Source organism: Schistocerca piceifrons, chromosome 1, assembly GCF_021461385.2.
Source record: "Schistocerca piceifrons isolate TAMUIC-IGC-003096 chromosome 1, iqSchPice1.1, whole genome shotgun sequence".
In the NCBI taxonomy this organism is placed as follows: Eukaryota; Metazoa; Arthropoda; class Insecta; order Orthoptera; family Acrididae; genus Schistocerca; species Schistocerca piceifrons.
This window is the reverse complement of record NC_060138.1, coordinates 236,526,229-236,811,207: the sequence shown is the minus strand read 5'-3', so window position 1 is coordinate 236,811,207 and position 284,979 is coordinate 236,526,229. Positions and strand designations below refer to the sequence as shown.

General features: G+C 39.3%; 1 protein-coding gene across 2 annotated transcripts; it reads right to left on the bottom strand.

Annotated features, from left to right (window-relative positions):
- Positions 1 to 74,589: 74,589 nt before the first annotated feature.
- On the bottom strand, positions 74,590 to 270,034 carry LOC124788174 (probable ATP-dependent RNA helicase DHX34). Of its 2 annotated transcripts, none has more exons than XM_047255331.1 (19): positions 269,547 to 270,034; positions 259,001 to 259,238; positions 247,963 to 248,081; positions 235,012 to 235,178; positions 214,244 to 214,447; positions 213,629 to 213,761; positions 207,807 to 207,955; positions 206,302 to 206,506; positions 191,351 to 191,565; positions 178,335 to 178,529; positions 163,732 to 163,920; positions 152,176 to 152,418; positions 146,598 to 146,714; positions 132,802 to 132,968; positions 122,111 to 122,221; positions 113,833 to 113,954; positions 113,484 to 113,721; positions 107,769 to 107,896; positions 74,590 to 74,892 (listed from the first exon to the last, which is right to left on the bottom strand). In XM_047255331.1, exons 1-19 carry the CDS (start codon positions 269,812 to 269,814, stop codon positions 74,765 to 74,767), a joined length of 3,336 nt encoding a protein of 1,111 aa, XP_047111287.1. In that variant the 5' UTR covers positions 269,815 to 270,034; the 3' UTR covers positions 74,590 to 74,764. The 2 variants fall into 2 exon arrangements, with proteins under 2 accessions (XP_047111287.1, XP_047111296.1); XM_047255340.1 differs by having other exon boundaries at positions 269,551 to 269,648.
- Between the last annotated feature and the right edge of the window lie 14,945 nt (positions 270,035 to 284,979).

The window sequence follows — 284,979 nt, the reverse complement described above, 5'->3', positions numbered from 1 at the left end:
AAGCTGATCTGCTCAATAGGCAGTAGAGACGCTGAGCTACTGGGTCAGTTCTCAGATGTCATGAGTCCTCCAGGTGCCCCAAAAGAGGCACCATGCGTCACAGCACCACAGATTACATTAAGACTACCGCAGGCCCTCCAATTTCATGCTGATCCAGATTCCTAGCTCCAGACTACTGTGCTGTTGCAAAGACCGAGTTTAATTCCATGTTGAAAGAAAGCATCATTCGTCCATTTAGCAGTCCATGGTCATCGCCTGTAGATCTGCTCCCTAATAAGAGTGGCACATGGCGCACGTGCAGGGATTATTGTGCCATTAATGCTAAGACAATACCAGATCGTTGTCCTGTACCACTACTGAGAAACTAAAACTATGCATTACGTGGAGCATTATTATTTAGCGTGTTAGACTGTGCAAAAGCATATACTCATGTTCCCACAACCGAGAAAGATATATCAAAGATGGTTATCATCATGCCTTTGGCCTTTTTGAAAGCTGATCTATTATGTTTGAAAATAAAAAAAATGCTGCACAGACATGGCAAAGAGTCATAGGCACAGGGCTACAAGAGTTGTCATGTTGTTTTGGGTAACTTGACGATATCCTCCTCTTTTCGGCAACACTGGAGGAACATGAACAGCACTTACTCAAAATTTCTAGATGCCCAGACAAATACGATGTCGTACTGAACACTGCAAAATGTGTTTTCAAGCAGACAGAGATCACCTTCTTAGGCCTTCTTAGATCACAAGTGAAATGGTTGCCATTACCAGGAAACATCGAAGCCATATTAAGTATTCTGCAGCCATAAACCGCTGAAGAGCTGAAGATTCTTACGAATTCTCAATAGTTATTGGTGCTATCAACCCCATTCAGAAGAACTTCAGGAGCCTCTTTCCACATTATTGTACGGTACTGAAGGAAGAACACCAATGCAGTGGACAGACAGAATGAATGCCACTTTCGAATCAGCTACACAAAGCATAGCAGAAGCAGCACTAGTTTCACAATAATATGTGGATGATGCCTGGCAGCCCCTCGCATTCTACTCACATAATCCCTGCCAGCACAACAAAAATGGAACATGTACGATCGCGAATTACTTGCGGTTTACGAGTCCATAAAACTTTTTGTACACGTTTGGAGGTGAGGGAATTTGAAATTTATACATCGTCTATACCTTTCGGTAAAATAATAACAAGTGCTTGCCAAGACAATATAATCAACTGGAGTTTGTCGCAAAGTTTAGTGCTGGTGTGCAACACTTATCAGGAATCGATAGCGTAATGGCAAACTATCTTTCCCACATGCGCAGTATCACAGAGGAAGTAAACTTTATGCAAATAGCTAAGACACAAGAACTTGAGCAAGAGCTATAGGGATTTTAACAGACACTGCATCCAGTATTCAACTGAAGCTTAAAGATATCCTAGGTGCAAATGGCAAACTGTGTTGCAAGGTTTGCAATGGTAGAATTCGTCCTTTCATCCCTTCTGTGTTTCGTAAGTGTGTTTTAGAAAACTTGTACAGTTTGTGTCACCCCAGCGTCAAGACAACAATGAAACTAATAACTAGCAGTTTTGTATGGCCAGGGATACAAAACGATAGTTGAACCTGATCTCAAGCCTGTCCACAACACCATTGCAGCAAGATTTCTGACCATATCCCTATCGATGTGGTAGGACCAGTACCCCCTTCAGATGGACAGTGATATCTTTTGATAGTGAAGGAGCTTTTACCCGATGGCCAGAGGCCATCCCAGTGAACAGTATTGCAGCCAAGACACTGGCCACTGCCTTTTTGTCACACTGGGTACCTCGCTTTGGTTGCCCACTTCACGATACAACAGCCCAAGGATGTCAGTTTGAGTCTGAGCTACGTGCCCAGTTGATTAAATTTTGTGTGCACATTGCACCCCAAAACTACAAGCTACCATCCCGCAAGTAATGGTATGGCTGAATGGCGGCACCAGTTGTTAAAAGCTGCACTAATATGCTATGAGTTAAAAAGGACATCTCCATTATCATTCGTCTTACTTGGGCTATGTAATATTTGCAAGCCTGACCTGGACACTTCCCCAGTGAACTCATCAAACCACGTCAATCACAATGGATGTCTCGAAGGAATCAGATTTCGTTGCTCACTTAAGAGAACGATGTCACAATTCTGGCCAAGTCAAGCATCATGTCATGGGACTCCAAAAACCCTTGTACATTGAGAGTTGCAGTCCTGTACACATGTAACGTTGCGCAGAGATGGGGTGAATTGAAGCCAATGTATACTGGTCTGCATCATATTCTTAGCAGAAGTGGAAGAACATTAGACATTCTCATCAACCATGCAAATCGAGAACGAAACTCTCTTTTATCTGAGGGGACATGCAGCAGACCACAGCTTCATCAGGTGGATGGTTGATTTGCTCGACCATCTGTCAACACGGTTCATGTATTGGTCAACAGGAGCACTGTGATTGGTACCTTCTTGCCAAGTTCTGTGACTATTAATACCTGTGTTTTAATTCTCGCTTGGTTAAAAAAAAACGTGATGGTATGTGCTTGTATGTCAGCTAGTTAGGTAACAGCTTCCCTGTGAATTGCTCGTCGGTAAAGCAGATGCCAGACTGAGATTCATTGGAAGAATCCTAAGGAAATGCAATCCGAAAGCAAAGGAAGTAGGTTACAGTATACTTGTTCGCCCACTGCTTGAATACTGCTCAGCAGTGTGGGATCCGTACCAGATAGGGTTGATAGAAGAGATAGAGAAGATCCAATGGAGAGCAGCGTGCTACGTTACAGGATCATTTAGTAATCGCGAAAGCGTTACAGAGATGATAGATAAACTCCAGTGGAAGACTCTGCAGGAGAGACGCTCAGTAGCTCGGTACGGGCTTTTGTTAAAGTTTCGAGACATACCTTCACCGAAGAGTCAAGCAGTATATTGCTCCCTCCTACGTATATCTCGCGAAGAGACCATGAGGATAAAATCAGAGGGAAGCACACCGACAAATCCTTCTTTCCACGAACAATACGAGACTGGAATAGAAGGGAGAACTGATAGAGGTACTCAAGGTACCCTCCGCCACACACCGTCAGGTGGCTTGCGGAGTATGGATGTAGATGTAGATGTATTGTTCTACATATGAGCTAGCATGATTGTTCCAAATAAAACAATGTCTCAAGATATTGCATTATGTTCCACTACTGTCCCAGCTGTATTAGAATTCAGAAAACATATTAAGTTCATAAGTCAAGCAACAGACTGTAACATAACTAAACTGACTAGAGTGAAGAAAACACATATTTCAACATGGGAAAAGGAGTTGTTACGTACATTAAAACAGAACACAAATACAAAAACATTGAAATAAATAGATTTTGTATCGATCTGCACACAGAGGTGTGTGCTTCTAAATTAATACAGAAAAATAGTTCACTTTTAATTGTCACTGTTTATAGATCTTCACTGGGAAATTTTGAACTGTTTATAAGGAATATGGATTCCCTATGACGATGCTGTTGTCAGCTAGCACCGAGTAGTCTGTGGTGATTTCAATGTAGATTTTCTAACGAATAGGGAAAGGAAAAATGATCTGGGAATCTTATTTGGATCTTACAAGTTGATTACAACAATTAACTTTCCAACTCAGGTGCATAAAGGCAGTAGGAGCCTTATTGATGTCTCCTTTGATGAAGCTCAAAACAAGGTAATCACCTTATACCTAGTAACAAATACTCTTTGTAATCATGACGCATATTTAGGATAAATGAGACAACGCCTTACAGAGTCGATAGTCCACAGAGGAAATTGGATAGAATTATGAAGAAGGTATCGGTAAGAAAGAACATAAACACATGCACTCCTAAGGCTACACAGTTCTGCACTTAAAACAGGCTATAATGTTAGAGTGGTCCAGTTTCCAACTTATTAGTCATGTGGAATGCAAGGCTGTAAATATTCCAATGTAAGAAATATATTTCTATCGTATGACATACATTCTCCTTGTAGGTTTCGCTACAATAAACTATGGTGACAAACTGTAAAATGAAAAAACTACTTCCTTCAAACATCGATTCTGCGTGATACATGCACAATACAGCTTTCTGATCATAGGTCGCAAATTACGCTACGCTCGAATCTGGTAACTGAGAATACCTCTTTCAAAGAAAGAGACAAACGCATAGCAGCGGTGTTTGACATGTGAAATTACACATCATGCCACCACTAACTCTGTTAACAGGACATCTGTCAAGCAGATGTATACAAGAAGACTGCTGTACAAACGAGCTGTCACTAACTTAGAATCACCATAGTTATGAAACTGAAGACTCGATTTTACGCCCAAGATGCGGCAAGGGAATGGAATAGGTCACATAAATCTTCATTCGTCTCGAGGAATGTGTCAAAACAGGATGGAAATGTTTCATCACACATGAAATGGAACTCCTCTGAATGCTGAGAGGCTCGCTGTTAACGATTACAAGGAGACAGTGCTCTAAGTCACACTCAGAACACACGCTTTTATACCAGTCGAACACAGGTTATGTCACACAACTGATGCATCCTGACAGAACAACGGGGAAAAAAATTGGCAAATGACCTGCAGCAACATCTACCTCTCTCTCTCTAGAATGCTCCATCACACATAACAACCACCCTTTTATTCTTCTTCTTAACTGTCTTCAATTATATCACAATAATTTCATATCTACTACTATATACCGATAGGGGTGTTAACATCCCCTACATACGCACTCTGGAGAAATCTTGTGCTCTCGGATGGGCGCAGAACATCTGTTATGGATTCAGCTCACTCTATTCCACTTCTGGTCAACTGCACATTAAATCGGTGACAGTGCTGCAGGGAGGGTTGGTCAAAGATAATGCGAAGAGGTCTTTCAGTCTCTAAATTTAACCTAATAATACGAGAATGCCCTATGACCCCCACCCATATAGAGAAAGATCCTAAATAACGCACTGTGCTCGAAGTGCTAGAAATATGTAGATCACTGTTTAGTATACTTTGATGTATATGTTCGACAATTAACAATGAATGAAAGTACTGCACATTCATCTATCTACATTCACAATGGTACTCGCAAAGTAGAGGAGAGGCAGTTTAGCGATGATACAGAAATTGGGTAGCATGTTGCCGCGTCATTGGTCGGTGTTTTAAATTACGGTAAAATTGCTAAAATTTATCGCAGTATCAACTGTGATGCTTATTACAGTATATCCATGGTGTCTTTTCCGTCCCGTCTGTCCCCTGGTACGCCGTTGATTACCGCATACTGATTGACTGACCTCGCTTGTTTGAGATGGAGAAAGTGTCTTGGTGGAGGGGCAACACCTTCCAGGGATGGCTAGCACCACAACAGTGATCGCGTACATAACTGCAATAAGAGGAATCAATCGAAACGGAATACTAAGACTTCAGTTATTCCGTCACTGTGGAAGATGAGTTTAAATGTAGAGGCTGTCAATCACCTTCGGAGTGTATCAGACAACAAATCAGGAACCCTCTCTTGCACGGATGTGGATCTTCACTTTGTGTCTTTTTCGTTGCGGCTATATTTTTAACGATATTTTAATCATCCATCTATACAGAGAGAGACCACGGTAATAAAATCAGATGCGTTAACGAATTTATGAAGTGATACGTAGTATATTTACAACTTCTCTGTGCTGTTACCTTAAGAGGCTTCGTATGCGGCGAGATATTTGGTTACCTCAAGAGAGAGTCCGAAAGTCAGGCGGCGTTCTGTGACTGTGGTAGATCTCAGCACTCCTTCAAGAGCTAAAAATGAGTTTAATATTCTAGTCCTGTGATGCATGAAGTGATAGATAAGAAAAGATAATTTTCTGGTTGATAAAAGAATACTTAGAATCCTTAGAGTACGCCATATTCCCATACAGGATTTTTAGTACAAGTAGCGATACGTTAGCAACATAAAATTGCGTGTACTGTCCGACTTCTTCTATCTTCGAAAATAACTCGTATAAGCGGAAGGAATCTACATTTCGTGTGAGAAATTCGAGGTGTATGGTCAACAACATCGTTGCTTCGGATTGGGTAAAGTGAGTTTTTTAAACTGGTAGGTCTATGTCGGGGTAGAATTGTTTAGAACCACTGCATACATCCAAATTGCAGTTGTTTGTTTCGCAGTGCACCATGGCTGCCTGCAAGGGTATGAGTGAAGATTCAAAATGATGGACGTTTGCACTGGACATACTGACAACATCTGAATTCCTACCACTCCAGTCATCCCTGGATGATATCTATGGCCGAGGTTGGTGCACTCTCGCGTATACGTGCATCCACTACTGCATCTGATGCCACAGCGGAAATTTTCACTGACCTCTTTACGTAGGTGCTGCTGGCATTTGAGGGGTTTGGCGCACTGCGTGTGGACGTCTGGTAAGGGAGTGCACAGTATGTGCGAGTGTTTTCAGCTGTCTCCACAGACTGGATCGTGGTTTAAGTGTGTCGTGTTCAGTGCTTCTCAATACATCGCAGTGGACTCTGTCTCGCAGCAGTATTTTCTGCTGTCTCTACCCTATTATGCAGTAGGCCTTCCTCCTTCTCGTTCTTCCGAACTTAGTGGAGAGAAGCAGCGAGGGGTTATATAGTGCTTTAAAAACCCAGTCGCGATGTCAGATCCTGATTGGTAGCGAGCTCTGACATATAACCATGAACAGCTTATTACTACCGATTGGATCGCAGTTTAAGTATGTTATGTTTAGTGCTTCTCAACACATCGCAATGAACTCTGTCTCACAGTGGTATCTGCTGATGTCTCTATCATGCAGCAGAACCTTCCTCCCTCCTTCTGAATTTAGCGGAGAGAACTAATTATGAACCCAATCGCATTTCCGATATTTGTATTAAGTGCATACATACATTTGGATATGGGTTTCTCTCCTGCCAGTACGGATGGGGGCTACATCATAGATGGCGAACTGCTCTGAATGGCCTATTTCACTCTATTTTTGATATCGAAAGTGTATTACCTCTCTCTTTGTCTCCAGTATTAGCCAGTAGAAACACTGTATTCTGAGGAGAGATGCAAATCTCTGCCTACAAGTTTCAGGACATTGGTTCACAGAGGCAATCAGGGAGTAGCCTCTGCAGAAAGACAGAGACAGGAAGAGAGTCTGGAATTTCCCAATCAGCAGAATGCCGCCACTCGATGCTTTGTTCATACAGCGAGATCAGAGGATGCCGATATGGGATCCATGGTCGGTGGTATTTAATAATGTGGTGTGTAATTAGAACATTGGGTGGTTTTGACCTTCGTTGCAGTGCTCTGACGATAGAGACACGCATCAGAGATCCCAAACAGCGGCTACTATACCGCACTTCATTACATTCATGATCTGTAGACCGCTTTTGCAAGGTTTAACTGTCAGTACAATATGACTGATGTATGTTTCTCTATCTGTAGACAATAGTTTGCTGTTCAGTTTTTTGTAATTTACCCATCTGCAGAAAGTCATTGTGGGTTTCGAAATATGGCATGAACTTTTAGATATGTAATTGTTCCAATTTTCCCCTCTGTGCTTAGACACCAGCGTGCTTCGAAAAGTGAAGAAAATAAGAGCATTAACATCCCAGACTCTGACAGCAGATATAAACTAAGCGTACTCAGCATTTCCAAGCGCGATCAGAATAAAAAAAAGCGCCGCAATTGTTTAAACATTCCATGCTGCAATCGATTTCCTGAAATTTATTTTAAATAGACTATATTCCATACATTATCCTGTTTCCTGTAAACTGTTTAAATAAACAATATTTCACACACTATATTCCATACACCACATTGAATCCCATAAATTGTTTCAATAAAAATAATCAACACTTTGTCTAAATTGTTTAAACAATATTCCATACATCGCAATCGAATTCCCTCCAAATGACCCATCAACTGAATCTTTTTCCCGACAATTTCCGGGAGGTGGAGGGGAGGCAGAGGGTTGGGGGTTCTCCAGCCAGTGGATTTAATGAATTAGTCAATCAAACTGATATCAAAAGTAATATTGTATCGTTGAGGGGAGTTCCCTGGGGGATAGGGTAAGAAGTGGTGGAGGGTATGGAGGAGGACGGGGTGGGGGAACAATAAGTTAAAGACTTGTCAATCAAACGATTGGAATATACCCAGGGGGATCATAAGCTGTCAATCCAAAAGGGTGGATTATCCCCAGGGGTCTTAATCCTCTTAGCAGAACACTAGGTAAAGTGGCTGTCAATCAAAGGAGACCAATAGGTTTGCCCCTGACATATGCTTGCCCCTGGTGTAGGCAACCCACACTATCAAAATGCACTGATGCCGCCCTTGTCCCACTACTCAGTTGATCCCACAACAAACAGAAGCTGATTGTTGAACCTATTTTCATACACCTGGTACAGTGTACTACCACAAGATGTCAGGCATTGATGGAGGTAGTAAGATGTATTCCCAAAAGCTTTCGAATACTCCTACATTGGTGGTAAGTATGCTTCCCAATGACCACAAATGACCGATTAATTTTGTGGTAAGTATACTTCCCAAACCCCTTACAGAAACTACTTTGGTGGTAACCATACTTCCCAAGAGCCATCTGAACACCGTTGTTTGGTGGGATATCTCACAATCCTGAATGCTATATTTCACAACAAACAGGAACTACGGCTGGTGCAGCAGACTGTCACTAGATACCACGAAGATACAGGAGTGGTAACACATATTCCCTTAAACGCTGCAAAGAAGTACGTTTATTGGGATGTATATCCCCCACAACCTGCAAAAGAGTTAATTAAACACTTGCAGAGCAAAACGTTTTCCAACGACAAAAAGATTACACCGCTTCTGGTGATTTTTATAAAAGCATTCCAGAACGTACTACCACGGTTCTGACCTGATTATCAGAAGATACAGTTTCTAATTTCACATGTAGCAGGCGACGGTGCCCTTTGGGCTAACAAAACTGAAGAAAATTGTCATACATGCGAAGAATCTGAAAACGCTTTTCTTGCAAAATACTGGTCTCCAGGCATACAGGAACATTTACGTAAACAGGTGTACAGCCCAGAGATGTACAACCCTGAATAGGGTAGTCTCAGGAAGTTTTCTGAAAAACATGCCAGTAAAAGATTACTGGAGAGAACCGATTTCTCAAAAGTATGTGCTCTATTTACTAGAGTATTGCATCACTGCATCCGTGTAGCCAATCCATGTGAGAAGTGTTTGTCTGTATCACTCGCTAAGCGCATGCACTCAGAAGCACACGGATGGCTGGTCACTCACTCGGTATCAGGCAGCGCCTACTCACCGAGTAATGGGCAACAGATACGTGGCCTTGCCATGTGGTTAAGGAAATAATGACGATATACAATTTCGTCACATTGCACCAGTTGAAATGGGACTGGCAAGTGAACGAATGCATTTAGAATTAGAATTACTGTTTGTCTGTCGACTTTGCATATTTTATGTGGAGAAAGTGTGTACTCTATACCTGAGATTCACCAAGTGTGAACAAAGTATAATGAAAATTAAGTTGACAATGAAATACTGAATGTTATTGAAGGTTTTAACAGTGGAATTCTTTTGTGTGAAGGAATGGCCGATGAAGTAATGCCTGCTTTCAGTCAGCTGCTAAAGTTGCACTTATATTGAGACATACTTTGAACAGAACAAATTTAACTCTAACTGATGGTATGCACTCCTCAAATCCACAGTAGAGAAGTACCAGCACTGTCCCATATTATCAGTGATGACCATGATATTAGGTATGGGATAAGTGGCGTCAGTTATCGTCTTACTACTAAGATATCGATAGTCACAGCGGAATATATGTTTCTTAGAACCATCTGCTGGCTTTTTTAACATGACTGCGACAGTTGTTCGCCATTTGGTAGCTCCCCACTCCCCTTTCATTGGCTAGCTGTTTGTTAATGAAATCCTCCATAACTGGCTGTAAATGCCAAGGTACACAATATGGTTTCCAGTACACAAATGCTTCATTCCCTGGTGGAATTTGATGTTGTGTTAAGGGTGTTGCTGGAATGGACTCCAAGGGTAAAATAAATCCTCAAACTCTCTAGCAGTTTCTCCGTTCCCAAATTTTCTAGTCCCTCCAGATGCTCTGTCTTTATACATAATGAAGTTTTAGTGGTGGCCAGCATCTGATAATGGACATCTGATGTTTCCCTGTCATCCTCTTCCATGATATCCAAATTCGTTACAACAGTACCTTTGTTAGCTTTACGTCATTGGCCCCAAAATTATCTATATTCACAGTTACTATTTTCCTGCCATCTCTCTCTTGTACATGTAGAATACACTTTTTTTACAAAACAACATGATGTGTCCAACACATCATTCTCTTCTAGTGGGTCTATTACACTTAACAATCAACAGGTTTCTCAGGTCTTACATTCATCCAAAATCACTTCCCAGTGCTCTCTAGCACAGTGTCATGAGAATCAAGCCTTAGCATTTCATATGCAGTTTAATCGATTTGTCACTTAAGTTAGATTAACCTTGCAACAGTACTTCACAGGCGCTGGGTTTCCACTAGCTGGAATGCCATCCCTCTAAAATCCTAAAATCCACTGTATGTCACTGAAGATCAATTTTGGCATGATGTTCTAAGAGAAAGTCCAACCCTCAGGATCAAACTCTAACTCTCGCTAAAATGAAGCACTACTTCCATACATAGTTCAAACTGAATTACCTCAACCTGAAAATTCAATAACATTGAGCCTAATGACTTCGCATCATGGTCTCTCATTCCAGGCAATCTATAGTGTTGTGTGTATTTAACTGCTTCCAATCTATGAGCTCCTAACTTTCCACTGGCACATACAGAATATGGTGACACAGTGGCATACTAAAGGACTAGTTACAAACGCAAACAGAATCGAGCCCATCCGTTTGTACACCTGCGGTGATTGCGGAAATTCGAGCACAAATGATCCAGAGGCCAAAGAAGTCGATATGTAAATTGTTGCAACAGGTGAACGTTTCGTGTAGGTCTTGTCAACGTGTTTTACATCATACAGGGAAGAAATGACATATGTTCAAGAAATGAAGGAGAAAGATAAGGCAAAACATGTGAATTATCATACATGGCCATGACAAACAATTGAGAGTGGAATGCTGGATTGGCTACTGCATTTCATTAGTGATGAAGCCTGAGTTCATCTGAGAGGACATGTTAACGCCGAGAACAGCAGATACTGCTCAGTAAGCAATCGCTCAACGAATAGTGAGGCAACTCTTCACTGTGAAAAAATCGGAGTATGGTGTACCGTATCAGGAAGTCAGATTGTGGGTACCATATTTTTTTTTTTAAACAACAGTAAGCACTGCTGCATATATGAGAGTCTTTGAGGAATTTTACACAAAGTTGACTCCCCATGAACGTACATACGTTGTCTTTCAACAGAATGGGATGATCTGTTACGCTTCATGTGAGTCGGTCTCACGATTTCTTGAAAGATTCACAGAAGAAAGGACTTCAGCAAAGAATTATGGCCACCACGTCCATCATACCAAATAAATTGTGACTTTTATCAGTGAGGTAGTCCTTACAGAAAAATGGGCGCAAATAATCCAATAACGTTAGAAGACTTGAAGGTAATATTAGTAATGAAATTTTGAGAATTAACGCACAATGTATATTAAGATGTTAGGGTGCACATAAACGTTCACTGAAGAATAAGGGGTCATTTTCAGCATATAATGTAATGTAAAAGACAAGAATAGTGCAGTAAATACATACCTTTACATAAACGTATTTGCTATGTCTTTATTATCTAATTATTACATGTTTATTTATCGTTACAGCTGTTCGTGCCTGGCAACAATTCGTGCATAAACGGCTCAGAGGTGGTTTATCATGCACCACTCTGCATTAAATCGTTTTGAATTCGATTAGAAATTCGTTTAAACCCAGTAGAGGTTTCTATGTGCTCCACCAAATGAGGACCATACTCTGCAATTTACTTCAACAATTGGTTCAAATAGCTCTGAGCACTATGGGACTTAACATCTGAGGTCATCAGTCCCCTAGGCTTAGAACTACTTAAACCTAACTAACCTAAGGACATCACACACGTCCATGCGCGAGGCAGGATTCGAACTTGCGACCGTAGCAGTCGCGCGGTTCCAGACTGAAGCGCCTAGAATTCTCAGCCACACCTGTCGGCACTTCAACAATTCCACGTGATTTCCCTGTTTAATAGAATTTGTTGTTTCATTGTTTAACTGATGGCCAACTCTTGTTTTCCTAGAAAAAACTCTGCATTAATAAGCCTTTTAAGGAGGTCTCTGTTCTGCCTTAGCTTCTGTTTGTGCACAGATATTTCGTTTTTAAGCTGGTCATTATTGCAAGTTCCTATTACATTTTCCCCACAATCAGATATAGCTATAGACATTCACAGATGATTAACTAACAGTCCATGCTCAGTTATCGACATCACTGAATTTCCCAAATGTGTGTAGCAAGTTCTGGCCCAACTACAATTTCTGCTTTTCCCAAACATCAGACAATACCACCAAAAAACCCCATTTCGGTCACCGCTACTGGCTAACCAGTCATATTAGGTATAAATATTACACTGAAAACGTCTGGCGAATTTATTTGTCTTTTGAATCAAGTTCGGGAGTCCTCGTGTTGTCTATCCATTTTTAATTATCTCATTCTGTGTACAAATAGATTAGATAAAAGCTCTTTTGTAATACATTAGACATAGATCTGTATTATACTACTAGGTATGGCCTGGCACACTGGCACATCGACAGACTTTCATACAGACAGCAAACGCACAAACTGAGCATTACAGTGTCCCAGCGGAGGTTCGAGTCCTCCCTTGGGCATTTTTGTGTGTGTTTGTCCTTAGGATAATTTAGGTTATGTAGTGTGTAAGCTTAGGGACTGATGACCTTAGCAGTTAAGTCCCGTAAGATTTCACACACATTTGAACACATTTTTTTGAGCATTACAGTGTTATACCATTATTGACACACTCTGTTACTTTGTATTATAGCTGTCCAAAGAAAGCATTGCTTGAGGTTTATGTTGACTCAGATTATTTTTTTCGTTATTTTCTTTTTGTACATGTAAACTATATGTAAACTAAATGGGTTACAGATCCTGATAACGATAAATTAACGAGTTATTTTGTGGCAAGGATAATGTTTTGATACATCCACCACAAAACAGAATAAGAAATACATTCTTCAATTTATTACTTCCTGTATCTTCACCTGTTTCTTTCTATATATGAATGTAATGCAAATTATGAATATTGACCTTGAATGTATTGATATTGAATGTCTGTTGATATTGTTATCAGTTGAACTTCACCTAGGATTGTGCACAGAGTCACAAATTACCTTCAAAATTTCTTTCAACTATTTCTTCTAAACAATTTTTCCAATTATTTCAGCAATTATTAATCAATTTCCACGAGTATCCCCCCACATAAATATATAAATATCCAATGACGACTTCTTTAAAGACGGCGCCAAGCGATATATGAGCAGACCTTTCAATAGTTGAGATAAAAAGTTTTGAGATAAATGACTCATAGTACTGTTACAAGAAACTAACGAAACTTTCATTGCGTTTGTTACATGCCCACGTGATTGATAGTGACAAAAACATTAAAAGAGCAAATTAAAATTAAATTCTGCGTACAAACGAGTCAAGCCAGGAATGCTAATTTCAGCAGTAAAGATAGGAAGCTGCTACACTGTTTGCTTATATGGCCGCACTTGGCGTAGTCTCTCTTTTCCTTCCAATTAATATCCTTTATGGAAAGTGCATTTTTACAGAATGTTACCAAAATTTGTACAAAGCCATCATTAAAATGCACAATAAGTCATTCAAATTCTATAAGACTGTGTCAGGTAATGACCAGGTTCATTAGTGAATACACAGATAAATCAGGTTTAATTAAAAAGTACCAAATAGATAAAATTTCATTTTTGAAAAAATATATTTTTATTCATGATTTTGTTAAAAACTATGTACAATGGAGTCAAAGGAAATCGCCATTGTTGAAAATTCATTACAAAATGCCACGTGCCAAGATGTCAGAAATCCGGGTTTGGCAACTGTTGAAAGTAACACGCCAACTCCTGAACTGGCTGATGGCAACTAAAACAACGAGGTTGGTGTCCCACTACAACTAATCATGATGTCACTTTCATGACCCTCGATAGACATTTGCTCAGTTCTCACCGGGAAACATTTTTTCAAATAGTGAAACTGAGGGGTGTGACAGTGAAAATTCCTTTCATTACTTGTTCACGATGTCACGAACACAAGAACAGGAAACAGTTCCTAAAAACAATATAAATACTAGTGAGAAACACAATTTGACACACCTCAAGCAACTAATAACACAACAGCTTACAAAACAACAGGAATTTCAGGAAAGTATAACACAACAACTTAAGGGTATGACACAGCAGTTCACAAAACATCAGGAAAATATAAGACAACAGTTTTCGCAGCACAAGCAGGCATTTAACGGTTTCAAGAATAGTATTAGTCGACAGTTCAATGAGGTGAGCAAAACTACACGCACTGAAGTATCTGAGGAACTATGCGGGAACTTGAAACAGCTAGATAAACAACTAAAACAAGAAATAAGTACCGACATTTTCAGCAAAATAAATATGTTAACGGAAAAAATATCATCGGTAGACGATAAACAGGAATGCTTGCAAGTGAGTTACAGAACCTTAGTGAAGCATGTTCTCAGATTCAGGAGGCGCAATCCCAAGTGGATGCGTCGGTAAAAAATATGATGGTACAGAAGTACAAAAGTTATCTAAGAGTAAACCAGTGACGTTTAGAGTCAAAATTGTCCGAAACACAGAGAGATTAGGTATGTGCAGATGTAAAGGAAATAACTGAAAAGCTGAAGCCTGGATGCTGGATAAAGGCAGCACCCTTGCTGAAAAGGTAGTGCCAGAGTGCAAAATTTATGTAGATACAGTAAAGAAAGCTCTAAAAGAGAAATAAAGTCAATTTCTAGCTAAAATAGATTCAGTTTTAAAGGAAGCAGAGGAAAAGTTACGAGGCAGTATTGATAAAACTACTGACATTCCAAAACAACGTTTGACATAAAACGAACCCATGCTTTTAGAGAAGTTAGATACTTTCACTGGTTACCCACGATACGTGGCTAGCCCATCGAAGGTAAATAGCGAAGGTTGCTGAATGCAGCAGCACATGCGGCATCTGTACCTGTCGAGTAAGCGCAATTGTCATGCGCTACGCCACAAGCGAACATAAACACGCCTGTCACAGAAAGTGTGACGTGGTTCTCAACATTTTTTGCAGACAAGGGATTGCTCAGGCCTCAACAATTTCCGGTATTTACCTTTGAAGGGAAAAGAACAAACCCTGTGGTCTTTATCAGAGCATTTCGAAATGTTTTACCTCGTTCCTGGACTGAAGAACAGAAAATTAGATTTGTTGGATAAACACAGTATGACGTTCTACTATGGGCTATGGACACAGAGGAATGTTGCCACTACTATGAACAGTTTCAAGGAGCTTTATTGGATAAATGTTGGTCTGAGGCCGTACAAGAGAGGCTCAGGTGTGAAGTATTCAACCCAGCTCCATTCAATACCATACATGGAAGCTTAAGTGGCTATTTTGAAAAATATTTGAATAAAACTGGATACTGGACGAACCCAGTATCTCAAGTAGACGTGCTGAAAATGTTAAAGAGCGGTCTTCCTGCCCACGTTAGGGAAAAACTAATTACCATTCCGGAACACCACACCTAATACTTTCTATCTGTACTGGGTCAATAGATTTGATATACGAAGAGAGACCAGTGCAACCCAAGGCTGTTAATATGCAGATAATGCCACAGGGATTTACGGGTCAACAAGTGAACAACGGATTCGTAGTACAACACGGATGGCAACCTTATCCCACACAGACCTAGGGTAACAGTTACGGTAATCACAAAGGCAATGGCAAAAGCTGTAAATACTAGGGTGGATATAAAAGAAATGGTCAAAAATTTAACAAAAACAACTACAACATCAAGTAGACCATGGCCAACCTGTACAGACACAAGCTAGTGGCAATAATTAACCGATCGCTTGGCTAACATAAAACAATACCAGACAGCTGAATAATCCACAGACAGCGGAATTCGGCCAGCAAAGTAAAGCATATATGCCGAATAACATGCAAATGCAAAGATAATTTCAGTCGAGAGCCTCACAAGATATTAATTGGCATAATCAAACACTAACAGTCCATATAGTAGAAGTTACACTTAACCTAGAGACTGATGCACAGGAAAACTTGAACCAGTCACGGTGGGACCCCGTTCTGAGACCTGGGATGAGAATGGTGCACGAGCTCGGTCGACACTTGCTTCATCAGATACGTTCAAGGTGGTGATGTGAAATATGATCTTTATCAAAGCAATGAGGGCATACAGGAAAACTTGACAGAGAGCAAGGTACAAGCTACTATTAAAGCCTAAAATATTTGACCTTGATTTACACATTGTGCTTGACATGGGTGCTTCGAATAATTCGATGTACAGGGATTTTTTCAAGAACTGAAGAAACGTGGGCGCATACTCACACTGCCACTGCAAAACTGGAAGGTAGAAAGTGCCACTGTTCGGAAATCGAAATGAGTTAAATTACAAGTCTTAATTACTGTCCAATTAGGACAGTTTTCTGTATGATGCAGTTTTTTGATGGTAGAGAAATTAATAGTTGATTGTTTAATCATTATGGATATGCTTAGGACATACCAAGTACAAATTGATATAGGAAAGGGCCAATGACATTCCACTGTAAATAACCAATTATTTGGGGTAGACATAATCAAGAGAAGTAGGCCTAATGATAGACATAAAACCGAGGTTACTCACGACTTAGGTTTAATTGATAAATCCTGTAGTTGTGTATGTCATCAACACATACAATAACGAACAGTCAGCAGCAGAAGAGACAAACGTTGGCATAATAAACAGAAAGGTAAGTGCATCAAAGTGCTTGTCTCAGGACAACAAGCAGAACTAAGGGAACTAATACTTGCTTATATACACGAATCTAAAAAAAAACACATATCATTAGGGATTTTGTTTCCGAAATGGAAGCATATCCTTATGAAACTTTCTGTTCTACTTCAAACCCTATACCATGGAAAGGAATTTATGACAGAAAGCTGAAACGTACAACACAATTTTATATAGGTGAAAAGGTATTACATAAGACACATCCCAAACCCACAAAAATTGGTAAACCAAACGGTAAGTGGCAACTACTATACACCAGACCATACACAATTACAAAATCCTCCACCCAGGAACATACACATTTAAACACACCAACATGGGTAAAGAAAGGGCCTTTACCCACACAAAGACTTGAGAACGTTTATATATTGAAGAAGGGCTGTGTAGCCTCTAAGTTGTGTATATGTATAATAATATTAGACTTAGGCTGCTGGAAAGTCACATTCCATAATTCATGTTGTTAGTTGTTAAGGAAAATTTTTGTTTGTGTTTTTTTTTTATATGTCAAATGTGTAAACGATAAGCTGATCGGTTGTGACAAGGAAGAATGTTACTTTTATGTGTCTAGAGACGACGTTTCATAAATGTGACATACGACTACCTTTCACAACAAAAGCTATCGTGAAATACATAATATATTCATTTTCCTACAAATTATTTCATCACCTAGAAAAGGTATAAATTGCATTTCTTCTTTGTAATATGTAGAAATTTCAGTGTCAGACAATGTACTCAAATTGGTAATTCATACAAATCAATGTATAAGTTTCATAGCTCATATCAAATTGTTTTGTCATGTGATCATCAGTATTACTTTTTATCTCCCTAGCATTTCATAAATATGGTCAATGATGTGTTCATATAGTTGAAACCAATCATATCTCTTTGAGTATATTCTCACGTGTTGGTGTTGCATTCCCAGATGTATGGATCTGTGGTTCCAACACAGCCTCTTCCTCTTTACAAGCAAAATCGAGGTATCGTATCAGAGTTCACAGTGTTTCACTTTTCTTTCATATACTGATAAATAGGTTACTAGAAGTTGAAATCAACCACCGTACTACAGTGATATAATTTGTTTCAAGCAAGTAAATGTGTTAATCAATCCATTAGTATGTACAAAGTAAACAAAAATCTGTTGAATGTAGGCAACTATTAATCAAACTTTGGTGCTAACAGGAGTAAGTTCTAAGATTTCAAAATGCTTCATACTATGTACACACTTCAAGTGTATGCATACACCTCTTGTATGTTAAAGGGTAATTATCACACTATGATAAAGTGATAAAACATATACTATAATGGATTATCTTCTTAAATAAAGAAATTCTCGTATGTTATTTACATCACTTACAACACTTCTCAAAAACTATAAGTACAAATCAACAGCAGTTCAAAATTCTCTTTGGAGATGTGTCCTTCTAGACAGCAGTGTTATATTGATCTTATCACATTTTCAAAACAGCAAAATTGTTTCCTATACCATGAGACAATACAGTCCCACACTTCTTTTCTACATCAGACACAGTTTTTGGATGTCACTACACAATAAAAAAAACCAAGTTACTCCTTAAGCTTTATTCTCTTTAAATAGACCAGGCTTGCAACTCAGTTGGTGTGAAATACCAGACAGCAACATTACGTTACCTCCAACATTTTCCAAAAATGCATGGGTCAGTCGATAGGAATTACTTTTGAGTTATCGCGCTTTACTCTACACAAACGCAATTTATTACCACTACCTGATAGGAGAGTCTTGTAATGTGATGATTGAAGGTCGGGAGTTAAAATAAATTTGTGCTAATCGACTGCATCTGTTTTCAATCAAGTAGTTGAAATCCCAAGTCACTTTCTTCATTAATTTTATGTTCAACATTTGCATCTGGTGTTCAATACTGAATATAACATCAATGTGCACCCCTTTTAATTAAAAGTGATCAATTCTTAATAAATTAATGTCAATACTGCCACCGCAGTTCAATCAGGAGTCACAGGGCCATATTACTTTTTTGCATTATCCGATATTGTGGCAGTTTTGGACTCTCTGTTGATCTGTTAGTCAATTAGTTGGAGTGAACACACGCCAAAACCAGCTAAGGGATGGGTGGCGTGTTACACAACATACAATATATCAGCACATGTTCGGTACCATTACTTGCAAAAATAGAAAAACATGTTTAACGTATTTCAAATATTGTTCCACTTCACACATAAAGTTACTCATACAAAACATAATTCTCACCCATTACAGCTTTCAGATATTACATACATGTCCTGACAAATCATAGTAAACTGTACTTGAAGTAACCAATACATGTTCTTGAAATTTTCACCTTATTATTCACCCCTCATAATATATTCTTTTTATCAGTGCTCTCATTATAATAGCCTTACTCGTTTGCTAGCAATAGACATTCAAAACGACAGCATTTAATTAATAATCCTGCATTTCTTCCTTTACAGATCCAGTACAGAGTAAATGTTCTCTAAGTGCTTCCAAAATTCGTGTTTATGTAACTTCAATGAAATCAAACAGCAAAGTAATTCACAGAACAGCTAATGTAAAATAGATTTCTTCTCAAAGACAATCAAAACATGTATCTTTTTAAAATGTAGGACAACTTCCTCACTATATAAGCAAAAAAGTTGTGTGAAATTGTTTCCTCACTGACCTTGCACCAACAGCCCTATGGTATACTTAACATATAGGCGTTAGCGGGAAAAAAGGTTAACAGGACATGGAAAGTATTCTTGATTTTTCGGTTCCTTTATTGGAACAGGACACAACTTCATAAAAAGTAACACAGGACATTAACAAAGTAAAGTTACATATTGATAAAAATGGACACAGTGGAAATAATTTCTATGGCATTCAGTAGCCTCACAGAACTAAAGGTTTCAGTGAGTGGCAAGTAACGAATCGTATTCCATTCCTAGCAAATACAAGAAAAGGAAATTTGTGGGCACACACATGGTAGACTATGGCAATCAGACGACACATGACACAATATCCGCCGTGATACAAACGTTTCTGAGAATTCCGTGATGCAGAAGTAGCCTACCGATCCTGTGAAACTGATGGGGTGGTGTGAAAAACATGTCTCAATCCGGGCCAAATGAACAAAATTTTAGCAGTCTGCCAGTAGTGCTGAGCAAGGTTTTTGCAAATGCCTGAATCATTGTTCAGCCAACTTTGCAATACAGACTAACCAGCGTCATCCAGAATATCATCACTGCACCTTTCCTTCAAGTTTACACAATGCAAAGATACTCACTATACAACACTATCTCGCTCAGGGGAGCATGTCAATCGTTCAGCATCGGTGAGAAAAGTGCTAGCCAGTGAGTTCTTTTCACCACATACTTTTCTACAGAAAAATCTAAGGGCTGCCGCAAGGCAGTGCATGGCAGTGAGAGATTCCAATAGTTTGGTTCACTTTGCTCACTGCCGATCTACATAGTCTGCTGTTGTTGTTCCTGAAGCGGATGAGTTGCTACGACGTAAATGTATCTTTCAATTAAACCAGTGTAAAATATCGTTAGTGTTAACATGTTTCAAAATTACTCCGCCTTAATCGATTTTAAATGCGTTTATATGACTCTTGGACAAATAAAAAATAAATTTATCATCATTATGGCTATGTAACTACATTTGAAATAACCTACTACATGTGCACCTATTAAAGAACGATAGCATGACAGCACAAGATAATCTGTAAATTGACAGGACAGTTAGGGAATGGAAGTGGCTCTGGAAAAAGAAATTTTTGAAGTAAGATCCACATCAGCTCAGAGCATTGTGTTGGACAAACACATGATATACAACAGAACATACATGCCCCTCTAGTCATTAACGTTATGGTGTACAGAACTCATTGTTATTGTTGTATTCATTTGCTTCGACCTCTGACACGAATTTCTTTGAATATACTTGTTTTGGTTTAACATTACTTATACACATTGAAAAATATAGAATTGCCTTGGAATATGCTTTTGACTTTAAATAGTTCTTACTATTACTCTACACTATAGCATTACTATTCATTTTTGCTATATGTAAACCTACAGTGCTTATGGATTCATTTTTTATCATTTCTACTTTTATCATTCCCTTAAACAAATAATCATTTCCATTGCAATATTCATTTGGAATAACATTTTGTTTTACAGTTTGAGTTAAAGTGTACAACTCCCAGGATGTCTTCTTTCGAAAATACCTCTCTCTCTCTCTCTCTCTCTCTCTATATATATATATATATATATATATATATATATATATATATATATATATATATACATATATATATCGGATATTTTAACTTTATTTGAGTGCTTTTGTTTCTGTGTTTGTTAATTATTGTGTAACTTTTGGTAAAACTTTGGTACAACTTTCTATCCTGTTCATGATGCGCATAACAGTTTGCTTATGGGCATCCAATACTACCACCCTGTCTTCATTAAAATTTACATTTTCGATAGTTTTAAATAAAATTGCATTTTATATGGTGCAAGTATTTCCAACATTTTTATCAGATCTGATTCTACATTTAGAACATTGTTTTCAGTAGGACCTAACTGTTCATCCGATGGTTTGTGTCCTGGTCTTTGTAAGTTCCTCATGATCGAATTGAGGTTGGTAATCCCTTTTCTCACATTTTTGCTTCATTTTCATAGTGTGAATTTACTGTCCAAATTATTAGTTTGTTAATCCAATTCTTCTTGATTTGGTTAAATAAATTTTTGTTGTAATCACATAGATACTGATTTGCCTCCCTGTTTTGCTTGCCTTAACGAACAATTTTGCCTAACACATCAAAAATGTTGATTTACAGTCCACACAACCTCTCACAATGTCTGTCACTATTGCACAAAACAGGAAAACGTGCAAGTGCTTATTTTTCTTTGTTGTCCATGTTGTCAAAGTTCCATGTAATTAATTTCCATTTACTCCATTTGTCATTTTCCTTGTCTATCCTTACATTTCACTTTTGGTCCTTATTGTTGTCAGTGCCATTCATACCTTTGCTTTAGGATTCTGAAATTAGTATTTTGTGATGCACAGATACTTGAAACGTAAAAATTACTAACAAGACTGTTCTAACGATTTTCAACAGATACCAGCTTACACTCCACCCTATTGTAGTATCTACATCTACATCTACATCTACATGACTATTCCGGACTTAAGTGTCAGGCAGAGGTTTCATCAAACAACCATCACAATATTTCTCTGTTATTCGAATCTCGAAAAGCGCGCGAAAAAACGAACACCTATACCTTTCTGTGCATGCTCTGCTTTCCCTTATTTTATTATGTTGATAGTTTCTCCTTATGTAAGTCGACGTCGACAAAATATTTTCACATTCAGAGGAGAAAGTTTGTGATTGAAATTTCTTGAAAAGATCCCACTGCAATGGGAAACGCTTTTCTTGTAATTATGTACACCCCAAATCCTGTACCACGTCTGTGACACTTCCTTCCCCATTCCTCGATGATACAAAATGTGCTGCCTTCTTTGAACTGCCCTCCATTTTTCCTTTCTCGTGAGGATCCCAAATTGCGCAGCATTCCAAAAAAGGATGGACGGCATAGTGTAGGCAGACTGTTTAGTACATCTGTTGCATCTTCTAACAGCTCTGTCAATAAAATGCAGTTTTCGGTTCACCTTCCCCACAACATTTTCTGTGTGTTCTTTCCAATTTAAGTTGTTCGTAATTGTAATTCCTAGGTATTTAGTTGAATTTATGGATGTTACATTTGGCTGATCTATCATGTAACCGAAGTTTAATGGACTACTTTCAGCATTCATATTGATGACCTCACACTTTTCATTATTTAGGCTCAAATGCAAATTATTGCAACATGCAGATATTTTATCTAAATTATTTTGCAACTGGGTTTGATCTTCTGATGACTTTACTAGACGATAAATGGTAGCATTTTCTGGAAATAATCTAAGACGCCTGTTCATAATGTCTCCTAAAACGTTTCAATAGATAAGGGAGAGCAGAGGGCCTGTAATCCTACCTTGGGAAACGCAAGAAATCACTTGTATTTTACTTGATGACTTTCCATCAATTACTATGAATTGTGACCTCTCTGACAGCAAATCATGAATCTGGTCACATAACTGAAGCGATATTCTATAAGCATGCAATCTGATTAGCAACCGAATGTGAGGTGCAATGTGAAAAGCCTTCTGAAAATCTAAGAATACGAAATCAATTTGAAATCCTTTGTCTACAGCACCCAACATTTCATGTAAGTAAAGAGGTAGTTGTGTTTCAAAGAATGATGCTTTCTAAATCCGGGCTGACTATGTGTCAATAGGTCATCCTCTTCAAGGTAAATCATAAAGTTGGAATGCAATATATATTCTGAAATCCTACTGTATATCGACGTTAACGTTATGGGCCTGTAATTTAGTGGATTACTCCTATTGCCTACTTTCAATATTGGTGTGACCTGTGCAACTTTCCAGTTTTTGGATGTGACTCTTTCGTCAGCTACTGATTGTACATGATTTTTAAGTGTGAAGCTATTGCATCAGTGTACTCTTGTAAGGAATCTAATTCGTATGCAATCTGGACCACAAGACTTGCTTTTATTAAGGGATTTAAGTTGCTTCACTGCTCTGAGGATATCTGCTTCAAAGTTACTCATGTTGGCAGCTATTCTTGATTTGAATTCTCGAATATGTACTTCATCTTCTTTGGGGAAGGAATTTCCAAACGCTGTCTTTAGTAATTTTGCTATAGCAGCTCATCGATAATTTTTCCATTGCTATTGTGCAGAGGAACCACTGATTGTGTCTTACCACTAGCATACACATCAAGAATCTCTTTGGATTTTCCGACACCTTTCGAGACAGAGCTTCGTTGTAGAAACTATTATAAGCATCTTACATTGAAATCCGCTCTAAATTTCGAGCTTCTGTAAAAGCTTGCCAATCTTGGGGGTTTAGCGTTTGTTTAAAATGGGCATGCACTTTCTGATGTTTCTGCAACAGTGTTCTGACCATAGGGGATCAGCTCCGTCGTTTTTTTTAGCTCATTTGATATAAATCTTTCAATTGCTGTGGATACTATTTCTTTGAGTTCAAGACATATCTGGTCCATACTTACATTGTTAATTTGGAGGGGATGGAAATTGTCTCTCAAGAAGGCGTCTAGTGAATTTGTATATGCCTTTTTGGTACATGTATTTTTCGGTTCTTTGGGAGTTATGGTATTCAACCTCGCCACGACCACCCAGTGTCGATAATCTCAGTATTCATTTGGATGCTAGTTATTAGCTCAGGATTACTTGTTGCTGAGAGGTCAAGCATATTTTCACGCCGATTTACTATTCAAATGGGCTCATGAACAAACTGCTCGAAATGATTTTCAGAGAATGCAATTAGCACAATTTCGGAAGTTGTTATATGAGTGTCTCCCGATTTAAACATGGGTTTTCGCCAACATATCGAGAGTAAATTGAAAATACCATGCATTTGTATGAGTCTGGTATGTGTCTGAAATTAGATTCAAGCTTTCTTTGAACCTTTCAGCAGTTGTATCAGGTGGGAGGTCGGTTAAAGGATCCAGTCATTATTTTATTCCGGTTGCTAAGAATGACCTGTACCCATACTAAAGCATAGGAACTAATGATTTCAATTTCACCACAAGATAAACTACTTCTAGCAGCAACAAACAGGCCACCGTCAACTGTATTTAGGGTATCCTTTCTATATACTGTTTGGTCTTTCACAAAAATTTCGGCTGAACTTATCTCCAGTTTTAGCCAGCTTTCAGTGTCTATAAAGATTCGACATCAGGGCGTTCTATTAGTACTTGGAGCTGTGGTACTTTTCCAACACAGCTACAACAATTCACAGCTCTTGTCCGATTGTTCTGAGATCTATATCCGTCCTGTGTTAGAGCTGTACCCTTTGATACTGAAGTCCTTTCTGTGTTTCCCAGTGTCCCTGTAATGTAAAAAACCTCCCCGTCCCTGCCACAGAGCTCCCACTACTCGTGTAGCCGCCTCCTGCATGTGATGGACTTCTGACCTATTTAGAGAAGCCCAAAATCTCACCACCCTATGCAGCAAGTAGAGAAATCTACAGCCTACATGGTCGTAGCACCCTCTGAGCTTGATTGAGACCCTCCACTCAGGTTTATACCAGAGTTCCACAATCAGTCTTGTCGACTAAGCTACAAATGGTGAGCTCTGCTTTCTTCTCACAAGCAAGACTGGCGCATTTACCACTTCTGATAGCCGCTCAAAACCAGAGAGAATCTCTTCTGATCCAAAGTGACACACAGAATTGGTACCGCCCTCAGCTACCACCTGCAGTTAGGCACACCCTGTGCTCTTCATGGCGTCCGGAAGGACCTGTTCCACATCTGGATTGATTCCCCCCAGTATGCACCTTGGCTTTCTTCCCTTTCTTGGCAGCCACAGCGCATCTATCGTTATTGGAGCTTCCAACTACCAGTAATCCCACCTTCTGTGGCTGCTTGGATTTTCCAGACAGAGAGGTTTCCTCTGAAAAAGGACAAGCGACTGTAGCTGGCCGAGAGATAGTGTCAGCCACAGACAGGACCTACAACCTGTTTGTTGGACTAACGAGGGAGGCATTATGTTTGGCCACCTAGAAAGTTTTTCACAACTTGCCACATCCTGAGGCGACCTCCCACTCTAACACGAGTGAGGGGTCAACCTCAGTGTGAGCAGTTGCAAGGTAGCCATGTCATTTTTTATTTTTGTATGTCATTGCAGTACACATCAGATAGAGAGAGCAATTTATGTTACTGTTAAACAATCGTTGGTCTTGTCATCGCCTCTGCACAGTCTGATACATTCTTACTTTGTTGGTTGGTTTAGGGGGAGGGAACCAAACAGGAAGGTCACTGGGTTGCCCATCAGATTAGGGAAGGATGGGGAAGGACATCGACCATGCCCTTTCAAAGGAATCATCCCGGCATTTGCCTGAAGCAATTGAGGGAAATCATGGAAAACCTAAATGACGATGGCCAGAAGGGAGTTTGAACCATCGTCCTTCCAAATGCGAGTCCAGTGTGCTAATCACTGCACCACCTCACTCAGTCTTAGTTGAAGTGTAGTGGTAAATAATGGACATATTTAGTAGTGCTGTGTGGACTTGTGACCATATATGTTAGATAAAGAAAGGACACCAAAGATGAATATAATATATACATTGAGATGTGAAAGGAATATATATTTTGAACAATGCTATTACTTTTGAAGAGAAGAAGTTTGAGCTAAGACTGCAGCATTGCACAGCTAGGGATGATTATTGTCAGGTAGTTAACTTGCTCAGAGCTGAATTCCCAGAATCATGGAGTGAAATATCAATTGATTAAGCTGTTAGATTTTTATAGAAATTCTCTGTTAACTTTGTGTACTTTTTAAATCATTGTTCACTTTGTTATGCGCATTATTGTTCAGACCATTTTTACATGTGAAGATCAAGCAAAGTTTTACTCATCTTTTGAATACATACTTCATTCTAAAATCGTTGTCTTGGAATATCACTTCATATAAATAGTTAAACTCTCCACCCCACAGTTTGTCATTACACATTACCACATGCAAAAGTTTGTATATAATATTTAGAAGCAGAAATCTAGCTTAGCCAATGCTTGCTTGCTGTTTGCTGCTGTACTTTTGAGAAATCTGCAGCAGTGTTGTCAACGTGTGAAGTAAGTGGAAATTTTGATTAGGGTTAGATCATTTTTTTTTATTTCCATTGCACATTTCATACAAAGTCAAGCTGCATTCAGATCAGTTACAGTTCAGTTCACATTAGGTCCTTTAAAGTTTGGCTCAATTGCAGTCAGAAACCAAACATAGTGGGGAGGCTACACAGTAACTGGTCTGGCCACCAGTGTGGACAGATCGGCAGACTTGTGGGTTTTGCTGGACATCTGTGGCAGGTCGAGAACATCCACTGCAGCCTCAAGCTGGGTAACCAAAGCCAACACAGCCTGGAGCTAAGAGTGGAGTGTCACCAACTCAGCTCACATCCACACATAACAATAACAGTCCATATCCATACCAAAGACGGTGGAAAACTACACTACATAGGCAAAACTCTACCATAGACACCAACAAAAACGCAAGAGTTGTCTCTCATAAACTAGATTAACACACAGGGATTCAAAAACTAAACTATCAAAGCACACATATGAAACTATATAATTCGCTTCTGGTTAGGAACTTGTAAAATTTCGCAAAATCGTTTGCTCCCTGTTGCTAATCTATCATAGAAGATAGTTGCTGTCTTACACATGTAACCGTGTTGTTAAGCTAAGAACGTTGGTAGTCAGCGTAAGTTTATTGATGTTTAAGATTCTTGTGTACTTCTTCCCCATAGTTTACCTCCACCTGTAAAAAAAAGTATTGGGTTCTCCACAATTTCAGGATCTACGTGTCTTGATTAATCAGGTGTAGTGAAATGATGTGGCCAAAATAGTTGAGCTTTAGAATTAGTGTTTAATTGCCTCACAAAGTCAAGCAGGTTTCCGTGTCTAAATGTTGACGTAACACTGACTTCCCTCGGCTGTTGTAGCCACTGTTTCTGTAGTTTACAATAAACGAACTTTGAGTACAAGTGTTGTGTAAAGTGTTAATTTTGTATTTTACAGTTAAAAGTTGAACAGTTTTCCAGATGAAGTTACAGAGTTTGGATAATAAATTATTATTATATTCTTCAGAATAATAGACAAACTGAAATAAGATGATTAATACTGCCAAAACACTGAAAATAGAGTTTCACAATATATTTGTTATACAAAGCGTAATAACTTCTTAATTACAGACTGTATTTTGTTGCTATCATGTTTCTTAGGTATTTTGATTAAGTTGTACAGTAATTGCGATTTTTTCGTGTATAAACATTACAGGTATAATTTTTGAGGTATGTTTACACATCCTATGAATAGTTTTGAAAAGAATGTATATTTCACCATCTTTTGACTATAAATCATCATAATTACATCTTAAGTACGCAAAAAAGTCAAGTCCGCCACTCCACATGGCTACAATATTTGCTCATAGAGATTTCCTATTTCTTGTACCATTGCAAAACGATATTGAATAGTTCATTTCAATGGGAATCGAGGTTTCAATTAGAGTTGCTACTTTACATGCTACAGTGCACAGTATTATCCAGCTGAAAATGGCGAATTGCCATCAAGATATTTTAAACTACCTATTTGTCTTTTTCTGTATTCTTTTCCCTTGTTTCAGTTAGCTGTTACCCAATATCCATCTGAAACTCTCAACAATCTCTGGTTTATTAAACCTATCCCAGACCCTACTCCTTAATTTCCTAGATTTTTGCAATTTCTCCAGTCTTAATCTATAACCAATAAATTGTGGTTTGCCCCAGTCCATATTCACCTACTGTTCTACCATCCGTTCCTTTCCCTACTTTCGAATTCCAGTCCTCTATAACATTTTCCCCTTCCTCGCTATCTGAATAATTTCTTTTATCTCACCACACATTTCTTCGATCTATTTATTATCTGCAGAGCTAGTTAACATATAGACTTACACTACTGTGACAGGTGTTGGCTTCATGTCTATCTTGGCTACAATAATGCATTTACTATGCTATTTGTAGCAGCTTACCTACATTTCTGTTTTCTTACTTATTATTAGACCTAATCCTACAGTACTCCTGTTTTATGTTGTGTTTGTCATCCTATTGTCACCTGACCAGAAGTCCTGTTCATCCTGGGAGCAGACTTCAGTAATCTAACTTCAAGATATCTGTTTTCTGTTTTACATGATCTAACCAACCTGCTCAGTTAAGGGATTTAATATTTCATGCTCTGACCTGTAGTTTGCCAGTTTTGTTTTTCCTGATGATGACATCCACCTGGAGATACGAAAGGGGAGATATTTCAGCTCCAGAACACTATATCCAAGAGGATATCACCATCATTTAACTATACATCAGCGCTGTATGCCCTTAGGAAACTAACAGCTGTAGTTTCTCCTGGCTTTTAGCCAAATCAATCATCCGCACTGATGCCCATCCAACTACTGAAAAGGCTGCCATATCTCTTCAGAAACCACACATTTATTTGGCCTATCAACAGATATCCCTCAATTGTGGTGGCAACTATGGTACAGCTTTCTGTATCACTGAGGCATGGAAGCCAACCCAATCACAGGAAGAACCATGATTCAGTTGGGGGAGGGATTTACTAGCCAATAGTAGTACTCCTTAATTCATGTGGGAATGGAAGAGTGCAAAATAGACTAATTAAAAATAATTTTACTTGCACATGTTCTGTTTGTACCTAGATAGTTAATTTGAGTTAGACTACACAATTACAAAACCGTTAATACATTTCCACAATTATAATTGATATAAGAAAATAGTAACAAAATTGAAATGCTCATTATAGAAGACACATGGGGTACCCATGTACTCTGAGGCGCCTTGTCATGGCCCACGCGGCTCCCTCCATTGGAGATCTGAGTCCTCCCTCAGGCATGGGTGTGTGTGTTGTCCTTAGCGTAAGTTAGTTTAAGTTAGGTTAAGTAGTGCGTCAGCTTAGGGACCAGTGACCTCAGCACAAATTTAAAAAAAAATTCATTGCAGAAATGAAAAATGTCACAGTTATTTTCCTTAGGCTGAAGTTACTGTTATCTGAAACAAAGGGGACTGTCTGTGGTGGATTCTGATGGAACTGTTCACGGATACGTTGTTACCAAAATTTGTCTGCAGCATCATCTTACTTCAGAGAGGTGTCCGCAGATAGTATTTGTAAATGTCGGTTTGGTGGTGCCTCTTACTAGTTATATATTGCTAATTAGACCTTTGGAGACTTTTCTACTGAAACTAATTGTTCATACTTTCATACATCTTTCTTTGCATCTGTATCAGCAGTAGCAATTCTTCATTAGTGTTACAAATAAACAAATGTGGAAAATTTGGGTGAATGCACAAAATACCAAATTTTGGTTATTTGTGTGAACAAGCACCTCAACCATTGATGCCAGAGCCCTCTCTCAAGTTTCCTTTAAATATGCACATAATTTTCCACAAGATCAAGATATTTCCTACATTTAAAAATTTTTTAGAAATCGTATAAGGAAACTGAGTTATTACAAGCCTACTAAAATATCTAAAGTACTGAACCTATATCGATTTTACTTGTCAAATCGAAAACAAGATGTCTGGATTGTGAAGTTTCAGATGGGCGCTGGTTACCTTAGACAAACAGCATTCCTATCCGTGCACTTGTAAAGGACTGCAACTGCGCCTAGTGTTACATAACCTATTCGATTCCTCTTCTTTGTCTGTGCATAGTTCAGTACTGAAAAACTCCTTCATGACTCCATATTTGAATTAGGTAATGCTAGTACCGATTTTGCGAGTTTTCCTAAGTTAGGAAATTTCAGTTTATCACTAAAGTCTTTAACATTAGTTGTAGCCCGTCCGGTTGGCCGTGCGGTCAACAGCACGGCTTTCCGGGCGGGAAGAAGCGCCGATCCCCGGCACGAGTCCGCTCGGCGAATTTGTGTCTAGGTCCGGTGAGCCGGCCAGTCTGTGGATGGTTTTTAGGCGGTTTTCCATCTGCCTCGGCAAATGCGGTCTGAATCCCCTTATCCCGCCCTCAGCTACACTATGTCGACAATTGCTGCGCAAACAAGTTCTCCATGTATGCGTACACCACCATTACTATACCACGCAGACATAGGGGTTACACTTGTCTGGTGTGAGACATTCCCTGGGGGGTCCACCGGAAGCCGAACCGCACAATAACTCTGGGTTTGGTGTGGGGCGGCAGAGGGGTGAAGTGGACTGCAGTAGTCGTCGTGGGGTTGCGGACCACTGCGGCTGCGGTGGGGACAGAACCTCTCCATCGTTTCTAGGTCCCCGATTAACATAACATAACATTAATTGTAATGTGCCATATTTCATCTGTCTCCATTCCCATTAAATGACTTGTCTTCTATTTACCAAGAAATGGGACATCAGCCGCCACTTTACAGACACGTTATTTCCACTGAAAAATTAGTGAAATGTTTAGTTAAATGTCACACTTCTGCCAGCCCAGACCCATCCTAACCCAGTGCTACAGTAAGGCTTGACAATTTCATTTCTTAATACACTGGATCCCAAATGGGCAAGAATCGTTGCATCGATTTCATCAACGCCAGAAGCAGGTAGCTCCTTTAGCAATGTTTCACACTTGCGTCCTAACTATACTGCGCTTTAGGGAAGTAATTTTCCAGTACAACATGGATGATGAATTTCAATTTCTTGCAGTACTCTTACTGGGAAAATGTTATGGTCGATTTCTTTACAAAGTTTAATACAATTTTCTGCTAGGGAACAAATAAGAAGTTTTCCACTCTGGAAGAGAGCATTGAAACTGCTTAGAAAATTAAGAGCATATTTGAGAAACAAGAGGTAAGATTTGGTGTAATGGTTATTTAGATCACCAAAGATAAAATCAACATTTTTTAGTTTTTCTTCAAATGCAGCTACATTAAAAAAACGCACTGTAATGAAGAGCAGTAATCAGTTACGAGGTATACTCATTGGTGCGTTAATAACCGTCTTGTAGTTTCTGATTTCAGTATCCTATTCTTTTCCAGACTCATATATTCTTGGATCTCAATCAACTGGACACAATGATTGGAAATATGAGACAAGTGTGAAGATATATTTCTTAGAAGTCGTTCTGGTACATGAGCGAGTTTTCACAAGGTTTACTAACTAGAAAGGCTACTGAATAACAAATGCACTGCATTAGAATAACACCATTTACCTTAAGTTTAAGCTGAGAACCAAAAAACTCTGTAACAGCAACTATTATGTTGGCACCATCACACGATGGTTGTACACAAATAAATGAAATAAATATTGGGATGGCCTTTGCAAGCAAGCATTCTTAGAACACGACATAAAATTTATTTACAGCACAGTATCTACAGAGAATCCAACTCGCATAAGCGTATCATGCCTAGGGATGTAGGTTTCCAATCTTGCAGTTAAAAAATCAAAATCTGACTGTGAAATACATGTGAAGTTTGCAAACAAAACATCGCTGTCACTTCGTGTACCTCGCAGTGAAGTACGTTTGTTGCATTTTAGATAACTTTTCATCCACAGTTGCCTTTGTCTCTTCATTTTCTGTCGCATTTTGATCGCAGGAAACACAGCACAAACTGCCGAGAAAAGAAGCGGATCTATAGCAGACGGCTGCAGCAATCAGACAACATTTGGACACGAGAACGTGCATCAGATGTGCGTTCTCTCTACTACTTTTTGTGAATGCGCTTTTGTTCCCGTGGAGCCGCGATTGCGTACGAGGAAAGAGGCATCGTGTAGAAATACCCAAATTTTTATTCGAATAGTCCTTAGAAGCGGCACTTACCTATCCGTAATCATCTTTAAATTTAAGCGTGCTTTCTTTGGAGTCAACAGACATTCTTGCACACAAATCGCTTCTCAGCATTAACCTCACCACACTATAGAACCATGCAGGGGCCCTATCCGCCTGTCGTCTGCTGAAAAGCGCGAAGATTCCAACCAAAGGAAATTTATTGGAATTTGCGTATGCGTAAATGCACTACTGGAAATTCATGCACATGCGCAAATCTGAATAAAAAACGGCATCATATGGACGCTTCTTAGAAAATGCACGACTACAGAGCCGACTTCTAGATTCGGCCGTGGCAGTGCGCTATTGCACCCACCAAAGATATTTCTACTCAAGTACAGCTGCGAATGATCGTTGACACAGCGAGCGTCCGAATTTCCACTTGTATATCTGTGGGATTTGTTTATGATTGAATGTGAAGCGTGTGTGAATTCTGTGCATGAAGCTGGTTGAAAATGTCGTCTACGGACTTCTACATCCGTTATTACGTTGGCCATAAAGGTAAATTCGGACATGAATTCCTGGAATTCGAATTTAGGCCGGATGGGAAACTACGATATGCAAATAACTCAAATTACAAGAACGATACTATGATAAGAAAGGAAGCATATGTGCACAATTGTGTTATGGAAGAACTGAAACGCATTATTCATGACTCGGAGATAATGCAGGAAGATGATTCGTTGTGGCCGCAGCCCGACAGAGTGGGAAGACAGGAGCTGGAAATTGTCATTGGCGATGAGCACATCTCCTTCACGACTTCGAAGACTGGGTCATTGGTTGACGTTAACCAGTCCAGAGACCCCGAAGGACTGCGTTGTTTTTACTATCTAGTGCAAGACCTCAAGTGTTTGGTATTTTCACTGATCGGTCTTCACTTTAAAATTAAGCCCATATAGACGGCTTTCATCAAATCATGTGCTGTCTCGGAACGACGGGCAGTTTTACAGAACTGTCGCATTATTTGTAATCTGTTATTTAAATGATTTATAAACCAACAAGAAACGACTTCTCAGTGAATTTCTAGTTTTATTGTGATTGTAAAATAATTTTTTGTATTTGAAATAAATGTGACAGACTTGCAGCATCTGGAAGTATAGTGTGAAATTATTTCTAAATCTGGTACTGGTGTTGACATTAGACGTATAAATTATTGTTATCGATCTGTGTGGTGGTTTAATAAATACTGATTATTGAAATTGTATAGTCATTTCACGATCACCCGAATGCATAGGTTTTTCTGTGTATAGCTACACCGACCGGTGTTTGGGAATGCTCACGTAAATACACGTTGAAAATCAGATGACCACATATTATTTGCTAGAAAATAACTTACAAATGGAGTCCAAAATTTGATAGGAGCATAGTCTTAACTTAAGAAGTCTAAATTCTGTCCTGTAGATTGCTCACAATAATTTGAATTGCGACTTTTCCAACAGCAGTCCATCGTTAGTTGCTCTGCATATTGAGGCGTATAAAGTTTTTTAATTTTGTGACTGGACTTCAGGGGCAATGCTAACTTAGTTATTTGTTTTCGTAAATGTGACACTGAAATGGGGGAAACCCAAGCTAGTAATGAAAATCGTGATCACTTGCAGAAAAAAACTACGTGGTAACATGTAAAATAGTTCCTGGTACATTTAGGCTATAAGGCTGTGATTCCTTCTCGAAACTGGAATTACTGATGTGTGTTAGGTACATGGAAAAAGAAGCTGCTTGGTCAACTCCATGGAAATGTGTAATATGTGACCTGACCATTTCATTACACCACTTTCTCTCCAGTGATGAGGTATTGTTTCGTGAAAGCTTGCAAAACTAGTCATATTTCCGTGGCGTATTCTTGTAATTCCTGGTATATGTATTATACCAGTTCTAATTAGGTAATACTGTTTGTGTTTTACCCTTTTTCAGAATATTGCTAGATTGTACACACGTGCAGGTCTGTTTAATACTATATATCCAGGGTGTTATGGTGTGTGTGTGTGTGTGTGTGTGTGTGTGTGTGTGTGTCTCTCTCTCCTCAGAATCTTGATTGTGGTCAGATTGATCAAGGGGGGGGGGTGTCTTAAGTGTTAGGTCACTGTAACAGATTGCTGTTTATAGTGTTTCCGTGCTAAATATGCTTTTTAATATAACTAATACCCATATTTAACATTTTATTTACGTTTGTTATTTTCAACAAGCGATTTACTCAACATTGGCATATATTCACCTTTTAATGGGTACCACAGCATTTTGCAATGTGCGTAGCAGTGTAGATATTTCAGTGATGCATACATATCACTGTTTGCATTTGTTCACTTTGAATTTGGAAGGTCTGAGGATCACACATGTATGCACCAAAGTGAGTGTGTTTACTAAGTGCTTTTCTTGTTTTACCTGCTGTCAATTGGTAGGTCCACATGAGATTGCCTTATATTTTATTACAAGTAACTCCTACATAGTTACTTAATTCTTCTTTCTTAACATGGTGCCATATTTTCTTGATATACTTGTCTGCTTTTTTTCCTTAACTCTGTGCGTGCTGAAGTAGTAAGACAAAACATCCCAGATAGGACATTGCATGTTTGACTCACTCAAAGCTAAAATGTTATTGAATGAAATTTATAACATGTAATTTCCAGACTGTGATATTACAGAACTCAGATTGTTGGGGGAGAGGTTTTTTTATTATTATTATTATTATTTTTAGTAAGTTCAGTTATAGAACACAATATAATCTTCTCCTGCAGCTTTTAATTTGTGTGTCCTCTACTGTTTTACGTAAAAATAGAAATTGGACCAGCTATCAATTGCACAAGTTTTCAATCGCAGACAAGAATTGTAAATTAATATTAGGATGTTTTGTTATAATGTTAGATTGAAAAATCACAATATTTCTTTGCAGCAAAAAACGGATCAGGAACTGAGTTTTTAACTTTATAATTCTCAGAGTTTTACACACTTCATCAGTGTTGAGGATAAAACTGTGATCTATTTTCATTATTACCATTTTAATTTATTTATTTGTTCCAAGAATCATTTTCAGAACATTGTTTGTACACATTATATAGGACAAGGTTAAAGATAATTAATTTACAGTTGGACATAGTCCTTGAGATGGTCAACACAATCAAAATCCATAATAAGATATATGGACATACTATGTTGCTCCTACACATGATAGCAGTTAGTTACTGAGTGAGGCAATATGATAAACACAGAGTACGTTACAGTGTGCAGTGCTGTAATACTTAATTAATGATGATTACTTATTATTATGATCCAAGAGATGGTCGAGCAAGAGGCATTTCTGCTTTATGTTAATGTATTTAATGTTGGTATGCATTTTAAGTGAGAAGGTATATGGTTATACAACATAACTCCAGTATGATACACACTTTTGCATAAGATTGTACTTACTGTGCTTATGGTTAGGTTCAGCTTGTCCATATGTGTTTATATCATAATTATGTTTGAAGATTTTTTTAATTCAAGATACTCAGTCTTGTCAAATTAAGTATTTCAAATGTATACAAACAAGGCAGAATCAATATTTTGAAACGTTTAAAGAGGAGTTTATCACCTCAATATAGTCTTTTTCTGTATTTTAATTTTTTTACATTATGTAAGTCTCTCCAAAAATTAAATTATTCCGTACATAAGTTGTGATTGTATACTACTGCGGTATATTGTCATCCCAGATGAGCAGGTAGTATTTTGAATGAGAATCCTAGCAGCATAGGTAAGTGTATTCTGTTTTTTATTTAGATTGCTCAGATGCACCTCTCACTTCTGTTTTTCCTATGTGTATGTGCTCAAAAATTTTGTATGACTCACACGAGACATTTTTTCCTTCAATGGTGAAATTAGGATTTGCAGGATGTGAAAATTAACTGCCACAGTTTTTGCAGAATTTATGATGAGCCTATTGGTCTGGAACAACTGTGCCAAGCTATGCATAACCAATGTTGCATTTTCCTGCAGTTTTCCCTCACTGTGTGATTTTATTAGAATATTAGTGTCATCTGCAAAGAGTACTGTGGTTCCATCATGTGTTTCATCAGTCAAGTTATTTACATACAGCAGAAATACGAGAGGTTCCTGAATAGACCTTTGCAGTGCTCCATACATATCTTTTTCACCCATCATTACTGGAAAAAAACTAGAATTTTTTTGTGTTTCTTTGCCTCTATTTTATTTCTGTTATCTGTTAACAGTTGTTGAGGTATCATTGGGTCCATGTTTTAGATTGGCCACTAATTCATTCCATTATTACTGAACTTATGCTAGAGAATGTCATGATCAGTAACATCAAAGGCTTTGCTAAGATCAAGAAATATTCCAGGTACATGTGGCTTATCATCCACTGCTTTTAGTTTAATGTAACTCGACAGACAACTCATCAAGCAGTGGCAGGAGAAAACATATTTTATGGGTATTATGTATGCAAGCTTTTGGAGCCAATGGTTCCTTCTTCTGGCATGAGGGTAGAAGGGAAAGGAAGAGGGGTGAAGGAAAAGGGCTGATGAGGTTTAGGGAAAGGCATAGAGTTTGGACAAGTCATCTGGAACTCTCAGTTCAAGGGGGACTTACTGGACAGGATGAGAAGGAAAGACTGATTGTTGGGGACTGCAGTGCGCAAGATTTGAAAACCTGAGAGCTTGATTTTCCGGTTCTGAACCCGTGTTGTGAGTTATATATTAACCTTACCTTCTTTAAGAAGGCTGTTAATTTTTTAAAGGAACATTTTTTCCAAAATTTTGCTGATGCCTGACAAAACAGGCCTATTACTTTTGCAGTTTTTTGATTATTTGGAAATACACCGCTCTCAAATGATAAATTTACTATTTGTGCTAGTGATTCGACAATAAATGTTGCACTAGCTTTGATGATAGCATCAGGTAGCTCATCAGCACCCCATGTGTGTCTACTAGGCAATCCTTAAAAAAATTTTGTGAATTGATCAGATGTCACTAGATAAGTAAACAATGTATGTGCATGATTTGTTTTATCTAACTGTACACTCTTAGTGTCTAGTTGTTTGTCTTGATGTGTATTTATCAACTGGCGTGCTGTGTTTGAGAAATAATGATTGGATGTAGTAGCCATGTGTCTGGGATCAGATAGTTATTGCATTTCATAATTGATCTACGTTACTGTGATTAACTGTCCTTGCACCCATTTCTCTTCTCATAATTTGTCAGGCTGCTTTAGTTTTATTCTCAGAATTAGACAGTATTTTGTTATTTTCTATTTTTTAAGTAACTTTTGTTAAGTATTAATTTGTAACTTTTGAAATAGGTAAAAAATAGGGAGTAGTACTATATTGGGAGTAATCACACAATCGCCTCTTATTTTGACATGATATCCTTATCCATTCTGTGACCCACTTGTTTGATTTTTGAACAGAGCTAAATTTTTTTCATTGGTATTATTACAGTTGTATAAATCGTTCCAATTCCCACCCTTCAAGAGAAAACACGAATTATGTAATTTTTATATATTTAGTGCATAATATTGCACGGAGTTTTGAGTTTCCTGCCCCATTCATTGTAAGACTTTGAGGACAATGATCACAAAAACCCGTGTTTACCACTTGTATGTTATATGCATACATGTTAAATGATAGATGCAAAGATTGCTGTTATTTGCGTTGGTTCAATTAAAGTTGAGCTTATGTTGAATGACTGGAGTAGATTTATATCATATTTGTATTTATTGGGTTTTGATAAATCAAATACAATACAAATAATAACTGTATTTTGCCTTGGTAGTTAAACTATTCAGTGTTTTATTTTTATTTTTTGTTTGTCATTGGGTAGTATTCAATATTTTTTAACATATTTACAGAAACCCCATGATTTGACATTTTCCAACAAAACGTGTGGAAGTTTGAACTGAGGGGCGTATTTTAGGTTTAAAATATATTGTTAAAGTCAGTGTTTGGAAACGCATAGGACAGAAATATCATTCGCATAATTTTAACATTATTTCTATTTCATTCAATTTATTGGACAGTGATTGAACACTCTGATGCAGCAATTTAAAATTAGGTATAGGGAAAACATAATTTCTTGCTTGACCACTTATGTCGCTTTTTACACTAGTGTATCTAATAGAAAAATAAATCCTCATTTTTTTCAAGCATGGTGTTCTTGGTATTTGATTCGTGGCTTGTTGTTTCACTAAGTGTGGTATTCTGCCTTTCTTCAGTTGAGATGTTTCCAATTTCCACTTTTATTACAGTCCTTTTTCACCCATCTATCCATTAATGACTGCCTTTTTGTTGTGTCTTTTGTTATTTGGTACTTTCACTTCAAGAGAGTTGCTTTCTATCTGTTTGCCCATTTGTATATGTTTTATTTCTGTATTTGGCTTTTCTATTTTCCCCACGTATACGAAGAAGCAAAAAAACCATGAGCTGTGTATGTGTTTCCTTCCAGCTATTTGATTTTGAAATTCTCGGTCAGTCTCTTCTTACTCACATTTGTAGCAGTACTGATTGTATCTAACGTGACGTGATACACAGACTTGATTTTTCCATTTGTGTCTTGGGTGTCATTTCTAAGAGGTTCTGAGTGAATAATTGTGTTCATTTTGTGTGGGAGTTTATGTATGCATTCCAGAGTCTCCATCATATTCCTCTGTAATTCTTTCACAGGTTTTTCAATGTCGTTTGAGCCACTAATAATGATTGATGTATCGTTCACTGAGAAGTTATCAGTTAATTTGTCCACATTTTATACAGCTTCCCTAGTTGGTGCACAAATTTTTTCTTTAATGAGGGAAAGTCAGATGAAGCCCAGACAGCCACCGCAACGGGACCATGGAATGGTCCTTTCAAAAGTAATCATCACATTGTTAAGATATTTATTCCACTGAGAGATGAGACAATCAGTTTCTGTTTCATAGAACATGATCGCCGCTGACAGATCCCCAACTACACCCACTCTTGCACTTCCTGGTCCGAGTGAAAGCAGCATCAATACATGTATCTGTTGAGGTTGCCAAAGATGTGAAAATCATACGGTGAGAGATCTGAGCTATATAGAAGATGTTGCAGTGTTTCCCATTGAAATAGCTGAGTTGTAGCCTTCATCTGTGGTTCACACCAGTTCCAGTAAGTTCATGATTAGTTCCTGCTTGAATGCAGAGGCCCTCTGGTCACCAAGGGCCTTGAGCATGGAACCAAAATCAATGCACAATGTTATGAAGACACATATAATGCTCCATAAAGTCAAAATGCTCAGGAGTGTTGCCAGATGGAAGATCTTCTGTTACACAGTAATGCTTGCCTTTATACTGCCAATTGGACGACAGCTGTGCATCAGTGATTTGGTTGGGAAACACTGCAGCATCCTCCATACAGCTTGGCTCTTTCCCTGCATGATAACCATATCTTTGGTGACCTCAATAACGACATACGTGGATGTCAGTTTCAATCAGGAGATGAAGTGCAAAAGTGGGTATGGTTGTGTATCTGTCAGCAGTTGATCGCATTCTACGAAACAAGAATTGATCATATTGTCTATTAGTGGGATAAATGTTGTAATGCATGTGGTGAATACTTTTGAATGAAACCATTCCATGGCCCCATTGTGGCAGGTGTTCGGTTTATCTACTTTAGTGGCAGTTATATTAGTCATGCAGTAGGTACAGAATAATTATTTAATTACATATTATGTGGCTCCATAGGAGCCATGTGTCGAGGCGGTCAGATAGATGCAGTATTTCTTGACTTGAAAAAAAGCATATAGTTATTATCAAAAGTATGATTGTTTGAGATATCAAATGAAGTTTGAGAGTAGATCGAGAATTTTTTGGTAGGGAGGACACAGAATGTTATCTTGATGTGAAGTGATTATGGGTACATCTCGGAGAAATGTTCTGAGGCTGTTACTGTTCGTGTTGCATATTAATGACGTTGCAATCAATGTTAATAGTAACCTCAGATTCTTTGCAGGTATGCAGTTATCTCTAATGAAGAAATATCTGAAAAAAGCACACAAATTTTCAGTCAATTTTTGACAAGATTTCAAAGGGGCCCAAAGATTGGCAACTAGCTTTAAATGTTCAGCAATGTAAAACTCTGTGCTTCACAAAACAAAAAATCTAGTGTCCTATGACTGCAGTGTCAGTGTGTCACCATTGGAATTGGTCAACTCTTAAATTTATCTTTGTGTAATAATTTGTAGGGATACGAAGTGGAACAATCACATAGGCTCACTACAGGTAAAGCAGATGTTTGACTTTGATTCATTGGTACAATAGTAGGGAAATATGGTCAATATATTAAAAAACTAGAAATGGGCCATGACCTGCCATGGCCTATCGAACATAGGCCAGTGTGAGGTGGAGGTTACACCATTAAGTTAAGTAGTGGTTTAGACTTTGTACTGTTTGTGTTTTCCCTTTTATTCGTTTATAAATGTATAGCTATTGTGTTCTTTTAATCATTGGCAAAGGTCTTCTTAGGCACTTGTGGGTTTTATTGTTCTGAAGAAGGCGTAGTTATCTACGCCGAAACCTAGGTTAACACTAGGTGCTTTTTACGCAATCGAGGCGGGTTTCTAGTATTTTAATATATTAACTAACGATTGCTGACGCGCTGCGATGTTGAAGGTTCTTAAATATGGTCAACTTTCAAAGGAGATCACTTAGAAAATAAACAAGCAACCCATCTTAGAATATTGCTGAAGTGTCTGAGACCCATACCATTCAGGGCTAATGAGATATTGAACATATACAAAGAGTGGCACCATGAATGGTCACAGGTTTGTTTGACCGACAGGACTGGGTGACAGAGATGCTGGTAGGACTGCACTGTCAGACGCTTGAACATAGAAGAAAACTATTCTGCAAGGGCCCATTCAGTAAGTTTCAAGAAGCAACTGTAAGTGATGATCTAGGCGTATATTGCAACCTCCTTCATGTGTCCCTCCTACAGCAGTCGTGAAGACAAAATTAGGCTAATTGCAGAGCACACAGAGGTATTTAACCCCAGCAACACCAGCACGTTGCCAGAGAGGGCAACATTATGTCCATCCTAAAAGAATGAAAATAGGCAAAATTTGTTGATTGTTGTTGACTAATATTAACAACATACTTTTTTAAAGTGATAGTGACGTGTAAGAACAGTCCAGATACTAAAAATGTCTTTTAGCATTCTCTTAGCAATATCAGCACACTTTCAATAATGTAACCACTGTCGGGAAGGGTGGGGGGTACTTTATGCTCGCCATGGAAAAATTTAAAAATTGCAAAATTTGTTAATCGTTGTGGACTTTAACTCTCAACATACTTTTTAAAGTGATACTCGTGTGTAAGAAAGATCCTGAACCTGAAAATATTTAATACGGCATTCAGTGGGGAAATCAACATCTACTACTCAGGACTTAAATTTCTGGAGCATGTTTAACAGAAAAGTTTAAAATGATTATATAATCTGATAGAAGGATTCATTTAAAACAGTAAAGATATTTTTCAAAATTTGAAAATGTATAGTAACTAACTTCCAGTTTTCAGGAACAGCCTTGTGACAGAACTGTAGAACTTGATCACTGTTCATAATTTGTTGCAGAATTGTAGAAAACCTTAGAAGCTTGCCTGTTTCAACATCTGGGATGCCTGAGAAACCTCCAGAATAATCCACTATACTGTACTCTCCTAATAAGGGATCACAGTGCCGTTCCGCCTCCATGAAGAGGGTAGTTTTTAGTTGGTACTACATTTTCATTTGACCGGATAAGAACTCTCTTTTGGGAAAAAACTGACCGTATTTTTATGTCAGTTGTAAATGCTGCATAAAAACATATTGTCAGCAAATAAACTTACACCTTTCCAGTAATGTAAGTACTTGAATAGCAGCTTTTGGCTTCATAAAACATTTTGTATTCGGTTTCTGTTAGCCATACTGATCACGAAATGTGCTCCTTCATCACCAGTTTGCCAGCTTTGGTAACCAACTGAGATACTCTATAGATGCACTAGTTTATAATCTTTGATCCTACAAAATTTTCACAGCCATCCACATTTATCTTTGTATGTGATGATGGCGTACAAGCTGAAAGCAAGTTGATAACATAAAATAATAAATATTGTAGAATATTACACCAGTGTCGTGTGTGTTTTCATTCATAGTGTATAAAATATTGTACCAAGGATCGACAGAACAGTGAATCAATGTGAGTAATTATTTGATAAATAGCTAATAAAAAAGATTTGAGTCTAGCAGCAAAACTGTGAAACTGATGAACTGCCAATATGTCTGATGCATAACACTACTGAGATATTATTCCATATCTGAAAAAAAGAAGAACTGACGAAGTCCTCAGTCCAGTTGCAATCTACGGATAAAAAAAGATAAATGTTTCACGGAACTAATTTTACAGAAAGATCTGTTTGGTCTAATTATTTTAAACAATTTGCAAGCCTGCGTTACTTAGAGTGAGAACATTACAAACTCCACAGTGGTGCTTATTTATGCAGCATCCACAAAGAAATTTAAATTGACAATAGCAGTTGACATGTCTGCTATTCCAAACTATCGTGGACATGGAGGAGAATGAAAACCTCCATCAAAAGCATAAATGAAACAGACAGAAAAGCACCGGAAGGGATGGTGGTGGTAACTTGGAGTAGGAAACAGGATAAGTTATGTTTAAATGATCAGCACTTAGCACAAGAAAGATACAACTGTACCTGGAGAATATTCTTCTCAAGTGAGCTGCAAAAAATTAGCTATCACTGTGTGACAGCAACGGCTACACAGACAGTAACAAAGAAAAAAATAATCAAGGAACTTAAGTGGAATCACTTCATCTCTCTTTGTTTTTAATGTGACAGAGAGATGAAGTGATTCCACTTAAGTTCCTTGATTATTTTTTTCTTTGTTACTATCTGTGTAGCCGTTGCTGTCACACAGTGGTAGCTAATTTTTTGCAGCTCACTTGAGAAGAATATTCTCCAGGTACAGTTGTATCTTTCTTTTGCTAAGTGCTGATCATTTAAACATAACTTATCCTGTTTCCTACTCCAAGTTACCACCACCATCCCTTCCGGTGCTTTTCTGTCTGTTTCATTTATGCTTTTGATGGAGGTTTTCATTCTCCTCCATGTCCACGATAGTTTGGAATAGCAGACATGTCAACTGCTATTGTCAATTTAAATTTCTTTGTGGATGCTGCATAAATAAGCACCACTGTGGAGTTTGTAATGTTCTCACTCTAAGTAACGCAGGCTTGCAAATTGTTTAAAATAATTAGACCAAACAGATCTTTCTGTAAAATTAGTTCCGTGAAACATTTATCTTTTTTTATCCGTAGATTGCAACTGGACTGAGGACTTCGTCAGTTCTTCTTTTTTTCAGATATGGAATAATATCTCAGTAGTGTTATGCATCAGACATATTGGCAGTTCATCAGTTTCACAGTTTTGCTGCTAGACTCAAATCTTTTTTATTAGCTATTTATCAAATAATTACTCACATTGATTCACTGTTCTGTCGATCCTTGGTACAATATTTTATACACTATGAATGAAAACACACACGACACTGGTGTAATATTCTACAATATTTATTATTTTATGTTATCAACTTGCTTTCAGCTTGTACGCCATCATCACATACAAAGATAAATGTGGATGGCTGTGAAAATTTTGTAGGATCAAAGATTATAAACTAGTGCATCTATAGAGTATCTCAGTTGGTTACCAAAGCTGGCAAACTGGTGATGCTTGATTAAGACAAAAGCGAGAGGAATTATTTCAGCGAATATGCGATGTAAAACTATTGAGCATAAACAAAATATGTGATACATTAAATAATGAACTATATAAGAAATTACAATAATTGTTCTGAGAAGAAAATAAATTTAATGATAACCTTTGGTGACATTCCAAGGGAATGACTGAACAAAATAATCTTGTCTTTAACAGGTCTAATATTACAGACAGGTAAGGCATACATGTGAGATTTAACAGGTTCAGGCTGGCATACGACATGAGCTCATAGTATCCTAGAATGAGGGGAGGGGAGAGATGTTTCCACTGTATATGTATTGGTTTCACTACATTTTTTCTCTGTGTTGTGAAACATCCTTCATCTTACTGCTTTGCCGAGAATTGGCCATTTTGGATGGCCCTGTTGATAGGTACACTGGCACATACTTAACTTCACTGCAGGATATAAACTCTCTCACCAAGCACAGCGTGTGCCTTCAGTATGGCTGAAGGCGGAGAAGAAAGATGTAGCATAAACTGGATGCAGGTCTACTGGAAGACTGAGCCAATTTTTAGGTATTTGTGTGCACTAATCAATTACAATGAAAAGAAGAAAGGGAAAGAATCGGAGCAGCTTGGAGACTAATGCCATCAGGCAAAACTTTCTCAACAAGCAAGAGACACTTAAAAGGGGAAAAACTACCAATTATATTGTAGTCTTGACCTATGATTGTGCCTCTCAGTTATGAGGAAGCAAACAAAGTCAATGCTTTATACACACGGCTGGTGAATCGATTGTCAAGGTTATTGGAGGAGGAAAAGGCGGAAGGTGAGAGTGGATAAAGGCAGCTACGCAAGACATAGGAAGAAAGAACTGAAAATGCAATGCCCACAATGTAGGAAAATATTGCTGCTTATCGTAAAGAAGACATGTTATGTTTGCAAACAGGCATGTTTAAAAGACACTTACACAAAACTTTCGGTCACAGCCTTCATCAACAAAAGAGAAACACACCATTCATTCACACAAGCAAACACATCTCATGCACACATGACTGCCTACTCCAGAAGCTCAGGCCAGAATGCAGCAATCATGTGAGATGCGAGCAGCAATCTGGGGGGGGGGGGGGGGGGCAGGGTAGGAGGAGGGATGGTAGTGTATGGGTAGGGGGACAGAGGAACACTGTCTGGCAGAGTGTGCAAGGACTAGAATGCCAACAGGCATGGTGTCAGGAGGTTGTGGGTCAGGGAGGTGGGGGGTGGAAAGAAAAGGAGCAGAGAAAGATGGGTGGGTGTGTTGGTAGGGGGCAGCAAACAAAGAGGCTTGGAGGATGTGGGGACATTATGTTACCTTATGGGATCAGAGCAGCTGTTGTAAGGATAACTCCCATCTGTACAGTTCAGAAAAGCTGATGGTGGAGGGGAGGATATGGATGGCTTGTGTAGTGAAGGAGCTGTTCAAATCAAACATCTGCTTGTTCAGCCGCTTGTTATGTCAGAGGTTGGTCTGCTTTGCTTCTGGCCACAGTTTGGCAGTGACCGTCAATCCTGGTGGATAGCTGGTTGGAAGTCATACCAATATAAAAAGTTGTGCAGTGGTTGCAGCAGAGCTGGTAAATGACATGGCTGCTTTTACATGTGGGCCAGCCCCTCATGGGGTAGGATAAACCTGTTACAGGAGTGGAAAAAGGAAGTGTTGGGTGGGTGCCTTGGGCAGGTCTTGCAGCAGGGTCTTCCACAGGGATATGATCCTTGTGGCAAAGAATTGGGAATGGGAGTGACATTGGGATAACTAGGATGTTATGGAGGTTGGGTGGGCAGCAGATCACCACTTTATGAGAGGTAGGAAGGATCTTCGGTAGGATGTCCCTCACTTCAGGGCATGATGGTAGGTAAACAAAGCCCTGGCGAAGGATGTGGTTCAGTTGTTGAAGTCGGGGATGATAGTGAGTGATGAAGGGGAAATCCTTTATGGTTGGTTCTCGGGGGTTGTGGGAGGATTTGGGATGTGGGGGAAATGGCATGGGAGATCTGTCTGCAGACTAAGTCTGGAGTATAGTGGCTGTCTGTGAAGACCTTCCTGAGACTCTAAGCATGCTGAGCAAGGGAATTCTTGTCGCTGCAGATACATCACCCCTAGTGGCCAGGCTGTATGGGAGGGATTTTTTGGTGTGAAAGGGATGACGTGTCGAAATGTAGGTACTGTTGGTGGTTGGTGGGTTTAATGTGGCCGGAGGTGCGGAGGGAGCTATCAGAGAGGAGAAGGTCAACATCTAGGAAGGTGGCAAACTTGGTTGAGGAGGCCCAGGTGAAGCAGACAGGAGAGAAGGTGTTGAGGTTGTGAAGGAATGCAGCTTGTGTGTCTTGGCCCTGAGTCCAGATCATGAAGGTATCATCAATGAACCTGAACCAGACTAAGTGTTTGGCATTTTGGAAGGCTGGGAAGGTCCCCTCTAGAAGGCCCATAAACAGGTTGGCATAGGAGGATGCCATGGCTGAGCTGCAGATTTGTTTGTATACCTTCTCTTCAAAGGCAAAGTACACTGAAGAGCCAAAGAAACTGGTATACCTGTCTAATATTGTGTAGGGCACCTGCGAGCACGGAGAAGTGCCGCAACATGATGTGGCATGGACTCGACTAATGTCTGAAGTAGTGCTGGAGAGAATTGACATCACGAATCTAGCAGGGCTGTCCGTAAGAGTATGAGGAGGTGGAGATTTCTTCTGAACAGCACGTTGCAAGGCATCCCAGATGTGCTCAATAATGTTCATGTCTGGGGAGTCTGGCGGCCAGCAGAAGTGTTTAAACTCAGAAAAGTGTTCCTGGAGCCACTGTGTATCAATTCTGGATGTTTGGGGTGTCACATTGTCCTGCTGAAATTGCCCAAGTCCGTCGGAGTGCACAAAGGACATGAACGGATGCAAGTGATCAGTCAGGATGCTTACATACGAGTCACTTGTCATAGCTGAATCTAAATGTATCAGGGACCCCATATCACTCCAGTTGTACATGCCCCACACCATTACAGAGCTTCCACCAGCTTGAACATTCCCCTGCTGACATTTAGAGTCCATGGATTCATGAGGTTGTCTCCATACCTGTACATGTCCATCCGCTTAATAAAATTTGAAATGAGACTCGTTCGATCAGGCAACATGTTTCCAGTCATTAACAGTCCAATGTCAGTGTCGATGGGCCCAGGTGAGGCATAAAGCTTTGTCTTGTGTAGTCATCAAGGGTACATGAGTGGGCCTTCGGTTCTGAAAGCCCATATTGATGATGTTTCGTTGAATGGTTGGCACACTGACACTTGTTGATGGCCCAGCTTTGAAGTCTGCAGCAATTTGCAGAAAGGTTGGACTTCTGTCACACTGAATGATTCTCTTCAGTCATTGTTGGTCCTGTTCTTGCCGGATCTTTTTCCAGCTGCAGCAAAGTGGGATATTAGATGTTTTACCGGATTCCTGATATTCACGGTACACTCATGAAATGGTCGTATGAGAAAATCCCCACTTCAAAGCTACCTCAGAGATACTGTGTCCCATCGCTCGTGCACTGACTATAACACCCCGTTCAAACTCACTTAAATCTTGATATCCTGCCATTGTAGCAGCAGTAACCAATCTAACAACTGCTCCAGACACTTTTTGTCTTATATAGGCATTGCAGACCACAGTGCCATATTCAGCCTGTTTACATATCTCGGTATCTGAATACGCATGCCTGTACCAGTTTCTTTGGTGCTTCAGTGTAGTTTAGGTTAGAATAAAGTCAGTAAGGTGTATGAAGAATGAGGTAGTGGGTTTGGAGTCTGAAGGACATTCGGAAAGGTAGTGTTCAATAGTGGTAAGACCATGAGCATGAGGGATGTTGGTTATAGGAATGTGGCATCAACAGTGATGAGTAGGGATCCAGGAGGTGAAGGAATACGGATGGTGGAGAGTCAGTGAAGGAAGCAGTTGGTATCTATGATGTGGGATGCTAGATTATGGGCAATTGGTTGGAGGTGTTGGTCAATGAGGGCTGAAATTCTTTCAGTGGGGGGCACAATAACTGGCCACAACTGGGTCAAATACAATGTGTTAGAGGGAGGGTTAAAATGAGACAGACAATAGTTGCAGACAGAAAGAGGTGGCCATCCATGAAGATCCTATACACTGTAAAGTAGAAGCCAGAATTAAATGTATTGATAGTCTTGTCTGCCTTGATCACTACAGTATCCATTAATCATTTAATGCAGTTGTCTGCCTGCTTAGCTGGGTGGTAACGTGCTTGCCTCCCATGCAAGAGAGCCCAGGTTCGATTCCCACCCGGGACGGAGACTTTCTCCGCTTGGAGACTGGGTGTTGTGTTGTCCTCATCATCATTTCATCCTCATCACTGGTGTGCAAGTTGCCCAGTGGGGCATTGGATGAAATAAGACTTGCACCTGTCAGCTGAACTTCCCCAAATAGGGGCCTCCTGGCCAGCGATGCCATATGCTCATTTCATTTCAGTTTAATGCTGTTGATAGCTGCATAGAGTGGTATGAAACTTATATTTTCCATCCTTCTGTTGGATTTAGACTTTGGGCTGGCACTGGCCAAGTTGGAAGTGCCTGTTTCTAGTGATCATTGTTTTAACTTATAAATTATTATATATTATTAGTGTTCACATGAAATGTTTTGTAGTCTTCCATCGAAAGACTGGTTTGATGCAGCTCTCCACACTAGTCTACTCTGTGCAAGCCTCTTCTTCTTTGCACACCTATTGCAACTGAGTCCATTTGAACCTGTTTTTGTAGACAAACCTAGGCCTCTCATACAGTTGTTACACTCCCCCCCCCCCTTCCCCCCCCCCCTTCCCACCCAAGTCCCACCATCACCAAACTGATGATTCTTTGATGTGTCAGTACATGTGTTATCAACTGATTCATTCTTTTAGTCAGGTTGTACCATAAATTTCTTTTCTCTCTAATTTGATTCAGTACATGTTCATTAGTTACCAAAAATGATCATTCATGAGGTTGGCTTCAGTTCTTCTGTAATATTCATATCTGCCAGTACTTGCCCTCTTTGGAATTAGGTTATTGCATTCTTGTCTGGCTCGTATATCTTGAATACCAATTGGGATAGTTTTGTCATGGTTTATTCTCCAAGAATATAAATAATTCTGAGAGAATATCATCTCCTTCATGGGTTATATTTTGACTTAGGTCTTTTAATGCCCTATCAATTTTTTTTACAGTGCCATATTTTCCATCTCATATTTGTCTACTCCCTTTCCATAATAATGTCTTCAAGTTGGTTTCCTTCTATAGTCCTATACATTCTTCCACTTTTCAGCTTTACTTTCTTTTCTTGGTACTGGCTTCTAGTCTGAGCTCTTCATATTCATACAACTACTACCTTTTTTTCCCAAAGGGTTCTTTAATTTTCCTGTAAGCAGCATTTATCTTTTCCATAGTCATGCATGCTTCTACAGCTTTGGATTTTGACTCTAACCGTTTCTGCTTTGCTGTTTTGCACTTCTTGTCAATCCCATTTTGTGTATTTGTCTGTATTCCCTTAGACCTGTTTCACTTGTTGTGTTTTTATATTTACTCCTTTCATCAATTAAATTTAGTATCTCATGTGGTATGTGACAATTTCAACCTTGCCTAAATGTTTCATTGATACCTTCACTACACTATCTCTCAAGGTTACCTATTCATCTTCTGTTATATTCATTTCTCTTGTTTTACCCAATATTTGCCTAATGCTCCATTTGAAACTCTCAGAAACTTCTTGTTCTTTCACTTTATCCAGGACCCTCCTCTGTAATTTCATACCTTTCTGCAGTTTCTTCAGTTTTGATGTGCTGTTCATAACTAATAAATTATAGTCTGAGTCTAAATCTACTGCTGGAAATGTTTTGCAGTTTCGAAATCTCTATCTTGCTATTATATATCTGTTTGAAACCTTCCAGGGCCTCAAAATCTCTTTCGCATATACAACCTTCTTTTACAATTCTTACAAGGGGAACTCCCCATTACATTCCCTTCAGATTTAGTGGTAAGAGGGACCAATGGACAGCCCATCAAAAACTGAGCACTGATCAAGCATGAAAACAGGAAGAAGGTGTACTGAACTGTGAAAAAAAAGGCAAAACAGAAACAGTGAACGGTCCAAGAACAAGAAGTGCAATATAGGGCAGCATGCAAGAGCAAAGGCATCATGGTTAAGTGGTGTAGGACTGCCACACAAGTGAGCCATGTTCAAATCTGCCTCATACCAATGTTTTTTTTCGCTGTTCACTTTATTCATGTCTGTGTCATGATGTAATGTCTGTTTGCAACAGTGAGGTGTAAAAAAGGGACCTATAATGATTCGGCATAACCACTCTGTTAGCAGCCAAAAGGAAGTGGTTTTCAAATGTAAACTGCAAACATTTGATGGCAAGGCAACAAGTCAAACAAATCCTCCACTGGAGAACACATCTGGTGTGTCAAACATGGCATTAGGGGCAGTATGTGTGTCATGTGATAGGAATCTCTTTCTGTTGCACCTAATTACTACACCTGGTAAAGTGAGTGAGATATGCCTTCTTGCCCAATTTACGTGTTCGTATGAATGTGAATATGATCACTTCCAAGGAAATGATATTATAATAGTTTAACACTTAAGCTGCAACAAATGAATGAAACAGTTTCACAATCACACAGTTCCTTTGTGGTTTGTCAAAGATATATTTTTAATGTTTTTGAAGTTGCATTCCATTTTGGAAGTTTTGACTCTTGAATTCCTTAGCTGTAACATAGTTCACATCTGTTTATTTGTTGTTTTCATTTCTGTGAGGCGTGTAAGTGGTATCTCACCTGCTGTCACTATTAATCTCATTTACTTATGATGGTAGCATATTCTTACCACTTGACTTGTATTCTATAACCAATGTATAGTATGACAACTGCCAAGACTAAAGAAAGAGAACAAACAATAACTGGACGGACAGTTCATAATATTGTGGGGGAGGGGGGGGGGGGGGAGAATTGTTCGAGGGCCACTGCTGTTCATTGCCCCTCAATATTGCACTTGTTAAACTTGGCCTGTTCACTGTTTGTATTTTGCTTTTTTTCACAGTTCAGTTCACCTTCTTCTGTTTTTGTGTTTGATATGTGTTCAGTTTTTGATGAGCTATCCATTGGACCATCTTGTCACTAAATCTGAAGGAGGTGCAATGGGGAGTTTCCCTTGTTAGCATCAGCAGTGATTAAATTGTCCTCTAAGCAAACTTCTACCTTGTGGCTTCCCTTTTCCCTAGTCCATGTTCTATTTTTCTTTTCTCTTCCCTTTCCTGCAACCAAATTCCAGTCCCTATTGCAATTAAATTTTTGTCTCCCTTAATAATCTGAATAATTTAGTTTATCTCATCATGTGATCTTTCAATCTCCTTGTCATCTGTAGAGCTAGTAGGTACAGAAACTTTAATGCTGTACTGTGGTGGGTGTTGTCTTTGTGTATATAATCACATCATGTGGCATATCAAACAGACAGAGAATGATGCAAAAAAAAAAAGGTGCATTTTGTTTAAGCACAGATTTATTCATTCTTGAGTTATGACTTTTGTTTCTTCTTATAGGTGACTTGAAAGTTGATAGTGTTAGAATGAGTTGAACACATTGAGATTGTCCTGATATGAAGAGAGAGGAGCACTCTGGTGATCACAGAGGATTTCAATCAATATCACCCACACGAACTACCCATTATCTACAATGCAGTGGTTAAACATCTCACAAAATTCTGTGAAACTGGTTCTATCATAGACAAACTGAAAGCTGGACGATCAAAAATCACTGTGGATGAAGTAACATACACTGCTGTTCTGGCATTGTTTAATAAGAGTCCAGAGTGCAGCTCTCACCGCATCTCACTGGAAACTGGACTCAGCTGTACATCAATAATGATAATTTTGCCCCATACATAAATAGCATCCTTGCAGAATGCAAATGTTACAACATCTCATTCAGGCCAATCCAGTTATAGCAGAGTAGGTGATTCACAAGCTGGACAAAAACTGCTATTTCCCCTGTGATGTAGTGTTTATGGATGAAGCTAATTTAGAGTGTATAGAGAGGTAAATAAACGTAATCATAGTTATTGATCCACACTTACTAGATGGATGTATCCAAGGTAATTGATGAGCTCAAGAGTATACATTGATGTGGAATATGGAGTCTGAGTATTGTTGGACCCTTCTTCTTTCAGGGAACATTAATTGTAGGCTGTTGGATACAGATGTACTGCCTTCGCTGATATATGTAGACAGGGCATTTCCAGCTTTCTTTCAGCATGATGGTGTCCCACTGTATTGTTGGCCAACTTCCTGGGCATTTCTGGATATCTGATTTTAATGGAGATGGATAGGTCTGTTGGAGTGTCCATCACATTTCCCAGATTTAAGTTCATTAGATTTCTATCTGTGTGAATTGTGAAGTCAACTGTGCACGAGATGATCAGAAACCCTGCTCATCTCAGGGAGATTGTGCTCATATTCCAGTACAGATGAACTTTGTTTATCCGGATCTCATTTGGACCTTTCTATACTTTTTTTTTTTTAATTTGGTACAGTATTTGATACTCCAGTAATAATCAGTGATGACAATAATTAAATTTAAAATTCAGCCAACCACCATATGTGGAACCTGGAATGGTGTCAGTTAAAAAGTTAACATTGAGCTACAGAGTTCTGTAGTCCCCCCTTTTGTTACGAGAGTAAAATGACATCAAAGAGAAAGAAGGTGGTAGTGTTCGTGGACAAAAAGATGCATGGCATAAGATGGATAAAGAATTGTTGCAAAACATAACTGTGAATTTGGTGTTGGAACATTAATGATGTCAGATTGGAAGAATAGTCTATGATTAACCATTTGCGAATCCACTGCCACAGTTTGCACACTGAATGAAGAAACTGGTGACAATGTTGCCTCATCAAAGACTGCTGAATCATTTGCAAACATTTTAGAATACTCAGATATAGGCGTTTGTTATGTAAATGATTGACAGTGTATGGTATGATTTCTGATGATGAAATTTTTCCAATCCATGCAATGATGGACTAGCTGATGAAGTTGGCACTCAATCTGAAGACATATGACATATGCAGAGGCAACAACTCAGCTCTATTAAATAATGTTTTACTTGGAACACCAGACTGAAACAACATTGTTTGAAGTGATATTGGTGAAACACCTGCATGATCGTGCTGTGTATAAATAATGTGTGAATCTGGCTCAAAAGGAATTTCTGACTATCACTGTACAAAGTAATGTGTAAATTGTATTGATGTGGAAGTAAATATAGCAGGTATGTTTCTGGTGTTTAACCAGGGTTATACTAATTTTTTCTGAATGTTTTGATTGTCCAGATTTTCTGGATAACTAAGTTCCACAGTACTGCTGTTTGTTGGTCACAGTCCAGAGGAAGAGGTGAAGGGGATAAACACCACCTTACAACACGTCGACCACATCCTGTAGCTTATATGTCCACTTCAACTTGGTAGGACCATTCCTAGGTCACACATAACTACCAGCACTGCCTCACAGGGATTGCAGATACACCTTGTGGCCAGATGAATTCCCACTGGGAACACAAACTGCTGAGAATGTCTTGTGCATGTTCACCTGTTGTTATATTTCACATTTTGGCTGTCCTCAAAAAGTAATTTCAAACCATCATTGGCTGTGAGAGGTGAAATATTTCGTGCAATGACCTGGCTGTACATGATACACATGATAAGGTCTTCACCACATCACACAGCTGCAAACAACATTGTGGAGCGCCTACACCATATGATGGGTTCATGGACCGATGCCCTCCCAGTAATGTTTTTGGAGTTGTGCAATGCATTAAAAAATACTTGTAGGCCTCCACATCCCAGACTCTCACACAATACTCAAGATTTCCTTGCAGAACTCTGGAGACAAATGGAGGCTATGCAACCGAGTGGAAGTCCACAGCACAAAAGCAGGCTGCCGTTGTTTTCAAAGACTTGGAAATGAGAAAGCACATTTCTTATGACACAGCCCACTCTGCAGATCAATAGTGCCAGCCTACAAAGGCCCACACAGTTATGGGACAAAATGATATAACATTCATTCTCTGCGTTAAAGTAGTGTCTATTGATCACTTAAGTCCAGAAGATGCCTTCAAATGCAGGCCCAGGTTAGTCAATTGTTTTTCTCTCATTGTGGGAGTGTGTCATAGCGATCTCAAGCTCACAGGTTATGCGTGACTAATGTTGCAGTTTCTTGCAGATTTCCTCACTGTGCAATTTAATTAGAATATTAGCATCATCCTACAAAGAATACTGTGGTTCCATCAAGTATTTTATCAGCCAAGTCATTCAGATACTGCAAAAATAGGACAGGTCCCAGAATTGACCCTTATGGGGCTCCATACTTGATTTTTATGCTCATTACTGTAAAAATAGAAATTTTTTGCCTTTCAATATTCTTGTAATTTATTTCTGTAATCTGTTGATGATTATTGAGGTTTGACTCAATCCACCTCTCAGATTGGCCTTAATTCCATAATTATTTAACTTATGTGAGAGAATGCGACTAACAATAACATCAAAGGTTTTACTAAGATCAAGAAATCTTCCAGATATATGTTGCTTATCATTCACTGCTTTTAGTTTGTCATTTAAAGAGGCAAAAATCGCTGACTGGTTTGACTTTCCAGCTCTGAACCCATGTCTTGAGTCATTTATCAGCCTTTCTTTATTTAAGAAGGTTGTTAATCTTCGAATGAATATTTTTTCCATAATTTTGCCGAACCCCGACAAAACTGAAACTGGTCTAAAATTATCAATTACACATTTTATTCCCCTCTTATGCAGAGGTGTTACTCTTGTTTTTTGACTATTTGGAAGTACACCACTCTTAAATGATGCAATTACTATGATTCCGCAGTAAATGTTGCACTAGCTTTGATGATAGCATCTGACATCTCATCAGCACCTACTGAATATTTAGACAATTCTTTAATAATGTTTGACAGTTCCTCAAGTGCTGATACAGGAATAATCTGCATGAATTTTCTTATCTGACTGTACTCTCTTACTGTCTGGCTATTTCGTCATGACAGATGATACAACTGATGTGCTATGCTTGAGAAATAATGGCTGAATGCACTAGCTATTTGTTTGGGGTAATTTAGTTTATTGTCATTCATAACCAGCTCTATATTACTGTGATTAACCAACGCCACCTAGATTGAGAAGGCCTGTGCACTGCCTGTGAACAGCATGATGGGTATACCAACAGTAGTATTAACAAAAAGAAGCGACTCATATTGTGCTGAGCGTAGGAGTGCATGAATGCTACACAGTGTAACTACTCTATAATGTTTTTAACTTTATTTCTGTGATACACAGTGTTAATTTGTGTTCGTGAGAGACAAAATCCCCTACAGATGTTCTGTGACTGGGTGTAAAGGCAATTACCCTACAGGCTTGAAAGTGCAAGTTTTTTTGTTTCTAAAGGAAGAAGAGTTGTTAGAAAAATGGATGTGGGCTATCCCCAGGCAAAATTTAACTATCAGCATCTCGAATGCTGAGAATTTACCACAGGAGCTGCAACATCTTAAGGACGTGTTCAATAATAATGGCTATATGGACCGACAAATTCGACGTGCTTTGGAGTTTGGACTCTACCTGAACCTTCTGAAGACACCTTTAGGTCTGCGGCATTTCTTCCATATGCTGGAAGTGTGTCTGCCAAGATAGGTAGACTTTTGAAGAAATATGAGATCAGATGTGTTTTTCGTCTGTCAGATAAGATTCGAGCACTTCTTGGCTCTGTTGAAGATAATTTAGGGTTGACGAAGTCTGGCGTTTGCAGAATACTGTGTGAGTGCGGGAAAATTTACATTGGCCAAACTATTTGCACTGTCAATGACAGGTGTATTGAACATAATCGCCATATGCGATTATTACAACCAGATAAATCTGCAGTGGCTGAGCATTGCCTTATAGAGGGACACAGGATGCTACACAATGAGACACAAGTAGTTGCAAATGCTTCACAGTACTGGGATTATGTTTTAAAAGATTCTGTCAAAATCAGACTAGCAGATAATATTATTAATCATGATAATGGATACCCAATAAGTTAAATGTGGAATCCTGTTTTATCAGATATGAAGAAACAACAGCATCTGCATCGGCTAGCTGTGAATAATCGTTTGTAATGATATATCATTTTCAACAGTATTCACCACTGGAGGCACAGCAACTCTTTTTGTGCCAGGGGGCAGCAGGAATGATTGAGCACATGTGCACTGTATCTAGCGGCTGTTGTACTTCTGATGCATATAAAGATGCAGTCATTTGTGAGTGGAATCTGTTATCAGTGAGAGCAGTGTAGCTTTTCTCACCTGATGATAGCAGCCAGGTGGACCATTGAAATATTGTGTTCAGATAACAGTTTGATCCGGCTGGAAACCTGACAAGAATTTGATACACTAATACGCCAGGAAAGTCTACATAGTCACAGCTTTAAACACTAATGTGACATTCACTGAACAGACCTCGTAAATAAGGTGAAATGGGTCTGGGTGCACAACTAAAATAAGAAATACTTAATGTGCAGCTTGCAGAAGGCATTTTTCTTTTAAACTACTGCAGTTTACATACAGCTGCTGCAAAAATGACACCACAAATAACTTTTTAGTATCATTTTAAATTTAGCTTTGTGAACCATAGTTTTGTCAATCAGTCTGTACATGTTGTGATATAGATGGCAAAGCAAATTTCAGTAAAATTGAATGTATTTCAGTATGTTCCCATTGGAAAACTATCATGAGATTTAGCACATATGTTATAGAAAGTGTATAAGAAACTTTTCTTTTTTAAAAACAAGAAATTCTAATTTTGAAATTTTAAGAATTAAAAGAATTGGTTTTGGAAAAATTCAGTATTCTGAATCTACTAAAGTAGCACACAGTTTTAAACCTTAGAAGAAACTGAATAAAGTAGAACAAATTTCAGTTCTGTAACTCAAATAGTTTTGGGGATTTAGCCATTTAAAAATTTCAAAGCATGATAAAAATGTCACAATTATTGGTCACTTTAAAAAATGAAGAACTAAAATGAAAAGACAAAAAAAAAAAAAAAAAAAAAAATTGGATTTTTCATTATTCTGACAGGTAGAATAAAAATGACAAATAACTTCAAAACTCTAAATCATCGATGTTCAAATTTAATTTTTTATTGTTTGATGTCACATGGAATGACCCTGATGGTTTCATTATTAAACACACTAATGTGTGTGTAGTTGAAAACATGTGTATAGGCCTAATGAAGCCACCAGTCCATGTATAAATTTCAGATTTTCAGTATCGAAACAGGTAAGTTTCAGTGTATAATTGTATGAAATAATTGATATGACTAATTTTGTTAAAACAGCAATGCATGCAACTAGAAATATAATATTTAGCCACAAAAAGGCGTATCTAGAAGTTCCTGCCAGTACAAACTGTTCTAGGATCAAAAAGACTTGTGTGACTACTCTTGGTAGGCGGACTGCTCAGCGCACAGGCCTTCTCTAGGTGGCATCGGATTAACTGACCTATCACTCATTTCTCTTCTTATAATTTGCTAGGTTGCTTTAGTTTTATTCTCAGAATTAGACAGTATTTTGTCATTTTCTTACTTTTTTAGATAAAAAATAAGTAAAATCAGGACTAGTATTTTACTTGGAATAATCATACAATCTGCTCTTATTTCGACATCCCTTTTGTGATCCACTAGTTTGTTTTTTGAACAGAGCTAAATGTTGTTGTTTCTTGGGGAAAGCTATTTAAAAAAATGCTTAAATATTGCCATAAACTTCATGTGAAAATGAAAATACTCCAAATGCTTATGTACTGAAATTTGAGTTTCCTCAACATTCACTGTAAGAATTTGAGCACAGTGATCAGAAAAGCCTATGCTTACCACTTGTATTATATGGCCTTATTTGTGCCTGTTAATCAAAATCTGGTCAATGATAAAGGCATAGTGAATAAAGTTCTTCTGGGTTTGGGACCGCATTGTCAACTATAAAATTCCAACGTTTCAGTGACTATTGCAAGACGCCGTCCTCAGGGTGTATTGCTAACTGTTGAATGGGCACTAGTTTGATTTCTTATATACTATGGAGGAGTGCTGTCATTGGACATGGGGGTGAGGAGGAAGGGTATTAGGTGTTCTTTTGTTGGTCTTTGCATTGTGTGTTGTCATTGGTGGAAAGAGGCATTTTTCATTTGAGTTTCCTTTGTTGCTTGCTATTGGTGGAAATTAGAGAATAGGAAATTGAGCGGCTACTGCTGCGCAGTACTGTTTACTAACTGCCTAGTATCGACTAGGGGCGCCAGCACTCTGTGTACCCTCCTCCACCGCTGTGCCCTGCCACATGCCTGTTGCTTTGTGATAACTGTCCTTCTGCAAAGCTGTCACTGCTAGCAGCCAAGACCCTGGGAGTGAGTACCCATCTTCTCTCTTCATGTTGTTGGGTTGCTTGGCTATTTCTATAGCCTCTCTGATCTACCTCCTCAAGCTAAATGGCTGTTTTGCCAGTATGCAGGGCTCTCAAAATTCAGTCTTCTTCCTGCAGTGTTCCTGGTGTTCTGCCACTGCTGATTTGTTGTATTGTTTAAGATGGATATATCTCTCATGTTCAGTTAACCTTGTGCTTATTGGATGCCCAGCTTGCCAACATACTCCAGTCTACATTTGCACCCGATTTCATAAACTCCGGTGGCATGAAACTTATCAATTGTATCTTTTGCCGAGCAAATAACATCTTTTATTCAGCAGTTAGCAATACACTCTTAGGAAGGCATCTTGCAATAGTAGCTGAAATGTCAGAATTTTATAGTTGACAATCCAGTCCCAAACCCAGAAGAATTTTATCAACTGTGATAGCGGCCGCAGAAGCCTAAGTTTACATAAATGCAGAGGTTGCTGTTTTTCGAGTTGGTTCAGTTACAGTTGAGCTTATGTTTAATGACTAGCAAATTTATAATATCATCTTTGAATTTATACGATTGTGAGAAATCAGTACTGAAGTCACCACATACAGTTATAGTTTTCGTGAATGATTGAATTTCTTCCAGTGGTTCCTCCACTTTTTTGTCTCCTTCTGGTGACCTGTACGTGCAAATAATAATTGTATTTTGCCATGATGATTTAGCTACAGAGAGTTATATATATTTTTCACTGGACAGAGTGCTGTTACACTGCTGAATTCAATATTTTCTTTCACTTAAATAAAGGAACCCCATGACTTGATATTTTCTGAGAAAACATGCTTGCAAGTTTGAGCTGAGGAACGTATCTTAGGTCTAACATACATTGTTAAAGTCAGTGTTCGGTAAAGCATGGGGCAGAAATATCATTCACATAATTTAACATTATTTCTATTTCATTAACTTTATTGGACAGAGACTGAATATTGTGATGGAACACTTTAAAATTAGGTACAGGGGATACATAATTTTTTACTTGACCACTTTCATAACTTTTTGCACTAGCGTCTCTAGTGGAAAAAATCCTCACTTTTCCCAGGTGTGGTATTCTTGGCATTTGAGTTGTGGCTTGTTGGTTCACTAGTTGTGGTATTCTGCCTTTCTTCTGTTGAGATGTTTCCAGTTTCCACTTTATTACTGTCCTCTGTCAGCGATGTATCCATTAATGACTGCCTCGTTGCTGTGTTAGTTGGTTTGAAACTCAGCTTGGTAAGTGTTTTGCTGTTTCTTTCTTTTTGCTTGTTTCTGTTTCTATACTGGTCCATAATTGTGTCTTTTCTTGTTTGGTACACTACATTTATTGTTTTCCACAGATCCCTTGGAGAGGAGTCTCTGGAATGTGGAAAGAGTCATTTTTTTTTAAAGTCATATCTCAGATACGTGGATATTGTACAATTCTAATGCAGACAGAGTTATGAGCTACAATCCTTGTGAAGATACTCGTCAATGGAGTAGAAGGAGTTGGCCAACAGGAAGTTCTTTCACTTCAAGACTCTTCACCTGTTTCTCCATTAGCGTATGCTTAATTTCTGTATTGGCTTTTCTATTTTCCCTATGTGTATGAAAGAGACAAGTTTTTTTACAAATGTGAATCTTTCCGCATTTGTTTAAATGTAAACCATGAACCATATATTTGTTTCTTTCCAGTCACTTGATTTCAAAATCCTGTCAGTCAGTCTCTTGCTACACACATTTTTACCAGTATTGATTTTATCTAACATGACATGATTCACAGACTTGATTTTTTCATTCATGTCTTGGGTGTCATTTCTAAGTGGTATTGGATGAATAATTATTTTCATTTTGTGTGTGAGTTTACATATGCATTCCAGAGAATCCATCATATTCCTCTGTAATTCTTTGAGAGGTTTTTCAATGTCATTTGAGCAACCAATAACAATTAATGTGTCATGCACTGAGAAGTTATCAGTTATTTTGCCCACATGTTTTACAACTTCATTACTTGGTAAGTAATTTGTCTTGTAGTATGTTCCCACAGTTAAATAATATGTCTTGTAGCATATTCCAACAGTTTTGGCCTTGAATGAGATATTCACTCTGCAGCGGAGTGTGCGCTGATATGAGGAGACGAGGTACTGGCGGAAGTAAAGCTGTGAGTTCCGGACGTGAGTCGTGCTTCGGTAGCTCAGTTGGTAGAGCACTTGCCCGCGAAAGGCAAAGGTCCCGAGTTCGAGTCTCGGTCGGGCACACAGTTTTAATCTGCCAGGAAGTTTCAGTTTTGGCCTTGACAATCATTTATGATAACAATTTTATCTCCTTTTTAGCAGTTACTTTAGCTATGCACAAGGTACAAAATAATTATTTAATTAAACATCATATGGCTTAAAAGTAGCCAAGTGTAGGAGACACGAAGAAAACGCATGCCATCACTGGATGCAAAAGACCCACCACATTACAGCTATTTGAACTGCATTGCCACCCAGAGTACTACCACCAGCCTGAAAACCAACCAGGCACCACCCACCCAGTTGCAGCAGTACCTTCAGATCAGCAGCTGCCCCATCAGGCTCACACCAGAATGTAAGCATGTTACAGATGAAAAATGCAGTTCTTTTTCAATCCAGCAGACATTTCATAGGCCAAATTATTAATTTTTTTTTTCCTTGTGGGGGTGTGGTGTAGTGAGCTCAGCTCACAGGTCACTATACACTTACCCACTGGCAACATAGCAAACAATCAGCTCTGGAAAGACCATGCTGTCAGTAGTAAAAGCGAGAGCATTGGAGTGTGTGGTGTTGTTGTTGGATGAAGGTTACATGAAATACCAGTGTGATGATAATAACGTATGTGATAGAAGTTATTTATATTGTATTCTATAGACCAATGAAGAGGCTTATCTTTAGGTGAATTGAACCATTTGTTAAGCACCTACATGTGTAATCACAAGCATTTTCCACACACTGTACAAAATGTGACATAAGCTGACAGTGAGTAAAGCTATGCTCAAATGAAAGACATAATTGTTTTTCTTATGTAATTCTCTGACTGTCTGTCTGACTTGTAACATTAATCCCTTTTCCTTTGAAAATTATGAGTTGTATTCATGATCACGGCTTCAAAAATGATCATTATGTTGGTAACATGGCGTCACACGTTTTCCCCCTCCCATACCTTTAAATTTCTGTTTATACACCTACTTTTGTTTCAGGAGGGTGGCTCCACACGTATGGACCAACGTGTATGTATCATATTCAACACACATTCATAAAATTAAGAAATAAAAGAAGAAAGCAACTGAAATATTGATTGGTTGGTTTGTATTTTACAACTTTATCTTGATGATAATGCATAGCTTAAAATTTTTATTTCCTCGTGTAATGAAGGCACACTTTCATTGGTCTGTCATATCACTGCTCTCATGCTTAAAGGATTAATGACTGTGTTATGACTTCCTGGTAAAAAATGGAAAAACATGTGACTATCATGTTCTAGAATTTACTACATATAAAACGTCAGTCTTCAACCTTAAGATCAAGTTGAATGATATAGTTCTTTACTACGCATGATTCTTTCACACTGCCTTCTTACAAGCTGAAAATTGACTTACCAACATACAGTGGACCCTAAATTATGATATCACAAAATGTTCCATATATGCACAACATCATCAGAAATGGAAATTACTTTAAAAAATAGAAAAAAATTGTAGGAGTAAATGGAGATTTAGCCGTGATTTTTGGAATTTTATTATGACACTTAACTCTTCAACCATAATTCAAGAAAAACTAAATAGTAGTTCCGCATCTCTGTCTGCCTTGCCAGAGGGCTGTGTGCACTGTATGTCAACCATTCTGTTGATCCGTACTGTCACAGATACACTGGCTGCCATTTTATAAACATACCACCTCCTACAATGAATATAATATGACACTGAAAATATCATCTGTAAATGCATACAATGTGATGATAGCAGCTTTAGTTTTGGCTTCTTCCCTGAGGTTACTTATTTTCCACATGCCATTGGAAATCCATTCTTTTCTTTGACAGTCCTTTAATCCTAAGACGTTCTCTCCAACATCTAGATAATTGTATCTAAATTTTTGCGAGCATGTTTCAATTCCTTCTTGCATAGGTTTCTTCAGTGAGGACCTGAGATCTGTTCTGTAACTGTAGGGAAAATCAGTGAGCATTGACGAAACTTATGGCTGTGTGGTCTACTTGATTTACAGTAACATGATCTGGCAAACCCACATTATTTTATTTCCAATGACTAGCTCATGCTCAATGCACAGATCTATCAGTAGCTCACAATTTACATTTCTGTTCCCAGTGCCCTGGGCATCCATGATGCATTCAGGACCATTATTTTCTGAACCCATAGCTCAGTATAAAATGCTTCTTTTGACTCTCTTTCAGTTACTTTGGTAGGTGCATAGTATTGGATTACAGTGCTATTATACACATTTGTTTTAAAGCAAGCAGTTCTTAGCCTTCCTAAGACTGGTTTCCATTCCAGCAAGCTACTTTTACTGTTTTTAGATAGTAAGAGCCCTACAATATTCCTGCACTTGCATCTTCACTTACATATAGCAGCAATCCACCATTTTGTGTTTGACTTTCCCCAGATTCTGGCCACCTTATTTCACTTACTCCCAATATATCCAATCAGTAGTTCTCCATCTCTTTTTTGACTTGTCTTAATCTTCCTGCTGTGGCATTTATGTTCCATTTCAGACCACAGTTTATTATACACTGAAGTGCCAAAGAAACTGGTATAGCTATGCATATTCAAATACAGAGCTACGTAAACAGGCAAAATACAGCGTTGCAGTCAGCAACACCTATGTAAGACAACAGGCGCGTGGTGCAGTTGTTAGATCGGTTACTGCTGCTAAATAGTAGGTTATCAAAATTTAAGTGAGTTTGAATGTGGTGTTATAGTCAGTGAATGAGAGATGGGGCACAGTATCTCCGAGGTAGCGATGAAGTGGCGATTTTCGCATACGAACATTTCACGAGTGTACCATGAATATCAGGAATTCAGTAAAACATCAAATCTACGACATCGGTGCAGCCAGAAAAAGATCCTGCAGGAACAGGACCAACGACAACTGAAGAGAATCATTCAATGTGACAGAAGTGCAACCCTTCTGCAAACTGCTGCAGATTTCAATGCTGGGCCATACACAAGTGTCAGCATATGAACCATCAAACGAAACATCAATGATATGGGCTTTCAGAGCTGAACGCCTAATCATGTACCCTGGATGACTCCATGACACAAAGCTTTAGGCCTTTCCTGGGCCCATCAACACTGACATTGGACTGTTGACTGGAAACAAGTTGCCTGGTCAGATGAGTCTTGTTTCAAACTATATCAAGCAGATGGACATGTATGGGTATGGAGACAATCTTATGAATTCATGGACACTGCATGTCAGCAGGGGACTGTTCAACTGAACAGAAATGATGTGGGGTGTGTACAGTTGGAGTGATACAAGACCACTGATAGGTCTAGTACGACTCTGGCAGGTGACACGTACGTAATCATCCTGTCTGGCGACCTGCATCCATTCATGTCCGTTGTGCATTCTGACTGACTTGGGCAATTCCAGCAGGACAATGCGATATCCCACACATCCAGAATTTCTATAGAGTGGCTCCAGGAACACTCTTTTGAGTTTAAACACTTCTGCTGGCCACCAAACTCCCCAGACATTAATGTTATTGAGCATATCTGATGCCTTGCAAAGTGCTGTTCAGAAGAGATCTTCACCCCCCCCCCCCCCCCCCCCCCTTGTACTCTAACAGATTTATGAACAATCCTGCAGGATTTGTGGTGTCAGTTCCCTCCAGCACTACTTCAGACATTAGTTGAGTCCCTTTCATGTCATGCTGGGGCACTTCTGCATGCTCGCTGGGGCCCTCCACAATATTAGTCAGGTGTACCAGTTCTTTGGCTCTTCAGTGTGTTTTATGATACAGTGCAAAAGACTCTTACTACTATGTTTTAGCAAGCAACATTCCACAAACAACAGATGGCCACAGAGTGTGAGATTGAGACTGAGTTGTGCTGAAGCATGCACATAGAAAGCTGTGATTTACTCATTAGCAATGGTGGAAAGTACATAACTTTGATTATTTATATTCACTCTTTAAATTTTTATGTAGAGTTTCAACTTGACTGATGACCTTATGCACACTGATGGGTTTCTAATTAGGATTTCAGTAACTCCAACTTCAGTCTCCAAAATTAACTAAAGGTGTTCAGTGTTGTCATTTATCACTAGTTGACTGAACTGACCAATTGTGAGCGACTGATGACCATAGATGTTAAGTCCCATAGTGCTCAGCCAATTGTGAGCATGCCCTGAGTGGCAGGCACAAAACTGTAGGTTAGCTCACTTAAGCAGTTTACACCAGTCTGCAACCAGTGTGCTGTGCCTATAAAGTAACCGAACTTATCATAAAGGCCAAAAAACCGCATATAAGAGCAGAAATGCTGTTAAGGCCTGCATGTGAACAAATGGTAAAAATAATCCTTTGTTCAGAAGCTGCCACTGAAATTTCAAAAATTCTTCTTTGCTGACACAATCAGTCACCATGTTAGTGACATGTTCAGTGACATTGAAGACATTTTGCAGGAGATAATAAAGAGCAGTTGTAAGTTCTCACATCAGATCAAGGAGTCCACTGATATTGGCTTTCATGCACAACTTCTTTCCTTCATAAGGTAAGGTATTGGGCATGTAACTGTGAGTAATTTCTTGTTTTGTAATGTTGATAATAAGGTATTGATGGAATTAGTTAAAGAATTTTTAGTATTCATGCAGCAGAATTTCAAAAGATATTTTGGTGAGAGTGTTTTAAGATCTTGACCGGGTTTGTGATTAATTCATGGATTCAAAATACCTTTGAAGTGTCTTTGGATACATTTTGGCTGTCAATAAGCAGTGAATAACTGCCTAGCTCTGAGATGGCAGTAAATGTGTTACTACCATTTTCAGCTACATATATGTGTGAACTGGCTTCTCAATACTGTTAGAAATTAAATCATCAAAGAGAGAGAAACAAACACTCAAATCCATTGATGAAGAAATGAGGCTTCCTTCATCAGTGATTCTGCCACGAATTGGCCATCTGTGTGCAGTTAATCAGGCTCAAGTGCCACAGTGAAGGTATGAGCAGAGTTATTTACTTTAAAATTCACACTAGACATGTCTGTTTTCTACAGCGAATTAAAGTCAACAAGTCGTTAATATATGCATGAGTCTATTCCTGCTTTACAACAACTACAACAATAATAATTATAACTCATTACTTACAATGTAATAATTCATAATTATATTAAGATACACATGATTTTGAGGGGGGTGGGGACACATTTTGGTGTGGTTTGCTCAGTCTACGTCCCTTTGGGTATGCCATAAGTAATAAAAGGTTGGGGAATTCTAGTCTAGAACACGCTTTCAGAGAGGTGACACACATAATGCTTTTAGATTTAGATTAGATTAGTACTTGTTCCATGGATCATGAATACGACACTTCGTAATGATGTGGAGCATGTCAGGTTAATAAAAGGTGTCTATACAAGATATTACATTACACAAAATATTACATGACACTCAGTATTTTTTTTGTGGGGGTTGGGGAAATTACCCACTTACTATATCCAAAAACTCATCTAATGAGTAGAAGGAGTTGCCATTAAGAAATTCTTTTAATTTCCTTTTAAATGCTATATGGCTATCTGTCAGACTTTTGATGCTATTAGGTAAGTGACCAAAGACTTTTGTGGCAGCATAATTTACCCCCTTCTGAGCCAAAGCTAGATTTAACCTTGAGTAGTGAAGATCATCCTTTCTCCTAGTGTTGTAGCCATGTACACTGCTATTACTTTTGACTTCGTTTGGATTGTTAATAACAAATTTCATAAGTGAATATATATATTGTGAGGCTACAGTGAAGATCTCTAGATCTTTAAATAAGTGTCTGCAGGATGATCTTGGATGAGCTCCAACAATTATTCTGATTACACGCTTTTGTGCAATGAATACTCTTTTACTCAATGCTGGTAGTAAGTGTACACTATGAAATCTAACAGCTCATTTTTCTTACAATTTAGAAACTAATTTGGATTGTGTGATTAACTTTTATGTCATTAGATAGGACCTATATAAGTAATTTTATCTTATGAGTTCTGTAATGTAATTTTCAACAATTTCATGTCAAACTTTGTCCAAATATTACACCCATCCATTTGTAGGAACACGTATTGTCAATTCATTTAGTTGCAGTTAAAGTTTCTCGTTAACAAACAATCAAGCAACAAAAAAAGATACCAAATATATTGTAATTGAAACCTGTGACAACTTTGTATATCATGCTGTCAGCTTACTATGCTATTGACTAACATAACAACAAATAATTACCTCATATTTATTGAAATTCAAAAAACGGAACCAAATTAACAATGTAAGTGAAGTGTTTATTTGGGCCATTGTATTAGACACTGAAATTCTGTTCACACTAAAAAATAATGCACTCATAGTTTGAAACAGGAAACATGTTAGGAATATTTAGGATAATGTACTTCCAGTATAATTAACAAAAATATTCAGTATTGTTTATTTGTATCATTTCACTTAGTTTTTCCATGAAAACAAGAGATCTGTACTTGTTTTTGTATCTTATTCCATGCTTTTCAGTTTTAACTACAGAATGATAACATTCTTTTGTAATTATCAACAACTTCTGTAATTGTAATTAGTGAATTTACTATACATAACAATACATAAAATGTTAGAAAGAGTATATAAGGCCTGCACAAAATCGTGTGGGTGTCCAGCATGATGTAAGGTCGTGGACAGCACTGTATGATGTAATGAACTGTACAAATTAAACATTGACTGACTTTTCATGTCTTTTGAGAACCAAGGTGTTCTCTGGCTCATCTTTACATAACCCTTTCAGATCTTCTGGCTACAATTGTGTACATTAACTTCTACTGTGTCTTAGTTACAACAGAAGTATTTTTTCCCAAAGGAAACCCAAGGTACACATTTGTGAATGTTCTATCTTTTCATCATGTGCAAGTGCTGCCAACTGTTGGGCATCACTATGAAAATATCCGCAAGTCAATGCTGCAGCACGCAGCAGCTTGTGACTGCCAGAATACATGGATGTGGTTGGTTCGCTATATTCCACAGTATGGCTGAATATTGTAATTGTTATTTTGCATGGTAATTATTGAATTATCATTTTACTACTTATTACAATAGAGAATATTGTGTAATTAGTTATTTTAGTTCATAAGGTGAAACCAAGTGTACAAATTATGTTTTGAAAACGGGTACATATTTTTGTATGAATCTTGCACCTAAAATCGTTAAAAAAAACCTATGAGCATTATCACATAAAAAATTTTTCTTGCCCCAGAAAAAATTCAAGCCTGGAAGGGTTAAGAAACTTACAGGAGGAGCCATCTGCAGTGTAGCATCAAAATGAAGATAAGTTCTGGACAATGTTTATTATTTTAAACAAATTGAGGTATATCCAATCATATTGAAGAACATTAAATTCTATTACGTTCTTCAAGATTAGTATTTTGTAAAGATGTTAACTGTGAACTATTTTCAGTTAACAACAGTCATCCCCAGCATGGTGGTTACAACATACCTACATGGTCTAGCACCATGTACTTAAAACTGAACTAAAGTTTAAACCAGCCTTGCAACACATTTGTAAACACAGTCTGCAGGTAGTATTCTGAGAGACAATATGTGTGTGCGGAGGGTGTTATGTTATTTAGCACAAAAGTGAGTATTCAGTATTCAGTTTATTCACCATTGACCACTTACAGTGGAATAGGTCTGAACATTAAATATACAGTTGACAATAATTTTACAGTAAAGTTTTTACAATTTAATTCCTTTTCTTTTAGGAATATTCTTATATACTAATGTCAATGATTATTTCAAAATATTCTGTTATCTTATAAAATGGGTGTTTGAGTAACCAGTCATAAATCTTACGTTTGAAAATGTTACTGGTCAGTGACCGAGCAGATGCTGGAAGTTTATTGAAGAGTTTTAAACTCAATATTTTGTGTGAGTTTGCAGTCTTTGTGAGTCTGTGTCTTGGTATGTCGAAGTCCAGTTTGCCTCTGGTGTTGTGGGGATGTATGTTCTCTCTGGTCTCGAACTCATTTAAGTTGCTTTTGACATAAAGCAGTGCTGTGTAGATGTATAGATTCACAACAGTTAATATCATGTGCTTGATAAAGAGGGGGTGGCAGTGTTCCTTGGGCTTAATTTTGCTCATTATTCCGATTACTTTTTTTTAAATTTTCAAAATTTCACTGACAAAGCAAGAATGTCCCCATAACAATATGCTGCAGGAAATGTGTGATTGAAAGAGGCCAAAATATACCACCTTTAGATACTCATCAGTGACTACATCTGTGTCTCCAGATGAGATAACACACTCTTGCTAGTCTCTTGCAGATATGGCTAATGTGTTCCTCCCAGTTTAATTTTGAATCAATGTGGAATCCTAACAATTTTATTGATTTGCTTTCAACAGCTGTAGTTAAATGCAGAATTAGTTCTTGTGTTTTATCGGGATTACATAGAAGTTCATTAGAAGAAAACCAATCCATTACTAGTTCTAGTTTTTCCTGTGTTGCCTGATGCAGTTCTGTTGTGTCATGGTGTGTATTGAGCAATGTTGTATCATCTGCATAACACACAATTGAATTTGCTCCTACATAGTAAGGTAAGTCATTAATTGCAATGATGAACAGAAAAGGACCTAGGACCGAGCCCTGAGGCACTCCAGTCCAAACTTCCTTCAGTGGGGAGCATCTATTTTTAATTGATACAAACTGTCTCCTGTTACATAAGTATGATTTGATTACATCTAAAGATGGTTTTTGTATGCCATAAAATTCCAGTTTTGCAAGTAGGGTGTTAGATGGTATGCAGTCGAAGGCTTTGCTAAGATCACAAAGTACGACTGATACTAGATCCTTATTTTCGAATGCAGTTAACACCTGGTTAACAACTTCAGTGACAGCAGTAGTGGTATTGTTACCATGTTGATATGCAAACTGTCTGTTGGAGAGGAGATCATGCTTGTCAAAATAGTTATTTAGCTGACTGTACATTACATATTCAAAAACTTTAGAGAAAATTGGGACAATAGAAACTGGTCGATAGTTTTGGGGCAGATGCTTATCTCCCTTTTTAAAGACTGGTATCACTTTAGCAGTTTTGAGTGCATCTGGGAAAACTCCAGATTCTAAACACATATTAAAAATGAAAGAAAGAGGTTGACAGGTAACGTGTATTATTTTTTTCATTACATAGTTAGAAAACCAATAACAGTCCATACTTTTGGAGTTGGTGAACCTTGCCACAGCTTTTACAATATCCTCTGGGGTGACAACATTCCAGTGGAAAGTATACCTCCTATGGGGCACAGCACCGAGGTGATCTAGTGCACAAGTGCCATTTTGCTTGATTTTGTTTTTCAGCTCACTCACTGAGGTTAGGAAGTAATTATTTACTTCTTCTGGGACCAGCATTGCGTCTTGTGTATGGGTTTGTGAATTATATTGGTTGACGATATCCCACGCTGCTTTACATTTGTTGGGAGCACTTTCAATGTAATGTTCACATGCCTGTTTTTTGGCCAAGGTCAGTTTGTCTTTGTAGATTTTTTACATTTTAGATAAGCTCTATAAGAAGTATTATCTAGCTCAGGTCCTTGTTTACAAGAATTTTTATATATTCTGTACAGTCTGAGCATCTCCTCCCTAATGAGAGCTAGCTCATCTGTATACCATTTTAGCCTTTTCTTTTTCTGTTTATGCTTAGGGCTACCTTTGATTAATGGTGAGCAGGAGTACCATAGCTCTGTGAGCATTTCCAGGAAGTTGTTAAACACCATTTCACCAGCACCCTTCTCAGGTTGTGTGTTGTATACAAAGTCCCAGTTAATATCAGATATTCTGTCAATAAATAAATTAATATATTCATCTTTATGCCCTCTTACCCGTGTGGTATTAGACTTGATTCTGACTGATTTGTCTGATTTAGGCAACTGATCACAGCAGAATGTTAATATCAATGGTTCATGATCAGCTAGGGCTCCACTGGCAAGTCTGTCGTCATACATATCTCTAGAAAAATTTACTGTAATATTATCTAAGCACGCATTATCCCGTGTTGGTGTGTAATTTGTACATTGTAAATTTAATGATTTTAAGATATTAAAAAATGTTCTAGTAACATGTTCATCAATGTCGACCATTTCAATGTTGAAATTGTCACAGATAATTAGTTTTATGTTAGATTTTAGTATTTTCCTCATAATCAGCTCAAATCTTTCGAAAAATGTATTTATATCTCCTCCTGGTGATCTATATAAGCTAACATATATAGTATTCTCTGCGTTCAGTCTTATACAGGTAAATTCTCCATCTAGTTCTGCACAGTAAGAGCTAACATCTATTTTGGTAAACATTATACTATCTTTAACAAATATTAGGACACCTCCGTTCTTTCTTTCACTTCTACACATAATGTCTCGAACAGCATACCCTTGAGGAACAAAATATTGTGCTTGATCTTCTGTCAGCCAATGTTCTGAGATACAAACAACATCAACGTTTTCAATACTCCAAAAATGTTCTCATTGTAATACTTTGTTCCTAATGCAGCGAATGTTCATTTGCATCACAGTAACAGATTTATGTTTATTGTTTATTGTCTGTGAACACTCTCTCATTCGAATGTCACTTTTAGCACCTAGTTCAAGTACAGAAGGTTTATAACCCGCCGATTCACATACTTTTACACTAAAAAATGATGTACATTCCAGGTATTACTCAAACCGCTACTTTCATAGATTGTTTTATTCCGTGTGAGTCTTTCTTTAATTATTTAGTTGACACGTTCTCACACAAACTTTTTCCCTTCATAGTTTAGGTGGTGCCCATGTCTGGTGTGAAGGTTACGCTGCAGTTTTCGTATATCGACCAAAGCACAGTTTGCGTATTCAGAGCACAGTTTCTTTATTTTAATATTTGTTCGTCGAATTTCTTTATTAACGCACGAACTATAGATTAGATCATGCCTATGAGGCACTGTAGCAACAACTGTATTCCTTGATTTATTTATTTTTTCTAGAAAGTTCTAGTTGACTAAAATTGCCCCAGGAACATTCTTGTGTAGTTAATTAGTTAGGCAGTAGGGTAGGAACCACTATGCCACCTCTCTCAATGCTCTTACATTCCATAATCCAATATGGGTTGCCATTTTCAGGCCAAACATCATATTCTTAGGATTCATCCATCTATTTCTCCTTTTAGTTTCCATGAGCTGAATTTTTTTGGTGATGTGGGTTATTAGTGCACAGCCCCCAAGTGTCCAGGTGGCACTGTCCCCTCATGTTCTGGATATTATTATTTCAGGGCCTTCGTCATTAAACAGCTTGTATTCATCTTGAATACTGAACACTATCCATTCCTCCACAGTAAATCCTATGTGCATCATCATTGTCATGCTCACCAAGGATCTTGTGCTCCCACATCAGAGGACCATAACTGTTCTCTAGCCACACATTCACAGAGGGGAAAAGGATAAAAAGACAGGACATTGTGGGACACACTTTATCTGGATCCTCTGTGGAGCCCTGCATGACTTGCAAGACCCTGCCAGGAGTTACTTTTCAGAAAAAATCAGTGCAGCATTTGTTACAACTATTTTCTGGATTCTCACCACTTTAAGATACTGCTTCTAGATAAATATTTGTTTATATATAAAAACAAAGATGAGGTGACTTACCGAACGAAAGCGCTGGCAGGTCGATAGACACACAAACAAACACAAACATACACACAAAATTCAAGCTTTCGCAACAAACTGTTGCCTCATCAGGAAAGAGGGAAGGAGAGGGGAAGACGAAAGGAAGTGGGTTTTAAGGGAGAGGGTAAGGAGTCATTCCAATCCCGGGAGCGGAAAGACTTACCTTAGGGGGAAAAAAGGACAGGTATACACTCGCACACACGCACATATCCATCCACACATACAGACACAAGCAGACATCACTCTAAATATTTGTTTAGTTTAACAGTCACTACAGATCCCAGGTTGTGGGTGATTTGGCACTGACTGATGGTTTTATCGAGCCCCTCCCAAACTGAAGAGTTCCTATTCATTATGGTGGTAACTGGCTGGGGAGTTATGTGTATTTGTTCTTGTTGAACACCCAATGCTTTCATTTTTGTTACAAAGTTTATATAACAGTCCTGGAATGTAATTTCTTCAAATCCTTGCTTTTGGAATTAGGGATCCGTAGATGTCTGAGAAATCAATTCACTGTTGGAGATAATTCCAAGCTGACATTTTTAATTTTTGTCTTTAAAAGCTCTTACATGTCTTGACAAGATTCAATTTTTGGCAGTGAAGCTGTTATCTCTGGGGCACCTGTTTAGTTAACTCCTTCAAAAATTTCAAAATAGGTATCACCTATTGCATTAGGTCCCAGTCTGCATCTTTTTAGTTCAAAGTGATTGACTTTCTGTGCGAAATAGCAAGGAAAGAAATTAGGGAATTATTTTTAAAAATAAATTCATGCAACATGTCACAACTATGTTCAGTCTGTTAGGACACCCCATTTGAGTTCATTTTTTTTTTTTATTAAATTACCTTGCATTTAAGAAAGTTTGCTTAAGGCTCTTGCGAGTCAGCTCCTTGCAGCTCGGACTCTTCCAAGTGAGATGCTGGGTGTTCCCTGCTCCATCACTCACAGTGAACTGTCTAGCGAGTTGGCATGGCAGCCTCTGAAGATCGCAACTTGTTTGTCTCACACGATTGCTGATAACATATTCTGCGTGCAGTGCTTCATGAAAGGAGAAAAAGTAAAAGAAATACTGCACTCAACAATTTGGTCAAAACTGTGTAACTGTTCACTGGGCTTTTGCAATATGATATCTTCTTTTCAAATTAAGAGTGGAAATATATTGTGCAAATATGTTTTCTATGTTATGGAGTATTTTGAAATACTGATCTTTTTTCACTTTGTAATCTTTTCATAGCTGAAAATAAATGCACTTAGTAATAGCAGATTATTGTGCAGTTTGGAAACCATTTCTTACTGTTATGTTATATACCTTAGCAAGTAATTAAACATGCTTCATGGGACATTGTTGCAGCAGGTTGCCTAAAATCTTCATTCTGTTCACTGATGCACTAATCAGATATTTCGAAATGGACGTCACCACTCAGTCTTTTTTTTAAACAAAAGTTACTTATAAGACATAGAAGAAACAACTAGGAAGTTATTGTACACGCAGATTTCATTAGTGATTCCATCTCTGATAATCCTGATTGGGAGAATTTAAATTTACTGATATCCAGTTTTGGTTTGTTCCATGCAGTAACATTTCCAGTCCTGAAATTAAACATATGAAGCACTTGCTGACACAGTCACATATGTTTTGCCTTATATCACTTCATTAGACACTGTTGTATTTGTAACTCAAAAATAATACTGAGAGGAAGATGTTCCTGTGAAGTTCTACAGACTGTTACTGATCTGGTACCTACAGTGCTATCACTGTGGTGGTAAGTACAGCCATCAGATAGTACTTTTAGCTTAAAAACATTTCCTCTAGGCTACAGTATTTCCCCACAGAAGATAATAAGAATGGCTAATTGTTCTAATGTAGATTACATGAAATAAGAGTTGTTAAAAACTGCAGGAAAAGAGGGAACAGGAAGATTATTTGTCATTCTGTGCAATTAGAATCACAAAAATTGTTCTAGAGAAAAGTGACCGCTTTATCCACCACTGGTAACGGTTTTATTTCCAAATGAAATAAACCTTCTTCATAAATATTAGTATAATGAAACACGGTACTGTTCTGTAGACTTTATTTCTAACAGTATCAGTTTCACACCTTAATTGCAAAAATTGTACATGAATACAGTGACTGAAAAAACATTCAATCTGTCATTTATGACATTATTTGCAGTGGGATTATTGTTACCTTTATTACAATATTTCAACATTACTGCTTATGGCATATAAACTATCAGTCTTTCTTCTGGTGATGCTTTTTGTGTCGCAGAATTTCAGTTGGTGTCAAATTTAAAGTTTTTTGACATATATTACAGTAATACCCTTCAGATCCACTTGGCTGATTAGTATCTTCACTAGTTTCTGCAAAATAGAATTGTATATGTCAATACAAATGCAATTTATGATGTGCTAGTACATGGTTACTGTTGTAAAATAATCAAGTACACAATAAACTCAATGTTTGCAAAGCACAGAGGTTTAGTTTGCTGGCAGACTAAGTTGAAAGGAATCAGCACCTGATGGTGTACCAAGAAGCCAGAAAGATGTGTAGATTTGAAACTAATGGGAGCTGACTACTGACGGCAAAAATTTTGTAGCTTCGCAAAGCATGATATTGTGTTTCAATGGAGAAGTGTACTATGATTTGATTGTCTTTCAGAAATATTTATTCAACTGACAAAGACAGTTATTGCAGTTTATTACAGGTTTCTGGTGTCTCAGCAACTGCCTTTGGATCATAATAATAAAAATGCCATGGTGGTATATTACGAATTTATTGCATGTTCAGATAAATGTAGTGTTAATTTTTGTAATCACATGTATTTAAACACATAATAATTTGTTAATATACAGCCATGGCAGTAATATGATCCCAAGACGTTTGCCGTGAAAACCATAATCAGTAACACGAGTGTGATAACTAATTTTGTCGGCTGAATAAACCTTTTTAGTGTGATCTTACAGCTATTTGTTCATTTACTGTGTATATGCCATTCATATATTACATCTTTTTCTCTTCATTGCAACAGTATTACATAAATCTATCATCTCTAAATTCAAAGAGTAGGTTCACTCTATAATCAACTGTCCCTCTATAACATTGTTTTGCAGCTTCATAGTACAAAATTTATACTTTATATTCAGTTCTAACAAATAAACTGCAGGATTTGAATATTCAACTGATATATGATTTCCTTCTTAATGTCTTAAACCTATCTAATGACCAACGGAAATGTTAAGTCACAACATTACAAAAGAAAAAGTATATCACTCACAAACAGTACCAATCCCAGAATATAATTAATTGAGAACTGAAAATCACTTGGATAGCTCTGTTGTTTATCCTGTCTATGGTGCCCTACAACTGCTGTATTGGTATAAAGGAATGAATCTGCACATGTTGTTTCTATATATAGATGATGTGCAAGAAAATATTTTGAATATATTACCTTAACAAATATGAAGAAAAGATCTTAACTGTTTTAAACAGAATAGCTTTCATGAGTACTACTCTGATGGTGAAAACTCCCAGCAGTAATATATTTGGATAACTGACCACGTCATGGAAAATTACAAGGATACAGAATGGCTGGCCAGTGTTTACCCTCAGGTAGTGAAATTACAATTCTGCCACAGGCAAATTTAAGAACAGAGGAAACTGTTTCTGGCTTTTGGCACTATTAGTTCCTTTCTCAATGTTGGATGGGAAGAGCCAAATGGTTCATGCAGTGTAGCAGGTACTCAGGTCCTTGTGTCACACTGTAGATCATGCTCACCAGCTGAGCAGCAGGCGCCCCCAAGACAGCTTTGTCCTTCAGTCATTTCTGGACTGATATTGGTGCAGTGCTTACTAAAGTAGCATCTTTGACCTCCTACTGCCTCTGATACCTCCCCCTTACTCTTCGTCTCCACTTGTCCTCATGACAGGTGGATCGCTCTCAATGGAGGGAGGGGGGGGGGGGGGGGAGGGCGAGGGGTCTCAATGAGCTGCCCCTCCTTCCTAAAATACCCCTCTTTCATAACCGAGAAAGGGACCAACAATTCCAAAACCTAATTTTAAAATTGTCTATTGGCAGCACTGGAATTTCAGCATCTGAAGCCAGCCACTGTAATTCAACAGCTGTCTCAAGTAAGTTCTCCTTTTTATACAGTTTTTGTGGAAGACATAGATTCGGTCTCTGAATGTTTTAACTTCTGATGTTGCCAGCAAATTTTTCATTTATCTTTTTATATGAAATAATTTCTTCTTCAAAAGTGTAAGCACAACAAAATAGAAGCAATGGATGATTACTGATGGATACTACTTCTTGCAGAATTATTAGTTTATCATGAATATAAAAGGTTATGGCAAACAAATAGAAACTGAATTGTCAAACTTAATTCATAGAAATGCATTTTCAGAGCAAAGGAATTAAATGATAATAAGTCGCATCAAAAATATATATATATAAATTAAATGATGATGTGATTACAAAACTGGTAATATTAAAGTACATTATTTTAATATCAGTTAAAAAAATAAACATATTTAATAACAAATGTTAATACAGGATATTTAAACCTAAAACAAGACAAGTTTTTTCCCTTTTGATAACCCTTAAAAATCGTCTTTTTTTATTAGTCAGCAAATGTTGACAGTTGTAAACTGCTGGTTCACTTTGTTGGAATGTGTAACTTATTGTAATATTCTTGGCCACTATTATTATACTTAAAATCTGAATCACTACACATCGTGAGTGCATGCCACATATGTTTCACAATTTGATTTCACAGATAACAAGAGACCCCTATAGTAAGACTCTTTGTCCTGAGCACCAGTCCATGTTTTCATCCCATGAGAACTGTGTCCAAAATTCCAAAGAAGTGTGGCCACTTAGCATTTCACAGCTGTAACATATACGCGCGATAACCTATGTGCCACAGAGGTAAGACAGATAATGAACCCTACTGTGATCACATGGATATGGTTATAATGAAATTTTAAATAGCTACAGCGTTTTATACTTTTGAGATTCAGATCAATTTAGTAATTATATAAAGATTTCATATTACATACACACATGATTTGATATACACATATGCAGTATGTAATTATCCATATATTTCTATTGTAAATAAAATAGAAAGAAACATTCCACATGGGAAAAATATATTAAAAACAAAGATTCCATGACTTGCCAAACGGGAAAGCGCTGGTAGATAGACACAATAAAAAAACACACAAACACACACACAAAATTTCAAGCTTTTGCAACCAATGGTTGCTTCGTCAGGAAAGAGCGAAGGAGAGGGAAAGACTAAAGGATGTGGGTTTTAATGGAGAGGGTAAGGAGTCATTCCAATCCAGGGAGCGGAAAGACTTACCTTAGGGGGAAAAAGGACAGGTATACACTCGCGCGCACACACACACATATCCATCCACACATATACAGACACAAGCAGACATATTTAAAGGCAAAGAGTTTGGGCAGAGATGTCAGTCGAGGCACAAGTGCAGAGGCAAAGATGTTGTTGAATGACAAGTGAGGTATGAGTGGCGGCAACTTGGAATTAGTGGAGATTGAGGCCTGGTGGATAATGAGAAGAGAGGATATATTGAAGGGCAAGTTCCCATCTCCGGAGCTCGGATAGGTTGGTGTTAGTGGGAAGTATCCACATATCCTGGACGGTGTAACACTGTGCCAAGATGTGCTGGCCGTGTACCAAGACATGTTTAGCCACAGGGTGATCCTCATTACCAACAAACACTGTCTGCCTGTGTCCATTCATGTGAATGGACAGTTTGTTGTAGGCAGGATAAAATGTATGGTAGATTATGGAAAAAAGGTAAGATGAATACAAAGTGAAACTACTTGTACAAACAAAAAGAGAAAGTAAAATGACAGAAAAGATTTCGAAATGCAACAGTGACAATAACAAACCTAATTGTTGGGTTCAAATTAATGATATAAATAAAATAGAAAGAAACATTCCATATGAGAAAAATATATTAAAAACAAAGATTCCATGACTTAAGTCCCTCAAGGCCTCAATCTCCACTAATTTCAAACTGCCGCCACTCATACCTCACCTGTCATTCAACAACATCTTTGCTCTGCACTTCCGCCTCGACTGACATCTCTGCCCAAACTCTTTGCCTTTAAATATGTCTGCTTGTGTCTGTATATGTGTGGATGGATATGTGTGTGTGCGCGCGCGAGTGTATACCTGTCCTTTTTTCCCCCTAAGGTAAGTCTTTCCGCTCCCAGGATTGGAATGACTCCTTACCTTCTCCCTTAAAACCCACATCCTTTAGTCTTTCCCTCTCCTTCGCTCTTTCCTGACGAAGCAACCGTTGGTTGTGAAAGCCTGAAATTTTGTGTGTGTGTTTGTGTGTTTTTTTATTGTGTCTATCTACCAGCACTTTTCCGTTTGGTAAGTCATGGAATCTTTATTTTTAATATATTTCTATTGTAATATCTACAAAACACTGTTATGTTACATACATCAATATGTATACACTTATTTCTTTGTCCTCTGTATCAGATGCCACTGATGATGGGCTACATGCCTGAATACTGATCTGGCAATTAAATACTTATAAAAGTGTGGCTCTTGGTATACAGCACAATGACTTTTATCAAATATAAACAATCTGTAGGGCACCTCACATACAAGATTTTATGTGACACTGTTTCTCGTGTTCCCTATGAGTATATTTTGCCTAGAAATTAAATATTACAACTGATTTCAGACAAAGCATTTTATAGTTCAGATCATAACACTACTGTGAAAAGGCTATAATGAAAGACAATGAAATGTAATTTACTTTTATTCTCTCAAGCAAGAGAGCAGAATGAAATGAAAGAAAAGAGGGGAGTAACATCTCTGGAAAGTATCCCAGCCAAATTCTACCATATATTCTCTGCCTTACATTAGCAGCCAGTTAGCTTTGGACTCAAGTCACTGTAATTTACTAACCAGGTCCTTTCATGTGGTAAATATGTGACAGTTGTCAAATAGTTGCTGACAATGAGAGATTTACTAAGTACTGAGGGGATCAAATGGGGATACTGTCAATATTAGTGAAAGTGTTGTATTAAAGGGAGGCACGCCAAACAGGTGTCATATTAAACAATGGCACATCAAAATAAGTTAGATTGCTAGCAATAGTTAAGATACAGCATATTAAATTAATTAAACAACAATCTCTCACAACTTCAGACATCCATCCTCTGCTAGATCCCATTCAATGCCGAATTTACAGTGGTGGCAGCGGGCTGTGTATGAGGGTGGTTTGATAATGGAACATCTCTGGTGTGCCTTCATGTTTCATAAGCTTGACCATTCCAAGGATCGCTTAAAGAATTTCAACAATGTATATCATACAGTTTATTGTTGACAGCCACCTGAATTGGTCAGTGTGTCGACTGTACTTGAAAGTAGAGAAAAACAAATGTCATGTTCTTACTAAACATTTTTATTTGATGGGTTAGATTGCTGCACAAATTAAAACATAATTGGATGAAGTTCATGAAGACTCTGCACCATCACTGAAGACCATTTACTTTTGGATTAACAAATTTAAATGTGGTTGGAGAAGCACTGAGGATGAAGCACTCGCACTGGCCATTGATAAAATCCATGATGCGGTAATACAAGACTGCCAAAGAGTTGATGAGGTTGCTGAGACTGTAGGCATCTGAACTGTACAGAGAATTGTCTATGAAGGACCTCTGTGCGAGGTGGGTGACGCAATTGCTCACAGTTGACCAAAGTGCATCTAGCACAACATTTCAGCACAATGTCTGGCAATGTTTAGTTGCAATCTGCTATGCTTTTGTCCCAATTTGTGACTGTTGTGAAACTCGGATCCATCGTTATACACCAGAGTCAAAATGGCACTCGAAACAATGGACAAAGCCTGGTGAAAGTGTGCCAAAGAATGCAGAGACCATTTTGTTTGCTGATAAGGTGATGACAACTATTTTTTGGGATTCCCAAGGAATAATCCATAAAGATTACTTAGAAAAAGTCGGAAGCATAACTGGAACCTATTCTACTTCATTGTTGGAGCGTTGGAAACTTGCGGTGGCAGAAAAATGGCCAAGGCTGGCATCAAAAAGTGCTCTTTCACTAGCATAATGCACAACCTTATACATCAGCAATAACAGTGGCAAAAATGCATGCATGGGGCTTTGAACTGTTTCTCATCTATTCTACTCATGAGACTTAACCTTAAGCGACTTACTTGTGTTCCCTAACTTGAAACTTTGCCTTGCTGGGAGGAAATTTTCATCAAATGAGAAAGTGATAGTTTCAATCAATGAGTATTTTCCCCAATGGAATGGAAAAGGTGGAGGATTGCTGGACCAAGTGTATATCCATCAAAGAAGGCTATGTTGAGAAGTAAGGTGAGTTGTTTATGCAACAAACATTTTTTCTTGCTATTTACCAGACTTATCAAACCACCCTGTTAACTTGAATGAAGTGTGATGAATATGATGCGCAGTGCTCCACAGGTCGCTAGGTTCATAATTAACTTTTTTGTTATACTATCTGTCAAAGTTTTTACTTATTTCTAACATAGCAAAAAAATTGTGTGCGCGTTAATCAGGGTCAGGAAACTTACAGGTTTGACAGCAAGAAGACTACTGATACAAAATACATTACCACAGTATTGCAGCAATAATGATGTAAATGGTGAGAGAAGTTTCTTTTGTGTCGTAATGACTGAGCTCCTCGGGTGACCTTATTTGGACTCAATTGTTGGTAACAGCCTTCTTAGTAACAGTGAAAAATTACGAAAATGTAATTTTGATATGCAAGTACTTAAACTGTGCAATCCAAACACTCAGCTGAATTGGTATGTACATCTTTCTTGTGACGGCGAAAGAAAAATTTCCTCTGAAAATTTCCTAAAATAGCATCATACAATTGATTTTTTTCCAAAATTTATTGTATACAATTGAGAGTTATTTTCCAGTCTTCAGAGGTGACTTTCTGAGCACCTTTGTTGGAGAGTGCTTTGACTGCAGACAGAATAATTTTTTGATATTATTTCTAGGAATGTGAACTTAAATTGGGCCCAGATCAATTCTAATGGCTTGCAACAGCAGTGAAAAGATGGCAGCCTAATAGCAGTATGCTCATTTGTTTTGCCAGTTCATCAGTTTCATATCTTGAGAACAACAGTTTATGGAGAGATATTAGTCCCATAAGCTACACCTTTTTAAGATTCTCATTTATTTCAATGCTGTGATAGTGCAGCCAATCGATTATTTCAACGTTTTGCTTTGTCATGGTAGGCATCTTGTCAACTAAAGCAGAATCACTATGGGGATTATCAAGAGCAAAACTAATGGTGTTTACATATTTGGTGTTGCCAAGATTAAGAACAACTTAATACATCTATCATGATCCATGTCTTCATGATAATCTTGTGTCTTTATTCAATTAAAAAGCTGAAGACAGTTCAGAAGTAAACCTTGTGAGGTACCCGCATCCAAGAGGATACATCAGCCATCCTTATTGGGAGGCACTGCCATAATTTCTTTAACTGTGTCATCTGTTCAGGCCTGCTTGAAAAAACAGCCACAATTTATCCACATTTCTTCAAGCCAAGCATCTTAACTGATGTCATGCTATGAATTTGTCTTAAAAATTAGCATGTCACCCAGCTATATCTTTTCTGTTCATACACAGATTAAAGTCACACAAATTTCTATAATAAAGTCTTGGTTGAGCATATTTGTAAACAGCAATGTGGTAATGCCTTAACAAAACCTCCTTTCTTAATGATGGCCTGTGATTTGGTGATTTTCTGTGTGCCAGATGTTCCTTTCTGCAATTATAATCATAAACATACAAATGTATCACATGCTTGAGAAATGAATCTATCTTGGTAATCTGATCACCCATAGAATGTTTTCCCCTGATTTTCCATCTTCCTGTCCTTTTTTTCCTACACATTTTGTTGATGGTTTTCACAACATTGCTTTTGTTTCCATTCAATGCTGTAGCAGTTATTTTGATCAACTTGGTAATGGAGAGAAGTCGGTCACCGTTAAATTTTCTTTATTGAAGTAGGCATATTGCCATTCGACAACCTTGTACAGCAATCTTTCACCCAATAGAGTGACATTCAAATTTTGCACTAGCAAGCATTTCATGAACTTGCTTCTCACACTGTCTAATATTACACAACAAACAACAGAAGTAAAAGAATTTAAACATCACAACTGTAAGACCTAAAAACAAACAAAATCTGAGAGCACAAAGAATGATCCCAAAGGCTAGCAAGCTGTCTGAAACTGAAGCATAATGTAAGTGTCAAGGGTTGTAGTGGTGTGGATGAAGGTTTGACAACCATAAGCCGTTGCTGCAGATTCAGGCCTCCTGAGATTGTACAAATGTGTGCAGTACCTCCCACGCGAGTCTTATCCCCACCACTTCCTTTGGAGTTGTCAATCCAAAAATAATTTTGAACAGGGTGCAATAACAGATATTGTCTATCATAGCCAGCAAAGATTGATGCTTCCCTGGACATGAGCTTGAATACTATATGTAAGAGGAGTCAGGGGAAAGATGGAGTGTACCTTGATTAAAAAAAATAATTTTTATAAATATATATAAAGCAAGATAAATGGTTATTTACTTTACAGGATATTCTTGCTCCTGAATATATACTTCTCTCACTAAAAGGTGTACTGCTACCCAAGACAATTCATTAAGAAAACAATATTGTATTGTATTCTCTTGTATGTTAACCGCGGGCCTAGAAACGACGGAGAGGCTCCGTCGCCGCCACAGTGGTCCACAATCCCACAATGACTACTGCGGTTCACTTCACCCCTCTGCTGCCCCACACTGAATCACATCACTCTTTCAGGGTTATTGTGTGGTTCGGCCCCCGGTGGACCCCCCCTCCTCCAGGGAACATTTCACACCAGACAAGTGTAACCCCTATGTTTGCGTGGTAGAATAATGGTGGTGTACGTGTACATGGAGAACTTGTTTGTGCAGCAATCGCCGACATAGTGTAGCTGAGGTGGAATAAAGGTAACCAGATGGAAAATCGCCTAAAAACCATCCACAGACTGGCCGGCACACCGGTCCTCAACACAAGTCTGCTTGGTGGATTTGTGTTGGGGACCAGGCGCTCCTTCCCAATCCAGAAAGCCGTGCGTTAGACCACACGGCTAACCGGGTGGGCAAGACAACAGTAAGTGAAATATGCAAAATAAACCAACACCCTAGTTTTAGGTCAACACAATGATAAACACGTTAAAAAGAAAAACCTGTTGAACTGAGCTTATTGATTATGTGAGCTAACATCCCAAAGATGTTCAGGCTCACATACAGTTCCCCTTCATCAAAATGCCTTGGCTCAAACTCGTTTAGGGGTTGAACTGCAAGTGTTGCATTACACACCCTAAATTAGACAGTTTTGACCTTTTGGTTAAATTGTCTGGCTGATGGCAAGTTTGCAAAGTTGTATAAACATACGAAGTTAATATAACATATAACAACAGTAATAAGAATATCGGGAGCTATATTAACGACCTATAAATGACGTAGGCCACACACTTGTGACTTGGTTAGAATAATGTTTATTCAGAAAGCAAACTAATAGCAGAAGTGCTCTTATTTAGAATTACTATTACACTCGAGCTCATATCCACTTGACACAGTTCAATCACTCACAATCTCATCACGAATTACAAGTCCAATACTCCACCTCGTTAACTACGTGAAAAGTTAGGGTTCACACCAGGCGTGCAGCTGCTCACTGCTCAGAGACTAAGTCCCGCGATACCACACAACGTGAAATTTTCGAAGTCATTTCACTTCCTAGCTACCTAAACACTGACTGTCCACTTTCGCGGCTCCACCAGCACTGTCCCTCTGCCCGTCTCCGGCCGCATTTTCCCATGCACCGAACCTCCTCACTCAACTGACTACGGCAGTTCCTTTTCCTGAAGCCATCCATCTGATTGGCTACAGCTTATTCTACATTATTTTGCGTTTTAACATATTGACCACTTTCACATTCTAAATAAAGTAACAATAATATCCATTACATAATACATGTTAAATTCTTTTACATAAAAACCAATACAATTTCCTTCTTAACTTTGAATGTCCCGGCCAGTAGCCTTGCACCAATGTGTTTTCTGATAAATAAACAAAGAACAAAAGTAACTATTATGCACTAAACTTCACAGCAAACATTCTATTACCTAATGATTCAATAAGGTGTCATGCTGTCATTGTTCAATGTGTTTCGTGTGGAGGAAACGATAATCTGATGCTTAACTGAAAATACTGATCATTTAAATTTATTATATCTTTTAAACAAATAAAGTTTCAGAGTTGATATTTACAACATTTGTCATTTTAATGATGCGCTTCTATGTGAAATGTCGATTGTTAAGATCGACCAAAGCATTCAGATTTTAGCATTCAGGTTTTTGTTACAAAACTTGTTAATTTCACTTTAACAGTAAATCCTAAACTATTACAAATATGATCAACATTCAAGTTTTATTGGGATCACCATGAAAATTTATGAAGAATGGTAAATTAAAATTACTGTGGCTTCATTCCCTGAATCACTACACAGTTAAATAGTTTTCATAAATGTTTCCCTTTATGGCCGATCTTGGGTCCACCATTTAACACCGCTACTTCTCTCTGGCCACAAACGGCTTCTGTGGGGTCTCCCTACAATGTAGGTTCTAGTCCTTCTCACTCTGACACTACAGCACAATAGACGCCTCAGAATTTCCCCATCTCATGGCGAATCTGCACTCTTTGTGGCACATGGTCCTGGACGACAGGGTTTATTTCACAATTCCTGAAGGCTGACTCTTTCAGCCAAATACTTAAATGACGTGATGTTTAAAGCTTTCCCGGCGTACTGATTATTCCATAAAAACACGGGAGAACTGCCGGATATCGGTAATGTTCTGCCACGATATTTCGGCGCAGAAAGGAAGAGGCCTTCAGGTCGACTGTTTATCTACCATTTATTGGGAATATTTCTTCACAGATAGGCAGAATATTGAGAAAGTATCAAGTGAGAGTCATCTTTTGCCCTCCTTCCAAAATTTCATCACTGGTGGGATCCGTTAAAGATGACCTGGGCCTGCGTAAACCAGGTGTTTACAAAATTCTGTGTGAATGCGGCAAATCATATATAGGGCAAACAACACGAACTGTACAGGAACGCATTGTGGAACACCAACGGCATACTCGCCTTCTCCAACCCACCAAGTCCGCAATCGCCGAACATTGTATTTCCACAGACCATTCCATGAATTACAACGACACAAAAATTTTGGCCCATACATCAAACTTTTGGAGCTTGAATATCAATGAATCTGTGGAAATAAGATTGTCTGACAATGAGACTCTCATCAATCGAGATAACGGTTATCCGCTAAACTCTGCTTGGAATCCTGTTATAGAGAAACTTCGTAGTCGACGTAGTTATCTGCATAAAGATGGAAATCGACCTGATACCGATATGCCAGGCTTCCACAGTGGAGGGCGCGAGGCACAGCGCACGGAGCCGTTATGAACGCTCACGCTGAACAGCGCATGCGCAATGTCACCTCAATATGGCTTTAAATAGCGGAGCTCAGCGCGTACTCGCCAGTACTACTACAGTGGCACTCACCTGAAGATGGCCAGAAGACTCTGCGCCGAAATATCGTGGCAGGACGTTACTGATATCCGGCAGCTCTCCCGTGTTTTTACTTAAATGATGTTCACTCACAGCTAGTTTAGCTATGTATTAACTCCATTTTAACTTGTTTTCTGTTAGACCCCAAGTCCTTAACTATGGACACTATAATAATAAGTGTGTGCAAGAGAAACATCCACATTTCGCTACACCTACACTGTGATTAGGATTTGCATTACACAAGGTGTAAGCCTGCAGGCTCTCGTGGCTGCTGTAATTGATTATGAAAGCATCTGTGTTGTTAGCCCATCTCACGTCCTTCCTCAGTCTACTTCACTGCTTGGTGATTCAATTCCTCCACTGGGATCTTATTCAGCATTCAACAGTGTTTCTGGATATCTGAACACTGTCAAGAGAGAGTTTCATGTTCAGTAGAAAAAAATGCAGGATTTGTTGTAGGACCACCGGTCATTGTGGCCGAGCGGTTCTAGGTGCTTCAGTCTGGAACCGCGCGACCGCTATGGTCACAGGTTTGAATCCTGCCTTGGGCATGGATGTGTGTGATATTCCTTAGGTTAGTTAGGTTTAAGGAGTTCTAAGTTCTAGGGGACTGGTGACCTCAGATGTTAAGGACATCACGGCATATTACTGCTTCAGCCTCTCTAGTTTCATGAAGCTCCAGCAGGTGTCGGTGCTATATATGGCCATCAAAATGGCATCTGTAACAGAGCTGTATTCATAGATGCTTACAGAATATCTACATAGACCTAGCAGTGGACAAAAGCAGGGTGAGTTGTTGGGCAATGCATATGTCATTATCACAACAACATCACACACACCCTTTCGATATCCTGCGTGCCAGCAAGCCACCCACAACTGTGTCCTGCAATGCTGAAATGTGTAGACACTCTCATTTGAGATAATTGATGGGTCACAGTCAAACGTCTTGATGCTTAAATGTACATCTCTGTTGGTAGTGCTGACACATTTATCCCCCAGTCATATACTCAAAGGTGTATGCCTGCTGGTTTCCTCATTACTTCACGGAAGTCCATAAAGAGCAATGAACCATCTGTCCAGAATTGCTTGAATATTATGAGGCTGATTGTGATACTTTTTTGTCAAACATCATCACAGGCAATGAAACATGAGTTCATCGCTTTGTACCAGAAACAAAATGGCAATCCATGCAGTAGCAGTAGGATGAAAAGATGCGTGAATGGCTAAAGAGGAAAGGGAAAGAGGAGAAGACTGAAGAGTGAATGGGAGTGAGGTTGTTTAACGTAGGTTCAGTCCAGGGGGATGGCGGGATGAAAGGATGTGTTGGAGTGCAAGTTCCCATCTCCGCAGTTCAGAGGGACTGGTGTTGGGTGGGAGAAGCCAAATGCCACATATGGTGTAGCAGGTTCCTAGGTCCCTAGAATTATGCTGGAGGGCATGCTCCGCTACTGGGTATTGGGCATCTCCTAGGCGGACAGTTCGTCTGTGTCCGTTCGTGCGCTCAGCCAGTTTAGCTGTTGTCATGCCGATGTAAAAGGCTGTGCAGTGCAGGCATGTCAGTTGATAAATGACATGTGTAGTTTCACACATAGCCCTGCCTTGAATTGTGTATGTTTTACCAGTAGCGGGGCTGGAGTAGGTGGTTGTGGGGGGATGCATGGGGCAGGTTTTGCAGCAGGGTTGGTTACAGGGGTAGGAACCGCTGGGTAGAGAAGGTAGTCTGGGAATATTGTAGGGTTTAACAGGATGTTACGGAGGTTAGGGGGGGCGACGAAAGGCAACTCTGGGTGGTGTGGGGAGAATTTTGTCAGGGGATGATCTCATTTCAGGGGTTGACTTGAGAAAGTCATATCCCTGGCGGAGTAATTTGTTGATGTTTTCGAGGCCAGGATAATATTGGGTGACAAGGGGGATGCTTCTGTGTGGTCTGGGGATAGGAACATTGTTGTTGGACGGGGAGGAATGTATTGCTCGGGAAATCTGTTTGTGGACAAGGTCTGCAGGATAGTTGTGGGAGAGGAAAGCACTGGTCAGGTTATTGGTGTAATTGTTGAGGGATTCGTCACTGGAGCAGATACCTAGGCTGTAGGGAAGGGAGCGTTTGATGTGGAAAGGACAGCAGCTATCAAAGTGAAGGTAATGTTGTTTGTTTGTGGGTTTGATATGGACAGAGGTGTGGATGTGAGCTTCAACAAGATGAAGGTCAACATCCAGGAAGGTGGCTTGGGTTTTGGAGAAGGACCAGGTGAAATTCAGATTCGAAAAGGAGTTGAGGTTATGGAGGAAATTAAGGAGTGTTTCTTCACCATGAGTCCAGACCACAAAGATGTCATCTATAAACCTATACCAGGCCAGGGGAAGCAGCTGTTGGGTCTTCAGGAAAGCCTCCTCCATGCGGCCCATGAAGAGGTTGGCATAGGACGGAGCCATCCTGGTTCCCATGGCCGTTCCCCTGATTTGTTTGTAGGTCTGGCCTTCAAAAGTGAAGTAGTTATGGGTGAGAATGAAGTTGGTAAGTGTGATAAGGAACGAGGTTTTTGGAAGATCTTCGGGTGGGCGTTGGGAGAGGTAGTGCTCAAGGGCAGAGAGACCATGGGTATGTGGGATGTTTGTGTAAAGGGATGTAGCATCTATGGTGACAAGAAAGGTTTCAGGTGGGAGAGGAGTGGGAATGGATTTGAGGCGTTCTAGGAAGTGGTTTGTGTCTTTGATGTAGGATGGGAGTCTGCGGGTGATAGGTTGTAGGTGCTGGTCTACCAGAGCTGAGATACGTTCGGTTGGGGATTTGAAGCCTGCTACAATGGGACAGCCAGGATGGTTCTCTTTGTGGATTTTGGGTAATAGGTAGAAGGTAGGGGTACGTGGCTCAGGTGGAGTAAGTCTATGGAAGCCGTTGTGAGGCCTTGTGAGGGACCTTGGATTTTTAGGATTTTTTGCAGCTCAGTCTGGATGGAGGGAATGGGGTCCTGGGTAACAGCTTTGTAGGTTGAGGTGTCAGAGAGTTGACGCAGTTCTTCTGCCACATACTCCACACGGTCAAGTACGACAGTTGTGGAGCCTTTATCCGCCGGGAGGATGACAATAGAGCGGTCTATGTTCAGCTCCTTAATGGCACGGGATTCAGCTGGGGTGATGTTGGGGGTTGTCGGGATGTTCTTCAAGAAGGACTGGGAGGCAACACTGGATGTGAGGAATTCCTGAAATGTCTGCAAGGGATGGTTTTGGGGGAGGGGAGGAGGATCCCTTTGAGAAGGCAGTCGGAACTGTTCTAGACAGGGTTCAACACTGGGTCTAGTATTTGGGGGCTGTGTTTGGGTAGTGAAGTGATATTTCCAGTTGAGGTTCCGGGTGAATGAGAGGAGATCTTTAACCAGGGCAGTGTGGTTGAATTTAGGTGTGGGGCTAAAGGTTAAGCCTTTTGATAGAACAGATGTCTCTGGAGGAGAGAGGGATCTGGATGAGAGGTTTAGGACTGAATTGGGACTGGTGATATGTGGCATTTGACTGTGGTTATAGTTGAGATTTGGTCTGTGTGGGGTATGTGCTGGGATGGGGAGATTGAGTAGGGTGGCTAGGCTAGGTTTGTTGGCTATGAGGGGGGGTTTGTTGAAGGTTCTGTTGTGGTTGGTGTTTGTGAGGGATAGGGAGAGGGACCCCACTTCTTAGGTGTTGCACTAGCACTGTGGATAGTTTTTTCAGGTGGTGAGTGGCATTGAACTCAAGTTTGCAGCTGGCTTCTAGGATGGTGTTCCTGAGTGTGTTCTTCAAACAAGGGTTTGAGAGGTGGAGGACTTTGAAGAGAGATAGGAGCTGTTGGGAGTGGTGGTTACATGAAGTAGTGTAGAGATTCAGGACAAGTTGGGTAAGGGCTAAGGATTGAAGGTTCTGGAAGTCCAAGAGAGACTGGTGGAAGGAGGAATTGCACCCGGAGATGGGAACTTTTAAGGTAAGCCCTTTAGGGGTAATTCCAAAGGTTAAGCAGGACCGGAGGAAAAGTATGTGGGATTGCAGTTTGGCTACGGTGAATGCATGTTTCCGGAATGAATGTAAATAATGTGGTATAGGATTAGGGTACATAGTGGGTAACTGGTGGGTAGGAAAATTAAATAACTAAAGTTGAAATAGTAATCATAAGGAGGAATAAAACACGGAGGGAAGGACGAGAAGGAAAGAAATTGTGTTGGTAATGTTCAATACCAAAGGAAGACCAGTGTGGTTGAATTTAGGTGTGGGGCTAAAGGTTAAGCCTTTTGATAGAACAGATGTCTCTGGAGGAGAGAGGGATCTGGATGAGAGGTTTAGGACTGAATTGGGACTGGTGATATGTGGCATTTGACTGTGGTTATAGTTGAGATTTGGTCTGTGTGGGGTATGTGCTGGGATGGGGAGATTGAGTAGGGTGGCTAGGCTAGGTTTGTTGGCTATGAGGGGGGGTTTGTTGAAGGTTCTGTTGTGGTTGGTGTTTGTGAGGGATAGGGAGAGGGACCCCACTTCTTAGGTGTTGCACTAGCACTGTGGATAGTTTTTTCAGGTGGTGAGTGGCATTGAACTCAAGTTTGCAGCTGGCTTCTAGGATGGTGTTCCTGAGTGTGTTCTTCAAACAAGGGTTTGAGAGGTGGAGGACTTTGAAGAGAGATAGGAGCTGTTGGGAGTGGTGGTTACATGAAGTAGTGTAGAGATTCAGGACAAGTTGGGTAAGGGCTAAGGATTGAAGGTTCTGGAAGTCCAAGAGAGACTGGTGGAAGGAGGAATTGCACCCGGAGATGGGAACTTTTAAGGTAAGCCCTTTAGGGGTAATTCCAAAGGTTAAGCAGGACCGGAGGAAAAGTATGTGGGATTGCAGTTTGGCTACGGTGAATGCATGTTTCCGGAATGAATGTAAATAATGTGGTATAGGATTAGGGTACATAGTGGGTAACTGGTGGGTAGGAAAATTAAATAACTAAAGTTGAAATAGTAATCATAAGGAGGAATAAAACACGGAGGGAAGGACGAGAAGGAAAGAAATTGTGTTGGTAATGTTCAATACCAAAGGAAGACCACTAAATAAGAAAAATATGGAAAAAGTTGACCAGACCAAGCAAGTATGTCCAGATCAGGGGAAAAGAACACACGTTGCTCAAAAACAGAGATAGCGAGTGGCGAAAAAAGATCGCGCGTGCTGCCAAAAAGATCGCGCGTGCCGCAAAAAAGATCGCGGGTGGCGCATAAATGTCCCAAAAAATTTTTCTTGTGGCAGAGAAGGATAGCCAATGGTACAAAAATATCGCCAGCAACAAGAAATCGATGGAAATGGATGATACTGGTAGGTGTGGAAGAGATTGTTGGCAGTGATTGTTGGCTGGGAAACAGCGAATAACGAACGTTAAAACTATGGCATGTTGAATAAATAAATCAATAAATAAAAAAGAGAAGAGGACTATAAACGGAACAAGATAATAGGAGGAAGATGAAACTAGCACAGTTGGTGACGAAAATATTTATTTATGTATATATAAAACACTGAAGAAGAGAAACTGTTTAGATGACAGACGTAAGTGATAGCTAACAAAAGGGACAAAACAATGAAGGATGTGGACCATATAGGTGATCTAAATGATTAATGGAAAATCTCATATAAAGATGTGAAACAAATACTAACAAAGAGATAGAGGGGCTGGCCAGTACTTACCTCAGCTCAGTACAGCCGATAGATACACATAAAACAGAACTGAAAATTTACGTTCCTAGCTTTCGGAACAAATGTTCCTTCATCGGGGAGGAGAGAGGGGAGAGAAAGGGAAGAAGGGAAATGAGATTCAGTTACTCACAACCCAGGTTATGAAGCAACAGGGAAAGGAAAATAGGGACAGTAGCAAGGATGGAGGCATGGTTGTCAGAGGGAAGCCAAAGATATTCTACTGTAAGTACTGTGCCAGCTTCAAACCAAAGAGGATGCATACAGAAGTAAAGAGGTATATAGTATAAAGATAAACACCACTATGTAGGATGAAAAGATGCGTGAATGGCTAAAGAGGAAATGTAAAGAGGAGAAGACTGAAGAGTGAATGGGAGTAAGGTTGTTTAACGTAGGTTCAGTCCAGGGGGATGGCGGGATGAAAGGATGTGTTGGAGTGCAAGTTCCCATCTCCGCAGTTCAGAGGGACTGGTGTTGGGTGGGAGAAGCCAAATGCCACATACGGTGTAGCAGGTTCCTAGGTCCCTAGAATTATGCTGGAGGGCATGCTCCGCTACTGGGTATTGGGCATCTCCTAGGCGGACAGTTTGTCTGTGTCCGTTCGTGCGCTCAGCCAGTATAGTTGTTGTCATGCCGATGTAAAGGGCTGTGCAGTGCAGGCATGTCAGTTGATAAATGACATGTGTAGTTTCACACATAGCCCTGCCTTGAATTGTGTATGTTTTACCAGTAGCGGGGCTGGAGTAGGTGGTTGTGGGGGGATGCATGGGGCAGGTTTTGCAGCAGGGTTGGTTACAGGGGTAGGAACCGCTGGGTAGAGAAGGTAGTCTGGGAATATTGTAGGGTTTAACAGGATGTTACGGAGGTTAGGGGGGGGCGACGAAAGGCAACTCTGGGTGGTGTGGGGAGAATTTTGTCAGGGGATGATCTCATTTCAGGGGTTGACTTGAGAAAGTCATATCCCTGGCGGAGTAATTTGTTGATGTTTTCGAGGCCAGGATAATATTGGGTGACAAGGGGGATGCTTCTGTGTGGTCTGGGGATAGGAACATTGTTGTTGGACGGGGAGGAATGTATTGCTCGGGAAATCTGTTTGTGGACAAGGTCTGCAGGATAGTTGTGGGAGAGGAAAGCACTGGTCAGGTTATTGGTGTAATTGTTGAGGGATTCGTCACTGGAGCAGATACCTAGGCTGTAGGGAAGGGAGCGTTTGATGTGGAAAGGACGGCAGCTATCAAAGTGAAGGTAATGTTGTTTGTTTGTGGGTTTGATATGGACAGAGGTGTGGATGTGAGCATCAACAAGATGAAGGTCAACATCCAGGAAGGTGGCTTGGGTTTTGGAGAAGGACCAGGTGAAATTCAGATTCGAAAAGGAGTTGAGGTTATGGAGGAAATTAAGGAGTGTTTCTTCACCATGACTCCAGACCACAAAGATGTCATCTATAAACCTATACCAGGCCAGGGGAAGCAGCTGTTGGGTCTTCAGGAAAGCCTCCTCCATGCGGCCCATGAAGAGGTTGGCATAGGACGGAGCCATCCTGGTTCCCATGGCCGTTCCCCTGATTTGTTTGTAGGTCTGGCCTTCAAAAGTGAAGTAATTATGGGTGAGGATGAAGTTGGTAAGTGTGATAAGGAACGAGGTTTTTGGAAGATCTTCGGGTGGGCGTTGGGAGAGGTAGTGCTCAAGGGCAGAGAGACCATGGGTATGTGGGATGTTTGTGTAAAGGGATGTAGCATCTATGGTGACAAGAAAGGTTTCAGGTGGGTGAGGAGTGGGAATGGATTTGAGGCGTTCTAGGAAGTGGTTTGTGTCTTTGATGTAGGATGGGAGTCTGCGGGTGATAGGTTGTAGGTGCTGGTCTACCAGAGCTGAGATACGTTCGGTTGGGGATTTGAAGCCTGCTACAATGGGACAGCCAGGATGGTTCTCTTTGTGGATTTTGGGTAATAGGTAGAAGGTAGGGGTACGTGGCTCAGGTGGAGTGAGTAAGTCTATGGAAGCCGTTGTGAGGCCTTGTGAGGGACCTTGGATTTTTAGGATTTTTTGCAGCTCAGTCTGGATGGAGGGAATGGGGTCCTGGGTAACAGCTTTGTAGGTTGAGGTGTCAGAGAGTTGACGCAGTTCTTCTGCCACATACTCCACACGGTCAAGTACGACAGTTGTGGAGCCTTTATCTGCCGGGAGGATTACAATAGAGCGGTCTATGTTCAGCTCCTTAATGGCACGGGATTCAACTGGGGTGATGTTGGGGGTTGTCGGGATGTTCTTCAAGAAGGACTGGGAGGCAACACTGGATGTGAGGAATTCCTGAAATGTCTGCAAGGGATGGTTTTGGGGGAGGGGAGGAGGATCCCTTTGAGAAGGCAGTCGGAACTGTTCTAGACAGGGTTCAACACTGGGTCTAGTATTTGGGGGCTGTGTTTGGGTAGTGAAGTGATATTTCCAGTTGAGGTTCCGGGTGAATGAGAGGAGATCTTTAACCAGGGCAGTGTGGTTGAATTTAGGTGTGGGGCTAAAGGTTAAGCCTTTTGATAGAACAGATGTCTCTGGAGGAGAGAGGGATCTGGATGAGAGGTTTAGGACTGAATTGGGACTGGTGATATGTGGCATTTGACTGTGGTTATAGTTGAGATTTGGTCTGTGTGGGGTATGTGCTGGGATGGGGAGATTGAGTAGGGTGGCTAGGCTAGGTTTGTTGGCTATGAGGGGGGGTTTGTTGAAGGTTCTGTTGTGGTTGGTGTTTGTGAGGGATAGGGAGAGGGACCCCACTTCTTAGGTGTTGCACTAGCACTGTGGATAGTTTTTTCAGGTGGTGAGTGGCATGGAACTCAAGTTTGCAGCTGGCTTCTAGGATGATGTTCCTGAGTGTGTTCTTCAAACAAGGGTTTGAGAGGTGGAGGACTTTGAAGAGAGATAGGAGCTGTTGGGAGTGGTGGTTACATGAAGTAGTGTAGAGATTCAGGACAAGTTGGGTAAGGGCTAAGGATTGAAGGTTCTGGAAGTCCAGGAGAGACTGGTGGAAGGAGGAATTGCACCCGGAGATGGGAACTTTTAAGGTAAGCCCTTTAGGAGTAATTCCAAAGGTTAAGCAGGACCGGAGGAAAAGTATGTGGGATTGCAGTTTGGCTACGGTGAATGCATGTTTCCGGAATGAATGTAAATAATGTGGTATAGGATTAGGGTACATAGTGCGTAACTGGTGGGTAGGAAAATTAAATAACTAAAGTTGAAATAGTAATCATAAGAAGGAATAAAACACGGAGGGAAGGACGAGAAGGAAAGAAATTGTGTTGGTAATGTTCAATAGCAAAGGAAGAGCACTAAATAAGAAAAATACGGAAAAAGTTGACCAGACCAAGCAAGTATGTCCAGATCAGGGGAAAAGAACACACGTTGCTCAAAAACAGAGATAGCGAGTGGCGAAAAAAGATCGCGCGTGTCGCAAAAGCGATCCATCATCACTACTGCTGAAGCCCAGGCTATCCATGATCTGAAGGCTGACCGGTCCATCGTCATTCTTCTGGCGGACAAGGGTTCCATGTCCGTGGTACTTGATCGTCGGGAGTATGTGGCTGAGGGACTGTGTCAGCTTTCAGACAACACCACATACAAAGTTTGCCAAGGTAATCCCATTCCTGATGTCCAGGCGGAGCTTCAAGGAATCCTCAGAACCTTAGGCCCCCTACAAAACCTTTCACCTGACTCCATCAACCTCCTGTCCCCACCGACACCCCGCACCCCTACCTTCTACCTTCTTCCTAAAATTCACAAACCAAATCATCCCGGCCGCCCCATTGTAGCTGGTTACCAAGCCCCCACAGAACGTATCTCTGCCTACGTAGATTAACACCTTCAACCCATGACATGCAGTCTCCCATCCTTCATCAAAGACACCAACCACTTTCTCGAACGCCTGGAATCCTTACCCAATCCGTTACCCCCGGAAACCATCCTTGTAACCATTGATGCCACTTCCTTATACACAAATATCCTGCACGTCCAGGGCCTCGCTGCGATGGAGCACTTCCTTTCACGCCGATCACCTGCCACCCTACCTAAAACCTCTTTCCTCATTACCTTAGCCAGCTTCATCCTGACCCACAACTTCTTCACTTTTGAAGACCAGACATACCAACAATTAAAGGGAACAGCCATGGGTACCAGGATGGCCCCTTCGTACACCAACCTATTCATGGGTCGCTTAGAGGAAGCCTTCTTGGTTACCCAGGCCTGCCAACCCAAAGTTTGGTACAGATTTATTAATGACATCTTCATGATCTGGACTCACAGTGAAGAAGAACTCCAGAATTTCCTCTCCAACCTCAACTCCTTTGGTTCCATCAGATTCACCTGGTCCTACTCCAAATCCCATGCCACTTTCCTTGATGTTGACCTCCACCTGTCCAATGGCCAGCTTCACACGTCCGTTCACATCAAACCCACCAACAAGCAACAGTACCTCCATTATGACAGCTGCCACCCATTCCACATCAAACGGTCCCTTCCCTACAGCCTAGGTCTTCGTGGCAAACGAATCTGCTCCAGTCCGGAATCCCTGAATCATTACACCAACAACCTGACAACAGCTTTCGCATCCCGCAACTACCCTCCCGATCTGGTACAGAAGCAAATAACCAGAGCTACTTCCTCATCCTCTCAAACCCAGAACCTCCCACAGAAGAACCACAAAAGTGCCCCACTTGTGACAGGATACTTTCCGGGACTGGATCAGACTCTGAATGTTGCTCTCCAGCAGGGATACGACTTCCTCAAATCCTGCCCTGAAATGAGATCCATCCTTCATGAAATCCTCCCCACTCCACCAAGAGTGTCTTTCCGCCGTCCACCTAACCTTCGTAACCTCTTAGTTCATCCCTATGAAATCCCCAAACCACCTTCCCTACCCTCTGGCTCCTATCCTTGTAACCGCCTCCGGTGTAAAACCTGTCCCATGCACCCTCCCACCACCACCTACTCCAGTCCTGTAACCCGGAAGGTGTACACGATCAAAGGCAGAGTCACATGTGAAAGCACCCACGTGATCTACCAACTGACCTGCCTACACTGTGACGCATTCTATGTGGGAATGACCAGCAACAAACTATCCATTCGCATGAATGGACACAGGCAGACAGTGTTTGTTGGTAATGAGGATCACCCTGTGGCTAAACATGCCTTGGTGCATGGCCAGCACATCTTGGCACAGTGTTACACCGTCCGGGTTATCTGGATACTTCCCACTAACACCAACCTATCCGAACTCCGGAGATGGGAGCTTGCTCTTCAGTATATCCTCTCTTCCCGTTATCCACCAGGCCTCAATCTCCGCTAATTTCAAGTTGCCGCCACTCATACCTCACCTGTCATTCAACAACATCTTTGCCTCTGCACTTCCGCCTCGACTGACATCTCTGCCCAAACTCTTTGCCTCTGTATATGTCTGCTTTTTATATATATATATATATATATATATATATATATATATATATATATATATATATATATATATATATATATACACACACACACACACACACACACACACACACACACACACACACAAACATACACACACAATTCTAGCTTTCGCAACCAACGGTTGACTCGCCAGGAAAGAGGGAAGGAGAGGGAAAGACGAAAGGATTTGGGTTTTAAGGGAGAGGGTAAGGAGTCATTCCAATCCCGGGAGCGGAAAGACTTACCTTAGGGGGAAAAAAAGGACAGGTATACACTCGCACACACACACACATATCCATCCACACACACATATATAAGGAAAAATTCAATAGTATCATATTAGGCCTAAGACTTGAGAAATTACAGGAAAACATTGATATATGCTTTTCAACTGCAGAGGACATACTGGAAGGCAAAATTATACCTGTGCTGCAAATACCAATCTGACTTGTGAACACCAAAATGTAATAATAAGGTATATACTTATTCTTCATGTTGATATTTCTAGCTATACTTATGGTAATGTAAACAATATAATCTCAAAAATTGGTAAATATCATAATGCAATAATTCTTTGTAGATTGTTCAACAGATAATAAATAAAATCCACTGAACATGAAGAAACTTCTCTGAAACATGTATGTGTACTAAAACAAGAAAAAATATGTTTGCTCAAGGCAAAACCAAATTTTCTTATTGTGTGTTGTGTCAATTGAAAATTTTTTTCCTTAAGCCATTCTTCTGAAGGACTCTGTCTCTGCGTTCGATTGCTGTAGACACAAACAGTAACCTTGCAGACTGTGCAGGAGGTTCCTCATTCTTCTTGTTTACATTACTACAACTATTATTATTATTATTATTATTATTATTATTATTACCACCACTTCAATGCATTTCCCTCTTTATGGAGAGGTCATCATAGCCATTGGTTGTCAATGTTTCCCTAAGGAAATCTAGCTCTGATCACAAACTCTTACAGTCACTGGTGAGGAATACACACGAAGATGGTGTGTCCAGAGCAGCTAGCTTCTGGGTTGGGTAGTGGTGTGAAGCAATGTCTAGATACTAGTCTGTGTTGGTAGATAGAAACTGTGCCTTAGAGTATTATTATGTCTTCTGTAGATTAACATATCTAAAAAAAGGAGACCTATCTCATTCTCTGTCTCCACAGTGAAGCTGATTTTTAGATTAGCGTTGTTCAAGAAATTGTAGAATTTATGTAGCTCTTCTTTGTTTGGTGGCTATACGAGAAACGTGACAACCACATATTGGAGCCAGCAAGATGGTTTCAGTTCTGCATTATGTAATGCTTTTCATTTGAAATTCATACTATTATAAAAGTATATGATAGGGAGTTGAAAAGTTTCTAGCCTAACAAATAAAGAATGGCAGATATTTCATAATATCAATTTATTGTTCAATATAATAACTGTGTACACTAATACACTTGCATGCATGCTCAGACAACTTCTGCAAACCATTCAAATAAAAGGTCTTTGATTTCAAGTCCAACTAACCATTCACAGCATCAATCATTGCATCATCATTGTCAAATTGTCATCATTTGACATCTTTTTTTTAAGTTTGGAACAAGAAAAAAGCCTGATGGAGTAAAATCTGGAGAATACGGTGGATGACGTAACAATCTGAACCCGCAGTCATGCAGTGTTTCCAGTGTTACAAGAGCTTTGTGTGCTGGTGCGTTGTCCTGATGCAAAAGAACTCTGTGCGCCAATTTTCCGCGCCTTTTTTTCTTTATCTCTTCTCTCAAACGGCGCAGGAAGATGCAATAGTATAATGCATTGATAGTTACACCCTTTTGCAAGTAATCCACCATAATTACCCCTTATGCATCCCAGAAGACTGATGCCATCACCTTACTGTTGATTTTTACACCCGGAATTTTTTTGGGATAGGGGATGAAGGATGTTTCCATTGTTGTGACTGTTGTTTTGTCTCAGGATCCAGTGGTGAACCCACATTTCATGCATGGTCACGTACCTTGCAAGAACACCACCTTCAGCCACTTCAAATTGGCAGACGATTTCTTCACAACACTGCGCATGGTCCCGTCTCTGATCTACATTCAAATCTTTTGGGAGCCACCGAGATGAAACTTTCCATATGCCCAAAATATTCACAACAATATCATGAGCATGCCCATGGGAAATTCCAAATGTGGTTTCAATTTGCTGCAATGTTGTTTGATGATCCTGCAAAATCATACCATGGATTGGAGTCACTGTTTCATCAGTGGCAACAGTGACAGGTCTTCTGCTCCTTGGCACACTTTCCACACTCGCTCTTCTGCGTTAGAAGTTGGACACCCAGTTTTTCACTGTTAGATAAGATGGAGCACTGTCCTTAAGTGTATTTTACATGTTCTCCACAATTTCCTTGGGCGTCATTCCCTTCAAATGAAGATATTCAATCACATCACTGTTCTTGATTCTCTCATTATTCGTCATTTTCCTTACACTATGGTATATGATGCATCCTAGCGGCAAAATCAACGAAGCTGGAGCCGCAAAATTTGACTTGCATACCCACAAAGGGTCACTATAAAAGTAGGTGATGTTGTTTGTGCAAGATATTACGGTAACTATCTCAGACTAGAAGCTTAGAAACTTTTTAGACTGCCTCTCATATGCCATCTCCTCCTAAACCACTGGATCATTTTCAACCAAACTTGGTACATACATACATACTGTTTGGAAAGAATCACTGTAGGTGTAAGAACCATCTACCTCTCAGAGGGGTGGGGTGAAAAAGTAGTGTAGCTCACAGTGCACAAATACCCGGGCTATATTCATCCAGTATTTGAGAGTGAGAGCACTTAGTGACTGGCAACCAACTTTACACATAATTTCAAATCTTTATGAGATTTTTCCTTGCTGACACCTGCCTCAAAACGATGATGAAATGAAAAGAGTTTATCACTTGCAATACTTTCACTGTCATGCAGTAAAACTGCCACATCAGGCTAGACCTTTTAATTTATTCCTTCTTTACTTCTAACTCTTTCTTTACTTCTAACTCTATTTGCACACATTTCACAGACAGTAGCCACATATACCACTGAATGCACTCACAAAATTATATCATTGTACAACACATAATTCAGAAGATATGACATCATTAACACTGGGCTGCATGAAGACAAAACTGCAGTGCAAATTTAGGTAAAGATACAATTGAAATACGTGTTCAAATATGTGTGAAATATGATAAAACATATGTGACATATGCATATACAGGCATAACTGCAACCGAAAAGCTTCTCTTAAACTCCTGGATTAATTTAAAACTAAATTGGTACACATATTACTTACCATTTGGAAAGAAATACTGTGTGATAAGAATCAGCAACCTACTGAGAGACAGACAGACACACACACACACACACACACACACACACACACACACACAGAGAGAGAGAGAGAGAGAGAGAGAGAGAGAGAGAGAGAGAGAGAGAGTGAGTGAGTGGGGGGGGGGGGGGGAGGAGGGGATGGACAATGGACAGAGAGAGGGGGGAGGAAGCAGTAGACATAAAGACAGGGGGAAAGAGCAGATGGACAGAGAAAGGAAAAAGGAGGAGATGGACAGGCAAAGGGAGGACATGGGAGGGGGAGAGATTGGAATAAATATAAACCCAGGCAACAATGGGTTCTCAGCTAGTGCTTCATAACAAATTCAGCTGCTACAGGTGAGAAAAGTGAGCTCATTGTATCCCATCACACTGTTAATAAAATAGACCCTTATATTTAAAATAACTCAATCCCAAGCATAATTTGACCATGTTACATGTATTCCAACCTATGATGCATGTGTCTGACTGTCTCCACACTGTGGGAATGTATGAAGTGACATGTGGTTGTGGCAAACTATATATTGGCAAAACTAGAAGAAAAGTAAAATGGTGCACTGGGAACTTAAACACCACACACATTTAGGACAAAAATTAATCAGCAGTAATGGAGCACCAAAAACATGACCAGGTTTTTGATTTTCAGAAATAACTCAATGCCAACCAGAGAAAGTTATACTTACAGAAAGAAATCCTGTGAAACAGCTGAAATATCAAAGAATGCGTGCAATTTCAGTAGAGATGGCAGCTACAGGTTACTTGTTGTCATGGAAAGAAACATCCACACACAGAGTCTGAAGCCAGGTTGTCTACCGAAGTTTCATAAAGATTTTGAAGAAATGTGGAACTAAACCATCTTGCCGGGTCTGCTATGTGGATGACATGTTTCTTGTATAGCCATGTGGCAGGAAAGAGCTAGAAAAATGCTACAAGTTTTTGAACAACGATCATCCAACTATCAGATTCACCATGGAGATGAAGAGTGAGGTAGGCCCCCTGTTTTGAGATGTGGTGGCCAACAGAAGGCCTGACAATACTCTAGCCCACAGATTTTATAGAAAACTTACCAACGCAAACAAATATCTAGATGCTGTATCACACCACTACCCAGCCCAGACGCAAGCTGCTCTGAACACTGATTTTCCAGGAATTCTGAACCAGTGACAGAGCTTGCGATCAAAGCTAGATATCCTTAGGGAAAGAGTGATGGCCAGTGGCCATGATAACCTCTCCATAAATAGGGCCTTCTAATGAAGTGGTAATAATAATAATAATAATAATGCAAATAAGAAGAACAAGTAACCTCCTGCACATTCTGTAAAATTACTGTTTTTGTCTAGAGTAACTGAATTCATATATAGATCCTCCAGAAGAATGGTTTAATGACTTCATTTTTTAGTCAACACAAGATAAAAGATTTCTTCTGACCCACAACAGATGTGCCTCACCACTACCACAATGTGGGAATATTTGAAGATATGTGTGGTTGTGGCACAGTACATTTTGATGGAACTGGAAGGACAGTAAAAGAAAGTGTTAAAGAGCAAGAACGCTATATGTTTAGGACAGAAGTTAAGATCAGAAAGTGTTAAAGAGCAAGAACACTATATGTTTAGGACAGAAGTTAAGATCAGCAATAGCAGAGCTGTAAGAACAATCTAATCAGGTTATGGATTTTAAGAATATACGCATGCTAGACAGGTAAAGCACAAGAAAAGTCCTTGAAACAGTCGAAATACCAAAGAATGAGGGAGGGAAGAAGGGGGGAGGGATGAATTTAGTACAATTTGGACTGTATTATATGTAAGATAATAATACACAATCAGTTTCTTCTGAAGTAGCACCTCAAAATCGTATAAATATCACTCATAAGAAGTTTCAATCTGCTAAGCTTATTAGAACAAAAATTCTCAGACCACAGAGTTCTTATACATCACGTATGCAAAAAATGTTTTGACAAACAGCAGCACATGATATCTATTCAAAAAATTCCAGTATATCTGTAATTTCGCCCCAATGGTATGTTGGAGTGAAATGTGGTTGGCATCCCTGCACACACCTATGTTTAATGTATAACTTGCGGAAATTTCATTGTTAGTTATTGTTCAGTGCTGTAGTGAGTAGAATGTTGTGTCGCACAGTTTGCAAATTTCGAGATGGCAGAGTTAGGGAAGTGACATGTCTGCATCAAATTTTGCATGAACCTCATGGAAACCTTTACAGGCGCACACCAAATGATGCAGAAAGCCTATGGTGATGAGTGCTTAGACCGTGCCAAGTGTTATGAATGGTTCACATGGTTTTAAAATGGCCGGATGGAAGTTAAAGATGACCCTTGTTCAGGAAATTGAAGACAGACTGTCCAAGAGATTGCAGAAGAATGTAACATTTCAGTTGAATAATGTCATGAAATCCTGACACAGCATCTTGGAATCTATCATGTTGCCACAAAGTTCATCTCATGGCTCATGCTTCAAGGCCAGAAAGACATTCACTTCACAATCTGTGAAGGGTTTTTGGATCTTGCAAATGAAAATGAATGTTCCTTAAGAGAATCATAAATGGTCATGAGATGCGGGTCCACAGTTATGACATTGAGACCAGTGTTCAACCTTCGCAATGGGTTGGGAAAGGTTCTCCAAGACCAAAAACAGCTCATCAGGTTAGGTCAAATGTCAAAGCCATGCTGATAGTTTTCTTTGGCTCTTTGAAGCATTAGTTCATCATGAATTCATGTCACTGGGACAAACTATTGATCAATGGTGCTATCAGGATGTGTTGCAACACCTGCGAGAAAATGTGAGAAGGAAACGGCCTGAAATGTGGCGAGACAATACCTGACTTCTGCAGCACAATAACGCACCTGCACAGTCATCCCTGTTGCATGACTATTGCACAAAAAATGAAATCACTGTTGAGCCGTGGCGGCTTGGTTTGCTGGCCTAACTACCTCTGGCACCGGTATCGACAGTCACCTGCCTTTTGCCTGGCAGGGGGGTTTTGGTTGGGCCGATTTGGGTTTGACAATACATGTACCCCAGCCTGATCGCTGAGCGACTTGTCAAATGTTGGACAGCCACTAAAGAAAGTGATGAAGGTCTTGCTCTGGAGCTCTGCTCACAGGGCCTCCTTCTGTTATTTGAAAGGGAGTTAAAAGGATAATTGACAGTGGGGAGAGTGCACCATAACATACTGAGTATTGATATTCTAGCCCTGTGGTTTTATTGTTTAAAGGAAAATTGGCACAATATTATTGTGTATTGTTCAGTAAATAATACATATTTGTTTGTTCTGCAGTGTGCCTTAGCCTGAGAGAGGCCAATGGTTGCTAGTGCGTCTTCTTTGAAGCCACATGATTCTGTTAATTGCTTGTGAGCACCCGCTTGGAGTGCAATGTAATGAATTGAAGTGGTAACACCGGTGTCATGGTACTGTATCAGGTATCTGGTATGAATTTGAAATCTAATTGTGATTTAGTAAAGTGCATTTATTCTAACCTACGTTGATGTGTTTTAGTTCTAATTGAATTATGTAGGGCTACTACTGATTGAAATTTTCTGTTTTGCTTAAGCTCACCTTGACTAGTGTTTCTTAAGGCAATTTAGCAGTACTCACTCATGCCTCAGGGGTGGTTTAACTGCAACTGCTCTGTTTGTACCTGCACTTTGTCAGTTACATGTACTCACTTTTTCATCTTACCTAGACAGAGACGTATGTACTTATTGTGTATGACAAAATCCATTCTAATTGTCTCTGTCAAACTCAATGAGTTTCCCCTGATCTGATTAAAATCCTTGTGAAGGTGTATATATCTTTAACTACTTGTTTTATCTAAGGTTATGAGTTGTATTTATCTCGTTAAAGTGAGTCTCATCATTTGTGAGTGTATATTCTGTTATTGTTTATGGGCGCTGCCTCGCATGTGATTTATACTCACAATTGATTGCAAAGCATGCGAGTCTGACTTGGTGCTTGCAGTCGTGACTTCTGGGCCGCTACCTTGGCGCCATCCTGCCCAACACCTGAGGTCTAAGTTATTGCCATGGGAGTGCTCAGCTGTGTCTTCTGTCATACTTAGCAAAAGTTGAGTAGTTACCTTGTTCCTTGGAGCTATACGTGGGTTGGGCGACTGCTGCCAGGGTTGTAGACTGTGGAGTTTAGCGGAATTAACTCAAAAACTTTTGTAAATTACTGAACGATTCAAATTTCATTGTTACTGTTCATAAACTCAGATGCCTTATGTTTATTGACTACTGTTTCCTTTTGCTTATATTGGTAAATTTCAGTAGTTTGTCATTGTAAATGTTGCTATAATTCTGACGGTTTTCATGTTGTTATTAATCTAGAATTTAATTGATAAGTATGTTTTTCTTAAAGAGAAGTTAATTTGGTGAAAACAATGAACTATCTGATGGGTCTCCCTTCCACGTGCTGATGTTTGATCCGTTCGTATCCTGAACCTGTTACCTGGGTTTCAATTGCTAGCAGAACAATCTGCTAGCTTAAAAGGGGGGGGGGGGGGGATGGTTCATATTTTCCCTCCTGGCTTGTTTGTCGCTTCAACTAATGTAGTTCACCTTATGTAGTTGTTAGAATATGGTATTCGTACCAGTGCACTAATTTTTCTTTGGTTTCAGAAGGTTTGCCTGCACCATGAGCTCCAGAGGTTGTCCCCGGATTTCCCACCCTGAACGTGAACATCTTCTCTACGAAATGCGAATTCATGGGATTCCCGTGGATGGAAGTGTACCCAAGTTAGCGACCCGGCTGCGTGCAGTGGTTGGTTGCCCCCTTTTAACCTCAGCAGACACCTTTGGTGGGGTAGGTGACTTTCTCTCCAGTATTTCCACTGTGTTGGAGGAATTGTGTCATAATATTTCATTTCTCGAGGCGAGTCAACCCACTCAAAACAAGTGTGTCGTCTACAGGCACATTTAGCTCACCTAGGTAACTGTCTAACTGATCTTGGATTTATAGATCTTAAAGATTCCAATAGACAGCTTTGGTAGCAGTTTGCTGATAGAATCAGTGAGTTGCAATTCAGGGTAGTGCCACTGAGCTTAGAGCGCAGTGGTTCGGGTTCTGAGCAGTAGTTTCTTGGGTCATTTTGGTACAATACCAAACCCCATCAGGGGTCTCCTTAGTGGGATTTTGGAATTGGCAGTTGAGAGTTTACTTCAGGTCCAGCAAGTCCTTTGGTTGCTGGTATGTTTTCAGGTTCATGCTGATGTATTACGCGTGCCTCACTCTGTGATTTTTCGTCCTTGTTGTATCCCTTAATGAGAGTTTTTTTTTTGGCAGGGGGGGGGGGGGGGGGGGGGGGGAAGAAGTTGGCCATGCCCTTTCAATGGAGCCATCCTGGCATTTGCCTGGAGCAATTTAGGGAAATCACAGAAAACCTAAATCAGGATCGGCAGATGCGGGATTGAAGTGTCGAGCTGGAGTATGAGTTTTACTGGAGGGTGCAAGGGACTTCAGAAACAGTAAGTCAGTACTTTGAACATGTGCATACGGCAGTGTCAGCTCCCAATTTGTTTGAGACTGGGGCGGAGAGCATTTCTAATGTGTTAGATGGGATGTGACCTCAGGATCACTCTTGCTTGAACTTTTCCCCTCAGCCTAGTACTTTTAATCAGCTTTGAGAGCTGATTAACTCTATACAGGCACTTTTGCTTTTAGATGAACAATGCGAGAGGGAGGGTAGAATGTGGATGTTGCCCTTGAGTAATCAACCCCCAGTGGTGCGAGTGGTAAATCGGGTTTCTGATTACAGACGGTATTATTGATGTAAAGAGCCAGATCATTTAGTGCACGGGTGTCCTGTGTGTGTGCTCCTTGGTTCGTGCAGTTCGGTGTCATTGTTAGACTACCAGAGGTATCTGGAATTCCGCCATTTGTGTAAATTCCCTTTCCTGCATCCTATCACTCAGAGATGTCATGTAGATGATGGGTGGGAGTTACCTTTAGTGGGCAAGGTGTGGGGCAGCGTGTCTGACGGGAATTTTTCTCGGCTGGTTGATCTGGTTTTGGTAAAGGATCTTAAATTACCTTTACTAATGGGTTGTGATTTCAAACAGTGCTTCTGGTCTGGTCCTTGATTATGAGAGTGGTGCTATTTTCTTTAAATTTTCCCCAGTTCAAAAGATTTCCCTTTGTTCTCGCCATCACCCTTCGTGGGTTAATTTAGTTAGTAGCGACGGCACTGGGTTTGAGTTGAGTCATCTACCACTTGATCAGGCAAGGCAGGTGTTTGAGCAGTTAGGACAACATTCTGATGTGTTGTGTGATAAGTTGGGTGTTACCAATCTGGCTGAATACATCATCCGTGTAGTCAACGATGTACCGGTCCGTCAGTCTCCTTACAGACTGTGCTGTCCCATCCTCTGTCCTCTCCAGACCTGGACCCTGTGGACTTTTCTTTTTACTTTCAAAGTTCAAAATTCCATTGAAAGGATGAAGATTTGCAATGACAGATGAGATAAAAGAAAATACGCAGATGGAGCATCACAAGATCCAGCAAGAGGCATAGCAAGATTGCTTCCAGAAGTGAAAATGACATTGGGAGCGATGTATCAACTGTGGAGGAAAGTATTTTGAAGGAGATCATGCACAATAAGTAAAAGGTAAGAGAAGAAAAATTTTGTGGACTAAGTTCTGGAATTTTTTTAACAGACCTCGTAAAACTTTTTAAAACTTAAATTTTAAAAGCTATTAATATTAGCTCCATTTCTATCTGGAGAATGAAGTTCAGATTTCTCTGCAACCTGCAACTTTCCAATATATTACCAAAATGTTGTCACTTAAGTATAATTAGAGTACATAATAATATTTAAAACTAATTCACAGCTCAAGAGCCTTGTCTTTAATAAAATCATTCCCTGCGAAAAGTGGTTGAAATTCTGGTGGTGATTTTTCTCTTGAGGGATCTCTCCCTCAAATAGTTCTATATGCATATTATGAATATGAGGAGGAAGGCAGAAAGGGCTCTTCCTTATGTATGATTTATCTTCACAGTATGAAGTAATATAATGAAAATATCTTAACTATAGCGTTTCTTCTCTTACCTTTTGTCTGACATGTCTCTATATGTTCCAACCTTTCAATAGGCGATAACATTCCCGTGAGCCCACAATTTGGACAATCAAAATCTTCCTCATCCTCCTCTTTCAGAACCTCATCTCCTTCATAAAGACTGAAATATAAAAGGAAATGTGTTTGTATAGACTTAATACCCCAACACAAAAGTAAGTTAATTTTCATAAATTTTTTTGCAGGTAGGGTAAACAAGAGACACTAGTGGGAATTCTGTAAACAAATTTCAGATCGAGTACATGTCAAAACAGAATTTTGCTTCTTTAACTGAATCACTGTTGCAACACCATCATCCATCCTGCCTTCTGTCCTCACAATTACTTCATCAAAGTGAAATAATTGATACTTGAGACTACAGAATTTTGTACTGGCTACAACACTGAGAGCTTTACAATAATTATTCCCACAAATCTTAACAGCACAACAATGTCAGCATATGAATATATTTTGTTTTGATCTTATAATTTGAAATAGAAAATCCCTGAATTTCATTCTGAAATTTTTGATAATATTAATGACCACATGACAAGAAATAAAATATTATTCACACTGGTATATGGGTGTAGTTTTTCTTTGGAAATGGTTGTACCACAAAGCAAGATCAGTTTAAGATCGCAGCTCTCTACTTTGACAACTGAGGGTTAACGCTTTTCTACAAGCTGTTTCATATAGACAAATCAAAAACTCATAAACAGCAGTATCAAAAACTCGTTATTTTATTAATGATGTTTTTCAATTTCACACAGGGTTTTCAGTATGGCTCAGTTAATACCAGTGCATCCTTCATGTCCAGTGATCAAACCATTTCTACCAATGAGGTTTCTATTCTTGTCGTATGAATCCAACAAAATGTTCTCCAGGAAGCGCCTGACTTTTACTTTGTCTATCACATGTGACAAAACTGTGTGCTTAACTGAGATTACTTTGCTCTTCACATGAGAGAACAGAACGTATCATGTGGAATGATACTGGGTTTATGGACAGGAAACTCTATAAACCTTCAGCTTAGTATGTGTTATTAACTGTAGTCTGTGCCCACAAGTAACAAATGTTGTTGTTGTTGTTGTTGTTGTTGTGGTTTTCAGTCCAGAGACTGGTTTGATGCAGCTCTCCATGCTACTCTATCCTGTGCAAGCTTCTTCATCTCCCCTACCTACATCCTTCTGAATCTGTTAAGTGTATTCATCTCTGGGTCTCCCTCTACAGTTTTTTCCCTCCGTGCTGCCCTCCAATACTAAATTGGTGATCCCTTGATGCCTCAGAATATGTCCTACCAACCGATCCCTTCTTCTAGTCAAGGTGTGCCACAAATTTCTCTTCTCCCCAATTATATTCAATACCTCCTCATTAGTTATGTGATCTACCCATCTAATCTTCAGCATTCTTCTGTAGCGCCACATTTTGAAAGCTTCTATTCTCTTTTTGTCTAAACTATTTATCGTCCACATTTCGCTTCCATACATGGCTACACTCCATACAAATACTTTCAGAAAAGACTTCCTGACACTTAAATCTATACTCGATGTTAACAAATTTCTCTTCTTCAAAAACGCTTTCCTTCCCATTACCAGGCTACATTTTATAACCTCTCTACTTCGACTATCATCAGTTATTTTGCTCCCCAAATAGCAAAACTCATTTACTACTTTAAGCATCTCATTTCCTAATCTAATGTCATCAGCATCACCCAATATAACTTCTTTTATCTCATCACACATTTCATCAATCTCTTCGTCATCTGTGGAGCTAGTTGGCATATAAGCTTGTACTACTGTGTTGGGTGTGGGCTTTGTGTCAACCTTGGCCACAATAATGCATCCACTATGCTGTTTGTAGTAGCTTACTCACACTCCTATTTTTTTTATTCATTATTAAACCTGTTCCTGCATTACCCTTATTTGATTTTGTATTTACAGCCCTGTATTCACCTGCCACCAAAGTCTTGTTCCTCCTGCCACCGAACTTCACTAATTCCCAATACATCTAACTTTAACCTATCCATTTCCTTTTTAAATTTTCTAACCTACCTCCCCGATTAAGGGATCTGACATTCCACGCTCCGACCCATAGAACGCCAGTTTTCTTTCTCCTGATAACAATGTCCTCCTGAGTAGTGCCTGTCCGGAGGTCCGAATGGGGGACTATTTTACCTCCGGACGCCATCATCATTTAACCACACAGTAAAGGTGCATGCCCTCGGGAAAAATTATGGCTGTAGTTTCCCCTTGCTTTCAGCTGCTCACAGTACCAGCACCCCAAGGCCGTTTTGGTTAGTGTTACAAGGCCAGATCAGTCTGTCATCCAGGCTGCTGTCCCTATTCAGCAACCACACGTTTGTCTGGCCCCTCAACATACACCCCTCCGTTGTGGTTGCACCTATGTTACGACTCTCTGTATCGCTGAGGCACGCAAGCCTCCCCACCAACAGCAAGGTGCATGGTTCATGAGGGGGGGGGGGGGGGGATGTCACAAATATGAGCACAAATTTAGTGAAGGAAAGTTGCTACTCACCATATAGTGGAGATGCTGAGTCGCAGATAGGAACAACAAAAAGATTCTCACAATTATAGCTTTCAGCCATTAAGGCCTTTTTCAACAATTCACACACACACACACACACACACACACACACACACACACACTTATATGACTCTATTGTTGAAAAAGGCCTTAATGGCCAAAAGCTGTAATTGTGAGAATCTTTTTGTTGTGCCTATCTGCGACTCAGCATCTCTGCTGTATGATGAGTAGCAACTTTCCTTCTCTAATATAGTTACATTACATCCTGGATTTTCCACTGTTTGAAATGTGAGCACAAAATAAGCTGTCATGACATAAACGATAATTTTCAGCTCAAAAATGTAAACCTGTTGGATGTTAGTGCACAAAATATCAATAGAAACAGTCACAAAACTGTGCCAATGTTTTGGAATTTAAATCATTTAAGGGATGGGACCGCTTGTGTGACTGTCATTTGCATTTTCATTAGCATGTATTCCACAACTACACTAACGGTGAATGAAAGCCTCATTATATTCACCCTTACAGATTTGTATGAACAGTCACTGGACAAATATTTAAACAGCCTTTTATATGGTAAAACTGTTATTGGCTTTATCAAACAATGGAAAATCCTGGATGGAATGTAACAATACCAGAGAATGAAAGTTGCTACTCACCATATAGCAGAGATGCTGAGTCGTGATAGGCACAACAAAAAGATTCACACAATTATAGCTTTCGGCTATTAAGGCCTTTGTCAGACACACACACACACACACACACACACACACACACACACTCACTCATGCAAACGCAACTTGTACACACGTCTGCAATCTCAGAGAACTGTAGTTTCAGTTCTCTGAGACTGCAGACGTGCGTGCAAGTTGTGTGTGTGTGTGTGTGTGTGTGTGTGTGTGTGTGTGTGTGTGTGTGTGCGTGTGCGTGTGTGTGTGTGTGTGGTGTGTGTGTGTGTGTGTGTGTGTGTCCACTGCTGACAAAGGCCTTAATGGCCGAAAGCCATAATTGTGTGAATCTTTTTGTTGTGCCTATCGCGACTCAGCATCTCCGCTATATGGTGAGTAGCAACCTTCCTTCTTCGGTATTGTTATTGGCTTTATGAAAGATAAGACTGTATCTCGTGACATTCAAATGTCTTCTGGCCCAAAACACATTCTCTGGGACTTGTGCTATAACTATATGTGGAGTACAGCAAAGACACTGAGCTTCCTGCACAGGAGGTGTTTCTGGTAAACTTTTGAATGAAATCTAACACCATATGGCAAAGTTAATTGCCTTCCAATTTTAAGCTGGGCAATATTGTGACAACTACCCACTGCACAGGGTGAATGAGCATAATCTACATATCTTATCCTGCAACCTACAGTGCTGGTAGGTCCTGGCTGAACTTTTCACCGACTACTTCCATTCTGCAAATAAGCTGTGGGCCATCACCGTTTGAAGTATTACATCAGCAGATATAACTTATTAGACTATCAATGTTCATTTTATGAAAGATAAGAAAGCATATATCTTTGCAGATTTCAAACAGTTCTCCTCCAGCTCTAATTAGGTTTGTTATCTCTATAAATTCCTGGAATACATTCAAGCTGCTTCGTCCATGTTTGGAGTGTGGATTGGGAGGACAAAGGATACTTCTGTCTTCTCAAATAATAGTATGGTTTTGAAGAAACCAAAGAATATTACAAAAGCTGCCTTTCCAGTCAACTATGTGTCAAACTAGGCATTATTTTAATCAGTAATACATGCTATAATAATGTCAAAGGTATACAGGAGGTCACTTCTATGTATTGTGTTCTATTGTTCAGCATATTGAAGTGAATTTGTGCCACTTAGTACATTTGAAGTAGCTGGCATGGTGTATCTTTCAATACATGAACATTGGCAGTTCAGTGGGAGGTCAAACAATAAATTGTAAGCCTGCTACAAAAGAAATCACAGATCATGACTGGTTATCATGATATACCTGAATGGCTAGGTACTTTGGTGGAGTCCGAGCAAGTTTACACAAATATCCCTTAATGTGACATAACTGTTACTTATTAACTTGAATAACATGTCTGATGTGTAACAGTACTACATATTGTTGCAATCACCCACCCCCAATCCCTTTCTCTGCCTCCCACTTCTCTCTCCCTCTACCCATCCCATTCAACGCAATCCCCACCACAACATAATCCACCTGTCGAAATGCAGCATTGTGCATCCACACAGTGCCATGTGGGGGAATAGGAGTGTGCAGGCATGCATGTGTATATGTGTGCGAGTGTGTTTTCTGTGTGAATTTGTATTCTACCTCAGAAAAGGATTACTCCGAAAGCTAGCAAGTTTCTTTTATTTCTGTGTGTGCCAATGGAGAACTCAATGCGTCTGCTTTTCAGTGAGTGGTCTCCATTAATCCAAAAGTATTTACATTCATTTTAATGGTATTCATGTTGATCCGAGATTTATTATAAACAGCAAACATACACAACTGCAAGAGATGTTAAAGCCGGCTGTGCAATGTACTGTTACTGTGAGCAGCCTCATTCTATTTTTAAGCTTGCTATTATACGATGCTTCCAGCTTGACAGTAGTAGTTTAAAACTGTGCCACAGCTAAAAGATATAACTGTTTATGATCAGTGCAAAAATACACCGAGAAATTACTATATGGTCACTGCTCAGTGTAACGAAGAACTGAAGTCCACCACACTGCCAGCTCCCTGGTGGAATCAGGGTGCGCTAGTCAATGGCAGTGTATTAGCTGAGAGTGGCCTGCCAGTTAAATTTCTACCTCCCTTGGCCTTTTGCATACCTCCAGCAAGGTAGCCCAGTTCTTAGGACCATTGCCAGTAAAAGGCAAGGTTCTGTGTTTGAATCCTGGTCCGACACACAGTTTTAATCTACCAGGAATTTTTACCGTGTTTCTGGCACTACATTTCTGGATACTGAACTTAAATCTTGTTCTACTAATAAGAAATCTGTATTTTAATAAATTATTTTTCTCGTATTTGCATCTGTAGTCTGTGACATTTTGGTTTATAATTTGAATGAAATATTGCTGTTCATTTCAAAAATATGTCTTTAGTTTTATCAGATTAAAACACTGGTATCTGTCATTTGTAATGGGTATTCCATGAATTAAAATTTATGTGTTAGACCAGAGAGGTTTACACAAATTACCAGTTATAGGTGATGTTGGTTGTCATACGGATACCACCCTTCTCCTCGTGAGGACAAGGTTGCCATTCATGGTCAAATGGGTTTCTGCCCATAAGTAATGCAGAGTTACAGTCTGGCCCGATGTACAGGACCTTCTGGTCAGCTGCCAGTAACCTCTTTACAGAGTATGCTAGCTCTGCACGCATGAATGCAGGTAAAGCATGTGACAGCTCTGTCTCCAAGTCTGCGGATCCTGTACCTGTCAATGAGAACCATAAACTGTGATCTACTGAAAATGCTTAGATCCTCAAATAAACTTACCACATAATATGGATTAAAAAAAAAACAGTCAAGATGAAAGGCAACATACCTTGGAGCCTCAATTCCAAAAGTAGGTCCCACTTTTTGCGTAACTGAGCTGCCCGTACCAGCAACCGCCCAGCACCTCCAGCATCAGTAAACTCCAACTGCAGCCAACCATCAAATACTAACCTGTTCAAAGAACAAAATTTGACGAAATCAGTGTCCCAGTTAAAACATAAAAAAATAATTCTTTAATTTGTTGCTAATACTGGAAAATAAATTGTTTCTCTTCACAAATTTAACATCTAAAAGTGTGTAATAAATGATTTTTTTTATGTGACTGTTTAGACACAAGGCACTTCCTTTTGTTTCTTACTGAAGGGTGCAATACTGCACAAATGGTAGCTTTGCCAATGTGTGTTAAGAAAAAGATCTACAAAATGGTTCTCCAAATTTAATGCAGTAGATGACAACAATAGTGACTAGTGATTTAGGACACTGAACAGCATGGTTATACTAAAATACTGTACAACAATTGCTGAAATTGCTAGTAATCAAACACTGATAAAATGGAATACTGGTTAAAATCAGAGTCACTTTTACCGGGCACAGTCTAATCTCTATGTACATTCATACTCAAATGACCATAATTTGAGTCTTTAATTTTTAAAGTTTCATAAACGAAATTACACATATTGTACAAAGGCTACAAAAGCCATAAAATGTAGCTGACTTTGACAATAAATAATGGGTTAGCCAGCTACCTTGGAAATGTATTCAAATATACTCCTTGTTAGTTTAGGAAAACCAGATATTATCAAAAAATTTGAAACAATTATGACATTCATCTCACTTTATGCTACAATACAGAGCAGATTGGGAAGTAAACTGATCACTGCCCTATTGTCAGAATATGAAGTACAGTCAGTTAAAATATAATTCATGGAATAATAAGGTAAATGAATTTTCTGTATTAGTTTGCCATCATTGTATTTTGTGAATAAAACCATCTAGATAACTATTACATTCTTCCATTATTTATTATGCCATTTCAGCTACTGCCATCCCACAGAGATCTGCAATTAAGATTAGAGGAACTTAAAGAGCAACAGGACTTTGTTATAAGAAAAAATATCAAGAAATATTTTTAAAAGTACACTCACCAAGAAGTTTGGAACCTGCAGTACAAGGTTGAGTGTCAGTATTAAAATCTACTCCTAATCAGGATGTCACCTAACAATTAGCTCAAAAATTTGTACAAACATATAAGTACTAGCCATCAGGTGGCACTAGTGTAGGGGATGTTGCCTTCAAATGTTAATTTCTTATTTATATTTGTGTTTATGCTTATCAAAAGACAGTCTTTCAAATATAAACATTCAAATTCAAATTATAAAATAAAATTTTATAGTTGCATAGTAGTCAAATTAGCTTTTCAGATGGCACCAATTAGACATGTAGAGATCATTAAACTCACAAGTATTCATTAAATCTTTGTACAAATTTCTGAGCCAACTGCTGACTGACACATCAATTAGACATTAGATCTTAATACTGACACTAAACCTTGTTCTACAGGTTCTAAGCCTTTTGGTGAGTTTAGTTTTTAAAACATTTTTTGACCTTTTAATTTTTTATCTTCTGTACCTTGTTGTTGTATAACAAATGCCTGTCACTCCTTATGTTCCTCTAATCTTAACTGCAGATATCAGATGATGGCAGTAGCTGACGTAGCATGATACATAATGAAAATTTTAATAGTGATTTAGATGGTTTTATTCATAAAATATAATGTACAGACAGATGCAGATAATGCACTGCAAGCTGCTGGATCTTCCTCCAAGAATAGGAAATCATGTACCACAGAGCAATATCCTACTCAAAGGCGAGCAAGAAACATTCCATTCTATTTTAGCAGCTAGTATACTACGGCAGAGGAGTATAGTCCATTGATTACAGCAAACAGGAAGCTGTCACAATGAGGATTGGACACAAATTCTTAATAGTTTTGTTCACACCCTCATTTTCATGAATTCACATATTCTCTGGTAGCCAATACAATTATACTCGCTTCCCCTGCTTATGTAGGTAGACGAGAAAGCTCTTTATGGTCTGAACTTGCTTCTCTGCTGCAAATATGTGCTGGACTGCTTGAATAGCACTCAGGGAGCTACAGCAAAATGTGGGATTTCATGCCAAGTTGCATCTACTTTGACAATATCACGACTTCTGGAGAAACACTGAAAATTAAGTGCACAGATGACATGCATTCAATAGTAATTTTTACATGAAGTGTTACACTCTTTTTTACGAATAACTTCCTATTAAGCATATGGAATGTGTAAACATGGTTGACACAATGACAGTGTTCTTTTAAGTGGAATGATCATGCATCAATGCCCTTCAAAGTGAACTGTCACTTTAGAATGTCATAATAGGCCAAAATCATGCTTGTGAATAAATATATTTTAAGTGGAAAATGATTTCATTTCTTAAGTATAAATCATTGTATGTAGGTAAAACTGTCATAACTTAAGAAATTGCGCAAAAGTCAGTGTGTTTCCATAGTTTTTTGCTGAGAAAACGTCTTCTTCCAGTACATCTGTCTCAGAGAGGTATCAACTAGATGTCCTCTATATCTTTCTGGCCAGAGCAACCTCCTTTATTTGCTTGTAAATTCTTCCTCTCTTCACATCTATCAACATTCCAAACCTTCTTCCATTCCCTCTTTTTCCTTTTCCTTTTCCCTCCATGATTCTCTATAGCAGACAATTCCTACATGTGTCCCACCCAAGATGTTTACTTTTTTTTTGTATCAACCTCATGAAGTTCCTCTCCTCTCATACCGTACTCAGCACCTCCTCATTTCTCATTCTGTTGATCCATTTCTCTTTCTCCATTCTTCTCCATAACCAAGTCTCGAGACTTTTGTGTTCTTTCTGTCTGCCTGCTCACATTTCATAACCATAAGACACCACACACCACACAAAATGTTTTGGCAAACCTCTTCTTAAGTGTAATGAAGATGCTTACGGTAGTCAGAAAACCTTTCACTCTCCTGAAACCTCTCTTTTCCATGAAGATTCTGCCCCTTACTTCCTCTGTACACCTTTGTTGGAAGTTATCAAGCTTCCCAAATACTGGAATGATGGAACCTGTCCTGATGCCATTCCATCTAGTGATATATTAACAATGTTGTCTCATCTTCTGGTTCTCATCACTTTGGTCTTGCCAATGTTCAGATTCGTTCTCAACTATTTACCCACACTTACAATATTCTGCACCATTACCTGGAGCTCATCCTTTGTTTCTGCTAGATTAGTCATACCATTAGTGTACTTGATGGTTATAATTCTTTGTCCTCCCACTACAAGTTCTTTTGACATTACTGATTAGCTTTCCAGCAAATACACTGAAAAGTGCTGGAGACTACAGCAAGCTGGCCGCTGTGGCCGAGTGGTTCTAGGCGCTTGTCTGGATCCGCGCGACCACTACGGTCGCAGGTTCAAATCCTGCCTTGGGCATGGATGTGTGTGATGTCCTTAGGTTAGTTAGATATAAGTAGTTCTAAGTTCTAGGGGACTGATGACCTCAGATGTTAAGTCCCATAGTGCTTAGAGCCATTTGAACCAATTTGATTACAGTAACCCTGTCTCACACCTCTTCCAATACCCACCTCTTCAGTTTCATCTTCTTCTACTTGAACTACCCTTTCTGTCACATTTAGAGTTGCTTTATCAATCTTCTGTCCTTCCAATCTATACCAGTATCTTTCAGAATCTTCAACAATGTACACCTGTCAATTCTGTCAATGCTTTTTCCCAGTCGACAAAACAAACATACATCTCTCTATTCACTTCTAAAAATTGGATCTCTGGTCGCTCTTCCTTTTCTAAATCTGAACTGATCTTCTCCTATATCCTCCACTATTTTCCTTTCTGTTATTCTCAGCATTATTCTGATTACAGTCTTGGTAACACAGCATTTAAGACTAATTGTCCTATAATCTTTACATTAACTGGCATTGCATTTCTTTGGTAAGGGAACCATTATGAACTTCAGGCGGCTAGATACCTGGATCATATATTTGTATTATTGATCAGATTTGTAATTCTAGCTATAGCTTCATTCCCTAAAGCCTTCGTTGCCTCAGATGGTATTTGATCTCGGCCCATCACTTTCCTCCCCCAAAGATCCTTTCCCCACCTCTCATTTTTCTGTAATTGGTTCCCAGTGATTTTCATCACATTCTTGTTCATCTTCTAAGACTACTTCTACATCATCAGCCACTGTTCAGTTTTCTATTTTATTTTCTTGCATCTTCTGAAGAGTCACATTTCCGTTTTATCAGCTCATTCATTTTACCTAATACATTCTGGGTCATCAGTTCCTTTTTATTCCTCCTTTTCTTTGCTTTTACTACTTCTTTCTCCAAATTTTCCAACATTGCATCTCTGATGTTAGCCCATTCTTCTGCTAACCCAAGTTCCCACGTTTTCTTCAATACTACTGGTAAAGGGCAACTAGACTATATGTACTATAATTGTAAAAGTGGTGTGTTCCACATCACAGTGAGAGGTCGCAATTATTATCCATGGAACATGCAACTAATTAACTAAATATGTTAATTGAAATTACTTGACCCTGCTGGTTAAAATGTGCTGTTTTCCTCTACTTCAGATAAACTTCAACAACTAACAAGAGATCTCAATAAAGTTTGAAAGTAGGCCTAAAGATAATCTATAATGAGACAAAAATAATATGTAATGAACACACTGAAAAGAAAATTTTACAAATTAACAATGAAATTATAGAAAGAGCGGATGGACAGCAAAATGACATAACAGAAAAGTAAAAATGGGTGGAGTGTTGGTGAACAAAAAGTTTTCAAAATGAAGATTCTGGTATGTCTGAAATGGAAAGTTTACAATCAGTGTGTATTACCAGCTTTGATTTGTGGCAGTGAAACACAGGCTTCTATTGTGAAAATTATTCAAAACTGAGGGTTTCTCAGTGAGCAATGGAGAGATGCATTCTGGGTGCAGGGTACAACATGTAGCCAGGTGGACAGATTCCTTGCTGGGTTTCATGAAACAGGAAAAGACTAAAATGATGGCCTAATGCAATTTGGATAGATGACATCAGAAAAAAATCAGAAGCACAGTGAACGTGTATCGCTGAAGACTAATACACTGGATGTCATAGAGGATGCCTTTACACTGAATTGGATTTCAAATACATCTATTTCTACACTCCAGATGCCACCAGATGATTATGTACTATATACTATAAGGTAATAAATAATATACAGTTGACATGTTGAGCAACTGACAAGCACACAGATAAGACTGAAATAGTTGCTAAGCTTTTCAGCAATGTTCATCTTCAGATCTAACTGAGTAATAATACAAATCACACAAATAAATGGCTGCATTTGCCTACCAACTATATCACTGAGCACTGCATCATGACTAGATTGAGGGCTGTGTCAGGTGATGTGAGTGAGAAGAAAAAGGAGGAGCATTAGGGAATGGAGGGTTCAAGAACTGGGAGATTGATGGCTGTAAGGGAGAAGCAGCAAGTGAATGGGATAAAAATACGTGCTATCAGTAACCTGAAGGTCCTACCCCCTCCCCTCTTGCTCAGTCAACAGCTGTGTGTGGCACATGCTGAAAACAACAATTGGATTGGGGGGATGGGGGAGATAGAACAGATGGTGAGAGACGGTACAAGGAGAGAATAGTTTTGGTGAAATGGGAGGCATAGGGGACATAGGTGAATATGGGACAGGGATTGGGGCTAGGATGTATGTTGAATGAAGGATGTGTTGAAGGGACAGTTTTCGCCTATATAGTTCAGAGAAGCTGGTAACTGAGGGGGTGTACACTCTCCCTCTTTCTTAGTTCTCTGTCTACATACCACGCCACCACCCACCCTAAATTCCTCCAACTCACTCTTCCAATTCATTGTGTGCCACATGCAAATTCTCCTGCTCGTGCCACTGTGGACAAACCAGCTCACATTTGTATGCCATTCTCCTACTGCATCTTTTCCCAGCCATCAGCATCTCTTGCTGCCATCTCTCTTCAATCCTCTCATCCAGACCACCAGACAACCCCTCATTCCAGTTTATATACATCCATCTCCTGACAGGTGTTGGGACATTGGTTGCTATGTTTATAAACAGTCAAGGGTAGTTTTACTACAAGGGCTATTCAGAAAGTAGGGAATATTTCTGTCTGACGTGGCTAGGTGCACACCGATCGTGTATGTTTTGGTATGTGGTTGCTCGGCAGTCCATCTGTGACAGCAGGAACGTCTCTGCACATCTGGTTTTTTTCGATATTCGAATTTGAAATGTGCACTGCAATCGAAAATCCTGCCAGTTGTGAGGTACAGTCTGTGATACGGTTTTTGTTGGCAAAAAACCTAAACCTTACAGAAATTTTTCATGAACTGTGCGAAGTGTACGGAAACAACGTAATGAGCGAATGTGCCATCTGGAAATGGTGCATTTGGTTTAAAAATGGCTGAATCAACGTTCATGATGAAGAGAAGAGTGGATGCCCGAGCATTGTGACTGATGATCTTATCACTAAAGTTGCTGAAACGATTCATTAAAACCGAGCGAGTTGGCGCAGTGGTTAGCACACTGGACTCGCATTCGGGAGGACGACAGTTCAATCCCGTCTCCGGCCATCCTGATTTAGGTTTTCCGTGATTTCCCTAAATCGCTTCAGGCAAATGCCGGGATGGTTCCTTTGAAAGGGCACGGCCGATTTCCTTCCCTATACTTCCCTCACCTGAGCTTGCGTTCCGTCTCTAATGACCTCGTTGTTGACGGGACGTTAAACACTAATTTCCTCCGATTCATTAAAACTATCGCTTCACAATAACGGAGTTTTCACTTTCTTTTCCAACAAATACTGAGGAAAGCTGATTTCCAAAATTTTGTTTTTGCACGGCAATGCCTGACCTCACACGGCAAACTGCACTAAAGAACTCCTTAATTCATTCAAATAGGAAATTTTCCATCTGCCTCACAGCCCCGATCTTGCACCAAGCGACTTCCACTTGTTTCCCAAGATGAAGAACTGACTTGCAATGCAGCGCTTTGATGACGACACAGAACTCCAGGCGGTGTGACTCGCTGGCTGAATTCTCAGGCGGCAGAATTTTATGATGAAGGTCTTTCAAAGCTTGTCCACTGCTATGATAAGAGCCTCAATGCGTTTGGTGACTGTGTGGAAAAGTAGTATGTCAGTCACTCTTTCAGATGTATATAATAAAATGTACTTCTTGTACTTAGTTATTTTTTTTCAACGCCAAAACGTTCTGTGCTTTCTGAGCAGCCCTCGTAGAATATTAAAGAACACAAAATAAAGTTCCTTCATGGCGTATATAATTTACAGGGAAAGCAAATAATGATTAAGTGACTGAAGGAAAAAGAAAAAAAAAAGTTACACTAGACACACTGTCTGTAGTTGATGTCTTCACTGTTTCAGTACTGTATTTTTGTATGATAAGTTGAACAACACGTTTGTTGTACCTACGGACATGAAGGTGCTTAATTGTACCACTGAAGTCATTTGTAAATAAATAAAAACTACCACACACAGCTGAAGGCATCATCATTATTGCACCTCCAGTTGTTTCCAATTCTGCTCACCAGAACAGCTCAGCCATGAGCATATTTTTGTTAGCCAATTAACTATGAGGAAGAACAGTGTCAAATGCTTAGCAATGATTCAAATATTGTTTACGTAGCTGCCAATCACTCAATGTCTTAAATATACAGCTCAGCCACGAGCATATTTTTGTTAGCCAATTAACTATGAGGCAGAACAGTGTCAAATGCTTAGCAATGATTCAAATATTGTTTCCGTAGCTGCCAATCACTCAATGTCTTAAATATACAGTTTTTTAATTCCAAGCAGGATTTACCAGTATCATTTCAAGGAGAAGAAATTTTAAGTAGCATGAAAGTGATCAAAGATAGAGCAGAAAACAGGTGTAATGCAACCAGGTAGAAGGCAGGCAGTGCATTGTCTCATTGCTGACTCTTTTTTAAATTATCAGTCTCTTGATTGGTTTGATCCTTAATTTTTTCATCCCTTGCCTCTGTAATGTTTTGCTGCAGATCCATCGTTGTTTACCATGGTTAGGGAGAGTGTGGGAGCTACAACAGTATTCTTTACTATCATAAATAGTAAGTTCATCTGAAAATTTAGTTTCTGGAACTCACACTCATATATTTTGTGAGGCAGATGCTGCATGCGCAATTTGTTACAATACACAAATTTAAACAATAATATACAGCACAATAAAATACTCATTTAACATACCTGGAAAATTTGCCAGTTGTGTCAATGGTTTGGGCAAATAAAAGCAATGTTGGGAGTGTAGGCATCCTCATACATGTCACCAAGTAAGGTTTTGTTGTCTCCAACAAAGACCTGCAAATCAGCTTTGAAATTAGTAACTGGTCAATCATTTTTTCTCTTTACATTTAGCTTCTTAGATGCAAGATATATTAAATAACCTTAATTCAATACTGAATACAACATGACTATTGAAAGAAGAAATGCAGTAATCAGTTCTTTGTTCCTTCAGGGTTACTGTTTACTACTTCCTCAGAACAGATGTGCATGCTGATGGATCTTCAAACAATTATTTGAAATAAACTAAGCACCTCCCACTTACCTACACATTATACAGACACATAAATGTATTATTTGTAATTAGCAATGTTCATAATTTTATTCATGTGACCCTTACGTGATTTAACAGGTGAAAGAAAAATTAATGTATTTAGCTCAAGATAGAATCCAAATGGAAGTACGCTAAGCTATGAAAATTACACTCCTGGAAATGGAAAAAAGAACACATTGACACCGGTGTGTCAGACCCACCATACTTGCTCCGGACACTGCGAGAGGGCTGTACAAGCAATGATCACACGCACGGCACAGCGGACACACCAGGAACCGCGGTGTTGGCCGTCGAATGGCGCTAGCTGCGCAGCATTTGTGCACCGCCGCCCTCAGTGTCAGCCAGTTTGCCGTGGCATACGGAGCTCCATCGCAGTCTTTAACAATGGTAGCATGCCGCGACAGCGTCGACGTGAACCGTATGTGCAGTTGACGGACTTTGAGCGAGGGCGTATAGTGGGCATGCGGGAGGCCGGGTGGACGAACCGCCGAATTGCTCAACACGTGGGGCGTGAGGTCTCCACAGTACATCGATGTTGTCGCCAGTGGTCGGCGGAAGGTGCACGTGCCTGTCGACCTGTGACCGGACCGCAGCGACGCACGGATGCACGCCAAGACCGTAGGATCCTACGCAGTGCCGTAGGGGACCGCACCGCCACTTCCCAGCAAATTAGGGACACTGTTGCTCCTGGGGTATCGGCGAGGACCATTCGCAACCGTCTCCATGAAGCTGGGCTACGGTCCCGCACACCGTTAGGCCGTCTTCCGCTCACGCCCCAACATCGTGCAGCCCGCCTCCAGTGGTGTCGCGACAGGCGTGAATGGAGGGACGAATGGAGACGTGTCGTCTTCAGCGGTGAGAGTCGCTTCTGCCTTGGTGCCAATGATGGTCGTAAGAGTGTTTGGCGCCGTGCAGGTGAGCGCCACAATCAGGACTGCATACGACCGAGGCACACAGGGCCAACACCCGGCATCATGGTGTGGGGAGCGATCTCCTACACTGGCCGTACACCACTGGTGATCGTCGAGGGGACACTGAATAGTGCACGGTACATCCAAACCGTCATCGAACCCATCGTTCTACCATTCCTAGACCGGCAAGGGAACTTGCTGTTCCAACAGGACAATGCACGTCCGCATGTATCCCGTGCCACCCAACGTGCTCTAGAAGGTGTAAGTCAACTACCCTGGCCAGCAAGATCTCCGGATCTGTCCCCCCATTGAGCATGTTTGGGACTGGATGAAGCGTCGTCTCACGCGGTCTGCACGTCCAGCACGAACACTGGTCCAACTGAGGCGCCAGGTGGAAATGGCATGGCAAGCCGTTCCACAGGACTACATCCAGCATCTCTACGATCATCTCCATGGGAGAATAGCAGCCTGCATTGCTGCGAAAGATGGATATAAACTGTACTAGTGCCGACATTGTGCATGCTCTGTTGCCTGTGTCTATGTGCCTGTGGTTCTGTCAGTGTGATCATGTGATGTATCTGACCCCAGGAATGTGTCAATAAAGTTTCCCCTTCCTGGGACAATGAATTCACGGTGTTCTTATTTCAATTTCCAGGAGTGTATTACAATACTATTTTATAAATAATATCAGAGGTAGTGTTCTCTAGAATGTGGACTAATAGACAGTTCACAGCACTGATATGAGAGACAGTCACACAGGCTCACTAAGGTCCAGATCTGTAGCAGCAAGCTTCCCTGTACCCTGTTTCAAACATTGGCAGAACAGCTGTTCACTAGCAACTGTACACTTTCGAAGTAGAATGCTAAGTTGACATGTGTGATACAACTTTGTGGCATAAAAACATAGTCACTAACTTCACATCCACTTGATACTTCAATACTTCTTACGTTCAACGGTGAAACTGTACCTTTAAGCCAGGTGCAGGTGCAGCTCAGCACTGATGATGGGCTCAGGTTTCCCGACACAATAAGAGGCTTACTTTTTGGGACAAAAGACAGCTTCATTAAGCAATTTAAATATTCAGCAGAATAACAGAATTGTTGATTGCAACCTCATCACTAAGATCCACAGAAAACTGCAATGAGTGCAGAAGCAATATAAGTCAGTGGCTCATGTGGCTTCTGGTCCAGCAAGTGAAAGGCATTACAATGCTATGGCACAATATTGTGTTTGGTATTAACATAGGATGTGCTCACTGTCAACTTTCAAAGACTGTAGTTTAGTTCAGAATCTGTATTGCGTGGAAATATTTCATAATCAGTTCCAGTGAAATTAGTGTTGAAAATTCGTCTCAGAAGAAGTGAAAAATACAAACAAAATATATTTTTGATTAATAGTAAAAAGTTAATGTATGAGAAGTAGCAACAATATGGGAAGTGTAGACTGCTATTCATCACACAAAGGAGGTCCTGAGTCACAGACAGACATAATGCAAAAGAACACTCCTCCTTCAAAGTAGAAAACCCACACACATTCACACCATCACAACTCACAAACACATGGCCACTGTCTTCAGGCACCAAGACCCGACTGCAACTGCCTCCCGCAGACAATGCTCACGTGCATGCAGTTGTGCTTGTGTGAATGTGTATGTGTTTTCTACTTCTAAAGGAGGACTCTCTCTGAAAACTAACATATTTCTAGAATTCTTCTTCATTGTGCCTGTCTGCAACTCAACACATTTTTCTATATGGTGAGTACCAATCTATCATTTCCATATTGTTGTTATTCTCGTCTGGACTTTTCATTGTTTAATTTTGTATGCAAAGTAGCATTTAGATCACTGCTGGTGTAACAGAAAACAGGATGTGGCAGTTGACAGACCTGCTGCTGCTGCCATTGCTGGAAGTAGTAGTTCACAGGATAAGTGAGGGAAACAGCCTAAGACAAATTAAATAAGCCAGAAACCCATTGTCAGATTCACAGCCATATTGAATCACTTCCAAATAATCTCAACCACCACTGTTTCCAGACAAGAAATATGTATATTTGAAGAAAATGCATTTCAATTTTTCTTCTCTTGTATTTGGACTCAAATGTGAAACATGAGTTTTACTTCCATTATTTTAACAAAAATCTTAATTTGAAATTTGGTCAAATCCAAGATGATGCCTGCATGAAACATGAGGAACAACTTACAGAATGTGTAGATCTTTCATTGCATTCTCTTTGGAAAAAGAGGTAATTGAACAAGAACTAAGTTCACAAAAAGAGCAGGACACCATACCAGACACTGAGGCACATAACTGAAGTGTGCTGAGAATGTAATGACAGTGTCTGTCTCATGTTTAACTTCCTGCAGAATCTTCCATCACCAAAAATTTCCATATAAGACACTGAAGTATGTCCATTACAGGTCAGTTACTTCTGTGTCAACAACTTAAAGACAAAAAAATCTGGGTTATTTTTGTATTATGAAGGTGAAGCAAACAAAAGATGCAATAAAGTTTGTAGAATGGTCTTCAAATACAGAAATGAATTTTTATCTCTAACCTTTTTTCTGTTGGTTATCCTGTACAACACAACAACAGTACAATGGTTCAAATTTGTTTTGTTCTAACCAGCTGTTGGTACTTCTACAAAATAATGCATTACTTACTCACTAGAAATCATTCCTTTCTTAGCAATGTCTGAGATTTTGGTACAATAAAGAAAAGAACCCAAGAAATATGACTGCTTGTAAGAAGAGCACGAAGACAAACCCAATCATGTTATAAAATTTGAATTCCTAAACATTCTGGATTTTTGTTATTGGTGGATAACCTACAACAAAAACATTGCTTTAGTTGTGGAATCAGTGGGAATGAACATTCCTGACCATCATGATAACGTAAGTCAAAGCCCACACAAAAAGATTCAGGTATAAATTTTTCCCACTTGTTAATCAAGAGTGGAATGGTAGAAAAAAGTCTGAAAATGACTTACAAACCCTCTGCCAAACACTTAAGTGTGAACTGCAGTGTAAACATATAGATATAGTTGGTGCTTGATTCATAGAGTTTCCAGTACTGTGACCTCCTTAAAACGTTATTTTAATACTTTTCTGCACATTTTAAAAGTGTAAATACAACATTTGTACTGGTAAAAAGTTAAGTTCTATTGCACCACATCTCAAAATCTCCAGTTCTGATTCCCCCCCCCCCCCCCCCCCCCCCTCCCCAGAGGAACAGGTACGAAGTACTGGTGAATACCATCACAAGTCAAGCACTAGACATAGTTATATGTGTAGCAAATACATGGATATGTTTCACAGCACAAGGGCCTAGGAACTGTCAACAATTAGTTCTCTCTGTTACTTTTCTGGGACTATTCAAGTGAATTTCAAAAAATTGGAAGATATGGAGAATATGGTTGAAGCAATATCAAAGGATTCGAGCAGAGTTTATAATAATCTCTTCTAGTGGCCAAGTATTGACAGAGAATGACACTGCAAAAATGGTGTTTTCTCAATTTTATACTCTCATATAATCATTTTGCATTATTTTCTTACTGTATAACTCTTCAGTACATTGGTTTGTATGATAGTTATATTACATCTGCAGAATGTCAGGTGTTTTGTAAGATTTCTTTGTTTGTTTCATAAGGAAAATAGAAAATGAATGATATTTTGACTTCCATCCACTTTGATGATGAAATTTTGTCTAACAATAATGACTTTTTTCCCACCCAAATGATAATTATTAGTGCAGAAACTTCATAACTTTTTTTCCAAAGTTTTATCTAGTTCATGAATGTAGCAACTGATCAACACCTGGATTATAAGTGGAGCTGTTATCTTCACTCCTTCACTTCATTTTGCAGGTGTAAGAGGGCTTTCTGGATGGCCTGGACAAGTTTCTATTCAGGGCTCAAATATTGCATGGGAAATAAGAGCACATAAAGAATTTAGTACTTTGATGCATCTCATCTGCTCCAGAGCCCACAAAACTGCATGGTAAAATTGTCTGGTATCAGGATTTTTGGAACACTAATGGGGCAAATGACAGAGTAGTCAAGACAATCCCCATACTTAGAACCCTCAGCACAAAGTATCAAATAATTGTGGCATTGATCAAAAATATTAGAGATCTTCATTTTAAACATGAATTATGGTTAACTGTTCTTGTTACACTCCAGGAAATATAAAATTACCTAAGTCCTTTTGAGAGTCCATGTGGTATCTAGCTCTACCTCTGGGAAATAGCTGGTATCTGATCCACCCCAAGTGCTACTAGATCTGCTTCTGTGCTGTTTCCAAATGGATTTAGTACTTGTGAACTGCAGAAGGTTGTAAATAGTTTTCAGTACATGCACATACCATTGTACAAGCCGCCAGCAAGTATTATGCTGTAGTGAAGGTGGCCCCTTTTGATCTCTTGCAGGTGGCCCAACTACACTATAATGGAACCTTTACTGCAAACATTCTTTGCACAATAGCATCAGCTCTCTAGGGTTGGCAGGGTGCTGACACTGACTTAACAAACACAGCAGCAGGTGGCCATTCCCTAGGTTCTGCAACATTATGTCCTCAGTTTGTTATGTAGAAGCCACTCAGAAACGAGGCAAATGAAACAGTTAGCACACTAACATGTTTACAGGCTGTCATAGAAATGATTATCTGTAGTTGTCACAAATGAGCAGAGCATCAGACAATACATTTAATGTAACCAGGTATATATTACTACACCATTCATACATGCCACATTTGCTTGTGGTAGATGCACTCTCCAGGTTTTTGTATACAGCCAGAATAGAGGGTGTCCCAAAATAATGTGTACACTCTTTGAAACTAATTATCATTTTAGTTACAGCAGATAGAAGTGAAAAGTTTTTGAGCCATATATATTAAGGTGTAACTTACACAGTATATGCTCAAAATGAATACCTTCCACTGCAACACATTGTCAACAAAGACTCGGACCAGAGTGATGTGCCCCACCGTGCTGAAAATAATAACTGTCATTGTCAAAAATGTTGGCAAGACATGGAGTTGTAATGTCAATCTTTTCTATATAAAAATCACCTGTGTCAGTTTCAAACAAGTATGGCCCAATCAATCTTGTACAAGACAGACCACTCCTGGTAGACTGACATGCCTTTCTTCAGTTACATATGGATTTTCATTAGACCAGGACATGTAATTATGGTGGTTAATTGTTGCATTAAGTTTAAAGGTCACTTCATCTGAACAAAGAATGAGATCTTGGAAATGTTCTTCTTCATAACACACGTTGATGAACCACTCACAAAATTCAATTTGCCTATTCAGATCACCTTCATTCAGAGCATGGAGAAGTATCAGAACATGCAGCTATCCTGTGTAACTCTGCAAAATTCTATGAAAACTGGTTTTACTGAACTCAGTCTCAAGACAACATACCCACACACACTTTTTTGGGGTCATGTGAATGCCTGAATCACTGTGTCAACACTTTCATTTTCTGTTGAATATCTAATTCTTCTGCTTTGTCATTTATTTACATCATGCACCATTCAAACTTGTCTTGGATTTTTGTAATTGTTAACAATGAATGTGGTAGTGTTCCAAATCCAACTCTCGAATGCTGAACCTCACTCACATTCTCTGTTTTCCAGTAACATTCTAGCAGCCACTTCCATTTTACAAATAATAATGCCAAATTTATATCCAATCTGCAACAAATAGTAAAATGGCTTGGTTTTTTGCTGAATTATGAATTATTCCCCACAAAACATTATTTTTATTTAACCTGATTGCACAGAAATTAAGTTTCAAAGGGTGATACATTATTTTGAGACACACTGTACATTCTAAACCACCAAAGTGACCACTGGGTTTCTTATCAAAATTTTAGCCACTGAAGGGTTAGTAAATGCAGGTGAGGTCCTTATTTATGCCAAGGCAATTTGAGTAATTCTCTTAACAAAAAAAAAAAAAAAAAAAAAAAAGGCGGCAATGATTCTGCGAAATCTGCACCCTTTTACCCAAAGAGCAATGGGGAGGTGGGGAGGCAGAGTAAATGGAATGAAAATAATTGAAGCAGCCATTGATCAAATACAGCTGTTGAAGTTCCAATGGAGGCAGTACTAAATCCCTTAGTAATGGCTGTCCAACACTGTCTCACAGGGCAATAACACTCCAGCACTCCCACACTCCCTCCCGGCCCTCATCATGCTGGTGAGCATGTGAGGTAGTACAGGCTACCGGTCAGACAGCCCTCTTGCAAGCATTCTACGCTTGTGTGAGCTGCTTGGCCACCCTTTCCTGTGTGGGCTCAGTCAGTGAAGTATAATTGTGTTTGCCATGGCACAACTGAAAGACTGCCCATGCAATAGCCATTTGCCCCATGTCCATGTCTGCTAAGCTGCCCAAGGATGGGTATGGCAGCCGGAGCAGCCTTATCAATGAATGGAGCATTCTGCTGAGATAAACAATGCAAGACAACGACAAACATTTGTGCACCTCCTACATCCACAGTCAATGCAATCCCAGGGCCACAGAGCTCTCTGGTTCTGACCTGGTACTCTGGTGTGGGCATGTGTATCTGGGAGATCACCAGAATGAGTCATCAGCAAAGATGGAAACCACACATAAGCATTCAAAGAAGGTGTCTTCAAGTGCCATCAAAATTAGCTACAGCCATGTTGGTCCCTTCCGCAACTTCTGCCACCAGCCAAGCAGGACCAATATCAATATCAGCAGACCATCTAATGGATATCTCAAGAGGAGCAAGGCTTGTTGCCGTCACACACGATGCAAACAGGGGGCAAACCATTTCATGTAAATTGGGGACAGAACCACTGCAGTAAACACAAAGAGTTCATGTACTATTTTATTTACAATGTAAGGAAAAGATAGATTGCTACTAACTCTAAAGATGACACATTAAGTTGCAGACAAGCACAATTAAAGAGACTTACACATTAGCTTTTGGTCACAGGCCCTGTCAGAAAAAGAAAAACAAACACATTCATTCACACAAGCAAGCACACCCGGAAAGGGCAAGGGACAGGGATAGCCATGTGTGGGTGGGAGGAGAGAGGAACACTGTCTGGCAGTGTGTGCTGGGACTGTACCACCACCAGGCACAGCGTCAGGAAGCTGTGGGGCAGGGAGATGGTGAGAGGGGAGGGGGGGGGGGGGGGGGCAATGGAGCGAAAAAGGAGAGGAGTGGGGAAAGATGGGTGGGTGCATTGGCAGAGGTGGCACACACAAGAGAGTGGGAGATGAGAATAAGGAGAAGGTGGTAGGACAGAGGGGGTGGAAACTGTTGGGTGGAGGTTGTGGGGACAATATGTTACCGTAAATTGAGGCCGGAATAATTTTAGGAGTGGGGAATGTTGTAAGGATATCCTTCAGATTGCTGCTTCCTCTACATAAAAGCTGCAGTCTGGTCTGAGCTGCTGGAGATGGCAGTCACGTGTGCATGGAGTGCATTTGCTTGTGTAAATGAGAGTGTGTGTTTCTCCTTCTTTTACTGACAAAGACTGTGGCTGAAAGCTAATGTGTAAGTGTCTTTTAATTGTGCCTGTCTGCAACTTAACATGTTATCTTTATGGTAAGTAGGAATCTATCTTTTCCTTACGTTGTTTATATTACAACCTGGAGTTTCCATTGTTTATTTATTTATCTATTAATCCAGAGAGCATCTCAAAGTGATACAGTATTTGTCACCATAATACAATGAAAACAGATAGCTCACATGGACTATATATTTTTATGACGATAGGACAGATGAGAGAAGTCTTTGAGCAATCCTTACATGACTGTCATGGATGCAATGGTTGTAGCCTTTCACAACCAATGCACTTATCATCTGATTTGTCCATGGATGAATCATACCTACCGAGTGGGGTGGCGCAGTGGTTAGCACACTGGACTCGCATTCGGGAGGATGATTGTTCAATCCCGCGTCCGGCCATCCTGTTTAAGGTTTTCTGTGATTTCCCTAAATCGCTTCAGGCAAATGCCAGGATGGTTCCTTAGAAAGGGTACGGCCGATTTCCTTACCCATCCTTCCCTAATCCGAGCTTGTGCTCTGTCTCTAATGACCTCGTTGTCGACGGGACGTTAAACAGTAATCTCCTCTCCTCCTGAATCATACCCTACTTCAGAGACTCCATTTGTGATTTCCTCTCTTCTACTTTCCAAGTTCTGAGGCTCACCTGTATACCTCCTAGAAAGTGTTACTCAAAAAATTGCTAATCCACAGCCTACTGTTTGCTTCCAGTATCTCAAGAGATTAATACCTTATGATGGAATGGGACTCAAACCCAGATCCTTCTTTTTCATAGGTAAATACTCTTACTAGCTGAGCTATCCAGCACAACTCATTCTTTGCCGATTCCTCTACACTACTTCCCCAAACTCCTCCTCGCAGACGGATATTGTGGAGAATAACTTAGCCACAGCCTTGGGTTTGCTTCTTGAGTTAATCTTTATTTTCGCAGTGAAACGTGGGTGTTGACTTTGCTCTTTGTTTCTTAACAATGTTTGATCTTGATGACACCTGGTTTTGGACTACCCTCTAAGTCTTAGAGTCTAAGGCAATGAAACATTTTTTTTTAGAAGTCAAGTGATGCACAAAACTACCAAGTCTGGGAATCTCAAGCTTTTGTCTTAAGCATGACATTCATTTGGATGGTCAATATGGTGTAGCAGTATAAACAATTTCATTTTCTGTCCATTGTTCTTGGAAGAGGTTGATGTTTAAGGTCCTAAGAACAGCATTATTTGTCAACTTTGCTGTGATATGCTCTACCATCAAATGATACCCAAGAGAAAAGAGCCATTTTTCATCCAAGATGAGAGTCCAGCAAATACTGCCTGGTATAATAGCTTCTCTGTAACATGTATGATGAGAACTGAATTTTTACCCATTAACTTTTAAATGTGTGGTCGCCCTAATCATTTGATCTGTGTGTTTTCTGGTTGTGGGCTACCTGAAAGATTTATTTGGGGGACATTCACAAAGGTATTGTTTTGAAGAGAGATATATAAAAAAAGCATACCCATGACAATGGTTCATGCAATACTTTGCCCTACACTTCCTGCCCGTTCTGGACATTCATGACCATTTTGAGTGTATTTTGTATTATGCATATTTATTCTCCTCATGCCATTGGAAATGCTTGGATTGAAGTTAAAAAGCCACTGCAGAAAGAAAATAATGTTGTAGAGGCCATTTCTTTCAAACTATGAGCCACATTATTTTTTGATACAACCCACAGCAATAAACAGTTGGGTTTTACCTGAATGAAATAATTCTCGTAACTATTTTCACATCTTAAGTTTCCATGGTTTTTGCTTTATACTTGAGATTATCACAAAAGTCTTGCTCGTTTAAATAAAAATAAATAAATAAAAGATTTTGAAAATGTGATAATAACATACAAGTAACACAGCATCTGATGCTTTGTAGAGATGGGAGTCCTTGAATCACCGCCCATAACATCAGAGTCTTGTAGTTGTAACACATCAGGATGATGACTGAAAAAGCTCAGGGGATGCAGTGCTACAAATGGCTTGCCATATGTGTGAAACAGTTGCTCAGCCGATGACTGCAAAATAATAACAACAATAATGATAATAATTTTATTATAACAATGCCAATAATCAAATCCAAACTTCAATACAGTACAAAGAAATATAATATGTGCTTTAAACCAAAACACCTCATCAATCAGCAACTGAACACTTTCACTATGTACGCATGCTCAATTAACTGCACCTTATTTCAGTGCTAATAACTTGAAATGTAAAGCATTTAATCCAAAGAAAATAACTACTCTCCCAAATAAATCACTTTCAAATTCAGTGTAAAAGGAAATAAAGCAATTACTACTGAGCTGCTAAGAAAAAACAGCAGAATAAACTGAACAGCATCTACAATCTACAAAAACTGATAAACGCAATCCCTGAAAATGCTTTTGTTAGAAGATGTGATAAAAATAGCAGCAGAGTAGTTGAAGAGGTGGAACAGTGGCTTTTTTTTCAAAGTAGCTGTTCTGTTATATAGAGGATGACAGTTGTTGAGATATATGGAAAACAAAAAATGTAAATTAGTTACAAACTACAGTGTGCACACAGTTTATTATGTAAAGGACACTACAGATATTAGGATTTAGGTTATGACATGTTTGATATGCCTGCTGTCATTGGTGATGATGTGGCGCAGATGAACAGTGAAATTCTGCATGGTCTGCTGAAGTGTCTGAACGTCGATGCTATCAATGACCTCCTGAGCAGCTGTTTTTTGATCAGCAATGGTTTTGGGGTTATTGTTGTACACCTTGTCTTTACTATGGTTCTACAAAAAGTAGTTGCATGTATTCAGATCTGGAGAATATGGAGGCCAATTGATGCCCATGCTAGTGGCCTTTGGGTAGCCCAGGCCCCAGAACCCAAAGTGCTCCTCCAGGACAACAAACACTTTCCTGCTTTGATGTGGTTGAGCTCCATCTTGGTGTGAACCACATCTTGTCAAAACCAGGGTCACTTTGGATAATGGGAATGAAATCAACTTCCAAAACCTTCACATAATATTCAGTAGTCACTGGGCCATCAAGGAATATTGCACCGATTATTCTGTGACTGGACATTGCAACCACACAGTCACCCATTGAGGCTGAAGAGACTTCTTGATTGCCAAATGTGGATTCTCAGTTCCCCAAATGTGCCAATTTTGCTTATTGACGAACCCATCCAAATAAAAGCGAGCTTCATTGCTAAACCGAACCATATTCAAATCAAAGTCCTGTTCATCAATTCTACGGACAATAGTGTTGGTGAAATGCAACCACTGTTCCATGGCCCTGGGGCTTAATGGGTGATGGGTTTGAACATTGTATGGGAAGGGATGCAGGTCTTCAACAACAATTTGTCACAGTGTCTCGTGGTTGATTCCCACCTGTTGTATAGCTCACCTGATCTATTTCCTGGGGCTGGTTTGAAACACAGTGCATATCTTTTCAATGTTTTCAGGCATTTACACGCTTTTTGGACAACCAACATTGCCAACACTGTATTCATGAGCACTATCTGTTCTCTCAAACTTGCAAAACAAATTCTTGATTTTGAGTACACTTGGACCAGTTGTCTTCAGCTTCAATTCAGTCACAGACTTCCTTTGAGCCGCAGTTAGCCTGTTATTGCTCGCATGGTAGGCTTTCACAAGCACTTCTAATGTTCTGACGACTTAAAGTGTGAATGTGGATCTGGCTTATATTGGCTTATTCCCCCAAACCACCTTTCACTTCTTTACGAGGTGACTTACTTGGAATTTCCAGCCACTCTTCTTTACTGAATAGCCGGCTGCTGGAAACCCTCTTGACTTCTTCTCCATCAAATAATGCAAGGTACAGAAATTTTTAGATTCTTTCTACTTATGAAATAAGAAGATATACAAGCTTTACTTTTCGTCAACTAACGATGTATCTGACCTCCATACACAATAAAAATCTCACTTTCCACATGAATGTGTAACTTCCTGCAAGTCTCTCATACAGGCGGATGTTAGAAACAAATTGAATTACAGCTAAAAGAAAGATGGCTTGGATACCCTGACCTTTCTTAACATGAATCATAAAACGAGTCTTGCCTCTAACAAGGTTGTGTCAAGAGTCCACAAGAGTACTTTTTCAACTGTTCATGTTTTAATAACAATAGTCAATGACACAAAAAGCACAGAGCTGCATATAAACTCCATGGTTCTTCCTTACATACTCACTAAAACATTTATGGATTGTCCGACAGGTACTTGTCCCTGCCGCTTGACCGCCGCACCTACTTTCTTCCCGCAACTGATTTTGAAACTGCACACACAAAAATGTGATGTGCAGTAGGTAGGATTCTACCATCTCACATTCACATCCTAAATATTGTGTGTTCAAGAGGGTAGAAGGCTAAGTAGTTCCAGAATTTACACAGAAATTCTCGAATCACTACATATCCCACCTCCCCCCAGATCAAGCAAGTGATATTTTATACATAATCATTACACAAATAATATCACTCAAAATTACATTTGATGTCTTAAAGTATACATTTCTTACATATATTTATATACATATCTTCCCTTTACATAACAATTCTCTGTCCTCTCTTGAACAATCTTTCGCATACTGTTTCTCTACTCTTTTCTTATTTTACTTTGTTATTAAGACATGAGCATTTATTTGTGGTTTTAGTCAGCTTTACTAATATTTAGGAACTGTGAGGACTCTTTCTTCTTTTTTTTCCCAATTGTAAACTTCAGGTATTTATGACATTTGAGTAAACTATTTTCTAGTCTTATCTTTAGTACTACCTTTTTCCTAGTATGTACTATTTTCATTATTTGTAGCTTGGACGAACTCTGGACAAAATGAAAGTGTTCTTTTGACTCTCACTTAGTTCCATGAAACATAATAATGCTAGTCGTTCATAGAATTCACAGTCCCCAGAATAATCCCTATAAAATTTGTGACTTTTGTCACAATACTGTTCCCTTCTTCTAGGATCAGCACTTATTCCTTGCTTGTGGGTTGACCTTATGAGAGCACTTCCTCTTTCCATTCTGGTAGGTACACCCCTTACAAAACATCCCTATTTTTAGGCCACAGACTGTCCTATCTCCACATAGGTATGCCTGCCCTTTATACTTAGTAAATGCTGGGTACACTCCCCTTATCCTTTCTGAGTAGGCCTCACAGTTCATTACCCTAGTATATATTTCTATGTATACCATAATTAAGTATCTTCTGGAATAGATATAAATCTATTTTAAACTTCGCATTCATTCCTTAATATATCATTTACTCCCTAGAGTCCTCCTCTACTTATAAACTTCTATATTTTCAATAGATATGATGTCTACATATACTGTTTACGTCCCACTATCCTTCAGTTCATCAGAGTGCTTGTTATTCTGACGTTTCTTAATGATCAACATGACTAATTCTACTCCTACTTTCATTTTCTTTCTTTGCTGACACCTCTCTCTTATTTATCCATTCCTCATTACTGCTTTATAGTTGTTCGTTATGTATGTGCATCTCTTCTTATGTATATTTGATGTAGTACTGTCATAGCTTCCTATATATGTGCGTATATTTGCATATGTACACACATTTTCCCTACAACACCTGGCGGTTCTCTCATCGTGAGTGGCTTCCTCTTCTGTGATTTAATTTTTGTGTAGAAGTCTATATCTAAAGATAAGATTTAGGTTTTCAGTAGCCATGGAAATAAGGAAAGTCTTCAGTGATAGAAGTTTGTGAATTTGTAAAGAAGGAAAAAATTGACAGGTCCTCAAATGAGAAATAAGAAAGGAAAAAATAGATCTGGATGCTAGGATCAAAGAAGAGAAAGAAGATAGCCCCAAGGACAGAAAACCCTTCCCAATCCCCTTTCCTAGGATCCCTACCCCTCAGGTACTTGAGTGAGACACTGGAGGAGGTTTGGTGTTAAATTGACTCCTACAAAATGGACTTGTCCCACCTTTACCCTTTGAGGTCCCCAAAGGAAATCCTAGGAACCCTATGGAAACAGCAAATGATGAAACATCAGGCACGCTTGTTTGTGAGGGTTGTTCGAAAGGTGTGATGTTTGTTTTGTGTTAATCATGATTTATCTGTTCTTATAAATCATGCTTTTAGCTATAATACCCACCTCTTTCAAAATTTATACAAAACCTCCCATCTATATCACATCCCATAAAAGGTATAAAATACTCTACACAAAATAGAAAATCTATACACTACGGTATAACAGTTGTTCAGCTAGTCACATCTTATTATATTTTCCACAAATATAATGCTCTATTCAGTTTATTTCATCTAGATATCACTTTTTTTCTGTGATTCTCTTGAGTTGTTCCCTATTTCATAGTCACATCCTGTTTTCTAAGCAATAAGATTACAGAATAGTTCTAGATTTTCAAGGTATTCGGTGCAGGAAAAAGCACCGAAAATGGGATCCAATGGTTGCTACTCCGCCCGTTAACTTGGAATTTTAATGTCCCTGGGGGATATACAGTTTTACATCCTTTACACTGTATTCCACCCCCCCCCCCCCCCCCCCTTTGTGTTAAATGCCAATCGAAATATTTCCTTATAGTACCCCCAGTATTATGATATTTTGGTCCCATAGATCTGATATTAACTTTTCTTGAGCACTGGCAGACCAGTACTTCTCTTTAAATTTCTTTTGGAAGTCTCCCCAAGATAAAAAATTCTCAATATTTACTGTTCCCCATTTTGAAGCTTCCCCTAGAAGGTATCCCGCAGCAAATTTGATCTTCTTGGAATCTTCCCAATTTTCTGGCAAAGCCTGGTTAAATCTTTTTAAGAAATGGGTCCGTCCAGCTTAAATTTAGGGAATTGTCTAGATAACCCTGATTAGCTCCCCATTGCAAATCAGTCACTGTTTCACTAGTTAACACAACCTTAGGTGAAGTTACCCTTTTTTCTACTTTGTCTTGGCTAAGCTTAATTTCTCTCCACAGGAAAAAGACAATGTATGGAATCCTCTAAATGAAGAAGATGTAGAAGAAGTAATAAAAACACTGAAGAACAAGAAAGCAGCAAGACCTGATAATACATATAATGAACATATATAAGATGTGATAGAGGCTCTCCAACACGTATGGATCAAACTACTGAACAAATGCCTGGAACTTGGAAGAATTGCGACCCAATGGAGACACTCAATAATAAGAGTTCTCTACAAAGGTAGAGGAGACCCAAAGCACACAAACAAGTACAGAGGCATAGCCCCAGAAAATACTCAGTTCAAGATGTTTTCAAAGATAATTACACAAAAAATCAAAGCCTCTGTGGACAGTCACCTCCCAAAACCACAAATGGGCTTCAGATCTGGAAGATCAACACTTACGGCAGTCAGGCTTCTTCTAAACAACATCGACGAAGCACTTCAAAAGAAACAAATGTTCTACACAGTGTTCATACACTTTACCAAAGCCTTTGACTCACTGGAAAGAGATCTTATAGTCTGAAAACTAAAACACAATGGGTGAAGATAGTGTATAGGCAAGTATAATCAAGTCAATCCTCGAATACAACTTAATCACAATATGAGACAACCTCTCTTTTGTGAACCTCATTTTGCAATCTAACAGAGTCTTACAGGGTGACCCAATGAGCCCTTTGCTGTACATTCTTGCCACTGAAGAAGTACTGTGAATTGGGGAAAACGAAGAAGATGTATACATATATGCATACACAGACGACATAGCTGGAGGATCAACAGATATACAGAAGCTGCAGAAAATCACTGGGAGGAGGCGAAACACCCAAAAATCAACATCAGAGGATAAAAAATAAAAATCTCATCAGACTTTAAATACCTAAGGGTGACATTGCAACCAACAGCCTAATGCTTCACAAAACATACAACAGAACATGCAGCCCAAGCAATAAGAGCAATACAGAACATCAAAAACATCCACCTACTCAGTCTAGAAATGGCCATGAAATTATTCAACGCATAAATTACCATGAACCATGGACCTTGCCGTTGGTGGGGAGGCTTGCGTGCCTCAGCGATACAGATGGCCGTATCGTAGGTGCAACCACAACAGAGGGGTATCTGTTGAGAAGCCAGACAAACATGTGGTTCCTGAAGAGGGGCAGCAGCCTTTTCAGTAGTTGCAGGGGCAACAGTCTGGATGATTGACTGATCTGGCCTTGTAACATTAACCAAAACTGCCTTGCTGTGCTGGTACTGTGAACGGCTGAAAGCAAGGGGAAACTACAGCCGTAATTTCTCCCCGAGGACATGCAGCTTTACTGTATGATTAAATGATGATGGCGTCCTCTTGGGTAAAATATTCCGGAGGTAAAATAGTCCCCCATTCGGATCTCCGGGCGGGGACTACTCAAGAGGACGTCGTTATCAGGAGAAAGAAAACTGGCATTCTACGGATCGGAGCGTGGAATGTCAGATCCCTTAATCGGGCAGGTAGGTTAGAAAATTTAAAAAGGGAAATGGATAGGTTAAAGTTAGATATAGTGGGAATTAGTGAAGTTTGGTGGCAGGAGGAACAAGACTTTTGGTCAGGTGATTACAGGGTTATAAATACAAAATCAAATAGGGGTAATGCAGGAGTAGGTTTAATAATGAATAAAAAAATAGGAGTGCGGGTTAGCTACTACAAACAGCATAGTGAACGCATTATTGTGGCCAAGATAGACACGAAGCCCATGCCTACTACAGTAGTACAAGTTTATATGCCAACTAGCTCTACAGATGATGAAGAAATTGATGAAATGTATGACGAGATAAAAGAAATTATTCAGGTAGTGAAGGGAGACGAAAATTTAGTAGTCATGGGTGACTGGAATTCGTCAGTAGGAAAAGGGAGAGAAGGAAACATAGTAGGTGAATATGGATTGGGGGGAAGAAATGAAAGAGGAAGCCGCCTTGTAGAATTTTGCACAGAGCATAACTTAATCATAGCTAACACTTGGTAGCTCTGACGGATGAAGTAGTGAAGGCAGCAGAGGATCAAGTAGGTAAAAAGACAAGGGCTAATAGAAATCCTTGGGTAACAGAAGAAATATTGAATTTAATTGATGAAAGGAGAAAATATAAAAATGCAGTAAATGAAGCAGGCAAAAAGGAATACAAACGTCTCAAAAATGAGATCGACAGGAAGTGCAAAATGGCTAAGCAGGGCTGGCTAGAGGACAAATGTAAGGATGTAGAGGCTTGTCTCACTAGGGGTAAGATAGATACTGCCTACAGGAAAATTAAAGAGACCTTTGGAGGGAAGAGAACCACTTGTATGAATATCAAGAGCTCAGATGGAAACCCAGTTCTAAGCAAAGAAGGGAAAGCAGAAAGGTGGAAGGAGTATATAGAGGGTCTATACAAGGGCGATGTACTTGAGGACAATATTATGGAAATGGAAGAGGATGTAGATGAAGATGAAATGGGAGATAAGATACTGCGTGAAGAGTTTGACAGAGCACTGAAAGACCTGAGTCGAAACAAGGCCCCGGGAGTAGACAACATTCCATTAGAACTACTGATGGCCTTGGGAGAGCCAGTCACGACAAAACTCTACCATCTGGTAAGCAAGATGTATGAGACAGGTGAAATACCCACAGACTTCAAGAAGAATATAATAATTCCAATCCCAAAGAAAGCAGGTGTTGACAGATGTCAAAATTACCGAACTATCAGTTTAATAAGTCACAGCTGCAAAATACTAACGCGAATTCTTTACAGACGAATGGAAAAACTGGTAGAAGTGGACCTCGGGGAAGATCAGTTTGGATTCCGTAGAAATGTTGGAACACGTGAGGCAATACTAACCTTACGACTTATCTTAGAAGAAAGATTAAGAAAACGCAAACCTACATTTCTAGTATTTGTAGACTTAGAGAAAGCTTTTGACAACGTTAACTGGAATACCCTCATTCAAATTCTGAAGGTGGCAGGGGTAAAATACAGGGAGCGAAAGGCTACTTACAATTTGTACAGAAACCAGATGGCAGTTATAAGAGTCGAGGGGCATGAAAGGGAAGCAGTGGTTGGGAAAGGAGTGAGACAGGGTTGTAGCCTCTCCCCGATGTTATTCAATCTGTATATTGAGCAAGCAGTAAAGGAAACAAAAGAAAAATTCGCAGTAGGTATAAATCCATGGAGAAGAAATCAAAACTTTGAGGTTCGCCGATGACGTTGTAATTCTGTCAGAGACAGCAAAGGACTTGGAAGAGCAGTTGAACGGAATGGACAGTGTCTTGAAAGGAGGATATAAGATGAACATCAACAAAAGCAAAACGAGGATAATGGAATGTAGTCAAATTAAATTGGGTGATGCTGAGGGGATTAGATTACGAAATGAGACACTTAAAGTAGTAAAGGAGTTTTGCTATTTAGGGAGTAAAATAGCTGATAATGGTCGAAGTAGAGAGGATATAAAATGTAGACTGGCAATGGCAAGGAAATCGTTTCTGAAGAAGAGAAATTTGTTAACATCGAGTATAGATTTAAGTGTCAGGAAGTCGTTTCTGAAAGTATTTGTATGGAGTGTAACCATGTATGGAAGTGAAACATGGACGATAACCAGTTTGGACAAGAAGAGAATAGAAGCTTTCGAAATGTGGTGCTACAGAAGAATGCTGAAGATAAGGTGGGTAGATCACGTAACTAATGAGGAGGTATTGAATAGAATTGGGGAGAAGAGAAGTTTGTGGCACAACTTGACTAGAAGAAGGGATCGGTTGGTAGGACATGTTTTGAGGCATCAAGTGATCACAAATTTAGCATTGGAGGGCAGCGTGGAGGGTAAAAATCGTAGAGGGAGACCAAGAGATCAATACACTAAGCATATTCAGAAGGATGTAGGTTGCAGTAGGTACTGGGAGATGAAGAAGCTTGCACAGGATAGAGTAGCATGGAGAGCTGCATCAAACCAGTCTCAGGACTGAAGACCACAACAACAACATAAATCTTGCCAATCCTGGCCTATGGGATGGAGGTTATACGGGACCACCTGACAGAAAAAAATCTAGAAACACTAGAAAAGGTAAAATCAACTTATCTAAAAAGAGCACTAAGTCTCTCAAAGACAACAAGATCTAGAATAGTGTATCTGCTAGCAAGAGAGACATTTCTAATTGAAGACATCAAACTTCGATATATGATGCCACACACCAAGGCTTGCAGAAATCAACTGAAGGTCATGGAGGATAAACGAGATAAGTATGGCAGGAGTTCTATGGCACCGAAACAATGATGAATCGCTCATGGACAGCACCAACCTTCGAACTGTGACATGCCGTAACTAGATTATCTATTCACGGCTTTCATCATCTAATATGCAAAAACAAAAATTATCAAGACCCAACCACAACATGTGAGTGTGAACTGTGTAACGAAGCCTGTGAACGATATCACATAGAACAGCGCAGTAAAAGAGTGAAATCTATACATGAATATGCAAAAATGTAAAATGTTAAGCAAAGTAACTGTATATGGCTATTTGGCTGCAATTTATTAAATAAATAAATAATTTCTCTCCACAGGTGTTCCATACCCTTCCTGGTATCATTAAGTTTGGAAGAAGGAATAAGTGAAACGTTCCCAGATGTTATTCTCTCGGTAACCTTCCGATCTATAATTTCTCCAAATTGTTCCTCCAAACTAATTACATTTATAATATCAGAGTTAGCTATTTTCTTTTTGAAATTCCTTTCTACATTATCTACCCATGTATTGACACCAGTAATTTGTGATTGAATAATTGGCATTAATTCATTATGCTTATCTACACTCTCTTTCAAAGTATTCATTCCCTGTCTTACATCATTATATTTAATATTGTGCACATTTTCAAAACACCCTAACTATTCAGTAAGTTCTGATTCTACATTATTATATTTGTTCTCAATGTCAAGTTCCAATATTTTCGATAAATCTTGAAAGGTGTCATTCTCTTTCTGACTAAGGTCAGAAAAACATATGATTTATATGAGTGGTCAAAGAATTTGTTAACTCATTCTTTAAATCTACTTTTAAATTCTCTACTTTACTACTTATGGCTTTGAATTCAGTCTTCAAAGCACCCATGTCTTCACATGGACTACAAAATTCCTTGCTTTGAGAGTTGAGTTTGGCATTTAACAAACCTAAATTTGTCATTTGAGTATTTATTTGAAAATTTAATGAGTTTAACTTAAGACTTTTAGCTTTGATTAAATTCATCAACTCATCCCAGAGAGGCACTTCTTTGCTAATCTTCATGGACATAGCTGGGTCTTGAGTTTCCCCAACCTGTTGTATATTTTCCATACTTTTATATGCCTTAGCTCTTGTAAGCATTTAAAACTAACTTCAGTTATGATAATTACACAATAACAGTTCACTCAACAGTATCTTGTACCACTTCATATTAAAGTAATCAAGTTTTGTTTCACGCTCACCCAGCGTAGAATTCTCGTTGCATAGGTGAGCGGATGTGGAGGCAGGTCAGTAACGGTGAACAGCAGCTGGTGCCAGTGGCGTCAGATGTATTTTGGTTTCAGTGTCTGTGTCCCCGCAATGTATGTGCGAGCTGTATACTCCCCGCACTGGCTTCTTAGTTGAAGCATTCCATGTGTAATTCTTCTTAGACAAATACGTCAAAATCTTCTTTACTATTTTTATAGTTGTGAATTTTTCATTTCTTCAATGTTTTTCCATTTAAATTTTGCTCCACTGAATACTTGGACATATTCCAATGTCTTGTAGTAATTCCCTTGTCTTATTATGTTTGGTTGCTATGGCAACATATAACAGCTTCTTCTCTCATTTTTGACTTAAAATTCCTGTTTTCTCGATCCTTTCACACAGGTTGCTACATTCTAATGTTCTGACAACTTAAAGTGTGAGTGCGGATCTGGGTTATATTAGCTTATTCCCCCAAACCACCTTCCACTTCTTTATGAGGCGACTTACTTGGAATTTGCAGCCACTCTTCTTTACTGAATAGCTGGCCGCTGGAAACCCTCTTGACTTCTTCTCCAACAAATAATGCTAGGTACAGGAATTTTTAGACTCTTTCTACTTATGAAATAAGTAGACATACAAACTTTACTTTTTGTCAACTAATGATGTATTTGACCTCCATACACAAAAAAAAATCTCACTTTCCACATGAATATGTAACTTCTAGCAAGTCTCTCGTACAGTTGGATGTTAGAAACAATGAATTACAGTTAAAAGAAAGTTGGCTTGGATACCATGACCTTTCTTAACATGAATCATAAAATGAGCCTTGCCTCTAATAAGGTTGCATTAAGAGTACACAAGAGTACTTTTTCAACTGTTCTTGTTTTAATAACAATAGTCAATGACACAATAAGCATAGAACTGCATATAAACTCCGTGGTTCTTCCTCACACACTCACTAAAACATATATGAATTGCCCGACAGGTTCTTGTCACTGGTGTCCGACCGCTGTGTCTACTTTCTTCCCATGACTGATTTTAAACCTGCACACACAAACATGTGACACGCAGTAGGTATGATTCTACCATCCCACACTCATATTCAGAATACTGTGTGTTAGAGATGGTAGAAGGATGAGTGGTTCTAGAATTTACACAGAAATTCTCAAATCACAACACACTATACACTCAGGCATGCTGTACCGTGACATTTTCATGTGCAAATGGCCAACAACAAGAAGGCACACGTGCATGTACATACTAATTCTGATACTCTCCAGCCAACCATGCAGTTTTAATGTGCTAATGCAAAAGTTCACTAGTTACGATGATTTTATTTCATACAGTTGTATAATTGTCACCCTGTACATATAAAAAATTGCACATCCCTCAGGAGAGATCACATTGTCACTGTGAAACACTGCCTCTAACCTTGATTATGGCCTCAAGTGTATGAGGAAGAGAGAACACAGGTTTCTTCAGGTATGCCATATCCATGCGAATCCACTCATTGGTGACTGAGCCTGTAGGTCCATCAAACTGCAGGGATGTTGACTGCTATGGTTCAGGTATCATTTCAAACAGTCCCAGATATTTTGTATGTGATTAAGATTGAGCATTTAGTGGGCCAGACAGATTGTGAAAGTGTACATGGGAGTACTTAACACCAGGAATACATGCACGCTGCCCTATTGACACACCTGTTATTGTCTTTGGTGACACAAGTGTCTACAGCATGCTCATTGTAAAGGTGTAGAAGAAAGGGCGACGCTTGGTGATGGGGAGTGTCAAAGTAAACATCCTGATTCACAATTCACTTCACATCTGTGAAGGCTCTCCTTCATGATTATATTTACAGAACACAATGAATGAACTTAAACAACAGGACAGCTCGTCTGAATAGGCCATGTTCAATTTTCTTTTTTTTTTTATCCTTATCAAACTGAGATTGTGTTTCACTTCTAATGATCATAATGCTGACACAATGATAAGCTCCAGCTTACGTTCTTGCTTCACTGATGGAGGATCCTATATTGCACAATCTTGTTGATAGCTGTGGAATATATGGTCACCACATTTCCCCTGGCCTAAAGTGTCTGTAAAAATAATTAACTGGGTTCACACATGCTCTCATTTGTCTCAATTACTTCAATAATCTGGAGGAACCATGGTAAGAGCTACTTGGTCCTATGCTTATGGACACCATCTGTTTTCAAGACCAATATTGTCAGAGTATAAGTAGTTGTTTTCTGTCAAAATGTGGGTAGCAAATTAGATATCCCCCAAGTGCCCACAGAAGAATAAGAAAACACATATAAAAGTTACAGAAATGTGCAGCCTTTCAAAGCCAGTGGTTCCTTTTTCTGGCAGAAGGGCTGTATGAAAAGGAAGAGGGATGAAGAAAAAAAGACTGGTGATGTTTCAAAAATGAGAAAAGTTACAGAGAAGTCGCCCAGAACAACTGGCTCCAAAAGCTTACACATTTCCATAAATTTTATATGTGTTTTCTCATGGCGCTGCTTGGTGAGTAGATTTTTTATCGATCCAATTATATTACATTTTCAAAAACTGACTTAGATATTCCTGATTTTCACTGAATGTATGACTCGATTTTATGAGGTTGAACAAACACTGCATACACATCAGTGTAAAAAAGAGCACACTACTTTATATAAAATTCTCATTCTTGTAATCCCACCAGACACCATGACAGATCAATTGACAAAATTATGCATATGCGAGAGAAGGTCGCAAGGCACAGTATGAAATGTCACATTTGTTGGCAACATGGTTTTCTCTTGAACTGTGATTTAGACTTTGTTGTTACCTACTGCCAATATTTGACCAGCACATGGTCTTGCCTGTCTCCAAGTGTGGTTACTGTCTTCACTCCAACTGACAGCTGTGTTTACAATGAATGAACCGATGGCATATGGCTGCACCAACATCATGGTTCATATTCAGGTGATTACCAGTTGAAGCTATAAACAGTGTTCTCCTGAACTAAATGAGTAAGTTATTCAGGCTTTCAAAATACTGTACTGGCCAAGAAGTATCCACCTCCAGAAGTCTTCATAGTATATTTCCAGAAGAACCAGGAACTATTACTTTCTGTAATTTATTTGTAAATAATTTGTGCTTGGTAAAATTTTTGTTGTTAACAAAGCAGGATACATAAAAATGAGAAAGACTGTTTAGTTAAAAATCAGTGAACCAACTAACTAGAATTGAAAACCTATCATCATAAATACCTTACAACTGTTAAATTCATCTGGGATGGCCAACTGTGGGTAGAAGCCACCACACAATATAATTTTGAGCATGGTGAGATCCTTGTAACTACAGGCTGTTGCCCCAGATAAGAGTTCCTGTTGGAGAGAAAAAAGAAAAAAAAATGGTAACTGTATAGGTGTACGCTATGCACATTTTTGGACAAATCTAAATCGAGGCAAACTGTATAAGCAGTTTATCACTCACAGTCCTTACATCAAAAAGGAGGGAAAGCAAAGTAATGAGTGTGTTGTTTCTACATTGGATTTAATGTCTAATAGTTGTTTAGTGAGTGAAGTGGATATTTACTGAAAGTACAATGTACAGTGTGCAGGAATAAGGATGAGAATTATCAGGAATAATACCTCACTTTTTGCACCTTATGAAGTAAGGACTGACAGAAGAAACAGAAAGGCATTGAACAGTAAAAATAAAATAAAATTTACCAGAGTGCTGTAATTCTCCTAAATACATGCGTAAGAAGTTTCCAAGCAATGTGAAGCAACTGGGACTGCCTTTTAAAGCATAAAATGAGATTATGTCAATTCAATTTAAATAACAAAGTCTGAAGGAATAAAAAACAATACGGATATCTCACTGAGACACGAATGTGTGTGTTACATGTTCTCCAAATGAGTGCAAATGTAACTGACCTCTGCATGAGAATGAAGTCTACGGTTTTTTAAATGATTGCTGTGGGCCTATGAAGAAAAGAAACAGAAATTTCTATAGATTCAATAAGAATATGTTACCATTTATGGACAGCTGGATACACTGGCAATATAAACATATACTCTGATATGTCTCTAAATGCTGTGGCTGCCCACTTCACACACTGTTGTGCCTACTGCATCGACATCCTGCTTCACAACCAACCAACACAGAATACTTGCATCACAGTGCATATATTCACCAGGAAAACCTACGTCATCTGTGTTGTCAATTCACATATTTACCGGCGGGCACAACACAACACCAGGTCTCCACCAGTGGCCCCCAGGGACCACTACCCATTTGTGGAGCCTGCAGAACAGTTTCCCCAGAGGTCGTAGCTAGCCCAGGAACTACTTAGATAAGCCAGGTATGTGATCACAAATAGTTCTGGCAGATATCTCTGCCAATGGGCTTTATCAGGTGGCGCACTGCCGGCAAAAGGCAGTTTGACGCACCACTTGGAAGTATACAGAGCTGCCATCATGGCAGCCATGGCCAGATGCCTCTTCTAGCAGGCCGATCTGTTGCAGATGGACTTGGTATAGTTGCTGAATTTCTTGACATTGTAGAATTGTTTATTGTGATCGCTCCCCGTGAAGAGTTGGGTGTTTTCTATTATTATTTGTTATTTTACATTTGTGTCGATCCGCAGTTGGGATCGAGTCTGCTGTTCTTTTGGAGATTGTATCATTGTTTCGTTTTGGTGAGTCCAATAAATTGTTTTCAGACTTGTGTTTTCTGCATTTCTATTCTGCTAGTGCACATACTTTGCTAAATACAGCGTTTTATGGGCAAACAGCCTACTCAAATGTGAATGCAGAAAATGAGAAAAAATAATTTTAAAACGTAAACCAAAAGCTACTATTTCTCATCTTTTCTCTTGAAAGTCTTTAACTAAAATAAATTTTCTTGCCTTACATGACTTTAGGGCAAATGTGAATACTACAGTAATTTTCCAATTAGAAAATCCTATGCCTATGTCTAGGATGTGGTAGTGAAGGACCTGCAAAGTGAGTACACAGGAGGGATGTAATCTATTCATTGGATTCAAACAATTTTTCAGCCAAAACTCATTTAGATGTGGGAATATGTGAAAGTCAGAGAGCACAAAATATGGTGAATCGGATAGATATTCCAAAGAATCATAGCCTACTTCAAATACCTTAGTTTTTTACCACTGGCAAAGCACCTTTATGAGTAGATGAAATATTTTTTCTGTCTTACAATTCACACCTCTTTTACGACAAACAATCCAGGCCTCTTTTATGATGAGATTTTGCCCAGCCAACACCCAAGGTTTATAAAGTATTCATCTGGAATTGATTCTCCTTGACAAAGCTATCACTAACAAGGACCATTTCGCATTCCAGGAAAAACATAAGCTGTAACTTTTCCAGTACACAAAATTGACTTCTTCTCTTTTGGTGCAGGACCATCAGTTATTTTAATGCTGTGGCAGAATAAGTCTTTCATATTAGTATCCACTTCACTGTGGTGTACATTACTACAATTCGTAAATGTCTGTAAAACTTTAATACATAAAATAAGGGAGAGGCAGCTATTTACCTATACAGGTTGGTGTCTGCCAAATGGAAACATGTAACAGAAACAGTTAACACCAGCTTTTGAACCCTTGCTGTTTTGATAGTAAGAGTGCACACATTCACATACACAACCACACAGATACCCAAACATAGATGCTCGCAGTTACAGTGACAGTTGCTCCACAGCATTAGTTTCGTAATCTCTGGATAATGGCCAGTGATTTTCACGACAGAATACAGTGCGTTCTCAGTGTACCATAGAGCACTGACGTGAGTAGAGTCAAAACAACATTAAGTAAATGTGTTTTCTGGGACAGTGGGCTGTGAATTTGGGACATAAACTTAAAATTTATATTGCAATACATTTGAAAACCATTAGAGATTATATACAGTATTTGTTTGTGATTTCCGTGAGATGAAAACTAAACCAAAACTTGTTACTGAAGAGAGTGAAACAGTTGTAGACATGGTAATTAAAGTTGGATTAAGCAATGAATCTGGAATTCAACATGTTCCAGCATAATGTCAAGTGCCAGCATGCCAGATGGGAATGGTAGAGCAGAGAGAGCTGTGAAGAAGACGTCAGTCAATAGTAAGCTGACTGACCACTCTCTAGGACGATGACGAGACAGCAGTGGCCTCTAGGTGAAGAGGACATAAGTGCCGCACCGCCTGGCCATCACCCAGTTGAAGACTGGCCATTCTGTGAACTCTACAGCAGCGACTTAGGAACTGTATAATTTCACTTGTATTAGGCGATCTCTATACTGATGAGATTTCTTATTTTGTCTGCCGCCTATTGCTTGCGACATATCACTGTAAATTCTCAAAGTTAAGTATTGTCACTTATCTTACTGTATTAAAAATGTATTAATGTGATTTTCTTGAATTGTTGTCTAGTGATCCGAGAATGCAGGTTTCCTAGGCATGCCATATTCGACGAGTAGGCAGGACACGACACAACATAACATGATGTTTTGGAAACTTAAAAGAGCTGGGAAATCCTATAATGAATTTGACAGTGGAGGTTTCAACTCTGCTGCATAAGCAGCACCCCACAGCAAGTAAGAGGACACTTTATTTCATATTTTGAGAGAAATAAATAAATAAAATGTCTAGAGTAGACTCCATCATATAATCTGTCCAAGTTCTGAAAAATGATCATCCAGAAGGTGAAAAGAAACATGGAAAAGTAGATGCAATTGAGAAATCCACTTTCGACAGTAATCAAAAATTTGAACAAAGTTAATAGGAATTGCAAAAGACGATTATGAGTATGATAACAGAATTAATTAACTTTTGTGACATGAACAGTGTTTTCTAAAGCAGTGATTAAATAATAATAATAATAATAACAATGATATGGTGTATTTGAATAGAGAGGTTAAACCAGAGGCATTTCACAACTGCCACAAACAGTAAGAAAACACAGTTACATACAATTATGAAAGAACCATGCACCCAATTACAGATTTGTGTGTGTGTGTGTGTGTGTGTGTGTAGAGACATTTGGGTGTGAGCGTGCGCGTGCGCCCACACATGCGCGCGCGCTCACACACACACACACACACACACACACACACACTCTCTCTCTCTCTCTCTCTCTCTCTCTCTCTCTCTCTCTCTCTCTCTCTCTCTCACACACACACACACACACACACACACACAAACGCAACTCACACACAAATGACCACAGCCTCTGGCTGCTGAGGCCCACACTGCAACCAGCATTGCATGATGTTGGATGCAACCATGTGGTAGGGGTGAGGAGGGGGCTGGGGCAGGGACGGCGAGGGATAACAGGGTAGGGTGCGGAATGATGAAGTGCTGCTTGTGGGAGCATACAGGGATGAGGTGGAGAGCGGATAGGGAAGCTAGGTGCACACAGTAGGTTAGACAGAGGCTGAGGGATATCCCATCAAAGGCAGGGCAACCTGTGAAACCTGTCGTGGTATCTACATGTGAAAATGCAACCATTGTGTTTCATTCTACATGGGATGACAACCAACAAGCTGTCTGTCCACGTGAATGGCCACCCACAAATAGTGGCCAAGAAATAGCTGGACCACCACACCACTTAGCAAGCCACCCAAGACAACGTTCTTCATTTCAACAAACTGCTTCACAGTCTGTGCTATCTGGATCCTTCCCACCACCACCTTTTCTGAACTGTGTAGTTGGGAACTCTCTCTCCAATATATTGTATGTTCCTGAAGCCTCCTGACCTCAACTTTCCTTAGTCTTTGTCCTTACCCTCTAGCCCATTTCATGTTCTCATTCCAGCACCACAGTCCCCTATTCCACCAACGCACCCACAGTGTTTTTACCTCTTTCCCTTTCCACTAGCCCTCCCCCACCCTCTGTCCAACCTCCCTACACCACCTAGCTGTCCTAACCTTTCTCCACCTCATACCTGTATGCCCGCACCCCTACCCTGGGATCCTTCCCCTCCCTGCCCCAGCCCCCTCCTTACTCTGACTGCCTGGTTGCATCTCCCATCATGCACTGCTGCTCGCAGTCTGGCCTCAGCAGCCAGAGATTACGGTCATGTATGTGTGAGTTGCGTTTATGTGCATGTGTTTGTATATGTTCTATCAACAATGGCCTTGTTGGCTGAAACCTCATTTTCTGACAGTCTTTTTGTTGTGCCTATCTGCAACTCAGCATCTCCACTATATGATGAATAGCATTAAAAAGAAAGATAGATAGTCGAAAGGAAAAAAGATGTACTGCAAAGGGGATGATGGCAACAGATCACTAAAAAAAGCACAGAAAAAGGAGTGATTTTGAAAAGAAGAGTCATGGATGATGCATAATGATGAAATGAAGTTGAATAACACAAAGGGAAAAACAGGAAACCAAGAGTTGAAAGCAAGAATTACCAAAGGCAAAACTACGGGGCTTGTGAGGTTCAAGTTTGTGATGTGAAGTCAGTTTTGAATTTTGACATCTGCTAAAAGAAAAGGAACCATGTCAAATTACTTGGGTGACAAGCCTAATACTTAGATTCTTGTTGTTAAGTTGCAAGAAGTAGTTAGCAATAGATTAAAGCACACTGTAAGTATAAAGTGACAATATGTCACTGCTTTTTGTTACTGAGAGCCTTTATAGTTACATCACGACCTGAATGTTGAATGGAACTTCTTGCTGTATTGACATACACCTCTAGGACCAAAGATAGATCTAACTTTTCTTTGTTGAGGAAGAGGGATGAATGTAGTTGGGTGGCAGACAGGAGAAAATGGGAAATATAACAAGAAGATTTGAAGAATTACAATGAAATAATGAACCATTTAGTTACCTGTAGCCTTGAGCTGTCATTGCTCAACCTAAAATCAATATCCCTTATGTCAACATCATCTTCCTTCACATCTTCTTCATTTCCCAGCCTCCACACATCAAGTTTTAATTTTCGGGGTTTGTGAATGCTTTTCTCTTTGTAGTTACGTTGCATCTCTTTCAGCAAGCGACGCTCTCCATGATGTAAACTGCGTTCTGCACTGCTCAATGATGGCATGTCAGCTTCTTGAAGAAGGCCACATTCCTGTGTACACAATCAAATATGCATAAAACTATTCTTCTACTATGTATTACAAATCTGTAAATTGATAGCTAAGCATAAGAACATCTTTTATTTTTTAATATTTTTCAGAAACAAAAAGTATCTAATTAAGATAGCACTGCTGTTCAGAAATATAGAAAATTATGTATCAATGGGTACTCTGTTGAACTGTGGCATAGACATCTGTTTCAGCTTCCTACTCTTTCATATTTATATATTTATTTTTCCTTTCTGTCTCTCTTTACTTTGCAATTTTGATCCTCTTCTTTTTCTTACATTGGCTTCTTCTTCTATATTATTTGTGGCTTATTTTTGTTGCTATTTATCTTTATTTCTGCTATATTACTGGTTTCAGCCTTCCCTACTCTTATCCCTGACTTGTAGACTACTCTTTTTTATTCTGAAACTCTTAACATCTCAGATTTTCAGATCTTGTCAGTTGCTAACAGTCACAAAGTGAATGTGTATTGCAAGCAAGACAGTACTTTTTCATAATTTTCAATGCCACATGGCAAAGATAACTGCAGGTGTATACAATGAACACTCTCAGTACATTATGTTGTTCGTGTGGTAAATTTTGATAAACAAAATTTTTATCAGTTAAACACTCTAGTTAAGAGGGAATTTATAGGAATCACTTATGCAACATGTCTCCAAAATGAAAGAAAGTAAGTTTATTGAAATGATTTAATCCTGCTGTTCTGTTAACTTTTACTTTACAAATGTACTGTTCAGGTCAATATGACCCAACATAATAAAATGCTGTAAAAAAACTTCTACTCACATGTATTTTTTGGACAGTTGCAAGCCACTGACTCTGTTTTTATATTACAGTATGTTGTTAGTGATCATAGTGATATAACAATAATAATAATAATAATAATAATAATAATAATAATGGTTTGATGCAGCTCTCCGTGCTACTCTATCCTGTGCAAGCTTCTTCATCTCCCAGTAATTACTGCAACCTACATCCTTCTGAATCTGCTTAGTGTATTCATCGCTTGGTCTCCCTCTACGATTTTTACCCTCCACACTGCCCTCCAATACTAAATTTGTGATCCCTTGATGCCACAGAACATGTCCTATCAACCAGTCCCTTCTTCTTGTCAAGTTGTGCCACAAACTCCTCTTCTCCCCAATTCTATTCAATACCTCCTCATTAGTTATGTGATCTACCCATCTAATCTTCAGCATTCTTCTCTAGCACCACATTTCGAAAGCTTCTATTCTCTTCTTGTCCAAACTATTTATCGTCCATGTTTCACTTCCATACATGACTACACTCCATACAAATACTTTCAGAAACGACTTCCTGACACTTAAATCTATACTCGATGTTAACAAATTTCTCTTCTTCAAAAACACTTTCCTTGCCATTGCCAGTATACATTTTATATCCTCTCTACTTCGACCATCGTCAGTTATTTTTCTCCCCAAATAGCAAAACTCCGTTACTACTTTAAGTGTCTCATTTCCTAATCTAATTCCCTCAGCATCGCCCGACTTAATTCAACTACATTTCATTATCCTCGTTTTGCTTTTGTTGATGTACATCTTATATCCTCCTTTCAAGATACTGTCCATTCCGTTCAACTGCTCTTCCAAGTCCTTTGCTGTCTCTGACAGAATTACAATGTCATCGACGAACCTCAAAGTTTTTATTTCTTGTCCATGGACTTTAATACCTACTCCGAATTTTTCTTTTGTTTCCTTTACTACTTGCTCAATATACAGATTGAATAAAATCGGGGAGAGGCTACAACCCTGTCTCACTCCCTTCCCAACTGCTGCTTCCCTTTCCTGCCCCTCGACTCTTATAACTGCCATCTGGTTTCTGTACAAATTGTAAATAGCCTTTCGCTCCCTGTATTTTACCCCTGCCACCTTTAGAATTTGAAGAGAGTATTCCAGTCAACATTGTCAAAAGCTGTCTCTAAGTCTACAAATGCTAGAAATGTAGGTTTGCCTTTCCTTAATCCATTTTCTAAGATAAGTTGTAGGGTCAGTATTGCCTCATGTGTTCCAATATTTCTGCGGAATCCAAATTGATCTTCGCCAAGGTCGGCTTCTACCAGTTTTTCCATTCGTCTGTAAAGAATTCGCGTTAGTATTTTGCAGCTGTGACTTATTAAACTGATAGTTCGGTAATTTTCACATCTGTCAACACCTGTTTTCTTTGGGATTGGAATTATTATATTCTTCTTGAAGTCTGAGGGTATTTCGCCTGTCTCATACATCTTGCTCACCAGATGGTAGAGTTTTGTCAGGACTGGCTCTCCCAAGGCTGTCAGTAGTTCCAATGGAATGTTGTCTACTCCCAGGGCCTTGTTTCGACTCAGGTCTTTCAGTGCTCTGTCAAACTCTTCACACAGTATCATATCTCCCATTTCATCTTCATCTACATCCTCTTCCATTTCCATAATATTGTCCTCAAGTACATCGCCCTTGTATAGACCCTCTATATACTCCTTCCACCTTTCTGCTTTATTCATACAAGTGGATCTCTTTTCTCCAAGGGTCTCTTTAATTTTCCTGTAGGTAGTATCTATCTTACCCCTAGTTAGATAAGCCTCTACATCCTTACATTTGTCCTCTAGCCATCCCTGTTTAGCCATTTCGCACTTCCTGTCGATCTCATTTTTGAGGCGTTTGTATTCCTTTTTGCCTGCTTCATTTACTGCATTTTTATATTTTCTCCTTTCATCAATTAAATTCAATATTTCATCTGTTACCCAAGGATTTCTACTAGCCCTCGTCTTTTTACCTACTTGATCCTCTGCTGCCTTCACTGCTTCATCCCTCAGAGCTATCCATTCTTCTTCTACTGTATTTCTTTCCCCCATTCCTGTCAATTGTTGCCTTATGCTCTCCCTGAGACTCTGTACAACCTCTGGTTTAGTCAGTTTATCCAGATCCCGTTTCCTTAAATTCCCACCTTTTTGCAGTTTCTTCAGTTTTAATCTACAGTTCATAACCAATAGATTGTGGTCAGAGTCCACATTTCCCCTGGAAATGTCTTACAATTTAAAACCTGGTTCCTAAATCTCTGTCTTACCATTATATAATCTATCTGAAAGCTTTTAGTATCTCGAGGATTCTTCCATGTATACAACCTTCTTTTATGATTCTTGAACCAAGTGTTAGCTATGATTAAGTTATGCTCTGTGCAAAATTATACCAGACAGGTTCCTCTTTCATTTTTCTCCCCCAATCCATATTCACTCACTATGTTTCCTTCTCTCCCTTTTCCTACTCTCGAATTCCAGTCACCCATGACTATTAAATTTTCGTCTCCCTTCACTACCTGAATAATTTCTTTTATCTCATCATACATTTCATCAATTTCTTCATCATCTGCAGAGCTAGTTGGCATATAAACTTGTACTACTGTAGTAGGCATGGGCTTCGTGTCTATCTTGGCCACAATAATGCGTTCACTATGCTGTTGGTAGTAGCTTGCCCACACTCCTATTTTTTTATTCATTATTAAACCTAATCCTGCATAACCCCTATTTGATTTTGTATTTATAATCCTTTATTCACCTGACCAAAAGTCTTGTTCCTCCTGCCACCGAACTTCACTAATTCCCACTATATCTAACTTCAACCTATCCATTTCCCTTTTTAAATTTTCTAACCTACCTGCCCGATTAAGGGATCTGACATTTCACGCTCCGATCCGTAGAACGCCAGTTTTCTTTCTCCTGATAACGATGTCCACTTGAGTAGTCCCCGCCCGGAGATCTGAATGGGGGACTATTTTACCTCCGGAATATTTTACCCAAGAGGATGCCATCATCATTTAACCATACAGTAAAGCTGCATGCCCTCGGGAAAAATTGCGGCTGTAGTTTGGCCTTGCAATCAGGACAGAACTTAGAGTGTGCATGTTTAGTAGAGTTTCTTGTTGTTACTGATTGACCACACCTGTCACTCCTTCAAGGTCTTGGATGCTCCTGCCCATTCTCAAAGAAAATTCTGTTCTGGGAAAATGCTTCCTTGATGCAGTGTACTCTGCAACAAGTGACGTTCCAAGTTCCACCAAAAATATTCTCCTTCTAGTCAATTTTCTTGCATTCCATTTAGGGTCAATCAAAGTCCACAAGGCATAGGCATTGTAAGCAGAAACATCAAGAGTATTGTAGAAAACTATCATGGGCCATCTACATTTTTGTTTGTTTGCAGTATATGTACCAGTTAGCTGATTGGGTGTGTCTAAAGCCCCTTTGGTTGAATTATAAAATAAAATAGTGAACCATGGACCTTGCCGTTGGTGGGGAGGCTTGCGTGCCTAATCAATAAAGATAGCCGTACAGTAGGTGCAACCACAACGGAAAGGTATCTGTTGAGAGGTCAGACAAATGTGTGGTTCCTGAAGAGGGGCAGCACCCCTTTCAGTAGTTGCAGGGGCAACAGTCTGGATGGTTGACTGATCTAGCCTTGTAACACTAACCAAAATGGCCTCGCTGTGCTCGTACTGCGAACGGCTGAAAGCAAGGGGAAACTACAGCTGTAATTTTTCCCGAAGGCATGCAGCTTTATTGTTAGGTTAAATGATGATGGCATCCTCTTGGGTAAAATATTCCCGAGGTAAAATAGTCCCCCATTTGGATCTCTGGGCGGGGACTACTCAGGAGGACGTCGTTATCAGAAGAAAGAAAGCTGGCATTCTACGGATCGGAGCATGGAATGTCAGATCCCTTAATCGGGCAGGTAGGTTAGAAAATTTAAAAAGGGAAATAGATAGGTTAAAGTTAGATATAGTGGGAATTAGTGAAGTTCAGTGGCAGGAGGAACAAGACTTCTGGTCAGGTGAGTACAGGGTTATAAATACAAAATCAAATAAGGGTATTGCAGGAGTGGTTTAATAATGAATAAAAAAATAGGAGTGCGGGTAAGCTACTACAAACAGCATAGTGAACGCATTATTGTGGCCAAGGTAGACATGAAGCGCATACCCACCACTGTAGTACAAGTTTATATGCCAACTTGCTCCACAGATGACAAAGAGATTGATGAAATATATGATGCAATAAAAGAAGTTATTCAGATAGTGAAGGGATATGAAAATTTAATAGTCATGCATGACTGAAATTCGATAGTAGGAAAAGGAAGAGAAGGAAACGTAGTAGGTGAATATGGAATGGGGGTAAGGAATGAAAGAGGAAGCCGTCTGGTAGAATTTTGCACAGAGCTTAACTTAATCGTAGCAAACACTTGGTTCAAGAATCATGAAAGAAGGTTGTATACATGGAAGAAGCCTGGAGATATTGGAAGGTTTCAGATAGATTATATAATGGTAAGACAGAGATTTAGGAATCAGGTTTTAAATTGTAAGATATTTCCAGGGGAAATGTGGACTCTGACCACAATCTATTGGTAATGAACTGTAGATTAAAACTGAAGAAACTGCAAAAAGGTGGGAATTTAAAGAGATGGGATCTGGATAAACTGACAGGACCTGGGGTTGTAGAGAGTTTCAGGGAGAGCATTAGGGACTGATTGACAAGAATGGGGGAAAGAAATACAGTATATGAAGAATGGTTAGCTTTGAGAGATGAAATAGTGAAGGCAGCAGAGGATCAGGTAGGTAAAAAGATGAGGGCTAGTAGAAATCCTTGGGTAACAGAAGAAATATTGAAGTTAATTGATGAAAGGAGAAAATACAAAAGTGCAGTAAATGAAGGAGGCAAAAAGGAATACATTCGTCTAAAAAATGAGAGCGACAGGAAGTGAAAACTGGCTAAGCAGGGATGGCTAGTGGACAAATCTAAGGATTTAGAGGCATATATCACTAGGGGTAAGATAGGTACTGCCTACAGGAAAATTAAAGAGACCCTTGGAGGAAAGAGAACCATTTGTATGAATATCAAGAACTCAGATGGAAAACCAGTTCTAAGCAAAGAAGGGAAAGCAGAAAGGTGGAAGGAGTATATAGAGTGTCTATACGAGGGCAATGTACTTAAAGACTATATTATGGAAATGGAAGAGCATGAAAATGAAGATGAAATACGAGATATGATACTGCGTGACAAGTTTGACAGAGTACTGAAAGATCTAAGTCGAAACAAGGCCCTGGGAGTAGACAACATTCCATTAGAACTACTGACAGCCTTGGGAGAGCCACCTCTGAAAAAACTCTACCATATGGTGAGCAAGATGTATGAGACAGGCAAAATACCCTCAGACTTCAAAAAGAATATAATAATTCCAATTTCAAAGAAAGCAGGTGTTGACAGATGTGAAAATTACCAAACTACCAGTTTAATAAGTCACGGCTGCAAAATACTAACGCGGATTCTTCACAAACGAATAGAAAAACTGGTAGAAGCCGACCTATGGGAAGATCAGTTTGGATTTCATAGAAATGTTGGAGCATATGAGGTAATACTGACTCTAAGACTTATCTTAGAAGATTGATTAAGGAAAGGCAAACCTACATTTCTAGTATTTGTAGACTTAGAGAAAGCTTTTGACAATGTTGACTGGAATACTCTCTTTCAAATTTTGAAGGTGGCAGGGATGAAATACAGGGAGCGAAAGGCTATTTACAATTTGTACAGAAACCAGATGGCAGTTGAGGGGCATGAAAGGGAAGAGAGACAGGGTTGTAGCCTATCTCTGATGTTATTCAATCTGTATATTGAGCAAGCAGTAAAAGAAACAAAAGAAAAATTCAGGGTAGGAATTAAAATCCATGGAGAAGAAATAAAAACTCTGAGGTTCGCCGATGAAATTGTAATTCTGTCAGAGACAGCAAAGGACCTGGAAGAGCAGTTGAGCGGAATGGACAGTGTCTTGAAAGGTGAATATAAGATGAACACCAACAAAGGCAAAACAAAATAATGGAATGTAGTGGAATTAAATCGGGTGATGCTGAGGGAATTAGATTAGGAAATGAGACACTTAAAGCAATAAATGAGTTTTGCTATTTGGGGAGCAAAATAACTGATGATGGTCAAAGTAGAGAGAATATAAAATGTATACTGGCAATGGCAAGGAAAGCGTTTCTGAAGAAGAGAAATTTGTTAACATCGAGTATAGATTTAAGTGTCAGGAAGTCGTTTCTGAAAGAATTTGTATGGAGTGTAGCCATGTATGGAAGTGAAACATGGACGATAAATAGTTTAGACAAGAAGAGAATAGAAGCTTTCGAAATATGGTGCTACAGGAGAATGCTGAAGATTAGATGGGTAGACCACATAACTAATGAGGAGGTATTGAATAGAATTGGGGAGAAGAGAAATTTGTGGCACACCTTGACTAGAAGAAGGGATCAGTTGGTAGGACATGTTCTGAGGCATCAAGGGATCACGAATTTAGTATTGGAGGGCAGCCTGGAGGGTAAAAATCGTAGAGGAAGACCAAGAGATGAATATATTAAGCAGATTCAGAAGGATGGTACTGGGAGATGAAGAAGCTTGCACAGGATAGAGTAGCATGGAGAGCTGCATCAAACCAGTCTCTGGACTGAAGACCACAACAACATCATTGAAAGCACTGACGAATTCAGGATATAATGGCATCAGTACCATCAGATCAAATAGAGTTGATAACACTTTGTCTGGTGACTGGTCCCAACCAAGGAGTTACTTTGGTGAGATAGAATAATAATTATGTAATTGTTGCAGCAACAAAGGGAGGTGTAGAAACACTGAGTACAGCCACAAGACAGGGCAGACAGCTAAAGAGAAAAATCTTTTTAAAGAGGCTTGTTTTTTCCACATACCTATTAATGCTGTCGTAGAAGCGGGAGTAATGATACTCCTATGTGGCACATCCTCACCGGCTTGCCGGCAGACTTTAGCACAATAAAATAGTTCTTGTGGACTAAATACACCATCTGCAGTTAAAAACCATAGCTTACTTCAACTAAGGTTAAATATCTTTGAAAGTCTGATATGGAAAGGTCTTTTAGGAAAAAAATACCACCACCCTGCCCAAAAAGAGAAATAAAGGCTGTGTCAGATTTAGTGAGTAGCCAACTAGACGACAGCAATGAATTGGAGTGTTTGCAATCACTCAGATGCACACTAACATACAATAAGAAGATTCAACATAAGCAAATAACCTACAGAGCAGCACACGTCAGAAACTCACTACTTAACACTGGAAAAGTCAAGAACTCCACAGGTGATCCAGCAATGAAAAATTTTAATAGTGGAGCTTCAAGAAATAAGAAACATGACAGAAGACCTGTTTGAATCATAAGGATACAGAATTTACAATGGCATGCCACGGCAGAGGGTCATGAAGCAATGTTCTCAATTTGCAACAGGATATATAGTAAATATAAAAATAATAAATTCAATGATTGATTTTCAAGCAATAATGTCAAGAATTGGAATTCTTAACTTTTAAAACAATGTATAACACTTAGACAATAATAAGTGCTCACACTCCTACAAACAAAAAAACAAAAACAAAAAATCTAGGAAAATCAAAGGTTGAGGTAGCTGAATTTTGGTCTTGAACAAATTGTAAGGCTACAATGCCCAGTATGGAAAAGAAAGAAAATATAAAAATATAACTGAGAAATGCAGTCAGTAACTTTACAAACAAGAATGAGCAAAGACTTGTAGAACTTGGTAGAGAATGCAATGTTATATCTAAATCAACATATTTCAAGAGGAAACCAAATAACCTTAAAACATGGAAACATCTCCACTGGAGAAAGGGAGAATGGCAACTAGATCATATCCATACAGACAAAAATTTTTGTAAGGAAATTTACAACATTTAAGTATTGAGAGGAGCAGACACAGGCTAAGACCATTACACAATTAAAATTAAACTCCAATACAGTCCATAAAGAAAAAGAATGGAAAACCCAATAAAACACAAAGGAGCTATGATCAACATCAGCTAATTAAAAATGACAAAAAACAACAAATTAATGGATGACCTAGAGGGAATGGTGCCAAGTCTCAAAAAACAAGCTGAGAATTTATCTTCCTCAAATCCATGAAGAAAACACTTCGTGGACACCAGAATGTGGCAAATTCCATGAAGAAAGACACCAAGCACAGTTAAAGTTACAAACACACAAAACAGAAGAAAATGCCACCAACCTCAAAAATGAAAGCAACTAATTCACGCAAAACACTAAGGGAATCAAGAGAAGGTTTCATAAAGGCATAACAAACTCTGTACAAGATTAACAATATTATGAAAAGGAAAGTTGCTACTCACCATATTGTGGAGATGCTGTGACTCAGCTCACAGCATCTCCGCTATATGGTATAGAAGGTTATTATTACCACAAAACCTATCCCAGGAACTACTACAAAATGTTTGGGAAACAATTACAACCAAATGAATCCCCTATGCTAATACTGAAAGATGGAGATGGAAGAATGGCACACAGTAATGAAGAAAATGCTGAAGTCATGACAAAAGCATTCAATAAACTTCTGAACGGAGAAGAACCATAAAGTCTGACAAATCATTGTACGCACCTCAATAAAAATTAAACATAACAGACTAGACCCTCCAACTTCACAAATAGAAAAAGCAATAAAAAGATGAAAAATATAAAGTATACTGAGATAATCAGCTTTGCTGAAATGGGGAGATATTCCAGTGACACAGTCAAGACCTCCTTACACATGCCTCTAACAAAAGTCTGGATAACTGAACAATTCCCTGAACACTGGACCATTGCAATCATTCACCAATAAGACTATACACACAAGATTTTATCTAAGATCATGTGTGGAAGAATCAATGAACAATTAGAATAAGGAGTTAGGGGAATACCAGGCAGATTTCAGATGATGGAGAAGCTGTGGAGAGAAGATCATTAGTTTAAAATTATGGCATACTACAGGAAATGCAACAACCATCTGTCAGTAACACTTGTAGACTTTAAGAAGGCATGTGGTTGTCTCTGTAGATCTTCTTAAATATTCTAAGGACTCTAAGACTTCAGCCAAGACTAATTAAACCAATATAATTTACTCTGAGCACACCAAATTAAAAGTCCAGTTTAGAGGACAAATTTCTGAACCATTCCTCATAGAAACAAGCTAAGAAATGGTGGCTACCTATCACCTTTACTATTCAACTGTGCTCTGGAATATAAATGAGAGGATGGTACAGGGATAAACCAAAGAACATAAGAATTGGAAGAGTGAAAAACGATATGTTTGAACTGCTTGGGATGTACTGATGATCAGGCTCTCCTAGCCACCAATGTTCACGAAACCCACAACAATTTAAATCGATATAAGAAATAGCACAGAAAATTGGTCTCAGAATATAGTTTAAAAAACAAAGATTATATTAACTGATCCATCACTTGCAAACAAAATTACAATAGAAGAACTGGAAATCGAAACTGTTCATAAATATAAATATTTATGTCATATCATAAAGGGAATAGGAAAGTGACAAGGCAAAAAAGAATAAAAGACCTGAACAAAGTAAATTACATAACCAGAAACACATACAACAAAAAAAAGCCTATTGACAACTGGAAAATTAAAACATTATAACAGCACAACCCGAGATAACATACGCAGCCGAAACTGTCTTCAAAAGATCCAATACAGCAGAAACTGATGGAAAGAATAATACTTAGGACATGTATAAACAAACAATATCGAGCAAATGGACATTGTGGAATAGCTTCAAATGAAACAGTATACAACAAAATAGAGTCAGTAATGAGCACGATGAGCAAGAAACGGAGGCAATTCTTTAGATAGTTGATGAGAACACCAGAAAACGGAATTAGTAAGAGAATAATATTTAAAAAATGTGGAATAGTAAGCACAACATTAAATAGATTACAGAAATTAAAAAAGTATAAGGGAACTCCAAGTTACATTGGATAGCCTAAAAAATAAACTGACAAAACCAAAATACTGCAAGACACACAAACCAGACTACAAGCAAAGATCAATGAAATGACTACAGGAAGGGTGATCTCAAATGAGGAAAGAAAAATAATTTCTGAAAGAAAGAAAAAATAATGAACAGACAGAAGAGCAGAACACCCTTTATGCAATTATAAATTATACTAATCATTTTTATAACCACTTATTACTGAACTGCATCACTGAATTGTTATTGAACTGAATTGTATAGCTAAAGAATAACGGCTCCTTGTACAAACATTTGGATATTGAATTATTTTACTGTAGTCTAAGAGAATTACAGTAGAGTGTTCTCACCTGAAGCATCTCTTTAAACTGACAATTGTAATGAGAAAACTGTTTTTACATTAACATATATATCTAAAAAGTGGTGTTACTTTAATATAAGAGAATTATAGTAGAATGTTCTCACCTGAAGCAGTTCTTTAAACTGCCTGCGCAGCTTTACCATTTCATAAAAGCGCTGCTCTTCCAATCCTCTACGACGACACCAAGTGCGAGAATTGCTCGCTCTCTCTGCTTTTACCTCCAGCCATCCACGTAAAGCATTCAGCAATGTCACAGGGTCTCCATGATCTGACTCCAGTTCTTTTCGGGATGTCTGAAAAAGATTTCATACATATTAAATAGGTTATGTACATCTTAATTTTAATGATAATATAAAAATACTAGCAATACGAAAGAAAATTAAATGACAATCACTGTTAATGTTAGCTATTCCATGATTTCTTTTATCTGAATACTTAAAAATGTTATCATATATTTGGCACAGATGGAACTCTCACACAACATGATAATGAAAATTAAATAAGAATTTAGTGAAAGCAACATATGAACTAATTAAAGATGTCAAGAGTGCATCATGTGATCAAATAGTAGATGATGAGAATAAAACCCATTGGATTAATTGGTCACTAAGGAGCCATGGTCTTGGGGTAGCGTCTTTGATTCATAATCAGAACATCTTTGGTCCTGGGTTCGAATCCTGCCGCTGCTTAAATTTTCATTAATAATCAGCATAGGCGGCCGAAGACTTCCGGCATAAGAAGTAACCCTAATTCTGCCAAGGGCCTTGTAAAAGAGGGCGGAGGAGTGGGCCGAGGTTCAGGGCACTCTCTTGTCCTAGGGGTGGGAAACTGCTCCTGAAGCCTGAAGAATCAATGAAGATCAATGGCATGAGGATGCAGAAGGCAATAGAGACCAGTGCATTAATGACACCTAATGTAATGTCTGTAATATTATACGACTGATTAACATTTTATGAATAATATTGCCATAGAGAGGCATGAGGATGCATAAGGCAACGGAAACCACAGCATTAAAAACACATAACGTGTATCAATAGGACACATGGCCTGTTATTGAAGAAGTGTCATGATGATCTCTCCTTTAGCAAAAGATTCCGGAATAGTCCCTCATTCGGATCTCTGGGAAAGGGACTGCCAAGGGGGAGGTTACCATGAGAAATAGACCGAATAATCAATGAAATAAAAACATTCTATGAATTTAGTTGATATGTCATTGCCAGGAGATCCTATGGATAGTCTGGCTGCCTGTAATCACTGTTGCTCAATTAGCACCACCCAGGAGGCACGTGTAGGGTATTTTAAGGTTAAACCTACGGACGTGAGCGAACTTCAGCTCTGGGCTTGGTATACTCAAGTGCTGAGTATTGTGCACCTGTTTGGATGAATAGTCATCATACAAGGCTTGTTGATACCCAGCTGAATACGACAATGCGCATAATATCTGGCACAATCAGATCTACTCCAGTTTATTGGCTTCCACTGTTAACCGGTATAATGCCTCCTGATCTACGCAGATGTACTGCCCTTATGAGAGAATTCCACAAGATCCCCAGGAATTCTAACCTACCCGTGCATAGCGACCTGCCACTTTTAAATCGCAAGAGACTGAAATCACGTCATCCAACTCTGCGCGATGCTGCTGACATGGTTGCTAAGAATTTCAAACCTCTTGAAGAATGGAAAGGTCGGTGGGAAGCAATGACAGATGTGCACCTGCATAACATCTTCTCAGAAACTTCCAAGTGGATTCGACTTACCACGCAAGACGTGGTCTACTCTCAACAGAATCCGTACCAGCCATGGGCGATGCAGGGATGCTCTCTTTAAGTGGAACAAGCTGCCTGATCCAGCTTGTGACTGCGGGGCTCCATACCAGACTGTTCACCACATTGTCAGTGAATGCAGGATTCGAGCCTATCACGGCGCCAAAGAGGACTTCCTGCTAGCAACTCCAGATGCAGTGCGCTGGATTGAAGGACTGGATATTCAGTTGTAAAGACATACTTAAGTTTCTTGTGCGTCAATATGTACATATGTATATGTAATATCATGATATGTCTGTATTAGCCATACGCTAAATAAAATTCTATGAATCGGGGCATGGAATGTCAGAAGCTTGGATGTGGTAGGGAAACTAGAAAATCTGAAAAGGGAAATGCAAACGCTCAATCTATATATAGTAGGGGTCAGTGAAGTGAAGTGGAAAGAAAACAAGGATTTTTGGTCAGATCAGTATAGGTTAATACCAACAGCAGCAGAAAATGGTATAACAGGAGTAGGACTCATTATGAATATGAAGGTAGGGCAGAGAGTGTGTTACTGTGAACAGTTCAGTGATAGGGTAATTCTTATCAGAATCAACAGCAAATCAACACCGATAACGATATTTTAGGTATAAATGCAGACATTGCCAGCTGAAGATGAAGAGACAGAGAAAGTGTATGAGGATACTGAAAGGCTAATACAGTATGTAAAGGGAGATGAAAATCTAATAGTCATGGGGAATTGGAGTGCTGTTGTAGGGGAAGGAGTAGGAAAAAAGGTTACAAGAGAATATGAGCTTGGGACAAGGAATGAGAGAGGAGAAAGACTAATTTAGTTCTGTAATAAACTTCAGTTAGTAATAGCGAATACTCTGTTTAGGAATCACAAGAGGAGGAGATATACTGGGAAAAGGTCGGGTGATACGGGAAGATTTGAGTTAGATTACATCATGGTCAGATAGAGATTCCCAAATGAGATACTGGACTGTAAGACATACTGAGGAGCAGATATAGACTCAGATCACAACATATTAGTGATGAAGAGTAGGCTGAAGATTAAGACATTAGTCAGGAGGAATCAATATGCAAAGAAGTGGGGTACGGAAGCACTATGGAATGATGAGATACGCTTGAAGTTCTCTAAGGCTATAGATACAGCAATAAGGAATAGTTCAGTAGGCAGTACAGTTGAAGAGGAATGGACATCCCTAAAAAGGGTGATAACAGAAGTTGGAAGGGAAACAAAGGTACAAAGAATGTAACTGCGAAGAAACCATGGGTAACAGAAGAAATACTTCAATTGATCGATGAAAGGAGGAAGTACAAAAATGTTCCAGGAGACACAGGAATGCAGAAATACGAGTTGCTGAGCAATGAAATAAATAGGAAGTGCAGGGAAGGTAAGACAAAATGGCCGCATGAAAAATGTGAAGAAATCGAAAAAGAAATGATTGTCACTAGGACTGACTCAGCATACAGAAAAGTCAAAACAATCTTCGGTGACATTAAAAGCAAGGGTGATAACATTAAGAGTGCAACACGGGAATTCCCCTGTTAAATGCAGATGAGAGAGCAGGTAGGTGGAAAGAATACACTGAAAGCCTCTATGAGGGGGAAGATTTGTGTGATGTGATAGAAGAAGAAACAGGAGTCAATTTAGAAGAGTTAAAGGACCTGGTATTAGAATCAGAATTTAAAAGAGCTTTGGAGGACTTAAGATCAAATTAGACAGAAGGGATAGATAACGTTCCATCAGAATTTGTAAAATCATTTGGAGAAGTGCAACAAAATGACTATTCCCATTGGTGTGTAGAATGTATTAATCTGGCAACATATCATCTCTTTCGAAAAAACATCATCCACACAATGACGAAGACAGCAAGAGTAGACAAGTGTGAGAATTATTGCACAATCAGCTTAACAGCTCATGCATCCAAGTTGCTGACAAGAATAATTTATGGAAGAATAGAAAAGAAAATCGAGGATGCGCTAGATGACGATCAGTTTGGCTTTAGGAAAGGTAAAGGAATGAGAGAGGCAATTCTGATGTAGCGGTTAATAATGGAAGCAAGACTAAAGAAAAATCAAGACATGTTCATAGGATTTGTCGACCTGGAAAAAGCATTTGACAATGTAAAATGGTGCAAGATGTTTGAAATTCTGAGAAAGTAGGGGTAAGCTATAGGGAGAGACAGATCATAAATAATATGTACAACAGCCAAGAGGGAATAATAAGAGTGGATGACCAAGAACAAAGTGCTTGTATTAAAAATGGTGTAAGACAAGGATGTGGTCTTTCTCCCCTACTGTTCAATCTGTACATTGAGGAAGCAATTATGGAAACAAAAGAAAGGTCAGGAGTGGAACTAAAATTCGAGATGAAAGGATGTCAGTGATACAATTTGCTGATGACACTGCTATCCTGAGTGAAAGTGAAGAAGAATTACATGATCTGCTGAACGGAGTGAATAGTCTAATGAGTACAGAGTATGGATTGAGAGTAAATTGAAGGTAATGAGAAGTAGTAGAAATATGAACAGCGAGAAACTTAATATCAGGATTGATGGTCACGAATTATATGAAGTTAAGGAATTCTGCTACCTAGACAGTAAAATAACGAGTGATGGATGGAGCAAGGATGACACCAAAAGCAGACTAGCATTGGCGAAAAGGACATTCCTGGCTAAGAGAAGTCTACTAATATCAAATATCGGCCTTAATTTGAGGAAGAAATTTCTGAGAATCTACATCTGGAGCACAGCATTGTGTGGTAGTGAAACATGGACTGTGGGAAAAGCGGAACAGAAGAGAATCGAAGCATTTGAGATGTGGTGCTACAGACTAATGTTGAAAATTAGGTGAACTGATAAGGTAAGGAATGAGGAGGTTCTGCGCAGAATCGGAGGGGAAAAGAACATGTGGACAAGGAGAAGGGACAGGATGATAGGACATCTGTTAAGACATGAGGGAATGACTTCCAAGGAACAAGAGGGAGCTGTACGGAGCAAAAGCTGTAGAGGAAGACAGAGATTGAAATACATCCAGCAGATTATTGAGGATGTAGGTTGCAAGTGCTACTCTGAGATGAAGAGGTTAGCATAGGAGAGGAATTCGTGGCAGGCCACATCAAACCATTCAACAAAAAAGGGAAATACTATTTAGAGGTTCAACAATAAATGTATGAATACACGTTGAGAAAAATCATGGATAGAAAAGATTTGCTTTAATATCCACACAGATGCTTGTGTTACTAAACAGACTACGCAAGAGTGAGAAAATGCTTTTAAAAACAGATTCTGACTTCTAGAGCATTTTTGAACAACCTGTATCATTTAAATACAGAAAAAAATCAGTCAGAAATATACAGAGAACACAGAAATGTTATTTGATGATGCCCTCAACCACAGAGAAACAGGACTCCAAAGCAAACTGGTAATTATTAATCACAATAATAATGACAAAGAATATAATGAAACCTTGTCAACAACACAGACACAAAAACTGAAATATATTACTAAAAAAGGAGAAAATGCATGTTTTGTGGGATCCATTTTGCCATATAGAATTCTTGGGCACGAAACTGTATGTTAATAATGTATGTTTGATATATTCCAATCAACTGCCTTTATTTTTGTTATTTATGTGAACAATATGTTATTGATTTCAGCATTATATAAGACTGTCCTTATTTGTTCACTGAGTCTGTAGTAACCAGGTAACACATAAAGTCAATCTAAGTAACACAAATATGGATTTTCTCATAAACATAATCGATACACAGAACAACTGATGTGAGGAGTAAAAACTAAAAGATCATAGTGGGAATGATTCAGCACTGCTCAGCATAAATATAGGCACCACTCGCTGATATATGACATGGCAGAGACCGTGCCACTTCCTACAGGAAGCCTCTAGTGGCTGTACCATGCTGATACAGTTGGTAGTTGATTTAAGTACATACGCACAGTGACACTACACTTGGCATTCTCACACACATATCCAATAGTGACCCGATATAGCACACCTCTCCCTCATGTGGAGAGGGTGTGCCCATGCAATAGAGGAGATGCCAGTGGCCTGGTAAGAGCCACATCTATTGGATGTGTAGTGGCGGCAGCTGGTGCCAATGGCAGGAGGCGGGATGATGTGCCGGTCGGGCACTGGACTATAGGGCTGGAATGCACTGAGATGCCCCACGACAGCACTGCAGCGGAGGTGCCATCACCATCTCTGTGTCACCATCAGCAGGAAGGTCCCAGTGTAGATGAGATGAGGCTGTACCCACCAGCAATGATGGCTGAGACAATGATGGTGAGAGAACTGTTGGAGGCAGCCTGACCCGAACAGCAAGCTGTGGCAATGGAGCCAAGGCCGGAGACAGATTGGCACCTGGTGCCAGGAAGCTGGAACCCCAGGGCTCTACACATAGTGGAGGCAGCCAATGGGACAGAGGCACCTTCATAGCATGCAACAACGGACTTGAGGTGGAGGTCAGTGGAGGGCTGTGGTGATGGGAGCAGCACCTGCAAACTGGTAGCTTCTGATGGTGAGTGGGAGTGAAAGTGATGAAAGCAACACATGACCAGCCCTTTGACCATATGGACTTCCCTGGTGGCAGACAACAGTGGCTGGCATGTATTTGGGCTGGTGACCAAAGTCTTGTGCCCACACTGGCGATCCTGATATGGAGCGGCCTGACGAACCCGACAGTGGCAGGTGTGGCACAGGTGGCATAATGTGGAGGAGCGTGCATGGCTGCCAGCTACAAAGCAATTCAGCTGGGCTCTGCTCTCCCATACTCATACAATGGAAAGAGCATAGTCTGGCAAACAATTCACAACAAAGTTTTTTATTTGGGACTTGAATGTACACACCAGCTGTTCCGCCTCAGCATTTGATTGAGAGTGAAATGGCACAACCATAACATGATGAATGCTGTGTTGGGAGAAAAACAATTGAAAGGTGTGAGAACTGGGGCCTATTATCAGTAACTAAGGTACAAGGAAAACCCTCAACAGAAGAAACCCTCAAAAGTGTATGAACTGTGACCTCAGCTGAAGTTGACATACACCGGAGGATGTAAGGAAACCTGGAAAATGAATCCACAGCCAGAGCCCATAGGAATTTAAGAAGAGACCCTCAAAGTCTACATGAATGTTTTACCATGGTTGGCGTGGAGCGGGCCAGTGGAACAGATATGCCCTGAGAGATGCCTGTTGTCAGGCAACTGTTCACAGGCCATGGCAGAGTGGCCAATTTCGCCATCAATTCCTGGCCAAAATACATGTCTCCTAGCTAACAGTTTAGTTTGTGAAACTGCTCAATGGTCCTGGTGGAGAAGGAGTAGAACCTCACGCGATAATATGGCAGGAATGACTACTCTGGGAGAGAGGTCCACAGGGATAACTGCGAAACACCATTGAAAACAAAGAGGTGACACCATAAGGAAAAATTGTTGTGCAGAGATTCCAAAGCCTGATGTGGCAGTTTATCAGCCCAGCCATGTTGAACAACTGAACCACCTGGCAGAGAACTGGGTTAGTGGACACGGCAGTTGCCATGCAAGAGCTCCTAACTGGGAAACCCTAAATTGCGGCCTGCATTTCAATATCAAGATGGAAGCAAAGCAATTCTTCATGATGAAAGGTGGGATCAGGACCCACAGGAAGGCAGGAGAAGCCATCAGCAATGATATGTTTAGATGTAGGTTGAAAATGGATTTTATAATTGTAGTACAACAAGAATAATGCCTATTATTGTAGGTGGTGTGCTGCCTTGTCAAGCAAGCAAGTGTGAGGGTTGAACAAGGAAACCAAGGGTTTATGATCAGTAATAAGGTGAATCTTGGGGACATGCAAAAAAACTTGAAATTTTTGGAGAGCATAGACTATGGCAAGAGCCTCTTTTTCTATTAGAGTAATGCTGCTGGGCCGGAGTGAAGAGATTTAGAGGCAAAAAGAACCTGTTGTTCACAGCTGTTGACATTTCAGTGTATTTGGACCTTGCTGAGGCCGTACTGTGAGGCATCAGTCACTAAAACTATGGGCTGGTCCAGAGAGAACATATCTAAACAAGGCACTTGCAGTAGTTTGGATTTCAACATTTGAAATACACGTTCACAATCCAGAGTCTAGCTAAAAGGTACATTCTTGTGTAACAAGAGATGCAACACGTGGGCCAATGTGGCCAACCCTAGCCGGAATTTATGAAAGTAAGCTATCTTCCCTAAGAAGGCCTGAAGCTTCTTCGTGGATGAGGGGTGACGCATAAACATAACAGGGGAGATGTGGTCTAGCAGAGCTCGAATCCGATCCTGTGAGACCCCAAACCCAAAATAAACAATAGAAGGTTGAAAAACACTGAGATTTCATGAGGTTACACTTTGAGCATGTAGACTGTAAGACAGAAAACATAGTGTGCTAATGTTTCAAGTTATCGGCCATGGTGGGGCCCGTGACAACAATATCATCCAGATAATTAATGCAACCTGGGACAGGCATAGTCACTTGCTCTAAAAATTGTCGGAAAATAGCTGCTGCACTAGTCACACCAAAAGGAAGGTGCAAATATTGATAGAGACCAAAACGAGCATTCAAAACATGAATGCGCCAAAACTCTTCATCCACAGGAACCTGCAGATACACTTCCGGCAATTCAATTTTAGAAAAGCACTGACCACCCGATATTTTTGTCAACAGTTCCTCCTGGCATGGGAGAGGATACTCATCCATGATCAACTACACATTGACAGTAGTACTGAAGTACCACAGAGGCAAAGTTTCCCTAGCGGCTTCTGAACTACAACCATCAGAGACAACCATTCAATAGCCATAGCAGGTTGCACCACCCCTAGAGATTGAAGACTGTCCAATTCTGCTTTCACCTGATCTTTCACAGTGACAAGAATAGGACACACTAGACAAAAACGAGTCATGGTCTCCAAAGAAATGACAGCAGAAAAATTCATAGCACACCATATACCTTTCGAAAACAAATCCAAAAACTCCTCACACAGTGTTTCCAATTGAGAATAGGGTACCTGATTGGACATAAGGTGAACTGTGTCAGTGATGGAAAATCTAAGCACCTGAAATGCATTGACCCTGAACAAGTTCTCAACACCGGCATCAGCGACTACCAAAAATGTAAATGGAACGTACCACTGATTTGTAAGAGGCAGATTCTGTAAAATGTCCCAACAGCACTGTGTTCTGTTTGTTATAACTGACCAGCTTAAGCAGGACTGGTGGCAATGGCTGCGAGCCTAAACTCACATAGGTTTGAGAATTCAATAACATAACTGCAGCACCCGTGTCAACCTGTAGCTGGAACATTTGGAGAAAAAACACTCTTAACTCGATAAACAACTTGGGAGAAGCCACAAGCGTTGCAGTCAAATGGTACACAAAACAGGTCCGAACGCTGTTGCAGAGGCAACAGAAAAAGCATGCGTAGTTCAGAAGAACGCGAAATCCCGAAGATTGGCTAAAATTTACAGATGCACTAAATTTGGCACGGACTGCAATGCGAGATGCCTTTAATAGGTTCCACAATGAAACATTGTCTCGAAATTTGGTAGAAAATCTGAAGAAATTCTGGTCGTATGTAAAGTACACAAGTGGCAAGACGCAGTCAATAACTTTGCTGCACAGTGCTGATGGTACTGTTACCGATGACTGTGCCGCTAAAGCGGAGTTATTGAACGCAGTTTTCCGAAATTTCTTTACCAGGGATGACGAATGGAATATTCCAGAATTTGAAACATGAACAGCTGCTAGCATGAGTTTCTTAGAAGTAGATACCTTAGGGGTTGCGAAGCAACTCAAATCGCTTGGTACGGGCAAGTCTTCAGGTCCAGATTGTATACCGATTAGGTTACTTTCAGATTACGCTGATAGGAGTAATCCATTGAACTACAGACCTATATCATTGACGTCAGTTTGCAGTAGGGTTTTGGAGCATATACTGTATTCAGACATTATGAATCACCTCGAAGAGAATGATCTATTGATACGTAATCAGCATGGTTTCAGAAAACATTGTTCTTGTGCAACGCAGCTAGCTCTTTATTCGCACGAAGTAATGGCCGCTATCGACAGGGGATCTCAAGTTGATTCCGTATTTCTAGATTTCTGGAAAGCTTTTGACACCGTTCCTCACAAGCGACTTCTAATCAAGCTGCGGGCCTATGGGGTATCATCTCAGTTGTGCGACTGGATTCGTGATTTCCTGTCAGGAAGGTCGCAGTTCGTAGTAATAGACAGCAAATCATCGAGTAAAACTTTAGTGATAGCAGGTGTTCCCCAGGGAAGTGTCCTGGGACCTCTGCTGTTCCTGATCTATATAAATGACCTGGGTGACAATCTGAGCAGTTCTCTTAGGTTGTTCGCAGATGATGCTGTAATTTACCGTCTAGTAAGGTCATCCGAAGACCACTATCAGTTGCAAAGCGATTTAGAAAAGATTGCTGTATGGTGTGGCAGGTGGCAGTTGACGCTAAATAATGAAAAGTGTGAGGTGATCCACACGAGTTCCAAAAGAAATCCATTGGAATTCGATTACTCGATAAATAGTACAATTCTCAAGGCTGTCAATTCAACTAAGTACCTGGGTGTTGAAATTACGAACAACTTCAGTTGGAAAGACCTCATAGATAATATTGTGGGGAAAGCGAGCCAAAGGTTGTGTTTCATTGGGAGGACACTTAGAAGATGCAACAAGTCCACTAAAGAGACAGCTTACCCTACACTTGTTCGTCCTGTGTTAGAATATTGCTGCGCGGTGTGGGATCCTTACCAGGTGGGATTGACGGAGGACATCGAAAGGGTGCAAAAAAGGGCAGCTCATTTTGTATTATCACGTAATAGGGGAGAGAGAGTGTGGCAGATATGATACGCGAGTTGGGATGGAAGTCATTAAAGCAAAGACGTTTTTCGTCGTGGCGAGATCTATTTACGAAATTTCAGCCACCAACTTTCTCTTCCGAATGCGAAAATATTTTGTTGAGCCCAAACTACATAGGTAGGAATGATCATCAAAATAAAATTAGAGAAATCAGAGCTCGAACAGAAAGGTTTAGGTGTTCGTTTTTACCGCATGCTGTTCGGGAGTGGAATGGTAGAGAGACAGTATGATTGTGGTTCGATGAACCCTCTGCCAAGCACTTAAATGTGAATTGCAGAGTAATCATGTAGATGTAGATGTAGATTTGAGTCTGTCACTACCAAAGCCAAAAAATGCTGTCTCAGCCTTTTTTTGTAAGCTTCCCAATTCTCAGCTGAAACATCATATGGAGGAAAAGTGGAACGATACCCTATCTGATGGAGGACGACAAAGTGGCCAATGGTGATGAAAAACTGTTCAATCATGGCAGGTAGCACAGCGTCCTTGATGATTAAACATAATGAAAGGGCACTTAAAAACTGCACACGTGTGAACCATCGTATCTTTGTTGCCAATCGTGTAGTAACCAAGTAATATGTGAAACCAAGCCAAGTCACAAAAATATGGCTTTATGAATAAACCTCTGACCAATAAGGGAAATAAGCCTTGTGTGACTCCACACGTAACAAGACAAAAGAATCATACAGAACATGCAACATGAGCGATACACAGAACAACTGATGTGAGGGGGTACAAACTAAAAGAACATAGTGAGAGTGAGTCAGCACTGCTCTGTGCGTATACACACTATGTGATCAAAAGGATCCGGACATCTGGCTGAAGATGACTTACAAGTTCGATACGATCTCCATCGGTAATGCTGGAATTCAGTATGGTGTTAGCCCACCCTTAGCCTCGATGACAGCTTCCAGTCCCGCAGGCATATATTCAATCAGGTGCTAGAAGATTTCTTGGGGAATGGCAGCCATTTCTTCACAGAGTGCTGCACTGAGGAAGGTATTGATGTCGATCAGCAAGGCCTGGCATGAAGCCAGCGTTCCAAAACATCCCAAAGGTGTTCTATAGGATTCAGGTGAAGACTCTGTGCAGGCCAGTCCATTATAGGGATGTTATTGTTGTGTAACCCCTCTGCCTGAGGCCGCACATTATCAACAGGTGCTCAATCGTGTTTAAAGATGTAATTTCCATCCCTGTATTGCTCTTCAACAGCAAGAAGGTGCTTAAAACCTAAATGTAGGCCTGTGCTGTGATAGTGCCATGCAAAATAAGGGGTGCAAGCCCCCACCATGAAAAACATGGCCACACCATAACACCCATGCCTCCGAATTTTACTGTTGGTACTATACATGCTGGCAGATGACATTCATCGGGCATAGGCATACCCACACCCTACCATCAGATCTCCACACTGTGTAGCATGATTCATTACTCCACACAACATTTTTCCACAGTTCAATCGTACAACGTTTATGCTCCTTACACCAAGCGAGGCGTCATGTGGCATTTACTGGTGTGATGTGTGGCTTATGAGTAGCTGCTTGACCATGATATCCAAGTTTTCTCACCTCCCGTCTAACTGTATAGTACTTGCAGTGGATCATGTTGCAGTTTGGAATTCCTGTGTGATAGTCTGGATACATGTCTGCTTATTACACATTATGACCCTCTTCAACTGTCGGCAGTCTCTGTCAGTCAACAGACGAGGTCAGCCTGTACGCTTTTGTGTTGTACATGTCCCTTCACGTTTCTATTTCACTATCACATTGGAAACAGTGGATCTAGGGGTGTTTAGAGTGTGGAACTCTCACTTACAGACATATGACACAAGTGACACCCATCACCCGACCTCGTTCGAAGTCCGTTCTGCTATCTCACAGTGTCTAATGACTACTGAGGTCGCTGATATGGAGACCTGGCAGAAGGTGACATCACAATGCACCTAATATGAAAAACATATGTTTTTGTGGGAGTACGGATACTTTTAATTGTGTAGTGTAGGTGCGAGTCCCTGATAGACGGCCAGGCACCTGTATGCTTCCTACGGACGTCCTCTAGTGGCCAGCCAGTGCTGATATACAGTTGGCAACTGATTTAAGTACACATGCATGGCGACACTACAATCGGCGCACTCAGAGTCACAAGCTCTATCAGCATAATACAACAGTCCCCATAGTTGACTAATTGGACAGTCATATAGATGTCTGAAGATAAGTGCTACATATTAATTAATTATGACATTTTACACAAATAAATAACAAAAATAATGACAGCTAATTGCAACATGTCAAGTATATATTATTTTTACTAAAGAGAAAAAGATGTGCTATCAGTACACTCTTAGAAGAGGTAAAACATTGTAAACAGCTACAAACAGGAAAATAAAGAAGTGGAAAAATAGAATAAATATGTTGAACCAGTTTGCTGCTAACACAGTCTGATTAGAGGTTGGACTTCTCATAAATTATTTCCTTGCTAGTAACATTGTTAAATTGTGGAAGAAAAGATCACAGTGGCCCTATTTCACTTGTATGCTGGGAAACAGCCACAATCATGAAGAATGAGGAGGGAGAGAGTGAAACAAGAAGAAGTAGCAAAAGGTTTCCATTTGAAAAGGTAGAAGTAAGCAAGAAACTTTCAGATTTACATGCCCTTCAGCATCAAGTTCTTTAGAAATGGAGCACTAGCTCAGTTGGGGAAGTGGAGAGTCTGTGGTCTTGCCGAAGAAATTTTCCCACAGAATTTTCTCAAATTGAATTACGCAAACTACAGAAAATGTGATGAGTGTGACATATGGGAATTAGGATTGTGCTACTCTATATGTGAGTCCAGTTTCAACAGCAGCATCATATTCTCTCTGAAACAATAGAAACGGGGAAACCTGTGGTGTAGTTGTATAAGAAACAGAAATTATGAACATAAAGAAATACGAATATATTTTACACAATGGTCAAAAGGACAATCATAGGACAAGATTGTGCCCTGAATTCTGACATAGAGGAAATATTTTCTAAATAGGCTTTCTTTTGAATTCTGCATCATGTTTTCAAGTACAAGTCTATTCAGATTCTCATATGTCCTGCCACAATCATTATTTGCACTGAACTTGCTTTCAATATTACTGCTTTTCTGAGGCTGCAACTATCAGCAAAAACTGATTAACTAAATATTTAATATAAAATTTATGTACCAATACAAATACTGAACACTCTTGACATAGATTGTGAGATGAAAGAAGCATGTACATTTCAGAGGAAATTTAACTTGCTTCTGTTGAGAAGCCTGTATTGTACTGATGAACCTGCTGCAAACTGATGGCTTTTTAGCTTAAGCAGTTATGTGAAGTTATATGATGGAGATGCTAGAAATTTAAACAACTTAACCACTGAATTTTCAAACAGATGTAAAATAACTGTAAAATTCAACTGCTGTGATAATTTGCTGTATCTTCAAGTGCATTTTTTTACTTGGATGCAATAGTGAAAACACATGATGACAATGAAAATGATTTGAGAGGATCAGAAAAATCTGGGTCAAAATACTGAAAGCATGTCATAACACCTAGTAACAGATTCAACAAACAGAGGAACAACTGAATTGGAGAGCTAAAGCACTAGGAGAAAGTTCACATTTCATAATGTGACTATATAAAATAGTTAGTACTAGTATGCCTGATGATAAATGATGCAAGACATCAATTAATACAAAGAATCATCTATGATTCTGTGGTATGATATGAAGCATCTCTGTACATTCCTTGAAAAACTGAGTTTAAGAAAATTCAAGATATACAATCAACATACTTTGACTGTTTAACTAGAAACATAGTACATTACACCAGAGAATGAGGAAAAAAGTTTGTTAATTTTCATGTTAAAAAGTACCGATCAAATTTCAAAAAAATGTAACAATATTTTTATTCTCCAGTCTCCTTTATCTATCTCCACTGGAATGTGGGTGGAATTCATGAATGGAACCAAACATCTGGGACATATAAAACATCAACATGTAAAGCAAATTGTTACTAACGCTGTTTTACATACCTCACAATCTGGATCTCGATAGGCCCTGTTTGTGAATGGACTCTGAACACTAAGTGCTGCAGCAAGCGACAGTACAGGTTCAATTTGGTGGAAGAGTGAACCTGCTACTAACATCTTGCCAAGGCTGATGTCAACAGGTAGATTGGAGAGCACACGGCCAATGGTTGTCAGTTTTTCTTTGTCATCCATCGCACCCTGGATTGGGAAAAAATACACTCCTGATTATCAAAGAATTTCTGAGACAAGCACAATTCAGAACAAGAGAAATTTAGAATGGTACTAAATTGGGTGGAGAACTGTAGGGCCCCCCTAGACAGGTCAGGCGTGCACTACACACCGGAAGCAGCTACTAGGGTAGCAGAGTACGTGTGGCGTGCACACGGGGGTTTTTTAGGTTAGAGGGACCCCCCCTTGGGCGAAACGATAAAATACCTGACGGCTTACCAGAGAGGACATTATCATCGTTGATAAAGAACGTCCGTCCTCAGAGACCAAAAACAGGAAAAGTTAACGTAATATTGGTAAACTGCAGGAGTATCCAGGGCAAGGTTCCTGAATTAGTATCTCTTATTGAAGGAAATAGTGCGCATATAGTATTAGGAACGGAAAGTTGGTTAAAACCGGAAGTGAACAGTAATGAAATCCTAGACACAGAATGGAATATATACCGCAAGGATAGGATAAACGCCAATGGTGGAGGAGTATTTATAGCAGTAAAGAATTCAATAATATCCAGTGAAGTTATTAGCGAATGCGAATGTGAAATAATCTGGGTTAAGTTAAGTATCAAAGGTGGGTCAGATATGATAGTCGGATGCTTCTATAGACCACCTGCATCAGCAACCGTAGTAGTTGAGCGCCTCAGAGAGAACCTGCAGAACGTCGTGAAGAAGTTTCGTGATCATACTATTGTAATAGGGGGAGAATTCAATCTACCAGGTATAGAATGGGATAGTCACACAATCAGAACCGGAGCCAGGGACAGAGACTCTTGTGACATTATCCTGACTGCCTTGTCCGAGAATTACTTCGAGCAGATAGTTAGAGAACCAACCCGTGAAGCTAACGTTTTAGACCTCATAGCAACAAATAGACCGGAACTTTTCGACTCCGTGAATGTAGAAGAGGGTATCAGTGATCATAAGTCAGTGGTTGCATCAATGACTACAAGTGTAATAAGAAATGCCAAGAAAGGAAGGAAAATATATTTGCTTAACAAGAGTGATAGGGCACAAATCGCAGAATATCTGAGTGACCACCATCAAACGTTCATTTCTGAGGAAGAGGATGTGGAACAAAAATGGAAAAAATTCAGAAACATCGTCCAGTACGCCTTAGATAAGTTCGTACCGACTAAGGTCCAAAGCGAGGGGAAAGATCCACCGTGGTATAACAATCATGTACGAAAGGTACTACGGAAACAAAGAAAGCTTCATCATAGGTTTAAGAGTAGTCGAATCATAGCTGATAAGGAAAAGCTGAACGAAGCGAAAAAGAGCGTAAAGAGAGCAATGAGAGAAGCATTCAACGAATTCGAACATAAAACATTGGCAAACAATCTAAACAAGAACCCTAAAAAGTTTTGGTCATATGTAAAATCGGTAAGCGGATCTAAATCCCCTATTCAGTCACTCGTTGACCACGATGGCGCCGAAACAGAGGACGACCGAAGAAAGGCAGAAATACTGAATTCAGTGTTCCGAAACTGTTTCACTGCGGAAAATCGTAACACGGTCCCTGACTTCAGCCGTCGCACGGACGCCAAAATGGAAAATATTGAAATAAACGATATCGGAATTGAAAAACAACTGCTATCACTTAGTAGCGGAAAAGCATCCGGACCAGACGAGATACCCTTAAGATTCTACAGTGATTATGCTAAAGAACTTGCCCCCTTTCTATCAGCAATTTATCGTAGATCGCTGGAAGAACGTAAAGTACCTAGCGACTGGAAGAAAGCGTAGGTCGTTCCCATTTTCAAGAAGGGTCATAAATCAGATGCGAATAATTATAGGCCTATTTCGCTTACGTCAATCTGTTGTAGAATAATGGAACATGTTTTGTGTTCTCGTATTATGACGTTCTTAGATAATACAAATCTCCTTCATCATAACCAACATGGATTCCGCAAACAGAGATCATGTGAAACTCAGCTCGCCCTATTTGCCCAAGAAATTCACAGTGCCGTAGACACTGGCGAGCAGATTGATGCCGTATTCCTGGACTTCAGCAAGGCATTTGATACGGTTCCGCACTTACGTTTAGTGAAAAAAATACGAGCTTACGGAATACCGGACCAGGTTTGTGATTGGATTCAGGATTTCCAAGAAGAAAGAACACAACATGTCATTCTTAACGGTTCAAAATCTGCAGATGTAGAGGTAATTTCGGGAGTACCGCAGGGAAGCGTGATAGGACCTTTATTGTTTACAATATACATAAATGACTTAGTTGACAACATCGGTAGCTCCGTGAGGCTATTTGCAGATGACACGGTTGTCTACAAGAAAGTAGCAACATCAGAAGACTCGTACGTACTCCAGGAGGACCTGCAGAGGATTAATGCATGGTGCGACAGCTGGCAGCTTTCCCTAAATGTAGATAAATGTAATATAATGCGCATACATAGGGGCAGAAATCCATTCCAGTACGATTATGCCATAGGTGGTAAATCATTGGAAGCGGTAACGACCGTAAAATACTTAGGAGTTACTATCCGGAGCGATCTGAAGTGGAATGATCACATAAAACAAATAGTGGGAAAAGCAGGCGCCAGGTTGAGATTCATAGGAAGAATTCTAAGAAAATGTGACTCATCGACGAAAGAAGTAGCTTACAAAACGCTTGTTCGTCCGATTCTTGAGTATTGCTCATCAGTATGGGACCCTTACCAGGTTGGATTAATAGAAGAGATAGACATGATCCAGCGAAAAGCAGCGCGATTCGTCATGGGGACATTTAGTCAGCGCGAGAGCGTTACGGAGATGCTGAACAAGCTCCAGTGGCGGACACTTCAAGAAAGGCGTTACGCAATACGGAGAGGTTTATTATCGAAATTACGAGAGAGCACATTCCGGGAAGAGATGGGCAACATATTACTACCGCCCACATATATCTCGCGTAATGATCACAACGAAAAGATCCGAGAAATTAGAGCAAATACGGAGACTTACAAGCAGTCGTTCTTCCCACGCACAATTCGTGAATGGAACAGGGAAGGGGGGATCAGATAGTGGTACAATAAGTACCCTCCGCCACACACCGTAAGGTGGCTCGCGGAGTATAGATGTAGATGTACTAAATAGATATGTAGACACACATGTGAATGGCAAAATATGGCATTTTGAGCTACTCTTTCTCATGGCATTACAACTCTGTGTCAGTATTACCCTCTGCAATAAGTTTCCTCTATTCTGTCCTCTCTAGGGTAGTTCTTCATCATCCTCTATAAGTTTTACGTGCTTTTCCACAAAGCCTATCCACTGCTTTTGTGGTCTCCCTCTCTATCATGTTACTGGTGACCGTTATTCAGGAATTTTCCTTCCAGCATCCATGCTAAGAACATGTCCTAGTCAGCCTATCATCCTACTTTTTAACAATCTTACAATATCAGCTCCTTGTATAAGGTGGTACAACTCAGCATTTCTGCTAGATCTCCATTTATCATTATTATACTGTACTGGGTCACAGGTTTTGAGATATTCTCAGCTGCTGCTCATCAGTCTTTGTTAATGTCAATGTTTCACGTCAGTAGTTTATGACTGGCCTGATCATGAACTTTCATATTTGCAAGTTAATCTGTCTGTTTAATATAATGGAGACCAGTAGCGTCTTAATTGCATGGAAGTATCCATTATAGTTCAAGATGTGTGATTTTATTTCAGTTGATATGGAATTGGTCCAGTTAATATTAAATTCCAGATATCTGAAGTTCTGCATATGTTCAAAATTGAGGCATGCTGCTGATAATTTATTCAGATTGTTATGTTCCTTTCTGGTGAGCATAATGTATTTGGTCTTTATTTCTTTGTTGTTATGATATTTGTAGACAATACAGACATTGAAAAGGGCAATACTTGAAACAAAACTGTAACTTAAATGACGGCTGACATATTGGACAGAATTCATGGTCATTCCTACATTACATCAAAAAATTTGCATCTTATGGAAGTTAGTGAAGACAATATCAAAATGAACAACATAGATAAATTGGCTCGTTTTTCATTGACTGGTGTATTAGAGGTAACTACTTTTTGAAACAATCAGTCCACATAAACATCAAAAATTTTTTCCACAAAAAACTATAGTACTTGAAACCCCAAAACTGAATTTATAATTTAACCATTCCCCACTTGGAAATACAGTATGCAGTGGAAATACATTACTCTTCATTTTGTATAAGATTACTACTTGTACCCAGCCACGTGTTGTGGTGGTTCAGTCTGGTAAAATGGAAAAGAAAGAAAAGAGAAAGCACAGTTTCTAATATGTATGAGAACTGGATATCCATCCTAATCTTCTTTCACCCCCTCTCTTTGTCCATCTCCTCCTCCTTCCCTCTCGATCTGTCCACCTTCTCCTTCCTCTTTTCTCTCCAACTTCTCTTGGCTTCCCTTCCTTCCCCCTGTCCACCGCCTCCTTTCCACACTCTATATCCATTTCCTTATTCCACTTTGTTATTTCATCTCTCCCCCTCTCACTTTCAGCCTTATTATTGTTACTGGAAATTTAGATTCTGCAGTAGTATTCTAACCATGAGCTGATAAGCCAGAAATACAACAGTACTATTTAAAATTTGAAGTAAATTGGTCAAGAACTTCTTGAGATTTTTGTGAACAACATTTTATATCACATATGTTACACATATTTATATATGATGTACATTAAAAATATATATTCTATATTCATCCAAATGTTTGTTAGAGTAACATGTAGAATTATGAAGTAAATTGATCAAGTTCTTTTTGAGATTTTTGGTAGCAATGTTTCCCCTTTATATATTGCATATATATTTACATATCATACACAGTACATTAAAATAATGTATAGCCTGTCTGTCGGAATGTTAGTTAGAATTTCATGTACAATTTAAAGTAAATCTGTCGAGAACATTTGAGATTTTTTGATAACAATGTTTCCACTCTCTGCTTTACATATACTGTGTGTGTGTGTGTGTGTGTGTGTGTGTGTGTGTGTGTGTGTGTACAGCCAATGTTTGTCTGAAATTTCACTAGGGTATCGTGTGAAAATCTGAACTAAATCTTATCAAGAACTTGTGACAAAGCAAGTTGGGATATTTTTTACTTCCCCTCTTGTTTTGCCATCTGCCTCCTTAAAATTCATTTTTTCATTTTTGACTAATTACTGTTAACATATGTGAGTATAATCTGCATTTCCATAAGAGAGAATCCGCCCCGGTAGCTGAGTGGTCAGCGTGACAGACTGTCAATCCTAAGGGCCTGGGTTCGATTCCCAGCTGGGTCGGAGATTTTCTCCGCTCAGGGACTGGGTGTTGTGTTGTCCTAATCATCATCATTTCATCCCCATCGACGCGCAGGTCGCCGAAGTGGCGTCAAATCGAAAGACCTGCACCAGGCGAACGGTCTACCCGATGGGAGGCCCTAGCCACATGACATTTCCATTTCCTTTTTCTGTAAGAGAGAAACGTTGGCCCTTAGTCTTAAAGGATATAATACCAGATCTAGCTTTGTGCTCAGTTCTGTGTATGTAATTGATTTTCTACTTTATTTTGACTATTACTAGTTACTATCTTTTATTATAAGGTGAAATCAGTAATTGTTTCATAACTTAAATTCTATTGTTGACTTATAAACAAATATCAATTCTGTACTAATTATAAACATTTGGAGGAACAACTAACAACACTCTATAAGTATTTATTTGGCTCTATTCAAAAACATGTTAGCAAAGCCAGCCCTCAATTAATTCCAAAGTAATTACCAGTTTTGTCCAAAGTATTGTTTGTGTAACTATATCTGTTAGTTTCATCATTTAAACAAATAATTTGGCCTAACTCTTGTAGTAGAAGAAACTGTTAAAAAGACAGAGTTTTTCAATGTATTCAATTAATTTAATGAGTTAAATGTTAATTTTAATTTCTGTAAATTAATCATCAAAAAATGTGTAGTTTCAGTGCCTATTATTGTGATGATATATAAGGGCCTGATTTTTGGTCCCGAGACAGTCAGTCCACGGATGATTTTCAGACGAGAAACCCATGCTCGTTAGGTCAACAACAATGCATCAACTTAATCGTGAAATAGGTGGTACACCAATAGGCCGTGTGTTAATACAATGACAGTTTCTGTTCAATTTATTTGAAAGACTGTGAAATGTGTGGTTAGGTTTTTACTGCTCATAGATGTTCAACAGTAAACTATTGTAGCAGTATGTTGATGATTGCCTGCAAACTATTAATGAAAGTTCACAGATAGGGAACTAGTCATATTAACTGTGTATATTTGGGGGGAGGGGGGTTGGGAACAGTGAAAATAAAGAACTATGAAATACAACTGCGTAAACTGTGAGCTACATCATTTATAGTAGACAGTGTTGAACTTCCACTCCCCCATTTTTCAGACAGTATCACAACACAGTATGTCGACACCAAGGACCATCAACGAAGAAATAAAGCAGGCAAATGCCACAAAGTTTTTGAGATGTTTGGTAACAAATTTCTGAAACTTCCTGGCAGATTAAAACTGTGTGCCCGACCGAGACTCGAACTCGGGACCTTTGCCTTTCGCGGGCAAGTGCTCTACCAACTGAGCTACCGAAGCACGACTCACGCCCGGTACTCATAGCTGTACTTCTGCCAGTACCTCGTCTCCTATCTTCCAAACTTTACAGAAGCTCTCCTGCGAACCTTGCAGAACTAGCACTCCTGAAAGAAAGGATATTGCGGAGACATGGCTTAGCCACAGCCTGGGGGATGTTTCCAGAATGAGATTTTCACTCTGCAGCAGAGTGTGCGCTGATATGAAACTTCCTGGCAGATTAAAACTGTGTGCCCGACCGAGACTCGAACTTGGGACCTTTGCCTTTTGCGAGCAAGTGCTCTACCAACTGAGCTACCGAAGCACGACTCACGCCCGGTACTCACAGCTTTACTTCTGCCAGTACCTCGTCTCCTACCTTCGGTAGCTCAGTTGGTAAAGCACTTGCCCGCGAAAGGCAAAGGTCCCGAGTTTGAGTCTCGGTCGGGCACACAGTTTTAATCTGCCAGGAAGTTTCATATCAGCGCACATTCCACTGCAGAGTGAAAATCTCATTCTGGAAACATCCCCCAGGCTGTGGCTAAGCCATGTCTCTGCAATATCCTTTCTTTCAGGAGTGCTAGTTCTGCAAGGTTCGCAGGAGAGCTTCTGTAAAGTTTGGAAGGTAGGAGACGAGGTACTGGCAGAAGTAAAGCTGTGAGTACTGGGCGTGAGTCGTGCTTCGGTAGCTCAGTTGGTAGAGCACTTGCCCGCGAAAGTCAAAGGTCCCGAGCTCGAGTCTCGGTCGGGCACACAGTTTTAATCTGCCAGGAAGTTTCATATCAGTGCACACTCCGCTGCAGAGTGAAAATCTCATTCTGGAAACAAAATTCTGACATCAAAAAGCATATGATCACTGGATTTTAGGCCAAAGGTGGAAGCATTTCCAAAATGACTAAATTTGTGTGCTGTTCGCATGCCGCCATGTTAAAGTATACCAAGCATAGCAAAAAGGCACCACCTAAAACCAGTGCCAAGCAACTGTTGTACACTGAGAGATGACAGGGCTGGGACAACAGCTGTGGAGATGTGTATGGGCAAATAGATAACTGCAGGCCCAGATGAACCAAGGTGCTAGTAACAGAGCCTTCTCAATGTACATTCCGCGAACGTTGCTGCGTATGGGCTTCCGCAGCAATCGCCTGGTTAATGCACCCATGCTGATTGCTGTTTATCAGTGATGAAGGCTGAAATTTGCATGCCAATACCACAACTAGATGTCTATTGAATGGCAACAGGTGGTCTTTCTGAATGAATGATGTTTAATGCTCCATCAAATGGATGGTCATTGGATTGTCAGAAGGGTCCAGGCAGTAGGAGGGGGCATTATAGTCTGGGGAATTTTTTGTGCCATTCCCTGGGTGATCTTATTTTTCTGGAAGGCACAATGGATTAACAAGTATGCATCTACTCTTGCGGACCTTGTCCATCCCTATATGCAGTTTGTTTTTCCTTGGCACATGGCACTTACCAGCAGTACAATGTAATGTGTCACAGCTCATGGAGTATACATGCTGCTTTGAAGAGCACCAGGATCCGTTTACTGCACTACTATGGCCACCAAACTCCCTGGACTTGAAACCCAAGCATGAATTTGTGGGACCACTTCAATTGAGGTGTTTGCACCATGGATTCTCAACCAAGAAACCCAGAACAGCTGGCCAAGCCACTGGAGATGGCATGGCTCCACATCCCTGACAGTACGTCCAAACATCACTGACACTCTTCCTTTATGTCTTGCATGGTCCTGACTGCAGAAGGCAGTTATTCAGGCTTTTGACAGGTTGTTATAATAATGTGACTGGACAGTGTACATATTCCTAAATACTGGCATAAAAGTACTATTGAAGATGCTGTCATAGGCAACAGTTCTGCAGCAGTAAGTAGCTAGGAAGTTCAGAAATCAGATCAAATGCAAATGAACAGCCTACCCAACTTATCATGATTCATGGTTGTGAAGACAAGTTTGCATTAATTACAATAAAATACAGCACATTTTTCTATGGATTATATATATATGTGTGTAGTTACGTATGTAGTGTCTGATGTACACTTAGTAGTGACTAGTTTGTATACGTAATGAGAAGCATATACAGTGGAATTTTGATTTTATGTTCTTCAATTTTACATTTTTCGTGATTCTGCACTGTAACTTTCTAGCCCACATGAAGAACGCATAAGATCAATGCTAAAAATTCCCTGATTTTACATTTCTTCCTCACAAGGTTTACCTCGATCTAAGTTCTTACTCAATGTCTCGCTTGACTTCGTCCCATTTTCTTCCTACTGACTCAAAAGACAGATGGTTCACACCATGGGTGGTGGTGGAACTAAGGAAATATTTTAGGCTGTTGTGGAGAGGGGAGATGTGAGAGAGGAAATGTGGATGTAATCCACGATTAGTATTGCCAACACAACTTGCAAAATTTAGCTTCACCTCCAAATTATGATACAACTACTGCTAGGTTCAAGCAGTAATGAAAAAACAAGACAGTCGACATGAAGTGTTCCAGACTGAGCCAATACGTGATGAAGGGGACCAACCACCACCTTTCCTTGTGCCATTTATAACTCAGTCTCATCTTTCTGCATGTATTTCCATCATACTGTATTCAGTAACAATATCAATCATTCCCTTTTCAAATTCAAACACTGAGTCTTGAAGAATATGCTCAGTCATTATCGAGGAAGTGTTGCCCATTTACGGCTTGGGAACTCTTACTGGCTGGTGACTTGTTAAGTCACCCAATAGCCAGTGCAGCCACCACACCACACTAACACACGTAAAATGAGCTCACCTACTGGATGTGTGGAGAGGGGGAGTGGCCCTTCTCCAATGCGACTGCAGATAGGCATGAAAGCATTTTGTGAACTGCTGTAAATGTACTTTTTGTGCAGACGATATGCTATGACAGCGATGTTACATGTAAATAGAACAAGGGTTTTCTGATAGCACATTTCATGTTCAAATCTGACATGATACAGCTGCAACAACTACATACGCTACTCGTGTATATACTTTGCACTGCACACACCACTCACTGTAGATCATAAAGATTGGCAGCAGTGATAGTGAGTATGAAGTGAAACTGTAGCACCTGAGCTTCCTTTCTACTTTACATTTTTACATAGTGAACAAAATTCACTGAGTTGAATTCTAATTAGCTTGCAGCTTCATTTGGGGAATAAACTTATCTCATTTCTTCACTTCTCTGTTTCTCTCACCCAGCCTAAAATAACACTTTAATGGTGGCGAGCGTATGAAGTGCAGCTCATAAGAAAAGCATTAAACAATAACAGTAATGAAACAAAGTGTGTCATTAAGCAGATGACCACATTTATGTTTATGGTTTAATCACTATGGTTTAATTCACCTTGTTCATCAATTTTTGCTTTTTTCTGGGTGGGTACAAAGGACAACCTCACAAAATACGTTTTGAAGGCATAATTTGTAGTTGTAGCATGTCTAAAAACAGGTCAATACATTCTACCCAGATACCAATTTCAAATTTCTGATGAGTTTTTACTTGCTGTTACACATAAGTGATTTTTTAAGGACTGATGAAATTAATTAGCACAAATTATTGCATAAACATTGTATTGTACATTTAATTTTCTTCACTTAGACAGATTTTATACAAATTATTGGAGAGGATGGTGATTTTTAATCACATTTGCAAATTACTTGCGTTTTTGCTCATATTTTGGGGGATTTTAGCATTTTCCTCAGTTTTGCATTTTTTTAAAAACAGAGGTTTCACTGTAATTCTTTTTCATCTCTTAAATCAATATTCTACATTCATCATACTAATTCAAGGGGCATTTGAAAAATTGGTGCAAAAATATAAAATACTTACGTGTTTGGGGTAAACTTTTTTTATTTTTCAACATAGTCTCTTTTTAGACTTATACACTTCATTCAATGCAGTTCTAATTTGTTGATCCCTTTCGAATAATAGGAATTGTCCAAGTCTGCAAAATAGCTACTAGTTGCTGCAGTCACCTCCTCATTTGAATACAATCTTTGTCCCGCCAGTCATTTCTTCAAATTGGGGAAGAAATAGTAGACTGAGGGAGCCAAGTCTGGAGAATATGGGGGGATGTTAAATGAGTTGGAATCCTATTTCCACTAATTTTGTGACCACAACTGCTGAGGTGTGTGCTGGTGCACTGTCATGATGGAAAAAGACTTTTTCGCGGTCCAATTACCAGCGGTTCTCTTGCAGCTCGGTTTTCAAACGGTCCAATAATGATGAATAATATGCACCTGCAATAGTTTTACCCTTTTCCACATAGTTGATGAGGATTATCCCTTGTGAATCCCAAAAGATAGTTGCCATAACCTTTCCAGCCGAAAGAACGGCCTTCGCCTCTTTTGGTGCAGATTCTCCCTTAGTAACCCATTGTTTAGATTGTTGTTTGGTCTCAGGAGTATAGTAATGTATCCACGTTTCATCCACAGTGATGAAATGATGTTTAAAGTCATGCAGATTCTTCCTGAACAGCTGCAAACCATCCTTGCAACACTTCACACGATTCCATTTTTGGTCAAGCGTGAGCAGTCATGGAACCCATCTTGCGGATAGCTTTCTCATGTCCAAATGTTTATGCAAAATATTATGTACTTATTCATTTGAGATGCCCACAGCACTAGTAACCTGCACCTTAACTCTTCTGTCATCCATCACCATATCATGGATTGTATCAGTGATTTCTTGAGTTGTAACCTCCACAGGGCGTCCAGAACGTTCAGCATCACTTGTGCCCATATGGCCACTCCGAAAATTTTCAAACCACTTATAAACTGTTCTAATCGAAGGCGCAGAGTCACTGTAATGTTTATCAAGCTTCTCTTTAGTCTTCTGAGGCGTTTTGCCTTTCATAAAGTAATGTTTAATTACTACAAGAAATTCTTTTTCATCCATTTTTTGACAATCACTCGACTTCCTTGACTCACACGAATGCCAAGCACAAAGAAATAGACCAATAAGGCTGAAACTTGGTGTGCGTTCTTTCCAAAGAAGCTACTAACTAAACATGACCTCAATACACGCCGGCTCGTGCCATCTCTTGGACTTTGCACGGACTTTTGAAATGCCCTTCGTACATACAGTTTCACAGGCTGTAAATGCTAGTGTACAAAACAATAATTAAACATCAGCATATATCAAGCCATTGTCATTTCCACATATTAAAAAGTTCATTACTACATATACTGTCTCTTATTATTTTGTATCTCTTTTGCATTCTATTCTACCTGTCAGATCTCTCTTTCCAACCCTTTCCTCTTTACCTACTCACTAAAACTTTTCCTTCTCTTGGCTTGTATAATTCTTTCTTGCCCATTTCTAGATTGGAAGGGATAAAATAGTACCACATGATTTCTATTCACTGTATCCTACACATATTTTAAACATGGATGTTTTAAATTGGGTTTTACTCAAACCATTACTGATATCAATTGAAACAACAAGTGAGAAATTTGTAGCTTTATCAATTGAAACAACAAGTGAGAAATTTGAGACTTGTAACAGTAAATTTGTTGTTTCAATCAAGCCTACATTTTGCTGAAATGAATATGCCATGTGTTATGCAGACCTCTTGAGCCAACATGTTACAGAATACAGAACAATCTTCGTAAGCTCTATGCTGTATCTTGCTACTAGTGCGTGTGACTGAGTGCTGGTGTGATGAGTGTAGCATTGCTGCATGTGTGTACTTAAACTGACTACCAACTGTATCAGTGCGGGCCGGCCACTAGAGACTGCTTGTAGGAAGCATGCATACAGCATGGTCTCCACTGCACCATCTACCAGTAACCTGCGCCTATATAAGTGCAGAACAGTGCTGACTAACCCTCACTATGTTCTTTTAGTTTGCACTGTTCACATCAGTTGTTCTGTGCATTCCTTATGTTGCACCTTTGTATGATTTTTTTGTCTCGTTACACATGGGGTCACAAGAGGCTTATTTCTGTCATTTTCAGAGGTTTATGAATAAAGCCATATTTGTGTTATTTGGATCAGTTTCATGTATCATTTGGTTGCTACACTCTATACTACCAGGGCCATAATCTGAAAAGTCTGTTTTCTTTTTTTTCAGAGTTTTGGTACATATAAATGCATATCGATCAAGAATCACTATATTAAGAACTTATTAATCAGTAATAAACATGGATTTGTGGAATATACAAGCTGTACCATCTACAATTTTTATGAATCAAAAAAGAAATAATCATACATGATGTTTCAGAGAAAGGATGGCATTCTCAAGGCTATCAGCAGGTGGTGGTTCAATGAAGGGAAATTTTCGTGCATCTGGAAGACCCATAGCTACCATCTGCAGCAACAGCGAGTCAAGAGGAACACGTCTTATCTCAGGAGTTGAATATTCCTCCATTTGAGAATACTCTTCTTCAGAATATAGACGATAACAGATTCCTGGTCCTGTGCGACCTAAAAGAAAAATTGGCAATGGTAAGTGATTTTTTTTTAAAATGGATAATTTACAGAAAAAGGTTAAGATATATGTATGTATATATGTTACTGCAGTCATGAATCTCATGAAATACATTTGTAATGTTGTAAATATAAATGGATGGATTAAAAATCTACTCACCAAGTGGTGGCAGGAGAATAGACACATAAAGTTTCACAAGCTTTTGGAGCCACTGGCTCCTTCTTCTGACAGAAGTATTGAAGGGGAAGGAAGAGGGGTGAAGGAGAAGGACTGAAGAGGTTTAGCGAATGGGGTACAGTTCAAAAAAGGCACACAGAATGGAGGGTTAGGGGAGACCTACCGGACGGGAGGAGAAGGAAAGCTTTTATAGGAGGAAAGTCTTTGCACTATGCGTTGTTTATCAACTAAGGTAAATATATGTTTTGTGGATGCTTTGAAGCCAGCAAGTATAGGATGGTCAGGATGATTGGGTTTATGGACCTTAGGAAGAAGGTAAAAGGTGAGGTGTGTGGTTTGGGTCTATGGATTGAGGTGCAAGCCCTCGTAAGGGGCCTGAGGTTTTTAGGAGGGACTACAGGTCAGTTTGAATCGCAGGGATAGGATCTTGATGGCAGATGCTGCATGTAGAGGAGTCAGAAAGCAGGCGTAGACCTTCACTAACATATTCCTGTCAGTCAAGTACCACAGTGGTAGATCCTTTGTCTGCTGGAAGGATAATGATGGAGTCAAAGCTTTTAGGGAACATAGAGCCTAGAGTTCTGCAGAGGACAGGTTAGGACTGTGTTGCAGGGACCTGAGGAAGGGTTGTGAAGCAATGCTAAATGTGAAGAATTCTTGGAAGGCTTGTAACGGATGATTCTGAGATTGTGGTGATGGATCAAGTTGGGATTGTGGTCGTTTCCTTCTGATGCTATCTGGTAAGTCTTCCCTGACCCAGGGTTCTGGGTGACTTTTCTCAACTGTACCCCTTTCCCTAAACCTCTCGAGTCTTTTTTGGTCATCCTTCTTCCTTCCCCTTCAGCTCTTCTGCCATAAGAAGAAGCCACTGGCTCCAAAAGCTTTTTAAAGTTAAACCTTTTTGTGCATGTGTTCTCCTGCCGCCACTTAGTGAGTAGATCTTTTATCTGTCCATTTACATTTACATTTAATTGTCAGTACTTGATTATTTTTGTTGTTATTTTACATGTAATGTTTTGTTAAATGTACTGGCTAAAGACTTCTTTGATTTAGTTGGGACATGCACAGAGGTGATACATGTTAACATTCTTGGAATGTGGGTTACAAAATTAAAGCAAACAATTGTCACAGAGAGTCAGCTCTTCAGTAAAGGGCTACAGCAAGATCTGCCTAAACTAATTAAAGTGTCCAGTGTGCTGAATATGTAATTCAGTAAAAATAAGTTCAGATCAACCCCGTCTTTCAAGAAGAAATTATTCATGTTTAATACTGTGTCTGGATGACAAGAATCTGCTTCTATGAATGTGAATTTTCTTTGCCCTTTTGAGTCTTGCCACAAGAATTCTGATTCCACAGTAAATGAATTTTGAGGATGTTATGCAACACCAATTTCTGTCAGTTTAAAAGCATTTTCAACTCTGAAAATTTTCACCATAACTGGAAATACTTAAATTTACATCATCTATAACACATTTACTAATCTTGCATCTGGAATCTATTCAAAATAAATTCAAATGTGGAAAGAGATGATGAGTCTCCAGAATTCCAAACTTTTTTAAGCAGTTGCCTTAACAGAAGCATCATAAGCTTAAGTAAAAATTAATTTCAAAATATGGACGAGAAGAATTACAAAGCTGCAAGAAAGGAGCTCGAAGTAGCACTGCAGTTGCAAATTTCAATACCTTTGTATGTGTCTTCTTTTGCCACTGCTTGGTGAGTAGATTTTTTATCTATCTAATTACATTATACTGGATGGAGTAAGTTTTTATGGCACAGTTTATGGAAGTTTTTGTATTCTCTGTAAAAGTTCATCATTTATAGAATGACAAACAGGAGAAAACATTGCTGCTCCTTGAGAATGCACCAACTCATCCAACATGTTATATCTTAAAGAAAAAGGGCACATTCATAAAAGTTGTGCACCTAATGTAACCTCCTTATTACAGCCAGTGGATCAAGGCATCAAGGTGTTATTGAGAGTTTCAAACAGTATTGTAGAAAAGAATTGTTATGTAAGTTATTGTTAGAAAGAGAGGAGGAGGGAGAAGAAAGTCTGTTATGAAATAATAAGAACATTGATTTGAAAGATCCATCATACACAGTCTGAGCAGCAGGGGATAATGTATAGGAACATCATTTGAAAAAAGCCTGGAATAAAATTTTGAATATGGTGGAACATTCTCAAAGTATAATTGTAAATAATGATCAAAATGATACGCCTGAAATGCTTGATATGTTAAAAGAACTCAATAGTCATTAATATGATCGGGAAGATGTAAGACGTTCAAGGATGGATAATTGTTTATGATGCAGACCCAGGGCACCAACACATGCAGGATAGTGAAATTGTAAACCACATCACTGATAAAGCTGACACAGCCAGCATCTCATCAACTGGTGGTCCAGAAAGTGAAGATGCAAATATATCAGCTACTTCTGGAACATTTACATGTTTGAATACTGCCTTGTGACAGTTTGAAGCTCAAGCAAAAGCGATCAACATTAGATATCTGTCCTGAAAAATGTGCATGACTTAGTTGCTCATAAGCAGGTAGGCTTGCTTAGACAAACCAAAACTAAGGACATTTTGTAGTGTAATTCTACAGACATGTACTGTACATGTAAATGCATATGTATTACATATTTCTTGTCGACCTGGCTGTACTGCATACATTCCTATTGTATTTGGCTTTGTAATAATAAAACGGATTCATGTTATTATAAATTTATGTAGTCTTTATTAGTAAATACAAATATAGAGCTTGATTATCTGAATAAACTGGTTTTCCGAACACTCATGTCTCCCAATTATTTCAGATAATTGACACTCTACTGTGATTGTATTTCATTCCTATCAATATAATCATTTCACTTCAATGAATTTAATTTATTTCACATCTACATATTACTTTTAACAAATAATGTGGGACAGGTATGAGCAAAAATGCGAGCTTTCTCACAGCATAAACTGAATATAATTTTTTAGTTAACTAGTTTGAACTGAAGTACTTTATCCTTCTGTATCTATCAAAATGAAGTTGCAGAACTATTTGAAATGTAGATGATTTGTGAAATCACCAACATAATGTGGAGTTAGAGAAAGTGTAACAGTAAGAACTTTATGGACAGATTTGATCTTAACAAGTAAAGATGACCTGTTGAGTTGCAGACAGGCACAACGAAAAGACTACTACACATTACAGCTTTCAGCCAAAGGCTTCAGCAAAGAAGGCACACACACACTCACACAAGCGAGCAAACCTCATGCACACATAACCCGTACCACTGGTAGCTCTGACCAGAAACCCAGCTATCCCTCCTCTTCCCCGCCACACTCCAAATTGCTACTCATATGACAGTCACATTCTGTCAGAGCTGCCGGTGGTAGTGATCATGTGTGTGTGACATGTTACTTGCTTGTGTGTGCTTTCTTCGCTGATGAAGGCTTTGGCCAAAGGTTGTAATGTGTAACAGTCATTTCACTGTGCCGGTGTCAAACTCAGTGGGACATTTTCACAGGGAGTGGCAATTTATCCTTTTCCTCATACTGTTGATGATCCAAGCTGGAGCTTCCTTTGTTTGATCTGAAAAAGTTATGGACATGGATTCTAATCAATAAATTAATGATAAGCAGGAAGATTTCATTCTTGATAATGGAGTTAACCTCCCCTACAGCTGAAGCTCTACTATTTTCTTTTTTGGTGTGCAGACAGAGTTTACACAATGGCGAACATACATGTGCCAATCAATCAGACAAATAAGGATGCATTCTGAGAAGAGCTACAAGATATCTTTTCAAAGCTACCCAATGGGATTTTGGTTCCTTGCATGGTACGGAAAGAAAATATCACAAGATTATTGGGTACTACCCAGCTCACAGGAGAACCAACTGCAATGGAGAGAGACTAATGGAGTTATGCAGAGCATTCAATTTGGCTCTCAACTCAACTTATTTCAAACAACTTCCCAGGAAACAGAAGACCTGGACATCTCCAAACTCCAACCTAAGCGAATTCCAAAATGACCATGTCACCATAGAACAGAAAGAAAAATGGGAGATCCAGAACGTAAAAGTCACTACCTTCTGAAGATCAGAGTTAGAGTAACTCCAAGAAATACCACGATGGTTACTCCCACCAAAACTCATAAGTTTAACAGAGAAAGCTAAGAAGCAGCCAAGAATTCATCCACAAGTTGCAAACTTTAAATCTGGAGAATTGGGAATATGTACAAAAAGTTACACACAAAGCAGCGAATGATACTGTCCCACTCCCAAAATCAAGAAAGATGGGATAAAGAATGTGATGCAGCAGTATAGGTAAGACAGGCTACATGGCAGAAATGGAACTGCCACAAAAATGAATTAGGGTCAACTTCTTAAACATGAGAAAATCTGCATAAAAACCACACGCGGGGTGAAGCATGTGTTTCATAAGAATCAGTTGGTACAAACTGAACAAAACTTCTAAAAAATAACACAGATAACTTCTTCTACAAAACCTTCATGCACAATCTGAAGTAAGCGCGCGCACGCGTGCTGCACACACACACACACACACACACACACACACACACACACACACACACACACACATACAAACACTCACTGAGATTCGTCTCTACCTATGAAAGAAGAAATCAGGAAGAACATACAAGCACTGAGGGATGAGAAGGTACCGAGTGAAAATCAGATAATTGCTGAACTGTGGAAGCATGCTGGGGATAAGACAATTGATAAATTTGTTGCAGTTATTCAAAAAATTTGGGAGAGCAAAAAACATCCAAGTGAATGGACCAATGCTGTAATTTATTTACTACATAATAATGCAGGCACAACAGATATGAATAACTAATGTGGCACTTATGCCAACAACTTATGAGATCCTCTCAAAAGCTCTACAGTATAGGGTGGAACAAGAAATCGATCCACAGCTGAGGAAATACTAAGAGGGTTTCAGGAAGGGATGATCAAGTATTGAGCAGACTATGAATCTGCAGCCCATGCTTGAAGCATGGAACCTGAAATTCAGGTTTTAAGTCTTGGATTTGTTGAGATTGCAAGGACAGCACATAATAAAGTTGGTTCACTGGTTAAAATGAAAGAACACTTTCACTGGTAACACGCAAACAAACAGTTCACAGTTATGACATGAAATAGAAAATAAGAGCCACTTCTGGTTGAATGACAGAATTCTCACTATAGTCCAAATTGGTGTACTAGGTCAGTGTCTGGTCAATGTCCAGCTGATGTCATAGACAGTGATCCTGCCAGTGTCTGGTGTGTTCAGGTGGGCACAGGTTGGTGTGTTGGTTGGAGTCCTGAGCCGTGCTAGGTCCACATCCCATCAGAGACTGGGTTGGTACTGAAGACCGCTGTTGAAGATCACTACTGATGGATGAGCTGCAAGGAGCAACCGGTGTTGAGCCCGGGGAAGAGCGAGTGCCACTGGCTTGTGGTCATGCAAGATGTTAAGTAATCTGACAGAAGGATTTTCTTGAGGGGCACTTGAGATGTGGATGTGTGTCATGTAGACAAAATGAGCTGCTGGATTTGTAGCACTGTGGTTGACTGTGCGTACTACTGGCAAGTGATGCTGGTGCCTCTTGTGGAGTCTGCTGGAGTTTGGTGAGTACACAGAAAGATGCTTATGTTGCTGTTGCCCTCTGGCTTGCACACAGTGGGATGTGTTGCTGTTGTCATCTGGTGTGTACACTGAGTGGTGTGTATGACCAAAGCTGGGACTGTCACATATGTCTCACTTTGATGGAGGACACATAGGGGAATGGCAAACTGCCACCTGCAGATGTGTTCTGTGTCTGATGTTTGGCCAGGCGAGTGGCCAAATACTACATCAGGAACAGAAAATTTGTGGTGATCTTCGTTGGTTTCAGGAAGGTGTATGATTCAATTAATTGAACCACCCTGTTTCAAATACTTGAAGAGTTGACTTGGATAATAAGTCAAAAGTGATTATCTGGAAGACCATAATCAATACCAACTCCAAAGTGAAGTTCAGGGGAAAGATGTCTGATACCTTTGAAATCAGGACGGAAGTGATATAATGCGATAGACTATAGCGTCTGCCCTTCAACTGTGGTTTAGAAAGGGTAACATGAGAATGACAGAATGGAATGAACAGTTCAGGGGTAGAAAACGTGGTAAGGTTGGCTAAAAGTACATACATGAGTCTTAAAACCAACTGTCCAACCTTTGCAGACAATCTTGCGATCTTTTAAGACTCTGTACATACGTCAGCAAAACAACTTAACTGACCAAAGACACAGCCAGCAAAGGCTGCGTTTTCAAATCTCCTCCAAGAAGTTGTGCTTTATGACAAACATAAAATCAGGACCAAGATACCTGGAGGCCAGGCAAAGAAAATTAAGCAGGCAGAAAAGGATAAAATCTAGGTAAATGGATACAGCCTAACTTATCAGACAAAATAGCCTTTGTACCACACATTAATTAAATGTAAATGGCCTTTGTGGTGGAATATGCTGTTCATCTATAAATACATATTTCACCTCTTCCTCACAATCAGGTGAAAGATGACCATATATAAAAAAGTTATTTACTTACTTATTATGGAGCACTTCGTACTGTGCACACGTTAGTTTAATGGTTGTACAGAGTTGGAGCTTATGCTTCGGCATCACAGATTGGTGGTGTTTTGGAAGGCAGAAAACAATAAGCGATGCCTACAATGACAATGTTCAGAAACAGTTGAAAGAAGCTGAAGATATATGTCATTACAGTCTCTTCTGTTCTGTTCTGATACTTACTATGGAGATGGTGTTCTGATTAATAAGAGATATGTTGTAATTGTTATACACGATCAACAAAATATGAAAGAGTTCTTTAAAAAGCAGTTACGTAACTTCACGGTGTTTTGGCATAGATGTGAGCTCTCTTACAATGCTTTACCATTTTTAGATAGAAAAGAAACCATGTGATAAAGGAGCGGCACTGCATAACAAGTCCACAGCCTCTAGAAACTAAGAGAAGGCACTGTAATAAAATACAGGTAAAAAGTTATCACAAAAAGCATTAGTGTGACAGATCGTTAGTGAAGTTGTTGGCTCAATTACAATACATAACTTGAATCATAATCCTTCAGCTCTCCATTAACTAAAGGTATCTACAATATGAGACTGGTATCCTTAAATGCCAAAATTAGACAGTACTGCACTGTTGTTACACCAAAGACTCAAAATGTGTCAGAGACACTTACAATGAACAAGAAAGATGTAGTGGAGAGACTTGAGACCAAAGAAAGAAAGACTCTGAGAGAAATCCTAGGTTCCATCAAAGAAAACAGTGAAAACAGTGCACACACAGATGGCATGTCAACCAATAACAAAATAAACACATGTAGAAGATATGGGACACGATTCAGAAAAAAAACATTGCCTTTTATGGTCGTGTTGTGTGAATGAGCCCAGGAAGGGTATCTAAAATGATATTAACCTACTCTGAAGATAAGACAACCAAAGAAGCAAGGTTCACAAAAGTTGAAAAAGATACAAGAAACGGAAATTTCTTCTAAAGATATCTAGGAGTGAGATAAGCTTAAGGAAAAATTAGGAATGCGTAAAGGTTTCCTGGAAGAGTCAAGGCTGAAAAGAGGGAAAATGTGGATGTGGACATCCCCCCCCCCCCCCCCCCCCCCGCAAAGAGAGAAAAGAACAACACTAGAAGCAAATGCAGGAGCAGTGGGTGACAGTTAAAGCTCAGAAAAAGAGATCACAAAAAGAGAAATAGTATCCAAGTTGGTGTTTTAATGCAAAAAACTATAGACCTTTTGTCTGTGCCCTTTCCTTCATTTCAAAGTATACATTCACTTGTATTAATCTAGAATGCTGAACAATACATGAACATCAGCCGAAAAATCAACTAAGCAATGATACACAATGGTGATCTGAAGAATATACTGACAGATTGCTTTTTGACTTCTCATTACATGTACTATATCCTTGAAGGTCCGTTCGGTATGGATTTATAGAACAAAAATCACATCTGATCTATAAAATATCTAGTGGGGGCAATGGATTAGGGATTTGGTCAGATTAAGGCAATATGGCACAAAAATAGAATAGGTAATGGGAAGCTAATACTATGAGGAGACCAGATCAACATAGACACTTGCCTGTTTAGCAGTAAAAACTTGTAAATAGATTACAATGGCATGACAACAGAGTGACAATAGCAAATGGTGTAAACGGTGTTCAGACAGTTGGCCGAGGATGGTGCACAGATAGTAAAAAAGCTTGACTGCCAACTAAGCATGGGGACACACTGGCTAAGCCACTGGAGTTTTATTGGGGAGAAACAGCTTTCAAATGCGTGTTTAGTCATCCTGCTTTATGTTCACTATGAATCACTTTTGATAAATCCCAAAATAATTTCTCAACTAAAGCCATGACCAATTCATTTATCCATCCTTGTAAAATCTCAACTAGAGTTTTGTCTCTGAGGACTTTGATGTCATTGGAACAAAGAGCTACAGCCCTCTTCCCTTTCTTTGGTGAGATCTTAATAAACCTAGTGCTGGACCCCAAGCATTACTTGAACTTAACCCTCCATCACAATTTATTAGTTTTCCAGCATCTTTACTGTGAGAGAGCCATCCATTATGCTGTTCCAGAAACTTGCAGTTGCACCACCATATTGGTCTAATTGTATTTCATTTCTTGATTACATTTGAGGCAGTGCTCAGTGATTTTGGATTTGTTAAAATGTTTCTGTCAGATGTGTTACTAATGGTACACACCTGGCTTTTGGAGCCCTAGATAACATTTAACACTACAAAGAGAACTCTTTGTCTTCATTGACAGGAACAAAATACACTGGATGCCATGTTATCATAAGAGTCTACTGATCATTCTGGAGATTGGACCAGAGTAAGGCAGATAAGCAACTCCAGCAGTCTACGAGTTGCGGCATATTCACAATAAGGTTTCACAGCGATCCAGAAAATATCTGTCTTGCTATAAATTCAGTCATGACGCACGAAAGTTTATTAACCAGGTAATTAATTTCAGTCAATGATGACCATCTTCAGATCTGAACACTCCAGTACACTACATACCGTATATACTCAAATAACCCGCACGTTTTTTCCTGAATTTTAGGACGAAAAACTGGGGTGCGCGGATTATTCGAAACATTGTTGTTACTGCTCTGCCTCCAACAATAATCCCATTATACTATTGCATTGTTGCAGCCTCAGTCTGTGATGCATCAGTAGCACATTAGGAGTAAAGTATTAACGTCTTCAAACTTGTTAATTATGGCTACAAGTTCTCGTTATCGCTCGTACACTGCTAAAGAAAAAGTGAAAATTATTGAAGAAGCCAAGAATAGTGGAAACCGTACAGCAGGAAGAAAGTACAACACGAGTGAGAGTTGTATTTGTGCCGGGCGAAAAAATAAAATGGAGCTTCAAGAAACTAATAGTAATCGCCAGGCATTTCGAGGTCAAAAAGCGAAGCATCCGGACCTTGAGAAAAGGATCTGTGATTGTGTAGATGAGAAGTGGCAATACAGATGCGCGGTAACGGGTGAAATGTGCCAACTTAAAGCATTGTCTGTAGCCAAAGAACTAGGCATTGCCAGTTTCAAAGCTAGTTGGGGCTGGCTATCAAGATTTTTCAATGGTTTAGGATTCTGGAGGAAAACTACTATCGCTCAGCGGCTTCCAGGCGATTACGAGGAAAAAATAGTGAATTTTCATTGTTATGTGATAAATCTGCGCTGTAAACAGTCATATATATTATCACAAATTGGTAATGCGGATCAAACGCCAGTCTATTTTGAGATTCCGCTCGACAACACAGTGAACAGGAAAGGAGAACCCAGCATCATGATACGAACTGGCGGCAGTGAGAAACAAAGATGTACAGTGATGATGTGTGTAACTGGCGATGGATGAAAGCTACCACCTTACATGATATTTAAAAGGAAAACTATTCCGAAAATATCAGTAAAAGGCATACTGGTATTAGTGAGAGCGAATCCGAAAAGGTCATTATCCCTGGAGGCCTAACATCCATCCTACAACCACTAGATGTGTGTATAAATTGGCCATTCAAAGCTGCACTTAAACAGCAATATACGCAATGGATGGCTGACGAAAACCATAAGTTCACACCTAGTGGAAAAATCAAATGGCCCGATTTGTTCCAGATTTGTAAATGGGTGAAAAGTGCATGGGACTCCATTCCGGAACCACTGGTAGAAAAATCCTTCAAAAAATATGGAATCACAAATTCACTGGATGGAATAGAAGACGATGCTCTATGGGAAGATGGTGAAGACGACAATGATTCTCCCGCTAGTGATGATGATGAAAGTGATGAATAGAAGGGTAAGAGAGGAAACATACCGGTATTGACTAAAATATTTTATTGCACATACCATATTAACAAATTCTTAAACAAGATAATTCACATTTCATTTTTTTGCTATTGTAGGTACGCGTAGAATCCCGGCTGGCGGTGATAATGTTCCCCAGCCGCCCGCCCGTCTAATGGGCCAGCCGGCCAGCTGCATGCTGCTGGCCGCCCGCCTGCTGGCTGGCCAGCTGCACGCCGCTGAATTGGTTGCGTTTTAACGATGTATCAACCTGTACAGCAGCGTTGCTTCAAACCAGTAGTTATTATACATACTTCTGAACACATCATAATGTTGGAACAATTTTTTTTGTAAATAAAACAAATTAAAGCAAAAAATAATTTTTTTTTCTTTCTTCTTCCTCAAAATTGGGGTGCATGGATTATTCGGGGGCGCGGATTATTCGAGTATATACAGTAATTTGTCTCATTGTGTATATAGATGGTCCAGCCATATTAAGCAGCCATACAGGCTTTGTCAAAAATTAAAAAAAATTTCTCAGTATCTTGGGCACTATTATGCCAGACATAGTATACTTTCTTAGTCTCAATCTCTTTCTCATACACTGTTGGTTCTGACTGCATTGCCCACTCAGTTTCTTGATTTGACTATCCATTCCTTCAGAACGCTATTCATAAACCTTGTAATTCTTTTGCTAGAGTTTCCTTGCCTGATAGCATTCAAGCTCCATCCACCTGAGTCTTAAGCACAGAATTTCTTCATGATGGATGGTGATAGCATGATATGTAGTGATAGAGGGCAGTGTGTGTATTCACTGTTTCCCAGGGATCTGCTTATTCTCCTTTTAACCAACGTGTCTAAGAAAGGTAGCTGGCCATATTTATAAAGTTTCATCATAAACTTCATACTGTGGTGGATCAATTTAAATGTCCTACGGACTTCAAGCTATTTCATTCCATGTGGCCATGCCATAAAGCATCATCCGTGTATTGATAGACACACACAGCTGTAACAAGATGCCAGTCCATTTGCTCCAAAGTGCTTCTTGTATGAGTTTGCCACAACAGGAGATAACGGACTACCCACTGCCATGCCGTTGAGAATGTTTATAATACTTTCCATCAAACAGAAAATTTGTTGACATGAAAACATGCATAGACAGTTCAGTGAAATAAACGTCAAATTTTTCTGTGGTTAGTTCCAACGATTCAGAAAGTAGACTTAATAAAAAATGCTATTTGTCCACCACAGCTGTAAAAGGCTGAGAGAATGCAAATTTCATGGAATAAAAATGTGGACTCTGAAAAACAAAAGTGCATCAAGGGGTGTTGTGAACAACAGAAATCAAACTTGGTAAAAATACAGTAAAACAACCTTTTTACACTTTTTAGTGTGCTGACCCAAAAAAGTATAAAATGCAGGAAAGAGTAAAATACAGAAAAGCACAGGAAACACAACAAGCTATTGGTTTTGTGCCTATTGTCCTCTGTTTACGAATACTGCCAACTTAAGTGTTTTAACGAGAATTGTATTACAAGTTTGATTTACCATAATTTTATAACAGTTATCAATAATAAGTCTCACATTAGAACATTAATATCTTTTTAATGTGGTTTCACAAAAGACTTTTGGTTCTGTGTCTTATTTACACAGTTAGATACAATTGGAATGAAGAAGGAAATGCGTGTTTGTGTATGTCACCACTCAGCAACTGCCTTCTTGATAATCACAGAGCCAGTGGCTGAGTGCTGGTACACACAAATGCATGTGAGTGAGGGTTTCCCTCTTCATTCCAATCATGTCCAATGGTGTAAATAAAACATGGAAGCAAAATGTTTCATGAAACCCCATGAAAATGATATTTATGTTCTAATGTGAGACTCATTATTGATAATCACTATAAAATCACGCTAAATAAAACTTGTAACACAACACTGGTTAAAACACTAAAGTTTGCAGTCTTTGTAAATTGAGAACAAGAGGCACTAAATTTGCCGATAAGACCACTCGGTTCAGGGGTATTCTGGGTGAGAAAGGGAGTCGAAATTGCCATCATGTTGTGAAGCATTTTGAGAAGGAATGTTTACATCTGACATCAGGTTGTGGCATCCTGAGTCAGCGCACCTATTACGGATTAGTGTATTCCACATGGAAGTAAAAACGATTCGTGAAAGCCAACTATAGAGACAAACATCGTCAAAAACAGTGTTTATTTGTATAAATGACCATAAAATTAAATTAAAATTGCTGTAATACAATGCAATGAGTAGAAGGAAAATTGCTACTTGAGTCACTATTGTCAGACTGTGATTATCATTAAAGCAGTGACTCAATATACTTTCCCACGCTTCCAAACACTGCGAACCTATAATACAGGCAGCAATGACGCAACAAGCCAAGAATGAAAATCTTGCTTACCATACATGGAATTGTTAATGAAGGAAAAACAGTGAATTGAGAGAATATGTCTTCCATTGGGATCAACAAAAAATGAACATAAAAAGTGTGAAATTGTAAAAATGGGGTTTTACTGTAGTGCTGCGACACCAACAATACTTCACAGTCTGGTTGGAGTCCTGGTAGTTAGTACGCAAAACAACACAGCTTGTTTCACGATAAAAAGATGACTGGGTCAGCTGTCAAAATATTGTACAAGGTGTATAACTTTGCTTCCACCGTTTGCTGATAGGTGGCGACAATGGTAAGCAGTGGTCAGGCAGTTAGCTTGGACCTCGGTCAACATAACCTCATTCAAACACTAGTTGATTTGTGTCTGCATCATAAAGTTGTTCTTGATTGAAAATGTCAGTTTACAAGTTTAATTCTCATCATTTGTGGGAAGTGTTACTGTTTTGTTTCAATATGAAGAAAACAGTGACTGAGTCTCATTGAATGCTCTCAAGTATGTGTGGTAAGGATGTTATTAGTGAAAGAATGTGTCGTGAGTGGTTTCAACACTTCAAGAACAGTGATTTTAATGTTGTAGACTGGCATAGTGGTGGAAGAGAGAATGTTTTCGAAGATGCAGAATTGGAGACATTGCTGAGTGAAGACTCGCGTCAAACTCAAGAAGAATTGGCACGATTATTGGGAGTGACACAGCAAGCCATTTCAAAAAAGTCTCAAGGCTAGCTATGGGCATGATTCAGAAAGAAGCAACTTGGGTCACGTGTGAGCTGAAACCAAGAGACGTTGACATTGTTTGTGAACAGTTGCTTCAGAGGCAAAAATGGAAGGGATTTCTGCATCGCATCGTGACCAGGGATGAAAAATGGGTTCATTATGATAACCATAAATGCAAACAATCATGGGGATATCCCGGCCATGCTTCCACATCGACGGCCAAATAGAATATTCACGGCTTCAAGATCATGCTCTGCATTTGGTGGGACCAGCTCGGCACCGTGTACTATGAGGTGTTAAAGTCAAGTGAAACAATCACAGGTACTCATTATTGAACACAATTAAGGCATTTGAGCAGAGCATTAAAAGATAAACAGCCGCAATACAGCGAGAGGCACGATAAAGTGATTTTGCAGCACGACAGCACTCGACCCCACGATGCAAAAGAGATCAAAACGTATTTGGAAATGTTGAAATGGGAAGTCCTACCCCACCCACTGTATTCTCCAGACATTGCTGCTTCTGACTATCACCTGTTTAGATCAGTTGCGCATGGCCTGGATGATCAACACTTCCGATCTCATGAAGAAGTCACAAATTGGATCAATTCGTGAATTGCTTCAAAAGATTAACAATTTTTTCGACACGGGATTCGTACACTGCCCGAAAGATTGGAGAAAGTAGTGTCCAGTGATGGAAAATACTTTGAATGATACATGTGTAACCAATTTGCTTCATTAAAGCTTCAAATGTTCGGGAAAAAATGGCGGAAGCAAAGTTGTACACCTTGTACATATATGGAAAAACAGCTTTATACCCAAAAGCACTCTGCTAATTAACAATACTATCAAAATGGACACAAAAATGTTTTTGATGATGCTCACAATGGTAATAATTTCAATAATAAAATATGAACAAGAATGAAACCAAATATTAAAACAATAAAAATAAAACTGATATTAGTGTTTTGATCACTGTTGTATGGGTGAGTTCTCAATCACATCATTTACGATTTTTAGGGAAAAATGTTTGTCTTTGAATCTTATCAGGACTAACCAGAAAACTATAATAAACTTACCTGCACGCCCTTTTCTTTGTTCAGCACTTGCACGACTAACCCAAAATTCCTTCAGACGTTGCATTTTGCATATGGGATCATAACTCATCTCCTTCATTTTGCCTGAGTCCACAACAAAACGAATACCATCAATTGTTACCGAAGTCTCAGCAATATTGGTTGAAATGATGCACTTACGTACACCCTCTGGTGCATAATCAAACACCTGGATTCAACACACATATTTATCATAAATGGAGTTGTGTAAATCTGGATCCTCTTAGTTTAGACACACAAGAAAGACAAATTAAAAAATACCATAAGAAAACAAACATGTAGAGAAAACTGTGCAGTTTGATATTATAAACTGGAAATCACAGAAATGTAATCCTAAGTAAACTAGTCATAGGTTGATCTTGTGATATAGTATTGTTCACAGATCTGTTCTTCTGATTTGCTTGCTCTTTCTTTAGATTTGGAAGTTTTGAAAATGATATGATCATTATAGTTTTATAAAGTTATCTAGCTACTTATTACCTGTAGCAAAACATCACACCTGTTGATAACTAACTAATGTCACCCAATGGTCATTAATGAATATAAATATGGGGCCTTACACCAACTCTTTTTGACACCATCTCCTCCATCTTTCTCCCTCTGTCCTCACAAATACATCCCTCTCAACATATGGTTTGAATATCCTCTTGTCCCCCTCCTCCCCCTCCAACCTATCACAAACAATATACGTAAACAATACAAGTTTTGGAAGCTAGGATTAGTATTTTCTACTATAAACAAACAATGGAAAGTCCAGGATGGAATAACAACAATATGACAAGGACAGATTTCTACTCACCACATAGAGGAGACGTTAAGTTACAGACAGGCACAATGAAAAAGAATCTATCCTTTTTACATTTTTGTTATTTTCTCCTTTAAGTGTTTCTATTGGAAGAACTAGGAATTCTATCTCTTGAAGATAAGTACTGAGTAGATATTCTGTCTCCTCATTTCAGCTTCATCTACATAAACTATCATGAGGAATGTACATTTTTGCACATACTTTGATCCATATTACTCCATAATTCAAACAATCAAAACTCCAGGTAGTAATATCAACAATGTAGAAAAAGACAGATTGCTACTTACTGTAAAGATAACCCATTAAGTTGAAGACAGGCACAATTAAAAGACACTTACACATAAGCTTTCGGCCATGGCTTTCAGCAGAAAAAGAGAAATACACAGCATTCATTCACACAAGCAAGCACACATGACTGGCAGACTCTGGCAGTTTGTCTTTTAATTGTGCCTGTCTACAACTTAGTGCATATCTTTATGGTAAGTAGCTACCTATCTTTTCCTTCATTGTCGTTACTCCATAATGCTATTCATATTCCAGATGAAAGTACAAAAATAGGTACAACAAATAATAATAAATTTTGTATTCAAAACTTCTTTTTATATCATTTTCACAGAATCTATGTATCACAGAGACATTACTGTCAATTTCATGAGAGACTTACTTTATCCTGATCTGCAAGTGACAAGGAACTGTGAAGAGTTAACACTATCCATGCCTGTGTTTTATCTGCGTATTGCTGGGCTGCTTCAGCAATGGTAGAGATTTCACTCATACCACTCAGGAACATGAGGACATCACCTCTTTCATCTTCTGAGAACAGAATGACACAAAATGTAAAAGATGAACTTTGAAAAAAAAAAAACTTGCTGTATACAACAGTAAGAAATACTTTCTTGGTGAACACGTCTCACATTACTGTAAATACTGTCAGGAAAGAAACTGTGCCTGTAATATATTATGTGACATTGTGAGTGTAACAACTGAATTTAAATGAGCAAACTGCTTTTTTTTCCTTTCATAATATCTTTGACACATAAGTTCTTCAAACTGATTTTTAGCACACTTCCGTTCTCTAATTTGTCTATGACTTTCACCTTTATATTCATTTGTTCATTTGAAAAATAAACTCCAAGGCTTTATGATCTACTTAAGAGGACACAAGAAAGTTTAAATGCACTGAAAAACTGCAATATGACATTTAGTTCATTTACTTATTTGCTGTCATGCAATGCTCCATTATCTATGTGTATAGCATGGAATGTAGATAATAATGCTTGTGAAGTTGGAAGAAAAAGAAACAAGCACTTCTATCTGTGTTTATAAGTACAAGTAATGAACTGAAATGGCATTTAAAAGGAGTCTGTGTTAGTGACAGGATAACACAGATAAAGTAAAGACTGAATTAATTATTAGGCCCTGTCTACCTTGTAATCAAATAAATAAACTGGCCTGATATCTGTTTGAGGGGCAATGGTATTAAAAAAATTAACCTTTACGCTGTCCAATGACCAGGAGCACAATGTCAGCTTGTGGTCCAGTGCAAGAATCACCAATCTCTTGAGAGCCTGTTTGTTTTGCATGGGTGGTGGTGGTGGTTAGTGTTTAATGTCCCGTCGACAACGAGGTCATTAGAGACGGAGCGCAAGCTCAGGTTAGGGAAGGATTGGGAAGGAAATCGGCCGTGCCCTTTCAAAGGAACCATCCCGGCATTTGCCTGAAACGATTTAGGGAAATCACGGAAAACCTAAATCAGGATGGCCGGAGACGGGATTGAACCGTTGTCCTCCCGAATGCGAGTCCAGTGTGCTAACCACTACGCCACCTCGCTCGGTTTTTGCATGTGTCTGCTTGTCCCTGTGGTGTAATTATTTGAAGAGTATGCCACGTTCAGTACTCCATCTACTTCAGAGTTTATGCCACACTTACAACAGTTTCTTTCTCAATATTTTTTATGTTCTTAGTTTTAACTTGTTTAGTATGGTATACGTAATAAGGGATTTATTTTATGGAAATATAGAGGAGGTAAAATAACCACAGTGAAATGAGTGAAACTCATAGGAAGAAAACATAAAACAGCTTCATTGGAAGAATAGAATAACACAGTGAGACGAATGATCATTATACAAAAATAAGGTTAAGTAATGTTCCTTTGTGTGTTGATTTGTAAAACAAGGTTAAGGAACCACACAACATGGCATTTTCACACATTGGCTTAATTCCCATATATTGCCTTTGCACACAAGGAAAGAATGAATGGGATGAGCCAGCCCTTCCCCCTCTCCTCCTGTCACTTCCCACTTTACCAGTTGATGTAGACTTCAGGTAGTGTCAATCTGAATGCTCAACTATTGTTGGGATATCTTAATGTGTTGGTTTTCTTGTACTCTAACATGGGCATCTTTGTGAAATCTGTCAAATAGTTATCTGATGACCGCTAAGTGGAATTTCTGGGCAGGCATTTTATTTATGGTGGATTCACTGTACTTACTGTTGGAATTCAATATACACAGATCAAGAGTATGAAAAAAATTCTCTTTATGACACCTCACAACAACCACCATAAAACTCACCCATGGACTAATTGCAGTAACTTCACACAAGAAGTACATTCATCATTCCATTCTCTAGTCAACAAGTGCAGGAGAACATAGGACATACTGAAACCATCTGAAACACAGGAACCAAGCACATACTGAGAGCTCACTTCAGACCTATAACGTTAATGGTGCTAGAAGCAAGAAGCCATATTGCACGTAGAGCACAGAAACTACAAAAGTTATGTATATTGCACTGCACATTTTGCTCAAGGATAGTTGTATATCTGCTGATAAGTATCATGAATTGTCTTACATGTGACTCTCCCTCTACTAAATGAACATTGCTAATTATGCAACTGGAGATGGCATTTCACCTTTGAGGTGCAACTGATCAATGGTAAGAACACAGGGCCAGGATGGCTCAGTATCTTGATCTTTTCAGAGGATGCTGAGAGATAGCATCCCTAAGGTTCAAGTTTTGCAAAACCTGTCATCTTACTCTGACACATTAATGATATTTTCAACACATGGATTCATGGTTGACTTGAGAGGTTCAATTTCACCGAACCTCAATTCGCATTTTACAAGAATAAATTCAGATGGTTTGTTTCTGAACCCACACCACTTCGTTTGCTCTTGCTTGTGAATATTGTGCACTGCACTAAAAGTTATTTGACAGAACAATTAAGGATATCTTCATTTTGACAGGCATCAGCTTTTCCCAGTGACATTCTCTCTTCCCAGCTGTTCACAATTCATAGTAAATCTATCTATTCTGAATCAGGTTTTATATACAAGTACACAGCAACTATAGCACTGCTTTTACTTCTCAGCATTAGTTAGCACTTTAGAAGCAAGCAAATTTCCCCAAGTTGAATAATCACCTCATAACCAACAGACAAACAATAACCATGTTACATGTTATCATCTAAATTAGATTATTCCATTCCTTGCCCCCACCCCTCTCAAAAACACCCAGCTGAAACCTTCCACTCCCCTTCACCCCAGTTTCATACCATTTAATTCATACTTCTGGATCAACACCAGCTATCATATTCACTCTTGTCACATCCAATGAGAAATCTAGACAATGCTTGATGGAAGACCAGTGAACATCCATCCAATCACTGTACAATGGTATTGGCAAACTGAATACTTTCTGAATTAGTAATTCAGCCAAGGAAACTTGGACAAGGGAATACAAACAATAACACAAAACTTCAAACAACTACTTCTGAAGTTCACCAATGGAATGTATGGAATAACAAGACCTGATCTCGTACAAAGACAAGACAAAATTCCCTTGGGGAATGCAAGCCTGGGTTTGATTCAACTAACAAACTCCCCCCCCCCCCCCCTCCTTAAAAAAGAGGGCAGAGAGAGGGAGAGAGGGAGAGAGAGAGAGAGAGAGAGAGAGAGAAGCAGTAATCGCTTGGATCAAGACATTTTCTGAAGCAACTGCTTATATCAAGACATTTTCTGACGGAACCCCTTTCCTGGGAAGAACAAATCTATTTACATGTTTTGGAAGGTGAGTAATACTGAAAGAATTTGCTGAAGGTAACTTCCAACAAACCTCTCTCCGTTCTTGATACGCATCATATATATGTGTCATGTACGATTTCTCCTGATTGTGCCATGACAGGCTCATTGGTGCCATGTTCCTATCTAGTTCTCTTGCTGCCTCTCTCTCGCAACTGCCAGCCACTTTTCCCTCCAGCCCACCTTAGGTAATTATTTACATGTTCCATAGATCACTTGAACAACTTTTTTTATTGAAATGATGTGGAATGAGGCTCCTCTCAAACAGCATTTTGCTACATTTGGGCTACAGTGCCAGGATAATGCAATTGGCTGAGACAATGTAAATACTTGGGTGTACATCTTTTTGTTACCTAGTTTCAAGGAAGAACACTGTCAAAAAGATCAGCAACGATTTCAATTTTTTTAAAATTTGCTTTATGAGGCTGTTGACTGCTCAATGCCTCAACTATATGGTGAATAAACACACTTTTCTTTTTCCAGTATTTACTGATAGATTATGTGTTCATACACAAGGAGGTTTTTTCCTATTCTTTCTCCCTCTTACTCGCTCTTTAATTCCCTGATTTTTGAGTCCTTCTGCTGCTAGAATTTCACTGTTAATTAGTACCATGCTTTGTTCAGTTTTATCTGCCCTATGTCTTGCACTGGGTAAATTTCCTCTCTAATGAGAGGAGGTACCCAGCAATGCAATCGACTTTTTGAAACCATTTGTACTGTGATGTAAATTGAAGTCTGGAGTATAATACCCTGCAGCCATTCACCCTAATGGACTCTTGTTAGCAAGTAAATGATAAAAAATTTAAAAAAGATCAGAATTTAGCATGATGCGCTACCATTTTATAAAAGGAGGTTTATACAGACTGGTTGCACAACGAACAGTTAAGGTACAGGCCTGACATGTGATCACAGCTTGTGTATTTGAATCTCATCAAGTGTTTTGAAATTTTTCAGTTTTAAATCTTTATTAAAATGACTTTGGTTGTTATTTATATACACTTAATTGGTTTAACTGTAATTTTTTATTTCTATTCCTTTGTCATGTCATTTTATTGTCATATTAAATTTTCATTTGCTCTCATTTTTCTCCCTATCATTCTTTTTCGACTTGAACTCTTGTTCATGTCATTTTCGTTATTTTTATGTATTAATTCCAATTTAATATCTCTAATGTCCTTTTCATTCATGTTATTTCCTTCCTTATTTCCCTTTTACATCCTGCTTGAATTTTGTTTTATTTGTAATTCCTTCATTCATTGAAATCTTCATCTGCATTACTTTGTCCACAGTGCAATAAGAATTCATTATTTTTAATCTTTGTATGATGATTACTATCCAAAAAATATACATCTTGTGATGAAAAACACCTTTCTGACACCATATCTCAGTCATTATTAATAGATTATCCCATCTTTTGTTTTTAACTGATAAACAGCAGTTACAATTGTCTAAATATTAAGATAGATAAATAAAAATAATTAAATTCACACGTGCAAAGATTCAAAGTGAAAAAGGAACGGTTGATAGAAAAAATGAGAGCAACTGAAAAAGATAACACAGTGATGCAATCGTGTGACTAAGAAATGGAAATAAAAAAATTACATTTAATCCTATTAATTGAATAAAAATAACAACCAAAGATATTTTGAAGAACATTTAAAAATAAAAGATTTCAAAGCCTCTGACAAGTTTCAAACCCACAACCTTTAGCGTGAGAAGCCTGTACCTTAAACATTACATGGCACAAAGAGTCAGATATGATTCCATTTTTAAACCTGTAGGTACAGCATCACATAAAATTCCAATTTTTTTCATCAATTACTTACAAATGAGAGCCTACCTGGGGATTGGCTGTTGGATGTTATACCTGGAACCTTAACCTACATCATCATATAGATGATTTCAAAAAGTCCACCCACCACTAGGGACCTCTCCTTGTAAGCCTTGCACAATGTGACTTCATATAAACCTTCCTTTCTTCTTACTATATTTAAGATATCACATGCCCTTCAAAGTAATGAATCGTTATAGATTTTGGTCAGGTGAGCCCACTATTTACTGGTAAGCAGGAAACAAAGTACTTGTCTTCATTTGGTTTAATTATAGCATATGTAATGACAGAGAGACAGGACAATGAACTTGGTACAAAACAAAACACGTTTTTTATGCATCATAAACTGTTGTACAAATGTTAATTACACCAGTCTAAGATCTCTTATGAAGAAAAATGACTACCAAGGTATTAAAATCATATGCAAAAAAATTCCCCTTTGGCACAGAAGGCATAGAGTCACTGACAGCAGGCGATTTGAGTGGAAGGGGGGAGGGTGATGGGGGAGAGGGGGGGGGGGGTTAGGCCACACAAAATGATTGTAGTATAGTTGCAATACAATTCTGGTCTTACTTGGAAACTTTTCATCAATAAGCTGAAGAATCCGGACATAAGGTGCTGGATTAATACGTCCAGATTTTGAAGATTTTTCCTCAACAGAAATAGGTCTGTAATAAAGCTTTATGGGATACAGTCTTCCAGGAACCTGTTGAAATGCAAAGGCAATGGTTATATGGATGTTGTCTAATTATGAGGTAAAAATAAATATATGGGAAAATAAAATAAATATATGGGAAAATAATATGCAGTGTTCTAGGACAAATAACAGAGGATAGAAGCTTTATTTTAATAAAATATTTCATTAACTCCATCAAAAATTCTTATCAGTTTCAAGTTTTTTTTTTCCTCTCAGAACAAACATTAATCCATAACATTACATAATTTGTTAGATAAACCCCTTCTGTTTTACTTCTTGCTTCAAGTGTCTACAATAATTTTATTTTTTAAATTGATGCATCAGCTTTGACATTTCTGCTTACATGGTTTTGCATAATTAAACAGGAAGAAGCCAAGCTGATTTGTTTTAAAACTCTTGTTCAGTAAGATCCAAGTAATTAATCGATAAGTGGACATTATATTAGACTGAAACAAAAAGATGCTTGCTTCTAAAATGGACAAATTACTCACCTGAATTACTACTGCATCACCAGCAAAATACTGCACAAATAACTTTATATTGATTGTAGCAGACATCAAAACAACTTTTAAATCTGGTCGCTGGTACAACAGGCAGCGCACGACTCCAAGCAAAAAATCTCCATAGAGATGACGCTCGTGCACTTCATCCAGGACGACTACATCATAGGTTGACAGTGATGGGTCAGTTGACACCTGCAAGGTGATAAAAGGTTCAAACAATCATGATAGCAACCTAGATTGAAGCACTGGCATCTATGTTGTTGTTGTTGTGGTCTTCAGTCCTGAGACTGGTTTGATGCAGCTCTCCATGCTACTCTATCCTGTGCAAGCTTTTTCATCTCCCAGTACCTACTGAAACCTATATCTTCCTGAATCTGCTTAGTGTATTCATCTCTTGGTCTCCCTCTACGATTTTTACCCTCCACGCTGCCCTCCAATACTAAATTGGTGATCCCTTGATGCCTCAGAACATGTCCTACCAACCGATCCCTTCTTCTGGTCAAGTTGTGCCACAAACTTCTCTTCTCCCCAATCCTATTCAATACTTCCTCATTAGTTATGTGATCTACCCATCTAATCTTCAGCATTCTTCTGTAGCACCACATTTCGAAAGCTTCTATTCTCTTCTTGTCCAAACTATTTATCGTCCATGTTTCACTTCCATACATGGCTACACTCCATACAAATACTTTCAGAAATGACTTCCTGACACTTAAATCTATACTCGATGTTAACAAATTTCTCTTCTTCAGAAATGCTTTCCTTGCCATTGCCAGTCTACATTTTATATCCTCTCTACTTCGACCATCATCAGTTATTTTGCTCCCCAAATAGCAAAACTCCATTACTACTTTAAGTGTCTCATTTCCTAATCTAATTCCCTCAGCATCACCCGACTTAATTAGACTACATTCCATTATCTTTGTTTTGCTTTTGTTGATGTTCATCTTATATCCTCCTTTCAAGACACTGTCCATTCCATTCAACTGCTCTTCCAAGTCCTTTGCTGTCTCTGACAGAATTACAATGTCATCGGCGAACCTCAAAGTTTTTATTTCATCTCCATGAATTTTAATACCTACTCAGGGGGCCTTGTTTCGACTCAGGTCTTTCAGTGCTCTGTCAAACTCTTCACGCAGTATCATATCTCCCATTTCATCTTCATCTACATCCTCTTCCATTTCCATAATATTGTCCTCAAGTACATCGCCCTTGTATAGACCCTCTATATACCCCCTCCACCTTTCTGCTTTCCCTTCTTTGCTTAGAACTGGGTTTCCATCTCTGAGCATCTAATTAAATATATAATTGTAAGCAAGTAAGATCTACACAATATTTTCATGAATAAAGCTATGAAGATGATGATAACTGTTGGACAGATCACCGAAGTACTGTCATGCATTTGTCACTATCTGTCCAGAGGAGGAAAAAAAAAGAAGAACTGTAGACACAAATTTGTTCCTGAGAAGTTTGGCAGATCAGAATATACCTCATAGTACAGGAAACAACTTCATCAGGCACTGCCTAAGGGATGTTGTCATGATGTAACGCAACACTGGGAGAATTTAAAGACTAATATTATGGATGCCTGCAAAGAAACATTAGGATATAAAACTAGGAAACATAAAAAATTGTAGAAGATTTGAAGTATTGATCTCAGAGAAGAGGAAAGCCTTGTAAGCACAACACAAGCAGCTGAACTTAATCGCGAAAAGAAAAGTCTTTTGTCTTGCTAAAACAAAAGTACAAAGTGCTACCCATGCGCCGAGGAATATGTGCCAGATAATGAGATCCAGAGAGTTAGAATATCTCACACATAAAGATATGTGACAGTTCTTCCACGCCACAACAGTAATTTATAGTCCAAGCATCTTTGGTTGAAATCCACTTTGGTCTAGTGACAAATGTACCCTTCTAAAACATCAATGCTCCATCATGAATAGGTGGAAAGAACATTTTGAAGACCTTCTGAAATCAGTTACTGATGAACAAGTGCACAACATCAACAATGTAGAAAAGACAGATTGCTACTTGCCATAAAGAAGACATGTTAAGTTGCAGACAGGCACAATTAAAAGACACTCACATACAGCTTCTAGCCACATCCTTCATCAGTAACACACACACACACACACACACACAAAAAAAGAAAAAAGCAAGCATACCTCATGCACACACAACTGCCAACTCTAGCATCTTGGGCCAGAGTGCTGGAATGGCGTTCTGGCTCGAGATGCTGAAATTGGCAGTCGTGTGTGTGTGAGGTGTGCTGGCTTGTGTGTGTGTGTGTGTGTGTGTGTGTGTGTGTGTGTGTGTGTGTGTTTTACTGGTGAAGGCTGCAGACGAAAGATATATGTGAGTGTCTTTTAATTGTACCTGTCTGCAACTTGACATGTCTTCTTTACAGTAAGTAGAAATCTGTTTTCCTACATTGTTGATATTCCTGCCTGGAGTTTCCATTGTTTGATTTTTGCCAAATGACTTCCTTCCATCCAACAACACTGTGAAGTTTTCCCATGTTACTCTTCTGTTAAAATGGCATTCCAGAACAACATGCTCAAGTTGGCAGTCATGTGTTGTTTGTGAAAGGTGCTTGCTTGTGTGTGTGTGTGTGTGTGTGTGTGTGTGTGTGTGTGTGTGTGTGTGTGTGTTTTTAATTGTGCCTGTCTACAACTTGACAGGTCTCCTTTACAGTAAGTAGCAATCTGTCTTTTCCACATTGCCGATATTCCTACCTGAAGTTTCCATTGTTTGACACGTGCACAACATAATGGAACAAGAACCTACCAAAGAAGAACTTGGCTCCCCACAAACATTAGGTGAAGTAAAGTGTGCTGTCATTCAAGAATACAATATATAGCCACTGGTCCTGATGGAATACCAGTAGAAGCTCTCAAAAAAGGTGGTGAGGAACTCACAAGACACATACATTAATTTATCATTAAAACCAGGAACACTGAAGAAAATGCCTCCTGATTTCATGAATGTTCTTGTGGTTCCCATATTTTAGAAAGATCACAATGTACCTTCACTCATGACACACGTGATTTCAGAGATCACACGTCCGTACAGTTCACAGGCCTACTTATGGAGGCCACTTGGGTCGGCACCCTGGCATGCTCTAGTGAGTAGCCAAGGAAACAGTTTTATTTAAGCAACGGTAAACCTAGGGGAGTCTAAATGAGATGTGCAGATTGCTGTACAATTTGTCATTCTGCACACGTCACCATCATAGGATCCTGTGGCAGTGTACAGCTCCAATGTGTATTGAGACGAGTAAGAGAGTTGTGCTGTTTGCTCTTGTTTGTCATGCTTTGTGATGTTTGATGAAAGTTTTGTTTTAAAATGCTTGCCTGTACGGTAACGGGATGCAGGTCATACAGCAGGAAGACTTGGATGTAGTCTATCATTCAATTGCAGAAAGTTTGGATTACAAAGTGCCAACAGTGTGTTCTTTACATTTCATGCCTGATGATTATTTCCATGATTTGTGATCAGAATTCCTTAATCAACCACCTAGGAAAGTGTTCCTAGTTTAAGTGGTAATGCAAGTGCAGATGAAGCAGTTTCTCCAAATAGAGCAGACAGGTTGCAGACAAGGAAGACAATGCAAAGTACTCTTGAGCACCTGGCTAATTTGTCTCCCAAAAAAAGAAAACTGGACCAGACAACAGCTACAGATGAGTGAGAGATTGGCAGTAAATAAATCAGTGACCTTTGTAAATTCACAGAAGAATTAGAATATAGGAACAACAAACTGACAGCCCTACGTGCAAAACTGAGGTACAGTGAGAGCCTGTGTCGAGAAAATAAAACATAAGCAGAATTATCAAAAGCAGCAAGTGCAGGAGAAGGTGACTGAAATATTAGCAAACTATTCTAAGAACACAGATAAACTGGTTCCTGAGTGGATAGAAATAAGCAAAGTGGCAAAGAGAAGACATTCATAAAGCAGTTACTCTTTGTTTTGTATCTAGGAAGTGTTATTTGTTTTTAAAGAATCTGGCTGGTTTCCCACTTCCTGGACTACCAACACAGAAAGATGGAAATCATGCCCTCTCTCATGCTTTCCTAGTGTTCTTACAGATGTTTAAAGCTAATGAAAGCCCAGTCATCCGTACTGCCAAAAGTTGAATGTGTATGTGTGCTCTCATTCAATGAAATGAATGTAGGCAGCAGTGCTTTATATGAGTCTGTTGAAGATTGTATTGTACGGCTGCACTCTAACATGCTGTTTGTTATGGTATGGGTTTTGTTTGAAGGATGGAAGCAATCAATCTACTACGGCTTTGACACACAGATGACAGCTGATCACTTAAACACTATCATCTGCTCCATACAAGATGTTGACTACAATGTTGTTGCAGTAGTGTGTGACCTTGGCACAAAAAATCAATTTGTGTGGACAGGTCTTAATAGAACAGCTGCTTCCAAATCCCAAATATGAAAATAAATGAATCTGGGTATTTTCAGATGTTCCACATGTATTTAAATTAATGAGGAACCATGTTCTAGGGGGACCACTTGAACACGTTGTCAACAGAGCACATGCGAAGTTCAAGCAACTCTACCCAATGCTCAGCAGGGAAATTATACTGAATAGGAGGGCGTTGACACTGATTAGATCCCTAATGATGTATGCAGCTCCCGAATGGGGATACGCACCTCCTACATGGCTCCACTGCCTGCAGATCATACAGAACAAAGTGATACGCATCATTAGCAACACTCCACGCTACACATGCACCATGGATCTTCACAATGAATACCGCCTCGAAACTCTCAAGGAAGTATTCAAAAAACATGCCACAGGACTATACAGGAACTCGAGAGACTTGAACAATCCTTTCATCCTTAATCTGGGAAACACAGGTGGGAGCAGAAGTGGCCAAAGACTCTACTAGCTAAGGCATAACCACCTATGGCAAGCTAACATACATCCACAAGCGACAACATCAGCAAGTCCCTGCATATCAGCAACGTTGACTGGATATGCCAGCTGCTATTAAAGTCAACACACAGGCTACAGCAGGGAAACCGACAAGCTCGCACAATGATGCACAAACAAACTGCCAATATTACCCTACACTGTGAATTTGATATATGACTTATCTGACACAAAACAATGATGAACCTAACTGTTACAAGTATGCAGATGCTGACAGAGAAATCAAAACGAGCACCCAGTGCCATCCGCTGAGTAACACCACCGCACAATGACAAAGGTATCGAAATGCATGATACCCACTACTAACAAAGCCCACCCATTCACAACCTGTCACAAGCAGCAAGAAAACCACTGCTCTTACAACCTGACCCAACTATCACAGAGGTTTTTCCCTTGGTGCTTGCCTTGGCACTTTTTTCCCTCTGCCCTTCAAAGCACTACCTTTCATTCACCTTTCGACCCAATCTATCTCCAGATGAGCACAAACATCACAGTACCCACATCACACGAGACCTCACTTTAGTGAAATCTAACCCTTATGCAGAGATGGCAGTAGACCTTTTGAGTTGGCCATCATGCCGGTGTGGGCATGGAGGAGCTCCACATCTATAAAACTTTCTGGATGAGGGAATAAGTCTTCCAAGTGGGAAAACTGTTAATAAATGTTCTGTAGAAATACTGCTCACATTAGACAGGATTGAAATGAAGTTGTGTCCTACACTGTCACAAATTCAACTCATTGCCAAGGGCAGAGAATATCAATGGCTCTATTTAGCTACGCAACTTTTTTTGATTACAACAACTAAAGCCATACGATATCTGATGTCTGGAGAACCGGAAGCAGGAAATGTTTTTCAGCTTGCGAACTATGCATTAGACATCCTGAATGCATGAAGATTCAGTGACAAGAATATGTTATTTTGTGATTATGGAATGCACATGGATGTTCAGGAAAGAATATTAAGGGAACTGTACATGTGTGTTGAAAAAATGCACATAGGCAGTACAAATCTGTTGATAACTTTTATTATGTCTTGACCACATTTTTATTTTTCCAACAACCTTACATGTTTCGACTTTATGTCATTTTCAAAGGCTACAAAATACAACACAAAACTGGTATCAGAAGAAAATATTATACATTTCACCATTGATAAGAGACATATTACAATGACAAGAATATGGCTTCCTAGGTTATTTAACGAAATTGCTATTGTTTTTGTTAAAGAATATTTATTAATTATTATTGCTTTTAGTTACTTAATTTGCCTTTCTTTAACTTTCTTCTGTAAGTACGAGCTTTGTTGTAGAACCTCTCTCTTATTTACGTGTGGTAATAAAAAATTTCACTTTCAAAAGAATTACGTACATTTAAAAAATTACGTGAACTCATATTGACTGATTAAGAATATTTAGTTGAGAATTAAATCCTTTACATCATTCGGTCTTGGCACACATTTTCTAAATGCAGTGGATTTTTTGTTAAATATTTACTGAATTCTATCCCGGCGTTAACTATGGAACACAAGATTATCTCTATTAGCAGAAAATGGTTAATTATTGCCAAGCCGACATTTAATTATCACTGATGAAACCTACTTCGCTATACATTTAAGTTATTTGAAAGAACCAAAATTGTTAAATTTCAATGTTAACTAACATTAACTATCCGCCTACGAATGCACAAACGTATAATTAGTTTAAAATTCATCAGTCTCAGGATCACTGTAAAAGAAGAACAATTTCTTAATTCACTGTTAATTTTTATCTATCTGTTCCCGATTTACGGGTTTGGTTGATTTTCCTTTAGCGGAACAATTTTTTAAATGTGCCGCTGCTGCAAATCGATCGGTCGCGGCACAGCCCAGCAACACCGCTAAAAATGCTGAAAATTCTTTAAAGAAATTTTATAGATGACATGGGTAAGCTAATTTACATTAATAATACACACTTTTGATAAATTCTGATATATTTAGATCAAACAATAATTCAACTCACATTAATTTGTAACTTCTGCTCTAATGGCGGCTAAATCTAGACAGAGACAAAAGAAGTCTACACATTCATAAATCGCTTCAATACAGCTTCCTCTCACATTCAGCTCTACACAGAGAAGACAAAAGAATACGCTGTACATGGTTCTTTTATACCACTGCTGACTATTAACATTTCTTTGTAATTTGACAATATTATTCTCCTCTGGCTAAATTTCACATCTCTGTTATCGCAGATACTGACACGTTTCACAATCACATAACAAATATAGAAAAATTACTATCCTAAATACAGAGAGAATATTACTACAAAAAATATTACGATAATAACAAATGTCCTTTACACAAAATTCAATAATATTGTTTGTTCAATAATTACGGTATATACAACTTGCTCAGAGCGGCATATATGGTACAAATAAACTCTTGTTCATTAATAGCATGAGTTTGCCAGGGAACGTTACAGTTACCATTGCTTTGTCATTCATATAAAATTGTTCATTAGATGCATTGTACACGTCAACATTCTTGATCATGAGATAAGTGCAAACTGCTACCAAGGAAAAATTTTTGGAAGCCAAGTGGACTAACTGCTAGGTGGTGCTGGATATGTGGTACACATTGCAATTTGTTTCTGTTTACAACCACAGTTTTCATCATTACATTGTATAAAACAATTTTATCAGTAAACATGGAAACCACATTACAATGTTTTACGCAAAGAGATTACTTTATAAAATAATGTGTAACAGATAATTTTTTTTAACTAATACGTTGGAAGAATGCACTGATTGGTGCTGGGTCCTACTGTCTGTTAACTAACAAGTCTTCTGTCCTTTTTTTTTTTTTTTTTTTTTTTTTTTTTTTTTTGCAGCTTACAGCACATAAATTACTATCACCAGTAATAGTCCATAAATCTTTAATAAAAGTCAAAATTATAGAGATTACTAGAGGGTTGGAGGGGGATTGGTTAAGGCTGGCACACTTCAGATAATATACATGATATCTTCTGTGGTTGTATGACCATAAAACTGTTTTCTGTGAGTAACAAACATTATGCCATTTATCACCACTACACAGTATTCTTTTTGTGATGAATGACATACCATTCTGTATTTTACCCCCAAGACTGTTCATCTTTGTGTGGCTTCATCCTGTGTTTTGTTTTGTGCGCAAGATGAGTAAAAGTTTAGTTATTTATTACATATTTAGTGTCATATGCGCAGATTGATCATAGGCCGAGAGTATTCACAAGAGGTCGCTCAGCGCTTGACGCTGCATGACACAAATTGAAAACTTTTGACAACAGTGCTATTATAGCTCTTTCACAATGCTTTCGCATTATTTTATTTAAGTTGTCATTTTATAAATATTTGTAGTCACAGTATTACAAACAGCTTTACAGGATTTTTAATATGTCAAGATGAATGCTGTGTACCCATACCCTCCCCCCTCCTCTAACTGCGTCATGGTGATCCACAATATTTGTTACTCACAGAAAACAGTTTCATGGTCATACAACTGCAGAAGATCTCATGTATGTTATTTTAAGTGTGCCAACTTTAACCAATTCTCTTCCAACTCTCTAGTAATCTCTATAATTTTAACTTTTATTAAATATTTATGAACTTTTACTGATGATAGTAATTTCTGTACCATAAGTTGTTTAAAAAATAAAAAATAAACAAAAGACTTGTTAGTTAACAGACATTTGGCCCCAGCACCAATCAGCACATGCTTCCAAGGTATGAATAAAAAAATAAAAAATAAAAAAAATCAGTTACACATTATTTTGTAAAGTAATACCTTTTTGAAAAACATTGTAAAATGGTTTACACGTTTACTGATGAAATTGTTTTATATGATGTAATGATGGAAATTATGTTTGTAAACAAAAACAAATTACTGCCTGTACCACCTACCCAGTGCCCCTATTGTTCAGTCCACTTGGCTTCCAAAAATTTTCCCTTGGTAGTAGTTTGCACTTGTCTCATGATCGAGAATGCTGACATGATACAATGTATCTAATGAACAATTTTACATGAGTGACAGATCACTTCTAAGCTAGGAAGTCATATTGTTGTCATTTTAATATGTCTCTTATTAATAGTGAAATGTATCATATTTTCATATCTTCTGATACCAGTTTCATGTTGCATTTTGTAGCCTTTGAAAATGATGTAAAGTCAAAACGCGTTAAGGTTGTTGGAAAAATAAAAATGTGGTCAAGATATAAGAAAAGTTATCAGAAGTGCATCCAAATGGCTGCATTGTCTCACAGCGTTTTCATGCAAACTGCAACAGTACAAATCATTTGCTCCCATTCCGGAAAGTCATCATGACAACAGTCCGGTCATTATTTGAACTGTATTCAGACCTTCAGCCAGTGCAGATGAGATGTATTCTAATTGCATGATTGAACCACAACACACTGGAAAATTGTTTCTTGCAGATAAGAGGATTTGGCCATTTCCACTTGAATGCTTCTCCAACAGAAGTGAAACATTGATTGTGGCTGCTACTCTTAGGGCACAATGCTCATGATATTTCTCTATCAAATGAAACTACCATAGAGGCAGTTAGCGTTGATGGACTTTTGACGTCACATCTGTTCAGAAGAATTTTGCTCTGCATGAATGAAGTGCTGGAAACAGGAGATTGTGAAACAGAACTGCAGGATATTAACTTTCCTCTTCTACCTGCACGGGAAGATTCAGCTGTCAGCAAGGGAACTGACTCCTTTTTATCTTTTTGCCTCAACAGAATGATTTCGATACCTGGCTGCATACATTGCATATCATGAAAAGAAGTATGATGACACACTGGGAACATCGTCTGGAGATATTTTAAGTCCTTCTGCAACAGATGCAGAATATTTTGGCTGTATTGAAGTCCTATCTCACAGTGGGCTTACAGTTCCAACAGGTGACTAGCTACATAAAGTGTCACAATCCGAACTTCTTTTTAATGAATTTAATGATTTAGTAAGTAATTTGAAGGAAAGGAATATAATAAAAACAATCTGCACTACAGTGCAAACTAAATATGTTGATTTTTCACCAGAAATCATCAAACTGTATGTTAGAATAAGACTTTTCATTCAGATGTGCTTCCTTAATATGTAGCTGAACATGGAAAAGGTGGCAGCAGCACAAAAGCGAAAATCCCAGCAGTGCCACTCTTAATTCTCTACTAACATTTAAACATAATTTTATGAGAACTTAATGCAGTTATAAATAGTTATTTGTGCTTAAGAGCTGCTTGCTGCAGCAGCTGGTGCTTTGCTCTGTTCCTACAGTGATGTCACTGTGCCATAGTCCATTTTGCTTCAGGCCTAAACTTGTTTTTAATAACTTTGTCGCAAATGAGTGCTTGGCTACTTTGTAACCTGTATAACTGTTGTCCACTCAATGTGTTCACTGTTGTGCGCAATCTTTACTTCATCATATCTTACATTGGCTCTATAAAGTACTATTTTCCATAAATTGTGCTTGTTCTATCCATAACGAACTGGCGACGAGTAAGGGTTATGTTTTCTCAACGTGTTAGTGACCGTGCTAAGTCACCTGACAAACATCTTGATGGGAGAAATACTCATCACCGGTGGTCTAGGGGTAGCAACTTTAATTAGTAACTGAACCATTCTCAGTCCCAGGTTCAAAACCTGCAAACCACTTAAATTTTGAATAATAACCAGCATTGGTGGCTGAAGACTTCCGGCATAAGAAGTCATCCTCATTCTTCCAATGGCCTTGTCAAAGAGGGTGGAGGAGTGGACCCTGGTTCAGTGCACTCTCTTGTACTTGGGGTGGGGAACTGCCCCTAAGGGCAGAAGAATCAGCAGTGATCAATGACATGAGCATGCAGATGCCAATAGAAATCACTGCATTAAAGAGACATAACAGGTATCGACCAGACATGTGGCCTGTAAATAAAAAAGTGTCATGGCGATCTCTCCATTGGCAAAAGATTCTGGAATACTCCCCCATTTGGATATCCAGGAAAGGACTGCCAAAAGGGAGGTGATCATGAGAAAAAGACTGAATAACCTACGAAAGGATAACACTCTATGAGTCAGGGTGAAGCTTGAACATGGCAGGGAAGCTAGAAAATCTGAAAAGGGAAATGCAATGGCTCAGTCTAGATATAGACACATCAAAAAAAGTTCTGCATCACCTTGGTTCCCAAAACTCCTGAAGATAGACGTTGACCATGGGTATTGTAACGCAGACACAGTCCCTCTGACTGTTCAGAGATATCACTAAACCTGCACAAAGATGTAAACAACCATGCATGAGCAGTGCCTATTAGATGGAGGGAGTCCGATAGCTAATCAGTTCCAGTCATTCCACCAGGAAGGAGGTACATGGCTCACGTTGTCTGTAGAATGGACTGCTCAGGATTAGCATCATGTTCTCTTCACCGATGAGTGTTGCATATGCCTTCAACCAGACAATCGTCAGAGACGTGTTTGGAGGTAACCCGGTCAGGCTGAACGCCTTAGACACGCTGTCCAGCGAATGCAGCAAAGTGGAGGTTCCATGCTGTTTGGAGGTGGCATTATGTGGGGCCGAGGTATGCTGTTGGTGGTCATGGAAGGTGCTGTAATGGCTGTACAATAAGTGAATGACATCCTCCGACCTATAGTGCAACCATATAGCCAGCATATTGGCAAGGCATTCATCTTCATGGATGACAATTTGTGCCCCCATCATACACATCTTGTGAATGACTTCCTTCAGGATAATGACATCGCTTGACTAGAGTGGCCAGCATGTTTTCCAGACATGAACCCTATTGGACATGCCTGGGATGGATTGAAAAAGGCTGTTTATGGAAGACGTGACCCGCCAACCACTCTGAGGGATCTATACTGAATCACTGTTGAGGAGTGGGACAATGTGGACCAACAGTGCCTTGATGAACTTGTGGATAGTATTCCACGACGAATACAAGCATGCATCAATGCAAGAGGATGTGCTACTGGGTATTAGAGGTACCAGTGCATACAGCAATCTGGACCACCACCTCTGAAGGTGGTATAACATGCAATGTGTGGTTTTCATGAACAATAAAAAGGGCGGAAATGATGTTTAAGTTGGTCTCTATTCCAATTTGCTGTACAGGTTCCGGAACTCTCGAAACTGAGGTGATGCAAAACTTTTTTTGATGTGTGTAGTAGGGGGTCAGTGAAGTGAAATGGAAAGACAAGGATTTATGGTCAGATGAGTATAGGGTAATATCAACAGCAGCAGAAAAAGGTGTAATGGGCGTACAATTTGATGTGAATGGGGAAGTGGGGCAGAGAGTGTATTACTGTGGACAGTACAGCGATAGCGATGCTCTTATCAGAATTGACAGGAAACCAACACCAGCAATGATAGTTCAGGTATACATGCTGATGCTGCATGCCAAAGATGAAGAGATAGAGAACGTATATGAGGATAAACAGGTAATTCAATAAGTAAAGGGAGATGAAAATCTAATAGTCATGAGGGACTGGAATGCAGTTGTAGGTGAAGGAGTAGAAGAAAAGATTACAGGAGAACATGGGATTGGGACAAGGAATGAGAGAGGAGAAAGACTAACCAATCACAAGTGGAGGAGGTCTACTTGGAAAAGGCCATGTCATACGAGAAGATTTCAATTAGATTACATCCGGTCAGACAGATATTCTGAAATCAGATACTGGATTGTAAGGCATACCCAGGAGCAGATATAGACTCAGATTATAGTGTAGTAGTGATGAAGAGTAGGTTGAAGTTTAAGAGATTAGTCAGGAAGAAACAATATGCAAACAAGTGTGATATGGAAGTACTAAGGAAAGACGAGATCTGTTTGAAGTTCTCTAAGGCTATAGATACAGCAATAAGGAATAGTTCAGTAGGTAGTACTGCTGAAGAGGAACGGACATCTCTAAAAAAAGGGCAGTCACAGAAGTTGGAAAGGAAAGCATAGGCACAAAGAAGCTAACTGCGAAGATACCATGGGTAATGGAAGAAATACTTCAGTTGATCAATGAAGGAAGGAAGTACAAAAATGTTCAGGGAAATTCAGGAATAGAGAAATACAAGTCCCTGAGGAACGAAATAAATAGGAAGTGCAGGAAAGCTAAGATGAAATGGCTGCATGCAAAATGTGAATAAATTGGAAAAAAAAGCATGTTGGAAGGACTGACTCAGTATATAGTACAATCAAAACAACCACTGGTGAAGTTAAAAGCAAGGGTGGAAGCATTAAGAGTGTAACAGGAATTCCACTGTTAAATGCAGAGTAGAGAGTAGATAGGCGGAAACAGTACACTGAATGTGGCTCTCCAGCAGGAATACGACTTCCTCAAATCCTGCCCTGAAATGAGATACATCCTTCATGAAATCCTCCACACTCCAAGAGAGTCTTTCTGTCGTCCACCTAACCTTCGTAACCTCTTGGTTCATCCCTATGAAATCCCCAAACCACCTTCCATACCCTCTGGCTCCTACCCTTGCAACCGCTCCCAGTGTAAAACCTGTCCCATGCACCCTCCCACCACCACCTACTCCAGTCCTGTAACCTGGAAGGTGTACATGATCAAAAGCAGAGCCACGTGTGAAAGCACCCACGTGATTTACCAACTGACATGCCTACACTGTGAAGCCTTCTTTGTGGGAATGACCAGCAACAAACTGTCCATTCGCATGAACGGACACACGCAGACAGTGTTTGTTGGTAATGAGGATCACCCTGTGGCTAAAACTGCCTTGGTGCATGGCCAGCATATCTTAGCACAGTGTTACACCATCCAGGTTATCTGGATACTTCCCACTGACACCAAACTATCAGAACTCTGGAGATGGGAACTTGCCCTTCAATATATTCTCTTTTCCCGTTACCCACCAGGCCTCAACCTCTGCTAATTTCAAGTTGCCGCCCCTCCTACCTCACCTGTCATTCAACAACATCTTTGCCTCTGTACTTCCGCCTCGACTGACATCTCTGCCCAACCTCTTTGCATTTACATATGTCTGCCTGCGTCTGTATATGTGTGGATGGATATGTGTGTGTGTGCGAGTGTATACCTGCCCTTTTTTCCCCTGAAGGTAAGTCTTTCCGCTCCCGGGATTGGAGCGACTCCTTACCCTCTCCCTTAAAATCCACATCCTTTCGTCTTTCCCTCTCCTTCCCTCTTTCCTGATGAAGCAACCTTGGGTTGAATATTTGTGTGTTTTTTATTGTGTCTATCAACATACCAGAGCTTTCTCATTTGATAAGTTACAGCATCTTTGTTTTCTTTATAAGTACAATATAACTTCTGCACCATTTCAGTGCAGTAATGTATTCACTGTAAATAAATATTATAGTAGTTGTATGACATGTTTATTACCTTATAAATAAATAAAAACATTTTTATTTGAAATTCAGTGCATTAGTATTTGTAAAATGACTCTTTCATATAGTGTTCATTAAAAAAATGACGATCATTCCCCTTGGTACCTGAGGAATGGGAGAAGATTTGTCTGATGTGGTAGAAGAAAAAACAGGAGTTGATTTGGAAGAGGTAGAATCAGAATTTTAGGGAGCTTTGGAGGATATGAGATCAAATAATGCAAAAGGGATAGATAACATTCCACAGAGTTTCTAAAATAATTGGGGGAAGTGGCAAAACAACTATTCATGGCGGTGTGTAGAATGTATGAGTCTGGCGACATACCATCTGACTTACGGAAAAATATCATCCACACTATACCAAAGACTACAAGAGCTGACTAGTGCAAGAATTATCGCACAATCAGTTTAACAGCTCACACATCCAAGTTCCTAACAAGAATAACATACAGAAGAAAATCGAGAACAGCAAAATAACCAGTGATGGATGGAGTAAGCAGGACATCAAAAGCAGACAACCACTGGCAAAAAGGGCACCACACACGAGATAGCTCTTGAACCTCCAATGTGTGTTAGTGTCCTGTTCATAAACCCTGTACAATCACACAGATCCAAATCTGATGATCATTGAGGCTATGCACTTTGGAACTATCGGTCAATGACTCGGTTTTCTGCAAGTGTATTATGTAGTAACCAAGTGAACTCACGAGCAAGTGCTGCTTGTGGGAGCGTATGGGGATGAGGTGGAGAGAGGTGAGGGCAGCTAGAGCAGTCGGGAGCTTAGATAGAGGGCTGGGGGGGGGGGGGGGGGGGGGAGGGGGGGACAGTGGAAAATGAAGGAAGTAAAAAGACTGTGGGTGTATTGGTGGAACAGAGGGCTTTGTAGTGCTGGAATGGGAACAGGGAAGGGGATGAAGGCTAAGGGTAGTCACTAACGAAGGGTGAGGATATGAGGTAATGGGAAGACAGGATATATAGCAGGCAGAGTTCCTACCTGCACAATTCGAAAAACAGGTGTTGGTGGGAAGGATCCAGATGACACAGGCTGCGAAGCAGTCATTGAAATGGAAAGCGCCGTGTTTGGGGTGGTCTAGCTGTCTCTTGGACACTATTTGTTGGTGGCCATTCATGTGGACAGACAGCTTGTTGGTTGTCATACCCACACAGAATGCAGCACAGTGGTTGCAGCTTAGCTTGTAGATCACATGACTAGTTTCACAGGTAGCCCTGCCTTTGAAGGGATAGGTGATGCTTGTGACAGGACTGGAGTAGGTGGTGGTGGGAGGATGTATGGGACAGGTCTTGCACCTAGGTCTACTATGGAGATGTGAGCCATGGGTGCAACTAACCTAATATCGCAGAAAGAACCACAATTCACCACAATCCTGAACTTATAATCCTACCTGCTGACAAAGTCTCCACCATAGTTGTTTTGAACTGCAAGGATTACCTTGCAGGAGGACTTTGCCAGCTGTCCAATACATCCAACTACAAACCCTGCCACAGTGACTCCATTTCAGAAATCCAGCAGGATCTCTGGTCTATCCTCAAATCCTTAGGCTCATCACAGAACCTCTCCCCAGACTCCATCTCTCTCTCCTCCCTCTACCGCCACCCACACTCCAATCTCCTACTTGCTTCCGTAAGTCCATAAACGAAATCACCCCAGATGCCCTATTGTGGCAGGTTACTGTGTCGCCACTGAGAGATTCTCTGCTCTTGTAGACTAACACCTTCAGCCGATTACGCACGAATCAACCTCCTATATAAAAGATACCAGTTCCTCCACAGTTCCTGTTCCTTTACCACATGCTGCCCTCCTCGTCATACTGGTGCCACCTCCATTTACACTAACATCCCTAATGCCCATGGTCTTACCAATATTGAGCACTACCTTTCCCAATGTCTGTGGATTCCAAACCTACAACTTCCATCCTGGTCCCCATGAGCAACTATATCCTCACCCACAATTACTCCTCCTTTGATGGCATTACCTGCAAACAAACCCAGGGTATGGCTATGGGCATCCGCAGAGCACCATCCTACGCCAAACTATTCCTGGGCAATCCAGAGTAATGTTTCCTAAACATCCAGAATCCCAAACCCCTCAAACCTATACCACCTAGGACTGGAGCAACTGAATCACACTCTCTGCCAGGGTTTCAACTACCTCTCATTGTGTCCTAAATGAAGAATGTCCTACCCATTATCCTTCCTAACCCTCCCACAGTGGTATTCCGCCACCCAACAAACCAACACAATGTCCTTGTCCATCCCTACACAACCTCTACTCCCAACCCCTTGCCTCATGGCTCATATCCCTATAATAGTCCTAGATGCAAAACCTTTCCCATATATCCTCACACTACCATCCGGTCACAAGCATCACCTACTCATCAAAGGCAGGGCTACCTGTGAAACCAAGATAAGCTGCAACCACTGTGCTGCATTCTACGTGGGTGCGACAACCAACAAGCTATCTGTCAACATGAATGGTCACTGACAAATTGTGGCCAAGAAACAGCTGTACCGACCTGTTGCTGAGCACACCACCAAACATGATGCACAATTTCAATGACTGCTTCACAGCCTGTGCCATCTGGATCCTTCCCATCAACCCCCAGGCTCCTGCCCTTCACCTAAGCTCCCAACTGCACCTAGCTGCCCTCACCTCTCTCCACCTTGTCCCAGTATGCTCCCACAAGCAGCACCTCCCCACCCCAGCCTCCTCCTTACCCACACCACCCGGTTGCATCATCTGCTGTTGTTCACAGTGTGGCCTCAGCAGCCAGAGATCGTGGTCATGTGTATGTGATTTCTGGGTGTGTGTGTTTTGTCTGTTTCTGACTAAGGCCTTGTTGGCTGAAAGCTCACTTTCTGACAGTCTTTTTGTTATGCCTATCTGTGACTCAGCTTCTCTGCTATATGGTGAGTAGCAATTATCCTTTTCATAATACAAGAGACCACCTGTGAGTTACATGAGGGATAGAGATTGTGGAAATACTTATGCTTCTGAAATAATGGCTCTTTTAGGAGCAGTGTTTCTCACTGCTGTACAAAAAGGAGAACATACAAACATAGTGTAAATGTGGGCATCAAATGGAACAGGAATGATTTTATAAGGGCAGCATTTAGCTACAAGCACTTTCTGTTCTTGCTTTGGTCAATGAGGTTCGATGATACTTCAACAAGAAATGAACAATTTGAAACTGACAAACTTTCAGCCATCTGTGGCCTCCTGTCTGCAGTTTTGAACAACTGCAAAAATAACTACAGCCTTGGGAAATTCACGACAATAGACTAAATGCTTGTCCCATTACACGGGTGTTGTGCTTTTGTGCAGTACATGCCCAGTAACTCTGCTAAGTGGGACTTGAAGTTGTATGCATTGTGTGACAGCATGACATTTTACACTTGTAATTTTGCAGTATACTGTGGCAGACAGAATCCTGGACCATATCTTGCTTCTAACCAGCATATGGATGTTGTGAAGAGCCTTTAGCACAGCATGTTCTAGGAAATTTGCTACTCTTCACTGGGACACTGAAAATGTACAGGATGGAAATTCCTCCAGAACTTATGCCAAACACGTTGTGAGAAATTAGAAATTGTCTTTTTGGATTCAATGCACAAAATCGATGAAACAGACATTACTACACACAAGTCTGCTGTAAATTTGGACTACAACACAACCAAAGATGGAGTAGGTATTATTGATTAGAGGTGTACATCCTACTCCAGACAAAGGATGACAAGAAGACAGCCCCTGGCCTTTTTTTTCCCTGTTTCCTGGATGTTGCTGGTATGAATTCCCAAAGTGTTATTCTTCACAAACAATCAAGAAAAAAAGGTTCATAAAAAAGAATGTACGTTATAAACCTGATCTTGGTTCTAACGGAGAGCTATTTGAAAGAACTCTCTACTCTAGCAAGGAATACCCAAAGATTTCTGTCAGCTTATCGTTCAATCCTCAAAAGTAAGGAAGAGGTCGTTAGGTGAGGGAGGTGACATCATTGTGGTGGTAAGAGAAATAATGGAAGTACTGTGACTTGAAATAGTTACAAAAGATTTGTTTGCAAGCACTGCCACAACACTTACATGTGACAATTGCAGACATTCTCCAGAGGAAGAAAGTGTGTGATTCTTGAAATGTGTTCATGATTTTTCTTCTTTTTAGAATTGGCTGTCTTGTTCTTCATTATGTATACAGTATTTCCATTTCTGTTGATTATTTTTGTGATAGTTGCTTTAGTAGTGGCCTATAAAATTCAAATGGCTCTGAGCACTACGGGACTTAACTTCTGAGGTCATCAGTCCCCTAGTACTTACAACTACTTGAACCTAACTAACCTAAGGACATCACACACATCCATGCCCGAGGCAGGATTCGAACCTGTGACCGCAGCGGTCATGCGGTCCCAGGCTGTAGCGCCTAGAACTGCTCGGCCACCCTGGCCGGCAGTAGTGGCCTATAATAGCACTGTAATTTATAGTGCACTGAGGTGACAAAAGTAATGGAATAGCGATAAGCACGTATACTGATGGTAGTAGTGGCGCATATGCAAGGTATGAAAGGGCAGTGCGCTGGTGGAGACGTCATTTGTACTCGGGTGATTCATGTGAAGAGGTTTCCAATGTGATTACGGACACACAATATGAATCAACAGACTTTAAATGCAGAACAGTACTTGGAGCTAGATGATGGGAAATTCCATTTCAGAATCATTAGGGAATTCGATATTCTGAGATTCCCAGTGTCAAGAGTCCTCGCTTTTAGAATGCTCAGATTAATCCTGTAGCAGGCATGCTGAAGGTAGTTACGTCAGCAACATGTTCAGTGCTACCTAACTTTAAATACCATTAAACAGCCAGTTTCTATTTTTTTTCTGGCAGAATTAATGAATGGGATCGTAAACAATAAATAAGATCATTCTTATTTCCAATACTTAAGAGGGTCTGTATACAATTAAATATGATTCAATAAATCAAAATCTGGATGTACTAATTAAAATTATTACAGAATGTGACAGACAAGTTTCCAGGAAATTTCCTCAGCATTACTTTAATAACATACAATGAGGTGATAAAAGTCATTGGATACCTCCTAATATTGTGTTGGACCCCCTTTTGCCTGGTGTAGTGCAGGAACTCGATGTAGCATGGACTCAACAAGTTGTTGGAAGCCCCTGCAGAAATATGGTGCCATGCTGAATACTTCACTCCTTTCGTGCCATGCAATGGCTTAGTGATGGCGAGTGTAAGACACTTCACTTTTGAGCGTTATATTTATGGGTGTTACTGTAGTTTTCAAACTTTGATTGACTGTTGGCAACAAACTTCATAAGAAGATTAAAAGTATTGTGAGGCTGTTGTCAGTATGAGATGGAACCATAAAGTTTTAACTAACACTTTTTTTAAAAAAAAAAAAAAAGGATATGTAATTAATTGTTTGTTCAAATTACAGTGGTTTACAGGAAAATGTCTTTTTTCATGATGCATCTGATTTTTTTTTTTTTTATTTTACAGTGCAATCCAATGATAAAGTGGAATATTGTGCAGCAATTTGTTTTCGGCAGCAATGGAAATGTTGCAGCTGTATCAGGCCAGTTCAGTCAAGTGTTTTAGCCATCTGGAATAGCCTAACACAGGTACTATACTATTTTTCCACTCCTGCCAAAAACGTATTACTGCACAATACTCCATTTTATTTTGGGTTCTCCACCAGTGTGCTACACAACTGTGGCACAGGGATTTCAAGCCCTCTTTGTTGAGAGCCGAGAGTGTGTGAGTGTACCCATTCCACTGCCAGTGATAGAAGTTTGTGAGTTATGAAACAATGCATTCCCAAGAGTGGATGAATGCCAACTCAGGCAAAGCCTCAGAATATGCCAAGTATCAGCTGGATATGATCACATGTTCAATACGTAACATTTCAAGGTGTTTAAAATCTGATATATGCTAACCCTTCTAGTCTACAAGTTTCAACCTACTAAATGACCTTATGATTCAGAATTATTATGTATTGGGAAGCTGATAATGCATGTAATGGACAGTGATTACTATTATGAAATCAGTTGGTCCAAATATTCCCCAATTTTGAAAATCTCTGTTGTGAAGCGAAAGTACCCAAACGTTGAACAAAGAAACCAGGTTTTGGACAGAAGTGTTGGTAAACAATAAATATTATACAAGAAATTTGTATATTGTGAGTTTCTCAAGTGATTTATGGCTTATGTTTTAATTTTCAAATAAGAATTCACTTAAGGCACCATGGAAAGTTACTCCTGAAATACCTGAAAAAACCTACAGAACTGAAAATACTGGGATCTAAAAGTGAGTATCATACATAGACAGAAAACAATGTCTCTGTGATAAATGATATCTATTGCACTGATGATGAAAAAAACAATGTCTTTGTGAAAACTGAGTATCTACTCTGATGATCATACCTGCCTTAGAAGTAATCCTTCAGTAATAAAAAGTATTTTTGTTGCTTGGTTTTTACTTTTTTCAAAACGGATTTGGTAACCAACATCAGAATTGTTTTCACTCAGAGTTTCAAATGCAACTCGTTTACACAATGATATACAAGCTATTCTTCTTGGTTGTGTACAAGCTGAAATGATAAATAAGTGAATATATGTTTAGAACTCTGAACAATAATTATTTAGTTTCAACAAAAATCACTATATATCTTTGTGAAAGAACAGGCAAGGCGATACTTTGCAAATGTGTTGAGAAAGAAAAATCTCTGGTACCAATTCAAACAAGATGGTCAGAAACTGATTGTACCACAGAATAAAAAAATAAATGTATGTAAACTGCAGTTACATTAATCCATAAAACCACTTGGTAAAAACTAAAATCAAAACAAGTCAAAACAGATCAGATTTATAAGCCAATTCTCTAAACTGTAATAATTTTCCAAATCATATAGTTAATCACAGTACCGCACATAAAAAAAAACCATATAATGTTTTCTCCCATTGAATGCCTACCGAACCTGTAGATCTAAAAAGTAGGCATACTTAAAGAGTGTGGCTGAATCTTCAGCTTACAGAGTTTTTGAAATGCCTTTGCCAAGATGAACAGAAGAAAGAAAGGGCAGATGTACAAGTGCTGAAGCGTGCAAAACCCTCTACAAACTATGTATTAGGAGACACACAACACATAGGATATGATTTTGAGTGAGATGCAGTTTTAATCTCAGCTGATTGTTCAACGTTATCCCCAGGTCCATCACCTGGGGCAACTCTTTCTTTTATTCAGTATCCAACAAAAAAGAAAAGGAGGAAAAAAAAGAACTGTAAAGAGAAGGAGCTAATCTTTTTAAGTAGAAGGGAAGGGAAGAAGGAAGATGTGGGTCTACAGAATCATCTTGACAAACTTTGTTAACTTTGTTGATGATTTTCTCATTAAAGATATAGCACAAGCTCGGATTATGGAAGGATTTGGCATTTGCCTCAAGTGATTTAAGGAAATTTATGCCCTATGTCACTTTGCTTGGTAAGGGGAGGAAGGAGGGAGGGAGGGAGGGAGGGAGGGAGGGAGGGAGGGAGGGAGGGAGGGAGGGAGGGAGGGAGGGAGGGAGGGAGGGAGGGAGGGGGGAGGGGGGAGGGGGGAGGGGGGGAGAGGGGGAGAGGGGGAGAGAGGGAGAGAGAGAGAGAGAGAACGACAATGTTTTTATTAATATTACTTAATTAAATCACTGATAAAAATGTATGTTGACAACACTGAAGATATCCTGGCTTGACAAAGTCTGACTTCCGATTTGTACTCTCCTAATCAAATTTAATCATTTAATGCTTTTGTTTTTGCAAATTTTTAGTCCTTCTATCCTTATGTAGATCTCATTCAGTCAACATATTACAAAGGTCCAAGGTTCAAATTTAGGTCTGGCACACAGTTTTAATTTGCCAGGAAGTCAAAATCATTGCATCCTCTGCAGCTAAGTGAAAATTCATTCTGGAAACATGCCCCAGGATAAGGCTAAGCAATATCCTTGCTTTCAGGGATCCTAATCTTGCAAGTTTTGCAAGAGAACATCTGGGAAATTTGGAAGGTATGAGAAGAGGTACTGGCAGAAGTTATGCTACAAGGGCAGGTTGTGAGTCATGCTTGGATAGCTCAGTCAGTAGAGTACTTGCTTGCAAAAGGCAATGATCAACACGCAGACAGATTAGCAATCTGTGAGAAACTCCAATATTTATTTTTATGTATTGAATGTTACCAAAATTGGCTTTCAGCATAATCTGAATTTTGTTGTTGTGGTTGCTGAAACTACACTTTAGATGATCTGAAGCTCGCACACACACATGCAAGTATTGTTTCAAGAAATCTTCAGAGACAAATCCATGCACAAAACAGAAGCTAACTGGGTTGACAAAATTCAAAAATGTTCAAATGTGTGTGAATTCCTAAGAGACCAAACTGCTGGGGTCATCGGTCCATAGACTTACACACTACTTAAACTAACTTACACTAAGGACAACATACACACCCATGCCCGAGGGAGGACTCTAACCTCAGGCGCGATCAGTCGTGCAGTTCATGGCATGGCACCTCTAACCTCGCAGCCACTCCACGTGGTCAGGATGCCAAAAGCAGGGAATAAAGGTGATTCACTATCAGAATCAACAGGGAGAATACCAGGCAAGAAATCTGATGTCATCTGGTAAAATAACACTTTTTAAATCCAAGCCTTTAGGGAGGTGTAAGTTGATGTTATGTGGATTGCAGGCTATAACTGACATGGAAACAAGCTCTCGAAAACAAGTGATTTGGTGTTAGCAAAGGCACCTGATTGTTGTTATTGGTGAATACTTGGATGTGTGGACTGCTAATTGTGCTGTTTCCTCCACATTCTGGAGTCTGTCAGTGCCATCCCACTGAATTGTGCTAATCAATAATGTAGCTAGGCTACTCATCACTGGGTCCCTCTGATACAGCATTCCTTCCCACCAAATTGGGCATGTTTGGACAAAAGCAGCCCAATTTATGTCTGCTGCTTTGGGGAGGAACTAGTAACAATGGCAGCATTAGCACTATCTCCAGTGGGTTGACATCATCAAGGGAGTGCTGTATGTGGGTCAGGATTTGGCAGAGACAATGGTGGAGTTAAGTCGCTGTGCCAGACACCACCATCAGAACTGACAGTGAACATGTGACAGCTGAACTAGATGATGACAGCTTCCGTCCTGGCGGTGCAATGACCAGATGCCTGGGCCGACACTGGAGTCCCTCTCTTGTACTTCCTGTTGTGCTGGGAGGTCAGAAGTGTTGGCATCAGTCACATAAGGTGTAACAGGATCCTTAGCTGACATCCGTGGAGTACCTGTGTGGGGTTCTTGGCACCCTGAAGCATGGCCCTGTTAAAGTACTAAAAAAAATTGGTTAGTACTTCCCTCTGTGGTGGCATACTTGACAGGTTGCTTCATATTCTCCTGATAGACAGTAAATCATTGAGTAGAACAGAATTGATATCTGGCATTCCGCAGTGTAGTGTCGTAGGCCCTCTGCTGTTCCTGATTTACATAAATGATCTAGGTGATAATCTGAGCACCCCCCTTAGATTGTTTGGAGATGATGCTGTAATTTACCATCTAGTAAAATCATCAGACGATCAATTCCAATTACAAAATGAACTAGAGAGAATTTCTGTATGGTGCAAAAAGTGGCAATTGGCACTAAACAACGAAAAGTACGAGGTCATCCACATGGATACTAAAAGAAATCTGATAAATTTTGGGTACACAACAAATCGCACAAATCTAAGGGCTGCCAATTCGAAGGAATTACAATTATGAGCAACTTAAATTCGAAAGACCACATAGATAATATTGTGGGGAAGGCAAAACAAAGATTGCGCTTTGTTGGCAGGACACTTAGAAGATGTGACAAACCCACTAAAGAGACAGCCTACATTACGCTTGTCCATCCTCTGCCGGATTATTGCTGCACGGTGTGGGATCCTTACCGGGCAGGATTGATGGAGGACATCGAAAAAGTGCATAGAAGGGCAGCTCGCTTCGTGTTATCATGCAATAGGGGTGAGAGTGTCACTGATATGATACGTGAGTTGGGGTGGCAGTCACCGATACAAAGGTGGTTTTCTTTGTGGCGAGATCTGTTTACGAAATTTCAATCACCAACTTTCTCTTCCGAATGCAAAAATATTTTGTTGACACCCACCGACATAGGGAGAAATGATCGTCATAATAAAATAAGAGAAATCAGAGCTCGAACGGAAAGATTTAGGTGTTCCTTTTTCCCACGTGCCATTCAAGAGTGGAATGGTAGAGAAGTAGTACGAAAATGGTTCGATGAATCCTCTGCCAGGTACTTAAGTGTGAATTGCAGAGTAACCATGTAGATGTAGATGTAAAGATAGGCACCATGCACTTGGCTTTTTCATTTTATTGCAGATGGATTGCAGAAGTTAGAAGGTGCTTAATAACAATTTGGGTATAGAAATACTGCAAGGCTTGTGCTGTAGACTGTGTGACATTGTAAGAAACCATAGCCTGCAGAAGCTCCTCATTAAAAAAATCTTCGATAATCCCACTATCGTGGCCTCAGCTGTGGTCTTATGCATAAGTATCACAATGAGATTTTGAAGACTGTGGTTATCCTGCTTAGCCACATGAAGTTTAAGACATGGCCTGAGAAATGGCGATGCAGTCATTGTCAAGGCTCCATCACTGATGGCATGATAAAGGGGTGAGAATACTTAATGCAAACTCAATACCTGGCTACAAGGCTCGTCAATAGCTTCATGACTCTCCGATGGCTTTGGTGGAGTATCTTCAAGACTGGTTGATGTAATGGGGGTAGTACCACCACTTGATGGTCATTGCCTTCTGAGCTCAACAATAAAATGCCTTGTGCTATCATGAGGTGATGGTGCACTGAAAAAATGTCCAAAGAACTGGGCCAGCATGTTAGGCATTTCTGTTGCCAACCGTATCCAACCCACATTTTCCAAGAATGGGTCTCACTTTGTCAGTAATGCTATCTGTAAAGCTGTAACAGGGAAAGTTTGCACAGTCAGAGCTAATCACCATTTAGCTGGCAACATGAGATCTCTCGGGTGCTGAACTCCAGTTCCAGCCCCACTGGAAGCCAGGATAGTGTGTCAGCATTTGAATCTTTGCTGGTGAGTCAATACAAAATTTAATAGTTACATTTAATTAAAAACGAGGTCCACAGTTGAAGTCTCTGGGATTTTATTTTAGGAAGCTGGACTTACAGCTCCAAAGACTTGTGGTTCGTAATAAACTTAACCTATGTAACGGTACAAATAGATGTGGAAATTCTGAAGTGTAAATATAACAGCAAGAGCTTCTTTCTATAACAGCAAGAGCTTCTTTCTCAATCTACAAATAGTTTTTCTGGCCTGTTAAAAGAATCATAGAAGTAAAGGTGATAGGGTGCTCAATTCCTTTACTATCCTTCTGTGAAAACGTCACCTCCATGCCAAAGCAAGAGGTGTTCGTTGCAACAATAAGCATTTTTCAAGGAACGTATGTGGCTATCCAAGGGACAGATTTTAAGGCTGACTTCAGCTGCAGAAATACATTGTTTATTAGGGTAACCACAGAAATTTAGCTCCTTTTTTAAAATTTGATTTGAAGGGATTGATATGCCAGCAATTTTTTTGGAATAAATCTCATGTAATGTTTGTCTTTGACTTGACTGTAGATCCTTCAATGGAGACATAGTGGCAACTTATGGATAGCTTTGACATGTTTTTGTGTATAAGCAATGCCTTATTTGCTGAGAACAAAACCTAGTTACTGGAGGCCAGGTTAGAAAAAATGGCATTTGCACAAATCGCACTTCAAGCTTGCCTGCTGCAGAATAATAAATAATGCATGTAGATTCTGCTGGTGCTCTTGGTGTGTAGTTCTATTCATTATGATATCATCAAGATAAGCAGCACAAAAGGGTACTGGCTGAAGCAGTTTTCCTAGAAGCACTGGAATATTACTGGTTCACAAGTTATGTTAAATGCTAAATGTTTGTATTTATATGGTCCAAACAGTATTTTGACAATTAACATTTTCAGTGATTCTTCATCAACTGGTACTCTGAGATACGCATATGAAAAATCGATAGTTAAAGGCATTATCCACCTTTTACTTTTGAGAATAGGTCTTCAGGCCACAGTAGGAATCCATGAACCATGGCAGTAGCTTTAAAACTGTTACAAAGTTGAAGCATTGCATCCCACTTTTTTTTTTTTTTTTTTTTTTTTTAATTGCTACCACACACTGGTTGATACACACACAATTCTCAGTGACCTCCAACTCTCATGACCTATCCAATTCTTCACAAAGAGGAGGGGGGGGGAGAGAGAGGAGGGGGGGGGATAGAGAGAGAGAGAGAGAGAGAGAGAGAGAGAGAGAGAGAGAGAGAGAGAGAGAGAGAGAGAGGGGGGGGGGGGGGGGTAATGTCAACAGAAGAAAGAATATGTGTGCTTGGAATGTGCGGGCATTGCCTACCCCTTAGAATGCATCTTCAAGATTCCTGTGTACATGATTTAAGTTCTAAAATGGGATGGCTTCTGATGTCAGACTAATATTATCTTGCAGTATAAAACTAAAATCTGCAAAGGGATCCAAGCTGAAAATATTCTAAGTGCCTGACACAGGAGCTACAAGAAATATTAAACACTGGGTTATGTTTGCATAAAAGGCCTCTATTGAAAAACTGCCTTTTATGGGCATTTGCTGGCTGCTATATTTTATCAACATGCACAGTGCAGGTGAACACTGTCCAATACATGTGTCCCAATTTACCACAGTTACTGAGTAGTCAGTATCTACTTGAAAAGTAATGGCTTTGGAATCTATTTGTAAGGCAATTATTAACATCTGAGGGGTGCACTCTGTCAGATTTTCAGCCACCTGAATTGAGTGCACTTGAGCCATATTCCTACTCCTTGTAGCTCACTCGTACAGAGAGCACATATGTTATATTTTCTGTCAATAATGGCATTCTAGTCTCTTGTAGGGTCAATCCTGCAATGAGTGCCACCTTGAGTGGGAGTGGAAGCATTTGGGCAAGACAGCAACTTGCAGCAAGACAGAATGTAATGCTCAGGTTCTGAAGATGAGGTGGACATTGGTGAACAATCACAAATGTGCTGCCGATCCTTGTATTTGGTGATGCAAGAACCTGCTTCACTAAGGGCTCCCACTGTTGTTGCAAGGTAAATGGTTTGTGTTAACTTGCACCAGCTGCGGTGGGTCGCAGTCCTGTCTCTTGCAGCTGCTCCAGTGCAGCAACTTGTAAACTATCCAGTAGGTTTTACTCTGCAGCCAGAGTTTTGTGTGACTATTGTTGGGTTGTTTTTGGGGAAGGAGACCAGACAGCGAGGTCATCGGTCTCATCAGATTAGGAAAGGATGGGGAAGGAAGTCGGCCGTGCCCTGTCAGAGGAACCATCCCGGCATTTGCCTGGAGTGATTTAGGGAAATCACGGAAAACCTAAATCAGGATGGCCGGACGCGGGATTGAACCGTCATCCTCCCGAATGCGAGTCCAGTGTCTAACCACTGCGCCACCTCGCTCGGTTTGTGTGACTGTGCCAAAGCAAATACACTGTCTAGTAATGAATTATGGATGGGTCTGCCTTTTTTTTTCCAAGTACACAAATTATTGTTTTACTTTAACACACAAACATATTTCACTATTGTTTTGCTATCCTCTGTGGGTTTTTCCTTTACTTTTCTTTTATTCTACATTGTTTATTTCCTGTGGTTGCCAATGAAAAACAGCCACAGATTTAAATTGGTACACCATGTCATCATTGCAGTATTTGGCTACTCTTGGGTTGTGGCTGGTTTGTATTTTTGCACCAAATGTGTCTTTTTTTTATTTATTATTTATTTATTTATTTTGTCAAACTGGGCTGATGTTTTCTCCTGCTCATTTGTGAGGAAAACATCAGACCAAATACAAAATAACAATAAAAAATTATATGGCACACAAATACAAACCAGTCACAGCTCTCAGGACTAGTCAAATACTGCAATGATGACACAGTGTAGTAATTTTGATTTGTGACAGTTATCCATTGGCAACTGTTGGATACAAACAATATAAAAGAAAAGAAAAAATCCCACTGAGGATGCCACAACTGTGGTGGAACATGTTTGGGTGTTAAAGCAAACCACTAACGTGTGCACTTGCGAAAAGATGGATCCATGTTTAATCCATTATTATTTACAGCAAGTATGGGAACTAAGCTCAAGTTTCCAATATGATGCATTGTGTAATGTTGGACACCTCAATGTCTGGGGTCCACCTAATGACAATGTCACGAATCAGTTAATCAGCATAACACTGTTTGCACTGCAGATTTGCACATTTAAACTGACATTGGAAACTTCAGTCTTTTAAGTCAGTGACCAAACACTGTATGATTGTGTGGTTTATACTGTTGCAGTAATTCTAAGTGAGCAACAACTATGCACATTTTCTTAACAAAATAAGCTGAAGTTCACAGAGTTCCTAAAATGGCAATTGCCTGGATCTAAAATCAAACCCAGATATCATATAAACCCATAGACTTGTAACAATGGATGAAAAAACACAAACTAAGGTAAGTATATCCAGAGGAGGTGTGGATTTGGTGGCCTGATTAAATGCCAGAGGCTTGGAATGAGCATTTATTTGTTATTTTGTGTTTTTTTCCCAGCAGATCCAAAACAGTTTATAAGATGACTGAATTTCAACTCTTTCACATAAAGTAAATACTGTTCTTGTCATTTGCAACTCATCTAGCTTTAGATGTAAATCTTGCTGCATTTTGAATAAGATTTGCAGCAGTCTTCAATAGTGTGTGAGGTTGCTGAAAATTAGTGGGAGAGGAATTCAGTGAAAAACATGACAGAAAGACAGGAAATGCAAGTTACAGATCAATGGGAAAAATAGATGAATATGCACTGGACTAGTTATTCTCCCACAGATGCATCACAACATATCGCAGTCCTGATTTGCATCAGCTGGGAAGATATGGGGAAAAACCCATCTTATCATAGATTGTGAGCAACATTAACTATTTAATAAGGCAGTGAAGAACCTCCAGATTTGGACTAGTTATTCTCACACAGATGCATCATATGACACACCATGATTGTGTCAGCTGGGAAAAAAAGAGAACCTCACGAGCAATTTTATAAGAATGTTCCTGTCAGTGAGAGATGTACATTCTCGTGTCATGTGAAGACAGAGTTGTAAACAGAAAGAGTGGCTGATGATACATCTGGTATTGTGTTACTTGGACAAACAAGGAATATGCCAGTACACACTTCTTCTATGAACTTGCATGTAGGAGGAGCAGAATTTGTAAGACAATCATTTTTAAAAAAATTTCCCAAGTCATTTCCCATTAACAAAAACATTTTTACTCACTGAAAGACTCTTGACGGAATGTGGTGCATTTGTGGCTCTTCTAAGATTTAGTGGCCAGGGCAGAGGACATACTGTGTAGAGGATGGAGAGAATTTAGTGCAAACGGATGCATAAAACCAAAAAAGACGTTAGACTCCACTGGTTGAGTACTGAATAGAAACCATTTCATTCCTTTCACAGGCAGATAGTGCAAGCATTGTTGTTAGGTGACTACCAGAGAGGCTGGACTTAGCAACTTCATTGCAAACCATCACATGCAAGATCAGCATTATTCAAGAATATTTCATATTTAATGTACCTTTGATGATGAGAACCTTACAGATGGATCACAAAATAAGGTGGAAAAGGATGGGGTAATGAAACTGGCAGCACCATTTCATAGGGAGCATCCCAGCATTCACCATAAGCGATTTTGGAGAATCACAAAAAACCTAAATCAGGATGTCTGGGTGGGCATTTGAACCACCATTCTCCTGAAAAGGGTCCAACATATTACCACTATGTCATATCGCTCAGTATGTTTCAACAGGGCAGTAGAACAGGAACGCGCGCACACACACACACACACACACACACACACACACACACACACACACACACACACACACACACAATTACAAGTGTACAACCAAAAATTTAATGTCATCATCTGGTTTTGTATCACGTCATAGGGCTACCTGTGCTCTTACTAAGGCTGATAAGAAAGTAATGTTGTGTGTGATTCATCAGGCTTTCCCAGAAATCTGTTGACATCTTCAGGTATTGAGGAATCAGGTATTCTGCTGGATATCAACATGACTTGTTATCTTCACAGATACTACCAGAGATTGCTCATTGAGTGGAACAGTATTTATACAACAGCCTTCCCCCTCCATGGTTGGCTCTAAGCATTCAGGGCCAAAAACGAAATTTAATGCCAGTGCTTGGCTTGCTGCACCAGACGGAAGATGGAACGCCTATGGGTACTTCACTGGACTGCAGATGGAATGCCTGAAGGAAGAAGGCCATAGGTATAAATACTGGACTGGCTCCACTTGACGAGCAGTCTCACATGGTATGTGATGAAGATAATGAGTCATGTTTTCAAAATATCGTTGCAAGAATGATGCCGATATCCAGTACAATGCCTGACACCTCAAGATGACATCTTGTGTTTCTTGAATGCTTCTTTGTTGGAATTATTAGAAGTTAATTTGGCGAATCATATGAAAAAGTAGTTCCTGCATAATGGAGCTCTGTTTGGGATTCACAACCATATATTGTTGCAGTTGGGAATAATGTATTCACTACAGTTCATTGTGCTTCTAATCACTGAAGAAATTTACTCTTCACAAAACATTTGAGTTAGAGAGTAATTATAGTATTCACAAATACAGTGCAAGAAGGAATGTTGACCTGCACTGCTCTCTAATGAATCTAACTTTGCCACAGAAAGGGGTGAAATACAAAGATGCAAAACTGTTTGACAATCTAATAATAGGAATAAAATGTTTGACAGAGAATAGTAACATTTTTTAATGCAGATTAACTCTCCATTTTTGATAAGCTATTTTGCCAGTATACGTAGGGGAATTCTTGAATACAAATAATTACTTGGGTAGATGATAGTATTTTTTTTTTTAGAATTTTTAGCTAAGATGACAGTTCCATTCTGCTCACACCTGTTTGATGTCTGATCTAGCCCTCTTGTTCAGTTGCCCTGACCAATGATCTCATGCGAGACTGCTGGTTGTGTCTAGCCAGGAAGCACATATAAAATATCTGTTCAAAGCACTTGAAGAAACTAAGTAGGACAGCTGCCAAAATATTGGGCTCTGAAGAGAATTTTTGACTTGACTGGAAAATGAAAAACATACAGTTACCTAATCATGCAGAGAAAACCTCACAAATGATAGATACAGCCATATAAATACGAGGCCCGTTCAGAAAGTAACCTCCGGTTGATTTAAAAAAATACACCAAGTTAAACAAAAATATTTTAATATATACATCTTACAACTACATCTTTGCACTATTTTTCTACATAGTCTCCATAGCGATTGAGGCACTTATCGTATCTCTTCACAAGCTTTGAAATTCCTTCTGCATAAAAATCACCCGCTTGTGCCTGGAGCCAGCCTGGAGCCAGCCTGTGACCGCATCTTTCAGCTCTTCGTCATCATCAAACCGCTGTGACCCGAGCCATTTCTTCAAATGCATGAAGAGGTGATAATCACTTGGCGCCAGGTCTGGGCTGTAAGGTGGATGGTTGATAACGTCCCACTTGAAGGACTCAAGAAGGGCCGTTGTTCTGCGAGCAGAGTGAGGACGGGCGTTATCGTGCAAAAAAACGATACCGGAAGTCAGCATACCACGGCGTTTGTTCTGTATAGCCCGTCGTAACTTTTTTATTGTTTCACAGTACACGTCTTGATTAATGGTCATACCACGTTCCATGAATTCAACCAGCAACACCCCTTTGGCATCCCAAAACGCCGTTGCCATCAGTTTTCTGGCAGAAAAATCTTGCGAGGCTTTACTTGGTTTGGTAGGCGAATTTGAATGTGCCCACATCTTTGATTGTTCTTTTGTCTCAGGGTTCACGTACTTAATCTAGGTTTCGTCACCGGTCACGATTCTGTTTAACAATGGTTCTCCTTCGTCCTCATAACATGACAGAAAGTCTAATGCAGAGGCCATTCTTTGAGTTTTGTGGTGGTCGGTAAGAATTTTGGGCACCCATCGTGCACAGAACTTACGGTAACCCAATCTTGCTGTCACTATCTCGTACAAGAGAGTCTTAGAAATCTGTGGAAAACCAGTAGACAACTCCGACATTGAGAAACGTCGATTTTCACGAACTTTTGCATCAACTGTCTGAATGAGTTCGTCAGTCACCAATGATGGTCTACCACTCCTCTCTTCATCATGAACGTTTTCTCGTCCACTTTTAAATAAACGTACCCATTCACGGACAACTCCTTCACTCATAACTCTTGGTCCGTATACGGCACAAAGCTCACAATGAATAGCTGCTGCAGAATATCCTTTGGCTGTAAAAAACCTTATGACAGCACGCACTTCACATTTGGCGGGGTTTTCTATTGCAGCACACATTTCAAACTGCCACAAAAACTAAACTAGCGCAGGTACGACGTTCACTCGACCACGGCTTGATGCCGACTGACCTGTTGAGTGCGTGAACGCACAGATGGCGTCGCTACTCCCCCCACAACCCGCACTGTGACCAATCGGAGGTTACTTTCTGAACCGCCCTCGTATATTTTTGGACAGTGGAAAATTTTGGATGAATGACAGCAATATGAAAAATATGGATTGCTTCTCAATGCACAGAGGAGGTGACGAGTGTCCAACAAACACTTTGCTAGATAATATTAGCTACTGGACTAACTCTTTCATCACATGTAGGCACAACAAAATACATACCAATTCACACAGGCATAACTCAAACACAATTGGCAAAAATAATTAATTTGAACCAATTTAGTTAGAAGATATAAGGAGAGAATTAGAAATGTAAAGAGAAAAATAGTATGACAGCACAGGGGATGGAGATTGTAGACCCTGCAGGAGAGCTTCTGTAAAGTTTAGAAGGTAGGAGACGAGGTACTGGCAGAATTGAAGCCGTGAGGATGGGTTGTGAGTCGTGCTTGGGTAGCTCAGTTAGCAGAGGTCCTGAGTTCGAGTCTCGTCCGGCACACAGTTTTAATCTGCTTGGAAGTTTCATATCTGATAAATGGTCATTTGATCCACATAAATCAACAACATCTTTAAAAAGCATGGCTGCATTATAATATGTGTGCAGTGGGCTATATTAAGATTTTACAGCTGCAGAAGAGGTGGAACTGTCTTTTATTCGAACACTGTTATCAACTCAGCACTCCAATTTCCTATGAAACATAACTATAAAGTTGTCACATAAACACAATGAAAATGGTGAACTGTTAATATAAGTTACAGAGATTCAAACTCTGATCTCACCTATTTTTGTGTAGCCAGCTTTCAACAGAAACTGTGGAACCTGTGTTGATTTTCCACATCCTGTGTCACCAGCAACAATAACAACTCTCTCATTCTGCACAGCAGAAACAATTTCTGATCTGTAAGGATTACAAAATTACTAACAAAAGTATGGATACAGAATTACAAACAAGTGAAGATGACATAGATAATAAAATAGGGTAGGGCACGAGGATAATGCGATGTGTGAACACTGTACTTTGGAATAACAAAATGGACCAAGTAAGTGATGGATTGTTCAGTTGTTGAAAACATCACTACATACGGAGCAGAAAAATGGGTAGTGAACAAGGGTCAAAGAAACAAGTTGCTTGCACTAGAGATGGACTTTTGGCGGTGAAGTTTAAGCATCTCCAATCTGGACTGTGTACCAAATACTGATATAAGAGAGGCTAAGGGTGTCAATAAGTCAATAATAGATACCATAGAGACAAAATGTCTAAAATGGTGTGGACGTTTAGAAAGGATGGATGATTGCTGATGGAAAAAGAGACTGTGAACCCCAGTAGAAAGAAGAAACTGCAGGCAACCTGGGAGGAGCTGGGGTCAAGATGCCCAGGATGCAATGGATGCCAAAGGACTACAAGAAGGTGACTGAGACAATCAGAGGAAATGGAATATGGGAAGTGGGAGCCACTGCCAGCCACAGAGTACTTGCAATATTGGGATAATGACATGTGAAACATATCAATACATGTTATTATAGGTTAGTCCCATGTATACTCAGGGACAGGGGCCACCATTGCTGTTCATGTGGAAACAAAATAATTATGGATGTTGTTTCAGTGTAACGACAAGCACTGGCATTATGATGATGAACAGAAGATTAATTTATTTGCTTGCAATGAAACTGTATATACCGAAGGACATTGATTATTTGCATGTCGCCATTTGCTTGTGACTCACCTTTGTGAAAATGCAAAGTTAAGTATAGTCAATTTAACTTAATGCAATAAAAGCCATTTATATGATTTGGTTGAATTGTTGTCTAGCGATCCAAGAAACAGCTTCCTAGGCACCCTATAATAGATGAGTGGGCAGGATACTACAGACATTACTATAAAAGAAAGTTCAAAGTGGTTCAGAAAATCAGTATGATTACAGACAATGTCATTGAAGCTGTAATCAAATGAACCCAATAGCATATATAACAACTTAACTGCACACCATATTTGTATATAGTTTCACAAAATTCCAAATACATTTTATTTTTTAATGTGCCCAACATTTAATTTCTGATGACTAACATCAGTCTCAGGCCATAACAGCATTCAGTTATTTAATATCACACAGTACCTTACCAGTTAAAAAAATATAGGTGACAACCATGCAAAAACAATCTTAGAAACATTTTTTTTTTTTTTTAATGTGCAAGATGACATAGTCAATATTTTTCCAGCTGGGTTGTAAAGAGGGTTTTGGTATCTCAGTTTCTTAAACTACTTTTATGCAGCAAGTAAATAAAACACCCATTTATATATGCCATTACAAATATTTTATCAATTTACAGCCACAAAAAAGGGACTATAAAAGAATACAAAATGTTTTACTTACCAGATGGCAGCAGATGTAGGCTACATGTAAATAAAATGAGTCACAAATGAAAGTTTTGTTACGAAGAAGAAAGGCAGAACAGATTAGGAGGAAACAAGGCTATTCTGGGAATACGTGGGGATCAACAATTATGCATCATTAACATATGATACACTGAAGCACCAAAGGAACTGTTATAGGCATGCATATTCAAATACAGAGATATGTAAACAGGCACAATATGGCGGGGCAGTCGGCAACGTCTATATAATATAACAAGTGTTTGGCACAGTTGTTAGATTGGTTACTGCTGCTACAGTGGCAGGTTATCAAGATTTAAGTGAGTTTGAACATGGTGTTATAGTCGGCGCACGAGCGATGGGACACAGCATCTCCGAGGTAGCAATGAAGTGGGGATTTTCCTGTACGACCATTTCATGAGTGTACTGTGAATATCAGGAATATGGTACTTCAACATTGCTGCGGCTGGAAAAAGATCCTGCAAGAATGGGACCAATGATAACTGAAGAGAATCATTCAACATGACAGAACTGCAACCCTTGCACAAATTGCTGCAGATTTAAATGCTGGGCCATCAACAAGTGTCAGTATGCAAACCATTCAATGAAACATCATCGATATAGGCTTTCAGAGCAGAAGGCCCACTCGTGTACCCTTGATGACTACAACACAAAGCTGTACACCTCACCTGGGCTTGTCAACACTGACATTGGACAGTTAATGACTGGAAACATGTTGCCTGGTTGGACAAGTCTCATTTCAAATTGTATTGAGCAGATGGATGTGTATGGGTATGGAGACAACCTCATGAATCCATAGACCCTGAATGTCAGTAGGGGACTATTCAAGCTGGTGGAGGCTCTGTAATGGTGTGGACGTGTGTAGATGGTCTGACATGGGACCCCTGATATGCCTAGATACAACTCTGACAGGTGACAAGTATGTAAAATCCTGTCTGATTACCTGCATCCATTAATCTCCGTTGTGCATTCTGACAGACTTGGGCAATTCCAGCAGGACAGTGCAACACCCCACACATCCAGAATTGCTACAGAGTGGCTCCAGGAACACTCTTCTGAGCTTAAATACTTCTGCTGGTCACCAAACTCCCCAGACATAAACACTATTGAGCATATCTGGGATGCCTTGCAATGTGCTGTTCAGAAGAGATCTCCACTCCCTCGTACTCTTACAGATTTATGGACAGTCCTCCACGATTCATGGCGTCAATTCCCTCCAGCACTACTTCAGACATTAGTTGAGCCCATGCCACGTCATGCACTTCTCCATGCTTGCGGGGGACCTACACAATATTAAGCAGGTGTATGTTTCTTGCTCTTCAGTGTATTTGAAATCTTTGTAAGTCAATGAATACGGACAAAAAGTCAGATACAGGGGAACAACACACACAGATGAGACAAAACTGGGCATGTACATAGAAGGGAGGCAGGGGAGGGAGACGATAAGATTAGAGGTGAAGAAGCAGCCAAAGACAGAAAGAACAATATGAGAAGCAACATTACATGAAAGTAACATGTGGATGAGGATAGGAGGGGAGGGGAAGGGAGGAGAGGGAAACATTTAAATGCAACAATGTGAGTGAGGCACTTGAGCTTTGATACTCAGGGTTTCACAAAGCACACTGATCACAGTTAGTTCACACTTGCAAATTGTGAATGAGAGGTTGCATGTGACCTGGAGTTCAAGCGTCTGTTGATATTTTGTTCATTTGAGATAGCACAAAGTAATGAGGTACTGGGGCTGAAAGGAATGTCTACATGGTAAAATAGGCACTAAGTTCATGACTGCCGTGCTGCTGTGTGTTCATTGTGAGAAGTTATTCTATGTTACAAACACAAACTATGTCCATTCATCCTCACTAACAATTTAGTGGTCACCAAGTCATCATAAAACCTTAACAGTGGTTGCACGTATACTTGTAAACTGGTAACCACAAAAATTACCGTCCAGTTAATCGAATAAGTGTTACCAGTGGTGGGAAAGGAGTAAATAGTGACATCAGAAAGTAATGGACTAGCTTTTGGTAGGCTCAAGAAAAGGGTGATGAGGGGCATAAGATGTAACAAGAGCAATGTGCAGGTTGGGAGGGTAACAGAATCTACTTTGGAAGAGAATAGCACAATGTGTAAGAATCATCTTGCGGGGAGACTTCAGAAAATCATAGCCAAAGTGGAGATGCTTTGAAACAATGCAGTGTTGAAAAAGTAAAATTCCAGAAATTGAATCATGAAATAAGTATTTAAGAAAGTGAGGTAAATGTAGGACTACATGTCCTCCTTCAAGAATTACAGAGAAGCATGAGAATTGGACAATGAATCAGAGGGAAGCAACTAGCACTATTTTTGTGTAACCAAATAAATAATAACATTGAAGCATAAGGACTAATAAATCAAGTGACACATAAGCACTTGAGAGTTGATGCCTCTACCTCAGAGATTCCAAAACTTTTTCTCTGACAAAAAGACTGATTCTCTCTTGGAAAACCTTCTTTATTTTGAAGGTTAATATATTTTAAAAATGAGAAAAGCTTGTTTTATTCAGTGACTACTTCAGTTTTAAATCATAACTAATAACACAGAAATCACATTTTCGCGGTGCACATATTCACTTCCTGCAGAATAACAGTGTTCCATGGAATATAGTTTGGGAAACCTCACTCTATCTAGATTGGAAGCTCTTATCAGACAAGAAAGGATCAGTTAATATATATTGTCAATCAGATTCCTGGTAAATAAAGTTATTCTAGTAATGAAACTAACAACAGAAGCAAGATTGTATGTAGAAAGTCTTTGTAGTCGATTTCCCAACTTAAATAACTTCATGTACAAGCACAATAATTGACAACATATTCACAGAACAGGCCAAAATAAGTGATAAATATAGTAGGCAAGTCCTGAATGGTCTCTATGAGCATGAGGGATAAAGAATGGAAAAAATTGGGCCCCACTACAAAGTACCTAAGACAATTAATGATGAAACTATCCGGACTTTTAAATCATGTGTCCAAGATGTAAATTGGAGGCCTTTGTATAACATACAGAATAGTAAATCCAAGTACAGTTCTTTCAGGAATGAAGTAGCATTAATATTTTAAAGTACTTTCCTAAAATGGATAGGTAAGGCTCAAACTGGAAAATCCAACAAAAAGCAATGGATTACCACTGGTATGAAACATTCCTGGAAAGAAAAAACCAGGATGGAATGTAATAATATAAGGAAAAGGATAGATGCTACTCACCATATAGCGGAGATGCTGACTCGCAGAAAGGCACAACAAACAGACTATTGGGAAAGATAGCTTTTGGCCAACAAGGCCTTTGTCAAAAGTAGACAACATACACACATGCATACACTCATGCAAACACAGCTCACACACACGTGACTACTGTCTCTGGCACCTAGAGCATGACGTGAAGTTTGTAAGGCCTTGTTGTCCAAAAGATATCTTTCTGACGGAGTTTCTGTTGTGCCTTTCTGCAACTCAGCATCTCCACCATATGGTGAGTAGCAACTATCCTTTTCATTATATTGTTACAATACCATCTTGGATTTTCCATTGTTTGATTTTGCCTGACGGATTTTCTTCCATACCAAGACAGTGCTGTTTTCCTTTGTTACTGTTTCCTAATGCATTACCATACCCGGCATCCACCCTTATTTCTCCTCTTTCCTGTGTATCTCTTGTCGCCTTGCAAACTGCATGGAACACTCTAACTCCCAGAAACTGTGGACATGTGTATGTGAGTTGCGTTTGTGTGAGTGTGTGTATGTTGTCTACTTTTGGCAAGTGTCTTGTTGGCCAAAAGCTAACCTTTCAGCAGCATTTTTGTTGTGCCTTTCTGTAACTCAGCATGTCCGCTACTTGTTGAGTAGCTACCATCCTCCTCATTACATTGTTACATTGCCTCCTGGATTACCCATATTTTGATTTTGCCTGGCGGCTTTTCTTCCATCCTAAACCAGTGTTGTTTTTCTCTGTTACTATTTTCTAATGCATCACTGTACTCACTGTCCTTTTTCTTCTTTCCTGTGTTTCCCTTGTCATCCTACAAAATGCATGGCATGCTCTAGCTGCCAGAGACTGTGTGTGTGTGTGTGTGTGTGTGTGTGTGTGTGTGTGTGTGTGTGTGTGTGTCTATGTTGTCTACTTTTGACAAAGGCCTTGTTGGCTGAAAGACAACTTTCTGACAGTCTTTTTGTTGTGCCTTTCTGTAACTCAGCATCTCAGCTATATGGTGAGTGGCACCTATTATTTTCATTATGTAGTTACACTCCATCCTGGTTTTCCATTGTTTGATTTTGCCTGATGGCTTTTCTTCCATCCTAACTCAGTGCTATTTTCCTTTGTTACTAGTTCCTAATGCTTCACTATACTCAGTGTCCATACATCTTTCTCCTCTTTCCTGTGTTTCTCTTGTCACCTTGCAAAATGCTTGGCAAGTTCTAACTGCCAGAGACTGTGGTAATGTGTGTGTGAGTTACGTTTGTGTGACTGTGTGTGTGTGTGTGTGTGTGTGTGTGTGTGTGTGTGTGTGTGTGTGTGTGTGCTTTTGACAAAGATCTTGTTGGTTGAAAGCTAACTATCTAACAGTCTTTTTGTTGTGCCTTTTTGCAACTCAGTATCCCTGCTATATGGTGTGTAGCAGCTACCCCCGACAGTCTTTTTGTTGTGCCTTTCTGCAATTCAGCATGTCTGCTATATGGTGAGTAGCTACTACCCTTTTCATTATATTGTGTCACGCAAAAGAAAATGAGAGCTGTACACTGCTTCAAAAAATTCAGCCAACCCCACCCAATTAAGTCACTACAAAACATAATGTAAAATTCTAAGTAACTTAAAATGTAAAGTAAAATAATAATTAAAATTTTTCAGGATCTAAAATTTTCTGTTTAAGCTCCAAAATTAATAAACCTAATAACAAAATCAAAACAAGATAGGAGGAGATAAAGAGTGAGACTGGTGCAGAATGTATCAATAGGACCCAAAAAATTGTTCAGCCTATCACTTGACAACTTTGATATAATTAGCAAAAAATCTATTTTGATTCAGAAGAGGTATGTTTACAACCAAACCCATATTTTAATTCACACACAACGTTTTGGAATTCCTGGACAAGAAGACATTGTCCGATGGCAAGATTGTATGTTTACAACCAAACCCATATTTTAATTCACACACAACGTTTTGGAATTCCTGGACAAGAAGACATTGTCCGATGGCAAGATTGTGACCTGTCTAGAACTTTCAACTGTGTTCATCACAGGATATTTATAAAGAAAGCATGCCTCTAGATGGAATCTGAAGACAAATGGATAACTGGCTAAAATCCTATCCACAGGACAAACAACTGTAAGCAGGGTTATATGGGAACAACATATAGGTAGGAGGGGTAGAGTCCAACTGCGAAATGGTATACTATGGCGTATACCATTCAAAATTCTTAGGTGTCCATATAGACTAGAGGCTTGAAAAGGGTTAGTTCAGCAACATTTAGCTTCAGGATAATCTCCAAAATCAGAGATATCAAAGTTCAAAATCTGCCTATTTTGGCTACTTCCATTCACTGATGTGTTGTGGAATAATTTTCTTGGACAACATATCACTATCAGAAAAAAGCCTTTACCATTAAGAGAAACAATGTCATAGCAGTGTGTGGAATGCTTCCAAGGCCCTCACAACATAACCTACTAAGATATTAACCATTACTTCACAATATATCTTTCAGTCATGAAATACATGCTTCACAATCCATCCCAATATGAAATTAATGAGTCATACCACGATAAGGAAATCTGACCTACACAGTGATCTGAAGAATTTATCTTTAGTGCAAAAAGATGCAGCATACTTAAACGTAAAGATCACTCATGAATTAGGCATTATGCTTCTTCCAAATGGCTGACTGCTATCTGCAAACAAGGCCACATGATAAACAATCTATGATTATGGGACACGTGATCAGCATGTCATCAATCCCTCCAGCTATTGTTACCAATTGATGAATCTGAAAGATACCACTGCTTCTTTATTCAAGCAGCTGCTCGTTTGAGCCCATGAGGGTGAATGGACACTGCTCCAGACCTCCTTACCACAGGGGGGGGTGGGGGGGGGGGGGTGGGGGGTGGGGGGGTGTAAACTGAGGAGGTACCAGGAATCGAACCCATGTCCTACTGCACTGAATGCAGCAAAGCTAATCATTCAGCTATGGATGTGGTCAAATGCAAAATACACTAGCACAAAAATATGATATTTACACAAATGGATTTTCCTGGTCCACAGATGTGTGTGGCTTAAATTCAGGGTCAAAGTCCTAGAAAGTTCCAAAAAATGCTGCTAGAAGCCACGGAAGGTGATGTGTTAGTGGTTCAAGTATTCCATGTTAATTATTCTTTATCATGGGGGACATTTTAATTTTAGTATTGGTATTTAGCAGTTTTCGAGTTCACAGCAACACCATCAAAACTGGTGTTTTTAAGAAACTTGCAGAAGTTAGCAGGCACAGTAAGTACACTTTCACATTTCAACAACTCCAACTCTGTTCGGAAGCTGTTGGCAGACAACATACATCAAGCCATTTCTCACTGCTGCCAGCTGTTGGTTATCATTGAGTCCGTATCAGTGCATGGACTAAGCTGCTAGTAGTGATTCAAATAAGCAATGGGAGGCTTCATCTTTATGGCAATTTTAAAGCTACTGTCACAGTTCACGGATTACTACTCCGGCCCGAAGACCTATTCTTGGTATTCAAGTCATATCCAAGTGATATTACTCCGAAGTAATAATCAATTACTTACAAGCAAGTCTAAACAGTTTTTGCTTGAAAAATGTTTCTTCTCTCTAAATGAATTCCTTAATAAAGACGTATAAGATTATTTCACATATTTTTCTGTATTTTATCACTTTAATGTCTCTTGCTGCTATAATTACACACTATAAATCACACTGCTTATGAGAATGACATTTTCACTCTGCAGCGGAATGAGAGCTGATATGAAACTTCCTGGCAAATTAAAACTTTGTGCCAAACTGAGAGTTCAAGTCTCAGTCCAGCATACAGGAAGTTTCATACTGCTTGTGTTCAGTACCTGTTTTTAAATAGCTGTTTACATGGTAGATCAGAGACTTTAATGTTTCAGTAACGACATAATTCTCAGTGCATTGTTCAACATTAGGATATGTCACCTCATTGTGAGAATTGGGACAGCAATTTCAGGGTGCACACTATGTATCACACTGATCCAGTATGCATCAGTTGCCAGCCTAATTACCTCATGGTATCAAGCATCTTTAAATATATCTGCCCTGCAGTTCCATACGAGGGTATGGAACTTACTTTTGTAAGGTCTCCTATTTTTTTATAAGTACATAAACCTGTTTACGAGGGTTGTTTTTTAAGTAAGGGCAGTTTTTATTTTAAAAAAAAGATACAAATACTTTTGTAAAAAAACTTTTATTTTATGATTCTACACACTTTTACCTATTTTTCTACATAGTTGCCTTGTTTATTTAAGCACTTGTCATACCGTACAACTAAGTTTTTAATTCCCTCTTCAAAGAATTCGGCTGCCTGCTCCGACAGCCAAGAGTTCACGGCCGCTTTCACTTCATCGTTGTCATTGAAGCGCTGCCCGCCAAGATGGTGTTTCAGGTACCGGAAAAGGTGAAAATTGCTAGGGGCAAGGTCGGGGCTGTATGGTGCATGGTCCAAAACTTCCCAGCCAAAAGAATCAATCAAATCCCGAGTCTTTTGAGCGGTGTGAGGCCTAGCATTATCGTGCAGGAGCAAAACTCCTTTTGTCAGCATGCCGCGCCTTTTGTTTTGAATTGCTCTGCGGAGCATCTTTAGAGTTGCACAGTAGGCATCTGAGTTGATTGTCGTTCCTCGTGGCATAAAGTCCACTAGCAAAACACCGCGCCGGTCCCAGAACACAGTTGCCATAATCTTGCGCTTTGACAGCATCTGTTTGGCTTTGACCTTGACGGGTGAGGTTGTGTGTCGCCATTCCATCGATTGTCGCTTGCTTTCGGGAGTGATATGGGATACCCATGTTTCATCTCCAGTGACAATTTGACTCTACATGTCATCCCCTTCTTCCTCGTAACGAATCAAAAAGTCCAATGAAGTGGCAAATCTCTTCCCTTTGTGGTCCTCTGTGAGGAATCTGGGTACCCACCGAGAACACAGTTTCTTAAAGTTTAGGTTTTCAGACACAATTTTGTACAAAACCGATCTTGAAACTTGTGGAAATTCCAAAGAAAGAGTGGAAATTGTGAATCTTCTGTCCTCACGAATCTTTGTTTCGACTGCAGCCACCAAATCATCAGTGATCACAGAGGGCCGGCCTGAGCGTGCTTCATCATGGACGTTTTGACGACCATTTTTAAACTCTCTAACCCATTGACGCACTTTACCTTCACTCATTGCATTCAAGCCATAAACTTCTGTTAACTGACGATGAATTTCTGCACCTGATAGGCTTCTCGCGGTCAAAAAACGTATCACTGACCGTATCTCACACGTGGCGGGCGATTCAATAATCGTAAACATTATAAAGCAGCACAGCGATGCGTACACGTCAGCTACAGAGCTGCAACTTGCATCAGTGTGAACGGGAAGGATGCCGGCAAGTGGCGCGGTGGCTTGTTGCGGCGTCCGCGCGAACTATGGGACTATACGCGCGAACGGCCCTTACTTAAAAAACAACCCTCGTATTTCTACAATGGCTTACATCAGTTTACAGCTTGAACATTTAGCTATTTTTCGAACATAACCACCATTTCTGTCAATGCATTTTTGTAGACGCTGTGGCAGTTTTTGTATGCCATGTCATACCATCTCGCCACCATGCTGTTGGGAAAGTTATGAACCTGGGTGGTTCTGTGATGTATGGGGTGTATTCTTGTACAATGAATTGGGCCCAATTTGCGTTACCTTGAACACCAATCAGAATGTTTAAATAAACATTCTTTGTGATCAAATGTTTCCCTTTCGTCTACATTTTCATGATAAGATGCTGCAGATGTCAAGGCTGCGATCATGGTTTCCTTGTTTGACGAACACCCAGGCACACTGTCCACCTTGACTGGCCTGCTAAATCACCCAGCCTTAATCCTGTAGAAAATGCTTCAGACTATTCAGAATAGTTGGTGAATTGCAGCAATCAACATCCAAATGATCTCGTAGCCCTATGGGATCAAACGAACTTCAACCTCAAGAAACTTATGGACTCTTTTTTTTTTTCACTGAACTGAGGCCATCATAAAGGTTCAAACCAGTGTTAATGCAGTATCAGGGTGATGTCTCTAGGTATGATTAATTCTTTGTCCAGTACACTTATGATTTACAGAGATGTGATTTATACCAGAACATGGTAGCCTTTTAAATAAAGAAAGAATAGTGTTTTAAAGGTAACTGTCTACTACCTGTATTGTGCCACAGGCAAATTCTTCTGTGATTGTCGCAACTTGTAAAGTTTTGCAAATGTCTCCTTCTGTTTGAAGTCCAGATACAGCAACAGAATATTCTGAAACTGTACCATATTTTCTTGTGTAAGCTGTCTATCATGTACCATTTCCATCTCCAGAACTTGCTTCCTCAGTTTCGGAGACAGTGAAAGACACACACAGTGGAACTTGTTGAAATCATTCCGATTGCCAGAACCTGTACATACACACAATAAATAAGTTCTCAGTGGGTGAAATAACTTTCCACCAAACACAACTAAAATTAAAAACACATTAGCATGTCAACACAATAGTAACATACTGACAAGTGACACAAACAAGGTATACTGAACACTGAAATACTGGCACACCTGAAGACCATGATACCAGCCATCGGCTTTGTCCCACGACATCATCAAGATGGTGGACTCCCCTATTTCGAGTGTACACAATATGGTGAGCATGACATCACTAATGACAAGCTCAAGTGCACACAGATGATGTGAGAAATATTTAACTACAGAAATAAAACAAAACTAATGAGGCAATTGTAGAAACTAGGGGTTTTTGGGTGGGCACAAACTAAATATATGACAATTATAATAACAGAGACATACAAGAACAAATGCTAACACACAGATCAAGCAAACTAAATACTCATAAATCAACAAAACCACAATTAAGAAGCCTGAGATAAAAAGAACTGGCATGAGAAACAGTCCTTGGCTTATATAGCTCAAACGAATTTCATGACATACAAACCCACACATAGTACCAGAACCTGGTACCAGAAATTTTATTTGACCTATAAAGCTCAAGCAAAATCCATGATATCATAAGACCACACAGAATTTGACAAATCCAGTATCTAACACTTCACTTGAACCACAGAGCTAAAGTGGAGTCCACGGTACGGTACCACAAAACTAAAGCTAGCTCAAATAACTAAAATCAAAAACCTAATCTCAACAGTGGACATAAAACAAACCCCACAATGCCTATCAATCACAGTCCAACATAATTACCCACAACTAACAACACAACACATTCATAAAAAAAAAAAAAAAAAAAAAAAAAAAAAAAAAAAAAAAAAAAAAAAAAAAAATAAAAATTAAAAAAAAACCTGAATTAACAGTAATTTATACAGACAGGAAACACACAATTATGCATGTAAACGTGTATACCACACTTAATACAGTTCAAAACAAATCATAAAACCATAATTACCAACCAAAGTGAGTATACACATAAATCTAACAATCTAGTAGTTAGCAATAATAATGTCATCAATACAGTCTCAATACACTGTGCCACCATGAGATTACACAACATAACACAGACACAGTACAGGTCAAAGCACATGGATGGTATTGCTAAATATGGTTGCTCCAAAAATGTTATCATTCCTGAGGAATAATCTTTAACTCAACCGAACCTACCAATGCCAGATACAGGCTTCAGCCTACAATGTAGAGATGGCATGTGGCATTATATGTGAACAAACAGAAAGAGAACAGAACACTGACAATATTTGTTTTGTGTCAGTATTAATTGGTTGGATGTAGGCTGTGATGGTAGAATGATCTGCAGAACAGCCCAAAGTCTACATTAGGTCTGAAGGTGCCAGTTTGGCTGTGAGTTGATGAAACTTTAGATGTGGTAACACACTGATCTGTAACATAGTTACATATCTAGCTTATGCTAAAAGTTGAGAGTTCGGATGTGAATTGTTGAAGTAGTATCAAATGCTTCAGATGGTCCCAGTCTTCTTAAGGCATTGTATTTCATCAAATAAAAAGAAAACACAGGTAACACACAAAATCTCCTGACAATGAAAGGCAACTAAAATCTCAGAAATAATTGTTAGTGATCAATATGCAATAAACTACTACTGAAAATACATACAAGAAAAAACATAAGTTGCAGCTTGAAGAGAAAAATTAAGATGTCATCTTAAACACAGACAGTTATACCAATACATTGAGTAATAAACAAAAAATCTTTTAAGGATGGATACTAAGTAGGCCAACCACTTGAAGTGGAATGAGTACAGAAAGATGATGATAATAATAAACAGAATGTCATCAGAACCTTATGCTATCTGAGTCCTGTTATCAGTGTGTAGCTATATGTCCCTTGTACTTACATACACTGAAGTGAAAGAAATCAAGGGATACCTCTCAATATTGCGTCAGACATCCTTTTGACCAGCACAGTGCAGCAGCTCTATGCAGCATGGACTCAACAAGTTGTTGAAAGTCCATTGCAGAAATACTGAGTCGTGCTGCCTCTGCAGCCATCAATAATTGTGAAAGTGTTGCCGGTGCAGGATTTTGCGCATGAACAGACTTCTTGGTGCAGGATTTTGTGCGTGAACAGACTCCTTGATTATGTTCCATAAATGTTCTGTGGGATTCATGTTGGGAAATCTGTGTGGCCAAATCATTCGCTTGAACAGTAAAGAATGTTCTTCAGCCTTCCACAAATAACTGTGGCCCAGTGACGCAACGCATTTTTGTTTACGAACATAATGTCCATCAATGGCTGCAAATGGTCTCCAAGTAGCTGAACGTGACCATTTCTGGTTAATGATAGGTTCAGCTGGACCAGAGAACCCAGTCCACTCCATGTACACAGCCCACACCAATATGGAGCCACCACCAGCTTGCATAGTGCCTTGTTGACAACTTGGATCCATGGCTTCATGGATCTGCACCACACACAAACTCTGTGGAAATCAGGACTCATCTGGCCACACCGTGATTTTTCTGTCATCTAGACTCCAACCGACATCGTTATGAGCCCAGGAGAGATGCTGCAACAGCAAAGGCACTCACGTCAGTCTGCTGCTGTAGCCCATTAATGCCAAATTTTGTCGCGCTGTCCAAACAGGTATGTTCAAATGCTACATGTGGTTATTTCATGCATTGTTTGATGTCTGTTAGCATTGACAAGTTTACGCAAACACCACCGTATTGTCAATGGTGAGAAGTAACTCCTGACATTTGGTTTTCTCTTGACACTGTGGCTCTTGGAATAGTGAATTCCCTAACAATTTCCAAAATGAAATGTCCCATGCGTCTAGCTCCAGCTAGCACTCCGCATTCAAAGTCTGTTAATTCTTGTTTTGTGCCCATAATCATGTTGGAAACCTTTTCACATGAATCATATGAGCGCAAATGACAGCTCTGCCATTTTAACCTTGTGTTGTTGTTGTTGTTATGGTCTTCAGTCCTAAGACTGGTTTGATGCAGCTCTCCATGCTACTCTATCCTGTGCAAGCTTCTTCATCTCCCAGTACCTACTGCAACCTACATCCTTCTGAATCTGCTTGGTCTCCCTCTACGATTTTTACCCTCCACGCTGCCCTCCAATACTAAATTGGTGGTCCCTTGACGCCTCAGAACATGTCCTACCAACCGATCCCTTCTTCTGGTCAAGTTGTGCCACAAACTTCTCTTCTCCCCAATCCTATTCAATACTTCCTCATTAGTTATGTGATCTACCCATCTAATCTTCAGCATTCTTCTGTAGCACCACATTTTGAAAGCTTCTATTCTCTTCTTGTCCAAACTAATTATCGTCCATGTTTCACTTCCATACATGGCTACACTCCATACGAATACTTTCAGAAATGACTTCCTGACACTTAAATCTATACTCGATGTTAACAAATTTCTCTTCTTCAGAAACGCTTTCCTTGCCATTGCCAGTCTACATTTCATATCCTCTCTACTTCGACCATCATCAGTTATTTTGCTCCCCAAATAGCAAAACTCCTTCATTTCCTAATCTAATTCCCTCAGCATCACCCGACTTAATTAGACTGCATTCCATTATCCTTGTTTTGCTTTTGTTGATATTCATCTTATATCCTCCTTTCAAGACCCTATCCATTCCGTTCAACTGCTCTTCCAAGTCCTTTGCTGTCTCTGACAGAATTACAATGTCATCGGCGAACCTCAAAGTTTTTATTTCTTCTCCATGGATTTTAATACCTACTCCAAATTTTTCTTTTGTTTCCTTCACTGCTTGCTCAATTTACAGATTGAATAACATCGGGGAGAGACTACAACCCTGTCTCACTCCCTTCCCAACCACTGCTTCCCTTTCATGCCCCTAGACTCTTATAACTGCCATCTGGTTTCTGTACAAATTTTAAATAGCCTTTCGCTCCCTGTATTTTACCCCTGCCACCTTCAGAATTTGAAAGAGAGCATTCCAGTCAACATTGTCAAAAGCTTTCTCTAAGTCTACAAATGCTAGAAACGTAGGTTTGCCCTTCCTTAATGTAGCTTCTAAGATAAGTCGTAGGGTCAGTATTGCCTCACGTGTTCCAACATTTCTACGGAATCCAAACTGATCTTCCCCGAGGTCGGCTTCTACAATTTTTTCCTTTCGTCTGTAAAGAATTCGCGTTAGTATTTTGCAGCTGTGACTTATTAAACTGATAGTTCGGTAATTTTCCCATCTGTCGACACCTGCTTTCTTTGGGATTGGAATTATTATATTCTTCTTGAAGTCTGAGGGTATTTTGCCTGTTTCATACATCTTGCTCACCAGATGGCAGAGTTTTGTCAGGACTGGCTCTCCCACGGCCGTCAGTAGTTCCAATGGAATGTTGTCTACTCCGGGGGCCTTGTTTCGACTTAGGTCTTTCAGTACTCTGTCAAACTCTTCACGCAGTATCGTATCTCCCATTTCATCTTCATCTACATCCCCTTCCATTTCCATAATATTGTCCTCAAGTACATCGGCCTTGTATAGACCCTCTATATACTCCTTCCACCTTTCTACTTTCCCCTCTTTGCTTAGAACTGGGTTTCCATCTGAGCTCTTGATATTCATACAAGTGGTTCTCTTATCTCCAAAGGTCTCTTTAATTTTCCTGTAGGCAGTATCTATCTTACCCCTAGTTAGATAAGCCTCTACATCCTTACATTTGTCCTCTAGCCATCCCTGCTTAGCCATTTTGTACTTCCTGTCGATCTCATTTTTGAGACGTTTGTATTCCTGTTTGCCTGCTTCATTTACTGCATTTTTATATTTTCTCCTTTCATCAACTAAATTCAATATTTCTTCTGTTACCCAAGGATTTCTACTAGACCTCGTCTTTTTACCTACTTGATCCTCTGCTGCCTTCACTACTTCATCCCTAAAAGCTACCCATTCTTCTTCTACTGTATTTCTTTCCCCCATTCCTGTCAATTGTTCCCTCATGCTCTCCCTGAAACTCTGTACAACCTCTGGTTCTTTCATTTTATCCAGGTCCCATCTCCTTAAATTCCCACCTTTTTGCAGTTTCTTCAGTTTTAATCTACAGGTCATAACCAATAGATTGTGGTCAGAGTCCACATCTGCCCCTGGAAATGTCTTACAATTTAAAACCTGGTTCCTAAATCTCTGTCTTATCATTATATGATCTATCTGAAACCTGTCAGTATCTCCAGGCTTCTTCCATGTATACAGCCTCCTTTTATGATTCTTGAACCAAGTGTTAGCTATGATTAAGTTGTGCTCTGTGCAAAATTCTACCAGGCGGCTTCCTCTTTCATTTCTTAGCCCCAATCTATATTCACCTACTACGTTTCCTTCTCTCCCTTTTCCTACTACCGAATTCCAGTCACCCATGACTATTACATTTTCGTCACCCTTCACTATCTGAATAATTTCTTTTATTTCATCATACATTTCTTCAATTTCTTGGTCATCTGCAGAGCTAGTTGGCATATAAACTTGTACTACTGTAGTAGATGTGGGCTTTGTATCCATCTTGGCCACAATAATGCGTTCACTATGCTGTTTGTAGTAGCTTACCCGCATTCCTATTTATTATTAAACCTACTCCTGCATTACCCCTACTTGATTTTGTGTTTATAACCCTGTAGTCACCTGAGCAGAAGTCTTGTTCCTCCTGCCACCGAACTTCACTAATTCCCACTATATCTAACTTTAACCTATCCATTTCCCTATTTTAAATTTTCTAACCTACCTGCCCGATTAAGGGATCTGACATTCCACGCTCCGATCCGTAGAACACCAGTTTTCTTTCTCCTGATAACAACATCCTCTTGAGTAGTCCCCGCCCGGAGATCCGAATGGGGGACTATTTTACCTCCGGAATATTTTACCCAAGAGGACGCCATCATAATTTAATCATACAGTAAAGCTGCATGCCCTCGGGAAAAATTACGGCTGTAGTTTCCCATTGCTTTCAGCCGTTCGCAGTACCAGCACAGCCAGGCCATTTTGGTTATTGTCACAACGCCAGATCAGTCAATCATCCAGACTGTTGCCCTTGCAACTACTGAAAAGGCTGCTGCCCCTCTTCAGGAACCACACGTTTGTCTGCGTTAGTATGCGATACTATCGTCATTGGTATATGTCCAAATCGATATCCCATGACTTTTGTACCTCAGTGTACTATTTCTAAGTACACCCAGTTCTTAGTTACAGATTTGTTTTTTGGGTTCAAATGTCAAATGGACACAATTTTCAAACAATAAAAAAGAGTACGCCTACTAGCTAAAAACAACACACAGACTCATAGTAAAAATATTTGGCAATGCTAATTCCACCATCTGAGTGTATTTACCAATTTTTTATGCAGATTTAAGGAAAATATTAATTCACTGATAGAATTATTCACTGTCATGGAACAAGAGTGAAATTATTAAGAATGACTAAATGAAAACTCTAAATAGTATTTTCTTCCAGAAACTGAAACAGTATAATTAATTGCTCAGTGAGATCAAAGAGGCATTTGAAACCAACAAACTTCACAATACAGTTACAGTATATCTCATAACTACTATGGGGTCAACTGAAAGTTGTGGTTCCACCCATTTGTTTTGAGCAGTTATGTAACTTTGTTGTACAGTGTGAAGTCATGGTGGTGTTGTGTTTTTGATTCTGGCCATGTTCGAAGATGGTGTATTGTAGGATTTGGTGGTGCTCTCTTGTATTGGATGTTTATACAGGGTGTTTCAAAAATGACCGGTATATTTGAAACGGCAATAAAAACTAAATGAGCAGCGATAGAAATACACCGTTTGTTGCAATATGCTTGGGACAACAGTACATTTTCAGGCAGACAAACTTTCGAAATTACAGTAGTTACAATTTTCAACAACAGATGGCACTGCAGTCTGGGAAACTCTATAGTACGATATTTTCCACATATCCACCATGCGTAGCAATAATATGGCATAGTCTCTGAATGAAATTACCCGAAACCTTTGACAACGTGTCTGGCGGAATGGCTTCACATGCAGATGAAATGTACTGCTTCAGCTGTTCAATTGATTCTGGATTCTGGCGGTACACCTGGTCTTTCAAGCGTCCCCACAGAAAGAAGTCACAGGGGTTCATGTCTGGCGAATAGGGAGGCCAATCCACGCCGCCTCCTGTATGTTTCGGATAGCCCAAAGCAATCACATGGTCATCTAAATATTCATTCAGGAAATTAAAGACGTCGGCCGTGCGATGTGGCCGGGCACCATCTTGCATAAACCACGAGGTGTTCGCAGTGTCGTCTAAGGCAGTTTGTACCGCCACAAATTCACGAAGAATGTCCAGATAGCGTGATGCAGTAATCGTTTCGGATCTGAAAAATGGGCCAATGATTCCTTTGGAAGAAATGGCGGCCCAGACCAGTACTTTTTGAGGATGCAGGGACGATGGGACTGCAACATGGGGCTTTTCGGTTCCCCATACGCGCCAGTTCTGTTTATTGACGAAGCCGTCCAGGTAAAAATAAGCTTCGTCAGTAAACAAAATGCTACCCACATGCATATCGCCGTCATCAATCCTGTGCACTATATCGTTAGCGAATGTCTCTCGTGCAGCAATGTAGCGGCGCTGAGGGGTTGCCGCGTTTGAATTTTGTATGGATAGAGGTGTAAACTCTGGCGCATGAGACGATACGTGGACATTGGCGTCATTTGGACCGCAGCTGCAACACGGCGAACGGAAACCCGAGGCCGCTGTTGGATCACCTGCTGCACTAGCTGCGCGTTGCCCTCTGTGGTTGCCGTACGCGGTCGCCCTACCTTTCCAGCACGTTCATCCGTCACGTTCCCAGTCCGTTGAAATTTTTCAAACAGATCCTTTATTGTATCGCTTTTCGGTCCTTTGGTTACATTAAACCTCCGTTGAAAACTTCGTCTTGTTGCAACAACACTGTGTTCTAGGCGGTGGAATTCCAACACCAGAAAAATCCTCTGTCCTAAGGAATAAACCATGTTGTCTACAGCACACTTGCACATTGTGAACAGCACACGCTTACAGCAGAAAGACGACGTACAGAGTGGCGCACCCACAGACTGCGTTGTCTTCTATATCTTTCACATCACTTGCAGCGCCATCTGTTGTTGAAAATTGTAACTACTGTAATTTCGAAAGTTTGTCCGCCTGAAAATGTACTGTTGTCCCAAGCATATTGCAACAAACGGTGTATTTCTATTGCTGCTCGTTTAGTTTTTATTGCCGTTTCAAATATACCGGTCATTTTTGAAACACCCTGTATTTTGAAGTTGTTTGTCAGTGAGTCATTAGCTGTTGTGAGTTGGGTGTGTCAGGCTGTTATTGGAAGAGTTTATATGGATTTGCTAGTGAGTTATTTTGATTTTGCGTATTGTGGCTGATGGAGTCATATTTGTGTTTAGAACTGTTGGTGCTATATGGTTCATGTTGTCACAGATTTAGCATTATTTTCCTTTTTCTGTCAGTGATTGATATGACACAGAAATTTGCAAGTAGGTCATTGCTTGTTCCAATGGGCACAGATATGCTGTACCCTATGCATTATATACAATAATAGCACAGTAATATATAATAATAACATAAAATAACATATATTAAGTTCCTACAGTAATTTGGACCAACTGCAGATGATTTTTTTCTTTTTCGTTCGTGTGTGCGTTAGTGTGTGTGTGTGTGTGTGTGTGTGTGTGTGTGTGTGTGTGTGTGTGTGTGTGTGTGTTAGACCAAATTATGCTACAGTGGTTTTGTGTGGTAGGTATTTTTTGTGGTTTTCTTTGTTTTTTATCATAATACGTATCCTATGTGTGTATATCTTTACAGTTCTTTGTGTATACTGATAGTCATGGCGAAGCAAGTTTTCATTTCAGGGTTTTAATGTTTAGTAATTATGCTGGGCTATGGTTGGTAGGTATTGAGGATATTGGTTCACCATTGTTGGTTAGGATATGTTTTTAATATTATGTGACGAGTTTTTGTTTACTGAACCTGGATTTCATTTTAGATAGATAGGGTAAATGAAGGTTTTGATAACAGATTTTATGATCTGTATGTGTTATATTTGGTTGTGTAAGGTTCATTTTAGCTGCCATACATGACAAGTAAAACTTACAGTATGGGGTTTTCAAGTCGTTTGTATGTTCACGGTACTGAGAGCTTTCTATGAGCTGTATAGGTCAAGCCCAATTTGCAGTACCAGGTTCTTGGGTTGGGTGTTGGCTTCTGGGTACTGAGGGCTTTGTTTGAGCTTTGAATGTCAAGTGAAATTTGTGATACTAGGTTTTTGAGTTGTCTATGGGTTAATGGTCTCGTCATCTTCGTTTTAGCTATATAGTTCAAGCAAATTTTACGATACAAATAGTTCTCGTTTTTGCATTTTCTGGTTGTGTTGAATGTTGACAATTTCATATGCTTGACTTTTGAGTTAATATTTGCCTTTGAACATGTAACGAGTGACGTCATGGTAGCTACACTGTATAAGCTCGAAATAGGGGCGAGAGTCATCTTGCTGATTTTATTGATCGAAGGTGACGGGTGAAATACCAACTTCTGGTTTATGTAGCTAAAACAGAGCAGGCATACATGGAAATGTTTTATATATCCATTCCATCATTCCTTGATATACTCCTACATTACATTGCATGCTACTGGATTTCAGATTGCAGTGGATAATATAATCTTCCAACATCTGTAGTATAAAGCAATATTGATTGGTATTTATTAAGACAGACATGTGTGCAATATAAGCAATAACCAGTGATTAAATGAGATATGAATGAACAGTATAACACCTGTTTGACATCATCAGCTACTTTGTTTGCAAGTATGTATATTTTGCAGTACACTTCTGACAATGCATAAGTCCTAGGGAAACTAAGACTATACGTAATTATGTGCGTTGACTTGTAACTATGTTTCATTGCTGTAATTTTAACTGACATGTCGAATATCATTGTAACATGACATATGGGTGATTAAACAACTAACTCAACAACTGGAATATAATACTATTTGCAGCTAAGCAGTAAATTATTTTTCTTGGGGGATCAAATGCACAAAATGGATAGTTATCAGACAACACAGCATTTGTTATTTTGTATTACGGTTGTGATTATTACATTGAACTGTTTAATATTTTGTAGTGAACCCATACGTCAGTCAGTAAGAGTGACGAGGCGAAGGACACAATCAACGTACACATCTAAGCAATCAACCTGATATACAGATCAACAAACGGAAAAACATATTTTCGTTCAAAACGTACCTACTTGCTCTGTGTTCCCACTCATTTTCTGTTTACTTCTGCGTTCAACATTTTCATACTTCTTTAGGAAATTCCAGAAGTCTTCTTTATACGAGTACTCCGAGTCGCTAAAGAAAATTCTGTCCAACAAGGAACGATGGGAAACAAAACTGAAGCTGTCTGAAACATTGTTCGTGTTATCATTTTTCCTTTCATGATAATCACTATGTCTTCGATCATAACTACAGGACGGGCGTTCCTCTGATGGACTGCGTCGCCTTCGTTTCATTTATTTTCGCTGTTAGTTTCAGGAATTAATGCAAATAGAAGTTTCAAACACTGCTGTAAAGAGGATACATCACCCCTCAGTAAGCTATTTAGCTACAAACAACATGCCACTGTGGCGCATTAACAATTACTATTATCCTTTTCTTGTTTTATTTTCACATTACTGGCATTTCGTTTTGTTGTCTGCTAGTACAACTTGTTAGTAAACAAGCGTAACAGCTCTAGCGTATACAAAGACAAAGATCTTAGTTGCAAGAATACGTCTTTTCCTGAGGAATAGCCTCCAAGACTCTCCTACACTTAGTTACTAGAAGAACTTTGCTATCAGCAACTGGGGCTATATAGTTTCCAGTCATACTTAGCAGATATGATACAAAGAGTAGACATAACAATCACATCAAATAAGAATAAACTTTTATCGAAAGGCCTATCAGAACTAAAGTTAGGTTCACACATGGAACTAATGTGGCGTCCCGGCTTGTGGCTTTCGATAGTGGCACCGTGAGCTACAGTTCACACTGGACGTCACAAATTCTACGTAACTGCGCAGCTTTCGACACGGTGTCAACTGACATGATATGGGCGGTTATTAATATTATTGTGCAGCTTATGGCGTTAGAGCTGTGATAAGAGTTAAAGGCTCCCCATGAACCATAGACCTTATCGTTGATAGAGAGGCTTGCGTGCCTCAGTGATACAGAGAGCCATACTGTAGGTGCAACCACAACGGAGAGGAATCTATTGAGAGGTCAGACAAACGTGTGGTTCCTGAAGAGGGACAACAGTCTAGATGATTGACTGATTTGGCCTTGTAACATTAATCAAAACGGCCTTGCTGTGCTGGTACTGCAAATGGCTGAAATCAAGGGGAAACTACAGGCATAAGTTTTCCCAAGGGCATGCGGCTTTACTGTATGGTAAAATGACGATGGTGTCCTCTTGGGTAAAATATTCCGGAGGTAAAATAGTCCCCCATTTAGATCTCTGGGTGGGGACTATTCAGGAAGATGTTGTTATCAGGAGAAAGAAAACTGGCGTTCCATGGATCGGAGCCTGGAATGACAGATCCCTTAATCACGCAGGTAGGTTAGAAAATTTAAAAAAGGGAGATGAATAGGGTAAGGTTAGACATAGTGGAAGTTAGTGAAGTCCGATGGCAGGAGGAACAGGACTTGTGGTCAGGTGAATATGGGATTATAAATACAAAATCAAATGGGGGTAATGCGGGAGCAGGTTTAATAATGAATAAAAAATAGGAGTGTGGGTCAGTTACTACGAATAGCATAGCGAACACATTATTGTAGCCAAGACAAACACGAAGCCCGCACCCACCATGGTACGGTAGTTCAAGTTTATATGCCTACTAACTTCGCAGATGAAGAAGAGATCGAAGAAATATATGATGAGATAAAAGAAATTATTCAGATAGTGAAGGGAGACGAAAATTTAATAATCAGTGGGGACTGGAACTCTATAGTAGGATAAAGAAGAGAAGGGAAAGTAGTAGGTGAATATGGAATGGGGAAAAGGAATGAGAGAGGAAGCTGCCTGATAGAATTTTGTGCAGAGCATAACTTGATCATAGCTAACACTTATTTTAAGAATCATGAAAGGAGGTTGTATACGCAACAGTGGCCTGGAGACACTAAATGGTTTCAGATAGATTATATAATGGTAATACAGAGATTTAGAAACCGGGTTTCAAATGTAAGACATTCCCAGGGGCAGATGTAGACTCTGACCACAATCCACTGGTTTTGAACTGTAGTTAAAACTGAAAAAACAGCAAAGAGGTTGGAATTTAATTAGATGGGACCTGGATAATCTGAAAGAACCAGAGGTTGTAGAGAGTTTCAGAGAGCGCTAGGAAACGATTGAAAGGGACAGGGGAAAAAAGGGTAGAAGGAGAATGGGTAGCTTTGAGAGATGATATAGTGAAGGCAGCAGAGGATCAAGTAGGTAAAAAGCTGAGGGATAGTAGAAATCCTTGGATAACAGAAGAGATACTGAATTCAGTTGATGAAAGGAGAAAATATAAAAATGCAGTAAATGAAGCAGGCAAACAGGAATACAAATGTCTCAAAAATGAGACCAACAGGAAGTGCAAAATGGCTAAACAGGGATGATTAGAGGACAAATGTGAGGATGTAGGTGCATATATCACTAGGGTTAAGATAGATACTGTCTACAGGAAAATTAAAGAGACCTGTGGAGAAAAGAGGACCACTTGTATGAATATCAAGAGCTCAGATGGAAAACCAGTTCTAAGCAAAGAAGGGAAAGCAGGAAGATGGAAGGAGTACACAGAAGGTCTATGCAAGGGCGACGTACTTGATGGCAGTGTTATGGAAATGGAAGAGGATGTAGATGAACATGAAAAAGGAGGTATGAGACTGCATGAAGAGTTTGACAGAGCACTGAAAGACCTAAGTCGAAACGTGGTCCCGGGAGCAGACAACATTCCATTAGCTTTGGGAGAGCCACCTATGACAAAACTCTACCGTCTGGTGAGTAAGACGTATGAGACAGGCGAAATGCCCTCAAATTTCAAGAAGAACATAATAATTCCAATTCCAAAGAAAGCAAGTGTTGACAGGTGTGAAAATTACCAAACTATCAGCTTATAAGTCATGGCTCCAAAAAGTACTTAACGAATCCTCTACATATGATCGGAAAAACTGGTAGAAGCCGAACTTTGGGACGATCAGTTCGGATTCTGTAAAAATGTTGGGACACGTGAGGCAATACTGACCCTGCGCCTTACCTCAGAAGATAGGTTAAGGAAAGGCAAATCTACGTTTTTAGCATGGGTAAACGTAGAGAAAGCTTTTGATAATATTGACTGAAATACTCTCTTTCAAATTCTGAAGGTGGCAGGGGTCAAATACAGAGAGAGAAAGGCTATTTACAATTTGTACAGAAACCAGGTGGCAGTTTTAAGACTTGAGGGGCATGAAAAGGAAGCTGCAGTTGGGAAGGCAGTGAGACAATTTTGTGGCCTATCCCCAATGTTATTCAATCTGTATACTGAGCAAGCAGTAAAGGAAACAAAAGAAAAATTTGGAGTAAGAATTAAAATCCATGGAGAAGAAATAAAAATTGTGAGGTTTGCTGGTGACGCTGTAATTCTGTCAGAGACAGCAAAGGACATGGAAGAGCAGCTGAATGGATTGGACAGTGCCTTAAAAGGAGGATATAAGATAAACATCAACAAAAGCAAAACGAGGATAATGGAATGTAGTTGAATTAAATCAGGTGATTCTGAGGGAATTAGATTAGGAAATGGGAAACTTGAAGTAGTAGTTGAGTTCTGCTATTTGGGGAGCAAAATAATTGATGACTGTCGAATTAGAGAGGATATAGAATGTAGACTAGCAATGGCAAAAAAAGCGTTTCTGAAGAAGACAAATGTGTTAATATCGAGTATAGATTTAAGTGCAGGAAGTCTTTTCTAAAAGTATTAGTATGGATGTGAAACATGGACATATATAGTTTAGACAAGAAGAGAATAGTAACTTTCGAAATGCGGTGCTCCAGAAGAGTGCTGAAGATTAGATGGATAGATCACGTAACTTATTTTGAAGTACTGAATAGAATTGGGGAGAAGAGGAATTTGTGGCACAACTTGACTAGAAGAAGGTATTGGTTGGTAGGACAAGTTCTGAGGCATCAAGGGATCACCAATATAAATCTAAATGTGGGGGGTAAAAATCGTAGAGGGAGACCAAGCGATGAATACACTAAGCAGATTCAGAATGAAATAGGTTGCAGTAGGTATTGGAGATGAAGAAACTTGCACAGGATAAGTAGCATGGAGAACTGCATCGACCCAGTCTCCGGACTGAAGACCATGACAACAACAACAACAACAAGAGTTAAAGACAAGGAAGACTAAACCCAACTGTTAAATCCGAAAATGGACTTCTTACAGGGATAAATCGGGGGCCACAAACATGTTTAGAAAAGAAATAACACTCCAAGACGATAATGTTGTCCGCTGTGGCAAGCTAACAACAGCAGGGTTGTAAATATCATTTGCAGATGCACCACTCTTCCAAAATTTTAGAGTATTATTGTATTTATTGATCTACCCATTTCGAATAACCAATTTTAAACAGCGTCTGCATCACACTCAGGGGCTATTTTTCGCATGCTATCTGTAATTATACAGTACTTGGTCGTTTTTTGGTTACATATTAAGTTTATTTATTCAAGATGGGGTAGGCCTACATCATTGGTTTGCAAATGTTGCACACACACACACACACACACACACACACACACACACACACACACACACAGCTACAGAAAATTAAACGCAAGTTGCTCTTCTTGTAGTTCCAGAAACTGTTGAAGTGTACCTGCCGAACATTGTTGAGATTTTTTTCAGAAATAAAATAAAAACACACTGCAATCGAATGAATTACAGCCGCAATTACTGCACGATGACCACGACACAACACTTGTGTCTCGAAATAAAGCCACCAGAGAGCAGTGGAGGAAGGAAAGTGGTGTAACATAGTACAGCCATGTTCAGCAATTTGTGGCATGACGGAAGTTGTGTCTCTTAAGATGTGCCACTGACAACTGGGAGTTCATACATGCAACTGCTATATGTCATTAGCTGTCGTGATACTTCTGTTGCATGTTGCAAGCCCTGCTTAAAAGAAGTAAATATAGGAGTTCGTTAGGATATCACATTAGGTCTAATTATATTCTTGATATACATAAACGACTTTCCCAATAGTATTAAGCCGTGTTTCCACAGACATGAATTTCTTGTACATGCATCCCTCACCATCTCTTGCAGACGTCAGTTTACATTTGGTAGCACTCAACTTGCACATTATCATGCAAACTTATAAGTAAATTACGAAAGTTGAAAGGCGCTTGCACGATGTCAATTCCCCCATCATTTGTCAATTCCCCCATCATTGCCTATGAACTTCAGCAATTACCATCAGGTGAATCTACTCTCATTCTACTCCAAGACAGCACAGATATAGAATCGTTTGTTTGTATGCGTGAAAAGTTATTATCATGCTAAGATAAGGGACTTAGTGGAGCATTAATCAAGGAATGTCATTTCTTTTCATGTGTGAATTATTTGAAAGTATTTTGTATTGGATATACGTGCACCTTCTAATTGCACATATACACACATCAAAAAAACCATCCCGGTTCCCAGAGCTCCTGAAGATAGATGTTGACTGTTGATATTGTATCACAGACACAGTCCTTTTGACTGTTCAGAGATGTCACTAAACCCGCCCAAAGACGTAAACAACCTTGCGTGAGCAGCGCCTATTGGATGGAGGGGGTCCCAACAGCCGATTAGTTCCAGTCATTCCACCAGAATGGAGGTACACGGCTCGTGTTGTCTGTAGTTCAACCATGCCTAGACGGTCAATACTGCGGTTCAATCGCTTCCGCACTGTTACTTTGTGCCAGGAAGAGCTCTCAACAAGGAGTGTTCAGGCATCTCGGAGTGATCCAAAGTGATGTTCGGTCATGGAGGAGATTCAGAGAGACAGAAACTGTCGATGACAGGTCTCGCTCAGGGCGCCCAAGAGCTACTACTGCAGTGAATGACCGCTTCCTACAGATTATGGCTCGGGGGAAGCCTGACAGCAACGCCACCATGTTGAATAATGCTTTTCGTGCAGCCACAGGACGTCTTGTTACGACTCAAACTGTGCGCAATAGGCTGCATGGTGTGTAACTTCACTCCCGACGTCTATGAGGAGGTCCATCTTTGCAACCACAACACCATACAGCGCGGTACAGATGGGTCCAACACCATGCAGAAAAGGACTGCTCAGGATTGCCATCATGTTCTCTTCACCAATGAGCGTTGCATGTGGCTTCAACCAGAAAATCGTAGGAAACGTGTTTGGAGGCCAGCTGGTCAGGCTGAACACCTTAGACACACTGTCCAGGGAATGTTTTGGGGTGGCTTTATGTTTGGCCTACGTACGCCGTTGGTCATGGAAGGTGCCATAACGACTGTACGATACGTGAATGCCATCCTCCGACCGATACTGCAACCATATTGGCAGCACATTGGCGAGGCGTTCGTCTTCATGGACGACAGTTCGCGCCCCCATCGAGCACATCTTGTGAATGGCTTCCTTCATGATAACGACATCGCTCGACTAGTGTGGCCAGCTTGTTCTCCAGATATGAACCCTATTGAACATGACTGGTATAGATTGAAAAGGCCTATTTATAGACGACGTGACCCACCAACCACTCCGAGGATCTACGCCGAATCGCCGTTGAGGAGTGGGACAATCTGGACCAATAGCGCCTTGATGAACTTGTGGATAGTATGCAAAGACGAATACAGGCATGCATCAATGCAGGAGGACGTGCTGCTAGGTATTAGAAGTACCGGTGTGTACAGAAATCTGGACCACTACGTCTGCAGGTATCGCTGTATGTTTGTACAACAAGCAATGTGTGGTTTTCATGAGCAATAAAAAGGCTAGAAATGATTTTTATGTTGATCTCTATTCCAATTTTCTGTACAGGTTCTGAAACTCTCGGAACCGAGATTGCTTACTAAATTGAGTAATTTACTGGTAAATAAGCGTATAATTACAGCAATTGTGATGTACAGAATCTTGGTTAACTCCAAAAATAAAAACAAATGTGAAGTGTTGAGACAAAAACCTTACTTATTGTATTGGAGATACCCAGATGACTGCTAAGAGATGCCCATTTACTTACCCATCACTTGTGGGTCTGTTTTTTCTTCGTCAATATCACTATAATCCCTTTGGCTAAAAGCTGGACAACTCCTATATGAAAATTTCAGTCGCTGTCGTCTTGTAAGTCGTGTAAGTAGCGTTTCCAAATTTGGCGTATGGAAACGGTAACCTGCATGTAAGGGTGGCAGGGGGGCATGCACATGTAAGAAATTCATGTCTGTGGACACGCGGCTTTAGTCATGTGGAATTTTTTTCTCTGCTGTTCACAACAAGAGAAAATGCAAGAGAATGCAAGAGAGCTCCTTGCAGAGAAAGCAAATGAAATCCTGTAGGAAGTTAACGACTGGTCAAAATACAATAAAGTTACACTGGATGCCAAGAAAACAACCACCATGAATTTCATCATCTTGAAGTTGAAGCTCTTCTGTCCATGTTTGCTTACAAATAAATTTTTTTTTGGAAGGAGTCCACCTTGAGCGAAACAGTTTTTTTTCTTTTCTTATATTACCCAGACATGTTTCACTGTAGTGTCAGTAATATCAGTGGACTTTAATTTTCTTTCTTGTTACCTTGTGCTATGTTTTTTTTGTGTTTTTATGTTTTGCATTACAATTGTTTTCTTTTCACAATCTGTCATTTTTTCAGGATTCCCCTTTATTTTTACTATAAAAAATTGAACTATTTAACTTCCACTGACGCTGTTTTCCCCTTTATTTTTACTTTGGAAAACTGAACTATTTAACTTCAACTGTCGCTGTTTTTCATAGTGAAGATAAAGGGGAAGCCAGGACAAAATGGCAGCCTGTGAAAGGAACACAACTGTAATGCAGAACAGAAAAAAACAGCCTGTGGTAACAAGAAAGAAAATAGAAGCGCACTGATGACACTGAATTTGTCTGGGGAATAGAAGAAAGGAAGAAAATGTTTTGCTGAAGGTAGACCCCTTCCATGAACAAACTACGAATTTCAGTTTGAAGAGTAAAAGTGACACAGTTCAATAGCATATAGATGGTACCTGCATAAACAGCATTAAAAAGCAATTTACCTAGCAGTGAATATCGATTCGTAGTTGAAGTCGTGTGAATACCTGAAGATACAAACTGAGTGTTGTTAGCACGTTGTGCCTAAGCTTACCATATGTTTTTGCGTTCATTCCAGGAGAAGTGACCATATTTTTGGTGTCCAAGCAAGAACAAATTTTTCATATTACTGAAAAATCTTAACAGCTGCGTGTTCCATGACACATAACCTTATTCATAGATAGGTTGTTTGTCTTAATTGCATAATAAAATTCGAAAGAAGAAAGATCTCAAAGAGTTGGAACATTTAGCAGATGTTAAATAGTAGAAACTAAAAGTCTGTCTCTTTCTGCAGACTAAGTGTTCCTAATAATTGAAAACATTTTCTCAACAGCCCCAGTCAAAAATATAGCAAACTCAACCATTTTAGCAATGCTGTAATACGATATATCAGTTTTTTGACAACTTAAAAATTCCTTTGTTGGCAGCACAATCCAGATCACTGTTACTCTTTACTTTCGATTTAAAAAATTCTCTTACGTTTTGTGAAGCAGTAGCATCAATAACACTGCTATGTTTAGCTATTTTATGTGATCTTCGGTATCACCTTTTGTTTATGTGTAACAATAAATTCTCCCTACATGATGTGCAATAAAGATGTTTATTATTATTGTGATTAAACAATTTCAGAAATTTATATTCCTGTTGCAGGTTTAGATTAAACATGCACTTTCTTTTGCTCATTGCTAAACTATGAGACCAGAAAACGAATGGAAATGAAATTATCATTAACACGTAGGCAAGTTACTTCACACACGAAACAACATAAAAACATTGCTCCTATTGTGTTGTCTAATGAGTAACATTGGTTGGAAAGTTGTGGTGGAACCAGTAGTCATGCCTCCCATCGAAGTCAGCACTTGCTTCAAGGTTTGCTGAGAGGCAGGAGCGTAAAAGAATATTTAAAAACGTGCAATCAAACATAAAATTCTAAAATTAACAAGAAATTCCTAGCCACTCATAAAATTGTCAAATCCCAGATATTTTTGCAGTCCCAGACATTACCTGGACAGCACTAAAAGAGCCAGGAATGTCTGGGCTAATTCTGGGCGTATGATCAGCCTAGTTATGTCATCAGAGTCATGTTATCAGTGTGTAATAGCCCGTGTCTTTTAGTTAGATATTATTTATATGTACACTCAGTTCTTAGCTAAGGATTGTTTTCTATAGAACAAATACACAAAATATTAAAACCGTTTTCAAACTACAGAAATGGGCTATAAGAATAACATATTTCATCACTATTTTTGAACATGTTATCAAACAAAGTTGTCAGGGAATGACAAAACAACTAGGAAGAAAAATCAAATGACCAGAGATTGGCTGTCTGGTATGATGATGACTGTGCAATACTCAAAGATAATGCTGAAGCAAACTGAGTTCCTGAAGGAGAAGGCTGAAAAGGTTAGACTACAGGCCTCCTTTGAGAAAGCAGAAACCAAATAGATAGATGAAAAAATATTATGACAGAATATTGTGAGATCAAGTTCATCAAGTATCATGGGGAGATGAAATAGGTAAACAGGACAGAGAAAGAAGCTTGTGAGCAGAGAAATTAAAAGGTGTCTAGAGAATTCTCGAAAATTGGAAACATCTACAATAAACTATGCTTACCACACAATGTAGCAGTGAGATATTAGAACACTGTCATCAATTCAGAAATCTTATACACATCAGAAAAATTGGTTATGTATCAGAAAGGTGCGCTACAAAAATCAAGAAACTAGAGAGAAGAATCACCTGAAAAACCGTAGGGCTCTCTAAGGCGGGAGAAGACTGCAGATTGTGGAGTAGACAAGAGAGTTAACAGATATTTTACATAGTACATGACATGAAGAAACATCAACTAAAATTTTCACGGGAATATCAAGAGTATTCTGGATATATGAGAAACAAACAAATTTTGAAATACAAGTAGAGCATGAGGTGGATCAGTAAAGTTAGAAAAGGCTTGTAGATGCTGATGTAACAGACTCAAGTGCACAAGACAGAAAGACATTCAGACACAAAGTACCTACGTGGAAAATGAGCCAAGAGGTCAAGAAATTCAAGACAGGAACAGCTTGCTCAGAAGAAGGAAGAAAATACACAGTGAGAAGATGAAATAAACATCCGGTACCTGAGTAAGTCCTACATCAAGTAAAAAATGTTTTGTGTCTTCCTCTTGTGGCATAAATGTGCATAATCATAAATGGAAAGGTACTGTACACATAATGGAAAGGTACTGTACACAAAATGTATTACATTATGAATTAATATATGTATCAAGTTTCTACTGATTGGTATTTAGAAATGAATGAAGACTGTAGTACCAGTTTTTCTATTTATTAAATAAACATTTTTCAACATGACACCAACAAGACAGTGTGGTAGCACTTCAGTACTAACTAAAAAGCAGTTTTATAACTACTCTTCATGTAAAGAAAGCAAAAGTAAGAGCGATAAAGGCATCTTATGTGTGAAACGCAACTTAGGACATGAAAGATGTGAAAATATGAACCTGAAGTTCGAAAATAACGATTTTAATTGCTCACGTTGTGATAGTGATTGTGACGAATGTGGAGATCTTCTGACTGCACTAAATTCAAAAGATGAAATTATCAGATTGCTAAATAGTGACATCAAAACTCTCAGAAAAGAAGTAGCAATCTTGAAACCAGAAAACACGAAATCTTACATGAAAAAGTTTATGGATTTGTGTAAACAGTGAGACAGTGACGGAAAGTAGCCACAAAATGTTAGAAGCGAAATGCAAAGTGGAAAAACTGAAACTGACAAAGAAACTCAAACAGATACAAATGCATTTGCAGTAAAGTTCAAAAACGAGGAAAGAATCAAGAAAATGATCAACAAAGCACCAAAAAGGACTTCTTAATAATTGTCGATTTGCTAATTAACAATGTTGCAGTACCATATGCTAAAAGAGATGTCTGTGTAGGTATAAGTGTGCATCTGTTAACCAATTACTTCATCATTGTCATTTGTATGGCAAACACATGCAGTACATTTATAATATGCAATGAACGTCATTTGAATAAAACAAAAATAAATCGACTAAATATTAATATCTAGGTTCCTAATCCATTCCACCACTGTGGCATAGGCATTCACAAAATCATTCCACATGCCATTAAAACACCGTAGAACACACTCCTCCCTTTTACACCTGGAGATATGTTGTTTCAGTTCACCACAGTAACAACTGGGAGACTCTATGACACCCCTTTTATAGTGTGAGTCAGATCACTGACCACATCCAGTGCAGCTTCTGTTTAATTTGGCCCACACTTTCCTATAAAATTCGACACCCACAGTACCACAGCTGTATTTCTCGAACCATTCCTATTCTTGGTAATCTGCGATGTGTTGGCAGTTCTTGTTCCAGAGAGCTCTTACTTTTGTGTTACTTGTAGCTAGATATTGAGCATACAGTAGTAGTGGGTGTCTCAAATTAATCCTATTTCTATGTAAGACAGATATGTTGACTAATTACTCAAAAATCATGCAGGTAATGAAATGGTAATGAAAACTATAAAGTTGTATTCGTCCATGTTGGGACAAACTCGCTTCAAAACAACAGCGATGAAGAGATTGTAAATGAAGCACAAAGACTGATATGGATGTCGAAAAAGTGTACCTAGCATCAAAGTGAACTGTAAGTGGCATCTTGCATGGAAGGTTAGCAAGTGACAAACAAATAGACAAAACAGACAGCCAATACAGAGAACAGTGCACTCGAATAAATTTATTAGTAATAAATGTTTAGGACAAGATGGGCTACAACTAAACAGGTTAGGCTTAACTACATTCATTAGTCTGTGCAGTAATATGTCTGACTTCACACTTAATATAGGAAACTAGCATACAAAGATGAGAATATAAAAATTAGTAACAAAGCTGAAACGAAAAAAAGCACAAACAACCTCTCAAAATAAATGCCTTAAGAATATTCAAAGAAGTAAAAGTATGTTTCTAATGCACTTCAACATAAATGGGTTTTCACTATCGAAATGGCAGAGAAACAAAATTAAATGACTTGAAAATCAACCTGCCAGAAGAGCAATTGGCAGTAGCTTTTGTAGGACTATTGTAACCCCAGGACGAACTGGCACACTTGCGGAAAGGTGTACGGAATATAAAACAACATATGGTCTCAACAAGTCTAATGAATAATATGTATTTGAAAGCTACTGCGTAGAGTTAGGGCACAATATTTAATTATATTAATTATGTTATCTCTTTAATTTTAATATTATTTTACATTTTATACTATTTATTGTAAATATATTATATATTATTAATTATATAATAATTACATTATAAGTGTAGGGAATTCCAGTGCCTGTTACAGAAATTAAAAAAAAGAACCAAGGAAACAGTAATAATAGCTGATGATTTTGATATCGATTTAGCTAGTGAAACCAGCAGCTGGAGAAAATCATTGATATGATTCAAAAATCGGGTTTCAATGCTATTTTCACTGATTTTACTCTTGTAAATAAATGGTCTGCAACAAATATAGATTATCAGTTATACTTATAATGAGGCAAAAAAGTTTTGTTTAGATTTAGGACTTTCTAAGCATTGAGCCCTGCTTATGGAGTATCCAAAAACAATAGAAATTTGCTACAAAAAGACTTCTGCCTAAAACCATTATGCACAGAAGAAATGAGCTTATTTATTTATAGATTAGATGAGATGGAATGGACTACAGAACATAGTATTTCAAGTTCTTGGAAAAATTCCCAAACATTTTTAATGAAAGTTTTCATCTTACAGTATACAATAGAAAAGTAGCAAATAAAGTAAACTGAATATTTGAAGGACTGAAAACTTGTAGTGGTAGAAAAGGACCTTCAAAATGAATGAAAAGACAACAAAAGTCCTTATTTTGTTACTTGTGTAAAAAATTACAATATATTTTTAAGAAAGTTTTAATGACAGTAAAAGAATTGGCAAATGATAGACGTATTATGCATAGTGAAAACAAATCAAAGGTGCAGTGGTCAGTGATCAGAGCTGGAATGGGTGGACCAGCTAGAGGCCTTGATATTTCAAAGACAAAACTATTGTAAATCCTCTTCAGATTTCGGAACTGTGTAACGAATTCTTTATAAATGTAAACAAATCATACTTTAATGTTGAAAATTGCTCAGATAACGTCGATTTCCTTGGCAACAACCAATGAGGGGGTGAAAATTTTATTAAATTCAACAAAATTACAGCGAAAGATATAAAAAATGGAATATTATCACTTACAAGTAAAACATCAGCATTCTGAGATGGGATACCAACGAAAATGTTAAAATCAGTTTCTAACATAATTGTGTAATTACTGACCACAATCGTTAATTTGTCATTTTTATAACATTGTTGGAGATCAGCATTCTTTATCAGCATAAATTTATTTAAAAAGTGCCGTCGCCATCATCCAGCTGATGTAAACTCTGATGATGGACCATAATTAAAAGACCAAATCTGGTCAGAACTAATCAAGACTGTTTTTTAAATAATTTTAAGTTAATTGAAGAAGGTTGTTTTCTGGATACTCTGCAATATCAATAATTAAATGACTGTTGACAAAAAGACAGAAAAGAACGTATGAGAAACTATAGCCTAAAATATTTCTTTCATCACTCTCAGAAATATTTGTCACAATACAATTCAAAATTTTGTAAGTAAATGTAATTTCAAGAAATCAGTTTGGATTTGAAATAGCAAATACATAGTATCTGCTGTCATCTTATTTGTAAACAAAATTACCTCCTCTCTGGATAGTTCCATTCATACCTAGGAACGTTTTGTGCTCCATCAAAGGTCTCTGATAGTGAGAACCACTGCCTGCTGCTCTATAAATTGGAATAATATAGAATCAGGGGGTCTTAATTAGAATGGTTTAAGTCTGTCTAGATAGTTGGAGATAAAGAGTGGATATAACATCAGAGAGAGATAATTATGCTTCAGATTGGAAAATCATTTACCAAGGTGTGTTCCAAGGTTCAGTATTAGGTCCCATTCTGTTTCTGCTTTAGATAAATGATCTACCACTCAAAATTCAGTTCCACTCAGTTTTATTTGATTGTGACATATCTATAATAATGGAAACTAACAGTATTGATCAAATTGCTCAAACTGACATAAATACCGTACAGAAATTAAGAGCATCATTCAGAAAGTAAAGAATGTTCTGTTTTGACATGACTGTATCCCTCTACCATCACTACTGACCAACCACTGACTTTGAAACCCATCTGCTTCTGTTTAGTGACAGCTTGGGTATCAAATTGTTTGTAAATTACAGTTTCATTTAACTTTACCAAATAAAAATTTCTGCGGAAAAATCGCTCTTTACTTTCTGAATGTCTCTCGAAGATACTGGGTTTAATTGAAATGGCTTAAAATTGTATATGGAGAAAATCAGATAAAACAGTTTAAAACAAAACAAGCAAGATGAAATTACATTATTCTGGAAACATATGAGTCTCAACTTTACCTTTGATAAAGATGGAAGCAATGAACTAAAATTCATGCCACTGTCAGGCTTCTATTCTTACGGAAAACAAGCAAGGTTAAATGATGTTCATATACAAAATAGAAAACAGGATTTTCAGGAGGACATGGAATTCCTCTTAATGCAGGGACATGTATGGTACCTTATAAATAAATCTATTAGTCTGGCATTTGAAATAATGATATACAATGCTAGCAGCATGAACATAAGGAAAGTAGTATATCACAGCTACTTTGAATCAGTTATAATGTACAGAATTATATTTTAGGACAGTTCAGACCATATGGCTTATATACTAAAACTTAAAAAAAAACCGTTATTTGAAATATGCACATTGTAAAGCAAAGAAAATCTTTTAACTGGTTAAAAGAATGTTAGTATAGTAAGTGGTCTTCTTTTTGTAAGTTAATTTATCAACTATATTAGTACATAGTATTTATGATTTAAGTGTAGCAAATCAATTGAAACATGATTACAACATCAGGAATCAATAATTTTATGCTGCCTATCCATCCTTCAAAATCTATGCTTTTAACTCCACAATTTATGGGTATGGAATTTTATAACAAAGTAAAAGGAAATGTTATTTTCACTGTTAATTTAGAATGGCTGAAAAAATGTGTATTACAAACTGATGCGAAAAGTGTTATTATTCAGTGTTGGAGAGTTGATGAAGGATGGTCTGAATATTTGAGTAGTAGAGAATACATACTTAGTATTAAAGTATGTTATTTAAAACTCACCAATTATATCTTCAGTATAGTATATTACAGTATATTTATGATGCTTTGAGAAAAACTGAAAAGCGGATTATGTGTTTTGATGGGTCTCCTAAACGTTGAGACAATGACTGGAAACTATAT

Coding starts and splice junctions, on each gene's coding strand:
- LOC124788174 (XM_047255331.1), bottom strand. CDS start 269,814: ATGAAACGAAGGCGACGCAGTCCATCAGAGGAACGCCCGTCCTGTAGT. Junction 248,082..259,000: donor TTGCCTGTGGCACAATACAG/GTAGTAGACAGT, acceptor TAATCCTTACAG/ATCAGAAATTGTTTCTGCTG. Junction 122,222..132,801: donor CATCAGATGCTGTGTTACTT/GTATGTTATTAT, acceptor GCTGATTTGCAG/GTCTTTGTTGGAGACAACAA.